Source organism: Pseudorca crassidens, chromosome 4, assembly GCF_039906515.1.
Source record: "Pseudorca crassidens isolate mPseCra1 chromosome 4, mPseCra1.hap1, whole genome shotgun sequence".
NCBI classification, from domain to species: domain Eukaryota; kingdom Metazoa; phylum Chordata; class Mammalia; order Artiodactyla; family Delphinidae; genus Pseudorca; species Pseudorca crassidens.
Genome location: NC_090299.1, coordinates 34652965 through 34941322, shown reverse-complemented (window position 1 = coordinate 34941322; position 288358 = coordinate 34652965). Strand labels below are relative to the sequence as shown.

At 37.9% G+C, this 288358-nt stretch overlaps 1 protein-coding gene and 3 long non-coding RNA genes across 5 annotated transcripts; 3 read left to right on the top strand and 1 right to left on the bottom strand.

The window, feature by feature from the left end:
• Window positions 1-59029: 59029 nt before the first annotated feature.
• CXXC4 (CXXC finger protein 4) lies at window positions 59030-84268 on the bottom strand. 2 transcript variants are annotated; one of them, XM_067735440.1, is made up of 4 exons: window positions 83979-84268; window positions 83782-83857; window positions 80002-81347; window positions 59030-62070 (listed from the first exon to the last, which is right to left on the bottom strand). In XM_067735440.1, exons 3-4 carry the CDS (start codon window positions 81088-81090, stop codon window positions 62026-62028), a joined length of 1134 nt encoding a protein of 377 aa, XP_067591541.1. In that variant the 5' UTR covers window positions 81091-81347; window positions 83782-83857; window positions 83979-84268; the 3' UTR covers window positions 59030-62025. The 2 variants fall into 2 exon arrangements, with proteins under 2 accessions (XP_067591541.1, XP_067591542.1); XM_067735441.1 differs by having other exon boundaries at window positions 83782-84268.
• Window positions 80184-260964, top strand: LOC137223530 (uncharacterized). Its single transcript, XR_010942909.1, has 3 exons — window positions 80184-80318; window positions 257248-257392; window positions 260892-260964. It is a non-coding gene; the product is annotated as an uncharacterized lncRNA (long non-coding RNA).
• LOC137223113 (uncharacterized) lies at window positions 126174-128055 on the top strand. Its single transcript, XR_010942723.1, has 2 exons — window positions 126174-126616; window positions 127445-128055. It is a non-coding gene; the product is annotated as an uncharacterized lncRNA (long non-coding RNA).
• Window positions 151333-154916, top strand: LOC137223112 (uncharacterized). The gene is made up of 3 exons (XR_010942722.1): window positions 151333-151660; window positions 151979-152127; window positions 154746-154916. It is a non-coding gene; the product is annotated as an uncharacterized lncRNA (long non-coding RNA).
• Window positions 260965-288358: the final 27394 nt, after the last annotated feature.

The window sequence follows — 288358 nt, the reverse complement described above, 5'->3', positions numbered from 1 at the left end:
GTTCAAGTTAATCTCAGTATGGGTCTTCAAGGAATCTTTACCAAAGAGATTTTTCTCAAATACACAATCACATGCAGAGTGGAATTAAATTGGTTAAATGTTTGTTACTCAGACCATTTCAGGTCTCAAGGAACTTGCTTATGATCTACTCACATATGACTGATTCAAGCCCAATGAGGGCTTCTCTAAGTAAGATGTAGTATGTAATTCAGGATATTAATCCAACTTGGTAAGAGGGAAATTCAATATAGACTTCAAAAACCCTCAGTGAGAATTTCTGAAAGCATATTTAGCACAATTTCCTGCTTCTGTTTTTAAGCAACAATTTATAGGCTACCACAAATAATTTATCTATTGGTGATATCCAAAATATCAAAGTTATTATAATATTACTAACACTTGATTCACAAGATCACTAAATAATACTTAGTGTAACATGCATTAAAGAAAAGGACTATGTCTAATCCCTATGTATAAACCAACATTTTTATTTCTTTAATGGCTTCTGGATGTCCCTAAAATATTAGTGGCTGACCCAGTTTCATACATAGATTGAATTCAATCACTTTTAATGTTGAACTAATTTTATCAGAAAGATTGCTTTTGTCCAGAACCTTCTCTTTTTTCATATGTGTGTGTTTATAATTCTTCAAAACATGAGAGCAAGGGTAACATCAAAACATTCTACTGTAAAAAAAATTATAGCAATTCTCTAAAAGCACTGAATTAATTATTTCAGCACTATTTAATGTAGACTATTCCTATAGAGAATATCTCAAATATAAGATAAATGACTTGCTAGCTGATAAGGTCTATAGAAATTCCTAATTCCCCTAATAGTAAAAAATAACTCCCAGGTTTCAGTCATTTCAGTAAATAAAAAATGTAAAAAGCAGGTATAAATGAAAGAAATATCTGCTATAATATATGAAAAGTAGAGAGAAAATTAGGTCACTAAATGGAGACATGTATAATGAATTATTTGATGTCATATGTAAAAGAGTGTTCAGTGTTTATTGAAAAATGATTTTTAAATGGAAAGTTCATATACAAAGCATTGGTTTTAACCTGAGAAAAATAAGTGAGTCTGTCACAATTAACACACTTACATAAGGAGATTGTAATTCATCCCGTCTGCTCATGGCAATATTAACCTATATCCTATACATTGAATTACAGTCTCTATATCACAATGAAAAAAGTGATGGAGAGGTTACAATTATGAAATTAATGGTAATATCTGAGAATCAAGCACATTTCCAAACACTGACAGTTGGGCATAAGAAACTCATATACTTGGTGGAAAAAGGGATTTCTATAGATAATCTAGAAATGTGTTTTTGTTACTGCTTCCAGATAAGTTGGAGACCACAAAGAACTGGTTGTGAGTTCAACTGGGTAATTGATTTGTTTGAATTTAATATGTTGAGAAGTAAATCACTGTACATTTCAGAATACCTAAGAAAAACTCTCTTTTCCCTCTTAAATTGTAAACTAACATAAATCCCTCATCAATACCAGCAACACCTTTTACAGGAGAATGTATTTAACTTTTTATGTAATTAATTAATTTCACTCTATAAAGATAATTTCACTTCATCAGTTTGGATGCCAATTCACTGAAATCAGGAAATTGGTGGAATTTTAATATATGTCACATAAGTTAAAAAAATGTTTTTAATGTTTAACTTGGAATTATATGATTTCATCCTTTACCCAAGTGATGTTTAACTGAAGTATATGGAAGGAACTTTGCCTGTGAGAAACAGTAAAATCTCAACTGTATTTTGCTGTATTGTTTTTCCTTCCTCTGGGTTGTAAAAGGGCAGGACTAGAAAAATCCCTTGTTTCCTGTTCATTTAACAAACATTTTCACCTACAAAATGACTCCTTCCCCTTCTCCCCCATTTGTGTCTCCCAAGCCTGCAGAGTTCACGCACACATGCATCAACACCTGAGAGTGACAGGGGCTGATGTGTGTCTTCTTGCGGATGCAGTGCTCATGGTCATGAGGGAATGGATGTGTAATGCTGTGCTGATACCAGCCAAGTAATATAATGTGGTGCCGTTAGGAACATTATTCATAGTTGATGAACACATACCTTTTCTAGTGAAACACATACATTTCAGAAAGAAATGCATAGATCATTTACTGAAGCACATTTATTACAGCAGAATGTGTACCTCAACTAATGAAACACATAGATCATAGAGTAAAATGATTATCCTTATATCAAGCAGATTTAACCATTTATGGATGTTTTAGGGACAAACCAGTTTTGGTTAGCAGGCCGAAATTGAATTTACAAATAACAAACTCAACATTTTTCTGGATTAACTCTTCATGATTATCATTATTATTTTGTATGTGACTTGCTGTTCAAAACAAAGGAGTTCTATGTGTCTTTGGCGCTACAGTTTCTTCTACAATTACTTATGCACAATTAACAGGACGTTTATCTTTTAACATCCTTACTGGTGTGTTAACTAGCACTCAACATGAGTAACAGTGAGCAATTGAAAGATGATGTTTAGGGAAGGCAGGGGGTGTTTGGGGTGCCAATTTATTGCTTCCCTTCAAATAAAATTTAGCACTTGCATTTTGACAGAATTGTATTCCAGGACCAGCAGAACATCTTGACACAATCTACCTTTATCTGCAGTAACAAATGCCAAGAAAGCCAGAAATAGGATGTGAGTCAGTGCCCTTGCCCCTCCAGGGTCAGCAATAAACTATCAATTCCCACTGTATAAATTCAGTTGGCTCTGGCTCTATTGCCCTGAGGAACAGAGTGGGTCAAATACTTTGTTTATGACTAAGGAATCCCTCAGTACACCAAGCTTTGACCATAACCCTAACTCACCAGAGCTGGGAATGGATGTGAATTCCAGCCCTTTGCTTTAGTGAGAACATAATTCACATGGATGAACATTGCGCTAAGAAACTTTGCGAGATTGATTTGATTTGTATCATTGTCCTGTATTGTGTGTGAAAGTCTGTCTTAGCCTGAGCTTCTCTTAAAGCCTTGCAGAATGGTCTCTTCCAGCTTTTGACTTTCTTTTAAAAAGCAAAACTAGGTTAAAGAATTCTCTTTTCCATTTTGCTTCTCTTTCATCCTATTAATACATGTGTGAACAAAGGTACAGAGAAGTAAAGGGGAAAAAACAAAGTCAAATGTGAAAAATGATTCCCAAAGGAAGGCAAGCAGAGTCTTTCTATACGCATAATATAAAATAAGTGTTTTTGTTCTTCATTATTTAATTCAGTGAATCCATCCAAATTTCAATTGCTTATCTACATTCAGAGCAAGCCAATCTTAATTTCATCTCTTCTCTCTTTTTAGGATCTTCTTCTTGAGATTCAAGACATTCTTTATTTTAGAATGAGACATTGACCTTCTGATATTTGTAGCTGACTTTGGAACTGCCATTCTTTCCAACTTTGACTTAAAACTTGGTTACAGATGTTCATTATATTTGAAAGTTTATATTTTTGAATGTACTTATAGCATATCATCATTCAATCTTGCATTTGTTGTTTATTTATTCCCCTTTCCTCATACTGTACAATGTTGATTCCTTGGGTACAAAAGGTATAGGAGATAAAATTGGATTAAATGGAATATTCAACATAATGCACAATGGGTTTTTCACTGTTACTCCACTTTTCCTTACGTTATAGGAGCTCATTTCATTATTCAGTGAACCCTCTAGTGACCCTGGGATTTCACTATATAATTTATGTTTCCTGATACAACTCAACAGTGTAATCTTATGATTTATATGCTTCATTTATAATTTGATCATCTCAGTATAATGCATGTTTTTCTACATGATTTATGCACTTTATCCCATAATATATGTGTTTCCCTGTATGATATATGTATTCATCAGCCATGTATTATGGCCTTGGTGGCACATTTCTAGAAAAGGAGGTAGAATACCCCAGCCTGAGGGTAAGTCCTGAGGTTAATTGCAATCAATTCACCTTCTACACAATTACACTTTCATCCGCAGGAGCTTGTGAAGTGAGCATGCTTAACGTGACAGCAGCAGGGAGGCAAATGTGCCACTCTCTTTTATTTCTCCTAGATCCAAGAAAAAACAAATTCCTGCAGCAGATTGGGGAATTAGAGCCCCACATTTCAGGTTTTGCTGAAAAAGTATTTCGGGTATCATTAATCATATTTCCATCTTTCTGATATAACCTGATTCAAGCTGTAACAAACACAGAAAGACTGGCAATAAATAAACTTTCATTTCAAATAATCAGTTTTTTAAAAAAATAATTATTTTTTAAGAATTATATTGAAACAACTCATAGAAGATTCTCCACAAAACATTCTTTCTAAAGAATTTTCATTAAACTCATTGGCTCAACAAACATCATTAAGTCTATGCCAAGCATTTTCATTTTCTAAAGGTTTCTTCTCTTTTACATTGACTCATCCATCGATTTATTCAACAAATATGTATTAAGCATTTATTTTGCTCCAGGCAAATATAAAACAGATCAAAAGGTTTGTCTTCATAAAGTTTGCATTCTATGGTGGGAGACGGACACTAGCAAAATGAGTAAAGCAAAGTAAATATATTAGTTAAGAATATGGGAGGTGCCATGCAACAAAATAAAGCGTGAAAGGAAGAAGAATAAGAATTCTTAGTTGGGATGTGAATATTTTTTAAATTAAGTGAGGATTTGGACCAAGGCTGGAAGGAGGTAAGGAGATGGCTGTTTGTATATCTAAGGGAAGGATATCTACAAAGAGGAGACCACGAGGTTTAAATATACTTGGCATGATATGGAAAGCATGAAGAAGCCAGAGTGACTGTAAGAGGGTGAGCAAGGGGAAAGTGAGGGAAGATGAGTTCAGGCAGGTATTAGTTAATGAATAGATCATACAGGACCTTGTAGACAGACCATTGTAAGCATTTTGGATTTTACTCCAAGCAAGGAGGGGTTACTGGGAAGGGAAACAAGAATAACAGGAGCTGACTTCTGTTTTGAAAGGATTACTCTGGGTGCCAAGCAGACATGTCAGTAGGCAAGGAAGGAAAGGTGGGATATAGGGAAAGCATTCAGGGGCTACTGCATGAGTCCAGGCTACAGATGATAGTGAGTTGGTTTAGGATGATAGCAGTGGAGATGGTGAAAGTGGTCAGATTCTAGATATTCTTTCAAGTTAAGCTGATAGAATTTTCTGAGTGCTCAATATAGAATGTGAAAGAGAGAAGGCAACTTATTTACAAGTAAATAAAGAAGATTAAAGCAAATGCTTGTGTATTTATGGCTATATTTGCTTCATTTTTAAAGTAAGTAAATGGGGAATGTATTACATGGTTATTCACATGGAAAGTGATATTGATAAGTAGAGAATTACTCATCAAGTCATTTGGGTTCATCTTTTCTTGACACATATTCACACTAATCTAAGTCATTTTTATGTCTTTGTTCAATGAGTATCAAATGCTTTACCTTCCAATCTGATTTACTCTCCAAATAGGTTAATTCTTTAAAATTTTGTGGTTATTTTTCATTCAAGAATATAATTAAAGAAAAATAAGATGGGTTAAAAATAAAAGTGTCTGTAGTTACTGTGATAATTTGTCTGGTAAACTGAAATTATTTGAAATAATTCTGTTCATATTTTGTGATTTTATTTTATCAACACATACCTCAAAAAGCAATAATTTATGGTATGAGTAAGATTATATTCTATCCCATAATGACAGAGCAATAAGTAAAAAGCATATAAAGGTAACTTTGTCAATTCTTTTTACTTAAAGTAAAATAATGTTTACTTTAAAAATTAAAAATATTTTCAATATATTTGTATACACAAACTTTTAAAACAAGTTACATTTATTTTTGGCCAAGAAATAAACCAAAACTAATGATAAATAATTTGATATTTTCATCAAGTCAAATTTATTTTCAAGCCAATTATAAATTGCACTAATGTCACTATTGCTTCCTAAACCCTAAAGATAATGTAAAAATCAAGCACTTCCTAAGTCTGAAACAGTTAATTCTATAAATGTTTCAAATTTGGACTTCAAATATGAAGTTTCTATTGCCAGAAAAGGCCATAATCATCATTTTAGTATCTATGAATATGTCTGAGGAAAAGAAAGGATGAGAAAAATCTTGGCCAGTGATTCACTAAGTTATAAAATTAAACGGAACATGCCTTGACGAAGGCAATCACTTTATTTGGAAACAACCTTTAAAAAACAAAGTTACTAAAAGATAAAATAAAAATAAAACACAAAGTTACTGGGCTTCCCTAGTGGCACAGTGGTTGAGAGTCCACCTGCCAATGCAGGGGACATGGGTTCGTGCCCCGGTCCGGGAAGATCCCACATGCTGCGGAGCGGCTGGGCCCGTGAGCCATGGCTGCTGAGCCTCCACATCCGGAGCCTATGCTCCGTAACGGGAGAGGTGGCAGCAGTGAGAGGCCCGCGTACCGCAAAAAAAATTAAAAAAAAAAAAATTACTGTGACTGTGAACTTTGAAAGTAACAAATATTATTAATAAGATTCCAAAAGTATTTCCCAATGATTAAATAAAATATTATTCAAACCCAGTTATAAGCTACCTAAAGGATGATTACCATTTGAAAATAATTATTAAAGATAAAAGTGAAATAACGGAGGCTAAACAATACTACTAAATAACCTCAAGATCACTGAAGAAATCAAGAGGAAATCAAAAAATACTTAGAAACAAATGGCAATGAAAACACAACAACCCAAAACCTGTGGGATGCAGCAAAAGCAGTTCTAAGAGGAAAGTTTACAGCAATACAATTCTACCTCAAGAAGCAAACAAAATCTCAAATAAACAACCTAACCTTACACCTAAAGCAATTAGAGAAAGAAGAACAAAAAACCCCCAAAGTTAGCATGAGGAAAGAAATCATAAAGATCAGAGCAGAAACAAATGAAAAAGAAATGAAGGAAACAATAGCAAAGATCAATAAAACTAAAACGCTGTTTCTTTCAGAAGCTAAACAAAATTGATAAACCATTAGCCAGATTCACAAAGAAAAAAAGGGATAAGACTCAGATCAACAGAATTAGAAATGAAGGAGAAGTAACAACTGACACTACAGAAATACAAAGCATCATGAAAGATTACTGCAAGCAACTATAAACCAATAAAATGGACAACCTGGAAGAAATGGACAAATTCTTAGAAAAGCACAACCTTCTGAGACTGAACCAGGAAGAAATATATAAACAGACCAGTCACAAGCACTGAAATTGAAACTGTGATTAAAAATCTTCCAACAAACAAAAGCCCAGGACCAGATGGCTTCACAGGCGACTTTATCAAACATTTAGAGAAGGGCTAACACACATCCTTCTCAAACTCTTCCAAAATATCGCAGAGGGAGGAACACTCCCAAACTCATTCTACAAGGCCACCATCACCCTGATACCAAAACCAGACAAAGATGTCACAAAAAAAGGAAACTACAGGCCAATATCTCTGATGAACATAGATGCAAAATCCTCAACAGAATACTAACAAACAGAATCCAACAGCACATTAAAAGGATTATACACCATGATCAAGTGAGGTTTATCCCAGGAATGCAAAGATTCTTCATTATATGCAAATCATTCAATGTGATAAACTGTATTAACAAATTGAAGGAGAAATACCATATGATAATCTCAAAAGATGCAGAAAAAGCTTTTGATAAAATTCAACACCCATTTATGATAAAAACTCTCCAGAAAGTAGGCATAGAAGGAACCTACCTCAACATAATATAGCCCATATATGACAAATCCACAGCCAACATCGTCCTCAATGGTGAAAAACTGAAACCATTTTCTCTCAGACCAGGAACAAGACAAAGTTGGCCACTCTCACCACTATCATTCAACATAGTTTTGGAATGTTTAGCCACAGCAATCAGAGAAGAAAAAGAAATAAAAGCAATCCAAATCAGAAAAGAGGAAGTAAAGCTGTCACTGTTTGCAGATAACATGATACTATATATAGAGAATCCTAAAGATGCTACCAGAAAACTACTAGAGCTAATCAATGAATTTAGTAAAGTAGCAGGATACAAAATTAATGTACAGAAATCTCTTGCATTCCTATACACTAACAATGAAAAATCTGAAAGAGAAATTAAGGAAACACTCCTATTTACCATTGCAACAAAAAGAATAAAATACCTAGGAATAAACCTACCTAAGGAGACAAAAGACCTGTATGCAGAAAACTATAAGAGACTGATGAAAGAAATTAAAGATGATACAAACAGATGGAGAGATACACTATCTTCTTGGATTGGAAGACACAACATTGTGAAAATGACTATACTGCCCAAAGCAATCTACAGATTCAATGCAATCCCTATCAAACTACCAATGGCATTTTTCACAGAACTAGAACAAAAAATTGCACAATTTGTATGGAAACACAAAAGAGCCCAAAGAGCCAAAACAGTCTTGAGAAAGAAAAACAGAGATGGAGGAATGAGACTCCCTGACTTCAGACTATACTACAAAGCTACAGTAATCAAGACAGTATGGTACTGGCACAGAAACAGAAATATACATCAATGGAACAGGGTAGAAAGCCCAGAGATAAACCCATGCACATATGGTCAACTTACCTTTGATAAAGGAGGCAAGAATATACAATGGAGAGAAGACAGCATATTCAATAAGTGGTGCTGGGAAAACTGGGCAGCTACATGTAAAAGAATGAAATTAGAACACTGCCTAACATCATACACAAAAATAAACTCAAAATGGATTAAACACCTACATGTAAGGCCAGACACTATAAAACTCTTAGAGGAAAACATAGGCAGAACACTCTATGACATAAATCACAGCAAGATCCTTTATGACCCACCTCCTCGAGAAATGGAAATAAAAACAAAATAAACAAATGGGACCTAATGAAACTTAAAAGCTTTTGCACAGCAAAAGAAACCATAAAAAAGACAACCCTCAGAAAGGGAGAGAATATTTGCAAATGAAGCAACTGACAAAGGATTAATCTGCAAAATATACAAGCAGCTCATGCAGCTCATTATCAAAAAAAAACCAAAAAACAACCCAATCCAAAAATGGGCAGAAGACCTAAAAAGACACTTCTCCAAAGAAGATATAAAAACTTCCAACAAACACATGAAAAGATGCTCAACATCACTAATCATTAGAGAAATGCAAATCAAAACTACACTGAGGTATCACCTCCCGCCGGTCAGAATGGCCATCATCAAAAAATCTACAAAGAATAAATGCTGGAGAGGGTGTGGAGAAAAGGGAACCCTCTTGCACTGTTGGTGGGGATGTAAATTGATAAAGCTACGATGGAGAACAGTATGGAAGTTCCTTAAAAAACTGAAAATGGAACTACCATATGACCCAGCAATCCCACTACTGGCCATATACCCGGAGAAAACCATAATTCCAAAAGAGTCATGTACCACAATGTTCACTGCATCTCTATTTACAATAGCCAGGACATGGAAGCAACCTAAGTGTCCATCGACAGATGAATGGATAAAGAAGATGTGGCACATATATACAATTGAATATTACTCAGCCATAAAATGAAACGAAATTGAGTTATTTGTAGTGAGGTGGATGGACCTAGAGTCTGTCATACGGAGTGAAGCAAGTCAGAAAGAGAAAAACAAATACCGTATGCTAACACATATATATGGAACCCAAAAAAAAAGGTTCTGATGAACCTACAGGCAGGACAGGAAAGTAAAGACAGAGATGTAGAGAATGGGCTTGAGGACTCGGGGAGGGTGAAGGGTAAGCTGGGGTGAAGTGAGAGAGTAGCACGGACATATATACACTACCAAATGTAAAATACATAGCTAGTGGGAAGCAGCTGCATGGCACAGGGAGATCAGCTCCGTGCTTTGCGATCACCTAGAGGGGTAGGATAAGGAAGGTGGGAGGGAGATGCAAAAGGGAGTGGATATGGGGGTATACATATGCATATAGCTGATTCACTTTGTTATACACCAGAAAGTAACACAGCACTGTAAAGCAATTATACTCCAATAAAGATGTTAAAAAAGAAAAAGTGAACAACAACAGGAAAAATATATTAAAATACTTCTTTTTTCCTTTTATTGTCCAATATAAAAGTGTGCTTTAATTTGAAAATATAGTTTTATAACTTTTGTATTTATGTGTAAAACGATTATAACTAAGGTTCTGAGGATCTCAATTTTGCTGCCTTTGTGTGCATAATTTATGGGATCCAGGCCCTATTCTGCCTGTTCTACATGACCTGAGGTACATCACTAACCCCTCAGCTTTATCACCTGTAAAATAACAAAAAACATAAAATATAGTCTATATGGACCAGGAGTGGTTTAACGGAAAATCCCTGTGCTCCTTCACTGAGGAAGATAATTAGTAAATCTAAAAATAAAGGGTCAAGGCATCCAAGTTTCCATGCAACAAATGTAATTTGAACACTTACTGTTTACTAATTACTGTGTTAAATTTTTCAAGAGGTTCAAAAGTAAGTGAGATTCCCACACTCATGCATAAGATTCACTTAATCGGGGGTTTAGTTATTCTAAGATAGTGTGTTAGGAGCTATGACAAATGAATGTATCGCGTGCTGGAAAGTATAAAATAAAGGTAACTCACCAGCTTGATCATGTGGGAATGGAAAGACTTCCATGGTAGTTCCTGGAAATTGTGGCACTTAAACAGAGACATAAAGATGATAAGGGCCAACTTAGAAGAAAGGGAGGTGGTAGGTATTCTACTAGAGGAAATTTAAAAGAGCAAAGTGCCAGAGGTAATTAAAATGCTAGGATTTTAAATGCCTAAATTGTGAACAGTTAGAAATTAACGTGGAAGGGTAGACATGTTAAATTCCAGAGGATTTTAATTTTATCCTATAGGTCAGAACTCTCCCCATCTTGTGCTGAGATTCATGGATGAGAATGGGTTATACCTGTTATCCTCAGGTGATGAGAGGGACACAAGTTAGCCAGATCCCCAGCATGTGTCGCCTCACACCTTGAACTGCTGTGCCCATTTTTCTCACAATACTCTATAAAAATGATAATTTCTGTAAAGTCATGACTTGAAAAAGTTAGGGAATCTCTCCCAGGTAACAGTAGGCCTTAAACAGTTCCTGCCAAGAGGCAATTTGTTTTAACCAGATCTGCCTGCTCAGAGAGGTACTCTCTCCATAACCAGGACTAAACCCCTCTCTGTTTTGGGAGAGAAGATAGGGGCAGCAGAACGCAGAGGCTGGCTGAGGATTCAGTCTGTGCCCAGGACCACAGGACTGGGAGCCACACAGCCATCTCTGGGGTAATGAGGGAAGCTGGCAGCCAGAATCCTACAGAGAACATGGGAAGGAAGGAAAGCTTCCATGGTAATGCCTCCAATAAAAACTGGGCATTTAATGGGAACTTTAAACAAATGCATCTGCTAAGGGATAGGAATGGGGGGCCTGAAATAACAAAGAACATCCCAGAACAGCTCAGCACGATGTACTCAGAAGGGGCTCCATACATGATTCAGAGAGCTCAAGAAAAGGAGAAATCCAGAGCAGCCGGAATAGACAGGCACGTCTCAGATCTCTCAAAGTGTTTCTCCAGTTCTCTGGTGGTGAGGAGCCACGTACGCATTTTATTGTATTTAATTAATATTAGTTAACAAATATTTTTATAGTATTTATGAGGTTCCAAGAGCTGTTCTGTTTTTTACAAATTTATTTATGCCTCATAACAACCCAGTGAGGTGGGGTCAATGGAGTCTCTAATTATCCTGATTTTACAAATGAAGAAACTGAGGTTTAGAGAGGTCAATATAAGTTCCAAGATCACACTGCTATAAAACGTTAGAGTCAAGATTCTACCCCAGTTTGTTCGGCTTCAGGATCTGTGACCTTAATGACTGTTATACTGTCTCATAGAACTCCATCAAACACAATTTGTGATTATAACATGTCACAACATGACACCATAGCATAACATTATAAATATTATGTAATTTGACACACATATGTTAAAGAGAACAAAGTCTGGAAAGTTTTCATTTCCTGGTGCTGATTCCATCGTTTTGCTTCTCAAAGTCCATTGCCACACAGCCATAGAGAAAGCTCCCTCAAGTCATAATAATAATATAGATCACGCATTAGCTTGCATGAAATTTTTCAGAGGTTTCCCATGGCTTTTTTTTTTTTAATATTTATTTATTTCACTGTGTTGGTTTTAGTTACAGCACTCGGGATCTTTGTTGCAGCATGGGTGTCTTTCATTGTGGAATGCGGGCTTCAGAGCACGCGGGCTCAATAGTTGCAGCACATAGGCTCTCTAGTTGTGACAAGCGGGCTCTAGAGCGCACAGGCTTAGTTGCCCCGCAGCGTGTGGGATCCCACTTCCTTGACCAGGGATCAAACCCCTGTCCCCTGCATTGGAAGGTGCATTCTTAACTACTGGACCACCAGGGAAGTCCCTCTCTTTGTTCTTAAAATAAAATCCACAGTTACTACCACGGTTTACGAAACAATATAGCCATGCCAACCTCGACCTCCCAGGGTCACAGCACTGTGCCTTTGTCACTCAGAGGACTCCGATTCACTTGTTTTCTTTCTGCTCCAGACTCTGGTGATTGGTTCCTCATCGTTCAGATTGCACCTCTAATGTCTTCGCTCAAAGAACTCTTTGCTGACGACCAGCCTAAGATAAATCCTTCCCAGTCTTCTTGTTTTATTGCCTTCAAACTATTTATCATTCTCCGACACAAACTCTCCTAAAACTTCATTTACTTTTATAATTATTTCTCTCCCATGGCCATAGTAGAACATTAATACAATGAAAGCAGACACTGTTCATGGTGTTCACTTAGGTTTGAGGCATGCCAATACCTAAAGCAGTGTGATATTACCCAGACAATTGGTGCTCCATACTTTTTGAACAAATAAATGAATGGATTATCCAAGAGGAAAGATTAGCTAAAAGCTTCCATTCAATCAATGATAAAATTCTGTTTACCTTCTGAGGAAAAGTCACTCTAATGGCTAGCATAAAATGGATGATTCATGATGTTTCCTAATCTTTAGAGAATCAGTATAACATAGTGCACAAAACTTTGAAGTCAAACAGACCTGCTTTCAATCCTGACATCTTTAATTACAACATTTACAAACTTGGGTAAATTATCTAATCTAGTTATGCCATGGTTTCCTCAAATTTAAAATTAGAATAGTTATAGTACTACCACATAGCACCATGTGTAGACTACATGAAGTCACGTATGTAAAACTCTAACCATAGAACCTGGTACTCAATCAACGTTAACTATTATTATTACCATCATAAAGAAATCAAAGTCAAAAATCTCTCTTTTTACATTGAATCAACAGATAATAAATTCATCGCCAACACTGAAAATTTCAAAATAAAGATAAATATATAACTTAATCATTTATTTATTTGCCTTAATCTTTTTAATTTAATATTTTGTTTAAGATAACAGGATAAAAAAACTGTTTTGCCACACTACCACTTGTTTTGGGTTTGATTTCAGTTAAGATAACTGGGTAAAAAAGTGTTTTGAAAAAAAAAAAAAAGTGTTTTGCCATGCTCTCACTTGATACCTTCTCTGAAAATATGGGAATAAAAAATAATTGCTCAATTTCAAATCATGAGAATTAGAATCTAACCAAATTATAATTTGGGGGACAATGTTAGAATTAGGAGAAAAAATGAATTTAATTTTTTATATTCAACTTAATTATATATATATATATGAGTAAGTATGTAAAAATTAGCCGTTTTATTTTAGCAAAAACTATAAAATCCATCCTATTAAAATATCCAACATATTTCTGTTTAACTTATTCAACACATAGCAATATGCAATTATAAAAATTCAAAAGGCATACACAATACATAATAGTAATGTTACACAACCCATGACTGTCAGTCTAATGGCAGCTGTATGTGTGGCATGGTTTTGGTGAAACTGCAGTTACGTAAATGGGATAGAAACTTAGTTTCCCCACCTAACTAAAGTACAGTATTTAGCTATTTTAAAAATAAGATATACAAAATGGTCATCCTTCAGAAAGCTTAGAAATTATGTTTCTATGGTTAACAGCCAGTAGCCTTGGAGATCATTTCTAATTTGTGTTACCAAATGCTTGTATTTGTCCTCAATCCCATAAACACCTCATTGAACAGGTGTCCAATTATAATAAAGACAGAATTTTGTCTGACAATTTTCACTACTCTCTCTTTCAGTTAGGACTTAATTGCCATGCCTCTTGCCTCCACCCCCAGTCCAGAAAAAAATTAAAACAGTTCTTAATTTTCCCCAAACTAAAATTTCAGAGGATTGCAAGAAGAAAATCTCAGAGAATTGAACTTCAAATATATACTGACTGACTGACAGTTCTGCCAGATCTTTTAAAAATAAGTAAATGCTGGAAACTATTTACTTTTTCAGTAGAGGCAATAACAATAAATGTAATTCTTATGAGATTGTACTTAGGAAACTCATCAAAACAAAATATCCCGGTCGGATAACAAAGACCCCAATTTCACTAGAATCTCAAAGAGTGGTCTAGCTAGTCTGGTGGCTTTCTCTGTAAGAATACATATTATCTGTGTTTCTGTAATTATTTCCAAGCAGAAATTTTTTAGAGGAAGTTGAGATTTCAAAACTGCCATGGCTAGAGTGAACTTCACACTTCCCTCTGGTTATTAATCTACTTTAGGAAACCCATGACATAAGAGTGAGTCGGCTAGCCTTGTTTCTGCAGCATGAAATTCCAATGGTCCCTCTGGGAGGCACCATAATGAACAAAAGGGGTCACCAGTTATTTTCAACATTTGATACCTGAGGGACCTTATTTTCACCCCCGGCTCCTTGGCTTTGGGAGGCATCATCCTGCTCATTACAAGATGAACTGCTACTCAGGGGGCAGTCTTCCCACACGGTCATTTTTCTTTCCAAGTTAAAATCTCCAAGTCACATAAAAAATGTTCTTGAAAAAAAAAAAAAAAGAAAGAAAGAAAAAAGCCTATTTTTGATTTTTCCTAGAAAAGAAGCAAACTGGGAAGAAAAAAAAAGTGAAGTAAATTAGTCTGGAAGATTACAGTTATCAAACCAGCTATGAAGAATCCCAATTATAAAGCCTGCTTTGCGGCTCCTTCTGGACCTTCCATGCTGGCGGCTCTGCGGAGCTTAATAACTCTAAAAGCATCTAGATTTTCTTACATTGATCAGATGGCCCTCTTTTCCTTTCCAGTTTTCATCTGATTAGAAGTGAATGTGAAAAAGGTTTGCGGAGGCAGCCCAGGAAGGAAAAAATATTTAAAAGGCCCAAGCAAACAAACTGTTAAACTGTAAGCAACGATATACAACACTGCTCTCTTTACACGAGGCTTGGGAGGAATTTTACTGAACCGTCTGTGAAAGAGCTATGTAAAGCTAGGGGACTCAGGGAGTTGAAGTGAGAAGGCACAAAATTGTAATGCTTCCCAGAGTGGTCGAGCTGAACTCCGTCCCCCAAGGCGCCTCCCCTCCCTCTCCTCCTCCCCCATCCTCCTCTAATGAGAACGCATTAAGCCTTTCTCAATGCCCTGATGTGCTCTTACACTGCAGAATCCTTGCATTGCAATGCACAATGCAGTCCAAGGATTTCTAACATTATAAAGAGAGAGAAAATGCTTTCTAGACAGCTCATCCAACCCCTCCCCAGCGCTCAGCAGGGATTTAAGTGTGTCTACTTCAACTGAAAGTAAATGCATATTTTTGCCCTCAACTAAAAGGGACTTTTTCCCTGTTTCCTGCTCACAAATGCATCTGTATATTCTCTCTGCATCTTATTCTTACACTGTGGACATTGTCAGAATTTGGAATTGTAGACCACACACGCATAGTTTATGTTCTTGGTTTATAACACCTTCACATTTTATTTCCTCACACACATTGCCCATTATTTTTAAGCTCTTCATGGAAATAAAGGAAATATTTAACCCAGCTAGGAAGGCTGGAAGCCCAAATTAATTTTAGGAGTAATTCCACCACTTAATTTCTATTTTATTTTTATACTCTCTTAACTATGTAGGAATCAAGCATTACATTTTCAAAAAATCATCCAAAAAGATTCTACCACCCAGCTTCTTTTGACTAAGGCGAAGATTTCACATAAATAATTAAAATTAAGATGCCTGTTTCTTCAGGATTTCCAAGCTTATACAGTATATTCCGTGAATAAAAACTCTGAATTTTCTTCGCATGGGAAAATGCCTTGCAAACACCTGCATTCTGCTGTCGTTAAGCCCAAGGACAGCTTCTGAGTTACCAAACAGGAGCTACAAATGATGGCCGACAGGATGAAGCCTCTGGTCTGACCAGGGGTTAAATGCTGATAGGAAATCAAACCAGTTTCACAACCCCTGCTAGTGTCATTGTCCCCTCCCTTGCTGGCAGGGTTTCATCAACATGTATAATAAAAATAAACGCAACATAATAGTGGCTTTACAGTAGGAGGACATTTTACATATCTGGTGGAGGGAGGATAGATAAAGGTTTGTAGCTTTACTTATTTTAGGTGATTCTTTTGTTGTTGTTACTAGAAATTTAACATCCCCCATAAGCAATTCATCTACTAAAACAAGCTCAGAGCTGCAAGTGGAAGAAATGTAATGTTCAATTTTTAAACTTTCATCAGGACAGATAGCTAGCAGGGTTGGTGTCAGCTGGGATTATATGACAGAGCTCTGTAGTATGGGCTCAGGGTGAAAAATGGAATGTAAACTGTGAACTGACGCCTGGGCAGTGGAACTCCAGTCAAATTCAGGAGATCAGCCATCAATACTTGTACTTTCCTTGCTCCTGTACTAACAGGAGCTTGTTTCTGAGAGGGAAAATATGCCCCACCCCCTTCAGGCAAAAATGAACAGCTTCATCCATCTCAGACTGTCTACCTAACACAGATCCAGGGTCAGTTCAGAAAGAAGCAGTCAAGCAGAATGTCGGACACCTTGAAGACAGAACTGCTGGAAGAATGACTTGCTGTTTTTTGTTTGGTTGTGTTTTTGCTTTTTGCCAATTATTTTTTGGTCTCTGTCCCCTAGGTGTAACTTCTATCTAATATAATTTATTCAAGTCAGCAAATCTTTACTGACTAACATCTAGGTACAAGGAAGTTAAGAAATGTGCTGACAACTGGGAAAGATGGGTGATATTATATTCAAGGTCTCCTTGTCAAATGTGGTATAGGATTTTGCCCAGTGCCGTGATAAAGGAGTTTGCTTCCACAGGGTTCTCTAGCTTTCTTGTTAGATTTGCACCCAGTCCTGAGTGTGTCATTGCTTACTTCAGGCTTATTCCAGGCTCCTTGGTTCAAGATTGCCCACTCCTCCTTTTCTAATCAGAAGGCATCTCCCTCAGCCAAAGAGCATGCCCAGACCTTGACAGTCATTTATTATAGATGTTGGTACAGCATGCAGAAATATCCCAAATAAGGGAGTGGCCACTTCCACCAGGGAAGAGAGAGACTTGACCAAAGACATGATCCAATCTTCGGTCAAAGTCTACCTCGGACTTTTCTCGAATGGGTCACCATGTGCCCTGTCGTCAGCACCTGCAAATATGACTGATTATACCGAACGTTCTGTTTTGTTATATCACAATTTAAAATTAAACCAAGTTCATGGGAATGAACACACACATGTACACACACACTCTCCTTTTCTAATGGAAGGAACTTCTAACTTCTACAGAGTTCCATTCCTCTGATTTTGTCAACTAGTGTAGCTGATCCAGTTCCCTCTGACTTTCTGCACCTGCTTCCTATAATCTGAGTGTTCCGGTACAATCTCTTCAGACCAGAGTGATCTGAGTGAGAGGCTCTCAGATTATTCAGCATCCAGGTACTCCTTAATCCTGTCATTTCTCTAGTTGCTAAGAACTCTGGGTTTGTTCTAACTTTCAGCACACTTGTAATCCCACAAAGAAGCCAAATAGAAAGTTAAATGTTTTTGGCTAGCTCAGCGTGTGCTTTAAGTCTGGTTTTTAGGCAGCACTACGGCCAAGCATTTCTGACAGGGGCATTTGCCCAAAGCAGTTCTTCTTTTTTTTTTTTTTTTTTTTTTTTTGCGGTATGCGGGCCTCTCACTGTTGTGGCCTCTCCCGTTGCGGAGCACAGGCTCCGGACGCGCAGGCTCAGCGGCCATGGCTCACGGGCCCAGCCGCTCCGCGGCATGTGGGATCTTCCCGGACCAGGGCACGAACCCGTGTCCCCTGCATCGGCAGGCGGACTCTCAACGACTGCGCCACCAGGGAAGCCCAGATCTTAATTTTAAAAATTCTGTTTGAGATTTTATTTCTCTTATTTTCTCCTTTTCCAAACTTAATGGCTCTCTTTTACTGGTCTGTGCTCAGCTTGAACATATTAGAAAATAAAATAAAAGTTCACATAATATCATTGGAGACAGTCCTGAAAAACTATTCTGAATGTTTGACATATTTTAGTTAGATAATCTGACAGGCAAAATTCCAGGTCTTAATTGGATACTTTAATATTCCTTATTGGTAAAACAAATCTTTATTAATAAAACAAAACTCAAATTCACGTTTTCCTTCTAATTACTGTTATATTTTCAAGGATAAGTCTTGATTGCTTGCCCTACACTGTTTTCTTTTTTTTTTTTTTTCCAGCCTTTTATACTTGTTGGGTATGCCAGAGAAAATAAGTGGGATTCAAAAGAGGTAGTTATTGTTTCTGATTATTGGTAATCATGGGAACTTTTCATAGAACACCTAAAATTTAAATGCAGTCTAGAAGAAGACAATAAGCCTTTGTCTGTCTGTTGAGTGAAACCTCCTATTTCCCTTTGTTGTCTGAATGTATTTCACCCTTCTGTCAAAGTGTGTCCACTCTAACCTTTCCTGCACACTGCTGGCATCTCTCCAGTCTCCAAAATGCCTGTTTGACTCTCCTCTGACACCTTTATCTGATACAGTCACAACACTTCTTTGCATAATGAGCAGGCATTCCCTACCCATCAGAAAGGTAATTAAAAAAATGTTTAGATTTTTGTTTTCATAGACATAACAGTATAAATGCAACTTTTGCTCAATGAGCCCTAGCATCAAAGGCGGGGGAGGGGAGGAATGGTTCTTTTAATAAGAGCAGGTTTTAGACTTAGACCTTAAAACTGGAGATACAGATTTGTGATTTTCCCTCCCCCACAGAAAGAAATCTTTAAATAAAGATGTCTTCATCTGAATTGACCACCGTTTATAAAAGCAAATCTGGTCAGGGCTCTGCTGCTTATGCTAGAAGAACATTCCTCCCCATTACAACGGCGTTTGCACATTTATAGGAGGAATAAAGAAAAAGATGCATGATACATGTGAAGGAGCCTTCTCTCTGCCATCCAGAGAAAGAAGAACTAAAAGGATTATAAAAGTTCAGATTAAAATGATATAAAATCTAGCATTTGGCTCCAACACTAGTGCCTTGGTCCTCTGAAGCTAATCTGTATGCACTCTGTGACCTCCTCGCAGCGAACCCTGCTAAATATATTATTCCCACGGGGGCTTTCACTGCTGCTTGGTGTCAGAAATCAATATGTATGAGGCGCGTGGATGGGAATTTCTAATAGATCTGCCTGGCCCTGTGCTGCTTTTCAATATCTGCCTTGGACTATTAGTGCCGGCTCGGTGCCTGTGAAATAACCGAGATAATCTTTTAAGGTGCACTGTTAAGGTGGAACCTAAATGTTGCTGTTTCAATTAAAACAAAAATTATATTCATAAATCAGTCAGGTCCGTGTAACCTTGTATAGTCACTCCAGATGGCTGATTAGAAACAAGATGGAATTTAAAGCTTTAAAGAGTAAAATGCTACTTTTAACTTCTGTTTAGAGTCACAGGAACTTATTGTATTTTAAGGCTCATGATGTGTTATTTGGGGGAAGGGGATCCAATTAGAAATTAGCAACCTCAGAGTTCTATAACCAAATCGTGTTTATTTTATTTGATTTTTATACGTAAAAGAGGGAAAAAACTCATAGTAAACGGAAAGCAAAGTCATTTTTCCCATGGTAGATGAGAACACCTTTGCGTATGGTCTTTTTTCATATTCACACTAAAATTATTGAATGAGTGATTTTCTTTTCTTTGTTTGATAACATAAATTAATTTTATCACCATCATGTCATTATGTCATGATTTGTTCTTATATCTGTATAGATATTTGGAGATATACATGGGCAAGAAAGTGGTTCATTAAAGTTCCGCCTTACCCGCCCTTGTTGATGAGTATGCCCCTTCTTGGGCAGCCTGGGGACGGAGCTCAGTGCAAAGAGGCTTAGGTTCAAGCTGTGTGCAGGGAGCAAGGAGCCAGTCTCCTGACTCTGTGTTGTTTCCTCTTTGTTTTCAGGTTAGTGCTCAGAGACAGCTGTTCCAGCTCAGTGCACAGAGGTGCAGGGCCCAGAAACAACTGGCTAAGGTGCTCCATCAGTATTAGTGGTGGGATTATCATGATTAGCATGAATGGGGAAGAGGGAAATGGGCTGAAACCCACACATACATTCATCTGGCTTTTCATACAGCCAGGCTGGGTTCAAATCCCTGGGAGGTGTGACACCAAGAGACGCCTTACCTGAGGCAATCATTTGGGGCCACCTTCAGTTCTTGGGAGGTTGTCAACCTACCAAAGGTTGAGGAACTGGCTTATGACTCAGGTTTTTTGTTTGTCTGGTTCTTTTTTCATTTCTTCTTTTCCTGCATACTTCACTTAGCACAGCACAATCCACCTGGCAACTCTCTGAAACTGCTCTGACTGCTTATCGGGCCTTCTCTGGATGGTGTGTGAGGCCATAGCATACAATCAGGGAGATGGGGCTGGATGCTGGAAACATCAAAAAGGAAGCATACAGCTGGTAGCCTTCAGGTCATTAGGGAACTGCCTTTAAAACTACCCCACAGTCTTCTCAGGATTTATTTAGAGTGATATCGACTCAATTGTTAGAAAAAAAAAAAGAGAGAGAGAGAGAGAGATACCCTTTTTAAGAAAACTCTTTTTTTCCTGCTTACTTACTGAATTTTAAAATAATTTTAATAGGAATTGAACTAATTAAACTTATTATACTCCTCAGCACAAGTTTCCCAGACAACATAGAAGAAAACTCCCTTTTGAGTCACTTTCTCTTGCATGCTTATTTTGTTTTAGAGATGTTAACCCATAGGTATATTTTTAAGTGATCTGTAACTGCACTTCAGAGTTATTAGAAGAGAAAAAGCTAAAAGCACAAGAAACCAAACTGTTTTTCGACTTCTTTGTTGAGGAAATGGAATTCCATGTACTAACTTTATTTAAAGTATCATCAAGAACTCATAAATAAAATGTAAATGTTTATAAAATGTTGTACCACTAGAGCCATTTCTTTTTTCTCAGTCCTCCAGTGTGGAGAAAACAAGCCAGCTAGCTCAACTTTCAACTGGGTATATAACACAAACAGTTATGATCTAACATGAGAAATCCCCAGCAGTCTAATCTGTCTACAAGTTCCTCCCCCGCCAAATCCCTCCCTCTCTCAACCCTTCAATTAGTGATTTGTAAAAACAAACAATCTGTGTTTTCTGCATCTCCCAGGGAGGTGTAATGTTGTGAAGCAGTGGCTATAAGCTTTTAGCAATAGTAAGGGGAATTATGATGGAGTTTTATTTAATGATGACTTGTAACAATTTTTTTTTCCAGAAAGGGGGAGAGGAGGAAAGAAACATCTAGGCAGTAGTGTTAAACCGTGTGCTTCTAAACTGGCTGAATAAAAGTAATTATTGTTAAGAAAATTTAGTAAAAGCCAGGGTAAAAATGATAATTTTTGAAGGTGACTTCTTATCAATATATTGGCTTCTAAGTCTAAACCAAGCAAAACACAAATAAACAACAGCAGTAACAAAGTGTGTGGTAAAAATGAGCATAGGCATACGAATGTCGATGACAGGAAGAAAAAAGGATAATATTTTGTTTAATATTCTTATTCCCATAGTTGGAAAAAATACCCTGTTGTTAAATTTCATCATCTTTTTGGTATATCTTTTTTGATAGTGTCACTACAATTATATCTAACATGGAATAACTGAAGAATTATACTCTATAACATCCTTATATTCATTAAATATCAACTGCTTCTACAATAGCTAGAACTGTATGAGAAGTAACTATTAAAATTTCTCATGGATATGTCCATCTAGCCAAGAAAACTGAGACTTTTTCCTTTGTTAATAGATTCTCCAACATAGTAGTTAAAATAATCAAATCTTTGTTTTTCAATCAATGACAGTGATGTAAATTTCACCACCCAGCAGAATAAGTTTAATACGCATTCAACAATTTCTGCTCCTACCTGGGATTAGAGATAATTCAAAACCTAGCATCAAACCATTATGTAGGAAAAGTCTGAGCTTGCATCATAAAAGGGCAGCTTCATATCTTGACATTTTGTGCAAAACTAAAAGAAAAAGGCTTTGTTCCACAAGTTCTGTGCCCTTTCTTCCAATGAGATAGGAATATCCTATACAGAGATTTAAAATGCAATGTCATTTATTCCTGTTTGAAGTAGTTCTCTTCTTTGCTGTTCATTTATTTTCCTTTTATCTCAATATTTTGGTCCATAAGAATACAGTGTTTGACTAAATAGATCACAAATACAAGGAAGAAGGAAAGAGTAGAAGAAAGGGAAGTATAAGTGAGTTTCTTCTTCCTGTAAAATTATAAACTTGACATTGAACCCATGGCCTTCCTTTATATTTCCATGGATCCAACTGGAGAGCAGCTTTTATTGGGTATCTTTTAGTCTCAGCCAACGTGACAGGCTCTACAAATAAAAGGACTAGGATTCAGTGCCCACATAGCGTGTATATTCTAATAGAGGAGAATGACCTGCAAACAATATTTAAAGTATTATATAGGAAGTTCAATGTATTTGCTAGTTCTATGAAGTCTGGTTTTCTGTCTGTTTGACTCACCAGTAGCCCCAAAGCACAGTCTTGCCCTGACACATCAAATCAGTCAATGTCCAATCAGAAAAACAAAAGAAGCCACTCAAGGTATTTCCAGGAAGGGGGAATTTAACGCCAGGAAATCCTTACAAGGGAGTTAGAAGATCTGTAGGAACTAAAAGAAGAAAGTTGGCGCTGGTGATACACTACAGAGAACAGCACTACCCAGTGACCAGGGACTTGCTCCTGCCCCCAGGCTGAAGCCAGGAGCCTGTACTCACTACTGCTCTGACACTATTGGAACTGCACCACGTCTGAAGAAGGAGACTCAGGAGCATATGCTTGTGCTGATCTCTCTGGAGGTACTGCTGCTTCTGCTGTTAGAAAGGCATTACCTAAGCAGAACTTGTCCTCCCTGCTGCTGGCCACTGTGAGGCATCCCCTGCAGCTGGGACTGGCTAGGGGTAGGCTTCTTTCCTCCTTTTGTCTTCCAAACTCCTACTAATTCCTCCCATTGGCAGAACCTAACGAAAAGCCAGCTGATGAGGGAGTCCAGAAAAGTAGTTTGCAGGCTTTCAGCCTGCTGGGATACAAAGGAGAACAATGAAGGGTGGAAACGGAGCTGAGAGACAATAGGCAAACAAGCATCACAGTGGCTTTTCAAATAGCATTTGTTGAATGAACAATGGGGGTATATAAAATGTACAAACGTAATAGAGAAAGGACTGGTAACTCAGCCTAGAATCATGTTCAACTCCAGCGATCTCCTAATGTTTTTGGCAGCAAAACCAATATTTTTTCAAATGAAATTTTAAGAAGAAGCAATAATACACAGTAAATGACCAAAGCAGGCATGTAAATTATACGTTCACATGTATTATAATACAAATTACAAGTTACTAAAAAGTCGTTGAGAATAAATAAAGCTGCTTTGGTAAATGAAAGCTTTTCGTTCTAGGGATTCTAGGTGATACTTGCAAGTCAGGATCCATAAAATTCCAAATGAATTTTAGGAGATTTCCTGAAGTACTTATGCAGAAGCCTAGAGTTTCAAGGAACATTTAAAAATTTCTGTTCTAATCAAAATACATTTGATAGATATTCCCAAATTATAACAGTCATTATAAAGTCCATAACAAGAGTCCCTTTGCCCAGAAGTGAGATTTCCTTCAGTACATTCTTATATTTAAATAAGACTCAGAACAAACAAGCAGTCTCTTAATTTACCAGTTATTGTTTACTTGAAAATATTATGTCAGAAAAGTGAAAAAAACTCTAAAATATACATTAAAGAGAAGTTAAGAGACTAAGCTAGCTTCCTTAGTAAAAGCAAAACTTGGAAGCATTTCACTTCTCTGAGATTATTGCAAGATCTGGAGCCACTGTTGTCCAACTGAGTCAAGATGCTTTTTTCACATTTTTTAAAGGGCTAGTATGTTCTAGAATAGGCAAGTAAATTTAGTCTTTAAAGTCACACGAAGGGTTAACTGGTCCTTGAGGGTTATTAGTAGTATTTAAAGTTTGATTCTAGTCATTTGGACTGCAAAGTGGTGATGGGATTAAAGGAATACATAATTAGAATGCTTTGGGATTGAACTTTTTTTTAAATAGACAAGTAGAAGATTTTGTAATTAGCTGTGCTTTAGATATCAGGTAACAAATATTAATTTTTCCATGAAGATATCACCTATTAGAACTATTCACAGACATAGTCCAATAATTATTGACTTATTAGGTCTGACAGAGTAGCTGATAATAAGTCACCAGCCTCTCAAGAGTTTCTCTACCTTGATTATTGACAAATCCGTTGTTTTACAGCTGACTGAAGTATGTATGTGTGGAGAGGGGGTGGGGAACTCATTCACAGTGTAATCTAAAGGAGTTAAGAGCATCTGTAGGGATAAATATCCAATGATGATACTATACAGGAAAACACAAGCCATTTTTATTCTCCTTCATCCCCTTTAACTTGAGGTTCTAAAGATGAAGTATTTGTTTGCACTATGACCTCCTGGAGTGACGTGCAGCTTGGTTCCTCTCTCACTTTTTGTTTCTGTTTAATGTGCAAATGAGAGTGTGGATCTTCGGTGTGTTTGCATAAGCTAATTTAAAATGAATTTAAGTACAGTTTTCTGAAATATTTCTATTGGAATAAATTACTTAAAATTTAAAAATAACAGTATTTAACTATAGCAAATCTTAATTTTATATTTATATAAAAATATATATTATGTTTTATATTTTATATATATATACACACACACATACCCAGGCAGTATTTAGTTGATCAAAACTTAATGACTCGGCTTCCCTGGTGGCGCAGTGGTTAAGAGTCCGCCTGCCGATGCAGAGGACACGGGTTCGTGCCCCAGTCCGGGAAAATCCCACATGCCGCGGAGCGGCTGGGCCCGTGAGCCATGGCCACTGAGCCTGCGCGTCCGGAGCCTGTGCTCCGCAACGGGAGAGGCCACAACAGTGAGAGGCCCGCGTACCAAAAAAAATAAAAAATAAAATAGGAGCCCTGTTCCTCTTACCACACACGCAGCATTGGGCATGTCATTTGATTCCATCTGTGTACAGAAAACCTGTCCAGATCTCCTTGTCTAACTGTGAACTTGGCCTCTCCACCCAACTTGGAGAGTTTTCTGTACAAGGCATTTCAAACTGTATGTACTGTCACTAGGAGAAATGAAATGTGGAGAAGACAACTCAGCTTATCATCTTGCAGTGACAGAGCTCGGTGCCTGGCTTCTTTGTCACACTGGGTAATGCCACTCTATCAGCCATGCAGGAAATCTTGGAATAATTGTCAACTCATCACTGTCCTTTGTTCTATAGATCCATTTTCTTCAACTCTTGCTGTAATTATACTGATACTTCCCAATATGGCCCTTTTTCACTATGTTTTCACTTTATCCGCTTCTTAAATGTTTCCTATTAAAATGCTCTCATCATCAGACTCTGCGTGTCCAGTTACAGTGTAACATAGAAAAATGAATGTGTTCTGGGGCCAGAAAAACCTGCATTGAAATTTCACTTTGTGGGGACCTATAGGGCAGATGATTCAACCTTGTCAGAATCACTATTTTCTCACATGCAAAATGGGAAGAGTAACGCTTATTGTGCACAATTGTTATGAAATTTGAACGACTACATATAAAATACATATGTCAAAAACTCTGAATAATCAGATGAAAACAAACAAATGGACAAATATTTGCCCCCAAATTTAAAGGATTAATATTATATTTAAAAACGTTCTTTAAACTGTTAAGAAATAAACTGAAAGTTCAGTAGAAAAATAGACAAAAGATGTCAATTGATACCTAACAAACTAAATATGAGACTAAAATGAGGGAAAGATTTTAATCATGCTAGTAACCAGACAAATGCCAATTAAAATATCTATGAGATATTATTTTATCATAAATTTAGTGAATGATACAATAATAAAACCCAGTACTGAGCTGAAGATGTATTGAACAGAGCCACTGACTGTTAGCAGTGTAATTGGTACACACTCTCTTGAAATCATTTTCCCAAATTTATCAGAGCCTTTGTTTTCCTAAAATTTTGACTTAGTAAATACCTTTCCAGAAAGCTCATACCATTGGCATTTTCAGAATTCTCCTTTCTTAGGAGAAAAAATAAAATATAGGACAATCTTGTCAAGAAATTATGATATATGAGATCATATGGCTAAAATAATTTCTTAGCTAGAGCTTTTTGAAAAGAGAACTTTTTTTTTTTTTCGGTACACGGGCCTCTGACTGTTGTGGCCTATCCCGCTGCGGAGCACAGGCTCCGGACGCGCAGGCTCGGCGGCCATGGCTCACAGGCCCAGCCGCTCCGTGGCATGTGGGTTCTTCCCAGACCAGGGCACGAACCCGTGTCTCCTGCATCGGCAGGAAGACTCTCAACCACTGCGCCACCAGGGAAGTCCAAAAAGAGAACATATTAAACAGACACTTATTATATCTTGATCTCACTTTATGTGATAGGTTTACTATGTACAAATTAATTAGTATCTAACTGTGAGATGTTCATACATTTATATGCAAGAAACAAACTCACTTTGTTTAGCAGATAATCAAGAGAATACTGTTCAAATATGTACTTTAAGCTAGGTAACCAGATGTCTAGCAAAAGGAAAAAATGTCCCTGATGTCTGTCCTCATAATTTTTTGCTGCAATATTCTCAAACTTTTAAGATCTAGAGTACTTACTATTCTTTTACATTTTTAAAAAAACAATCTCTCATTCAGTAATTTAAAAAATTTAAGATAATTATTTTTGAATCCATCTCATTCCCTAGGGTAGCCCCATTCTGACATTCACCAGTTCAATCGATTGAATGTCCTCATTTTTACTACCCACAATCCCCTCATATTCTCTTTCCCCTTAACTATCTTAGATTCCGTGTTATGTCATTATAATCACCACATTACCTAAACGTAGCTCCCTTGTCCCTTCTATCTCTTCAGAGTTCTTTGTTGCTAAATCTAACTCTCTATTTACATTAGATTACACTCCTCTGGTGACCATAGATGGAGGAAAACTCACAGCCATGTTGACAGGTTTTACTTTTAGTCAATGACCACAAACTCCAAGTGAGCCTTCACCCCAGCCTGATAAGCCTACTACTTTTCCCCAGTCAACTGATACTCCTGTTCTCCCAAACTTATCTGCATTTCCTCTCCTTTTTCTTCTTATCACCCACACCTTCTCACTCACTGACTCTCAGATTGACTTTGTTTCCTGTTTCACTGAGGAAACAGAAGCAATTAGCAATTTGTAAAAGTGGTTCCTTATCCTCCTCCTACCAAATAAATCTGCACCTAATTTGATGATGGAGGCATTCCGTCAGATTTATTTATTCTCAGCTGAAGAATGAAGCAGGCCCATATGACGAGTCTCCTTTGATTCAATCTGTTTCTTTAAAGCTAACTTGTAAGACTCCAGCAAAATACCCAGAAATTGGCATTAGGATATGTATAAAGACTTTTCCGATGAACTTTTTTCCTTTAGTAAATCATGAGTCCATCCCGTGCAAGTCAGCTATAAATGATTGCACCACGGAATAAGAATATTCCGGTTTATGGGTCATGTTGCATAATGCAGAGCATTAACATTAATCTAAGGGCTCTTATCTTTGCATTTTCTTCACAAGGCATTTCCAATTCATAGCCTTAGATTATGATTCAGGAAACTAATATGGAAGTAAATGTGAAGCACGAACCTGGTATTAATGGCTTTTTCTGTTTCCAAATTAGTTTCAAGATCTATACCCCCTGTAATACTGAACTATAAGTGAAAATTGTGGCAGTTCTGAAAGAAGGCTATGCCAGTCTTTAGAGCCCTGGATTTTTTAACAAGGTTACAATGTGCCACACATGTGAACTAGCAAGCAAATGCTATAGGGGCAGTCAGGGTGAGCAGAGAAAGGGTAAAGTGGGTTTAGGTTAAGAAAACTGGAGCATAAAAAAAGTTAAACAAATGAAATTCAAAGTACACTTTCCAAAATGTAAAATAAAAAAGGTTGCGTTCCTCAAAATGATATGTTTTAAACAATGGCACTTTATAGTTTAAAGGCAGACGTTTCTATCACTAGAGCTATTTTTGGTGGATCCCAAGAGTCCTTTGTCTATATTTTTTCCTATTCTTTATTCCTTGCCTTGTGTTCATAAATACAGCTAAAACAAAGCAGTAAGAAGACAACATGGTGTGCTGGAAAAGAGGTAAAAAGTTTGAATTCTAGCCTCATTTCTAGCCTCGATGTGTTGTGGCTTTAGCTGAACTCTAAGCCAGAGTTTCTTCATTTGTGAAATTAGGAAAATAAGATGTCTACAACCTAGCTATACGGTACATCCTGAATAAGATACAGAAGAAAGTGACTATTGAAATGCTTAGCATACTCTGAATACTCTGTTTCTTTTTTTAATCATTACGTAGATTTGGCTGGTACTATCCTCGTCCCTCTCTTACTAAGAGAAACACCCTTCCCAGGCAATCTCAACCATTTCCACAGCGGCAGCTACATCTATTTTTTGGTGATGCTCAAATCGATATCATTGGTCCAGAGCTCTCTTCTACACTCCAGTTTCTACATGTGAGTGTCCCACAGAAAAACTCAACTCCAAAGTGAACTGTCTTTTCTTATTATTTTATCCCCAAACATATCCTTCCTGTGAACTACAAGTCTCCTGAATTGGTACTACCAACCACCAAGCCAGAAACCTGGGATCATCTTAGAGCTTTCTTTTTCCTTCACCTCCATTTCCAATAGATGGACAAGTTTTATTGATTCTACCTTTTTAATATCACTTTATATTATGATTGCTTTATTCAGTCTCTTGCCCCTTCCACTGCTTCTTTGTTCTTCTCCATGTCTCCAGTCTTGTTCTCCTTCAAATGAGCTTCACTGTCACCAAAGTACTCTGTCTAGAGACAAAACTTATTTTTCTACTTTATAGGGTACAACTTATTTTTCTATTTTATAGGGCACTTTATAGGGTACAAATTTCTGGGGCTCCCCTATGACATACAGAATTAAATCCAAATTCCTCAGGCTGATATATTAAACCCTCTCAGATCTCCAGACTTGTCTGGACTTACATGCCCCTTCTCCCACTATAATTTCTGGCTATCATGAGTTTGAAGTTGTCTACACACAGAATGACGTCCCAGGCTTTCTTGTTTGACCAGGTCTGTTCCCTCATCTGAGAATGGCCTTCCTGCCCCAGTCCCAGCCCAATCCTTTCATCAAACCTTGATAACCAGTTTATTATTCCAGGCATCACTCAAGCATTACTCCAAGAAGCCCTCTCTGATACCCTCTTCCTAGCTGGAACAAATCACCTTCTCTTGTATGACTTCTCTGTACATTATATCTGCTTCTATCATATGTTTTATAATTCATAATTCACTTATGTGTTTACATGATTGACTCTTTTTCTACAGTTCAACTTCCTTAAAGGTAACAGCTATACATAACTTCTCGTGGTGTACCCCCAAGTCTGTGTCAGTCAGTTCAGAAGACAGATGCCACACTCAGAGTTTGTAATTTGGGGGGTGTTTAATAATGAGACTCATTTCAAGGGGTGTGGTGGGAATTTGGGGGACCAATAATGGATAACTCAGGACTTGGAAGCTAACATAGAGGAAAGCCATACTGAAGGATAAGGGGAGGGAGTAATTACAGAACCCGGAGAGGGTCGTTATATGGAAAAGGCCTCCTGTGACCCAAAGCTGTGGCCTTTTCTCCAGAGATGGCATCAGCCTGAAGACCCCAAAGGGAGAGAACCAAGGTAATCAATATTCCTGCTTCAGCGTCCTCCGTCTCTGCTAGTGTCTCCCATATTCTGAACCCAACCCACAAGCCAGAGGGAAGTGAATGTAACCCACATGGTTAGCTTTTCGGGGTGGCAGTTGAGGGAAGAGCACCCTGGAACAACAAAGGAAAATGATATACTGTGCAGGGTCTAAAGGGGCTGACAGATCCTAATTGCTTAAAAGGTGTACGTTGAGTGAAAATTCACTGAAGGATTATTCATGTGCCTTGCAACTTGTACAAAATGGACAATAAAGCGTTAAACACAAATGCCCTGAAATAGCATTTCTGCCAGCTTTATACAGGATTATGTTGTGCAGCCACTTAGCTGCTTCAGCAGAGAAATGCTTTAAAGGGAAAGAACGGGAAGCATTGGAGAGAAAGGTTTTTGTCATATCTCCTGGGGGAGAGATGTATTCCTGGTGGTGTTACCCAGAAGGTGGTCCCTTCTAACACAATGGTTATGTTTATGGAGGATAGATGCAAAAAAAAAAAATTAGGAAGGCCTGCATACCACCACAAATAAGCAAGTAGATATAACAAGACTGATGTCTAAATGAGAATGCCAACAGCACAGGGATAAAGAGAAGTGAGTGGAGAGAAGTAGCAGCAGCATGGCTAGAAAGGAAGGAGAAAATGGAGAAATAAAGTGAGATAACAAGGATTTACTGCAAGGAAATCAAGCAGTAGTATCAGCAGGAAAAATGAGATGTCTGCGGAAGGAATTTGTAAATCTCCCATGAAACTTATAACAACTGTGAGAGCCTTGGAATAGCATGTCTGCCAGCTTGGAAAGATTGTCCAAGAAATGACAGACTGCTCAGCCAGCAGGATCTGCAAGGACAATGTAGGCTCTTACGAAACACAAGGAAATAAGACCAAAAGAGGAGAAGATCTGGACCCAGGCCACCCGGATAGAAACAAATGCATTCCCAACAATTAGTTAGAGATTTCTTTCCTTAACTGTACATGCACAAATTAATTCTTTGCTAAGCTGATTATCATTTTTACACTCTGTTATAAGGAACTAGTTTCAAATGAATCATATAGTTGATTAAGGTTCTAATCATTGGTGTCAAAATATCCTAACCAGGTACTGTTTTTGAAAGAAATGGGTGACCTCATCAATGACAACAAGGAAAAGTTATAGGAGGCAGTGTGACGTCATGCTTAAGAATGTGAACTCCGCATCAGACATATCTTTATGTCAATTCTTGCTCTACTAGCAAGCAGTTATGTTAACTTGGTTTCCATCTTAGGTTCTTCTTCTGTAAAATGAGGTTAATGCCAGTTCCTCCTTCAGAGGTTTCTTATGAGGATTAGAAGAGTTAAGACATTTTAAATTATACCTAGTCAATGCATGTTAACACAATGTCTGACACGTGTTCAAATCCTAAACTACTGTTACTTCTAATGGAGGCTACTTTTTTACTTGATGTGCATGAGATTGAAAGGAACATTTAAAAACTTGTATTTTGAAGGTTGTGAAATATTGCACATTGCAAATTTATGATATCATCATTATTACATATAATTATTTATGATGTATCTGGTAAGGAATTGATCTAAAAAGTAGTTTGAAAGTAGCAATTTGTAGCACGTCAAAATGCCACACCTATATTGGATTGTTGGATCATCACATTGCATTATAGCGTCCCTCGGTATCCACAGAGGACTGGATCCAGGACTTGCTGCAGATACCAAAATCCAAGGATGCTCAAGTTCATAGTTGGTCCTCAGTATCCACAGTTCAGCACCCACAGATTTAACCAACCACAGATTGTGTAATACTGTAGTATTTGTTGGGAAAAAAACCCCACATGTTAGGTGGACCCGTGAAGTTCAAACTCATGTTGTTCAAGGGTTAACTGTAATTATAGTGATGGATGAATGCAGAATATTATTTTATGAATTAACTATATGTTAGTCACTAAACTACAATGTCTTAAAGTGTCCCAGTTTTTTAAATTACATTTTTATTGAGTTACATGGTTTTAACAAATAAAATAGAGCTGAGCATACTGTATTTGTAACATCTGAATCTTAGTTTCAAGCGTTATTTCACTTTACAAATAAAGCAACTACTTGTGCTTAACACATAGTGAGTTTTTCTGACCAAATAGGTAAGACTTGTTTTGATTAAAATTGTGGTATAAGTCGGGAATAAAACACATGGAAATAAAAGCTTAATGATTAAGCACTTTTAGCTAAATGAAAGTCTTTGTGAACATAATTGACGCATCTAACTGAAAACTGAACAGGCATTAAATACTGAATTAATACATTTGAGCCAAGAAAAACATTGAAACATGTTCCACATTCCCACACCACACTTCCCAACTACTTCCTCCAACAAATGAAAATTACAGGTAAGCCAAAATCCATTCTTGTATAAAGTAATATTTATCGTGTGGAATTTCTCTGCCATAACTTAAAATTTATGATTTTTGAGTCAAAACACTGATATTTTTTCTGTTCATTTCTAATTTATCTTGACTCATTGGAGAAGAATGTTCCAAACATATCTTTCCATCAGAAGAAAGCAAATAAATGGGTTGGTTATGGCATACTTACTAGAAGTCATTGAGGCTGCAGTATACCCAGAACAACTGTGCCTCCTTGGTATTTTCCTAGTTCTGGCAACAACGCAAACTGGTAAGAGAAGAGACTTGAGGTTAGATAATTCAGCTATTTTAATCTAGAACTGACTGTCTCTACTATGTATCTAGAATGCCTATAAAATAAAATTCAAAGTCGTTCTTTGGCCCCAACATCCCTGAATAAAACGTCATAGTGCACTCCCCCCCTCCACTAACTGTGATTCACTAAAGCAGTGACAGTACTTCCAAAATTGGGGTGTAGAAGGGAAGCCAAATGGATCTGTGACTTTATATGACCCCTAAATGATTCTACTGAGTTTTCTAAGAGAGTGGACCATTCTTCCTACTGTGTCCCTACTGAGAATCTATGCGCAGAAAACAAGAATCTGAATAATGTTAAATGGGAACTACTTCTTACGAAAAGTTGAAAAAAAGAAAATGATATTTAATCTTCATAAGCTAAAATTTATCTAGTACTTTTTAGACACTTTTTAAAATATCTTTATTGGACTATAACTGCTTTACAATGCTGTGTTCGTTTCTACTGTATAGCAAAGTGAATCAGCTATACGTATACATATATCCCCATATCTCCTCCCTCTTGCGTCTCCCTCCCAACCTCCCTATCCCACCCCTCTAGGTGGTCACAAAGCACCGAGCTGATCTCTGTGTGCTATGCCCTGCTTCTCACTAGCTATCTATTTTACATTTGGTAGTGTATATACGTCCATGCCACTCTCTCACTTTGTCCCAGCTTACCCTTCTCCCTCCCCATGTCCTCAAGTCTATTCTCTACATCTGCGACTTTATTCCTGTCCTGCCCCTAGGTTCTTCAGAACCTTTTTTTTTTTTTTAGATTCCATATATATGTGTTAGCATACGGTATTTGTTTTTCTCTTTCTGACTTACTTCACTCTGTATGACAGACTCTAGGTCCACCCACTTCACTACAAATAACTCAATTTCGTTTCATTTTATGGCTGAGTAATATTCCATTGTATATATGTGCCACATCTTCTTTATCCACTCATCTGTTGATAGACACTTAGGTTGCTTCCATGTCCTGGCTATTGTAAATAGAGCTGCAATGAAAATTGTGGTACATGACTCTTTTTGAATTATGGTCTTCTCAGGGTATATGCCCAGTAGTGGGATTGCTGGGTCATATGGCAGTTCTATTTTCAGTTTTTTAAGGAACTTCCATACTGTTCTCCATCGTGGCTGTATCAATTTACATTCCCACCAACAGTGGGAAACACCATTTATTGTTTGTAGATTTTTTGATGATGGCCATTCTGACCAGTGTGAGGTGATATCTCATTGTAGTTTTTTTTTTTAATAAATTTATTTATTTTTGGCTGTGTTGGGTCTTCGTTGCTGCACGCAGGCTTTCTCTAGTTGCAGAGAGTGGGGGCTATTCTTCGTTGCAGTGCGCGGGCTTCACATTGCGGTGGCTTCTCTTGCTGTGGAGCACGGGCTCTAGGTGCGTGGGCTTCAGTAGCTGTAGCACGTGGGCTCAGTAGTTGTGGCTCGCGAGCTCTAGAGCACAGGCTCAGTAGCTGTGGTGCATGGACTTAGCTGCTCCGCGGCACGTGGGATCTTCCCGGACCAGGGATCGAACTCGTGTTCCCTGCATTGGCAGGTGGATTCTTAACCACTGCACCACCAGGGGAGTCCCATCTCATTGTAGTTTTGATCTGCATTTCTCTAATGATTAGTGATGTTGTGACGTCAGAGGCTGGTGTGATGTTGTAACAGCCTGAGGCGTGCTGTGTGTTCTCCTGGGGAATTTGTCCCTGGATCTCAGGACCTTGGCAGTGGCGGGCTGCACAGGCTGAGGGGTGTGGATAGTGACCTGTGCTTGCACACAGGATTCTTGGTGGCAGCAGCAGCACTTCATGCCCGTCTCTGGGGTTCCAGGTGATAGCTACGACTCGTGCCCATCTCTGGAGCTCGCTTAGGCAGTATTCTGCCTTCTGTGTTCATGCAGGGAAAGAATCCCCTCTCCTCGTACACCTCGTAACTATCGTCTCTTGCCTCTCCGGCAGGTCCAGACTTGTTCCCGGACTCCCTCCCGGCTAGTCGTGGCGCACTAGTCGCTTCAGGCTGTGTTCATGCAGCCAACCCCAGTCCTCTCCCTGGGATCTGACCTCCGAAGCCCGAGCCTCAGCTCCCAGCACACCCCCGACCCCCGCCCCGGCGGGTGAGCAGACAAGCCTCTCGGGCTGGTGAGTGCCGGTCGGCACCAATCCTCTGTGCGGGAATCTCTCCGCTTTGCCCTCCTCACCCCTGTTGCTGTGCTCTCCTCCGTGGCTCCAAAGCTTCCCCCCTCCGCCACCCGCAGTCTCCCCCCGCGAAGGGGCTTCTAGTGTGTGGAAACCTTTCCTCCTTCACAGCTCCCTCCCACTGGTGCAGGTCCCGTCCCTATTCTTTTGTCTCTGTTTTTTCTTTTTTCTTTTGCCCTACCCAGGTACCTGGGGAGTTTCTTGTCTTTTGGGAAGTCTGAGGTCTTCTGCCAGTGTTCAGTAGGTGTTCTGTAGTTGTTGTTACACATGTAGGTGTATTTCTGATGTACTTATGGGGAGGAAGGTGATCTCCACATCTTACTCCTCTGACATCTTGAAGGTCCCCCCTCTTTTGACACTTTTGAAGGTTTTAAATATACTGTTTCATTTGAAGTTCATAACAACATTAAGAGGTCCGATTTCCAGTTTCACAGGTGGAGTGCCTAGGCACGGAGTGGATAAAATACTTAACTAAGAGTATAGAGCAAATTATAAGTGATAGAACCAAGATTTACACCTAGGCTCTCTAGCTCCAGAGTCCACACTGTAAACCATAATCTCACATTGCACAGAAAATGTATTTTTGCTAAAATATAAACCAATCTGATTTTTTTTTTTACATAAAAATACATAATGTTGTTGCTTTTCTCCACCATGTTCTTGCTTATGCTGCCAAGTCTGTCCCTCTACTTTTTCTTTCCTTGCCTGATTGTTGTTCATCCTCTGAGACTCAGCTTGGTCACAGCCTCCTTCAAGACTTCCTTGGGAGTCTCCTCCGCAACTCTGGACCCCATCCTCCCGCACCAGCCAAGTCCGGGGAGGCCACCAGCACGTCGCCCACATTCCTGGTGTCCTCGCGTCCGTCGGGCACCCCGAGTCATTCTCCCCATCACTGAAACGTGACCGCGCTGGGGCTCTCAGTCCCAGACCACCCTCGCGGGGACAGGTGCGTTTCTCCTGGGTGCCGGGGTCCGGGCCCAGCCCTACGTGGACTCCCACCGCCCGAGGCCGAGCCGCGAGGCTGGTCGGGTGCCGTCCTCAGGGCTGCCCACGGCGTCCGGCCACCCAGCTCGCGCTCGGGCCGGCCCCGCAGCTGTCCACCCGGGCACGGCCTCCTCCTCCCAGGCCCGCGGATGGCTGGGCGGTCTCCGCACCCCGAGGCCAGGCGCCGGCGCGGGCCTCACCTTCATCCTCTCCATGCCGGCCTCCAGCTTGAGCTGCTCCACCAGGCGCTGCAGGGCGCTTACACTGGCCCCGGAAGACATGGCGGCGGCCTGGGCTCCGAGCGAGTGAGCTGGTGGGCGGGCGGAGACGCGAGGCCCCGAGGCCCTGCGCCGCCCCGGGGTGGGGAAGCTGCTGCGCCTGCCCCACCGCCCACCGACCGCTGCCGGCCTCGCCCGGCAGCCACTCCCCTCAGTGGCAGACGCAACAGATACGCCAGAAATACATCTACACGTGGAGCAACTCCTACAGAACACCTACTGAATGCTGGCAGAAGATCTCAGACCTCCCAAAAGCAGCCTCAGAAGCAGCGGATTAAAGCTCCACAATCAACTTGATGTACCCTGCATCTGTGGAATACATGAATAGACAACGAATCATCCCAAATTGAGGAGACAACGAATAATCCCAAACTGAGGAGGTGGACTTTGAGAGCAAGATTTATGATTTTTTCTCCTTTTCCTCTTTTTGTGAGGGTGTATGTGTATGCTTCTGTGTGAGATTTTGTCTGTATAGCTTTGCTTCCACCATTTGTCCTAAGGTTCTATCCATCCCTTTTTTTTTCTAAATAATTATTTTTAATTTAATAACTTTATTATATCTTACTTTATTTTATTTTACTGTATCTTCTTTCTTTCTTTCTTTTTTCCTTCCTTCCCTCCTTCCTTCCTCCCTCTCTCCCTCCCTCCCTCCTTTCTTTCTTTCTTTCCTTCTTTTCTTCTTTCTTTCTTTCTTCCTTTCATCCTTCCTTCCTTCCCTCCTTTCTTCCCTCCTTTCTTTCTTTCTTTCTTTCTTTCTTTCTTTCTTTCTTTCTTTCTTTCTTTCTTTCTTTCTTTCTTCCTACTTCTACTAATTCTTTCTCTCTACTTTTTCTCCCTTTTATTCTGAGCCGTGTGGATAAAAGGCTCTTGGTGCTCCAACCAGGAGTCAGTCTGTGCCTCTGAGGTGGGAGAGCCAACTTCAGGACACTGGTCAACAAGAGACCTCCCAGCTCCACATAATATCAAATGGCGAAAATCTCCCAGAGATCTCCATCTCAACGCCAGCACCCAGCTTCACTCAACGACTAGCAAGCTACAGTGCTGGACACCATATGCCAAACAACTAGCAAAACAGGAACACAACCCCACCCATTACCAGAGAGGCTGCCTAAAATCGTAATAAGTCCACAGACACCCCAAAACACACCAACAGACGTGGACCTGCCCACCAGAAAGACAAGATCCAGCCTCATCCACCAGAACACAGGCACTAGTCCCCTCCACCAGGAAGCCTACACAACCCACTGAACCAACCTGAGCCACTGGGGACAGACACCAAAAACAATGGGAACTACGAACCTGCAGCCTGCAAAAAGGAGACCCCAAACACAATAAGATAAGCAAAATGAGAAGACAGAAAAACACACAGCAGATGAAGGAGCAAGATAAAAATCCCACCATACTTAACAAATGAAGAGGAAATAGGCAGTCTACCTGAAAAAGAATTCAGAATAATGATAGTAAAGATGATCCAAAATCTTGGAAATAGAATAGACAAAATGCAAGAAACATTTAACAAGGACCTAGAAGAACTAAAGATGAAACAAACAATGATGAACAACACAATAAATGAAATGAAAAATACTCTAGATGGGATCAATAGTAGAATAACTGAGGCAGAAGAACGGAGAAGTGACCTGGAAGATAAAATAGTGGAAATAACTACTGCAGAGCAGAATAAAGAAAGAAGAATGAAAAGAACTGAGGACAGTCTCAGAGACCTCTGGGACAACATTAAATGCACCAACATTCGAATTATAGGGGTTCCAGAAGAAGAAGAGAAAAAGAAAGAGACTGAGAAAATATTTGAAGAGATTATAGTTGAAAACTTCCCTAATATGGGAAATGAAATAGTTATTCAAGTCCAGGAAGCACAGAGAGTCCCATACAGGATAAATCCAAGGAGAAATATGCCAAGACACATATTAATCAAACTGTCAAAAATTAAATACAAAGAAAGCATACTAAAAGCAGCAAGGGAAAAACAACAAGTAACACACAAGGGAAGCCCCATAAGGTTAACAGCTGATCTCTCAACAGAGACTCTGCAAGCCAGAAGGGAGTGACAGGACATACTGAAAGTGATGAAGGAGAAAAACCTGCAACCAAGATTACTCTACCCAGCAAGGATCTCATTCAGATTTGATGGAGAAATTAAAACCTTTACAGACAAGCAAAAGCTGAGAGAGTTCAGCACCACCAAACCAGCTTTACAACAAATGCTAAAGGAACTTCTCTAGGCAAGAAACACAAGAGAAGGAAAAGACCTATAATAATGAACCCAAAACAATTTAGAAAATGGGAATAGGAACATACATATCGATAATTACCTTAAATGTAAATGGACTAAATGCTCCCACCAAAAGACACAGATTGGCTGAATGGATACAAAAACAAGACCCATATATACGCTGTCTACAAGAGAACCACTTCAGACCTAGAGACACATACAGACTGAAAGTAAGGGGATGGAAAAAGATATTCCATGCAAATGGAAACCAAAAGAAAGCTGGAGTAGCAATTCTCATATCAGACAAAATAGACTTTAAAATAAAGACTATTAGAAGAGACAAAGAAGGTCACTACATAATGATCAAGGGATTGATCCAAGAAGAACATATAACAATTGTAAATATTTATGCACCCAATATAGGAGCACCTCAATACATAAGGCAAATACTAACAGCCATGAAAGGGGAAATCAACAGTAACACATTCATAGTAGGGGACTTTAACACCCCACTTTCACCACTGGACAGATTATCCAAAATGAAAATAAATAAGGAAACACAAGCTTTAAATGACACATTAAACAAGATGGACTTAATTGATATTTATAGGATACTCCATCCAAAAACAACAGAATACACATTTTTCTCAAGTGCTCATGGAACATTCTCCAGGATAGATCATATCTTGGGTCACAAATCAAGCCTTGATAAATTTATGAAAATTGAAATTGTATCAAGTATCTTCTGACCACAATGCCATGAGACTAGATATCAATTACAGGAAAAGATCTGTAAAAAATACAAACACATGGAGGCTAAACAATACAATACTTAATAACGAAGTGATCACTGAAGAAATCAAAGAGGAAATAAAAAAAATACCTAGAAACAAATGAAAATGGAGACACGATGACCCAAAACCTATGGGATGCAGCAAAAGCAGTTCTAAGAGGGAAGGTTATAGCAATACAAGCCCACCTTAAGAAACAGGAAACATCTCAAATAAACAACCTAACCTTGCACCTAAAGCAATTAGATAAAGAAGAACAAAAAAACCCCAAAGTTAGCAGAAGGAAAGAAATCATAAAAATCAGATCAGAAATAAATGAAAAATAAATGAAGGAAACAATAGCAAAGATCAATAAAACTAAAAGCTGGTTCTTTGAGAAGATAAACAAAATTGATAAACCATTGGCCAGACTCAAGAAAAAAAGGGAGAAGATTCAAATCAATAGAATTAGAAATGAAAAAGGAGAAGTAACAACTGACACTGCAGAAATACAAAAGATCATGAGAGATTACTACAAGCAACTCTATGCCAATAAAATGGACAACCTGGAAGAAATGGACAAATTCTTAGAAATGCACAACCTGCCAAGACTGAATCAGGTAGAAATAGAAAATATGAACAGACCAATCACAAGCACTGAAATTGAAACTGTGATTAAAAATCTTCCAACAAACAAAAGCCCAGGACCAGATGGCTTCACAGGCGAATTCTATCAAATATTTAGAGAAGAGCTAACACCTATCCTTCTCAAACTCTTCCAAAATATAGCAGAGGGAGGAACACTCCCAAATTCCTTCTACGAGGCCACCACCACCTTGATACCAAAACCAGACAAGGATGTCACAAAGAAAGAAAACTACAGGCCAATATCACTGATGAACATAGATGCAAAAATCCTCAACAAAATACTAGCAAACAGAATCCAACAGCACATTAAAAGGATCATACACCATGATCAAGTGGGGTTTATTCCAGGAATGCAAGGATTCTTCAATATACGCAAATCTATCAATGTGATAAACCATATTAACAAATTGAAGGAGAAAAACCATATGATTATCTCAATAGATGCAGAGAAAGCTTTTGACAAAATTCAACACCCATTTATGATAAAAACCCTGCAGAAAGTAGGCATAGAGGGAACTTTCCTCAACATAATAAAGGCCATATATGACAAACCCACAGCCAACATCATCCTCAATGATGAAAAACTGAAAGCATTTCCACTAAGATCAGGAAAAAGACAAGGTTGCCCACTCTCACCACTCTTATACAGTATAGTTTTGGAAGTTGTAGCCACAGCAATCAGAGAAGAAAAGGAAATAAAAGGAATCCAAATCAGAAAAGAAGAAGTAAAGCTGTCACTGTTTGTAGATGACATGATACTATACATACAGAATCCTAAAGATGCTACCAGAAAACTACTAGAGCTAATCAATGAATTTGGTAAAGTTGCAGGATACAAAATTAATGCACAGAAATCTCTTGCATTCCTATACACTAATGATGAAAAATCTGAAAGTGAAATCCAGAAAACACTCCCATTTACCATTGCAACAAAAAGAATAAAATATCTAGGAATAAACCTACCTAAGGAGACAAAAGACCTGTATGCAGAAAATTATAAAACACTGATGAAAGAAATTAAAGATGATACAAATAGATGGAGAGATATACCATGTTCTTGGATTGGAAGAATCGACATTGTGCAAATGACTCTACTACCCAAAGCAATCTACAGATTCAATGCAATCCCTATCAAACTACCACTGGCATTTTTCACAGAACTAGAACAAAAAATTTCACAATTTGTATGGAAACACAAAAGACCCTGAATAGCCAAAGCAATCTTGAGAAAGAAAAATGGAGCTGGAGGAATCAGGCTCCCTGACTTCAGACTATACTACAAAGCTACAGTCATCAAGACAGTATGGTACTGGCACAAAAACAGAATGATAGATCAATGGAACAGGATAGAAAGCCCAGAGATAAACCCACACACATATGGTCACCTTATCTTTGATAAAGGAGGCAGGAATGTACAGTGGACAAAGGACAGCATATTCAATAAGTGGTGCTGGGAAAACTGGACAGGTACATGTAAAAGTATGAGATTAGATCACTCCCTAACATCATACACAAAAATAAGCTCAAAATGGATTAAAGACCTAAATGTAAGGCCAGAAACTATCAAACTCTTAGAGGAAAACATAGGCAGAACACTCTATGACATAAATCACAGCAAGATCCTTTATGACCCACCTCCTAGAGAAATGGAAATAAAAACAAAAATAAACAAATGGGACCTAATGAAACTTCAAAGCTTTTGTACAGCAAAGGAAACCATAAACAAGACAAAAAGACAACCCTCAGAATGGGAGAAAATATTTTCAAATGAAGTAACTGACAAAGGATTAATTTCCAAAATTTACAAGCAGCTCATACAGCTCAATAACAAAAACAAACAAACAACCCAATCCAAAAATGGGCAGAAGACCTAAATAGACATTTCTCCAAAGAAGATATACAGACTGCCAACAAGCACATGAAAGAATGCTCAACATCATTAATCATTAGAGAAATGCAAATCAAACTACAATGAGATATCATCTCACACCAGTCAGAATGGCCATCATCAAAAAATCTAGAAACAATAAATGCTGGAGAGGGTGTGGAGAAAAGGGAACACTCTTGCACTGCTGGTGGGCATGTGAATTGGTTCAGCCACTATGGAGAACAGTATGGAGGTTCCTTAAAAAACTACAAATAGAACTCCCATATGACCCAGCAATCCCACGACTGGGCATATACCCTGAGAAAACCATAATTCAAAAAGAGACATGTACCAAAATATTCACTGAAGCTCTATTTACAGTAGCCCGGAGATGGAAACAACCTAAGTGCCCATCATTGGATGAATGGATAAAGAAGATGTGGCACATATATACAATGGAATATTACTCAGCCATAAAGAGAAACGAAATTGAGCTATTTGTAATAGGGTGGATGGACCTAGAGTCTGTCATACAGAGTGAAGTAAGTCAGAAAGAGAAAGACAAATACCGTATGCTAACACATATATATGGAATTTAAGAAAAAAAAATAAATGTCATGAAGAACCTAGGGGTAAGACAGGAATAAAGACACAAACCTACTGGAGAACGGACTTGAGGATATGGGGAGGGGGAAGGGTGAGCTGTGACAAAGCGAGAGAGAGTCATGGACATATATACACTACCAAACGTAAGGTAGATAGCTAGTGGGAAGCAGCCGCATAGCACAGGGAGATCAGCTCGGTGCTTTGTGACTGCCTGGAGGGGTGGGGTAGGGAGGGTGGGAGGGAGGGAGATGGAAGAGGGAAGAGATATGGGAACATACGTATATGTGTAACTGATTCACCTTGTTATAAAGCAGAAACTAACACACCATTGTAAAGCAATTATACCCCAATAAAGATGTTAAAAAAAAAAAAAAGACTTCCTTGGGATGAACAAAAGTTATCTGCTGTGTGCTCCCAAATAAACCCATGCATAACTCCATCAGTTTTGTATTCATTCCCTCTCCAATAACGTTCTCAGAGCTACCATGTGTCAGGTTCTGTGCTAGGTATACGTGTCATTTAAATGTCTTGTTTTGAGAACCTCTATCTTTGATGGCAAGCCTTATTTAATTTTTCATCTCCTGAGTCTGGTAAAATGGCTGGCACATAGTGCACTTAATATTTTTTTTAACTGAAATACAGATGAATACGTTATATCTAGTTTTGTTAGGGAAATTTTGACAAAAACCGCCTGCCTTGGCCAATCACGATAACAACCACTTGCCTGAGTTGTCTAAGAACAGGAGATCCTGAACACGGTGCTGCTGAGAAAAACTAACAGGGAGAATTCCGGAGGGGCCAAAAGGAGGGAGGAGACGCCAGCCCATAATATGGCTTGTAAGCTAACCGGAAGACTTTGGGAGGAGCCAAAAGGAGGGAGGTGACGCCAGCCCATAATATGTCTTCAAAGCTAATGGAGAAGAATTTGGGAGGGGCCAATAAGAGGAGGGAGGAGACACCGGCCCACCTGTCCTGCCGACCTCCCAGAAACGCTCACACTGGAATCGATCTTGGCTGAGAGATGGGCCTGCCGCCAGGAAGGATCCTGAGGTCAAACCAAATATGGGCCAAGCAAGATGATTGGCCAGAGACAACCCAGAAAGCTAACTCCATTACCATAAACCCTGCAACTGCGAGTCAAGTGGCAGAGCAGTTTTCCTGGGTTCCTTCTCCTGGGTTCGCTCTCTGGGTGCCCCTTTCCAATGAAGTCTTTTGCTTTGTCAGCACGTGTCTCCTCGGACAATTCGTTTCCCTGTGTTAGACGAGACTCCACTCTGGGGCCCTGAAAGGGGTCCCCCTTCCTGCAACAGTTATATAGGTATCAGTGATCCATAGCACGTAGGCCTATTCAAAAGACCGAGAAAACATAGGTAGAGATTCAGTCAGGAATGTAAGCCCTTGCTATAAAAGCTTCTTATAATTTGTTTAATTGTATTAACATTTTTAAGTAGTTCTATGTGTCAAGCCCTATGTTAGGTACTAAAGAGAGAATAGGTATAAAAAATGAATAGGGTTTATTCCCAGATCACAAGTAGCACATAGTATAGTGGGGAAAATAGCATATGCACCAGCCCATTTCAAATGTATGTGACAACGACTGCATTAATAAAATTATAAAAAGAAAGCACTTTAGACTGGAGTGATTAAAGAGTGCTTCCAAGAAGAGAAGGCATCCAAATTGCAACTTGAATATATAGGATTCTAATTGGTAACAAAAAGGAATTTCAAGAACAGAGAGGAGCCTAAATAGAAACATTGTAGAGGAATAATATTTTGAGATATTAACTGAGATTTGCCTCTTGTAATGTATTTCCTTTTACTCTTTGCCCTGTATTCCTCCTCTCACATTAGGGGAAAGACAGAATATCACTATATACAAAGAAAAACCTTTTGATTTTCAAAAACTAAAGCTTTTAAATCTCAAAAGGCAAGGCTTTTGCAGTGAAAGAAACTAAGCCCTGAACCATTCAAGGTATAAAGTTTATGCCATAAACAAGGAATAAAGAACCGTACCTCCCCATTCAGATTACATAAATATTCCACAGACTGAAAAAAATGGAAGATAACCCAGGAGGAAGCTAGGGATTAGATATTGTTAGATTCCTGAAAAGGACCCTGCCCTCTGCCCTACCTTAACTTTGGAAGGTATAATTAAACCTTTAGGCTTGAGATACTAAAAAACAGGATGGGACTAATTCAAACCCAAAAATAAGAACAATAAGGGTCAGTCTTGATTAAGCAGTTAATAGGGCCAGGCACTATTCTCACCAAATTTTGAGTCATAACTAGATTTTGAGGGACTGACCATTATAGTATTCCCATGTTATAGATGATACTAGTAGGTTACAGAGAGGTTAAGTAATTTATCCAAAGTCATTCCATTAGAAATGGCAGAGTTGGTATTTGAATCTGTAGTCTGATTCTAAATAGGGCTCATAATCATTTTGTGCTATCTAAAGAAGACACACTGTGCTACCTAAGACTTAGATTCTAACCCCAGCTAGGTTTAGGGATCAACATGAAAACAAGTGCAGTTGTAGAAAAAGAAAATTACATTTTTTTGCATGACTGAATTGTGGACATAATCTCCCTAATAATGAGAGCTTTATATGTGAATGATCTCCTTCAAATCTTCCAATGGCTCTATGAGCACAACTATAATTATAAATTTAAATATGAAAACCTGGAAGATCATATATATTAACTTGGCCAAGCTACCAAAGTGAGTAGGTGGCCCAGTTGTCTTTGAACTCAGGCAATCTGACTCCCAAATCCATGTTCCCAGTCACTATGCCATCCTTTTACAGGAAATGGCAACTGTGGTATCCATGCTAATGCACTGCTTACATCTCCTGTGGGCAACATGATTGACTGATGCCCCAACATGACTACTGTCCTGTTAGGTCCACCTCTGCGTTCATTTTAATGCTACACTTCTTACTAGTTGCTCCCATGAAATGACTGAGCATGGCAAGGCTACATATGGAGCTCCTCCAGAGGGGATTTTGGCTCAAGGATTCCCATTGGCCTAACCAAATCTTCATGCGAACTGTGTTACAGTCTGAGACTCTACTTAATTCCCCTTCCTTGCCTCTACCACAGCTGTCAAACCTATATCATGATCTGAACCTTGCCCTCACCTTCTGTTGCTTCTTCCCCCAATAAACCTCTTCCATGTCTAACCCTCTTTTGGCATTTGCTTTTCTGTGAGCCCCAACTAAGGCACGTGGTACAAAGTGCGGTCTGAGAAAACAAGTGGTAATATGGGAATTTGGTTATGTCTCACTAACCACCCATTCTGAGTGGAAGGAGGGTTGCAGAAAGTCCCAGGCACAAGGCCCAAGTGCTAAAGATTTCACTGTGGATGATGATTTGCCTTTCAACTCTAATGGTTCAGACATTTAAAATAGGGTGGAGTTGGCTGATTACTGCAAAATTGTACTGATATTGACACCCTACAGAGAGTGAGACACTAAGAGCCATTATAAGTAGTTAATAAGTATAAGAACTAGAGGGACTCTTAGTAACCTACAAAAAGCCGTTGTCTCCTAGAATGGAAGAGCAGATCAGCTAAGTAGCAGACCAAAGATCTGTTAAGTCACAGAGTTCCACAGACTTTAGTATGCTCAGAAGAGGAAGAGCTGTTACACTAAACTCAGGACTCTCTTTGGGAAACCTGGGATCTTGAAATATGGGATGCGGACGTGCAGACAGTTGCCGCTGAGGATGTTTGCTCTGCACTGACCCCTCAGAACTTGCAAAGGTGGCCTACAGCTTCACTCCCCCCACCCCATGTTAGAAGATGCTGCAGAGACCACAATTCTGCATGGTAATGGGTATCCCCTAAAGGACCTACCCCTACCTCCTCTCCTGGCTTCCAGGACCTTAACTAAAGTTCAATCCCAGAATTATCCAGCTGGGTGTTTCTGGGCTTGATAAGGGAGCACAGAGATTATATTTCAATGTATTTGTAAGAATTAGCTAGCCTGTACCAGCAAGAGCCTGGAAAGTAGCCTTGGAGTTGCATCTAGAAAGTGCTTAATCAAGAGGGCCAGAATGTAAGACTGGATAAGGAAGAATTCATTGACTTGGAGGGAAGGGGCACTTTCTCCAGATTCAACCTTCTCCAGGTTTAGCATCCTGACACAGGCCCTCAGGGGATGGGCAAATTCACTGCTTGCATGCATCAGCTTAAGCAGATCTTTCTTGAAACTGCACTACATGCCAATACTCATGCTACCCAGTTTTTAATCCTGCACTTTCCTTATACAAGTCACACATCCCTTGTGTTCTAAAGGTTCTCCCCACCTTCTCCTGATCCTTCCCGGAATAAATTTCTTGTGCTTTCATCCTGTATTATTGTGTGCTTCTAGGTGAACCTATACTAACACAAAAAGTAAACACAGTCAGCCAAAGGTTTTATAGGAGCAAAAATAGGAAATGAGGCTGGAAACTAAGGTCCAGATCTGGTCATTCACCTTAAAAGCATGTCTTCACCCCTCAGTGATGTGTTTTAGTGAGAACTGGTGATTTATAGCAAGTATTTAACATAAACAAAGGTTGCTGGGAATATAATAATTGAGGAGTCAGGGTGAGAAAAGAAAAAGGGATTAGGAATCAGACATTTGAAAATCATATAAACTTTTTCAAAACTTGAGGTAGTAATGCATATACCTTGGCATAGATAAGTAATATAGTTATGTTTAAATGATTGACTAACCAATGGGAAATAATAGGAGGTCAGTAATCCCCTTTTTCAATTTGCCTTGGAGCAGTCGCCAAACCCCAAGGCCCAGTTAGGAGGCCCTTTCATTCACCCTTAGCAGAGCTCTGGTGAAGTAAGAGATGGGGCAGCATCCATTTGAGAAAGTGTACCTAATTGTATATGAAAGGTTAATACATTTAAGAATGAATTATTTCATTTAAAAATTAATCACCACACATGTGTTGATGTCTGATAGAAAAAAAAATCATTAAGTAGTAGTTAAGACGGGACTATTTGTCATTGGATGAAAGAGGGTTTTCAGGGCTGAAGGTGGGGTAAGAGGGATACCTCAACAGAGGCAGCTTCTTTTAAAGTTGCTAAAGTTTGTTTAGTGATTTTTTTCAGTACTTTCCATTTCTTGAAATATGTTCTTGCTTACAAAATAGAAAATGATATAGAAGGATATCAATCATTCCTTTAAAAAAGCAAAATAAACTAAAATTAATGTCATACTGATATGGACATCAAATGTAGATGAGGCTTATTAAAATGTATGTCCGTTTGGTATCTAGTTTTAACTGTATACTTGTTTTAGTGGAAGCTTTTGAGAAATATAATATTCATGTAATTATATAAGTTCGTGAGCTATTTGTGACATTAACTCTAAGAAGCTACCTTTTTAGGACTGAAAAGAGCACTGGATCCACTTAGTTGACTTCCTCATCCTGAAGAAGAGACATGCAAATAAGTAATTGAACAATAACTTGTGTGAAACGTTACAGAAAAATAAAAGTAGCAGTAATTATATACGAATTGTCTAATATCAAATTATATAAGAATTCTTTATGTCAGCTATCATTTAGGCTTTTATATATGTGAATTTATCAATGTTGTCAATGTTGTAAGCATAAATGTCTTGTTTTTAGAATGACTACCATCTGCTTTTTAAAAATCACTGTTAATACGTATGTGTATACATTCTACTAATGACTCAGGAATGACAAATAAATTGAAAATTCATAAATATGGATAGAGAGTCATTATGAAGTCTAACCATTTATTTTAAATAAGGTATTCCAATTCGATTGAAAGCATTCATTGTCATAAATAAAAGCCAGCATTTTCTTATGAGCATAATTAAATTTCCTATAAGCATACTTAAATGTCATACTTCTTAGATTTCACAGCAGTGTCCCTGGATCAGACTTCTCATGTTGATATCTGTAATAAAGGTCTATTTCAATCAAAAAGTTGTCTCTTACTATTCAAATATAAAGAGAATCTTAACTCAGGATTTTACAAATTATTCTTTCTTAGCATCACCTATTTTAGGTGTTTTACTTTTATACATATGTATTTTAATCTGGTTTGGTTTGTACTCATCCCTGAATCACTGGTCCACACATTTATTGATCTAAATGGGCTCGTGGGCTCCCTCCTCCCCCTTAATGTTAAGGGTGTGAAATCAGTCTACCTGAACCACAGGGACAGAGAGGAGAGAAGGGTCTCTCTCATGTTGGCCCCAAATTGAGTACAGATTCAAACACTTGGGAATACCACCATGTCTCTCCAACAATGTCCCAGACCCCACTTACTTCTTTCTTCTCTAGCTAAGAGATTTAAATGCTGGCAATGATGAGGGTGTCCATTTCCCTATGCAGTGGACAGTTGCTGCGTTTGCCTGCACTGCATCTACTTCCCCTTACTGTGGTTTTTGACTCCTCTTTTCCTCCTACACTGATCCTCCACTCCCCTCAGTACAGTTGAGAGTGATACATTTTCTAGCTCTCTATATTTCTAAGTGGAAGTCCGGTGTACAGGAATTAGACTTTCCTTTTCAACAAACATACTAAGCATCACTACCACCCATGGTTCAGCTTCTTCAATTGTGCCATCTTTGTCTTCAGAGTAATGTTGTTATAATCATTTAAGTATTTTATTACATGTAGTTTTATTATTTGATAAGATAATACCATAAAGTGGGAAATATGACTTTGCTGTTCCTAAGAATAACAAATAAGAATTTTCTCATGAGCATAAAGCAATTGAGTCCAAGATGAAAACATTAAGTGTGCTGAAACTAGTAAACCTTTGGCTTCAATCCTTCTCATTGGGTCCAATCCAGTGAAATGAAGGTTCAACAATGAGGCAGCAAATACAACTTGAAGAATCTGTGCAAAATGCACATTAGAGTTGGTGGCAAAAATATGGATCGTATTTTGAAATTTTGTGATCTTTTCTTAGTTCCCTGAAACAAATCCTCTCATGTATAATCCTATAGCTAATCTTCTGCACAATCAACATTTGTACCCATTTCTATAAAGTAATGGGGTAATTATAAGGAATGGAACTTTGCTGGTAAGTCTATCAAACTCATTGTAAAGTGTCTTCTTTACCCCAGCAGTGTTGTGCTCACGTAGATCCAATCAGAGACATAATGGTATTGTGTGCACTTTTGTGTTGTGTGTGTGTTTACGCATCTACATGACTAATTAATAAAAATGGACCTTTCAAGTTAACCAAATAGAGTTATCATACAATTACACAGAAATTAATTATCCTATTGGAATTCCAGTGAAGATGTTTCTGTCTCCTCCCTCCTGCTGCTTCCTAGCTCATTAACCCTTCAATAAAACATAGTGTAGTAGGTATTTATCATCAGATCCCCTTCCTTCTTTCTTCCCTTTTCCCTCCTTCTCTTTCTCTCTCTCCCTCCCTTCTTCTCTCTCTTCCTTCCTTCCTTCTCTTAACCCTCCTTTCTCTCTCTTACTTTCTCTCCTTCTTCTCTTTTCCCTTCTTCAATATTTTCTTGCTTCTTTTCCTTCCTGTCATTCTTTTTTTTTTCCTGCCCAGTATCAATTTCCTTTTTTGATTCTATCATACCCTGATTTTCCCTGGATTACTATTCTTTCATTCTCAGTAAATGTGGTAGGGAGAGGCTTATCTCCACCCCGATCTTAAGGGTAGGTTAAGATTAAACAAAATTTTGCATTTTGCATTTGTGTAAGATAAACCAAGGCTTCCCTCTTTATAGTGACTAGTTAATGTGTTGGGCACATAATCCAATATAGGCCAAGGATTTGTTCTGTGATTTTTGCTGAACTTGTCAGGAAAGAAAAATTTTCCCTATAAAAGCATTCCTAGCAACGGAAAATAAATATTTAGAGGCGCTAGTGGACACAACATAAACAAATAAGGCCTCAGAATAAAGCCAACTGAGAGTACTATAGAGACAGAGAGAAGAACATAAAATAGTGTGATCCTTGCTTTAGTCTTTCCTCAGGACTTTTCAGTTATCTGAAATAATAAATTCCTTTCATTGTTTACACCATTGTGAGTGGTTACACTTTTTACCTTCTTTAAGGTGTGAATGACTTACTGACATAAAAAGTTCTGACTAGAGCCATTTTTATAGAAACCAGCACTTCATTTACTCTTCTAGAAAACAGGAATACTAATGATATTGAATCTAACCATCTGATCTGTGGTTCCAACTTAGCAACTCAGAAAAAGCCTGAGAAAGTTGGGACTACGGTTATGAGGATATGGATACACTAGATTTTTTATATTATCTGATATTTATTTTTTCATCCTTTCTCTATACAACTCTGCTGTAAGTCCTAAGTTGACTATAAGCATAAAGTAAGGAGTGACACACTTTACTTCCTTTTAAATGCTTTAGGACTTCTAGTGAAATGCCTCTTTCAAACTATAACCCATCATTTAAAAACCTGTTTACCCACTAGTCTCTGAATAAACCAGTAAGTAGTCTGTTAAATGAGGCTCACCTAGAAGTCGTTGTTTACTTAATTCTCTTTTCAAAAGTAAGTAGATGAGAGAGTCACCTACAATATAAGGATCAAAATGATCAAAAGAGCTATTCAGAGATACTCCAGAGGCAGTGAATAGCCTCACTGTTTCAAAGTTCACAAAGTAAGACATATTAACTTTATGTCATGAATGAAATGCAAATTTATCTTCCAATTACAACTGATATTTTAGAGTTTACTATTGGTGGCAGCTGTAGGGACAATTAAAGAATTCTAATTAAAGCTACTTAAAGTGGATAAAGCCTATGCCAGATTCCTCCATCTAATGCAGTTTCTGTCTTTTAAAGACAGAAAAGGATCCACAGAGATTTTTAATCTAAATCTAGAACAGGTTTATTTACCTATTACATGTTACTTCCACTAATAACATAAGGAATGCATACATACATTATGTAATAGAGGATATAAACGTTCAACATTGGCAGCGTGTGTGATGATTACCGACAAGAATTAATCAGCATTCCTCAGGCCATACACAATGCAGTTAGAATAGAAACAGCAAATCTGTTCAAGTAATGCAAACATGCTGCATAAAAGGCTAAACAAGTAAAAGTATATCATCAGCCGTGACTCAAATTACATCTTTAAATTGTGTGCCAGCTTCCTTTAAATTAGCCATTTAAGAAAGTCTCTGCCAGAATTATAAAACTGGAAAGTACTACATCTTCTCAGGTTCACAATTCTGTCATGGTGTGAGAATGCATTTAATAATTCAGTGTGTAAATTAACCCCTCCTTGATGCAGCAGATAGAGGACGGTGGATACTTATGTGATGTTTTTCTTAATGATTAATCTGTTGATAAACTTCAGAAGTTCTATAGCCATCCATGGGGACAATGTGCCCAAGTTCCCAAAGAACGTGTAGATTGTAGTTTTATTGCTAAATTCTTTTCAACTCAATTTTTTTATTCTTGACATTTCATAAGAGTCTCAACATTTTCTATCAAACTGTGAAATCAAGCATTTCAGTTTTTGTTGTAGTCATTGCTTGTTTTCTTGTTCTGGGTATATTGCGGGTCCTTGGGATGTTAATGGACTGAAATAATTATCATTCGTTTCTTTCAGATTTGGAACTGCTCAGTGTTTAGTCCTCAAAACTCTGGTGGTAAGGATTCAATAGGGGAACTTGTGGTATGTAGAGATTTCTGTCAAACGGTAGGTTTGAAACGGAAACTCGGGTCTCAGGAAATTCTGGTACAAAATGCTTTCTCTTGTATACAATAATGAAGAAACACTTCTAATCATGCTCTCTGGAATGCATTTAGGCTATTAATGAAAATGGGCATGGCTATCTCTGTAAAGAATCAAGTGTAAAGAAGAAAAACAATAAATATTAAGAAATTTGTACTCTCATATTTTTATAGTCATGAGTCAACTTGTTCCTCATGAAGGAAAGTTTAGACAAGTCTGAAAACCTTATTATTCCTTTTGTGACTGGGAGTCAACTAAACAATCTCAATTCTCGATTTGTAATTTTAACATCTATCCATTTTCTGCTCAAACATTTTGGTTCCCAGAGATGTTAAATAAGAGAGAATGATTTTATCTCCTTTGATGAAATTGCTCACAAAGAATATAAAAATGGACAGATACATTGTGTTATAGCAGGTACAGAATTATGCTTAATATTTTTAGTGCACTAATTCTGGTCAGCATCAAACTTTGAACTTAATGTATTTATATTTGTGTTAGGAGAAAAGATTGCCATATGTAATTGCTGCATTAGAATGTTTATGATAAACATAAATAATAAGTGTAAGTTTTTGCATGCAGTGAAGATGGGATAAATTGAGGGGGATGAATAGTCAGTCACCTGTGGATGAAAGGTAGGGGCTGGGGTAACTAAAGGCCAAAAAAAATATGGGTCACTGGGAAGAGGGGAAAATGGAAGAATTCACCTATAAAAGTTTTGCTTGGGTTTCCATTTCTTCTTTACCCTGGTCAGTGTGGGAGATGGGTACTAATCAAATAATGCTTAGAATGAAGGTGAAAATACAACTGCTGTAGGTGAGTCCCAGATCTCAGTCCTTGCCCTTCCTCTCCTTTATCTATCCACACTCACTCTTTTGGTAATCTCATCTAGGCTCATTTTAAAAAAATACAATGTATATCCCCAGCCTATAAATCTCCCTTGAACTCCAAGTCCATATACCCAATTGTGTGCTTGACATCTTTACTTGAATGTCTGAGAAGCAGCTTAAACTTAGTACATCTAAACCCAAAATTCAGTCTTCCCTTTCTCAGTTAAGGAAAGGACAACTTCACTTCTCCAGTTATTCACATCAAAGGCCCTGGGGTTATTATTAATTTCTCTTTCTTACATACCTAAAGCCCTACCTATCCATGCAAATTCTGTTTCCTTTATTTCCAACTATGTGCTGAATTCAACCTCTTTTTTTTTTTAACATCTTTATTGGAGTATAATTGCTTTGCAATGGTGTGTTAGTTTCTGCTTTACAACAAAATGAATGAGTTATACATATACATATGTTCCCATATCTCTTCCCTCTCGCGTCTCCCTCCCTCCCACCCTCCCTATCCCACCCCTCCAGGCGGTCACAAAGCACCGAGCTGACCTCCCTGTGCTATGCGCCGCTTCCCACTAGCCATCTACCTTACGTTTGGTAGCGTATATATGTCCATGCCTCTCTCTCGCAATCTCCACTGCTACCATTCTGTTTCCACCATCTTCTTTCATTTGGATACGGCAATGGGCTCCCCAGACTGGTCTCCCTTCCTCCATTGTTGACTTTCTGTAGTCTTTTCTCTTTTATAATATAAGTTGGATCATGTCCCCCTCCAGTCAAACACTCCAAATATTTCCCTTCTCACTCTGAGTAAAGGTCAAAGTCCTTAACATAACACGGCACAGTCGTATCTCTCTTCCTTCTCTAACTATATTGCCTACTCTTCTCTCTCTTACCCATTGCTCTCCAGACACAGTGGGCTTCCTGCTGGTCCTTGAAAACTGCAGGCCCACTCTTGTCACAAGGTCTTTGTACTTGCTCCCTTTGCCAGGTAGGCTGGTTCCAACATAGCCACATCGCTTACTTACTTGCCTCCTTCAGGCCATACCTCAAATGTTACCTTCTCCATCAGGCTTTCCCTAAATACCCATTTAAAATTCCAACTCTTTTCCTCATCCTCTCACCCCACTTGGCATTTGTAATCTCATTTTCCCTCCTTAATTTTACCCATATTATATATTACCATGTGACATTTGTATTTATTTACTTCTTTGTTCATGACTTTTTTCTTTCCACTAGAATGTGAACTGTATGAGGGCAGGGGTTTTTGTCTTAGTTGCTTGTGAATATATTCTGGTTGCCTAGATGAATGAAGAGCACATGATAAATGTGTAATATCTTTTTATTGAATAAATTAATTCATTAATAAATGCTATGAAGAGGTACAAGTTACTCTGAGAGCCCATAATAGGTGAATTTGACAAAGTTGTAGAAGTCCTTTAAAGTATGAAGCATTAGCTAAGTTCTGAAGAATAAAGAGGAATTTTCCAAGAAAAGAGAGAAGGCAAGAAGATTCCAAGTATTAATAGCAAAATGAACAAAATGTCCTAAGGTGAGAGGCAAAACCCATCTTGCAAGTGTAAGGACTGGAAGAAAGTCTAAAAGTGGCTGGAGCAGAGAGAAAGGGATGACATGATATGGGATGGGACTGCAGAGCCAGACCACAAGATCCTTGCAACCACATTTAGGGTTTTATTCTAAGAGTGATAGGAAATCACTGACAATAAGCATGGAATCACATGAGCTTTGTGTGTGTGTGTGTGTGTGTGTGTGTGTTTTAAAAGAACTGCTCAGGCTGCAGCATAGAAAATGTTTGAAGATAGATAGGAATGGATGGAAAGAGAATACTGTGGTAGCTAAAGTGACTCCCATGACAAATGACAGCAACTTGGACTAGGGTGGTGGCATGTCTCAGGTCTTTTGAACCTTCCTGTTTTTCTCTTCTGCCATTCCAGTCTCTTTGGTTCACTACTTTACCCTCAGATTTTACAACCCAGGGGTGCAAGAGTCTTGCCCTCTTCTCTCAGCTGGGAAGACTTTGACATTAAAGAGCTTCACTCCACCATCTCTTGCCACTCCTTCACATGATGCCTGCTCCATTCACAACAAACATTTTCCACTGTTTTTATTTATTTGTGTATTTATTTCAACTACTTGGTTGAGTTCCATGGTGATGGTAAATGTGTCAGGAACAATGTTTTATTCATTTTGATATCCCCAGCAGTTGGCACATTGAAAATAACAATAATACTTATTGAATAAATGAGAAATTAAAGCAATTGCTGGTTTGCCAACACAAGTTATTCATGATGTTCTTCCTGCTGCTGCTCTGTAGACATCACACATTTTGGAGAGATAAAGGCCTTTTCCATATGGTCAAACTATATAAGCTATAGATCAAGTCATCTATTAGTGCTTGGACGTACACTTGAAGCTCAAATATACATACATATAAATAGACATCTCAATAATATGTAAATATAGCTAAAATGTTCAAATTATATGAAGAAAATTAATACATTTGGGGAGCAAATCGTATACATAATTTTCAAAACAGTCCTTTAAATGACTGCAAGTAAGACAGAGTGAAGTGTTATTAACTTATTAAAAGAGCCCCTAAAGTGCTCAAAAGATTCCATGTAGCTTCCCCAAATTCCCTGATTCCCAGAGAAGAGGTTAAGTATTAGAAGATGCTGAGTCACTAAATTCAACTGCAACTGTACAATGGCGGCAGAATCTTTTACACGAAAGATGTTTAATAACCTACAGTGATCCTTAGCTACTGGGGGCATGAATTAAACTCTATCAACTAAAAGCAACACACACATATGCACACACAGTTTAATCTATCTGTCTCCACCCCCCCACATGTTAATTTAATATTAATAGAATTATAAATATAAATAAAAATTATAAATAAAATTATATAGTAATTCATGGAAAGGTGAGAAAAGTTCTTGAAGGCTACAATGAATAAGAATTTTCAGCTACATATGTTTTATGATGGCATCAAAGGTTAAACAGTGCCATTTAAATGTTGTTCTTTTCCAACCTCCCTTCCAACTGTGCAGTTTTCCTGAAGCCATATAATTTTAAATAGAAGATCGTTTTTCAGAAAAGTCATAAGCAGAAGATCATAATTCAAACCAGGCAACCAGATTCTCCTAACTTCTAACTATCAAAGAAGTCAGTAACTCAGTCCTGTATTAAAAATGCTTTACATGTAGTCTTTACATAATTAGAATAGCTTTTAAAAGTGTTGTTCTTGGAAAGAGACATGGACACTGCTTCCAATTTGTGAAATTACAACACCTGTTAACCAGAATGATTTTTGTCATAAGGAACATACTATAAACAAAGCACAGACTTAGACTAAAAAGATAGTTGACATTTCATTTTATATAAATACATGGAAAATAAGAAATATTGACTTAAAAACTGGCAAAAAAAAAAACTGAATTGCATAGGACACGAAGATAGATCTTAAGCCAAGATATTAGAATAAAAGATTAGAAACAAAATTTCCAAATAAGCAAAAATGTCCTACATAGCTATGATACTTATGGAGTGTACGCAAACAAAACCTTCAATTTGTGTTCACTGTGTTTACTGCAAATAACATTCTTTCTCCATTAAAAAAAGAGTGGAAACAAAATGGGGAATAACCTCTGCATAAAACATGTCAACTAAAACAACTGCTACCAGTAAACATACTTGAAAAAAATGCATGATTTTCCAGAAACCATATGAAATTATTATCTGGTTCAATGTCTAAATAAGTTATAGAACTCCCCTCTCCTCCCTTTTTGGTTAATTCAAACTATTTTGAAGAATTATTCTCTTATCATTACATATAAACCTCCAAGTATTTGTGTCCTTGAAGATGTCAAGTAAGGAAAGTATTATCTTTGAAAATCCAGTTTTATATTTTTGCCATATTGTTGCTTACACCAAAATATAACAAAGAAGCATAGCAACTCACCTGCAAAATTGCTGAGTATCCAGAAACTCTCAAGTTTCAAGTTTCCTAATTCATTTTTCTCACACTATGTAATCCAATTCTGTTGCCATGGCCAAGATATTTTATATTAGTGATATTATTCTAACAGAGCACATCCTGAAATTTATAAAATTTACAAAAATCTTCTAATGTGGTCTTTTTTCTGTGAACACGAACTCTTTCAATTGTTTAATGTTCCATGTTTGCAACCATATTAATGATTTCCAAGATATAATACTGTGTTCTACGTCTCCTGTAGTTTATGAAGCATCAAAAAAGTGTTAATAAGCAGCATGGGTGGACCGCAATATTCCACAATAAAAAAAGTAACTCAGAGTATTTCTGGGAGTGGCTGAAGGTAGAATTCCAGTGTTGCACATTTCTTCATGCATCTTAATGCTTTCAAGTATTATCACCAGGACTTTTCATTCACAGCACAAGGAATTCATGGGATGCTTTCTCCTGGCACGCTTACGAAGAAGGAAGGAAAAAAGTTTAGATACGTTCATTTCTTCTTCTATTAAGGGGACTTTTTAAAGCTTTCAACAAAAATATATCATTTAGAAATATGAAAAGCACCATGTTCTTTTTTTCCTTTTTAAAAAATATATAAGAAAGACAAAATATATGAAGAAAAAAGATGAACAAAACTGGAATATTTTATGAAAAATTTATATACAGTATTCATTCTGCTGACATAAGGGCAAGTGTGGAATTAAAAATGGTTTTATCATAAAAAAATTAGACTTTCAGGATCTCAGGATTATATGCCGATTACTTAAAATCTCACAAATAACAATTTGTTCATGGAAAAAGAGATCTTTTGAATACTAAAGTCCTTTATTCAACAACACAGAAATTTCACAAAAACAACTTTACTGGGCAAATTGAATGTGTTTTTTTTTTTTAAGTTTTTTTTTTTTTTTTTTTTACAGTTTTGTACATGCCCCGTAAGTAATTTTCTTTAATAAATACACTGTTTTCCAAAACTGCTTTTTTAATAATTGCACAAGCATACATACACCTTACACAAATATCTATTAGAAAATTTAATAGATAACTGCACAGTTCAGAATAGGAGAACACTGTGAAAGGAGTACATTTTGTGGCCCATGTTCCTGAAATATCTCTGACTTCCTCACAGTTGTGAAAATGGAATCCCTCCTAACAAAGTAGCTGTCTTTTATTCACTAGGAATACAGATCTCAGTGTGAAACTGCCAAATTTAATAAAAACAAAATCTGAAACATTTAGCTGTACATGAGAACCAACTGTTTGATATCACTGTGAATCTAGCCATGATCAAAGACCCACTACAGCTTTTTGCTGAACATATTTGACCCTGAATAGTGTGCTCATTTAACTGCTTTCCTTTTTTCATTATTTGATTACAGATACTACCAGCTTAAAGACTTTATTTGCTTTAGTATTAATTATACAACTTACATGCCAGGGGTTCTGAATGAAAGGAAGGGAATATTCCTTTCTTGTAGTGATTGCTTCATATTAATTCATAGGAAGCCTACCATCTCTTGCTCCCTATAAATGTATTTAGAAGAAGAAAGTTGGGTGTTGGGAATTAAGCAACCAGGAGGCATTTTTATACACTCTTACCCTGGGGAAAGACTATTACTGTTTTTTCTCCCAAGGATGGACACATTTCTACTTGTAAATATGCCTCTACTTATGCACAGACAGGCAGAATCCATCAGAAGGCCACTTTGGGTTGAAGGCCTGGAAGGAGAAAGATTTGCACTCTGATGTTCTTGTGATGTTAGGGTGCTGAGTGACAGCTGACAAAGGAATGGGTCCACTGTACTACATGCCAACACCCCAAATACTTTCCATGGTCTCCCCAAATCCTGACAGAATACGGCATCTCCTCATCTACACCTAGAGAAGGCAAGACTCCTGTGTACACAGATAGACCTCTCGTACATAGTTTTTTTATTTGGCTTATCTGATATGTAATTTGTAAGATGTAATTTTTAATCAGATCTACATCTGATTGCTATCTTCTGAATTTTCTTGATACTGAATATGAAACATACAGTGAGGAACTTTTAAAAGTTACATTTCATTGGTATTTTAGAATCACGAAAAATGTAAATCTTTCAATCCCTCAGGGCTGTAATGATATGCTTTACAAGTTCTCGATACATTGACTTACAGGGGAGATAACTGAGGGGAGGCTGGAAGAGTAATATCTTTCAACATCACCAAAGAGAACCATATATGCACCCTACATTATATAAATACAGTTTAACCAAAAGCATAAAAAAATGGGCGGTTTAAAAAAGAACAATGTCAAGAATAAAAACACATAAGAGAATTCAGGAAAAGCTGCATTTCTCCATATCAATACTCAACAGATTTTCTTTCATTAAAAAATTGAATTGACATGTAAAAACATCACATTTTACAATATACAGATTCATTAATTCTTTAAGAAAACAAACAAAAACACATCAGACATGCAATACTAGCATGTATTTTAGACTCACAGTACATTGCTATGAGATCTTAATATGTTACCGTATGCCTAATGCAGCCTGAATAAAAGTTTGTTTCAATTCTGTAATAACCATCATCATTTTCCAAAAAGCCAGGCAACCTTACCATTCAAATGTGAAAGTAAGTTTCCACTTACTTGTAATTCATTAGCAAATTGGTTAAAAAAAAAGTCAAATAAAATAAAAAATGGAACAAGAAATAACTCATACAGCTCTCATTGGTCCCACAGCAGATATAGAAATTCCAACTAGAACCTTCAAAGGAATATACATCAAGTAGAAAGCTATCTCAAAATTAATATACATCACGTTTGAATTTGTGATAATTCTCTTCTCTAAACATGGATAAGTGTAATACATAATGAATTTTCTTCAGCAAGGCTACTTGACAGTAACTGTAGACCTTGCATTCAGACCCTAGGCAAGTTAAGTCACCTTGTTTTTCACACTGGTGTTTGTAAGTGCCTTCTCCACACCCAACGATGAAGTGCTCTTTCTGAGTTTAAAAAAATCTCCTCTGTCCGTATTATTTCCCATTCAAAACTACAACTAGCCTTTTAAAATTATTCATCTGTTAGTTTTTCTAAAACTTTACAGTCCTTTTCATCACCCTTTCTCTTCTCAAGTTATTTTTCTTCACATTATCCACGTTGCTAACTTTTCAGCAGGCTTATGGATGTCACGGGCTACAATAGGTGGCTAGTGACTAGAGGACAAAAGTTACAGTAACATGGCAACTTGGATACTCCATGTGTTTTTGCTAAACTCTGTTTTATTCCTGAAGCTGAAAATAGTCTTTCTAATCTGGCAGAAGAAAAAACAAAAAAAAAAAAAAGAAAGAAAGAAAGGAAGAAAACTCTTAGGGATCATGTCATCTCAAACATTTGTCCTAATGGGACAGCCTTAAGAACCCTGACTGCCAGAAGAAAACCAAACACTACCTGAAAAGGTAGCACGGGTCCTATGAAGCATTAGCTCCTTTTGTTTAGGGGCTGTTTGCATTTATGGAATTCCACAGACTGTGGTCCTGCCTTCTCAGGAATGAAAGCATCCAGTGACAAAAATGGGAATGGAAGCAATGGAACATTCCACTGAGGGCCTAGGGGAAGGCCACCACTGCAACCAGGAGGCTGTGAGAAAGGGAGATAAAAAGCGATTTAAAAGCCTCACTTTCATGAATGTATTTCATTCTTTTGAATTTAAAAATGTACCTAGCCATGCCTCATGCAGGAGGCCTTTACGTATTCAAATTTTAAAACAAAACTACCCTTTTAATATCATACATGGAATTTAAACATTTGGGTACATTTTATTAAGTGTTTATTTTTTTTCTACCAAAAAAGAAAAAGAGCAAAAAACAGACAAACAAAAAAATACATACCACCCATGTTGGGCTGGGGAAAAATAAAGTCAGTCATAAATTTCTCCCCTAAGATATGATACTTTATCCTGTATCCTAGAAAACAGTTTAAAGAAAAAAATAATTATACAACTGATTCTGCATGTTCCAACTACTCTGAGTACTCCGCCTTACAGTGCCACCCGAGACAAGTCAACTACACTAAGGATTTGGGAGGTATACCCTTCTGTACAGCTCGTTTGTAAGCAATGCAAGTGCATAACCACTACTCTAATATAGTGCTCAAAAGATTAATTGAAACTTTCCTAACATCTTCCCCTCTTAGAACAATACAACTGAAGGTAATTGCTGGATGCATCATCATCTTTTAGTCTCATAAAACTTGGCATCAAGTCTCTACGGAAAGATGCATGGCAAAACATGCCACTGCTGTTGCTGCTCCTAGAAACAACTGGCAAAAAATATTTAAAGCTAAAATTTATTGCTCCAGATTTAACTCGCAGAACCAGACTGTTGTGTACAAACTGTTAATCTCCATAGATGCTCAGAGATGATTGTCTCCTTGTGTCTAAACACACAAAATACAAGCTGCTATCTGTACAGTTTACAGTACTGAAACACATATATTTGAAAATGAAGTATAGATATGTACTTTGCAAAGATACATGATTTTACAGCAGGGGCTTACCCAAACTTATTTTTTACAGCCACTTTCAAAATAGACAACAACTTCACTAGGATAGCTAAATTACATCAAAGAAAGAATCAGGGTATTGAAAGTAAATAGACTGGCCAATTCCCCAAGCTCCCAGATTATTTTTATATGTCTTTTTTCTTTTCTTTTCCTTTTTTTTTTTTTTTTGAAGAAACCCCTATACATAAAATGAAAATAATATCTGGATATTTTCTTCAGTGGTGGACTAAGCAGTTTCTTAAAACAAGACATTTAGTTTGCCTTTCACTTCCAAATGCCTTGAAAATAAGATATACTACTGCTTTAAAAGAACCATCGGAATGCTTCAGCGCTGGGAACAGGTGTTCTCTATAAAAAAAGAGCAAGAAAACAAGTTAAGCTTTCTTTCTATGTCAATATAAAATTAGATTTTTCTCCTTTACACTTCAGTAATATTTTCAGTCAGCTATACACAACATAATGACTTGTATATTTCAACATTTAATAAAAAACAAATGTTTAATCTTAGAATATTACAAAAATTAGAATATTGAATTTAATGATAATTTACTAAATATAATGATTAAAACATATTGGTCTAAAAAATATAGGACACACAGCCTAGAACATGGATGGCAATCAGAAGAAAGGGGGAGGTTCAAACTATTAGCCAATAGTAGGAAGACCAGATACAGTATATACTTACATCAGCCTTACATAGGCTGCATTTTAAGTACGCTTGCTAGAGCCAGCAAGCATACTTAAAATCTGTATCTGCTACATACATATGCAGCCTATGTAAGGCTGATGTTCAGAATTCAGTGAAGTAATTTATTTATTCTGGAGAATTTCTTTTACGACAGGACAACAAATATAACATCAATATTACGTCTATATTTAATAACTACTAATGCTAAACATTCCTACATATAATGGAATGAGAACTATACGGACAAAATATACCACTATTTTAAAATGTCTGCATTTGCAACAAATTAATGTCATACATATGAGACAAACTTGTAACTAACCAATGATACTCAGTGGAGCATAATGATCCTTTTGCACCAGAAAAATACTATAGTTTTCCAAAGGAGTAATAAGCCAGCACTAAATGTATGAGCAATCCTTTTAACGAGAAGCTTACAGTTACTGTGGGGTTTTTCGTTGGATAAACAGTAGTTAAGCTATCAAATTTTCCTTTATATATTAACGTTACAGTCATTCATCATGCCATACTCTTCTTTATAAAACAGAATCACATGAGTACATATTGATGATACATGAGGAAAAACAAGCTAAGAGTAAATTTTCCTGGAGGGCAAAAAGAAGTTGATTTTCTTCCTTAGACCTGTCCAACAGGCCTGTGTAGCCTATAAAACAGCTGCTATAGATTAGTAAGTATGTAAATTGGGATGTTGAATATTACCAAAATACTGAGTAGGTATAAAAGAACACACACACACACACACACACACACACACACACACACATCCCTTGTAAACACATCTTAAGACAGTGTTAACAGCACTTGAATTTTCAGAAAATACATGAAAAATTCTACTACAAACACTCTTTAATAATTGAGGTTAGCTTTTATTTACTTTCTCATATATGACTTATTTGGTTGACACCGTCCTACTGTAGCAATGTCATCTAAAAATAAAACTGTGTTAATTGAGAGGTCAAATGAAATTTAAATGAATAAAATAACCATTTTGGCTTATCTCTTTAAATAGAAGTTTAAAAAAACTGTGCTCATAGTCAACATGATATATTTCACAATGAACGTGTTAAGAACAAACTAACGCTGTCTAATTCAAATTTACATATAGGTATACAAAAAATATTAAAACTTGTGAATATTTTCTAAAATCACAAACAAAAAGTTCCATTATTCCCATAAAAATAGTACTTACTAATATTGTACTCCCTACTCCTCATGGGTTAATCTGTCTTCTTCTCGCCAGTTCACTACGCATACCTGGATCCCCATCATTTGACTTGGTTGGTGAGAAAAACCCCTTTACTACTTCTAAAAAAGTAACTTTTAAATGATATATATAATTATATATGCTCATTACACTTATTTAATCATTATTAAAAGTACTGTATGAAATAATAAGAAAATATATTCATTCATCTTAATATTCGTGCTTTACACACACACATATATATATAAGCAGTAAATGAAAACTTAGTTTACACCAGATGTTAACTTGCTGCTTGATGCCAACTAAGAATAAATTTTATATAAGTATGCATACTTATATAAATGTAGTCATTTTTAACAAGATAAGTTAGATCTAAGCATATCCATGCATTGCAGAATCACACATGAAAAATAAACATGTGCATATATATCCATATATATTCACATTTATGTGTACAGTATGTGACAAAGAGATGCCAACTTACTCTCAGATGCCAACTGGAAATAAGACTGTAAGTATATACTTATATATCTTGTATCCTGATAAACATATATGTTTATGAAGATAAACAGAAGAAATATATGGAGCACATTTTTTAAATGAGATGAACTCCTTATGTCTTAGTTTCATTTTTAAATCTCTCTTCCAATTCTTGGCTCTTCCTGTGCCCCTTTCCACCACTCAATTTCATCTGCAATATTTAGGAAAAGCAAGCTTTATAAAATGCCACCCGAGATCAAAGGTCATTGTTGTGAGGAAAAAGATAATCGCTTCTCAATGCTTGTTAGCACTAAATAGTAATTAGATAATGCCGATATGAGAAAAGCAGAGAGCTAGTTTTCTTTACTGTCATGACCTGTCACAAAATTGCACTGTGATGTGTACATATTAGTATGTATACAATTTTGAGACCAGTATGTATCTCCAAAAATAAGGATACAGACAATTTATTGCTACAGGGAAAGGGAGAAGGTAAGCAGGGATGCACCTATTAAAAATTATTTCTCCCTTATATTAAGATCTTTGAGGTTGAACCCTAAAAATGATTAGTTGGGAAATCACCTAAAATATGTGAGAAGATTTAGGAAAATCACTGGTGCATTAATTGGAACAAATCTTCAAGGCATTCACCAGAAACTTGAAGTGAGGATTCTCTAAGTTTTATTCCAGGGTTAAAAAAAGAAACAAAACGCTTCAGCATCCCACAGGCCACACAAAACAGATGTATATCCAATCTCCTGCCCAATTTTCACTGGGCTCACTGGAAATTTCCTTAAGGCCTGGATTGATTCTTTTAAGCCAGAATGGGGGTAGCAACACTGTTTTCATATGTAAACCATTGGGTTAAATTATGGGTTCTAATTAAGTCTGTCCTAATTTGGGGACATATCTTCTCTAATGAGGTCGTCTTTGTAAGAGGCCTTCTATTTTAAATGGTTGGGGGGCTTCACCACACCAATGTGGTGGATTAAGCACCCTAACCAGCTACTTTCAGGTTATATAAATTCAAGAGTCCCAGCTGGGGAATCACATTCTTGATGAGATTACAGTGACTTTCTGGATCTCAGTGATGCTTGCAGGAAATCGTTATCCTGAGTGACAGGGAAGCCAGATTCCCCAGGAAGAGAAGGGGGTGGGGAGGTAAAGAATAGAATTGAGTTGATCAGCATTGTTTAAGGCAGTCTTCACCGCTCACACCGGTGCAAACACTGGCAAACAGCAGCCTTGCTCCCAGGAGGCCTGGGGAGAAACCTGCAGCCCCCAGTTCTCCTGGTACTGCTGTAAAGCATGGTGTTTCAGGGAATTCACCCCTACAAGAGCCAGACCCAGAATGACCTTCAAGTTTAAAGGAATGCCTTCTGTTTTCCTCCTAAATAACTTTAAAAGGCAAATTATTGAATAAAATAATTATATAATCCAAATCTAAGTACGTTTTACATTTACTTCTTTAAAAAAATGAATACAAAAATTATCAATATGTCTCTGGCAGAAATGTATTTCAGCTTGATTTTCATTAAATCAGCAATGAAAAAAAAATTAAATGACCTAAAATCAGTAAACATCCCCAAATCCGCTACCTTAAGAATTTGAGCATAACTTTCTCTTTTGGTGCTTGGTAGGCAGTCATGTGAACTGTGTTATCTTTAGGTCGGGCATGCACCTACATACTCTTGTTTAAAATATGTCAAGCCTAATAAAAACTCATCTCCTAAAAACTGAAATTGGGTATCTATACTTTCCTACATATGAATTTATATGGGATTGGCTATTCACGTCTAGCTAGATACAATATGTAAAATGTTGCAGTATTCAGGACACCAAACAAAACTAATCATTTTTAATAAAGCTAGACATGAGTTTTTAAAGAGCAAATAAAAGACAACTCGATGCTGAAATTCACTTCAGAATGCATAAAAGTTATAAATTGAGATAATAATTAAGACATTAGCAAATTCTGTAACTAAAGTTAACTATATCTTTCCAATATTTATTCATGTAGTTTCTAATCCAAAAGTCTCAGTGATTCACATAGGCCTTCAGAATTCTACTGTGAAACAGGATGGCTCTAATACAATACTTCCCAAGCTGAAGTCAGTATTTTGGGGTACCATTATTCTTAGATTAATCAAAAAATAATTTCCTGTTTCCCCATTTATTATTAATTAAAGAAACATAAACACCGATCATTTTCCGATCCCCATATAATTATGGGAAGTATGCTTTTTCCAACCAAAAGCAAAGCAATTTCGAATTGTAGTTAGCCAATACAGCTTCTTATAAACTCTTTTGTAATACATATATTTCAAATAAAAACTTTTGTTTTCACTGTGAGAAGCTCCACTATAAGTTTCTTAGACTTCTGAGCATCTAAGTCCTTGAAATTGGAACCCCTCACCACATTTGATTTACCTCTTTGCACTAGAACTTGAAAACCTTAATGAATCACTGAAATTCTGCAACAGGTAGTACATGAATAAATATGACAAAAAAAGAATAGCAGGAATCATTGTTTGCCTTTAGACATTTGATTATATTTGTTTTGGCTTCATATGAAACTTTCAAACTTTGGGGTATTGTGGCTGAACAAAAGGAAAAGGATTCCTCATGGTTAAAAAAAAAACTACTTTTTTTCTGATTTGATTCACAAAAAATGCTAAAATATCAAGTTATATAGGTTCTTAATTTTTGTACCAACAAAATTTCAAAACCTAATTGGAGAAATGGAAAATTGTATTACATATACTGTACAATATTGTGAATGTGAAGACACACACACATGCACATTATTACAAATTTGGATGATCAGTAGTTATGGTCTAAAATTATACCTAGTAAATGTTAGAGACTCCCCAAGATGTTTTAGGCAAAAATATTTTTCTATATCCTATTTACAAATAGTATATTTTAAAAACCATAATCCAATAACTATAGTAGAATTATTAGCAAGCACAGGTATAGCATAGTTCAGTAAGTTTGAGAGAACAATTAATTTATGATAAATGATAAACTCACAGCCCAATAATTTACTGTTATTATAATAAAAAATAACTTCATATTTTAACAATTCCAATATTTTAAAATATATGGATTAATATAAGTATACACTGTTTCCCCTTTTCAAAGTACACCTAACTTACTTTCTCATTCTGTCCTGTTGTAATTTACATGTATCATATATGTGCTGTCTACCAGATTAATTTTTCTCATAATTCAGATTCATTCATCATATAACTGTACAAGTCTTTGGTATACTCACACCTTATTTTGGCCATGATCCAGATGTAAACTAAAAACACCTATCAAATACCACTAATGGGAATATTAGACCCCTCTTTAAAAGGGAGAAAGCACCAAATAAGTAACTGCATAACTTTTACGACCCACATTTTTGGAGGTCTTAAATATGATTATAAGGAGCATTCCACTTTTCTGGTTTCCAAACTGACATTTGGGGCCAGGATTTCTCTGATTAATGGTGGAACTAGAGATGGCTTTTTCATTAGGATTGATTCCCTGTGGGCTATTGCTCCTGCTACTTCTTCTGCCTTGCAAATATGAGGGCTCTTCCTCTTCCCCCCTCCTATGAGAATACCACCACCCTCCCCATCACCACTGTGATGGCATGACTTTAAACTTAGCTAACTTTTGTAAATGGAAAGATGAGATTATATACTATGTTGGAAAGGTGCTAAATCAAGTCAATATGGTGGTAGAGCCAGTACGGAAAACAACTGTCCAAAGGTGGGTGTGTGTGTATATGGGGAAGGAGTGGGTTGGTAGGAAGAGAAGTAACAGGTTGACACCAAAATTCCCACTGGTCCAGAAGTGGCCAAAAAAGGCACCCACTTTTGGCCTCAGTATCTAATGTAACTACTTGATTTAGGCAAGTGTCTTGATTAATGCTATATAGGATTATATTTCAATTGCTTTTGGTAAAAACACTTCAAACCACATCCTTCCAACAATAAGCAAATTTATTGTGTTACACATGGGTAGTTTAGTGATTAAAATAGTCCTGGATTTATAAAAATAAACTATAATAGGGATGGTACCAGGATAAGCAGAAAGAGAAAAAATTTTCAACAATCCATAAATTTAAAAGATGCTTTTGAAAAAATATTTTATATATTATTTTTAACCTATGTATAAGAGGAAGTGTGAAAGGAAATTAAAAGTAAAATTGATATTAAAAAAGCAAAAATCAGGTTAATAAAATCAATACTGTCAAGAATGATTAAAATATCTAGAGTTAATTTTATTTATATATGCCGATATGTTTAAATCTTTATGAAAAAATATATGGTTATATGATAATGAATCTGAATAGACATACATATATATGAATGTATGAATGCATATATATATATATATATATATATATATATATATATATATATATATGGCAGACACAAGTTAAATAATTCTATCTCCCCTCAAAGTCACTCTACTGATTCCTGTTGACTACAACAATACCTTTAGGTGAGATCATTGCTAATTAGCTATTGAAAACACCACCAGCATTCTTTTCATGACCAAGTTGTTGGACAATTTTTTTAAATTTTGGTTATTTTTTTAAAGCAGACAGTGAACTGTCACCTTTTATTGAAGAGAAGAAATATTCACATAAAATGTGAAGAAATGGGAGGTCAGTTAAAAAACTTGAGGTTTTTTTTTTTTTTTGAGGTGATTTTTAAAACCATCAAAGCCATGATTTGGACAGCCTCTAACTTCTATTCAAATAAAATACAATAGTTACACCTAATCTCTATAAGAAATTCAAATTATGGTGCTTCTTTTTGATTATTAGAGATGTGGGAGTTTGAGAAATATTCATTTTTTTCTATATTACATAAAAAGTGAAAATAAGTTTAATAGAAAATTCCTCTTGGGCTAAGTTCTATAATATTTTGAATGTAGTCACTGAACTTCATTTGGTTCAGTATCTTCTATGACAAAAAGCCAACCACTGAGATAGACCCAGCCTAGAAACCAAAGCATGTTTTATGTCCATTAATTGCTTGGAGGAACTTAGAGAAAATTCCAAACATTTCACAGTCATTAGATATTATCAGCAAAATAATGTACTTGATTAAAACTATACTTCTGAGAATCACATGTTGCTTGGAGTATTTCTTTAAAAAAAAAAACTTTTTAATAACCGCAATTGCCATTACACTGAATGTTTAAATTCACAGTCATGCTGACTTCTTGGTTTCGTCCCTTAATTTTCTGTTTAAATAATAAAATTAAAAGGTATATAGTCAACAATTTTAATTTAATCAAGTTATTACATGTTACTTGGCTCTTTAGAAATGTATTTTGGTTAATCTCCCTCATTAAGAGGGCATACACTGTGAAGCAGTCTGCATTAACATGGTATCACCATATCTTGTTCTAGAGCAAGTCCTTAATTTAAGAGTCAAATTTCTCCTCAGGGAATTTCCATGTACTACTTCTTTTTCTATGTGTATCATGTACTCCATCTTCATGCAAACAGAGTCACAATCGCATAGTTAACTAACTAGTAGAGTAAATTAATAAGCCTAACCTTTTTCAGGCACAGGATTTATAAGCTCTAGTGATTAATATTCTTTTCATCATTTTTCTGGACTCTTTTCTATATGTGCAATTCTGTATTTTCCAGGAAATTCTCTGTATAACCCCTTAAAAATTACACTGATATTTTTGAACAGTTAGTTGTTTATAGATGCTGATGGCCTCTATCTCCCTAAACACCATCATCAATTTTTAGCATCAGTTTTCCCATCTTGGCATTTCTATGTTTCTAATTACAGACTTGAGCAAATTACTCTTAAAGAGAAATTAGGAGGAAAAAAAATCTAGTTAGTTTACATGAAACTATTTTATCCACTATGGTAAATGAAAAGAAAAAATGCTGAGTGGTTCTAGTGAATCTAAACCCAGACTCATGGCATCTTTCAAATAAAATTTGAGGCATTAACCATTTCTACTAATTTCTTATTTAAACCAGACTCAAAAAGATGACCTTGAACATGACAATCCTTTCTGCCAACATGCTCCTTTCTCATTTCTCTTTAATCTATAACACTACAGTCTGCCTGTCTTCCCTCTCTCCCTCCCTCCCTTTCTTCTTTTCTTCCTTCCTTTATTTCTTTCTTTCAATATAGCTCTTTCTCTTATTCAGGTCATACAAGGGTTTCCAGTACTCTGTAAAATATGCTTGATATAACAAGTCATACTGTAGATTCTCAGTATGTTCAAGGCAAGAATTCCTTTTTCTTTTCTTATTCCTTGAAAAATTCTGGAGTACTAATAGAAAACTTAATACTACACAACATAACCACATGAGGTAGCCAAGTAGAAATCACAGATAGCAGTATGTGTTTCTTATCTAGATCTGGGAACAACTAGGCCAAGGATGAATTAAGGAATCCCAAGGCTTTTAAATAGGTGTGAGATTGCTTTCAGAGTTTTCTAAAGATACAATTATATCACTTGAAATGCGTCCATTTTGGGGGGCTGAGAATTAAGAATGTAAGTAGGGAGCTAATTGGATGAAAGATTAAGATGTAGAATTAGGGAATGACATAGGTATTTTAAAAAGGCAGTTAGGAATAAGGAAAAGTTTGAGTTCCTTAAGCGAAGATGTGTGTATGCATCCACAGCACTTACTACAAATCTCAGAAAATAACAGTTCCTACCTAAAGATATGTTGAATTGAATTGAATTGATCAAGGGTTTACCATGTGTTTAGCATATACCATGAATTCATAAATATACCTTCTAGGTACAGACCTGCCTAGGAGAAGTAAAGACACACTGCTTATAGAAACACATTTACATTTTACTCTTTATCTTGGTAACATTGTTCCATTTACAAATGTAATTTCTTTCCTCACTACAGATTTGTTCAATAGTGTTGTGGCTGTCACTAAACTAGTGTTTTTCAAGCTTTTTTGACTGCAATCAACAGTTGGAAATACATTCTACATAGCAGCCTAGTACATGCATACACATACATTTATGTGTACATACATAACTGAAACAAAAGTTTAACAATATGTACTCTTACTACATGTGATACACGTATATTTTCTGCTGCATTCCATTCTATTCTATGTTCTAAAAATCCTGGCGATAAGCCAACACATTGGTTTTCATGGACCACTAATGTGTTGTCACCTGCAGTTTGCAAAACACAGCTTCACACCATACAAATAACATGTACATGTGAAAAGCATCACATGAGGAAAATCCAAAACCACTCCACTTCATAACGCATTTAACTCTATGGAGAGCAGCCTTACATAGAAGAACCAATATGTATATCCTTTGGCATTTTAAAGGCTAGTGTTCTCTATTTTGTTTTTCATGACTGACAATTAGAGCACACTGAGTGTTTCTGAGAAGATGCCACATCTCACTTTGCATTCATCTACATACAACTGAGAATTTTATCTCTTTTCCTTATTCTCGACTCCATTAAAACCATCCCTGATCTCATTTAACCTACAAACATTTCCCATAGAGAAGTCTTTGCCCAGCACAGTTATTTTTCTGCCACTGATTCACCATCACTCATAATCATCATTTCCAATTAAATCTATATAGCCTATTATTCTTTTAAAAATTTATTTCATCTCTTTTCACTCTGTAAAGTTTTAAAGAAAATACATCTTCTCCAGAATTTGCCAGATTTGCTGAAATACACAGAAATGCCCATGACTCTTCCTGCTCTATAAACATTTATCCCTTTCTTCTCTCATCCTACTTGATCTCTATCCTTTTGATACTATCAATCATCCAGAGGTTTTTTTTAAGTCCTTGAGCAAGAAGCAGCACTTTCACCACAGTTTCCCCCATAGTTTGACACTTTTCTTCACTTGCTCCAGAACGTCCTCTGAAATATGAGTTTAGATGAATATGACACCTAAATGGAATCCCATCTTCCACCCATCTTGGAAGTATTCAGTTCCACTCGGGAGTTATTCTACCAAATGTTTCAAAGGCATAAGTAAACATAATAACACCAGCTAAAACACAATCTGTTTTTCCTTGTCTCTAATTCAGCGGCCACTCCACTGAACTTTAGACTCGGCTCTGACTCCCTAACCAAATGTATTGAGTCAAGCATGAAAACATTATCTCCCCCCTTTATTGTTTCCATTCTCTGCAAAACTTCTATAACTGCTTCAGCAGTTATAGTCAGCAAAGCAGACTTCCATACCCTATCCTGACAGAACTTCTTCTAGATACTGCATTGCACCCTGGCTTGAATATCTCTTTCTCCTTCATTTTTAAAGCTTTCTTGGTTAGTATTCCAAATCTTTTAGGGCTTATCACTATTTTCTCCCAGAAAACCAACAACATTTTCTATTATTGCTCACTAACGTTCTTCATTTCATAAATACTCTCTTCTTATTAAAAAGAAAAAGCTCTGCATAGTCACTTCACTTTTTAATCTCAAAATGTGTATCTACCTGTTTAACTTCCTACACACTCACTCACACACACACTCACACCCCATCTTCGAAAACAAGAGTAACTCTACAATTTTCCAGTGTTTGTAAATATGTTCTCCAACCAGAATCTGTGACGAGCATTTAACCATTTCTTACAATGATTTTCTTAAACTCACAAAGGCACATTTAGAGCAACTCCTGTGTCTGTCCAAATAAAGGAAATAGTAGCCAAAAAAAGGTATTGAGTTGAAATGCACACACACACACACACAAAATCTATTAAAAGATACAGAAATTTATGGTAGTGGTGTGCCTTTGGTGAGGAAGGAGGATTTGTTTATCAGGTTTATCTCTTTCCAAGAGAAATCATGCCAGATCTTTGGTGAACTGGATGATTAAGACAAATATTCAGAAAACTCAAAGCCACAAAATAGTCTACGTGGGCTTTAATTTCTGATAACTGTAAGTAACTTGTTGGTATACTGAATTATCTGTAAATGTAATTGTCTTCTCCTCTACTTTTTATTGATGACTTTAAATTAGGAACGAGAAATCGTATAGCATCTATCAGTATACAAAGAACATGAACCTACACACAATATTAAAAGTTGTAGTGAAGGTTGGTATTACTATGTCCATTTCACAGTTGAGGAAATAAAGTTCAGAGAAGTAATGCTGATGGAGCTAATATTGTTCAACTGGTAAGTTACTTGAAACTAGTGGCTCTTCCCACAATCTATCACCTAAATGTAGCCACAAGGGCCCAAATATTATTTTTAATTATAAAATAAGTGAAAAGCCAAGAAACTAGTAGTTTGTTTTTTCTAAATATAATTTACATTTGGTTTTATATCAGCCAAAGAAATGCATCTTTAGCTATTAGTTCTTTGGAAAAGCAGTTGTTTGCTTTGCCACTGTCTTCTGAGTAAGAAATGTAACGTGATATCGATAGGTTAAAGATCAAAAAAATAGAAAAACAAAAAAATTTCACAGGTTCGCTCTCATACCTGGCTATGGATTCTTATGTTCTTGAAATAAATTAAGAGAAAGCCTTGGAGTTTCACAGAGAAAAAAATATTTCTCATAACGTTTTAGAGTAGAAGTTAACAAGCCTGCTGGGATCCTTTTAGCCCCTGCAGAGCTAAGTCTTCAACATTATTAAATGTCTGTCGCATCTGAAGTATGCTGCAACATAACTCAATAAACAACAGAAAACATGTGATGCTGAATAGAGGGAGACTTTTCGATTACCCTGCAGAATAATTCAATTTCAGGACAGGTGTTTGCATGTGATGGAACAAGATATGACTGAAGGATAAAACCACCTGTGTGTCCCTCCCTCAATATTTTGAAACTACTAAGGATAATAGCATAAATGCTAGATGAAAAAGTATGTTAAGAATGAGCAGAAGCATTGCAGCACAAATGAAGGAATACAATTATGCATGCACAAAATCCTCAAAATTTACACTGATCCCACCAAAGAAAGTACTGTCTTGAAAACAGGTTTTTGTTAAAAAAAAAAAAAAAAAATGATATTATCTAGAGTGCTCTACTTCCCCAGCCAAGATCATCTGACGTTCTAATTGGTGACTGAAAAATCACACTTATAAAGATGAAAGATTTTACCATTATTTTGGGCTCATTTTTGCTTTTAAAAAACTAATCCAAAAATAAGAGGAAGGGCTTCCCTGGTGGCACAGTGGTTGAGAGTCCGCCTGCCGATGCAGGGAACACGGGTTCATGCCCTGGTCCGGGAAGATCCCACATGCCGCGGAGCGGCTGGGCCCGTGAGCCATGGCCGCTGAGCCTGTGCGTCCGGAGCCTGTGCTCCGCAACGGGAGAGGCCACAACAGTGAGAGGCCCACGTACCGCAAAAAAATAAAAATATAGAAAAATAAAAAATAAAATAAAATAAAGAGGAAAACTGAAAGAGAAGTAGTCCTTTCTCCAACTTGCATATTTACATGGGCCTTTCAATAAATCTTGAATTTAACCTACTAATTTAAGTAGATATTTTTATATGATGAATGAGCTCATTTTTAATATTTGTAAAATATGAATAAAAATAAATGTAAGAGACTGAAGCATATCCAGGCTTGTGAAACTTATTGGATAGTAGGACATTTTGTTACAATTTTCCAAAGCAAAATTAAAAAGTGAATTGTTTTCTGGTAAAAGTAAACTACATATTCAATCTGACCAATTGAGATTGAACAGTAAGTTCTAAGAGCACCAACTACTTCAGATGAGTTTTTTTTTAAGATACACTTCAACCTGTTCCTGGGGAACACTCCAGTAGTTTTTTGGTTTACGTTTATATCCAGAGGGAATATTCTACCAGTGTCTCCAGGATCACCCTGCCATAGTTCTTCAGTCTCCAACCTTGTACTCTAGAACAAATATGGATGAAATGCCCATGTCGTTTTAAACACCTTAAGTTTTTAGTCTTACAGACTATTTTACTAAATTGTCCTGTATTTGTCAATCTGTAAGTCTGCACTGCGCAAAATTCTTAATTATTCACCCAGGAGAATAGTTGACTAAAACTAACCAAAATATGCAGCAATGCTTCAGTAATCAATTCATTAAAAAGTTTAAAAACCAAGTAACTTTTCTTTCCTTCATCACTAGATATACTTTCCATTCTCACTTAAAATATCCAAATACTTTTATATGATTAAAGTCTAAAGTTTGTTGTTACTGGCTTTTTGATTGTTTATTTTTATTTTGTTTAATGATGGCTGAACTTCAAACAAACATTCTTATAGGATAATTTACAAATGCTTTTAATTGCTTTTATTCTACTATTCCTAATTGCCATCCAAAAGATTGGTTAGAATTTGCATGATGTTTGGATGAGAAGGGGTATGATTTTCATTTAGGAATTATTTTAAAATGTGTGGTTCTTTTAAAAACAACTTTGACTAACTTAAATTAAATCTAGTGATGGAAAGAATCTCACTGGACTTGCATTACACTTTGATGTCTTGGCAACAAATCTATTTTCTGCCTTTAGTCAAAGCTGAACTTTTCTGAGCTTTTTTCCTTAGCATTTATGAAATTCAGACTCTTTTCCCTATGTTATTTCTATATTACATTCTAGTGTTAATCTACTATCATTTGGTTTGAATTTCTTGAAAAGTTTCCTCTTTCCTTTTGATTAAAACAAAAATGTGTATTTTTATACTGGGATGTTTTTGATTCTTGAAACTGAAAACTCATTTTTGAACTATGATATAAAATGACAAACTGTTGTATGTTGCAGTTTAAGATACGAAACATTTGTATTTTACCTGTAGGTTTTTTTTGTCACAAACTTCCAAATCTTATATGACATGTTCAATTGTTGACCGGTTTTGTTATTTAACCATACAGAGTCTGAGTTTGAGTGACACACCTATTTCATGTGTGGTCTACAAATGAAAAGGTGGGGAAGCAGGTGCCACCTTCCTGCAAAAATCGCAGACAATGCTCTGTCCAGAATTTTACAATTGCCATTTGTGTGGCTGAAGCTCTTAGAACTTAACGTCGTATATAGGAAATGTGTCCCTCCTCCCTTAGAACACTCTTCGAAATCCAGTTACCAAGAGTGGGGCAATATCTGGATGCTTTCCACGAGACCTCTTAGGACCTCAACCTAACTTGCGGAAAATTATTTGGGGCCCGTTCATTCAGCAGATAAATTTTTAAAAGAGAGAAAAGAAAGAAGATGAGATTATCCTTTTTCCTGACTTTCCAGTTTCTCAGTCTCTTCACTCTAATGTTCTTCCAACCCCTGCCTCTAGCTCAGAGAAAGCCTGGGTGGCAGCGGTGTGTACGCTCAGCAGAGAGCCAAGAGCGGGGGCAGGGAAGTCTCCCGAGGCACTGCTTACTAATGTAATTCCATAAATCAGTTAATGGGAGAGAAACCAGATCTGTGTGGTCTCTAATGCTGTCCCACAGAGATCAATCATGTCACCTGAACAATGTTCAGGGACTACGAGGCTGGGGTTACCCACGGGACAATTTTCTCCCTTGAGTCATATCAGGTTGGGAGATTTAAAAAAAGTTAGATCTCAGTATCAGAAATGTAACTGCTGTGAATATAAAAACTACAGGATTCCCTTTGTATGAGATTACCTTTGTGTGAGACAAAGGCCTGTCATATAATGTATTATCATACTATGTAATCACATTTCTTAAAATATATGGGAACTTAATATTGATCATTGAGGATACAAGTTTTTAAGATAAGTTTTGTTGCACAGGGGCATACAGAATTTGTAATGACTGCTTTGAATAACCAGTGATCATTTTTTTAGTAGAGTAATTGACTAAATGAATAGTCTTATATGCAACTATACAGTGCACAGTATCATAGGAAAACTAAGTTTGTTTTATGTGCATTGTTATCATATGGAATACTATAAAGGGGTGATTTTATTAATATATTTTTAAGGAATTAAGATGCTCTTAACATGAGGCTAAGCAGGAAAACGTGGAAATAAGTAAAGCAGTTTTAAAAGGAATGCCAGAGGGGAAGCTTTAAAAAATGTGGGCAAGAATCCCAACACATCTATGTGAATCTGTCTTAATTTCAGTTTCCTTATCCTGAGAATCTGATTACGCCTCCAGTATTTGGCATGAGAATAAGTCAAAGGGAAAGAAGAGCACATGGGGCTTGAAGTGATAAATAAGAATAGTAGTGATGACTATGATCCAGATATTAATTGGTGTCCATAATTTAAAGTCAACAAATATTCGCTACTGAACTTACACCTGAAATCCACAGGTGATATCCATAATGAATCCCCAAATCACTATCCTTAGCCAGGGAGTCTACCTGACATCTAAAACATCTCCACAGATGATGATAAGTTACAGAAACCAAATTAGAGAGGGAAGCAGGTCAGCAGGGGTACTTTTCACCATCCCACAACCACTGCTCCAGCTTTGGTTCAGTCATGTAAACCCTGTCACTCTGACATGCATCCAGCTGGTTTCCTACAACGATAACTGTGTGGTTACACATGTGCTTAAGGCAATCATGCTGCCTTTGCCGCTTTAAAATGACCTAGTTAGAATGTTAGCCAATTAAAATTTTTAAAAAAACAAAACTTTTTCTTTCTTTCTGCCAAATTGCATTCCATTAAGAATCTTAGCTTTGAACCAAGAACAATTCTCTGGTAGGAAGGGGTGTATAGCTAGGAGAACATCTTCAGAGAGCTCTACAAAGAGAGAAATGTGTTTCCCCTCCCATCCACACCCCAGTTTCTGAAGATCAACAGAATTTTAAAAGAGAAGAAAAAGTAGTACTATGGAATTTTGTGATCAAAAAGCCTAAGAAACTTAAGGATCATGATAAGTTTGTGGGAAAACTATCAAAAGGAAGAAAAAAGGAAACTTATGAAATTTGTTTAGACTAATAAATCAGCATAGAAACTTGTGCAGAAAACCTCTTGGTACTCACATTAAACTCGTTCAGAGAGGTTACTTACTAAATAAATGAGAATTATTCAGTGGTCCTATCTACTACATACCCTAAACTGGGATGAAGGCAGTGCATGAGTCTAGCAAAAGTTGAAGGCCACTTAGCAACACCAAATCTATAATTCTAGATTTTATAATCCTAGATACTATAGTTTGAGAGGAAAAAAAAAAAAAAGCTATGTAGTGCTATCAACTGGGCAATAACAGGAGGCTTTAGTATGAACTGAATTTTAACTGCCCATGGGCCTTAGAGACCTAGAGAAGTTGTATTAATCCAGAGAAGATCATTCAAAGCTAAAAACTAATTTTTGCCACCTAAGAAAACACATGGACCTACGCCTTTATAATTGCTGTTATCTTTGCGTAAGCAGAGTTGCCAAAGGAAATGTAATAAACCACCCTGGAGTAAAGTCAAACTTTCAACAGAGATGGGTTCTTTTATAAAGAGGAATCAATGCAATATTTTGATGGAATTGATCATAATCAATAATGATATCAATATAAATTGATTTTGAGGGAATTCCAAAGTGCTATTTGCTTTGACTTATATTAATACAACTTAAAAAAACCAAACTGTATCTTACTTGTGTTCAAACATGCAAAGATCTTTAACTCTTTTCCCTTCTCCTTTTAAAGACCAGTCCTTCTTGGAGAAAACTCCTTTAAGCCACGTTCACAATTTTTTAAAAGAATGTGCAGATTTCCCTCTGATACTAACTTGTGAGAACCGCTCTCAGCCTACAATCCAGCCCATTGAATATTCCCTAATGCTACATCCACCACCTATATATGAACACTTAGCCATCTACTCTGTAAATTATATCAAGAGGCTAAATATGATTACCTGTTCATATTTCTTTACTAAATATACCACCAAACCCATTTACCTCTGATTTTCCATTTTTTCCCCTTTTGTTTTGATCAGGTCACCATACGAAATTTCCACCAAACACATCAATCTTTGTATTTAACATAATTAAAAGCCTAATTTAACAAGTAATTTAGTGATAATCTGTACGTTGTCTGTTTTAAGGGCATATAGGAAAAAGAAACTATTATTGACCAAATAGGGTGTCCAACAAAACAGTGCTTGGTGTATAGAACAATTTTGTGACTACAAAATGGTTAATCTGCTAAATGCAGAACCCCAAATTTATATTTTTTATAACTGAGTTTTAGGAATCATTTGTTTCTAAGCTATGTAAGACAGTCTTAAATAAAATTACCATCACCTGCTACAAATTGTATCTATTCTAAGTCATCTCTCCTTAAAAACTGCAAATGGTGTTCAGCTTTCTATACTATATCCACTTTCCGGAAAAATACCAAGTATGCAGAAAATAAAATGAGGAAACAAACATTTTGTCATGGTAAGGAGAAAAATTATCCTAGAAGAGGGTAGAAAATCCCCTTTTGAATTAATGTATTTCCGTTTCAATGATTACTCTGTGTGTGTGTGTGTGTGTGTGTTAATGGGAATGTAGGCTTGTGTGCCACAAACTGTGTCCTCACTTTTACAACTGGGCCACTAATAAGTCTCGCCCAATAAAAGTATATAGAATGTGATGTGTCCCACCCTTTGGGCAGTGATGCTTTTAAAAATAATAAGGGGGGAGGGGTCATTTTGAACCAACAAGGGAAATTTCTGACCATATTGAATGTGAAACTTCTGATTTTTCAAACCAATTACATTAGTTTTCCTCCCGGAGCTAAAAAGGAGGGGCGCCCTCCCCATATGGAGGGCGGTTCCAGGCGAAGTGCAGCTGGGGAGGGTGGCGGAGAGGCCATGACCTCCGCAAACCACCTACAACTGTATCTTACAACCTGAATGAAGCTTCAGGAAAGGGGTACTGCATCTTGAAGCCAGACACGAAGCCCTGAAGGGGAGAGGACAGGGGAGGGAGGAGGGAGGGGGGGAGACTGGGAAACAAGAAATCATCTCCTCTGACCTCTAGCGAAGTGCCAGGTTTTTTCTTTAGCTCTTCACATTTTCTAAATTTGCAGATCTGGTGTCCCGTTTTGCGGTTCCTGCAACTGCTGCAGACGCCACAGTTGATGAGCCTCTTGCAGGGCACGCAGACCCCACACCTTTTCCTCTTCTTCTTGGCCGGGTTGGCTCCGCCAGCTCCCCCCGAGGAGGACGAAGAGGAGGAGGAATGATTCTGCGGGCAGTCTGCCAGATTGGCAATTTGAAACGCACTGTCTGTGACGGCTGCTGAGGCTGCTGCGGGGGAGTGAAGGGCTGTCATGACGATGACCCCTGGAGGTAATGAGATGCCCCCTAAAGCCGGGATAGCGGAAAAAGTCCCCACGCGCTCGGGGAGATTCATTATCTCTGCTTCAGCAGCGCCGCATTTGAGCTTGTTCATGCATTCCCCCGCCAAAGGTCTGCAGTGTTCGGGGGATAAGGTGGAGAGGAAATTAGTATTTGCCATTTGCAACGACGGCTCTGGCGGGCAGCCAGCTTTCCCCAGCCTCTGGGAGTCGTTTCGGTGGTGCATGCTGGTCCTGCTGCCGCCGCCGCCGCCACCGCCGCCGCCGCCGCCGCCGCCGCCGCCGCCGCCGCCGCCACCACCGCCGCCGCCGCCACCGCCGGTGGGGAGGATCGCCGAGGAGGCGGCGGAGGAGGAGGCGGCGGCGGAGGAGGATTTCCTGCTGCCCCCGCCGCCCCCGCCGCCGCCCCCGCCGCCGCCGCCTCCGCCTCCGCCGCCCCCGCCACTGCCCCAGAGCATGGCGGTGGCGGCGGCGGCGGTGGCCGCGTTGTCGCAGTTCCAGGGGGACATGCCGATGCGCGCGGCGGCCGCGGCGGCGGCGGCGCTGCTGGGGAAGATGGGGGTGGTGATGCGCGCGATCTTGGCCGCCTGCGGGAAGGCGCCCCCGTTGGTCTTGTAGAAGGAGGTGGCAAAGGAGCGGTAGCGCTCCATCTCCGAGTTGTAATCCACAAGGCTGTTCAGGGCCCCCTCGGGCAGGTGGCTTTCCTTGGGCAAGCCCGGGGCCTCCGGGCTCGGCCCGGGCTCCACGCAGACATTGGTGTTCATGGTACAGGGGGGGAAGAAGGGGTGCAGGGTGGAAGTGGGGACCGTCTGGTCCGACACCTGGGTGGGAAAGGGGGGAAGGTGGGGGGGAGGGAAGGGGGTGATGGTGGTGCCGGGGTGGGGGCCGAGGCGGGAGGGGAAAGTGGGTCCGGGTGGGGAGAGCAAGGTGAGGACTGCTTTATTCCTCTCTGGGGCGCATTTCCACAGACGGTGAATTCCCAGGCAGCGTCTTCCTTTGCATTATCCTCCAACTGTTACAACTAAAATAAAGAAAGTCATTCCAACAAGCAGCACGAGGAAAAAGATGGACAAATAAATAAACAGCCTCCCTCACCACCCCACCGCAGACGCTGAAAGCTCCCACATTCTTCGTCAGGTCGTTTGCATAACAATCATCAAGACGTGACCCCCCCCCATTCCCATCCTTCCCCCACGCTCCCAGGCCCGCTCTCTCCCTCCCCACAGCACACCACGGCTCCTCCCCCCTATTCTTATAACCCTCCTGAGAAAATGTATTAATAGCCAGGATACCCAGGGAAAGAGGAAAGACAGGGGTGACAAATGCCGAGGGAAAAGGGCAATTGGAGTGCTTAAAGACATGCAAATCAGGGGTGGGAGGGCGATACTACCTATAAGCAGAGGGCATTTAAACATTTTGAAATGTATGAACAAGTGCTGCCTGGGCATGCAAATGCTCTGAAGTAGAAAACTGCTATGGCCCTATGAGGAAAATGAACAGGAAATTAGCAAATGAAGTACTGAGAAAGTCTGCAATACATCCGAGTATAAACTGTAAGCAAACACAATACAACTGAGAGCTAAGAGACTGCCCACATACAATCTGAACTAAAGAGGCAGGGAGAAAAGAACTACCAGCTGCCACAGTGTCCTTGTGTGTCTGCGGTCATTAGTTTGAATCCCAGCACAGCTGGCTCTGTTAGGGTCTTAATTCAATGGACCAAGGACGGGTCTCAATTGTACAAGCCATTTGGTGGTGGGGCTTGGAGGGGGTAAGAGGGTGGTGTTCTACTTGTTTAAAAGAAAGAAAAGAAAGATGGACTAGATTAAAAAATTTTTTTAATAATACAGAAAAATGTCAAAGGTTTTAAACCAAGTGCCTGCAGTCTCTGTAAGAATATTCCCAATAATTCCTAATGGAGACTCCAGTCTATTCCCAAGACAAGAAGAAAGCATGGACTTTTTGAGGATCTCTCACAGTCACTGATTTTTTTACATTGAGTAAAAGTAGGGGGGAATCATTTAAGGTGTTCCATGAAGAAATAATCATTAAAATGATTTTTTTTTCTTTTGCTCTGTTTTACAGGAAAGTTTAATGTTAACTGGGTATTTGCATTCATCTCTTTGCTTACAGGCCATTATTATGCTTAGGAAGAGGTATTTTAGTTGTTTATCACAGAGGGAGAGGTACATCACAGCCTTTTGAGAAGTAAAGCAAAAACATAAAGTGTATATTAACCTAAAAAACCAGTTTCTTTGTTTCCAGATTTTGGGGGGGGGGCAGAATATCTTTTTGTGACATCTTCTGAAGCCCACATATTGGTCTAGAATGTGGAGTTCAGGGAATTTTAAATGGGGGCCCAGTAGTCTGTCTCAAATATTCAGTTCAAAATGGATATCAATTATAGCAATTATGCTTATAATTAGATTAATGAACCATTTATGCCCAAACTCCAAGTGCAAAAACTTCAAGACCTGATGATGAGGTACCCTAAAAAGAGGGGTTTATGTAAACAAATCCCTATTAAGCAAAGTAAATCAAGATAAGGAACCTCACCCCAGGCTGGATTAGAAGCTAGCAGGCATCTTTCAATCACAGCAAGTCCCTAATCATTCAGGAACCACCTCTGTGGTTTCGCATTAGGGAAAACTGCTCCCTTCAGAGGTCTGAAGGCAATACAAAGGGTGCCCCCAAAATGCTCCTGGCTAAATATTCTTGATGCTGGGAAGGGGGTGGGGGAAGACACAGCAAGAATATGCATATAGCTTCAGTTTCTGCGAATCACATTGTAACTGCAAGACCATAATAACTACTACTCAGTAAAAACTAGTTATGCCAACCATGCATTAGATACCAGCACACTGAGTGGAGGGAAAAATGTCAACATTTTAGTCTTTTGACCTTGTTCCAAATAAAGAAATAATTTAATGTCCCTTTTTCCAAGTATCAGAGTGGTGTCTCCAAAAAGAAGCTTTCCTTATTACCATCACCTCCCCCTTCCCTCCTCAAGGTTTAATGCCACCAGAAACTGTAGAAAATGATTGTGCCCAGCATCCAGGTCATTATTGTTTAATCAATGCATCTTGGAGCATGAAAAAGGTACTAAACCACAGCTATTGTTTGGATTTTCTTTAAAAAATGAAATAAAACACACACAAATAACTATAGTCCTATTCCAAAGCTAAATTAGACATCCATACTTCATGATCCTGTTTTGCCTTTAAACAATGTGACTGTACATGCCTAATATTGTATGTCTGGTCTACCAGAGACATAGAGATCAAAGGTCATATTTAACATTCAGGAGGAGGGGCGGGTGCAGATTAATTAATAAATTAATACAGCGACGCCTTTTATCGCTGGAGTCCAGCATTAATAATCTACTTTTACAATCCCAACGGACAGCAAACATTTAAGAGCAAAAAGCCAGAGAAAGAGAAAGAACAATCACTTACCAGTCTCTTTTTATTTGGGGAGCCTTAGAATTTGCAGACGCTGCCAGTCTGCCTTTAATTAGTTGCACATCACCCCCTAACACAAAGAAACACAAATCCAGATGTGTCTTGGCAGCTCCCAATTACAACTTTAATACTTGTAAACAAACTGTTGGGGACGGGGGAATAAATAAATATGCGGATCAAAAAAAAAATACCTGTAAATGGCTTTTTTTTTTCTTGTTGCAGAGAGAAGGAGGAGGAGATGGTGTTAGTGGTGGGGGTGGAAGGAGGAGGAGGTGGGGGGAGAGGAAAGAGCCGAGTGTGAGTGTATGTGTGAGAGCGCGGGGCTGTTCTCGGTGGTCTCTCCTCTCCCAGCGCGTTGCTCTCCGTCCGTCTCCAGTCGCTGTGTGCGAGGGTGGGAGGGAGTCGGGGAGTCTCTCCTCTCTCTCTCTCTCCCCCTCTCCTCTCCTCTCTCTCTCTCGGTCTCTTCTCTCTCCCTCTGCCCCCCTTCTCTCTCTCTCTCTCTCTCTGTTTGTGTGTGTGCGTGTGTGCGGCTGCGGGGGGAGGGGAGGGAGAGACAGAAAGGCGAGGGAGGAGGTGGGAGGCTGGGGGCGGGGGCGGGGGCGGGGGCGGGGGGGTGATCGGCGCCGAGGTGAGGAGGACGCAGCGACGCGGACACCTACTGATGATTGGCTGCAAATTACACGGGGAACAAGAGGCGCACGCGGGCCGGCGCTCCCCTTCACAAATCCTCTCCTCGCCGGAGGAGCCACGTTTCCCGGCTCGCCTGCCGATCGCCCTCCCTCCTGGCGCCCCGCTCTCCGGCTCAGCCGCCCAGCCCAGCACAGAGGGCTGTTGATTATTTTCTTTTGCTCTCGGAGATAATTGTTTGGAAGGGATGGAAAGAGGGCGTTTCCGCCTCTCTCTCCCTCTCTCTCTCTCTCTCTCTCTCTCTCTGCTCTCTCTACGTGTGGGGGGTGTGTGTGTGTGTGTGTGCGGGTGCGGGTGTGTGTGTAAATAAACTTGTCTGGGTTTTTTGGCTGGGTTGAGAAGAGCAGTACAAGAAACAGAAAAGGTCGTGTTTGTTTGAAGAATACTCTTATTTCACACCCTACCGCATGGCTTTTAAATAATACTCCTGATGTACCCAGGAAGACTTTTAAAAAATATGATCATTTAGATCTTTAAAGTAAGGGAAAACGGATTGGTGTTCTGTTTCTCCGGATCTTTTAAATATTATTATGCCAGAATGCAAAAAAAAAATTGGTGATGTGTGTAGTCTGACCGATCTCAAAATCAATCTCAATCTCTCTCCTCTCTCTCCTCCACCCGCTTCCCCAACCCCATTCTTTTACTATTCCATCTGGTAGTTCCAGTGATTAAATATAATTTTTAACTTACTACCCTATTTTTAATTACAAACTTACTTAAACAAAAACTACTTTTATAGCTACATTAATCTATTTTATACTAGTATGACTTCTTGACACTTGGGAAAAATAGTTTCATAATTGAAAGATAAATCTTTTTACCACAGGTCAAAAATAAATAAAACTCACTCTTAAATGCAGCTATGAATTAACTTCTTCACTGCTGCCTTAAAGAAAATGAGATATTCCTGGCTACATGCTATCCTACTATTGAAATGAAGTGTGCTCATAGTTATCTGAAATATTTAAAAATATGAATCTTTTGGATAATTTTAAAGAAAAAAACAGTGATTCATAAGCTACAGAAGTAGGAAGGAAAAAAATTCAGATTGTTTAAATTGGTCTTATAAAGCAAAGTAAAAGTTCTGTATTAAAATTAAAACTGTACTCTAGAATAATACAATAATATAGTCTCAGAGAGGGAAGAAAAGTATAATAATGAGTTGTTTCTTTTATAATAACAACATGCTGAAAAGACATTTTGAATCATTTTGTTTTTGAATTTCAAAAGACCGACCTTGACCATATCAAGATTCTGCCAACTCTGGAGGACTGATTATTGATAAGATGTTAGGAACCGTGGTGTGCATAAATGCAGGTGCTCTACCAAGAGTGGGCAACTATTGAAATAGGGGGCAAATTGTTTTGTGACTCATTGATTAAGATGCATGTTTTGTAATTAAAAAAAATAGAATAAGTTGGTTATAAAATCAATCAAATCAGTTATTTGGCATTTATAGCCAAAAAACTGGGTGGTTAATAATTGCTTAAGTTCATTGGTAAGATATGTTTATACTTTTGTCAATGCTTTGTGAAAGCAAAGAAAGGAATTTTCTATTGGATTTTTTTTTTTTTTGAGCTGAACGTCATAAGAAATTTATCAGCAAAATGTAGGCACCTTTTAATGAGCGCCTACACTCATTATACTGGAAAGATGGTAGATTCTTAAACATCTTTTCAAAATATTTGAAGTAGTCCAATGTTAGAGGTTTTGAATTTGTAAATAAACAATTTTTAAAATCAAATAAAAATATCATGATTTCTTATGCCAAACTTGCTTTTCTTTTCAGAATGCTTCAAGCTCACTTTCAAGATGAAACGTTAAACAAATGAGAGAAAATAAGCTCTAAATTCCAAAGAATTTTATTTTCCAGTTGATAAAGGGAAAACTCAGAACACTCAGTCTTAATGATTAATAAGAGCAACTATTAATGACCCATCTGTGTCAGATACTGTAGTAAGTAATTTGCAGGTAGTTTATTTTGTCCTTGAAATAACCCTATGAAGTAGTTAGTATTATTTCCACTGGAAATAATAGGTCCATAGATATCAGATAACTTAGATGGGTCAAAAAGTTAGTATGTAATAGGGCTGAAGTTTGTACCCAATCCAGCATCTCCAAAACTTTATGCTTATAACCTCTACTCTAGTCTTACTATCAACAATTAATTAATCAATAACCCTCTCTGCATACTAGAACCTTAGCTTTAATTATGATCATAAGCCCCTCATTTATATGACATACAGAATATATTTTAGACAATATACTGCATACCTCGGATATAACGTCCATTGTCTTTCTGCTAGGGAGTTGATTACATCCTTAGCCAAATGTGATAAAGGGAAACATCTCTCTTCTGGTCTGGGATACCTCATATCCTTTATTTTTTTATATATACTAGTTTTACCACTTGCATATCTACCATGTCTCACATTACTCCACGTTCTCCATTGTGTCCTCCAGAATGATGTGTCAGGTTTTTTAGGTAAATCGTTGAGGACACTTAGTCCTGTATTAACTCTACTTCGGAATTCATAGTTCTACAAAGTACTAAAACTTAAGGTTCATTCTCTTTGCAAAATGCCTGCTACAGCTTCCAATTCCCTGGAAATGGTTTGTGCTTTACTCTGTATATTTTGTGACCTGAAGTAGGAGCACAGGGGCTTCATTGGTACCTTCATGGAAAAGATCAACTTGAGTATCACTTGAAGAAGTGTCCCCACTCTGCAGAAATTTTGTGTTGTGCTGTGAAATATCTCTAAAGCATGGCTGCTTTCATCATGATCATGATCAATATTGTCATCATTATCCAGAATCTCTAAAAAGGTAGTTTATCTGTTGTAACAGATAGACTTCAAAATGTGTCAGTGCAAAAAATAGAAGTATATTTGCTGTTCATGTCACAGTCCGGGGTGGGAATTTCGGATCAGAGGATGGCTCTCCTCTATGAGTCATTCATGGATCCACGGATTCATTTTGGGACCTTGCCATCCCTGAGGGACTGCTCATCAACTACATCAAATGACCAGAAGGGCATGAATGGGGCATGATCCCTTCTTAAAGACTTGGTCTCGAGGTGACCCACAGCACCACGGCTCACTGACAATTGTCAAGAACCAGTCACATGCCATGACTAGCTGCAAAGATGGCGGGGCAGTTACTTCCTAGATGCAAACTCTACTACTGTGGAGTAGTAGAGAGTTTTGGTGGACAGCTGGCATTTTCCCCCAAGAGTAACACTGGAAGGAGAATAACCTGCTGGAGAGGTTAAGTTGGCCCACACAGCCATGAATCGACTGTAAGCGTCCTCTTCCCTTGAGAACACTTTTGCTGATTACCACCCTTAGAGATTACCACTAAAAGCAGTCTTAATGACTTTGGGGACAGTTTGGCAACTCTGAACAAACTATGTTTCCTTAAATACCTGTAGGACAGCCAAGCTATGGATAAAATAGTCAAACAAGAATTTACTAAAGAATAAAGAAAACAGAAGTAACACAAGCAGAGGAAATACCGTAAATCTAAAATAAACTGACTTAGAGATAAATCTTAGGCATTAGCAGCTTGTCTGCTGGTGTTTTCAAAACCCAGAGGTAAGCTTTAATCCCTCCACCAATAATGTGTACCCTGTTAGTCATAAAAACTACTCACTGTCCAGGTTAGGAAAGGTGTGTGAAGCTCTCTCACCTAACATCCTAGAATCCAGCTTCCCAATTCCTGTTCACAGTATCTGAGGACTGCCTCTTTCCATAGTAATTCATGCTGTAGATAATAATACAATAACTACCCTCTTTGCAGGAGGAATATGCCAATAAGACAAATGCAGAATAATGTCTTCAATTCTTCGCTAACTATAGCTATCTGGGATTTTTTATTTGTCTTCTTTACCAGAACTGGAGATCCTTGATATCAGCGATTGTGTCTTATTCAGCTTCGTGTCCCACCTCATACATTGCCTGACACATGGAAGGTTCTAACATTCTGTGCCATGTTCATTGAAGAAAGTAGCATACACAAAATGTAGAAGTAAGTTCCCCATTGTCCCTAGGATAAAAATGGAAAATTCGTAAAATGTCATTCAAAGCTCTTCTCCAATTGGCCCCATGTTTTGAATCTCGTCTCCTATTACACCTGGCAAGAACTCTCTACTCCAGCAGATCCACTTTACTGAGAAAATGTCCATCACCTTACCATCACCAGATTAAAAAAAAGTAATTAATAAAGAACCATAAGCTAAGATGAAGGTATTATTATTTACATAAAAGAGACTTTTTGCTTATAATGAATTATTCTTTTATAATGTAATAATATTTTTAAATCCCTTAAGTGAACATTTTAGGGAAATTTTCAGAGATTTTCTTAGTGACTCAACAAAGTGAAATTTGATTAAATTAGTCCTTAAAATCAATATTCTTCACACCCGTTATTTTCTTTCACTTTTAATTAAATATCGATACATCATTATCACAGTGTTGACCTTCATACTCGAAGCTGGTACTCTTAACCTGCCAACAGCAGGTCATGTGCTTTGAGCTGTTTTCTAGCAACAACAAATTTGTCTTAAGCTAGTACACTCTCTTGCCTTGACTTTCTAATGACTAGCAGGATGCGTTTATGGGATGGCTGACCACTCTTAGGGATAAAATCTGTAACTGTTGAGGATAATGAAAATAATAGGTTCACAGGGTTAAACCCATTACCTTGGCCTCATTAGCACCATATTCAAATCAACTACGCTAACCAAGTACATACGTTCATCTGTTTTTACATACAATTTGGACACTAGACCGCTATTTACCAAATGCTAACCTGAGCATTAATTTTTAGAATTGTTCTTTGGAAGATCTAATTTGGTCTAGGCCATTTCTTATTTCTTCACGGCACTCCTTCTTATTATACAAATTCTCGTTTCTATAAAATTACATCTTTAATACTCCATGGCAGTATAATAGGAGTTGTCCCCAAATGCGGAAATCCATACAAATGAAATAACAATAGGCTAGAAATGAAAAGCCTCCAGAAGAACACTTCTTCTATAGGCTCCCTAATTTGGCTTGATTTTGATAAGATATGGGCTTCTTTGTATTTTACCATAAATATTCGGTATATTTTGTTCATTGGATTATTAGGAAACCCAAGCAATAACATTCCAGATTTTTTCAAAGTATTTACTCATGAAGGAAATAATGCGCCAATTTTGATCAAAACAAAACAAAACCACCAAGTCACGGTGAGTAGCTTCCAGACACTCACAGATATAAACACAAATTTGCAGTTTGAGCCCCAAGTTCCTTTCGGTCTCTCTTTCCTCTGCCTGACAGTATCAAGGCACCCTTCATTGACCTTTCTCACAGGAAAATTTGCCTTAGGCATATAATCACCTGTATGCTTTCTTTAAAGTATATCTCTTAAGATAGATCAATAATGATAAAGTAATACAAAGCTTGGGAATCTTATGAAATTGACAATTAAGAGCTGACCAGAAAACACTTCCTATAGCTCTGTCAACATGCTTTCAGTGTCACAGCATCCCTGTTTCCAAGAGAGCAGTCCAGAATGTGGCAGCATCATTCCTTGTGCTTTCAGCCATTCTCCCTGCACACAAGTTGTATCTGACAGGATTTACAGAACACTGGAAAGCGAGTGACAAGAGTCTCCCCTCTCAATCCCTCTCCTTATTTTCAGTCAAAACTTCAAACCCAGTAACTCAAGTAACTAATGTTCTCCTTAGCTCAAAGGTGGAAACTGAATCTATATGCAGAAGCTGGACATTTTATAAATAGGCTACTGAATCTTCAAATTACCGGATAGGACTTGCCCAATTATTCAAAACAAACAAACAAAAAAACTCAAAGAATTTTAATAATAAAGTTATTTCTAAAATTTACTTTTTAGAGACATAAAATTTGGCTTATAAAAGTCATACTTTTTAAGCTCTGTCAAACAACTCTGAAATTAAATTTATCATAAACTATTTTCTATTAAATAATGTTAATTGAAATTTTTTGATTTGCCATTTTAAATACAAGAAAGATTTTTCATAAAATGTTTGTGATTTTTATTATTTTCTCCTGTGCTTAGATTTTGATTTCCAAAGTAACCAGGATGCCCCTATTTGCAAGAGCACAGTTTTCTAATATTACTCCCAAGATTTCAAATCAAAGCCAATTTTTTATGCTTGATTTTTAAAAATGTAGGTTACCATTGTTTGGTTTATCTTCAATTAACCGTTCTCAGTACAAAGGATTATTATCTTTCTCTATTGGGAGGAAAAATTCAGGATAATATCCCTCAGTAGTTAACGTTCAATCCAGGAAGGTTTTTTTTTTTTTTTTTTTTTAATTTTCCCCAGTGCTGACCTTTGTTATGCTGTAGTTATAGCAACAAGAAGAGTTCCTTCTGTCTGTCTGTTGTGTTCTCTTTTCAAACTAATGACAGTCTTTTCTAAACTGTTGTATAGTATAAAGAAAGCTTTACATGCACTGATTTCTTGATTTCTTGATGCATTTAGCTAAACCAGCAATTTAAATGGAAATATTTTAAATAAATGTAATTAATTGGAATTTGCATATTATAAATGTTTAGAACTATGGATTGTTCGTTTAGCTATATTTCCATATTGTCTTTCAGCTTCCCTAATCAACTTGCAGTTTAACTTCTCAGTGATCAAGTTTATTTATCCTATCATTATATCTTCTTAATCTAAACATGGAGAGAGAGAGAGATTGAAAGAGAGAGCTAGAAAGCTCTCTCCAGAGGAGTAATACATTGTAAGAACATGTAGTTTGTCTGCCAAACTAGGCCACACAATCTTGGCTATGACCTTGGGCACTCTAAATCTCATTGTACGGATCCAGAATATCAGTTTAATTATAGTCATTACCTATCTCAAGGGTTTGTGAGGTTTAATTAATGTTAGCAAAGTGTTGGAGCTATTTAGTAGCATAGTACTATAAAAGGCAAACTACCTGAAAATCACAACTTCCCCCTCCCTACATAGTACTTAATTTTATACACTCCTTTTCTTTCTTCTTCAGTTAATATCACATTTATTACCTTTTCCCCTGCCCTCCATATCTATATCTATGGTCTCTCCTACTTGAGACTTACCTTGGATGACAAATGGCTTCTGCCCCACATCCCTCACTTGCACCATCACCTCCAGGAGCTCAAACATTCCTGAGCCCGACAGGATCAGGATAAACATGGTATCTGAGTAAGCAGCTATGGCTATGCACTTCCTTTAAGCCCGAGTCACAAGCATCCAGTCCACAATTTAAATTTGGGCCTCACACTCCTTTCGCTTGTGTCCATGGTGTTAAATAAAGTGCATTAGACTTCCAGCCTCTTTCAAAAATTGGGAGATGTGAAAACACTGTGTCTACATTCCCTCCTGAAAACAGTAGCTGGAGCCATGATTAGATGGGGTCTCTAGCTTGCCCGTTCTCAGCGCTCCCTATTATCTAACACTTGTCCACCTAAACACTGGAATTTGCAACCCAGGGCCTCTGAGTACATTTGTGCTGGCTGTTCACCACACAACAATGCCTGGCCAAATGGACAAGAAGGGGCTGGAATCCAGCCTATTGCTCTGCTTGCCAAGCCATGTTCTGGTGGGTCTCATTTGCATAAAGGCATTCTAGGGACCAGAAATGGCCTGGTCGGTATCCCAGCTATAAGTCAATTAAATAGAGCAGTGAATGTCACAGCTACCTTAATTAGTATTGAAAAATTGGCATCCAATTTTTGAAATTGTATCCTACAACACTATATCTAGACTGAGCTTAAAAGTCATATTCAAGTTTATCCTTACCCACTTTTTGTCGTGGACCCTTTTTCACCTAAAACACATTCCAGTATGAACTATTTTACAAATAGGATGAACATAATATGAAAATTTTAATTGTTTTAACTCATTGCAGCTGAAACAGAGCTGTATTTAATTGAAAATTAAAATGACTAGAACAGTAATGTATATTGGATAGTCATAATAATGTTATATTTCTTTGTCTGGGAAAAACCACTCTTTAAAAGAGGAGGCCACTGTTCACACCCTAGTCTCTTGCTAACTGCTAACATTTTATAGTGGTAGCACTGCTTAAAAGAGCAGTTGTTTTTACCTATTTGTAACTTGGCTCTTTTAGAATGCATGATGATTTGATAGCATTTCCTTTTGAGTGTTTCTGTTTTGAAAACGATTCTATTCCTTTAATTTCGGCTACCTTATATTAGTGAAAAAGAAACAATTCTGTTACCCAATGGCAGCACTAATTGATTTACACTTCTTTCCTTACCAAATTTCAAGCATCCAAAATTTGAACATTGTCCATTGAAAGCTAATCCCTAGCTATGTTACTGCCACTAATGTACTTCCAAAAGAAATCCAGGTATCTGTATCTTTTCGTTATACAAAACATAATATAAATTTATTCTTTAACCATAACGAGAAGGAAAGTTGTCTGATTTCTACTAACTACAAGTAAGATAAAATGACTCAAACTGGCTTAAATGAGGAGGTCCCAGGTAGGGCAGGCTCCAGGCAGGAACAATCTGAATCTTCAATGTGTCATGGGTGGTGCAGGTTCTTCCCACTCTTTTGCTCTGTCATCCCCATCATCTTGGCTCTTCCCTCAGGCAGGTTTCCCTCACAGGTACTGTTGCAGCAGTTCCAGCCAACATATGCAGGCACAAAAAGCATTCAAGGAAAGAAAGTGACTATCGTTTTTTTGTCTATATCTCTAGAGATAAAATTTCCTAGAAGCACTAAGGTTGGCTTCAACGAAGATCTCATTAGCCAAAATTAGGTCACATGCCCACACCTAAACCAACCACTCTCAAAGAGAATGAGATTGACTTAGTTTTATAAGTATGTACTATCCCTGGAGCTAGAGATGAGATCATCTTAAAGCACATGCCAGTGTGGAGGATAGGAAATACCTGAACATAATGGTGGTTCAGTTAAGAGAGAGGAAGAAGCAGATAGGGGGATTAGATGGATGTTTGTGAGACAAGTATCAGTGTCTATTGTTGCCTTATTCAACTCCATCTTCTCATTTCTGCTCTCTGAGAAAAGCTAACCAGCTCTAAATCTCATGACTCATGCCAAATTACACATGACAAGAGGAAGTCAGTTTATGGACACCAGCTCTTTATCATGAACGAATTAGTGAATTATAATTTCAACCATGAATGTCTGCAAGTAGAGCTTGTTTTTAGCAACATGACTTTCTGGGCAAAGTTTTGATATATCAACATACCCTTATAGAATCCTTCAGGTTCTTCTCAAAATTGTATATTATGCTACACAAATCAGGTAACATCTGACCTTAAGATATAAGAGATGGGACTAAAAACTCTGGATGAGAGGAGGAAACAAAAAGAAGGAGGAAGTTAAAATAAATTAAATTAAGAGGAATGGTAAAAAATTTTGTAGTATGACACATCTATTTCCATAATTAAGTCCATCATGAATAATTTCCTCTTATAACTTCTGCTGGCCCTTAAAACTGTTACTTTAATATATTTGCAAGGTATCAGAAGCAAAGTACATAGCCAGTCTTTAAAATTTCAAGTTGATCCCCAAACTGACTCAAATTTGCAGAAATCTGGCATAATTTAAAAGTAAATAAATAGAAGCAACACTTAGCAGAAGGTTCCTAACATAAACAAAGCTGTGCACGTTTTGTTTATTTATGGATCCATGCAAAAGTGCCATATTCATTTAAAAATATCCAGCACAAGAGTGATTGATTTAAAAAATTGAATAGAATTAAGGAGCATTCCTTAAACCTAAAAGTTTGGTAAAAAGAACAATTCTTTTATTGTAATATTATGCTTGGGAAAACATTTTTCTCCTTTATGTATATTCAGATTTTTTTTTTTTGAGGTTGACTGTGAGAAAAGTAGACATCATTTCTGAAAAGTGCACTTGAATCGGGATGTAGCAAACCTCACCCTTCATATAATTCCTGTATGTTGTTCAAGGTTAAGTGTTGAGATATAAGTGTGAAATCTCCTGTATTAGTCTTTTTCATTCAATGAATTTTTACAGCACTCCCAAAAGACAAAGCAGTTTAAAATCCCTATCTTTGTGGAACTCACATTCTACTGACATCTCCTTATTTAGCTGATGGCCATTCACTCTTCCTTGCCAGCCTCGATTATTCCCTGTCATATTTTAATTGAATAAACATTTCTTTAACACCAGTTATATGCACAGCACAGTATAAAGTACTGAGGGAATGAGAAACTGCCCTGGAGAAACTAATAATCTAATAGGAGTACTCAGACTGGGAGAAAACACACACACACACACACACACACACACAAACACACACACACACACACGCAGATTTAATGACAATTATCTCACTTCTTTTTAACAAGAAGAATTTAAATGAATAGGTAAAGTGTAACAAAAAGCAGACTCTGAAAACATCTATATTGCACGTGTAAGTAGAGTGTCATGATAGCAAACAGGAAGTATTGGGCAATTTGGAAAGTTGAGATGCTCCTCCGAAAGACCTCACAAAAGAAGTCTTCTCTGAACTGGATTGACTGACAAATGGAGAAGAGGGGAAAGAATATTGGGGGTAAAGGAAATAGTGTAAGAAAAACTGAAGGAACACAAGTGTATAGCAGAACCCACAATTTGTGTGTTGATAAATGTGACAGTTAAGGGACCCCTAAGAAGAGAAAAAGTGATGGAAAATGAGACCCAGGAAGAACAGAGTCAAATTTGCATATAACCTTCAACATTAAGCTAAGGAAAAAAGACTTGCTTAGTAGTAAATAGAGGCCATTAAATGTTTTGAGTACTGGATGTTTACTATCAGTTTTTGGTTTTCTAAAAAGTCGCTCTGATTTACATTGGAGAGGATGATTTGGCGGAAGGAGAGACATTTTGTCCCTTGAGGGCATTTAAGATTCAGATCCCTGCCACAGAATAAAATAGGAAGGAGAACAAGTAGAAAATTTTAGGAATGCCGACAGTTTATTTAAGGGACAGATGAGGTTCAGAAGACAAGGAAGGTGACTCAAGAAAGAGTCATCACGGGCTTCCCTGGTGGCGCAGTGGTTGAGAGTCCGCCTGCCGATGCAGGGAACGCGGGTTCGTGCCCCGGTCCGGGAAGATCCCACATGCTGCGGAGCGGCTGGGCCCGTGAGCCATGGCCGCTGAGCCTGCGCGTCCGGAGCCTGTGCTCCGCAACGGGAGAGGCCACAACAGTGAGAGGCCCGCGTACCGCAAAAAAAAAAAAAAAGGAGATAGCGATAGAAATTCCCACAAAAGGAAAGGTATTCTTAAATTGCCGAGTGGTCCAAAGAAATACTGATGCTGAGAGATCCAGAAAGGCCTGAAAGAAGCTGCCAGGGGCAATCCTAGGGTTGTATTCAGAGCAGTTTTATTTTCACCACTAATTGGTTTGGGAAGAGATGGCCGACTTCCACTACTATTACTGCTCTGAGTACAACACCACAATTGGCTTCTGCTCATTCATGTGCCAAAACTATGGTTATTTTATAATTTATTTTATGGGAATTTATTATTTATTTTAGGTGGGGAAATGGAAACTTAGAGGTGCCTGCTATGTATTTGAGCTTGCCCCCTAGAGAAGCCAACATATTTGTCAGTAAGGACTTTTGGCCATAAAGAAAAAAGTCAAAGACTTTATGGTTATATGGATAACTATGCAGTTAGATCATCCCTTGATTGAAGTCCCCACACCTCCATTAAGATGATGAAGAGAGGTCCATAGATTCTAAACTTTGGGTATTTCCAAACACTCACCTCCTCATCAGGACTCATCTATTTATTCACTTTATCACTACTTTTGTCAGTCACAACCTAGATTCCCAGAACATAGTTCATTTTCCGCATTCTCATCTCTATACAGCTCTCTACCTTTCAGTAGCCAGCTCCCTGAATTCTGAAACTGATTGTCATTAGCAACCCCCCCACTGTCCTCAACAACTTCTCTGCAAGTTCCCTTTATCTTCTTGTTCTTGCTGAAATGTGGTTCCTTCAGAGGCCCTGCATGCCCTGTATCTCAAATGGTGAAGGTAAGGAAGGTTCATCCTTGCTCTTCATTGCCACTTACATACTATTCTATGCTCCCCAACACCTGCCTTTCCTGCTCTAACATAAATGTCATCACGCTACACCATCTACTTCTGTTTTTTGTTTCATTCATCTCAAGGACTTTGGGGTTCTCCTCAATCTTTGAAATTTAGCTTTAGCTCCCAGCTCACTCCACCACAACTCTTTCCTTGAGTCTGAGTCATTTCAGTATTTAGGTATGAAATTCTTCCAGTAGTCTTGACTCCTTGACCATCTCCCTCCAATGATAGTTTCTTCCACCTTGACTCAGTCACTAAACTCTATGTTCACACTCTAGACCCACTGTATACTCATCACATCCTGTCTTTCCAGATCACTTTCTCAAATCCTCGGCTCTCAAATATCATTCAACGCACCCCCTCCCACCAGATCTATAATCCACCGATCCTACCACCCCTCACCCGTCATGCTTTTGCTTCCCTATATGCTCGCCTTAGTCAAGTATTACAAACATTCTCTTTCAAACATTTTCAGTTTTACATGATCAATTATTTTGAACACCATCTTTCATAGATCTCAATTCACTTGGCTTTCTCTTGGCTAAACTTGCTAAGCAAAACCCTCACTCTGGTTAAAAACAGCTCTATATCTCCTTCATTCCTGTACCCAAATTGCTAAATGTGGCTGGAAAAAAAAGTTTACAAATCTCTTTCTCACTTTAACTTTGTGGCATTTACTCAAGTGAGCATTTAATGATACAGAATAATTGTATTACTTTTACTTTTCCTCTTTCCTCTCTATTTCATATTCTTCTCAAACCTCCAAAACCTCTTCCCTGTTCGTTATTTCAGTTCTCTACTTTCACTGAATTCATGAAAACCATGAGAATAAGAATTCTATAAACTCCCATCATCATATCTACTCGTCTCCTAGAGTCTGTACAGACATTTTTTTCCTTTCCTCCTATTAGAATAGACTCTAAATGTTCCTTTTTAAAGTCAAACTCCACATTTTCACTAGACCTCATTTGCTGTGTCCCCACTCAGGAACCTCACTCCTGCAATTCTCCTGTGTTCTTCATCATCAAATTATCAACATTTCTCTCAAATGTACCATTACCATCATACCATCAGTATACAAAGATATATATATATATATATATATATATATATAGTTAACTCCATTCCCCACCCCCAACCTAGAGTTATTCTCTCCTTTGACAGAAAAATTTCTTGAAAGAATGGTGTGTATGCAATGTCACAATGTCCTTTTTATCTATTGAACTGACTCCAGTTGGGTTCTTGTGAAGATTTCCAATGACTTGTACCTTGCTAAATACAAAGTTTTGAAGTCTCCCTTTTATTTGACCCATCAGCAGCATTTGACATTTTCTTCACATGGCTTTTAGGAAACCATGTTCCTTGTTTACCTCCTGCCTTGCTAACCTCTTAACACTGAAGTGATCCAAGGTTTAGACATTGAACCTTTTTCTTATCTGTCTACACTCACTCCCATGCAGTTCTCATCAAATCTCATGGCTTTAAATTACACCTATATACTAAAGACTCCAATATGTAGATCTCTTATCTGGACTGTTATATGTAACAACTTGAAAATTCCATTTAAATTATTTAAAATTGAACATTTCTCTTCCTAATGCCACCAAAACTGACCCTAAATTAATGGCGACTACATCACTCCACTTACTCATATCAGAAGTGTTGGTGTCATTCTTGACTCTTTATCTTTCACAGTCCACATCTAATCATTAGCAAATCCTATTTGCCCCATTACCAAAATATATCAAGAATCAGATATTGCCACCTCAACTACTAACACTGTGGTTCATACCGCCAGCATCTCTCACCTAGAGACCATCATGACTGGTCTTTTTCTTCCCTCCTTCTCTCCTACAGTCTATTATCAACACTATGATTGACCCTGTGGTCAGCAAAGAACGAAAGCTGGCAGCTCAGTATTTAACTAAAGAGGAGTAGAGCTCTTTAGAAAGTAGAATGCTCTACTCCAGGAGGTCTGTTATGGCAAAGTCAGGTCCCAGACTGGGAAGGAGTAGAGCCCTGAAAACTGGGATGTGGATGTCTGGGTTGCAGAACTTTCACATGTTAAATATCCAGATACTCCTGAACCCTCTGAGACTGTCAAAGTGATACACTCCTCCTTGTTAATTAATAGACTAGACTACCATTGCTTGAGGTGTCTTCTCTGCAAGACCAAATATGCTCTTCTCAGTATATGCCTCCACTTCTCCCTCTCCCTCTCTTCTAGGCCCTAAGCCAACAACTATGGTTAAGTCACAAACTAAGTCATCTAGGGTAGTGCTGAATCTTCCAAAGTAGCAAAAGGATTGTAAGCTGAAGGAAGAACTGATCAATATATACTGGCTAGATCCAGGAGACTATACGTGGGATTCCATTCTGAGGATGTAGAATAAAAGAGGGTTTTTTGATGTGAGAGCACTTTCTCAGGTTACAAGATTTAAAACCCATGCAAAGTCCTGGGAGGGGGGCAAACGGGGTGCTGGGATGGCTCCCAGAAGCTTAGAGAAAGTGATGGACTATACTCTGTGAGGCAGAAGTGCTAGAACTGCTGTACCTTACAGTTGTAGAGGGATCAAAGAGCTCACAGAGGTAGGCATGCCTGAATGAATACACTAAATAGGTCAGAAAACCTACCAGACCACTAAGTTCCAGGAGAGAAAATTCCACTTACCAAAGGAATACGCAACGTGTTGGTGAGAGGAATGTGAGCATTACTGAGATGTTCTCTAGAGGGTAGAGATAACAGTAGGAGATAACTGTTAATAACTGGGCTCACTGACAGCAATGGGACTCATAGGCTCTCTAGTTAATAGAGGCAAGGTGACAGTGCCAAACTGTCAGAAACCAGTTAGGGCAATTACTATAATGAACAGAAACATCGGAGTGGAGGTCAGGAGAGGACCTCCAGAGAGCTACAGAGATGGTTCTAAGGGCAAGATACGTGGGCAGCCAACAAAGGTTCTGCTCAAGCTGTACAACGAAAATAAAGGATGGATGATCAGGGGACTAAAGGCAGTTACCCTAATAAAAAAATGTTTCCATCTCTTACCCAGATTCCAGACATGAGCCAGTTTTCAGACCTAGAAATTTTTAATGGAAGGAGAGACTTGTACTTTAGAAAGAAGAAACCTGCAATACCATGGAATGGGTACCCAGTACTCACACAGTAATGATTAGCCCAGTCCCTTCCAAGTGGACCTTGCCATTTACTTGGCTTATTTTACACTAGAGTCAGAGAGAAGGTCCAAACCTTTCAAGATCTCTTGCACAGGGTTCAAGTTGACATAGCTACCTGGAGGACCAAAGCATCATTATGATCCTTTTATTTGGCACAGGAGTCAGGGTACTTAATCAATGGAGTCAAGTCCCAGGTGCGGCTCACAGAGTGTTCACTGGGACCACTGAGTTTTCAGACTTACTTGGTCTCTGAATGCACAGTTGAAATGGACATATTTAGCTTTTGAAAATACCCCATATCGGCTGCTTGGCTTTTAGGTTAAGAACCATCAAAGTGGGAAAGTCTCTGAAACTTGTCCTTCAGATATATTATATTGAAACCAGGGAGTGAGCAAATATTATGGCCTCTGTTAAAGACGTAATGGATTCAGGATTAGTGATCCATTTTACATTTCCATTTAATTCACTAGTCATGTCTGTACAAAACTCAGATGGATCCTGGGTTTACAGTGGACTGCTGACTGAAAACTCAACCTAGAAATCCCAAGTGCAGTGGCTTTGCTAGATGTGGTATCTTTGCTCGAGTTAGTTAACAATTCCTCAGGTTACATGGTATAGAGTAAGTGATCTGGCCAGAGTGCTTTTTCTCCACCTCTTCAGGACAGAGAGCATGAATATATTTGTATTCACTTCAAATGGACTATAGTATAGTTTCACAGTCTTGATCCAGCACTGTGATAACTCTCCTGCCCTGAATCCAGATATATAGTCTGAAGGTACCTTAACTATAGCTTCTGCTAGGCTAGTGGACTTGTTCCCAGATGAACACTTCTAACAGGAGTCACAGTGAGTGTGCCTTCATCTTGAAACTATGGCTACCAATTGGTCATTTGGGGCTACTTGTGCCTATTTCCTTCCCCCATCTTAGCTGTTCTTCCCAAGAGCATTCTCCAAAACACTCCTGAATGCAAATTACAGAATCTGATAGTCTGTTTCCCTGGCAGCTGGCCTTCAACAACTTTAAACTTATCATAGAATTTACTCGTTTATTGTTGTTTTTACTTATCTTCTCTTTCTTTCCTATAGAATGTGAGATCCATAAGAGTGGGAATTTTTGTTTGCTTTCTTTTCAGATATAACCCAACATCCTAGAACAGATCCCGGTTCATTGAAAACACTTAAGAAATATTTGAATAAAGCTTTTAGACCATCTTACTATGTGACCTAAATGTCTTGAAATCTATTGAAGACTGTATTTTAAGTATATCTAGTGATTACATAATTTGCTATTAATTTTTAAATAGCTTTATAATTTTTCAAATTATCTAAATAATTTTTACTCAAATAGCATAGAGAAGTACAATGCTCAGGTAATGTTACAACCCAGAGAAATACTATCAGATGACCATTCTTTAATATTTCTTTCTCAGCATTACATAAATACATTTTTAATTTTACTTAAATAAGATTTATCTTTTTTGTTATCAATATTTTTATCTTCTATTTTGTTTTGATTACTTGTACTACCCTCAGCCCAATTGTTTTCCCCATCACCAAGGTTTATATTCTACTTCTCCCTGTGCATATGTGGTCACTTACAAATATGTTTGCACCTTTTGAGTTTGGGCATAATTTGCTTCAGGTATTGTGATGGGTGGAGGCACCACCCAGATCTCCCCTCAGTGAAGGACTAGAAGCTGGGGGTGCTGTCAGCAGATGCCTTCAGCTCTCATTTCCTTCAGGGATTGCCTTGGCTGCAGAGAGCTGCTTCACCCAAGATCACACAATTTTCTGAGCAGCCCACATCAAGTAAGTGCCTCATACAGATCAGAGTATGACTTCCTGGCCATTTTGTCCCAGTGCAGGGACATTATTCTGATGGCCCACTTTAGTCCTAGACCGTCCCCCTGGGTCAGCCAAGATTCTCATCAGTCCTGTTTCACAGTTCAGTTTCACCCTCTGCCCTGTCTTGCTTTTTACCCCTCCCTTTCATAGGTGTTGATTCTTAAATATTCCTAATAATTATCCTACAGTCTAAATTCCATCTCAGTTTCTGCTTCCTGGAGAATCCAACCTGAGTTACAGATCACATTATGTATTCCTCTCTGCATCTTGCTTTTCTCCCTCACTATAATCATGGACTCTGTCCCAGACAATTGACATAGATCTAATGCTTTCTTTTGAATGACTGTGTAATTTTCCAGGGTTTTCATGTATCACAATTTGTTCAACTTTCCATACAAGAGAAGATTCTAGTTTCCAATTTTTATTTTTAACCACATGAAAAGTTCTGAAATAAATGTCCCTACCAATTTAAACTCAAAATTACATGATTATTTGCAAAGTTCCTATTACTTTCTTTCACTAATCAACTGTCCTTTATTTGTTTAATGATGTCCACAGTAGTCCACTTATGTCTTCATCTACCTTCTGAGCATTCCAATATTATCAATAATTTAAGGAACTCTTGGTTGATATCTATAGAATCAAAGTCCTCCACAATTTCTCAGTCATTCTTAATTTTGTGAAATATCTAAAAACAGTACTATCAACATTCTTCTTTAACTGGGATAAATCACTCCCATAAAATTAATAATGCCACCTTTACTCCTGTTGTAATCTAATCCACATGCACTGAAAAATATATTAAAATCTATAAATTTTGAAATCACACACTAGGTTGGAGTCCTGGCTGTATAAAATATTGCATGTCCAATATCCAGGTTATTCAAACTCTCTCCACTTCAGTTTCCTCATTTGTAAAATATACTTGCCTTACTTTTAGTGATCTGTAACCTTTACAGAAGTAAAGATTCTATAGGTTCATTGCCTAGCAAAGTGCTTGGCATAGAGAAGATGGTCTATGAATCATTATACTTATTTTCTTCATATTCTTGGGTTTCCATGCAGGGGTGTGTGTGTGTGTGTGTGTGTGTGTGTGTATGCATGTGTGTGTATTGAAAGTCTATACTCACATTTTTTAAAGTTATTTCTTTCTAAAGAAAGCCACCTTTGCTCTGTTTAATAAAACTAAAGAATACTATCTCATGTGGCCTTTGTGATATCTAATTAGATGCATTTATATTCTTCTAAAATTTCAGGTTCCCTATATTTCTCAAGTCACCCAAGTACAGTTCATTGCCCACATGAAAAAGTAGAGGTAGATAGAACAAGTTTATGGACTTGATACATTGAGTTAGTTTCAAAACAGAAACAAAAACAAAAACCACTCCTGGTTCAAGGAGTCAGTTCAGATCTAAAATAGAACCATTGCAGAAGCCTCAGCATAGAATAAATCCGTGTCATTTCCCCTCTCTGTCCTCTGCTTCAGGAGCTGGTTTCCTTAGATGGGGGTGCCAGGAACATTTTATTAAATGTGTCTATAATATCTTTATGAAATCTTTCATTTAATGGTTCTCAAGCTGGGGTGTCACCTATCACTCTTTGAAGCATCTGAAAATGTGTGAGGGCATTTCGGATCATCAGAATGACTGAGGTGTGTTACTTGCATTATGTTGGCAGTGACCAAGGACGTAAATATCCTTTGTGTATTCCTGGAAATCCAGTCTAGTAAAGAATTGGTTTACATGAAATGTCATTGATACTCCAACTGAGAAATACAACAATATAGATGCAGACATGCTGCTAAGCTATTCATAAACTCACTGTTTTACATGTTACCTGGTAGGACTCAATCCACAACGTAGCAGTTACTCCTACACCCATCACCTCTAACTGGCTACGTAAGTACTTTCCGTAGCATTCAAGCTGGCCTACCCAATATCAGGGGTAGAAAGTCAAAATACTCCCTTGCTATGGAAAATCAGAAAAAATACAAAGCCTAGCAGGTGGGGACTTGCTCCTTTCTAAGATATTGTATATTTCTCATCAGCTGAGGGCTCTTGTTTTCAAGAAAATGTACACAACTGAGAAAACAAGCTGCTCAGAGACTCAGAGAACAAAGCTCACCTAGGCCAAAGGTTTTTAAGTAAAACACACAGATATACACATGCATACAAACACACAGATACCCACACATAACTTGTTATGCAAATTAGCAAAGACTAAGGCTACTTTTACTAAAAGACAAATTCTCCAAGAAGGGAATTAATAAAAATGTAAATAATAATCTACGGGAATGTTACTGGGCATGCTCAAGATACAGATACTGATGGCTAAGAGATGTGTCATCATTATCACAATGTACATAGCAGGACTAGTAAAAATTTCATGCCTGGTAAGAACTTCTGCCAACTGAAAATGTTTTTAGCTATTTGTAAAAGTGTTGTTGTGCTCTTGTTAGTGGGACAGAGACTTAAATATTCACATAATCATGTGGAGAAAGTTATGCCTGCCTGGATTAACAGCTGTAACAAAATTTTTCTGACTAGCATTGAGTGGATTTGTGGAAAATAACAACTGAGAATATTTAGAATGATCCCCTCCTCTTTTCGATGTGCCAATTTGAATACAAAAGTTTTTCTTTACAACATCGGATTCAACAGTTCTCTTAAAGATCGCATTGCAAAGTGACTAGTTAATTAGAAATTTTCTTAACATCTGAATAATTTTCATCTAGGAAAGATTTTGAGGGGAAATTCTTATTTTGAAATCCATACAACTAAATAAAAGTGCCTCCTTGCTCCTAGGACTATGTTCCAACCTCTCTGTGCTAGTTTTTACATGCTGAAATTCTCAAAAATGATTTTCCTTTTTCTTCCTCTTTGCACTAGCAACTGATGGAAAATACTATTATATAGGGGAGATTCCCTCCAAAAGCACAAACTGCATAGAATTTCATTAATACAGCCAAAGATATTAAAATTGTGTTTACAGCAGATAACCCCACTCTATTGTTATGCTTTAAACTTTTAATAATATTTGAATTCCATCCCATGTTCAAACAAAAGCCGAGTATCTTTGATCCAGTTTGAGGTTCAACTTAAAAAGAATCCGTGAGACACTTTCGTAGAGACACAAAAAGTAACAAGGCACAGGTGTCATAAACGAGAATTGCAGTCTGGCAGCACTAGGAAAGAGGCACAGCCCAAAAAGCCTAATTCTCTAGACCAGCGGTCTCCAAACTTTTTTGTGGGGGATGGTTCAGGTGGTAATATGAACGATGGGGAGCGATGGGGAGCGGCAGATGAAGCTTGGCTTGCTCGCCCACCGCTCACTTCCCGCTCTGCGGCCAGGGTCCTAACTACCGGTCCCCGGACTGCGGCCGGGGACCGGTAGCAGTCCATGGCCCAGGGGTTGGGGACCCCTGCTCTAGACCATCCAGAGAACAAAGTAGCTTTCTGTTATCATCTCTATGCCATATGAGCATAAGTGAAATTTGAGGCTTCCTAGCTTTGGAATATTAGATATTATCAAAAGAGATGGGATTGGGACCATCGGTTAGTATCATAAACTGCCCAGGAGTTAGGCAGAACTGCTTTCTGCCCTAGGCTGTACTGCTTAGAGGTCTTCTAACCTCTCTAAACCACATCTTTCTCAATGAAATTCTCATGTGAAAATGATGACGTCTAGCTCTAAAATTCTGTAGTGCTAAAAAAAAAAAAAAAATCTTTATTTTCCTGAACTTTTTATAGAAGTTTCGTTAGAAGCATGGAAAATAAAACAAAGGAAGTGACTGATAGATTTTACCACTCAAATAAAATAAAACATTCTCTAGGCCATATAAATAAAATAAAATATTCTCTATGCCCCAAATTATGAGCAAAAATATAAGGCGACCTCCCAAATGGAAAAAGACACATAAAAAACATGCCAAAGCGTAATACCTTGGTACATGAAGAAACTCACACAAATTCAAAAGAAAATTATGACTCAGATTTTGAAAAATAAGTAGAAAACATAAAAAATGAGTCACAAAAGTCAAAATTCATATAGCTAGTAAACTTAGGAATAAAAGAATTAGACTGCCTGAAGAACCAACAGTTTTCCTTTTCCCATACTCCATTTCCACATGCTTTAAGACTTTTATTTTATAATTTCAATTTCTTCTCACCCTTCCTTCTGCACCCAGTCCACTTCTCAAGTAACTGAGTCTTCTCATTCTACATGGAGGAAATAGAAGTAATCAGGCAAAAACTCCAATGCCACAGCATTAAATCTATAAATCCATCTGATTTATTCCTATATTCCCTATCTTTCCATCACAAGGGTTGAAATGCAGCTAGTGTCTCTGTTGGCTATAGTTACAAAGATACTGCATAACAAATCACTCAATTTCAGCAGCTTAAAAAATACTCCTTTATTATCTCATTCACAAAACTGTGGGTTGGTTGGAGCTGCTCTGCTTCACTCTGCACATCTGAAGGATCGCTGGGATGGTTCTGTTCCATCAGAATCACTCTGGGCTTCAGGCTGAAGGGGCACCAGTTTCCCAGAGAAAGCTCTTCTCATGACAGAGTCTGAAAACTCCCAGAAGGGAGGGTGGGAACACATGACACTTCTTTTTAACTTTATTTTATTGAAGTATAGTTGATTTACAATGTTGAGTTTGTTTCTGGTGTACAGCAAAGTGATTCTGTTATATATATATTCTTTTTCATATTCTTTTCCGCTATGGTTTATTACAGTATATTGAATATAGTTCCCTGTGCTATACAGTAGGACCTTGTTGTTTATACCTCCTATATATAATAGTTCACATCTACTAATCCCAAATTCCCAATCTTTCTCTCCCACTTGGCAACCACAAGTCTGTTCTCTGTGAGTCTGTTTCAGTTTCATAGATAAATTCACTTGTGTCATATTGCAGATTTCACATATGTGATATCATATGGTATTTGTCTTTCTCTTTCTGACCTACTTCTCTTTGTATGATAATCTCTAGGTCCACCCATGTTGCTGCAAATGGCATTATTTCATTCTTTTTAATGGCTGAGTAATATTCCGTTGTACATATGTACATTTTCTTTATCCATTCATCTGTCGAGGGACATTTAGGTTGTTTCCATGTCTTGGCTATTGTAAATAGTGCTGCTATGAACATAGGGGTGCATGTATCTCTTCAAATTATAGTTTTTTTCTGGATATATGCCCAGGAATGGGATTGCAGGATCATATTGTAGCTCTGTTTTTAGTTTTTTGAGAAACCTCCATACTGTTCTCCATAGTGGCTGAAGCAATTTACATTTCTATCAGCAGTGTAAGAGCGTTCCCTTTTCTACACCATCGCCAGCATTTATTGTTTGTGGACTTTTTAATGATGGACATGACATTTCTTATGAGTAGGTTTGGAACTGACATAGTGTCACTTTGCCCATACTGCATTGACCAAAGCAAGTCATTTGGCCAAGTCTTATATCAGTTTGTTGGGGGAAAGTATGCTGTCTCTAAAGGAGGGAATGTAAAGGCACATAGATGTGAATACAGCAAGGGACAAAGAACTGAGAAGAGAAGTACAGTCTACCACAGTCAGATAGTTGTTCAAAGGAGTGAACAAGGAAAATATGGTTTTGGCTGTTATAAAACTTAGTCTAGTAGGGAGATGGAAGTTATAAGTAGAGAGGTGTGGATGACAGATATATTTTAGATTTGAGAATAATAAGTACTTAGTGGATACCTGATGTCACTTTTGAGGATGAGAGAATCCAGAATGAAGAAAGAAAAGATCCAAGGACAGAATCACATATTTAAGAGATAGCAAAGGATTAAGATCTCTTGAAAGAGGTGGAAAAGGAAGGTACAGAGAGATCAAAATAAAACCATGAGAGTGAAAAAAATAATCAAAGTCAAGAAGGAAGTGACCTTCCAAAAGGCGAATAATATATCAAAATCTTGCCAAGAGTTCAAGAAAACTGTGGACTGACAAGTGTCCATTTGATGTGACCATTAAGAATTTGTTGGTGACATTGATGATGATAATGTCAGTGGAGTGATAGGGCTAGATTCTAGACTGAAGTAGGTTGAGGAAGAAGAAGCAGTGAATATGGTCTACGAAGTTCATAAGCTTAGTTATGAAGGTAATGAAAATGACAAGAAAACTGAAGAGGCTTGATTGAAGAGATCAAAGAGAAGAAAGCACAGAAGGTAAAATAGAACATAAGGCCCTCTATGAACAAGCCACTACTTTATCTCAATTCTCATCTTCTGTTTTTTTTCCTTTTCAAGCCTCTTTGTCACTTAGAGTTCCTCAAATAGGCCACACTGTTCCCCATGGACAGGCCATTTTGTGTGCTTTTTCCTGCTTGAAATAACTTTTCACAGTGAGGCATTCTCTTGTATCCCTACATGTCTTTACAGGGATGAGAGCTAACACTTATGGTTACATACTATGTACTAGGCACTGTGTCCAGGGCATTAAATCAATTGCCTTAATGAACTGTCACAGAAACTCTCATACAGGCATAATTATCCTCAATTCACAGGTTAAAAACCGGACTTAGAAAGGTATAATGACCTGCCCAAATACACATCTCCTATATGGTATATCAGAAAATTGAATTTATGACTATTTGACTCCAAAACCTGTGTTCTAGGTTCAGCTTAATTTACTGAAAAGTAAATTAAGTATCTTAATTTTACAAAAATATCCAGTTTTTTTGTAAATCATCCCCTATTCCAAGGGTGTGATCCCTCCTTTGAGTAGTGGAGAAGATAAAGGAAGTTTTGCATCATAACAGATTAGTGTTGATCTTACCCACTTTTGCAACACTGATATATCTTGCATGTGTCAACTCTAGCCCTTATTACAGCATATTGTAACATTAAAAAATATAAACAGCACTCTCACAGGCAATAAGGAGCCATACAAGTATTTGAGTCTTTAAGCAGGGAATGACATATCACTTAGGTAGTTGAGAAAGAAAACACTTATGCTAATAGGGAAGGTGAATTGGAAAGAAAGAGACTGAAGCAGAGAGATAAACTAACATAATTTCTAAATCTAAGTGAGAGAAATGAGGGCCTAACTAAAGCTATCATAGAGAGGCTAAAAATGAAAGGAAAGAGTTGAGGGAGGTTTAAGAAGCAGAATCCACACCACTATGTATAAAATAGATAACCAACAAGGATCTGCTGTATAGCACAGGGAACTCTACTCAATATTCTGTAATGGCCTGTAAGAGGAAAGAATCTGAAAAAGGATAGATATATATGTGCATAACTGAATCACTTTGCTATACACCTGAAACTAACACAACATTGTAAATCAACTATACTTCAATAAAAATAAATAAATAAAAATAATTTTAAAAATAATAAATTTAAAAAAGAAGCAAAATCACTAGGACTTGGCCAGTTGGATGGGGAGAGATGGATGACAGAATTTCCTAGCTGAATGGATTGAATGGATTGATGTACTTCAATGAAAGTGGAAAAATAGGTGAGAGAACAGATTTGAGCAGGAAGTATGGAGCCAACCATGAAATATGTGTGAGACCCAGAGGAGAGGAAAAGAGACCACAACAAAGAGATCCCACATCAGCATGCTTACAGACAAGTCTGAGAAATTCTATACCCAATACTCATTTGATCTAAAGGAAGTTTTAGTCCTCAATTATTATCTGTGGATTTTGACTCACAAGGATCTGGCAACCAAACATATTTTTATCCAAGACTTCTCAACAGAACACCATTTCTTTAGTTTTCTGATGACATACTACAAGTATATTTTTCAAAAATATTTCATCCTGCTCTTTCTGCAAGTAGACTAAGGTGATATCTGAAAACTGTTTGCTATGCACTTGACTGAGAAAATCCCACAAAATCATGCATTTCAAGAGTTTTAAATCTTTGTGTGCACTTTAAGAACACCTGTGAAACTACGCAGGCCATCAAGCGTATGTGTATCTGAATAGCCACCAAGTATCTGAAAGATGACACTTTACAAAAGCAAGCGTGCACCATTCCATTACTACAGTGGTGGAGTTGGTAGGTTTGCTCAGACAAAACAGTGGGTCTGGACACAGGATCCGTGGCCCCAAAAGAGTGCTGACTTTTTGCTGCACTTGCTTAAAAACGCAGAATAATACTGAATTTAATGGTTTAGATGTAGATTCTCTAATCGTTAAGAACATCCAGGTGAACAAAGCCCCTTAGGGTGTGCTGCCTATTCACAGAGCTCATGGGTGGATTAACCCATACATTAGCTCACCCTGCAATAGGGAGATGATCTTACTGAAAAAGAATTCATTGATTTATATTTAAAATGGATAACCAACAAGGACCACCTGTATAGCACAGGGAACCCTGCTCAATATTATGTAACTACCTGACTGGGAAAAGAATTTGAAAAAGAATAGTACATGTATATTTGTAACTGAATCACTTTGTTGTACACCTGAAACTAATGCAACATTGTTAATCAACTATACTCCAATATAAAATTAAAAGTTAAAAAAGAAAACCCAATTTTTCTTTTTTAATGTAATTTAATTAATTTACTTTTTATACAGCAGGTTCTTATTAGTTATCTATTTTATACATATAAGTATATATATGTCATTCCCAGTCTCCCAATTCATCCCATCACCACCAACAACCCTCCCCCCACTTTCCCTCCTTTGTGTCCATATTTTGTTTTCTATATCTTTGTCTCTATTTCTGCCTTGCAAACCGGTTCATCTGTACCATTTTTCTATATTCCACATATATGTGTTAATATATGATATTTGTTTTTCTCTTTCTTACTTCACTCTGTATGAGAGTCTCTAGGTCCATCCATGTCTCTACAAATGAGACAATTTCGTTCTTTTTTATGACTGAGTAATATTCCATTGTATATATGTACTGCTGCGGAGCACAGGCTCCGGACGCGCAGGCTCAGCGGCCATGGCTCATGGGCCCAGCCGCCCCGTGGCATGTGGGATCTTCCCGGACTGGGGCATGAACCTGTGTCCCCTGCATCAGCAGGCAGACTCTCAACCACAGTGCCACCAGGGAAGCCCATGTACCTCATCTTCTTTATACATTAGTCTGTTGGGGGGCATATTGGTTGCTTCCATGACCTGGCTATTATAAATAGTGCTGCAATGAACATTGGGGTGCATGTATCTGTTTGAATTATGGTTTTCTCTGGGTATATGCCCAAGAGTGGGATTGCTGAGTCATATGGTAATTCGATTTTTAGTTATTTGAGGAACCTTCATACTGTTCTCCATAGTGGCTATATCAATTTACATTCCCCCTAACAGTGCAAGAGAGTCCCTTTTTCTCCATACCCTCTCCAGCATTTACTGTTTGTAGATTTTCTGATAATGCCCATTCTGACCCATGTAAGGTGATACCTCAATGTAGTTTTGATTTGCATTTCTTTAGTAATTAGTGATGTTGAGCAGCTTTTCATGTGCCACTTGGCCATCTGTATGTCTTCTTTGGAGAAATGTCTATTTAGGTCTTCTGCCCATTTTGGGATTGGGTTTTTGTTTTTTTAATATTGAGCTGCATGAGCTATTTATATGTTTTGGAGATTAATCCTTTGTCCATTGATTCATTTGAAAATATTTTCTCCCATTCTGAGGCTTGTCTTTTTGTCTTGTTTATAGTTTCCTTTGCTGTGCAAAAACTTTTAAGTTTCATTAGGTCCCATTTTTTTGTTTTGTTTTTATTTCCTTTACTCTAGGAGGTGGGTCAAAAGGGGTCTTGCTGTGATTTATGTCAAAGAGTGTTCTGGAGAGGATTAGAGGGATCATCAAGATGGCGGAGGAGTATGATGTGGAGATCACCTTCCTTCCAACGACTGAACAACTCCTACAGAACACCTACTGAATGCTGGCAGAAGACCTCAGACTTCCCAAAAGGCAAGAAACTCCCCATGTACCTGGTTAGGGCAAAAGAAAAAAGAAAAAAACAGAGACAAAACAATAGAGATGGGACCTGCACCTTTGGGAGGGAGCTGTGAAGGAAGAAAAGTTTCCATACACTAGGAAGCCCCTTCACTGGTGGAGATGGGGGTTGGGTGGGTGGGGGGAAGTTTGGTAGCCACAGAGGAGAGCACAGCAACAGGGTTGCAGAGGGCAAAGCGGAGAGATTCCCTCACAGAGGATCAGTGCTGACCAGCACTCACCAGCCTGAGAGGCTTGTCTGCTCACCAGCCCGGGTGGGTGGGGGCTGGGATCTGAGGCTCGGGCTTCAGAGGGTGGATCCCAGGGAGAGGACTGGGGTTGGCTGTGTGAACACAGCCTGAAGGAGGCTAGTGTGCCACAGCTAGCCGTGAGGGAGTTGGGGAAAGTGTCTGGACCTGCTGAAGAGGCAAGTGACCATTGTTTCTGGGGGTGCAAAGAAATGGAATTCCTTCCCAGTGTGCCCACAGAAGGCAGAGCAGTGCCTAAGCGAGCTCCAGAGACAGGTGTGAGCCATGGCTATCAGCTCAGACCCCAGAGATGGGCATGAAGCGCTAACGCTGCTGCCGCTGCCACCAAGAATCCTGTGTGCAAGTATGTGTCACTACCCACACTCCACTGGGAGCCTGTGCAGCCCGCCACTGCCAGGGTCCCGAGATCCAGGGACAACTTTCCCAGGAGAACACACGGCGCTCCTCAGGCTGTGGCAATGTCACATCAATCTCTGCCATCACAGGTGGTGATCACATGCGGTGCTAGCCCCACATGCTGTACACCACCCTCCCCCTGACCTGAGTGAGCCAGAGCCTCCTCATCAGCTGCTGCTTTAATCCTATCCTGTCTGGGCAGGAACAGATGCCCTTAGGCAACCTACATGCAGAGGTGGGGCCAAATCCAAAGCTGAACCCCAGGAACTGTGCCAATAAAGAAGAGAAAGGGAAATTTCTCCCAGCAGCCTCAGGAGCAGTGGATTAAATCTCCACAATCAACTTGATGTACCCTGCGTCTGTGGAATACCTGAACAGACAACGAATCATCTCAAAATTGAGAGGGTGGACTTTGGAAGCAACCGTAGATTTGCTCTCTTCCTTTTTTTTTTAATATATAGATATATATTTTCTTTTTCTTTTTTCTCTTTTTGTGAGTGTGTATGCTTCTTTGTGTGATTTTTTTCTGTATAGCTTTGCTCTTACCATTTGTCCAAGGGTTTTCTCTGTCTGTTTTTTCTGGGTTTTTTTTTTTGTATAGTTTTTAGTGCTTCTTATCACTGTTGGATTTGTTTTTAGGTTTGGCTGCTCTCTCTTTCTCTCTTTCTTTTTTATAAATTACATTTTAATTTTTTTAATAATTTATTTTTTATTTAAATAACTTTTCCTTATTTCCTTCTTTCTCTCTTTCTTTTTTCTTTCTTTCTTTCTCCTTCCTTCTTTCTTCTTTCTTTCTTTCTTTCTTTCTTTTTTCCTTCCTTCCTTCCTTCCTTCCTTCCTTCCTTCCTTCCTTTCTTTCTTTCTTTCTTTCTTTCTTTCTTTCTTTCTTTCTTTCTTTCTTATTTCTTCTCCCTTTGCTTCTGAGCTGTGTGGCTGACAGGGTCTTGGAGCTCCAGCCGGGTGTCAGGCCTGAGCCTCTGAGGTAGGAGAGCCGAGTTCAGGACACTGGTCCACCAGAGACCTCCTGGCTCCACATAATATCAGATGGCAAAAGCTCTCCCAGAGATCTCCATCTCAAGGCTAAGACCCAGCTTCACTCAACGGCCAGCAAGCTACAGTGCTAGACACACTATGGCAAATAACTAGCAAGACAGGAACACAACACAACCCATTAGCAGAGAGGGTGCCTAAAATCATAATAAGATCACAGACACCCCAAAACACACCACTGAATGCGGTCCTGCCCACAAGAAAGAAAAGATCCAGCCACATCCACAAGAACACAGGCACCAGTTGCCTCCAACAGGAAGCCTACAGAACCCACTGAACCAACCTTACCCACTGGGGGCACAAAAAAAAAAAAAAACAACAACGGGAACTATGAACCTGCAGCCTGTGAAAATGAGACCCCAAACCAGTAAGTTAAGCAAAATGAGAGGGCAGAGAAATATGCAGCAGATGAAGGAGCAAGGTAATAACCCACCAGACCAAACAAACGAAGAGGAAATAGGCAGTCTACCTGAAAAAGAATTCACAGTAATGATAGTAAAGATGATCCAAACTCTTGGAAATAAAATGGAGAAAATATAAGAAACATTTAACAAGGACCTAGAAAACTAAAGAGCAAACAAAAATGATGAATGACACAATAAATGAAATTAAAGGTTCTCTAGAAGGTATCAAGAACAGAATAATTGAGGGAGAAGAAGGGAAAAGTGACCTAGAAAATAAAGTAGTGAAAGTAACTACTGCAGAGCAGAAAAAAGAAAAAAGAATGAAAAGAAATGAGGACAGTCTCAGAGACCTCTGGGATAATATTAAACATACCAACATTCAAATTATAGGGGTCCGAGAAGAAGAAGAGAAAAAGAATGGCACTGAGAAAATATTTGAAGAGATTATAGTTGAAAACTTCCTTAATATGGGAAAGGAAATAGTCAATCAAGTCCAGGAAGTGCAGAGAGTCCCATACAGGATAAATCCAAGGAGAAACACACCAAGACACATACTAAACTATCACAAAGTAACTACATATTAATCAAACTATCACAAAGTAACAACAAAGTAAAAGTATTAAAAGCATCAAGGGGAAAACAACAAATAACATACAAGGAAATCCCCATAAGGTTAACAGTTGATCTTTCAGGAGAAACTCTGGAAGCCAGAATGGAGTGGCATGACATATTTAAAGTGATGAAAGGGAAAAAACTACAACCAAGATTATGCTACCCAGCAAGAATCTCATTCATATTAGACGGAGAAATTAAAAACTTTACAAACAAGCAAAAGCTAAGAGAATTCAGCACCACAAAATCAGCTTTACAACAAATGCTAAAGAAACTTCTCTAGGCAGGAAACACAAGAGAAGGAAAAGACCTACAATAACACACCCAGAAAAATTAAGAAAATGGTAATAGGAACATACATAGAGATAACTAACTTAAATATAAATGGTTTAAGGCTCCAATCAAAACACATTGACTGGCTGAATGGATACAAAAACAAGACCTATACAAATGCTGTCTACAAGACACCCACTTCTGACCTAGGGACACATAGAGACTGAAAGTGAGAGGATGGAAAAGGATATTCCATGCAAATGGAAATCAAAACGAAGATGGAGTAGCAATTCTCATATCAGACAAAATAGACTTTAAAACAAAGACTAATACAAAAGACAAAGAAGGACACTACATAATGCTCAAGAGATCAATCCAAGAATACATAATAATTATAAATATTTACACACCCAACAAAGGAGCACCACAATACCTAAGGCAAATGCTAACAGCCATAAAAGGGGAAATCAACAGTAATGCAATCATAGTCGGGGATTTTAACACCTCACTTTCACCAATAGACAGATCATCCAAAATGAAAATAAATAAGGAAACACAAGCTTTAAGTGACACATAACAAGATGGACTTAATTGATATTTATAGGACATTTGATCCAAAAACAACAGAATACACTTTCTTCTCAAGTGCTCATGGAACATTCTCCAGGATACATCATATCTTGGGTCACAAATCAAGCCTTGGTAAATTTAAGAAAATTGAAATCCTATCAAGTATCTTTCCTGAAAACAATGCTATGAGACTCAATATCAATTACAGGAAAAAATCTGTAAAAAATACAAACACATGGATGCTAAACAATATGATACAAAATAACCAAGAGATCACTGAAGAAATCAAAGAGAAATCAAAAAGTATCTGGAAGCTAATGACAATTAAAACACGATGACCCAAAATCTATGGAATGTAGCAAACGCAGTTCTAAGAGGGAAGTTTATAGCAATACAATCCTAACTCAAGAAACCACTCAAATAACAACCTAACCTTACACAAAAACCAATTACAGAAAGAAGAACAAAAAACCCCAAAGTTAACAAAAGGATAGAAGTCATTAAGATCAGATTGGAAATAAATGAAAAAAAAAGGAAATGATAGCAAAGATCAATAAAAATAAAATCTGGTTATTTAAGAAGATAAATAAAAGTGTTAAACCATTAGCTAGACTCATGAAGAAAAAAAAGGAGAAGGCTCAAATCAATAGAAGTAGAAATTAAAAAGAAGAAGTAACAACCGACACTGCAGAAATACAAAGGATCACATGAGATTACTACAAGTAACTATATACCAATAAAATGGACAACATGGGGGGCTTCCCTGGTGGCGCAGTGGTTGAGAGTCCGCCTGCCAATGCAGGGGACACGGGTTCGTGTCCCAGTACAGGAAGATCCCACATGCCGTGGAGTGGCTGTGCCCGTGAGCCATAGCTGCTGAGCCTGCGCGTCCGGAGCCTGTTGCTCCGCAACGGGAGAGGCCACAACAATGAGAGGCCCAAGTACCGCAAAAAAAAAAAAAAAAAAGGACAACCTGGAAGAAATGGACACATTCTTAGAAAAGCACAACCATCAGAGACTGAACCAGGAAGAAATAAAAAATATAAACAGACAAATTATAAGCACTGAAATTGAAACTGTGATTAAAAATCTTCCAACAAACAAAAGCCCAGGACCAAATGGCTTCACAGGCAAATTCTATCAAACATTAAGAGAAGAGCTAACATCTATGCTTCTCAAACTCTTTCAAAATATACCAGAGAGAGGAACACTCCCAAACTCATTCTGTGAGGCCACCATCACCCTGATACCAAAACCAGGCAAAGATGTCACAAAAAAAGAAAACTACAGACCAATATCACTGATGAACATAGATGCAAAAATCCTCAACAAAATACTAGCAAAGAGAATCCAACAGCACATTAAAAGGATTATACACCATGATCAAGTGGGGTTTATCCCAAGAATGCAAGTATTCTATAGTATACACAAATCAATCAATGTGATACACCATATTAACAAATTAAAGAATAAAAACCATATGATCATCTCAATAGATGCAGAAAAACCTTTTGACAAAATTCAACATCGATTTATGATAAAAATCCTCCAGAAAGTAGGCATAGAGGGAACTTAACTCAACATAATAAAGGCCATAAATGACAAACCCACAGTCAACATCATTCTCAACGGTGAAAAACTGAAACCATTTCCACTAAGATCAGGGAAAAGACAAGGTTGCCCACTTTCACCATAGTTTCGGAAGTTTCAGCCACAGGAATCAGAGAAGAAAAAGAAATAAAAGCAATCTAAACTGGAAAAGAAGAATTAAAAAATTAAAACTGTCACTGTTTGCAGATGACGTGATACCATACATAGAGAATCCTAAATATGCTACCAGAATACTACAAGAGCTAATCAATGAATCTGGTAAAGTAGCAGGGTACAGAATTAATGCGCAGAAATCTCTTGCATTCCTATACACTAATGATGAAAAATCTGAAAGCGGCATTAAGGAAACACTCCCATTTACCATTGCAATGAAGAGAATAAAATACCTAGTAATAAACCTACCTAAGAAGACAAAAGACCTATATGCAGAAAACTATAAGAGACTGATAAAAGAAATTAAAGATGATACAAACAGTTGGAGAGATATACCATGTTTTTGGATTGGAAGAATCAACATTGTGAAAATGACTATACTACCCAAAGCAATCTACAGATTCAACGCAATTCCTATCAAATTACCAATGGCATTTTTCACAGAACTAGAACAAAAATTTCACAATTTTGTATGGAAACACAAAAGACCCCGAATAGCCAAAGCAATCTTGAGAAAGAATAATGGAGCTGGAGGAATCATGCTCCCTGACTTCACACTAAAGTACAAAGCTACAGTAATCAAGACAGTATGGTACTGGCATAAAAACAGAAATATTGATCAATGTAACAGGATAGAAAGCCCAGAGATAAACTCATGCACATATGGTCACCTTATCTTTGATAAACGAAGCAAGAATATACAATGCAGAAAAGTCAGCCTCTTCAATAAATGGTGCTGGGAAAACTGAACAGCTACATGTAAAAGAATGAAATTAGAACACTCCCTAACACCATACACAAAAATAAATTCAAAATGAATTAAAAACCTAAATGTAAGGCCAGACACTATAAAACTCTTAGAGGAAAACATAGGCAGAACACTCTATGACATAAATCACAGCAAGATCCTTTTTGACACACCTTCTAGAGAAAGGGAAATAAAAACAAAAATATACAAATGGGAAATAAAATAAATGGGAAATAAAAACAAAAATAAACAAACTAATGAAACTTAAAAGCTTTTGCACAGTAAAGGAAACCATAAACAAGATGAAAATACAACCCTCAGAATGGGACAAAATATTTGCAAACGAAACAACTGACAAAGGATTGATCTCCAAAATATACAAGCAGCTCATGCAGCTGAAATATCAAAAAAAAAAAAAAAAAAAATCCAATCCGAAAATGGGTAGAAGACCTAAATAGACCTTTCTCCAAAGAAGATATACAGATTGCCAACAAACACAGGAAAGAATCCTCAACATTACTAATCATTAGAAAAATGGAAATCAAAACTACAAGGAGGTCTCACCTCACACAGGTCAGAATGGCCATCATTAAAAAATGTACAAACAATAAATGCTGGAGAGGGTGTGGTGAAAAGGGAACACTCTTGCACTGTTGGTGGGGACGTAAGTTGATACAGCCACTATGGAGTACAGTATGGAGGTTCCTTAAAAAACTAAAAAGTGAACTACCATACAACCCAGCAATCTCATGACTGGGCATATAACCTGAGAAAACCATAACTCAAAAAGAGTCATATATCACAATGTTCACTGCAGCACTATTTACAATAGACAGGACATGGGAGTAACCTAAGTGTCCAACGACAGATGAATGAATTAAGAAGATGTGGCACTTATATACAATGGAATATTACTAAGGTATAAAAATAAATGAAATTGAGTTATTTTTATTGAAGTGGATTAACCTAGAGACTGTCTTACTGAGAGAAGTAAGTCTGAAAGAGAAAAACAAATACTGTATGCTAACACATATATATGGAATCTAAAAAAAGATTCTGATGAACCGAGGAGCAGGACAGGAATAAATATGCAGACATGTAGAGTGGACTTGAGGACAGGGGGCTGGGGAAGGGTAAGTTGGGATGAAGTGAGAGACTGACATGGACATATATACACTACCAAATGTAAAATAGATAGCAGCCACATAGCACAGGAGGATCCGTTTGGTGCTTTGTGTCCATCTAGAGGGGTGGGATAGGGAGGGTGGGAGGGAGGGAGATGCAAGAGGGAAGAGATATGGGAACATATGTATATGTATAACTGATTCACTTTGTTATAAAGCAGAAACTAACATGCCATTTTAAAGCAATTATACTCCAATAAAGATGTTTAAAAAAAAAGAGCATTCTACCTACGTTTTCCTCTAAGAGTTTTATAGTTTCTCGTCTTACATTTAGGTCTTTAATTCATTTTGAATTTATTTTTGTGTATACTGTTAGGGAGTGTTCTAGTTTCATTCTTTTACATGAAGCTGTCCAGTTTTCCCAGCACCACTTATTGAGGAGACTGTCTTTTCTCCATTGTATATCCTTGCCTCCTTTGTCATAGATTAGTTGACCATAGCTGAGTGGGTTTATCTCTGGGTTTTCTATCCTGTTCCATTGATGTATATTTCTGTTTTTGTGCCAGTACCATATTGTCTTTATTACTGTAGCTTTGTAGTATAGTCGGAAGTCAGGGAGTCTGATACTTCCAGCTCAGTATTTTTCCCTTAAGATTGCTTTGGCTATTTGGGGTCTTTTGAGCCTCCACACAAATTTTAAAATCTTTTGTTCTACTTCTGTGAAAAATGCTATCGGTAATTTGATAGGGATTGCATTGAATATGTAGATTGCTTTGGGTAGTGTAGTCATTTTCACAATATTGATTCTTCCAATCTAAAAACATGGTATATCTCTCCATCTGTTTGTTTCATCTTTGATTTCTTTCATCTGTGTCTTATAGTTTTCTGCATACAGGTGTTTTGTCTCTTTAGGTAAGTTTATTCCTAAGTATTTTATTCTTTCCATTGCAATGGTGAATGGGATTGTTTCCTTATTTTCTCTTTCTGATCTTTCATAGTTAGTGTATAGGAATGCAAGAGATTTCTGTGCATTAATTTTGTATCCTGCTACTTTACCAAATTCATTGATTCATTGATTCATTGATTCACCAGTAGTTTTCTGGTGGCATCTTTAGGATTCTCTATGTATAGTATCATATCATCCACAAACTGAGACAGTTTTAGCTCTTCTTTTCCAGTTTGTAGTTCTTTTATTTCTTTTTCTTCTGCGATTGCTGTGGCTAGGACTTCCAAAAATATGTTGAATAATACTGGCGAGAGTGGACATCCTTGTCTTGTTCCTGATCTTAGAGGAAATGCTTTCAGTTTTTCACCATTGAGAATGATGTTTGTTGTTGGTTTGTTGCATATGGTCTTTATTATGTTGAGATACGTTCCCACTATGCCCACATTCTGGAGAGTTTTTATCATAAATGGGTGTTGAATTTTGTCAAAACTTTTTATGCATCTATTGAGATGGTCATATGGTTTTTCTTCTTCAATTTGTTAATGGATGTATCACATTGATTGATTTGCATATATTGAAGAATCCCTGCATCCCTGGGATAAATCCCACTTGATCATGGTGTAGTATCCTTTTAATATGTTCTTGGATTCTGTTTGCTAGTGTTATGTAGAGGATTTTTACATCTTTATTCATCACTGATATTGGTCTGTAATTTTCTTTTTTCATAGTATCTTTGTCTGGCTTTGTTTTCAGGGTGATGGTGGCCTTGTAGAATGTGTTTGGGAGTGGCCCTCCCTCTGCAGTTTTTTGGAAGAGTTTGAGAAGGATAGGTGTTAGCTCTTCTCTAAATGTTTGATAGAACTCACCTGTGAAGCCATCTGATCCTGGACTTTTGTTTGTTGAAAGATTTTTAATTATAGTTTCAATTTCATTACTTGTGATTGGTCTGCTCATATTTTCTCTTTCTTCCTGCTTCAGTCTTGGAAGGTTATACCTTTATAAGAATTTGTCCATTTCTTCCAGGTTGTCCATTGTATTGGCCTAGAGTTTCTTGTAGTAGTCTCTTATAATGCTTTGTATTTCTGCATTGTCTGTTGTAACTTCTCTTCTTTCATTTCTAATTCTACTGATTTGAGTCCTCTCTCTCTTTTTCTTGATGGGTCTTGCTAAATGTTTATCAATTTTGTTTATCTTGTCAAAGAACAAGGTTTTAGTTTTATTGATCTTTATTATTGTTTTCTTTGTTTCTATTTCATTTTTTTTCTGCTCTGATCTTTATGATTTATTTCCTCCTACTAACTTTGGGTTTTCTTTGTTCTTCTTTCTCTAGTTTCTTTAGTTGTAAGGTTAGATTGTTTATTTGAGATTTTTCTTGTTTCTTGAGTTACAATTGTATTGCTATAAACTTCCCTCTTAGAACTGCTTTTGCTGCATCCTGTAGCTTTTGGATTGTCGTGTTTTTGTTGTCATTTGTCTCTAGATATTTTCTGATTTCCTCTTTGATTTCTTCAGTGATCTCTTGGTTATTTAGTAATGTATTGTTTAGCCTCCATCTGTTTGTGTTTTTTACATTTTTTCCTGTAATTTATTTCTAATCTCATAGTGTTGTGGTCAGAAAAGATACTTGATATGATTTCAATTTTCTTAAATTTACCAAGGCTTGTGTTGTGACCCAGGATGTGATCTATCCTGGAGAATGTGCCATGTACACTTGAGAAGAAAGTGTAGCTGTTTTCTATAAATATCAATTAAATATATCTGGTCTATTATGTCCTTTAAAACTTGGGTTTCCTAATTAATTTTCTGTCTGGATGATCTTTCCATTGGTGTAAGTGAGGTGTTAAAGTTCCCCACTATTACTGTGTTACTGGTGATTTCCTCTTTTATATCTCTTAGCATTTGCCTTAGGTATTGTGGTGCTCCTATATTGGGTGCATAAATATTTACAATTGTCATATCTTCTTCTTGGATTGTTCCCTTGATCATTATGTCGTGTCCTTCCTTGTCTCTTGTAACTTTCTTTATTTTAAAGTCTATTTTATTTGATACAAGTATTGCTACTCCAGCTTTCTTTTGATTTCCATTTGCATGGAATATCTTTTTCCATCCCCTCACTTTCAGTCTGTATGTATCCCTACGTCTGAAGTGGGTCTCTTGTAGCTAGCATATGTTTGGGTCTTGTTTTTGTATCCATTCAGCCAGTCTATGTCTTTTGGTTGGAGCATTTAATCCATTTACATTTAAGGTAATTATCGATATGTGTATTCACATTACAATTTTCTTAATTGTTTTGTTTTTGTTTTGTAGGTCCTTTTCCTCTCTTGTGTTTCCCAGTTAGGGAAGTTCCTTTAACATTTGTTGTAGAGCTGGTTTGATGGTGATGAATTCTCTTAGCTTTTGCTTGTCTTTAAAGCTTTTGCTTTCTCCATCCAATCTGAATGACATCCTCGCCAGGTAGAGTAATCTTGGTTGCAGGTTCTTCCTTTTCATCACTTTAAATATATCATGCCACTCCCTTCTGGCTTGTAGTGTTTCTGCTGAGAAATCAGCTGTTAACATTATGGGGATTCCCTAGTATGTTATTTTTCATTTTTTCCTTGTTGCTTTTAGTTATTTTTCTTTGTTTTTAATTTTTGTCAGTTTGAATACTATGTGTCTTGGCATGTTTATCCTTGGATATGCTGCCTGGGACTCTCTGCACTTCCTAGACCTGGGTGGTTATTTCCTTTCCCATGTTAGGGAAGTTTTTGACTCTAATCTCTCCAAATATTTTCTTGGATTCTTTCTCTCTCTCTTTTCCTTCTGGAACCCCTATAATGTGAATGTTGGTGCATTTAATGTTGTCCCAGAGGTCTCTTAGGCTATCTTCATTTCTTTCATTCTTTTTTCTTTATTCTGCTCTACAGCAGTGAATTGCACCATTCTATCTTCCAGGTCACTTATCTGCTCTTCTGCCTCAGTTATTCTGGTACTGATTCCTTCCAGAGTATTTTTCCTTTCAGTCATTGTATTGTTCATCTCTGTTTTTTAGTTCTTCTAGGTGTTTGTTCTTAAATTCTTCTAGGTCGTTGTTAAACATTTTTTGCATCTTCTTGGTTTTTGTCTCCATTCTTTTTCCAAGGTCCTGGATCATCCACTTTCATTATTCTGAATTCTTTTTCTGGAAGGTTGCCTATTTCTACTTCATTAGTTGTTTTTCTGTAGTTTTGTCTTGTTCCTTCTTCTGGTACATTGTCCTCTGCCTTTTCATTTTGTTTATCTTTCTGTGAATGTGGTTTTCATTCCACAGGCTGTAGGATTATAGTTCTTCTTGCTTCTGCTGTCTGCTCTCTGGTCTAACCAATTGTTCTTAAATCAAGATGAGGTTGCTCAGAAGACAATATCCCTGAAGAAATAGAAGAAGCAAAAGCTTATGTTCTGGGAATAAATTCAGCATAAAATGAATGAAAATCAAAGTTTAAAAAATTATTTTAGTTGGAAACTTTTAAATTGTTATTTTATTTTAGTTGTGTGTTACTGAAATATAATATATTTAATACCTTTCGGCATCACTTCTACCCAATGGTTTTGTAGTTTTTTGATAATGGCATAATAACCTGGGTATTGATTTCTGGATTTCTTTGGTATCTAAAAACTGGGTGATTCCTGTAAGATTGCCGGTGAACCTAAGGGAACACACAATTGATATTTGGTAGAGGAGAGAGCGTTAAGTAACTCTGGCTGATATCACATCAGCATTTTGACCAGTGAAATGACACCACATCCCACACAGTTGTATTGATCATTTTTCCTCTCCTGGTGTGGACATTGTTTTCAACTTTGAAGTCTTATGGTGCTATGTTGGAGTTTAAAAATTTAAAAAGTTAATATTAATAATTTCATAATCTACTTCTATATTTTTGGTCAGATACTATCATGAGACAAAAGACTGATGCATCTTCTCTATTAAAGATGCTATATTCATCCCCATACGTATTAGTAGAACTCCTGCTTCTTCAGTGAAATGGTTAAGGTATATTGAGGAGATGGATACAAAGTTAAATTGTCTATGTCAAAGTTTCAGTGATGGGAGTTTAGTCATTAGTGCTCTCTAGTGAAGCAGGAATCTTGTGCTTACATCTTCAGACGTCTCTTAGAAAGCTGTGCTTCCAGCAAGTCTTTTACATTACTCAGCATGGCCTGATGCTTACCATCTTTATAGGATGTATATGATGCTGAATGTGGTGATCATAAGGTGTTGGCTGTGAGTTTTTAATCATCCTGGACTGGTGTGAAATTAGATCATTTTTATCTAACTTGTTTTGGATGTGATGTTTTATTCTGTTACTTTGTTGAGGGTCATGCATATACACATTCACTTTTCATGCTCTAGGAAACATTAAAACAATATAACTTTAGCACCAGACCCTATTGTTTTAGCATCCTGGATACTCTCCTTTTATTACTCTTAAATTAGATATATTCTAAATTTATTAAATTAATTATTCTAAATTTATTAAATCATAGACATTTATTACTTAAATGATAAATAAGTAAAAATTATAGGAGACAAGAAAGAATAATGTCTGAGTCCAAATCAATTAAATTACTTTGCCAACATTATGTTTCTTAGATTAATCTGAGTCTGAATTGAGAAAAAAAATCAAAATCCTTTCTGGAAAAATTTATCTGGAATAATACCTTTCGTACTAACTTAACCAAAGTGCTCAGATTATTCCAAATTGACTTCAATGGGAATACTTCAAATTTCAGCACTTTGGTGAAAAATTCAAATAAATGGTATGAAGACAAATATATAGGTTTGCCTTTTGAAATGTAAAAACATTTTTATGTGGAAGAATCCTGGTAGAACAAGTTAAATTTTGGAAAATTTTGATCATTTACACATTATAAAGCCAATTGATGAATTTTCATTTATTGAACAAATTATGATGCCTAAATTTTCAACCCAGTATGGTAGACAATAGTGCCTCTCTAGCTCTATATCTATATCATTTATATCTATATCTATCAGTATGAAAAATGAAATTAATGAATAAGAGTGCAAGAAACTCTGAACTGGTTCAAAATATATATAGATAGAAACATGGATAGATAGATAGATAGACAGGTAAATACATAGATAGATGGATAATACATAGATAGATACATACATACATATATACATACATATAAATTTTGAACCAGTTCAGAGTTTCTTACACTCTCATTCATTACCTTTATTTTCTGTATTGCTATTGTTAATAGAGCTTCTAATAACAGCTCTTACCTCTTAGTGCAACAGTGCAACCCTGCAGCTCCATCATTTTACTCACCAGCGCCTTTTTCCTATCACAAGGGTGCTACTGCAGTCCTTCCTTTTGGGCAAAGAAATGCATTCTATAGAACGTAGCTTATGAAATAGAAAGCAATTGTGTGCAGTGAATTTGAAAGACAGGCAGAGGTTTAAGAGGAATAAAAAGTTGATGGGTGGACAACTAAGATAAAGAGGAAGAGGTGGAGGTGATGCTTGGGTTGGACCTTTCAAAAGACAAAAGCCAGCACTGGGGAGGAGAGGGCAGGGGAATGGAATGTAGCCTGATTACAGTGGAACAGGAAAGGGCTGTTTAAAGGAATACTGTACCACCAGCAGGATATAACCTAAAAAAATTGGTTTCCCTCCCACATCAGCTGACAAAACCAAGTATCCTGGACCTTGGACATCTAGTGCTCTCTACTTTTTAACAACCTTCACACCAAAGTACTTCTGCTGTTTGAATAATAATCTCCATCTAAAGGTCAGCTTCACTGTATAAATAGCATGCATGCAAGAGCAGTTCCTGCAGTACTACATTCATAATGATAGTATGGATAGGGTACTTTGCCAACTATCATGTTTTATTTTATTAACACAGTCTAAACCTCAACTCAAAATATCCCATTCTGTTGTTTCTATAGTTTTTAGGCCATGTAATTCACCTTACCCACATCTGCAATTTTACTATAAATAATTATCTATAGGAACATGGTTCAGACAAGCTGTCAGATCACACTAAAAACTAGTATGAACTCTTGGAGAGCTCTTCTTAGCAAGATATTTTCTTGATCTCTAGCTTATTCAGCCGTATTAGAAACCCTGATGATAGAAAACTCCATGGCTTTCACCTACAACTCTTGCCGCTGGAAAGATGTTTTCCCAGTGCTCTAAGTAGGACAGGCAGGATCCTGAGCTCCATGTGGAGCCCTTTGCCTAACATTTATGAGCATCAAATTTTATCCTAGAAAGAGTATCCTAAACGGGAAAAGTTTACATCTTGTTACAAAAAGAATTTGACAAGGTTTTATACACCTTAGGTATTATGAATCATCGCAGCCAATGCTGGGGCAGATTCCTCTAGAACGTAGTGAACTATATTTATCCAACAAGTGCAGCTGGGACCTGGCTGCAGTTCTGAGCGCTATCCCTGACTCAATGTTTACTTCCACAACTGCCTCCTGATGACCAGGAGAGAAGTCATACTCTCAGAAGCAGACTGGTATCTTTAAAAATCCACAGGACAATAAAAATGCTGTGGAACATCAAAAATGTGCTAGGATGAAAAGAATGATACCGAGAACCCTATCTGCTGATAATTATTTTCTTCTACAGCACTGATCTTGGTTTCCTCTTGTATTAAATGGTCCAGGAAAATTGCTTTAAAAAGACTCCTGGCAGCCTCTTCTTTCTGCCTACTCTGAAGTCTCCTTCTTGTGTCATGAAATGAGCTCCTTTGTCTGTGGCTCATCTTCTTATGTGGCACCACCCAGATTTCTGCTTCTGCCCTCTTCCCATATCATGGAGGATGTAAGAGTCCATTTTGGAAAGAGACTGTGGCAATTCAGGATATGTTGTTTGGAAAGATAAAAGATAGCAAGCACAACTGAAGTATGTAAAATGTAAGTTTGCTATTAAAATACATAATTAGATGATAGAAACTATAGTTGCTTATATTATACAAAAAAGCATTGGTGAACTTTTGATGATTTTACTACGGTTGTACGGTTGCTTCCTAAGTGAGAGTTGGTATAAAAATATGTATAAGTGTGGTATAAATACAAATTTAAAAATGCTTGAAATAGTAGCTATAAGATATATTGGCAGGATTTTGATAACAACCAGTAGTATATTGTTGTTAATATATTAGATATTCTGCTGTTGGCTAAACTCAGTAAAGTGGTAGAGCTACTGATATTGCTGTTTTCATTATGCAGAAATATCATAAGGATGTGGATACAGAGTATAAATAAGTATTTGGGACTGGAAGAGGAATAAAACAAATGTAAAGTTTGAGGGAAGTATAGCAAAATCACTTATGCTTCTGATGATTAAGTTCTACATGTACAAGAAACTGGGGTTTCGTTAGCCATGACATAATTCAGAAATTAGTATCTCTGTTCATACAAACAGAGCACTAATCTCAGCAATAGACCATATTCATGCAATTTGTTAAATGTATGAAGATGAGTGCTTGCCTGAGACTCAAATATAACAACAACAGTAATAGTAACAAAGATCCTACCATCACTTTTTTCCAATAATCTTTAAATACCTGATTAAAACATAATTTCACATTAACATACAACTGCAACGTTAATGTATTGGATTGGCCAAAATGTTCCATTGGTTTTTAAGTAAAACCAAAAGAAATATTTTTCATTTTCACCAAGAACTTTGTTGAAAAACATATTCACCATTTTGTTCTACTACCTTCTGCCATTTTTCAGGCAACTTCGTAATTCCATCTTCTAGAGGACTCCCAACCAATCCCACCATTACACAGCATCACCTTCTTTGGATGAAGACCTGCCTTTGGTGTAGTTGGTGGTGGCTCATTTCGCTTGTTCCACGATCTCTTCTGTTCCACATTATTATACAGTAACCAATTTTCATCGCCCATCATAATTTGTTTTAAAAACGGAACAGTTTTGTTACATTTCAATAGAGAATTGCATGTGGAAATACAGTCAAAAAAGGTTTTTTTCACTTAACTTATGTGGAACCCAAACATCAAAGCCATTAACATGACCAAGCTGGTGCAAATAATTTTCAACACTTGATTTGGATATTTTGAGTATGTCAGTTGTCTCCTGCGTGGTATAACGTTGATTGTTCTCAATTAATGTCTCGATTTGGTCACTATCAACTTCAACTGGTCTACCCGACCATGGAGCATCGTCCAGCGAGCAATCTCCAGCACAAAACTTCACAAACCACTTTTTTTGACACGTTTGATCTGTCACAGCACCTTCTCCATACACTGCATAAATTTTTTTTCTTTTTTGTGTTTCAGTTGTGTTTTTACCTTGCTTGAAATAATAAAGCATAATATGCTGAACATGTTGCTTTTGTCCTTCCCTCTTCAATATTAAAATGGCTACACAAAAATTCACCAATTTTGACAAGTTTTTTTTTTAATGCACACTGATATTACAGCTGTCACAATACAATCTAACAAAATTGTTTCAAATTAAGTTAAGAACAATTAAGAGCTACTAGAGCCATCTTATGGAAAAAAAACCAAACGAACTTTTTGTCCAACCCAATAGAAATGCTCCCAAACTCACTCTTTCCTGCCACAAGGTCGCAAAAGTCATTCTCTGATTTGAGGAAAAGCAGAATTAAACTGTAAGCAATTTCTAATGTTTCTGTGAACTGTGTAAACGTTATTGTGAAGGAAAAATTCCCAGAGATGAGGGTGTACCTAAGAAAAGAGATGCCCGATGAGGTTGGAGGCTCCAGATCCTGCAGGTAGGTTGGAAATAACAACACATGACAGAAGGATTCCCTAAAGAGAAAAGAGAGGCTGAAAGGAGGAAGAAGAGAAAAAGAAAGAATCCAGGAGATGTTGAATGCACTGGGGCATGCTGCCTAAGGGGACTGAGGGAGACAGTAGTATAAGTGAAGGGATCAAGGGGACAAGGGGCAAATTAAGTTAGTGGGAATAATCAATTGGCAGGGTTGAAGAATTACTGGAACAAGGGTACCAAAGTGTTGTTGGAAAGGATATTGAGGTTATCAAAGAGCTGAAATTACTGGTAATGACAGCAAATTGGCATGACCCTAAGACTGAGTGTCCCTTTAAATTTTGTGTTTGCCTCACCCTAGTCTCATCCTTGCTGAAATACTGAGATGGTCTAAACTAAGAAGACATTATTATTGGATAGAATAAATAATAAATTGAGATAAATTATTGAAATTTGAGAAAGAACATCCTGAGGAATAGCAGACAGTAAAAATGAGGGGTAGAAGGTGTGCTGTGATGATGTGGGACACTTCAAGAAGAAGAAAGGGAGACTTGTCTGAAAGTAGCCATAAGCACAAACTCCACCTTTGGACCCAGTGGGACGATTCCAGAAAAAGGAAGTATAGACCACAGAAAACAGAAACGTAGTAATGGTCCTCAGTGTTCACAAGACTGGAAACTGGCCCTTGAGCTCCCCTACCTCCATCTGTCTCAGCCTGATCTCTTTTTGTCTCAGCAATCTGCTTCCTGCTCTAGATTTCCCCGTTTGGCAAACCAATCACTCAGTTTCTCTGGCTCTCTACTGTTTCTCTTTATTCCCCAGCTGATGCCTTAATTTCCATTCTGGCCTACCACTTGTTTTGGAAAGTGCTTCTGGTCACTGACCTCTTTATATTGGCTCAGAAATCTGCTTTGTGGACATGCCTCAGTAGTCAGCCCTATGGGGTGTGTATTCACCCCACATTCATGGAATATACATCTCTCCTCATTTTCCTAAGCACTTATAACAAGTAAAACTAGCCAGTTTTAACAAAATGATCTTGATTTCAATCATAGCAGAAATTTATATAACTTGATCTACTGTCCAGTTTGTTTCATGGAATTTTACAATTGAGAAATGAAAATAGCAAAAAACTAAATTTCAACATCAGTTTCTCAAAAATAAAAATCACCAAAACCCTGATTCTCAATCTACCTCTTTAAAGATTCCTCCTAAAATTATATCCCTTTAACCTCCAGCCAAAGAAAGCACTCAAAATTTTATTTCTTGTAAAATAAATATTTATTGCAAATGGTGTTCCAATATCTGGTGTATGTGCTTTCAGTTTTGTTGTTGTTATTACCATTTTACACTTAGGAAAGTCTCACATTGCATATCATTAAGATGTATGATTTACAGTTAATTATAATGTTATTCTTTTACTACTGGACTTTTGATAAGAAACATATCTTCTCTATTATACACTTTTCAATGTACAGATTTATTTTCAGGATTAGGACCTTGCTCTATTGTTTGCTCACTTTGGTTTCTGTACAGTAGACTCTCTTAACCCACCTCAAGTTACCCAAACTGCTGGTAACAAGCACTCCATTCCTCTGTAAAAAGCACCCAGTGCTCTAGGCTGCCGGCCACACTCCTGTACCCTCGTGCACTCCTGTGTCCTCCAACTTAGTTGTAGTTTACCGAGTCAGTTGAGTTTGCCCAAAGTTATTTTATTCAGTTTCACTTGTTGTCATTTTAAAATTAAATAATTATGTAAGTCATTTAGGTGTGTGTGAAAAAAAAATAAACAGTAACAACAAACACCCCAATTTGTTTCTAGGAAAATTAAACTTAATGCTTTGAAAAGTCTTGAAGAAGTTAAATTATAAATTGTAGTTAAATTAGACGTGGACAGAAACAATCTGTAACGGTTTGACAAAGCTTATGTTTCCTAAAGACTTTACATTTAATTTCCACTTTAAAGACCTCACAACTGGAAATTATAAATGATATGTTATGAGCATCATTTATTCCAAAAAGCCATTTGAAGAACTAAATAAAGGCTTCGATCTATATGTAGAATTTGATGAAAAATGTGCCCTTATATACATTAAGTTAAAATAAACTTTAAAAATATGTGTTATACTTCATTACTCCCCATTTAAATTCATATTTTAAATTAACAAATTAACTAAAGTTTCCAGTAACAATCCATGGCATCTACTGTATGTTCCCCTGTATATTACAATCTTCCTGAAACCCAAATTCAAGTCTGGTTCACCTGATTCCAAACCCTTTGCTTTTAACTACTATGGTAACATTATTCAATTCTTGCCTAACTTTTCATACCTTAAAATACAAACAAAGGACAACGATAATAAAAAAGGCTTTAGTTTTAATACTCTCTAGCCAAAACCCAATTTTTCTCCTTTCCAAAGACAAGTTCCTCAAAAGAATGAACGATGATTTCTTCCTCCATTCACTCTTCAAGCTACAGCAGCCAAGAGTCTGGCAAAGGCCTGGGACTACTGTTGAGAAGTCCACCCATGACTCTTTCAATTACACTTTCCCAGTAGATTTTTTTCATCCCCATCTTATTTGATTGCAGTGCAGTATTTGGACTGTTAGCTGTTTGCTTTATCTGCAGATCATCTCCTTCCTTGGCAATTTCTCCTCCATCTTTTGTTTTTTCTCATTCTCTTTTGCAGGCCCACTCTTCTTATGCTTATTTTTGCAGGATTTGTCAATAGTTCTCTTATGTTCCTTTCCTTAATTTCTGATTATAAAAGTAAAATAAGGCCATTATAGAATATTAGATATTAAACATTACCTTGAAAGTAACATAAAATTTACAATTATGCATAATCATGCCACCTAGCAATTACTACTGTCATCATACAGATATTTTCCTGCCTTCTTTATGCCTAATATATTTAACAGAAATGAAATGATATCCATCTTTAGTTTTGTTTTCTACTTTTATCATTAAATATTATTCTATAAACTTTCCAACCAGTATTATTAAATATTTTTCAATGTGATTTTTTTATAGTTGGATGACATTAAATTATATGGATTTGTACTGGCTTATTTAAGCACTCTACCTCTGCTGTTACTTATTTAACTTTCTTCTATATAGAAATATATTTTAACTCAAGATACAAATTTTAGTTTTTAAATGTAGAGTTTAATTTATTCACTTTTAGTCATAACTAATAATTTTTTTTCAAGCACTTACATATTAGAGAATGTGTAATTTCTGTATTTCTCACAAATTGTTAACTATCTGGTTTTCTACAGAATTCTTAGATTATATTTTTGCCCTATGAAAACTTCATATTTCGGATTATGTTCTGAAATTTTGTATTGTGAAGCAGATATATCCAGCCACTATGTTTTTTATGTTTTCAGGTGTCTTTTTTTGTTCCTGTCTGGATGTCTATAAGGATTTTTCTTCATCCCCAAACTTAGCAATTTTTACTAGGCTATGTCTAGGGTTATTGTTCAAAAGTAACTTTATTAGAGTAAATTCATATTTATTAGAGAAACTTCATCAAGGGCCAGCAGTGAAGAGTAATCAGACATTGGCATCTTTTGCTTAAATCATAAAATAAGAATTTTCAACATGTCCACAGTGCAGAACTGGCTATCAAATAATAATATTAAATGTGTGATGCTGATAAACCTTCAGACTTATTAAGTGATATAAACTTATAGAGACCTTGGCAAGTATTAAAATACATAGATTATTCAATTCTGCCCCAAGAGTTATTTGCTCATTCATGTATTTCCTAGTTATATTTGTGTGTAACTTAATTATTTATAAGAACATTCAGGCATGTCATTTAGTTTGATCCTCAAAACAACAATGACAGGGAATTTTGGTTATTGTTTCCCTATTTTATAAATCAGGGAAAAGATGCTCAGAGCAATTCAGTAACTTTCCCCAGTTTATCCAACTACTAAGTCTTGGAGTAAAACTTGTAGCCAGGTCTTCTGATTCCAAATAGGTATGTTTGTTAAACCTACCATGTTGATTTTTTTTTTTTTTACATAATTTATGTACTTATGAGCCCAAGAGACAGAGAAACAGCCTCTGTGGACTGGAGTAAGGACTATAATGACTGGTGTCAGTCATGATATATACTGGAAAGTTTCATTCTCACTACCTGGAATTCTACCATCCTGGTTTGATTAAAGAGTCCCCTAAAGATTTTTTTAAAAAATTTCTTCAGAAAGTCCATTTAAAATATAAAGTTTCCAGAAAAAATCAAGCCATATTTTTCTTTAAGGGAAAAACTTGAGTATGTATTAGTATGTTTGGAAGAGAAGAATAACAACTAATGTGAGAAATGTGTGATGATCAGGGATAAAAGGGAAAAGGTGCTCATCAAAAGAGAACAGGCTAACATAGTTTATTTCTTTCTATAACCAGTATCACATCTGCTTGAAAGTACTGTAATATTCTAAACACCCTATAACTCACATCTTTTCAATCAACAACTAATGTGGAGTAGATCCCTCATCACTTAGATAAAACATATTTCAAATTTGATAGGCATTATAATATAAACCCCTAAAATACACATTTCAGCAGATTTTTGCATTAAATCTTCTGTAGCATTGCTAAGAATTATATATATATATATATATATATATATATATAGAACTAAGCTACTAAAAAAATAGGACACATATTGTAACAAGTATGTAAGTTTTGTACCATATGAAAATTGATATACCTGCTATTTGATTACTGTAAGGTACACATTATGATTACGTAGTCTTGCAGTAAGGGTTTCTTTACTTTCAGGGTACTTTACTTGCACCTTTTTCCTACTAACGATCATTGTGAAGGACTTTAAAGGATCTCCACTTTCTAGGTAACCAGCTAGCTCACCATAGTGATGTGAATGCTGTCCCAGACTCATGAGATTCCTGAGTCAAAAATAAAGGATTTTGTTATTTACAGCGATAGCAATAGCCAGAGTATCAGCATTTTCTCGTGCTGGTTCCTCCAGCTTCCTTTTCCACAGAGCAATGCGTCCGAGAGTTTGCATTACAGAAGAACTCTGAACTTGGAGATTCTGAAACCTTTATATATAAATGGGCAGGTATCATGTCTGCCCTCTACTCTGGAGGAAGATACTATCTCTATCTCCTGAGGATGTTTGCTATACAAAAATCTTTTAAAGGTTTTTAAGAACAAAGGGCAGTTAGTACCTCACTCCCAAGATACACAGAAATGCAAGACACCCTTGGAGAATTTTTTACCAACAGTCATTTGCAATATAGTTAGTACCCTGTGATAATTTCTGACCCTATAAAATAAATACTGAACTACATATTCACATTAACCTTACTGGGATATATGACCTTTCCTTTCTTTTACAGCTTCAATGTTTTATGTCTAGTGACAATACCTGTGTATGTTTCAAGAATGTGAACCTGTTCTTCAGCTTCTCAAATATACAAGGTATTGATATATAGGTATGTAAAGTCTTTATCAGTTTTTGGCATTTTTGGAGCTAACTTGTTTTTATCTTGCCACTGACCCATTAAAATAGTTCAATGTTTTTAAAGAATACATTTCCAAATAAATTTTTCAATCTTATATATAGCTCAACCAAAATGCAAAAAAAATTTAAAAAGTCAGGATAATAAAACAACACTTGGCAGAATTAGTAAGTAGTATATTCACCAAATGTATGTAATTGAAAATTTTTTTGAAATTCACATATTCCCATAATTATACAAAACATACACAAAATTATCTTGTTACTTACGAAAATGGTGGAGAATATTACTTGTTAAGCGAAATTAAAATTTATATGCAATAAAATGTTTGCTACTGATACATACACACATACACACACAATAGATATTATTTAGAATGTTTACATCTCCAGAAAAGAAAAATCCCACCAGTATACCACTATAAAACAAATGCGACCCATCAATACATTACATATATATGTGTATATAATACATTACATATAATATACATAGTATTTCATAGTATATATAATATATAGGTTATATAGAATATTTCAATAGGGACAACTTATTTTTAGTATCTTAGATTCTCATATACTGATAATACATATGATTATATAGCATATGTTTAATTAAAAATTCCTGCCTTTCAAGGTTTTAAAAGTCCTTAAATATATTCATGTTCTTTTAAAATGAAAACAATTGAGAGCAGGTTAGAGAAAGCTGAAGACAAAAGAGGCTAGACAATACTTCTCCAAAAGTAAATAGATCTATCCACTATTCAAGAATGATTCAAACATTCATTATCAGTCAAATAACTGCCAAGCAGTTAAAATCCCTCTCATTGCAAGGACCCTAAATGTAGCTTAATGCCTTCCTCTCCCATCTCCTGACTTCTCTGGGTCATTTCATTCACACCTCTCTTTCAAGCCATCTGGGATCCCTGGTACAGCCGGGTTTTAATGCTGCACACCTGGCCTGACAGTATTTGCTGCTCTTTCACCTGCCAGCCCTTTGTTCCTCCCCAAGATTGCATGAGCGCTGCAAGTCCTGTCAGGCATGCATGCACAGCAGCTTTCCTGCGTTCAGTCTCTTCCTCTAGTCCTTAAGTCTGGTAAATCCTTTCATTATTTTGCCTTACCCGTATAGCTGTTCCATCTACTTTGTGATCTCTAGAAGCTAAAAATCTACATGAGGATTAAATCTAGATACATGTGATATCTGTAGAACACCAGAGTGGAAGAGAAGTGTAAGTGAAGAAAATCACATAAAAACTCCCTGCTCTTATATAGAATTGTTATAAATCACCTGGGTTTGCACTGAAATTTAAAAATTCAGAAGCTATGGGATTTGAAAATAAGTGTAATCAGTACTTAGAGAAATATCAAATAGCTCCTCCTCAAGGCAGATAAGCCCTACTTACTACCCAAGACTTGATTTTTCATTCTTTGTCTAGTACCTCCCAGGATTTGCATCCCACCTCTTGAGCTCCACCTACACACAAAGCTCCTTTTACACTTCCAAAAATAATTTCTGATCTGACATTCCCAGTGATATTGAGTCTATACCTCAACTTCCATCTGTTTCCCACACTCTATTTCTATAGACTATACAACTAAGAATATGGTACTTGGCTTAGCCGTCATTCTCCTTAATTATTCAGAAGTCTTTCCAAACTTTAGCCTTTTCCAAGTTTCTCCTTTCAGTCAATACAGACAACTTACCCAGTTTAACTCAGACACAATTATACTTCTCAGAGGCTTCTGTGAAAATGATATCATTCACTTCAGTGCTCAATAAAATAAATCTGATTTAAAATTTCAAAACTTGAACAAGTGAGAGCAAGAAGGGACAGGGGACTCATCTAGTACAGGACAAACTCCAAGATATATAAAAATTCATGTCATTCTTCAAATGTGTAATGAGTAAAGACACAAACAAAATCCAGAAAAATATTTGCCATTCTAAGCATAGAAGAAAAAAAAAAAGAAAAATAATAACAACAAAAAACTCTATGACCTTTACTGATTAAAACACAAAGAAACAAATAAGCCAGGATGTCACATAATCTTACGGCAATCCTTTAGTCGAATTAGAATGTTTCCATGGAAAACTGTGGAGAAGCCAACTTTGGGAATGAGGTAAGCAGAGTAATTTTAAATTGTGTTGTTGCAATCATGAAGTTAAGGCTCCTGTTACAGAGGGGCTCAAAACTGATTAGGCAAGGCTTAGTTTTTGATGACTTATACTTGATAAACCAGTTTCAGAGAGATTTTTTTTCCACAGAGTTTGTACAGAGGTCAGGAGAGCACCGACTCAGGTGACTGTGGAGAAATGTTAAACATTGGCTCTTTACTACAAACTTGTTCTCAGGTTCCTGCCTTTTGTCTCTCCTGTTCCATGTTTCACTGCCTGCCAGAAATATAACTAATTTTTATAATAGGGCAAAAAATCAGAATTAATCTACTAGTGGTAGAGCTCTGAGAATTCAGATAATGTTTTTAAAAATCAAGAGAGAGACAGACAGTAAAGGGATAGTCTAATCTAAGAAATCAGGAAGAGAGAGGAACATTTCCAAATATATGTAATCTCTGTATGTACAGTGGCCTTTGTTGGCTAAAACAAGATGATTATTAGAGGTAAACGTGACTTATAATTCACTGGAAAATATACTAGGGATAGGGTGAAAAGGAAAATTTGCAGCCTCATGTTTGTCCATTATATAAAGTCAACTTAGTTAACTTGAGATTTTAAACTAAGGAAATAAATGAGCCCTCTGAAGAGAACTGAACTTCTGTTAAGACAAGACCATATGTGGAAAGTGGAAGTAGAATGATTCTTGGTTTAAAGGATAAAGATTGGGGGTGGGGAGCAAAGTAACACAGAATACCAAGGAGCTCTATAACTGTGGAGAAGTCCAGAGTATGGAATGGGGTAATTTAAATGAAGGACAAAGGAAACATAAATATAAGTGTACTATAGGTCACCCAGATGACACAGAAAACTTCACAGAGCAAAAATAGTGTTGAAACAAGATATATAAAGATGTTTCAGTTATGGGGAACCTCTGGGCAGAGACTTCAATGGCGTGTTTCAGGAGTCCTTTTGTTCCTGTTCTGATAGGCATTTCTGTCAGTTCTTTGGATGAGGCCATGAATGATAAATTGATATATTTTCAGTAAGAACAAAGTGAACAAGGGTCCCAATAACTTGGTTTATCAACTCTCCACTTCTTCAACAGTCCCTCATTTTTTCTCTTACTATTGATTTTTATCTCCCTATATTTACTCTTCCTTTTCCTTTCCAAACATTCCTAACATTATTTTACACCCATGACTATTTTTCCTCAACAATATTCATGTCTCAGACCTCTGAAAATTGACTACCACCCCTGCCATCCCACCAGAACTATCCCTGCTAATGTCCTTGTGATGCTGTCCTAGTTGTCAAAAACCTATGGACTTGTCTCAGACCTCATCTTATCAGTCTCTCTGGTACTTACCTCCTTTGATAAATTCATCCTTGTCACATTCTCACTTCCTTTTTGGTCTTCCTCCTCCAATCCATTTAAAACACTGGAATTCCTTGTAGTTCCATTGGCTTCTCACATTCTGCTGCCTCTTAGGGCAACCTCACCTATTTCATGATTTAAACAAATATCTGCAGCAGTCATCTAACTCTGAGTCCCAGACCAAGTATCTTCTCCTGAATGTTCGAAAGGAAAGCAGAACTTAACAAAACTAATTCAACAAAACTAACAATTTCCTTCTACTCCTAACCTAATCTTCTCCTCCAGAAGGCATGGGCTTAGAAAACAGAACCAGAAAACACAGTCACCCACACTAGGTTATAGATTCCTTCCAAACCTCACGCCCTTGCCCAGTGATGGGTTGGGATTTAGCTGACTATAGGCTTCACCAGCTGTAGTGTGTTCAGCAACAAGGAAGGTAATTTGAACACAGGTTACTTGTATTCTTATAAAGGTACCACTAAAATATCACTCCAAAGAAACATAAAAGCACACATTTCAAATTCTTAGTGTTCATTTTCTTATTAAATTACTTCCCTTATACTGCATTATTCTCACTTTCATTATGTCATAAAATTCACAAATTTAACTTTCCTCATTACATCATTCTTATCCCAAGGATGGAAAGTTGTGCTTTCTAAAGGACATTAGGAAATTGATTATTTCTATATAAAAAAGTACATGTTTAGTCTTTCAAGGAAAGCAATATATCTTAATTAAAAATAGATGCTCTTAAAAATCATACATTTAATTCGACTTTTTTATATTTGGATGATACATTCATGTATTATTATTGGGGGGGCACCATAGTGTTCATCTGCAACTAAACAAAACTTCTTTTTCCCTCTTCTACTCAACCTTTATAAAGTAGGGCAGAGAAGAAGCTGGCTTGCCAGATTCTAAACACATGAAAACCATTGCACCTAAATTTAGAATTTTTTAAAATCTTTTTTCATATTCCAATTTGGCTTTGAGAAAATTTGAATTCTTTAGCTGCACTTTAAAAGTTATTCTTTCTTTTTTTTCTCTTTCTAGGCTTGGGAGCATGGTAACACTGTTTGTTTATATAGCACTTTATGTCATTATATGTGTTAAGTCTGATCCTACAGAGGAAGTGGGCTGGTATAAAGTCAGCCAAGGTATGTTCATTGGATTTGATGCAAGGAGTAGCATGGCAGAATGAGAAGAAGAATTATTTTATCCCATTAATGTATAATGTAGAGGAAATAGTCCCTCCTGCATGTTCTCTTGGCCTCTGGGCTTGGAAGCATAGGTATGAGAAGACTGGGAATAATTTGTTGACCACAGATAAACAGTAATCTTTATTTCCAACATTCTAACCATACTTTTTCCCATTCAAAAATATGCATGAGCTCAGTTACCTGGAAGGTCTTTCTCCTCTTGTACCATTTAGCTATTGCTGCGTAACAATTTTTCCTACCCTGCCCACATCCCCCCACCATGCCCAACCAAAGAAAAACCAAAACAAAACCTCTCAGCAGCTTAAAACAATAAGCCTATATTTCTCATGAGTCTACAACTCAGCTGGGTGGTTTTTCTGGTCTTAGCTAGGTCACTCATGCACCTGTGGTTAACTATAGGTCAAGTAAGTAGCTCTGGTGATCTAGGCTGGGCAAATTGATTACATGATCAATTGATCACGTGATCAATTTGCTGTAAGCTAGTCTTGGTCACTGATCTTCCAGCAGGCCAGCCCAAGCTTAATGCATAGGCAGGATTCCATGAGCAGAAGGCAGGCGGAGGCTTAGAACAGGCACACCTTCACTTCTGTTTCATTCTTGGCCCAGGTTTAAGAGATGGAAAATAGACTCCACTTATTGATGGAGGAACTGCAAAGCCACACTGCAAAGAGATTTATTTCAGGTAATATCATGGCATAACAGCATATCCCAAAGCATAGTGGCTTAAAACAACCAATTTATGTTTCTCACAGATTCTGTGGTCAGGAATTTAGACAGAATCAGGGACTCACCTCTACTTCACTATGTCTGGGAAGACTTAAACCTGGGAGTGACTCGGCAGCTGGGCACCAGAATCATCAGAAGGCTCATTCACTCCACATCAAGCACCTGGGCTGAGGTGACTCAAAGACTAGGAGTGCTGAGTAGGGAATCCATGTGTAGCCTCCCCGTGTGGCTTGGTTCCTGCACAGTATGGCAGCCAGAAGTTAGTCAGACTCATTACATGGAAGTTCAGGGCTCCAGGCCAGGGCTCCACAGCAGAAGCTGCATTGCCTTTTATGACACAGCCCTAGAAGTCATACAGCAAACATTTCACCATAATTTATTAGTTCAGGTGATCATAAGCCTGCCCAGACCAAAGGGGAGAAGAATTAGCCTCCATCTCTTGATAGGAGAGTGCCAAGACCTCACTGTAGATGATTATGTGGGACAGGACATATTGTCGCAGTCATCTTAGGAAAATACAATCTGCTCTCATCTGCATTCTAGCCACATCAATTCACATTCCCCCTACATGCAAAATATGCTCATCTCTTTCCTCAAAACCTTCATTATGGCATCAGCTTATAGTACAGTAGCTCATTATCTAAATTGTGTCCTGTTGTGGATGAAGCCACTTGGATATAATTCCTTGAACTCCCAGAGTACAAACCCTCTAGTTCTTTTTTTTTTCTTTAACATCTTTATTGGAGTATAATTGCTTTACAATGGTGTGTTAGTTTCTGCTTTATAACAAAGTGAATCAGTTATACATATACATATGTTTCTATATCTCTTCTCTCTTGCATCTCCCTCTCTCCCACCCTCCCTATCCCACCCCTCTAGGCAGTCACAAAGCACTGAGCTGATCTCTCTGTGTTATGTGGCTGCTTCCCACTAGCTATCTATTTCACATTTGGTAGTGTATATATGTCCATGCCACTCTCTCACTTTGTCACAGCTTACCCTTCCATTCTCTAGTAGGTCTGTGTCTTTATTCCTGTCTTAACCCTAGGTTCTTCATGACATTTTTTTTTCTTAAATTCCACATATATGTGTTAGCATACGGTATTTGTCTTTCTCTTTCTGACTTACTTCACTCTGTATGACAGACTCTAGGTCCATCCACTTCATTACAAATAGCTCAATTTCGTTTCTTTTTATGGCTGAGTAATATTCCATTGTATATATGTGCCACATCTTCTTTATCCATTCATCCGATGATGGACACTTAGGTTGTTTCCATTTCCTTGCTATTGTAAATAGAGTTGCAATGAACATTTTGGTACATGACTCTTTTTGAATTATGGTTTTCTCAGGGTATATGTCCAGTAGTGGGATTGCTGGGTCATATGGTAGTTCTTTTTGTAGTTTTTTAAGGAACGTCCATATTGTTCTCCATAGTGGCTGAACCAATTCACATTCCCACCAGCAGTGCAAGAGTGTTCCCTTTTCTCCACACCCTCTCCAGCATTTTTTGTTTCTATATTTTTTGATGATGGCCATTCTGACTGGTGTGAGATGATATCTCATTGTAGTTTTGATTTGCATTTCTCTAATGATTAATGATGTTGAGCATTCTTTTTTTTTTTTTTTTAACATCTTTATTGGGGTATAATTGCTTTACAATGATGTGTTAGTTTCTGCTTTATAACAAAGTGAATCAGTCATACATAAACATATGTTCCCATATGTCTTCCCTGTTGCGTCTCCCTCCCTCCCACCCTCCCCATCCCACCCCTCCAGGCTGTCACAAAGCACCGAGCCAATATCCCTGTGCCACGCGGCTGCTTCCCACTAGCTATCTACCTTACTGCGTTTGTTAGTGTGTATATGCCCATGACTCTCTCTCGCCCTGTCACAGCTCACCCTTCCCCCTCCCCATAACCTCAAGTCCGTTCTCTAAGAGGTCTGCGTCTTTATTCCTGCCTTACCCCTACGTTCTTCATGACATTTTTTTTTCTTAAATTGCATATATATGTGTTAGCATACGGTATTTGTCTTTCTCTTTCTGACTTACTTCACTCTGTATGACAGACTCTAGGTCTATCCACCTCATTACAAATAGCTCAATTTCGTTTCTTTTTATGGCTGAGTAATATTCCATTGTATATATGTGCCACATCTTCTTTATCCATTCATCCGATGACGGGCACTTAGGTTGTTTCCATCTCCGGGCTATTGTAAATAGAGCTGCAACGAACATTTTGGTACATGACTCTTTTTGAATTTTGGTTTTCTCAGGGTATATGCCCAGTAGTGGGATTGCTGGGTCATATGGTAGTTCTATTTGTAGTTTTTTAAGGAACCTCCATACTGTTCTCCATAGTGGCTGAACCAATTCACATTCCCACCAGCAGTGCAAGAGTGTTCCCTTTTCTCCACACCCTCTCCAGCATTTATTGTTTCTAGATTTTTTGATGATGGCCATTCTGACTGGTGTGAGATGATATCTCATTGTAGTTTTGATTTGCATTTCTCTAATGATTAATGATGTTGAGCATTCTTTCATGTGTTTGTTGGCAGTCTGTATATCTTCTTTGGAGAAATGTCTATTTAGGTCTTCTGCCCATTTTTGGATTGGGTTGTTTGTTTTTTTGTTATTGAGCTGCATGAGCTGCTTGTAAATTTTGGAGATTAATCCTTTGTCGGTTGCTTCATTTGCAAATATTTTCTCCCATTATGAGGGTTGTCTTTTTGTCTTGTTTATGGTTTCCTTTGCTGTGCAAAAGCTTTGAAGTTTCATTAGGTCCCATTTGTTTATTTTTGTTTTTATTTCCATTTCTCTAGGAGGTGGGTCAAAAATGATCTTGCTGTGATTTATGTCATAGAGTCAAACCCTCCAGTTCTAATTCCAAGGATCTGTGATCTCAAGAGTCTCCTCGGCAGGCTACTCTGGAACAATGGCCTTAGGATTCTTAGGAGCCCTAATTTTTAACAGAAAGTCATGCCCTGAAGTCCTTAGAAAGATTTTCATTTGTTTGAAAGGGTCTATGAAGTATGTCTGTTAATCTTTCTGAGTTTTTAACAAAAGGTTATATCATCAGACCCTTGGCTTTATCCAGACCCTAACATCTGAAACAGCTATGAGCCTACCTCTACCTCTTGATGGAAGAGTGGCAAGATTGTATTATAGAAGAACATACGATAGAGAAGATATTGTTGGAAAACACAACCTGCCACAATAGTGATACCAGGAGCCCATGAACTGGATGAGATATCAGTGAAATTAACTTACCACACCCCCTCCTATAAAGTTATTCATCCATTTTTGGGTAAATATTTGTAGAGTGTCTTCTATGTTTCAAGTATAGTTATGGGCACTAGAAATAAAACAATAAATAAAACAGACAAATATTCTACCTCATAGTCCTTTACATTCTCACCAGGGGGTCAGATGATAAATAATAAGCATAATACATAGTATATTAGATAGTGATACATACAAAGAAGAAAATAACCAAGCACAGGAAGGGAGATGGAAAGTACACGTGGTGGATTGCCAGTTTAGATAATATTACTGGGGAAGAGCTCACTGAGACAATAATATTTGAGTAAAGACCCAAAGGAAGTGAGAGAGTGAGCCAGACAGATACTGAGGGAAGAGGACTCCAAGTAGAAGGTGTAGTAGGTGTGAAGTTCCTAAAGCAGTAGTGGGCCTGACATGTGTTGAAGGAAAAGCAAGAGGAAGTGGTAGAAAGTGAGGTCGCAGTGGGAACTCGGGCCATATGATATAGGGGCCTATTGGCCACTCAGTATTGGGCATTGACTATGAGAGAGAGATAGGAAGCAATTAACGGATTTTTAGCTCATGAATGAAGCGAACTAACAACCCCTTTAGCAGCATCACTCTGGCTGCTCTGTTGAGAGCAGACTGAAAGAGGCATGGACAGAGTAGGGAAACCGGTTCAGAAGCTATTGAATTAATACAGATAAATGGCCTAAGGTAGTAGCAGTGGTGAGAACTCTGATCCTGCATATATTTTGAGGGTAGGAACAATAGGACCTGATGAGGTTGTGCATGAGGATGCTAAGAAAAAGTCAAAGATGAAGCCAAAATCTTTGGCTTGAAACACTGGGTGGATTTACTGGGAAGATGAAGCTGGGAGTGTATGAAGAGAGAAGGAAAGCTAGGTGCCTGAATATTCTGCTGAGGTTTAAGGAGGAACATCTGATTCATAAATTGATTCTTCTTTGCAAGACCAAGAGCACCTATGGGTTGGTTGTTTGTTTAGCGAACAAAGGCATAGATAAGTTGGATCCTGTGAGAAAAAGAGAAAGCTTTCATCACCCAGAACTAACTACCTCAAACAAGACTGCTCAGGAGTCATTCCAGCAGCTCCCATCTTTCCCACACTGCAAGGTCCCTTTGTGAATGGCCACCACATTGTTAAAATTTCCCCCTAGGTTCCCATCTTTTTTACGTTGAATATTTTCAGCTTCCAAATAGCTACAGCTCTTAAGATGTCAAAAAGCTTTCTGGGTGAGCATAGCGTTGTCGTAAATGGGACACTTTGGGGTATAAATGCTGAAAGGGATAACTCCTCTTTAATTGCATTGATTACTATCAGATGCCAGTCAGGCAGTATGTACCCTACCTGCTGACTAATACCAAAGCACACTCGTCCCAGACAAAAGCAAAGGTGAAATGCAAAAGGCTGACCGTTTCAGCTGTTAATAATAGTCATTAATTAAGCATTTTGCAGAAGAGCTTCTAACTGTTCATTGAACCTTCACTGTTATTATCAATACATTTATTGGGCACCTACCAAGTGCTAAGGGTCCAATAATGGTATAAAATACAGCCACTGCTGTTGCATGGTTTATGATCTATTAAAACACACATTTTTCCGTTTTCTACATTTGCTCAAGGTTCTGGTCTGTAGTGCTTTACTGCATTAAGGAGAGAGATAGGACACCAAAGGCAAGAGAAGACAAAAGGAAGAAAAAGAGAGTTCACTATGTACATGAAGTATATGTTTACCTAAAGGTTTCTAAGTGATGTTTTGGTGGAAGTGATTTATCTGTGAGATTCAATTCTATTAATGAGAATTTTCTTCCCTCAAAATTTGCTGCTGCTTACATCTTTATAAAGGGTTACTCTTGACATACAGAAAAGACATTAATTCATTCTACCATTTTCTAATGGCAGAAACAGAAGCTTAGAATGATATATCAATAGTAAGCAGTAGAAGGAAGAAGAATGAAAGCACCATGAAGCTTATGGACAATGACTGTAAATTCCCAGTTCTCAGGAAGGAGACTGGCACATAGCAGGTGCTCTAGTAAACATTTCCTAAAGAATGGATGGATGGATGGATGGATGGATGGATGGATAGTGGATGGATGAATGGAGACGTGAATAAATTGAATATGGACATTCAAAATTGCAATTATGAAATACAGGCCAAAAATCTTCATTTGGAATGTGGAAGTGACAGAACTATGAAACTTGCTCTCCAGTTCACAATTTCCTCATCCTGTAAGGAAGATGATTGGATATTTAAGGTGATTTCTGCGTCTAAAATAAGTTACTTTAATAATAATGATGATTTTTAATTTTTTGAGCTTTGTATTCATCTATGGTTCATCTCTGAACCAGTAATATGGGAATCTATTTTTAATAATAATATTAATGCTAACTTATACATGTATTAATTAGATTTCAAATTTAATAATCCTACAAGGTGAGATTCATTATGTGTCTCATTATACAGACGAGGAAACTGAGGTTTAAATAGGTCAGTATTTTGCCCAAGGTCATAGAGGAGGGCATGGTAGAGCTGGGATTCTAAGTCAGATCTGTCCAATTCAGATTCCCATGACCTTAACTGTTGTCTATTATTCTATACAGCTTGTTTTGTTTTGTGTGTGTGTGTGTGTCTGAAGCAGCGGTCCCCAACCTTTTTGGCACCAGGGACAGGTTTAGTGGAAGACAATTTTTCCATTGATGGGTGGGTAGGGGGAATGGTTCAGGCGGTAATGGGAGCGATGGTGAGAGCTCACCTGCCACTCACCTCCTGTGCGGCTAAGTTCCTAACAGGGTTCCTAATAGGTCCCTGTGGGTTGGGGACCTATGGTCTAAAGGGTCCATTACTTGAGAATAGGTGAGAATTTGCTTCCTTACAGCGAGGCTGTTCATCAGTGTTGCTGGATAAGGACTGGGAAATTCCATCCAGCATGAAACAAGACAAGGATAAATATCCTGTGTCAATGTGTTCAGGAGTCAGCCACAAAGCAAGAGGACAGACAATGGGGCATAAGGAACCAAGAACACGGGACCTTTGGGAGGGACTGAGGAGGAGGACAGTTTGAAATCCTGGACAAGTGGGCAGGAATTAGGGACTATATCAGAATAGAAAGGGTCAGAACAACAGCAAGCGGGAGAGCAGAGCACAAAATCGTGTCGGCAGCTGTAGCACTTAATCACCGAAGCACATCCATCTCTCGCGGAATTTTTTTACCATTGTATACAGTGGGCGCAAATGCTGGATTGCAGGACTAGACACAGCATGAAGAAGTAGAATTGGCAGCTCCGGGCTAAGGAGACAGGGGATCAGTAGCAGCTGCCGGTGAGCAGCTCCTGACACCTTAGCATGCCGTCTTAGCTCTTGAGAGCTTTCGCTATCTGTTCAGTACGTTTTGCAAAGGGAAATTGGCTCGGCAGCCTGTATCGTAGCCTCCCAGCTGGAGGAGTGCAATTATGGATTGTTGGAGTCCACCACGGCTGACAGGTTCTTTCTTTTATTCCTCCTGTCAGGAAAAAGTGACTCACAGCAACCATGCATTGGTGTTATATATATGACTCTCTCCCCGCTGCTCCTCTGACCCCTCCCCCTGCCACACTTACTCACCACTGACGTAAATCTCCTTTTGTATTTCTACCTTGCAAGTTGCTGGTATTTGCAAGACACTGTGGTAGGTGGAGGATATGAAAAGATGAATGAGATATTATTCCTGCCTTTGAGGAGTTCACAACCTATATAAAAGAGAAGTGTATAAACCAATAATCATAGCTAACAGGTATGCAGTACTGTAATAAGGTATGATTCCTTATAACAGGCAGATGCTATTATATTTATTATATGTATTAACTCATTTAATCCTCCAAACCACCCTGTGAGGTAGGAGCTGTCTTATCCTCACTTTATAGATGATGTACCTGGGGCATGAAGGTGATAAATCAATCACTCAAGGTTACTCAACTAAGAAGAGTCAGAACCAGGATTTAAAAACAAACAGTATGGCTACAAAGCCTGCTATTTAAAGATTATGACGTACTGCGTCCTCACAAAGAAAAAGTGACTGAATACAATTATAAGGGTAAGCACTGAGGCATGTAGAAGAGGCAAGACGATCACATGAAAAGTATAGATTTGGGAGTGAGTGGGGTTCTGTCAAGTGTCCTGTGACTTCGGACACAGTCCTCAACTTCTCTAGGTCTCAAGTTATTCATGGAGAGAATTACACCTACCTTCAGGTGTTGTTGAAGAGACAAGAAGACATCAAAGATACTACCACAGTGCCTGGCACATGTTAAGTCCCTAATAAATGAAGCGTGCAATTGTGGTGCCTGTGGTTGCTATTTTATCAGTGTGATGACATAGGTAAGTGTTATGTGGACAAAAAAAGAAATGACCGATTCTGACTCAGTAAACAGGAAGGTGTAGAAAGGAAGGTACTGTAAGACTCCCCAAGGCCGGTGGCATTTGAACTGCATCTAGAAGGATCCGCAGAAATTTTCCAGGCAGATAAAGGGAAGAAAACCATTCTAATTAGAGGGAACAACATGCACATACATGTCTAGGGAATGTCAAGTTTTTTGATGTAGATAAGTTGTAGAAGGTGTGTGTGTGTTGGGAGAGAGTGGCAGAAGATGATACTATAACAATTTGGAGGAGACAAATCATGAAGGGCCCTGCAAATCATTGAATTTAGCCCTGAAGTCATAACATACTAAAGGTTTGGGAATTCCCTGGTGGTCTAGTGGTTAGAATTCGCGCTTTCACTGTCATGGCCAGGGATCAAAAAAAACCCAAAAACTAAAGGTTTTATGGTAACTCAGCAATTTTCTGGATCCTTCTAAGCTAGTGTTTTAATAGAGTACTGTCCTTTCTTCCTTCTAAATAGTTTAAAACACATGAACACGGCTCCAGAACCCAGACATACAGTGCTCTACAACTGGCCCATCTTAGTTGCATTTTACCCTAGAGTTAACATCCTTTCCCCTTGTCTGTCTACAGCTCATGAGCACATCAACTAGGGTAAAGGGTGGTGGTGGGGGTGATGAAGAATAAATGTGGCAGAAATATTCCCTTTAACTACTTGTTGGAACTGTTGCTTTTACTGACCACCTACTTTTGACCCAAACATAAACTGTCAAAACCTCGTTGCTCACAAATTGGATAAGAACCTAGTTTTTGGTTGTTGTTAAAATTAACTCTTTCTAAGAAAGGTGAGTAACCTATATATAGAGGACTAGACTCCTGTTTGTACAACCACTTGACATCATTTGATATCTATAGTTCCAGGATTAAAACAAAACAAAACAAAGGCATACCAAAAAATAAATACTTCCCCAATAAGATATTAGTTTTTGAAACAGTTACTGAGTAAAATAAGCATATGAGTTTTTATGAAGAATGAAAGGGAAAAACAAAATGTTATTGTTTCCTTTGGGCTTTAGCCAGAGGGATCATTTCAGTTGCAGTGACCTTGCAGCGACCTTGCAGCCATGCCTAAAAATCAAGGAGGAAAACTCCATCTGCTCTCCTTAAGAAGGTAGTATTGTCAAGGCTGCTAATGGACAACTATTTGACTTTCAGCAGTTACTTCTCCTGTAACTGATTCTTATTTTATCACCTTTCTTTACTCACATGGTCCTGGAATACACGGAACGATTACATAATAAATAGTTGCACAACTTACTACAACTGCTAATTTACCATTCTGTCAGAGATCTCATTGTAGTTGTTTTAATGAAATACCAGATAATCTTAATCTGGATTACACAAAGGAATGCTTAGCCCTTTGAGTGAATGGGGTTTTACTGTACTATTCCTCAGTGAAGAAAGTTATTACATACTGTCTGTCACTTGTGTTTCCTTTTCTTGGGCTTGCAAACGACAAGATTAATCTTTTCTTAGACGTTCATCAGACTAACTTCTTAATCATTTTTATTGCCCATGTCATTTCAGATGTGTTTAATCCCATTTTCCTGCACTGATAAACACCAAATTGTTTTCATATTTAAACATTATTCTCATCAGAACTTTATAGAGAAACAGTGTTTTCCTCTCATTATAAAGTGAAAATTTAACGTAGCTAGTCCTCAAATACTGTATTAGTTTTTAACTCCATTACATTATAACCAAATTCAAATATTCTGTAAGCAAATGTTAAATTCTTTCTGAACAGCATGGATGTCTTGCTTCCATAGAATGACTCTTTTTAAAAATGCTTATACCAGTTGTATTCACCTGATGTTTTAAGTAAAAGGTCATTTTGCTCACAGACACTCTTTCGAAATCATTTATTCATTTTGTCATTACGCATGCTAATAGTACCTTCAATTTAGTATCATCTGCAAATTTCGTTAACATATTGTTTACTCCCATTTCCAGGTGATTAATGTAGATATTAAACATGACTATACCTAACATCAATCCCTTCATGACTTGGTTAAATTTTTTTTGGTATAAAATAGCATTATTCATCATTACTCCTCATTTGTAGTTCTTCTACCCATTTTCTTTTCTGGTGGCATGAGAATGTTCAATGCAACTTAATTTTAACTTTTAAGAGAATATCTAAGATTATGAAAATCAAATATGTTCTTCTTGCTGCATTTCTCACATTCATTAATGATAATCCTGTAAAAATTATAGACAACTTCATTGACCTGTAAAATTAATCTATAAATCCAAGTTATCTTTGAAACATGATGCATTCATCCTGGAGGGGTTTAAAAGTCTATGAAGTTTTTCTAGGACTTTATAATATTGCTGGTCTTCTTAAAGTCAGTCTAAGATGCACCATTTGTATTTCATTTTCAAACACTAATTCCTAGGCAACTTAAGGCATACTTGTGTTTTTGGTGATATGAATATGAACATACCTCAGTAGAATTCAGTTGGCTTTCCACTCCATTCTAATTTTATTTGCCTTCTAATTTAAATGATTGTGAGAAATATCTCTTCTAGTTGAGGCAGATGGAAAGAGGGATGTGTATATTAGTTACTTTCAGTACATTTTTCCATAATAGAACAGATATTCATACAGTAAATACTAGTACAGCCTTTTTTTAAAGTTGGCCTCCATTTTTATTGGTTACACATTGAATGGTAATTGATTAGTGTTTTTATTTTCTATCTCTCCTGCAGTTCAGAGATTAAGATCAGCTAATCTTAGCCACATAAATATGATAATTTAAATGGAAATGTCTCCTACATGGCTTCCAAAAAAGTTCCTAACACATAACTTGAATCACCTGATTATGAAGTAATTCCCGTAACAACAATATATATTTTATCTAACCAAATACTCTCATTTCCTCAGAAGTTTATATCATTACACATGAAGAAGTTTGGCACTGCAGTAGTTATTTTCCTGTGTCCCACTCCCCCTCCCCAAGCAGATTAGGCAAATTAACCATGCTAATTTCACTCTTTTTCGGGATGGGAAAGACTAAGGCCTTGTGGACCAATGAGAGAGTAGGAGGGACTAGCTAGGGGTTCTGAGAGAGGATTCCCTTCTCAGGAATTCAGTATCTTCTCTCTTCACTCCCTGACTTCTCCTCAACACCCTGTGAACATCCCCCATCCCAAGGCATGTGAATAGGCACAAAACTCAGATTACCGCAGGCAGCAAACTTGCCACAATGGGAGAAGCTCTGAACGGAATTTGAATGTGGACAGCCAAGCAGACAGAGAGAAGCTGGTCCACATAGCCCCACTGAACCACTGGAAAAACCTGGGATCTACTCCAAAGAACAGCAAAGCTAGCTCTGGGTTTGCTCACTTACAAACACACAAATGCCCTTTCCCTATAGGTCTATCCCAAGAGGATTTCTGTTATACAGAGCCAAAAACTCCCAATTAGACATTAAGAATACTCTTTGTAAGCTTAAATTAAGGAAGTATGAACATTTTGTATAGAATCTGGTAAGTATCTAGATTCTTATTCAGCTTAGACATGAAAATTAGACTTTTCAATATTTTTTTTTGCCATCTCCATTTTTATTGTACTGTGTGACTTTCTGAAGACATGTTTTGGGTTCAGGATTTTTAGCAATTTTTCTAGATACTCAGTTAAATATATTTATATTACATGACCACCCTGGCCAAAGAGCTACCTACCTAAGGTGGTCTCCCTTACAATGCTGGAGAAATATGTTTGAAAGAGACATATGGATTACTGAAAATCCCTAATAGTGCCTTCACCAGTAGACACATTTATGTGGTTGGGAAATAAAAAATCTTGAGGCAAAGATTGTTGATGTCCATTATTAAATTGTCACTTGTATTTTTTACTACTATTTATATTCATCCACTTTGCTTTTGTGTTGTTGTTGATCACTGAGCGTGTTTTATTAATTATTATTTTACATGATCTCTGCTGGGTTTTCTTCTCCCTGTAAACAGGCTATAGTCTTCACTAGGTGTGTAAAAGCAACATTATCAAGCCTACTTATGACTGTCCTTTGACACACCTGGCCTTCATCTCTTCATGCTTTCAATAGACTCTACTGCCTTGAGCTTGCGTCAGAATCATCTGGAGGGCTTGTTGGAACACTGGCTGCAGGGCGCCACCCGGCACAGTTTCTGATTGATAGGTTTGGAACAAGCAGGGCTGAGAATTCACATTTCCTAACAGGTTCCCAGGTGATGCTGATACTGCTGATCTGGGACCTCACTCTGAGACTCAGGGCTCTACCAGCATGCCTCATGCCTCATGCTATTTGCCAGTTTTCACAGCTAGAACCACTTAACTCACAAGTGTTTTTTTCTGCCTCACGCCAGTAGGAAGGAATACAGGCCTTTCATTGGTTCAGTGAGAAGTAACTTTACGGCAGGGTTTACGTGGGTAGCAGAGCTGAGCCTTTGCTGAGTTTTCCAGCTCCCGTACTTTATCCCTTACTGGATTCCTTGCTGGACGTGTTAATTCTTCTGAGACAAGGACACTTCGGCTTCCCTTGCTCAGTTCCTTCTGGAAGCTGAAGATGAGCCGGTAAGTTCACTTCTCATTTCTGGGAATCGACCTGGTTGTTTTCTGGACGTTTGTGGCCCTATGCTCACCTTCAAGGCGTTGGTTTGCCTACCGTGATTTCTTTCGTTGCTTGTTGTTAAGACTTTAAAGTTTGCCTTTTCTGTGCCAGTGAGTCTAGTGTCCTGGGTCTGGCATTACCCGGCCTGACTTCAAATATCCCAAGCTACCTTCTTCTCTGCTTTTCAAACATAGATTATTTATTCAGTTGAATAACATTGTTGCTATTTCTATGACTGCTGTCCATTCTTTCCCTCTCCTGATTTCTATATGTGTTTCCAGACCCATCAATCCCTGGCTGTATCTCCCTCACGCTCTGAGACTCAGTGCTGGCTTGCTCTTTTTCCTCTGTGAATGATTACTTTTCTGGTAAAATCATGTGCCTTGGCTGGAAGGTTCTAATGCCACCTACGTGCATGACTTATATCCAAGTAAGTCAACTATATTTTGTCCTTTTTAAATTTGTATCAAGGAGGTCTATGGGCTTGCTATACAAAGTGTAGTCTGGGAATGAGTGGCTTTCAGCATGTTAGGGGAGCTTTTAGAAACACAGAGCCTCAAGCCCCATCTCAGATGTACTGAGTTAGAATCCCTGTTGTAACAAGAGCCCCAGGTGATTTTCATGAACATTGTAAAGAACTAATGTATGGTGTAGCACTTATAGGATGAACTGCTCCCACCTGAGACTAATTGTGCCTCTCAACCCTACCAATCACTACTTTTTCCAGCTTCCTTATGGCCACCAATGTAATTTTACAAACCTGTGTTGGGTGAGTTTCCTGGTGATGATGTGAACGATGACTAACAACCCATGATTCTGCAGGAACCCAGAGTCTCTCTGTGTACATTTACATTTGTTGTTTCTTGGTATAACTTTGCACAAGGCCTTTTCAACTATGTCAGCCTACCAGAGGAATATTTCTTCATGCTTTTGGCCATGATCTGATGTGGGCTTGGATGACAGGCAGTCTGAGGGTCCAGGGTGGATGAGTACCACTCAAGTTCAACAATAAATTTTAGGTGCTTAATATAATGCTGGCCCCCAGTAGGTGACCATCCAAACATCTCTCATCAGCATTTATTATGGAGAAGATGTTGAAAGTAGATGAGGCTGGGTGAACTAACTCCACCCCAGAGCTTCTGTGGTGGGTGGGGTCAGAAGTACTGGCCTGGACAGTGACCAGCAAATGGCCTTGTTTCCAGAAACCCATTGCTGAAGAAGAGGACTCCAGCCAGTGACTGAGTCCACAAGTCAGGTTCAACCGTTGCAGGGAGGGGACTAATTAGACATATACAGAGTGTCAGAGCCTCAGTCAAGACTGCCTACATTCAGGAAAGGGCTATAGCCCCCAAAGTAGGAAACCAGCACATTAACCTGGAGACCCAGGTGGACAGACCCTTATTCATAAGCATTGACATAGAAAGAACATGGGTCACACACGGGTTTGTGTAACTTTGAGTTACTTTATCCTCAGATGGTCTCCCTAAGCAAATGAAAATGTATGTCCAAGGTCTAATAGAGGACTCAAATAGTAGATGTTTAATTAAATGGTAGTTACTATTATGCTTATTATAGAGGGCATCATATTCTTATGTGAGCCTGTGGACGTCGGGGCTGCTCCAGGTTCTCTGAATTCTGACCCAATTGGTCGGAGGGTTGGGTAGCCAGTGTAGTACCTTGCTCAGGATCTGAGCAGAAAGAAGCATGCATGTTCAAAGTACAAGTGCCTAGCTAGTATTGGAGGACTATTTTTTTTCTTTCCTCTTTTGTTCTCTTGTGATTTGATGACTGTATTTAGTGTTGTGTTTGGATTCCGTTTCCTTTTTTGTGTGTATATCTATTATAGATTTTTGGTTTGTGATTACCATGAGGTTTTGGTATAGCGCACTCTCTCTCTCTATATATATATGTATACACACACACACATGATTGTTTTGAGTTGCTGATCTCTTAATTTCAAATACATTTAAAATATCCTGCATTTGTACTCTCCTCCTCTCACGATTACTGGTTTTGATATCATATTGGTGTGTGGATGATTTCCTACCTTTACTGAACATTTGCTTTTACCTGTAAGCTTTCCCATTTTGTAATTTGTCTTGTTGTGGTTTCTTCATTGTGTCTTTGGATGTAGAATATCTTTTTGGTAGGTTCCAGTCTTTTTTACTGATGGTTGTTCAGTTAGTTGTGATTTTGGTGTGCTTGTGAGAGGAGGTGAGCTCAGGTTCCTTCTACTTTGCCGTCTTGTACCTCCCCTCAAACTTTTCAATCAATGTATATCCGGTACCACAAATGCCTAGTAAGGGGAGGTTTCGTAAGCAGCCCAAGGTCAGAGAGCTAGTAAGTGCAGAGTCAAGATTCGTGTCCATGGTGGTCTGGCTCCAGAGCCTGTGCTTGGAATCACTACACTGCACTGCCTCCCAGCAGAATGAGAGAGGACGCTTCAGGAATTTGGACAAATATGCTCAAGACGGAAGAGGGCCAAAAGCAGGTCGTGTCTGAAAAAATGAGAGTAAAGAGTTTCAGAAGAAATGGAGTCATCGTCAATGTGAAACACAGCAGAAAAACCAAATGTAAAAAGAAACAAAACTTAACCTTTAATATGAATTGAATTTTACTTATATGCTTTGAAAAGCCAGGTACTCTAGTATTTGCTGAAGTAGCCGTCTTAGGTAGCGACTTAAATTATAAATGAGGAGAGGGGGGAAGCAAAAGTATCACATACCTAATTTCTGAGGTAACTAAAACTGTTATTATTATTTTCCCTACATCACAACCCCAGTGTGGAATCTTCTTCACCCCTAAGTCTTCTCTATGTGTTCTCAAAAATAATATGTTCTCTTGGAAGCTTCGTATATTTCTCAGTATCTTTATATATGTCTGTGCTGTAACAATATACATGTTGGAAGGAATCTATCATTTTATCCTGAAATGGAATCCAAATTTCCCTCAACTAAATGTTCCAGCCAAACTGTTCTTTATACACATGTGTTTGGCCTTATTAGGGAAGGTTCTTTGCTAACCATGTATTTGTTATTTTATATATAGTCGAAGAGTTGTGCTACGCAATCACATCACTCTGACATCTGAGCAGTAAGCAGGTGGTGATGAGGCGTTCAGGACAACCATATACCCAGAATTCTACAGAAAGAAAACCAAGAAGATTACTCTGAGATAGAGAATAAATAACGGAAATAACCAGTGTCTAAAGTAGTTTTGCTGACCTCAGTTGGAATTCAGTTCTGCCTCTTGTGACCTTGGAAATTGCCTTAACCTACCTGGGATTCAGGTTTCTCTTCAATAAAATGAGGGACATAATACTTACTTTGCAATATTGTTGTTATATTCAGCCACACAATACAGAGCCTGACACATAGTGTGTGTTTAGTAAATGGTAGTCATTATTATTGTACATGTTATTGCTCTTACCCTACCATAACTCTTAAGGTTTGGGAAAGTTTTCTCATGGCATGTCAAAACACAGTTTAAAGTAAGAAACCAAATAAAGTGGTTTCATCAATACTACTGCATTAAAATAAGAAAGAAAAAGAAGTGGGAAAGTGGCTACTTCTCTGAAGAGAAACTGAAAGGTATACCTCCTCACCCTATAAAGACATGACACACTGAAATATTGACAGGGATCAGGTAGACAATATAAATGATTAAAGCATTTAATCATGTGTATGTGATGTGTATCCAGGTTCTAGGCTGGTTTGCCTTCAGCTACCTATGCCTTCCTTTCCTTGCTCTGCTCTGTATCCTAGAAGGGTTCACCCCTGAAGTATGTGTCCCCCAGGCTCCCAGTCAGCTGGCTTCCTGCAGGGTGAAGTTACAGTAGGAGACCAGAGGGCATGGTAAAGAGGGAAGCCAAGTTATTCCTGTCCTCCTCTTTCTCTACCTCTAAGAGCCTCTCCAGCAAAGGCTGCATCTCCTGTGGATTCCAGTACCTGGAGTAGCCATGGCCCCTGGGCTCCTACAGCACCATCTCCTTTTTCTCTTCAGCAAAGTGGTAGAAGCGGCGTCTTGCTGTGTCAGTCTCTGGTTTATTTCACAGTCCCTGTGATTCTCTCTTCTCCTCCATCACCTGTGTCACTAGTTCCCTGTGTTATAGTTTTGGTTTCTGTATTCCTGGCTAGACTCTGACTGATGGATTCTGTAAGCTTAAATGCAAGAATAGCCAAGAGTCCAGGAATGGAATGGGGGGAACCTTCTGGTCACCTGCTCTTCATCTGTGGTCAATTGGCACAAAGTAGGAACTCAGACACAGCGTGGTCAAATTCTCCAAACTTTCAAAAGAAGCTGAACATTCAGATTTTTATATACAATCTGCTGTTTAGAAAACATTAGCAGTTAATTCCGTGTTTGTAAGGACTGCAGGCCAAATGAAACATCTCTGTAGACCCCATATAATGTGAAGGTTAGAAATGTATAACCTCCACTTACTACTTATGTAATAGTTTATTACTTTTTTCTTAGTACAGCATCTTCTGCCAGTCTTATGTGCAGAGGACCCCATAACCATTCTAAGAAAAATGATTTCTCTACCGTATTTCTTAAGGTAATGCTAGGTACTCTAACAAATAAATCCCCAAATTTTAGTGCCTTAACACTATAGAAATTTCTTTCTCATTCACATAATACTTTGGCGTAATTGTTCCCTTTTGGCCAGAGGCTTTTCCCTACACAGTGACCCAGGATTATGGCTCTACCATCTCCTGGGGCCTGGAATCCTCTGCATCCAACTGGCAGATGGGAAAGAGAGAGTGGAGAAGGCATGCCCACTGTTTATCCATCTTGGCATACACCCCTTTGGAGAGAACTAGTCACACAGCCACACCTAAATGAATATCGCCTTGGCTGGGCAGCTGTCTCCCAGTCCCGGGACCACACTATAGGAAATGTGTGACTCCCAATGTGCAGTTAGCGGTCTCTGCCACATTCACACTGCCTATCAACAAGGCAGCGTATGAAACTGTCTGAATGGGAGCCTCACATAAGAGGAAATCCACGCTGATAAATATTTTGACTATCTAAACAGAAGGAATTAGGATAATCAAGGCGTCTTCAACAGAGAGCTCTAGTGAATAAAAATAAAGAGCTAGGAAAAGGACTAGACAGACATATAAATCTCATTACAGCACAGTTTAGTGAGTATTATCATTCCTATTAGACCCATGTGAAATCTGAGGCCTGTAAATATTTTAAATAACTTGTCCAAAGAATCACAACCAATAATTACGCTCATTCCGGAACATGCTATTTTGGAATTCCCTCAGACATTGCTTTTAGATGGGGTTTATTCTATTGCAGTAAAGTAACTTTTATTGCCTTCCATTGAGACAAGCAAAACAGAACAGAAAAATATCTTGGGGAGAGGCAAGAGTGTATTTAGAATTTCTCATTACGTATTGTTGAGTCCTTGGGTTGAACTAACCCACAGAGAAATTAGGTTATTTACTTAATGGACTGGTCATAATTTTCTAGGGAAAATGTGGGGAGAGCCATGACTTAGTCACTTAGTGCTATTGAACACGCTGATTTGTGGTCTGGAATTAATCAACACTGAAAATGAAGTACAACCAAGCTGCTGAATTTATACATTGATTTTTTTCAAGAAACATTTTCAAGTGCCTAGGCTGTATTACTCACGGTGGTAGACGCCAAGAATACAAAAAAGAATACTAACTACTATTAACTGAATACCTACTTTATGCCAAGTGCTTTTATATACATTATCAAACACCATCTTTACTATGATACTTCACGGTAAGTGATACTATCAACAAGTTTTGTTTTATTTCCACTCTTTAAATTTTACCACTTTTACATAGCTGGTTTGAAGAAGATCTAACTTAAAGTTATAGCAGTCTGACTCTACAGATTGTACTCTTTCTGTCGTGATATCTACTGTCTTCCTGGCTTATGGAAAAAGTGAAATGCTTATGATCAAATAGGTGACATTTTACCAGGGAGGAGAAACAAGTAAACAGTTATAAAAACAATAAAGGAAATGATATTGCTCTAGATGTATTTTAATGCTTCACTCATTTTGTTTATTCTGTTTATACAATAGCTGATTCAATAGTTCCTAGTTTTGCACACAGGTTTTCTTTCTTGGGCATGCCCCAAGGCCACTTTTTACAATGTGCAAAAAGCATGTGTTCAGGAAATGTGTTCACCAAAGTAGTGTACCATGGATAAAGGGAGGATGATGAGATCATCTCTGATACTTGCAGGTAACATAAATCTGAAGGAGATTTAAACACTTATAACTATCTTTAAATATGTGGCAATAGTTAGCATATTAATTGTGACCATATATGTGAATTTATATCTGTGAACAAAGAACATAGACCAACCTGAAATCTGAACTTTACTTTGTAAGACTTAAAAATAATTATATTTTGGTAATGTATTTTATACTATCTTAACATCTAGCTTTTATTCACTTTTAAAAATGTTTGGTCTTTCTACTGAGAGGAATTGCAAAATGAATTCAATAACTAGCAGCTTTATAGTTTTTACTATGTGTAAAGAACTTTAAAAGGTGCTTTTCAAGTGCTTTGCATATATTGCCTCATTTAATACAACATGCTTTTGAGGAAACTCATGATTATCCCTAATCTACAGAGGAAGAAACTGAGGAAGAAAGAGACTAAATAACTTGCCTGAGGTCACATAGATTCTAAGTTGCAGAGCTGTGATTCCAATTTAGGTCCTCTAGTGCCATGCTTCTGCTCTTAACCCTGTCACCCCACTGCCTCTCCATTGGGCCAGAAGTGCATACTGTATGGAGAGCACTGTGAGGGCTATGCCACCTCTCCTGAGTGACCTGGTATCTAATTGAAGAGCCATAATATGCCACCATCTAAATTTATATCAGTGTTAAATTAATTTTAAGGAAGCATCGTATAACATACTGAATTATCATTGTTAATTGGATAAGTAACAAAGATCAGAGAAAGGCAAGGTAGACCAGTTGATTTTTATTGCTGGTATAAACCAAACATGGAATCTATTTTGATTCATATAAATTGCATGGCAGCCCAATAAAAATGCTATTAGCATCCCTGTTTTACAGATAGAAAGTAAATAACATGTTCAGAATCCTGTAGCTAGGAGGTGAGTGAAGTAAGGCAGTTGTCCTCAAAGTGTGTTCCATGGACAAGCAGCATCAGCATCACCTGGGAGTTTGTTAAAAATGCAGATTTCCGGGCCTAATCCAGACCTGTTGAGTCAGATCTCTGGGACTGAGGTTCAGAAATTTGTGTTTCAATCAGCTTTCTAGGCGATTCTTATGCACACTTAAGTCTGGGAAGCACTTGGCTAAGGTATGAATTCTGTGATGATTGTGAGACCTACTTGATGTGAAACTTCATATCTTTGCCACTGCAGTATGCTGTGACCTGGAATAGTTGAGAGAGTTTCATGAAAGAAAGATAAGAGCTGTTCTTTGAAGGATTTGTGAAATATGAGTCAGTGGAAAGGATAGAGGGGGCATTACAGGAGGGGTCAGTTACTGGACAGGTCACTCAGGATGGCTACCATGTTCATCTTCTCCTAGATTTAACTGTTTCACCCAAAACTCTTTCAGATCACTTATTGGACTATGGGTAGGTTTTTAATACAGAGGTGGAATCTGCAATCTTGTCAGTAATCCATGGAGAGGCTTTGCATGAAATGCTCAGCCAGTAATTAATTAATGCTAGTAATTAAGCCAGTCATTTGGATTTGGACTATGGACTATGGAGGAGGAACCATCAGTAGGTAGCAAGAATAGCTGAACAGACATATAGGGAAAGGCAGATACAACATAAGAAAAACAAAAAACAACCTTTCCATAGATATTTTATACATTTTTTTCCAGTTCTTCTTTCTTTTTTAAAAAAATCTTTATTGGCGTATACTTGATTTACAATGTCGTGTTAGTTTCAGGTGTACAGCAAAGTGATTCAGTTATACATATATATATATATATCCACTCTTTTTTAGATTCTTTTCCCATACAGGTCAATACAGAGTATAGAGTTCCCTGTGCTATACTGTGGGTCCTTATCCATTACCTATTTTATATATAGTAGTGTGCATATGTCAATCCCAATCTCCAACTTTATCCCTCCCCACCCTTTTACCCCCTGGTAACCATAAGTTTGTTTTCTACATCTGTGACTCTTTTACTCTTTTGTAAATAAGTTCATTTGTCCCATTTTTTTAGATTCCACATGTAAGCAATATCATATCTTTGTCTTTCTCTGACTTCATTCAGTGTGACAATCTCTAGGTCCATCAATGTTGCTGCAAATGGCATTATCTTGTTCTTTTTTATGGCTGAGTAATATTCCTTTGTATATATGTATCACATCTTTATCCACTCCTCTGTCAATGGACATTTAGGTTGCTTCCATGTCTTGGATATTGTAAATAGTGCTGCAATGAGTATTGGGGTGCATGTAACTTTTCAAATTATGCTTTTCTCCAGATATATGCCTAGGAGTGGGACTGCTGAATCATATAGTAGTTCTATATTTAGTTTTTTAAGAAACCTCCATACTGTTCTCCATAATGGTTTTACCAATTATATTCCCACCAAAAGTGCAAGAGGATTCCCTTTTCTCCACACCCTCTTGAGCATTTACTGTTTGTAGATTTTTTGATGATGGTCATTCTATTTGGTATGAGGTGATACCTCATTGTAGTTTTGATTTGCATCTCTCTAATAATTAGTGATGTTGAGCATTTTTTCATGTGCTTTTTGGCCATCTGTATGTCTTCTTTGGAGAAATGTCTATTTAGATCTTCTGCCAATTTTTGGTTGCTTTGTTGTTGTTGTTGTTATTGAGCTGCATGAGCTGTTTGTATATTTTGGAGATTAATCCCTCTTTTGTTGCTTTATTTGTAAATATTTTCTCATATTCTAAAGGTTGTCTTTTTGTTTCTGGTTTTTGTTGCTGTGTAAAAGCTTTTAAGTTTAATTAGGTCCCATTTGTTTATTTTGTTTTTTATTTTTTTTACTATGGGAGGTGGATAAAAAAAGATCTTGCTTTGATTTACGTTAGAGTGTCCTGCTTATGTTTTCCTCCAGGAGTTTTATAGTATCCAGCCTTACATTTAATTTTTTTTTTTTTTTTTTTTTTTTGCGGTACGCAGGCTTCTCACTGTTGTGTCCTCTCCTGTTGTGGAGCACAGGCTCTGGATGCGCAGGCTCAGCAGCTATGGCTCACGGGCCCAGCCGCTCCGCGGCATGTGGGATCTTCCCGGACCGGGGCATGAACCCGTGTCCCCTGCATCGGCAGGTGGACTCTCAACCACTGCACCACCAACAAAGCCCACATTTAATTTTTTAACACATTTTGAGTTTCTTTTTTGTGTGGTGTTAGAGAGTGTTCTAATTTCATTCGTTTACATGTAGCTGTCCAGTTTTCCCAGCACCGCTTATTGAAGAACTGTCTTTTCTCCATTGTATAGTCTTTCCTCTTTTGTCATAGATTAGTTGACCTTAGGTGTATGGATTTATCTCTGGACTTTCTGTGCTGTTCCATTGATTTTATATTGGGTTGGCCAAAAAGGTTGTTCAGGTTTTTCTGTAAGATGGTATGGAAAAACCCAAATGAACTTTTTGGCCAATCCAATATTTCTGTGTTTGTGCCGGTACCATACTCTTTTGATGACTGTAGCTTTGTAGTGTAGTCTGAAGTCAGGGGGCCTGATTGCTCCAGCTTCGTTTTTCTCTCTCAAGATTGCTTTGGCCATTTGGGGTCTTTTGTGTCTTCATACAAATTTTAAGATTTTTTGTTCTTGTTCTGTGGAAAATGCCATTGGTAATTTGATAGGGATTGCATTGAATCTATAGATTGCTTAGGGTAGTATAGTCATTTTGACAATATTGATTTTTCCAATCCAAGAACATGGTGTATCTCTCCATCTGTTTGTGTCATTTTTTATTTCTTTCATCAGTATCTTATAGTTTTCTGAATACAGCTCTTCTGTCTCCTTGGGAAGGTTTATTCCTAGGTATTTTATTCTTTTTGATGTAATGACAAATGGGATTGTTTCCTTGACTTCTCTTTCTGATCTTTCATTGTTAGTGTACAGGACTGCAGGAGAATTCTGTGTATTAATTTTGTATCCTGCAACTTTACCAAATTCATTGATGAGCTCTAGTAGTTTTCTGGTAGCATCTTTAGGATTTTCTATGTATAGTGTCATGTCATCTGAAAACTGAAAATTTTACTTCTTGTTTTCCAATTTGTATTCCTTTTATTTCTTTTTCTTCTGATTGCTGTAGCTAGAACTTCCAAACTATGTCGAATAAAAGTGGTGAGAGAGGACATCCTTGTCTTGTTCCTGATCTTAGAGGAAACATATTCAGTTTTTCACCATTGAGAATGATGTTAGCTTGGGTTTGTCATATATGGCCTTTATTATGTTGAGGTCGATTCCCTTTACACCCACTTTCTGGGGAGTTTTTATCATAAATGAATGTTGAATATTGTCAAAAAGTTTTTCTGCATCTGTTGAGATGATCACATAGTTTTTATTCTTCAGTTTTTTAATGTGGTGTATCACATTGATTCATTTGCATATACTGAAAAATCCTTGCACCCTTGGGATAAATCCCACTTGATCATGGTGTATAATGCTTTTAATGCATTGTTGGATTTGGTTTGCTAATATTTTGTTGAGGATTTTTGCATCTGTGTTCATCAGTGATATTGGCCTGTAATTTTTATTGTGGTATCTTTGTCTGGTTTTAGTATCAGAATGATGGTGGCCTTGTAGATTGAGCTTGGGAGCATTCCTCTGCAATTTTTTGGAAGAGTTTCAGAAGGAAATGTTAGAATTAGAAGTCTATCAAACATTAGAATTCTCTAAATGTTTGATACAATTCGCCTGTGAAGCCATCTGGTCCTGGACTTTTGTTTCTTGGAAGTTTTTAAATCACAGTTTCAATTTCAGTACTTGTAATTGGGCTATTCATATTTTCTATTTCTTTCTTGTTCAGTCTTGGAAGTTTGTACCTTTCTAAGAATTTGTCCATTTCTTCTAGGTTGTCCATTTTATTGGCATATAGTTGCTTGTAGTAGTCTCTTAGGATCCTTTGTATTTCTGTGGTGTCTGTTGTAACTTCTCCTTTTTCATCCCGAATTTTATTGATTTGAGCCCTCTCCCTTTTTTTTTTCCTGATGAGTCTAGCTAAAGGTTTATCAATTTTGTTTACCTGTTCATAGAACCAGCTTTTAGTTTCATTGATCTTTTCTATTGTTTTCTTTGTCTCTATGTCATTTATTTCTGCTCTGATGTTTATGATTTCTTCTAACTTTGGGTTTTGCTTGGTCTTCTTTCTCTAGTTGCTTTAGTTGTAAGGTTAGATTGTTTATTTGAGGTTTTTCTTATTTCTTGAGGTAAGATTCTATTGCTATAAACTTCCCTCTTAGAACTGCTTTTCCTGTGTCCCATAGGTTTTGGATCATCATGATTCTGTTGTCATTGTCTATAGGTATTTTTTAATATCCTCTTTGATTTCTTCAGTGATCCATTCATTGTTTAGTAACATACTGTTTAGCCTCCATGTGTTTGTGTTTTTTACCATTTTTTTCCTGTAATTGATTTCTAATCTCATAGCATTGTGGTTGGAAAAGATGCTTGATATGATTTTGATTTTCTTAAATTTACCAAGGCTTGATTTGTGGCCCAAGATATGATCTATCCTGGAGAATGTTCCATGTGCACTTGAGAAGAATATTCTGCTGCTTTCAGATGGAATGCCCTATAAATAACAATTAAGTCCACCTGGTCTCATGTGTCATTTAAGGCTTGTGTTTCCTTATTGATTTTCTGTCTGGATGATCTGTTCCTTGGTTCAAGTGGGGTTCAGTCTTTCGCTATACTGTGTTACTGTCTGTTTCTTATTTTATGGCTGTTAATATTTGCCTTATGGATTGAGGTGCTCCTATATTTAGTACATAAATATTTATAATTGTCATATCTTCTTGGATTGATCCCTTGATCATTATGTAGTGTCCTTCCTTGTTTCTTATACCAGTCTTTTTTTTTTTTCTTTTTTGCGATATGCGGGCCTCTCACTGTTGTGGCCTCTCCCGTTGCAGAGCACAGGCTCTGGACGTGTAGGCTCAGTGGCCATGGCTCATGGGCCCAGCCGCTCTGTGGCATGTGGGATCTTCCCGTACTGGGGCACTAACCTGTGTCCCCTGCATCAGCAGGCGGACTCTCAACCACTGCACCCTCTTATACCAGTCTTTTAAGAGGAAACCCTCTTATACCAGTCTTTTTTAAAGTCTATTTTGTCTGATATGAGTATTGCTACTCCAGCTTTCTTTTGATTTCCATTTGCATGGAATATCTTTTTCCATCCTCTCACTTTCAGTCTGTGTGTGTCCCTACGTCTGAAGTGAGTCTCTTGCAGACAGAATATATATTGTTTTTGTATCCATTCAGCCAGTCTATGTCTTTTGGTTGGAGGATTTAATCCATTTACATTTAGGGTAATTATATGTATGTTCCCACTGCCATTTTCTTAGTTGTTTTCGACTTAGTTGTTTTCGACTAATTTGTTTTTGTTGGTCTTCTTTCTTCCCTTCTTCATTTGTTCTCTTCTCTTGTGATTTGATGACTATATTTAGTGTTGTGTTTGGGTTGTTTTTTCTTTTTGGTGTGCATATCTATTGTAGTTTTTTGGTTTGCAGTTCCCATGAGGTTTTGATATAGCAGTCTATATATGTATAATGTTGTTTTAAATTGCTGGTCTCTTAATTTCAAATGCAGTTCCCATTTCCTGCATTTATAATCTCCTCTTCTCATAGTTGCAGGTTTTGATATCATATTTATGTGTGGATGATTTCCTACTTTTACCATATTTACCTTTACCAGTGAGCTTCCCCATTTGTGATTTTCTTTTTTCTAGTTGTGGCCTCTTTTTTTTTTCTTTCCTAGAGAAGTTTCTTTATCATTTGTTGTAAGGCTGGTTTAGTGGTTCTGAATTTTCTGAGGGTTATGTTTTTTGTCTGTAAATCTTTTGATTTCTCCATCGAATCTGAATGAGAGCCTTACTGGCTAGACTACTCTTTGTTGTAGGTTTTTCCCTTACATCACTTTAAATATATCATGCCACTCCCTTCTGGCCTGCAGAATTTTTGCTGAAAAATCAGCTGATAACCTTATGGGGATTCCCTTGTATGTTATTCGTTGCTTTCCCTTGTTGCTTTTATTTTTTTTCCTCTGTATTTAATTTTTTCTTTTTTATTTTTTTTCGGTACGCGGGCCTCTCACTGTTGTGGCCTCTCCCGTTGCAGAGCACAGGCTCTGGACGCACAGGCTCAGTGGCCATGGCTCATGGGCCCAGCCGCTCCACGGCATGTGGGATCTTCCCAGACCGGGGCATGAACCCGTGTCCCCTGCATTGGCAGGCGGACTCTCAACAACTGCGCCACCAGGGAAGCACTGTATTTAATTTTTGTTACTTTGATTACTGTGTGTCTTGGCATGTTCCTTCTTGTGCTTATCCTGTATGGGACTCTGCACTTCTTGAACATGGGTGACTGTTTCCCTTCCCATATTAGGGAGGTTTTCAGCTATATTGCTTCAAATATTTTCTCAAACCCTTTCCCTCTCTCTTCTTCTGGGAGCCCTATGATGCAAATGTTGGTGTGTTTAATGTTGTCCCAGAAGTCTCTGAGGCTGTCCTCATTTCTTTTCATTCTGTTTTCTTTATTCTGTTCTATGGCAGTGATTTTCACCACTCTGTGTTCCAGCTCACTTACTCGTTCTTCTGCCTCACTTGTTTTGCTATTGATTCCATCTAGTGTATTTTTCAATTCAGTTATTGGGTTGTTCATCTCTGTTTGTTCTTTAAATCTTCTATCTTTTTGTTAAACATTTCTTGTATTTTCTCGGTCTGTGCCTCCATTTCTTTTCCGAGATTTTGGATCATCTTTACTATCATTACTCTGAATTCTTTCTCAGGTAGATTGTCTATCTCCTCTTCATTTGGTTATTCTTGTGGGTGTTTATTTTGTTTCTTCATCTGCACCATATTTTTCTGTTGTCTCATTTCATCTAAGTTTCTGTGTTTGTGGTCTCCTTTCTGCAGGCTGCAGGATCATAGTACCTCTTGCATCTGGTGTCTGCCCCCTGGTGGGTGAGGTTGGTCCAGGTTCTTGTGCAGGCTTCCAGGCGGGAGGGACTGGTGCCTGCACTCTAGTGGGTTGAGTTGGATTTTGTCCCTCTGGTGGACAGGGCTGTGTCAAGTGGTGTATTTTGAGGTGACTGTGAGCTCACTTTAGGCAACCTCTCTGCTGATGGGTAGGGCTGTGTTCCTATCTTGTTGGTTGTTTGGCCCAAGGCCTTCCAGCACTGGATCCTGCAGGCTGTTGGGTGTGCCGGGTCTTAGTGCCAAAATGGGGAACTCCGGGAGAGCTTATGCCAATCAGTATTCCCTGGGGCCTCTGCTACCAGTGTCCTTGCCCCCACAGTGAGCTACAGCTAACCCTCATCTCCCCAGGAGACACTCCAAGACCCCTAGGTAAGTCTAGCCCAGGTTCCTATGGAGGTACTGTTTTGTGTTGGGTTCCAGTGCATGTGAGACCTTGTATGCTCCCTCCAAAAGTGGAATCTCTGTTTCTCCCAGCCCTGTGGAGCTCCTGCACTCAAGCTCCACTGACCTTCAAGGCTAAATGCTCTGGAGGTTCTTCCTCCCCATGCCACACCCTCAGACTGTCTTGGAGGGCTATTTTTATGTGCGAACATCCCTGTGTAGCCTGAGTGGGTTTAATATTTTTTGGTGCAAGGGCTGTTTTTAGTATAGATGTCTGCACACCTCTTTCATCTGTGTATGCTGGCCATTATCCCCTTGATAGGAGTTGTAACTGATGTTGTGGTGAGCAGAGCCTGCACTGGATATTGAGCAGAGCCTCCCCTTTGCTCTATGGTTGTCACTACCTGTCAGGTGGGGTCTGCTCCCTAGCTGTTAGAGTGGCGGTCCCCTGATCTGTTTCCTAGCTGTGTTTCTGATCTGTGGTTCAGAGCAGGTGGGATTGGAGCACTCCTACTGGGAGAGAAGCCACTGAATAATCCTCCTCTGGAGCTGTTCACTGGTGAGTGTGCTTTGTTGTGTCACATTTCACCTGTTGTATGAGCTCTCAGACTACACTGTTGGCACTGCTCTCAGTCCAACCTTAATCATGGGTATGTCAACAATTGGTCCTGGTATCTCTCAGGCATTGGTTTCACCAGGTCACCAGTGTAGATCCACTGAAGTCAGGTCCCAGGATTGCAGTAATCATGGATCTGGACCAGCTTTGGGCACTAGGGAGACAGCTCAGACTCTACCCTGGCCCAACCACCACATGTATGTGCCCATATGTATGTCCTCTCAGGCTGTCTCCTCACAGCTAACAGCAGTCTTCTCCTCAGGTCTGCTCTCCAAAACCCATGTTCCAGCACCCAGCCCCTATCTGCACTGGTGGACACATGTCTCAGGCTGAGGCACGCAGGGCTCATGGCACAGACCATCTGTGTAGGTCTCACTCTGTCCTGCCTGCCACAGACTGGTTGTTGCACATTTCTCCTGGCCCTCAAAGCTCCCCTTCTGCCCCGGCTGATCTCCCCACAAGTGAGGAGACTTCCCTGGGTGTGGAACCTCTCCTCTCCTTCAGCTTCCCTGATCCCAGGGATGCAGGTCCTATCCCGCTTCCTCTCCTCTTCCTTTTCCCTTCTTCTTTCTTTTTTCCTATCCTGTTACACAGGGATCTTGCTTTTCCTTTTAGGTGTCTGAGGTACTCTGCTAGTGTTCAGCAGGTGTTCTGTGAGAATTGTTCTATTTGTAGATGAATTCTTGATGCATTTGTGGGGAGAGGGGAACTCCACATCCTCCTACTCTTCCACAATTTTGACTCCCCCTTGCCAGTTCTTATTTCTATTTATGAGTATTGTTAAACTCCTTTTTTAGGAACTCTGTGTAAATATAATCTAAGACTAACCATAGTCCTTTACCTAACATAAGAAAAAGGCAAGGAAACTTGAAGGAGCAAAGCATTTGGATGGTCAGCTGTGGGGCCCAATTTGAATGGGCAGAAGTCTTTTTGGCAGGAATAACAGGACACAGAGCTGGTGAGAAGGAAGTTCATATGAGTGAAAAAATGTTCTTAGGCTGCTAAGTCACTTTCGTACATCCTCTCCCTAAATTCTACTTCTTATAATTCTCATCTCCTACCATGCACCAGCAGCACCAAGTGATGAACATTAAAACCTTATGGTACCAACTTCTTTCTAGCAAATGACTTATCCCTAGTAGCAAAGGCACTTCCTCCTCTGCAGGGGTCAACTTTTCCTAAGACATTCAAACACTTGCTTCTCTTGCTCTTCAGATGCCAGGAAGTTGGCTCCTTTGACCACACAGAGTAGCCCTGCCCTACACCTCAGGTCACTTTGTAAAACCTGTCTCAGCTTTTTTCTTTGCCACATTCCTACTGTACCTGCTCCCCTCACGCCAGCACAATGCACAGAGATATAGACCATTCATGCTGAGGTACCTAAACATGGTAATAATGACACTCATGGTAAATATCACCTTTCTAAAAGGTTGTTTAGAGGATATAATGAGTTTATGTACTTGAATACAATTTGTAAATTGTTAAGTAGGCCTAGGTTTTAATATTATTATTATTACTATTCATAATATTACTTATTGATATTTTTATTCATGGCTCCATTAGCTTTTAAAATGTTGTACTGGATTTGCATAGCTAATAACAGAGTTTGGACTTTACTTTCTAGTATCCTTAGAGATTTAAAGTAAGGTAGTAAAAGTAAGCTTTTAACTCAGTTAAAAGCTGAGTTTTAGCAATAGTTTATCTAATCGTGATGTAGGGACTGAAGAGAGGAAATACCAGGATTGGGGGGTTAATGTAAGAGCCTATTATCCTGTACCCAGGTATTTGGCCCAAGGGTTGAGTAGTGGTCATGGAAATGGAAAGGAAGGGATAGTTTGCTGAGGCATATAGGCTGCAGAAATCATTAGTTCTTGATGACTAACTGACTGGCAATGAAGAAAGAGTCAGAGGTGACTATGTGGTTTGGAGTCTGCATCTTTGGGAAAAACGAATTACTCTAAATTTTACCCTCATGTCTAAGCTAAATTGTAGGTTTGCTTTGTCAAATGGTATCCTTCTATACAATCTTTATAACATTCTTTTATTATTTTCTATGTATCCTTTTGGATCTTGGGTCACTTTTATTACTGCATAGATCTTGTTTTCAACAATCTGGATCCAAATTGTTTTTTAAGGATGAGACTTGATATGGTGCTGAGATATGGGGACTTATTTTGTCCTTGAGGTTTGGTTGAAAGTGATCCCTTTAGTCAGACTCTCCATGAAGGAACTGGGAAAGGGAATAAAACCAGCTCATCTCATTCTCCATCTGTTGTCAGAGCTGCTCGGGTGTTTGCTCCAAACCCTCCAACCCCCACTGTTAGCTGGAGTTAACATAACTCTTTAAGTTAAAGGGTCCAGAGAAAAGAAAGGAAGCTACAAACAAAAACAAAATCAGATGGAACCAGCTGGGACCAACAGGCGATACATCTGACCTGGCGAGACACTGAGTCTCATTATACGCTGATTTTACTACATTAGCATATTAAATGATACACCTACTGGTGGCCATGACTGAACATTAAGAATAAAAAAGGATAAAAATGGGGTGGCACTGCACTCCCCTGAAAAAGCCTTGCTTCCTCCCCAGTAGACTGATGAATATACCTCCCCATCATTAGCCTTGCTCCTCCTTCTTTTGTCTTTACTCTTTAAAATTAAATCACTCTTGCCAGGTGGGTGAGAAGTTGATCTGTGAACTTAGTTCTCACTTCATTCTTTGGCCACTGAATAAAGCTTGTGCTGTGTCATTCTCAGCTTCCATTTCATTATTCACCTACTCAAACCCAAAAGGAGAAAACCCTCCCCACACTGAGGGAGAGAGCCTCTGCTGGGCTAGGGCCTGAGCAGGGTCCATATGACTTAATTAGGTAACACATCCTCTGCTTTTCAGTTTTTCAGTTCTACTATTCCCTTCTGTCTCAGCCTGTTAAAATTAGTGTTTCGGGGCAGCTACAGAGCTAGAACTGTAGTCCAGGCCTCTGAAGTAAACTTAACCAAAGATTTCAGTGGGAAGAACAGAATTATTCGTGTCTTGCAGCCACTGTGTGTGTGTGTGTGTGTGTGTGTGTGTGTGTGTGTGTGTGTGAGTTAAAAAGAGAGGGAGGGGGAGGGAGGGAAGGAAGAGAGGGACCACAGTTTATTCAAAATAAGTATTTGAGCTTTTTTTTCTCAAATGGAAGCATACAGAATTTCTATATTAAAATACGCTATATTTTCTATAAATGTTTTCTCTCAAGTTATGGGTTTAGTTTCATCCTGCTTTATTCTTTTCTTTAGGAAAGGATGGTGTTAAAATGCCATCAAGTAAAATAAGGGTTTTTATGCTGAAGTCTCCACATCAGCAAATTTACATTTTGTAAGAACACCCTAAGGGGATATCAGCTTCTTCCCTTAAAAAGTTAGATGGATCCATTTCAGTTGTGCACATCCAGCTTCATGCTCTAACGTGGCCATATTGCTTTAGCTTTCATTTAAGGCACAGGTTTCTGGTGATAATATACATCGACGCTTTTCCAGTATTGGCTGAGAATGGCGCTCTAAAGAATTCGACTTGAGTCATTAGTAATGAAAACTTAAACCTGTGACCCCCAAATGGATGAATCCTATTAATGTTTTAATGTATTCAACACTTTCTAAACTTATACACATTTTCAGATATGACTAACTTTATTTTTTTAATGACTATATAAGAAATACTTTAGTTGTATGATAAAAGGAAAAGTTGCCCCTGTAAGTCAAAATTCAAAGCATGCTATCACAAATAGCAATTATTTAGTTCTCTAAAATATATAACCTGACTGCTTTCATATAATTTAAAATGTGTCTTAAATGTGCCTGATTTTTATAAATCTGTTATCAATATTAGAGTTTTATATATCATAAATTGAAACTTGAGACATCAACTATGTCTAATTAATTGTCATGTCATGACAGTGTATGGGTAAATTCTGAGTAGTCATAATTTTTAAGAAATGTGTTTTCTTTATACACTATTGATTTCTGATTATTTCAGGTGAGATCAACTAGCTATGGTTTACATTATGTGGATCTGATTACTTGTGTTTCCATCAATGTTCCAGCACACTAAATTGGGATGACCACATAAAGGACAGGATATAGGAAAATCACAAGTCAGAATGTCATCCCCTGAGACTGAGAATGATGTTACCTCCCTAGGGACCTGAGGAGAGGTAGCTCTCCCTGGAACTCAGCAGGAAAGGGTCATGTAGGGAGCACTGCCAAGAGACCACAGATTCCACTTAGGGGAAATTGCCAACCCATGGTAAACCTGAAGGGAAGGATCCAGGAGAATAACTACCCTGGTCTCAATCCCCTACCCATCTCTGATCTCCTGCCAGGGTTCGTTATTGGCAGACCACCACCAGAAGCCAAAGGGTTGGGGATCCCACTAGGTAATCTACATAGGTCACCTCCCAGTGAAGAGAGCAACGTGGATAATGGTGGATACTATATCTGGTTGGGCAAACAGAAGATTTACTGCACAGTGTGGTGAAAGAAATAAGATAAATTCTACCTATTTAATGCCTCATTTAATTTTTTCAGCTTTATTGAGATATAATTTGCATATAACATTGTGTAAGTTTAAGGTACAATGTGATGATTTGATATATATACTGCAAAATGATTACCACAGTAGGGGTTGTTAACACCTCTATCCCCTCACATAATTTCCATTTCTTTTTGTGGTGAGACCATTTAATATCTACTCTTTTAGCAACTTTCATGTGTATAATACAGTATTGTTAACTATAGTCACCATGTTATACATGAGCTCTCCAGAACTTAATTTATAATTGGAAGTTTGTCCAACATCTCTCCATTTCCCCCACTGCCTGCTCTTGGTAACCACCATTCTAGCTTCTGTTTCTGAATTAAGCTTTTTTAGATTCCACCTACAAGTGAGATCATATGGTATTTTCCTTCTCTGTCTGACTTATTTCATTTAGCATAATGCCCTCAAGGTCCATCCAAGTTGTACCAAATGGCAGGATTTCCTTTATTCTCATGGCTGAACATTAAATTGTATCTATCTATATATATATATCTACACACACACACACACACACACACACACACACACACATATATATATATATACCAAATCTTTTTTAACTGTTCATCTGTGGGAAGACACTTAGGTTGTTTCCATATGTTGGCTATTGTAAATAATGCTGCAATGAACATAGGAATACAGATATCTCTTTAAGATACTGACTTCATTTCATATACCAAAGTATATATCCAAGTAGTAGGATTGCTGGATCGTATGGTAGTTCTATTTTTAATTTTTTGAGGAACCTCCATAGTGTTTTCCATTATGGCTTTACCAATTTACCTTCCCACCAACAATGCACAAGGGCTCCGTTTTCTCTACATCCATGCCAACACTTTTTATCTCCTGTCTTTTTGATAATAGCAATTCTAATAGGTGTGAGGTGATATCTTGTGGATTTGATTTGCATTTCCCTGATGATTAATAACGTTAAGCATTTTTTCAAGTATCTATTGACCATTTATATGTCATCTTTGGAAAAATGTCTATTCAGTTCCTCTGTTCACTTTTTAAGCAGATTTTTTTTTTCTGTTGAGTTGTATGAGTTCCTAATAGTTTAGATGTTAACTGCTTATCATATATCTGGTTTACAATATTTATGTCCCATTCCATAGGTTGCCTTTTCATTATGATGATTGCTGCTTTTGCTGTGCAGGAGCTTTTTAGTTTGATGTAGTCGCGCAGATTCATTTTTGCTTTTGTTGCTTGTACTTTTCATATTATATCCAACGTCTTACTGCCAGAATCAATGTCAAGGAGATTTTCCCTTAAGTTTTCTTCTAGGAGCTTTATGATTTCAGGTCTTATGATTAAGTCTTTAATCTATTTTGAGTTAATTTTTTGAGTAGTATAAGATAGAGATAGAATTTCATTCTTCTGCATGCCATTATCCATTTTTCCCAAAACAATTTATTGAAGAGACTATCTTTCCCATTGAGTATTCTTGGCTCCCTTGTCAAATATTAGTTGACTATATACATGAGTGTTTATTTCTGGGCTCTCAATTCTGTTCCATTGGTCTATGTGTCTATTTTTATGCTAGAACCATATTGTTTCGATTACTACAGATTTGTAGTAGTTTGAAATTAAGAAATGTGATGCCTCCAGCATTTTTCTTGTTCTTCATGATTGCTTTGACTATACAGGGCCTTTTGTGGTTCCATACAAATTTTGGGATTATTTTTACCTGTGAAAAATGGATTGGAACTTTGATGGATGGCTTTCAAACTATAGATGGCTTTGAATTGAAGGGATATTTTAACCATATTAATTCTTCCAATCCATGAACGAGATATATATTTCCATGCATGTGTGTTTTATTTAATTTCTCTAATCAAAATTTATAATTTTCAGTGTACATGTCTTTCACCTTGGTTAAATTTATTCCTAAGTACTTTATTGTTTTTGATGTTATTGTGAATGGGATTGTTTTCTTTATTTCCTTTTCAGATAGTTCATAGAACAAGAATTAGTTTATAGAAATGCAGCTGATTTCTTATGTTGATTTTTGTATCCTCCAACTTTACTGAATTTGCTGATTAGTTATAACAGGTTTTTTAATGGAGTCTTTAAAATTTTCTTTATATAAGATCATATCTGCAAACAATTTTACTTCTTTATTTCTGATTTGGATGCCATTCATTTCTTTTTCTTGCCCGATTGGCTAGGATTTCTATTACTGTGTTGAATAGCAGTGGTGAGAATAGGTACCCTTGTCTTATTCCCGATTTTATTTTTTTTTTAGTTTTTATTTTTTCTTTTACATCTTTATTGGAGTATAATTGCTTTACAGTGGTGTGTTAGTTTCTGCTTTATAACAAAGTGAATTAGTTATACATATACATATGTTCCCATATCTCTTCCCTCTTGCTTCTCTCACCCTCCCTATCCCACCCCTCCAGGCAGTCACAAAGCACCAAGCTGATCTCCCTGTGCTATGCGGCTGCTTCCCACTAGCTATCTACCTTACGTTTGGTAGTGTATATATGTCCATGCCTCTCTCTCGCTTTGTCAAAGCTTACCCTTCCCCCTTCCCATATCCTCAAGTCCATTCTCTAGTAGGTCTGTGTCTTTATTCCTGTCTTAACCCTAGGTTCTTCATGACATTTTTTTTTCTTAAATTCCATATATATGTGTTAGCCTATGGTATTTGTCTTTCTCTTTCTGACTTACTTCACTCTGTATGACAGACTCTAGGTCTATCCACCTCATTACAAATAGCTCAATTTCATTTCTTTTTATGGCTGAGTAATATTCCATTGTATATATGTGCCATATCTTCTTTATCCATTCATCTGATGATGGACACTTAGGTTGTTTCCATCTCCTGGCTATTGTAAATAGAGCTGCAACGAACATTTTGGTACATGACTCTTTTTGAATTATGGTTTTCTCAGGGTATATGCCCGGTCGTGGGATTGCTGGGTCATATGGTAGTTCTATTTGTAGTTTTTTAAGGAACCTCCATACTGTTCTCCATAGTGGCTGAACCAATTCACATTCCCACCAGCAGTGCAAGAGTGTTCCCTTTTCTCCACACCCTCTCCAGCATTTATTGTTTCTAGATTTTTTGATGATGGCCATTCTGACTGGTATGAGATGATATCTCATTGCAGTTTTGATTTGCATTTCTCTAATGATTAATGATGTTGAGCATTCTTTCATGTGTTTGTTGGCAGTCTGTATACCCTCTTTGGAGAGATGTCTATTTAGGTCTTCTGCCCATATTTGGATTGGATTGTTTGTTTTTTTGTTATTGAGCTGTATGAGCTGCTTGTAAATTTTGGAGAGTAATCCTTTGTCAGTTGCTTCATTTGCAAATATTTTCTCCCATTCTGAGGGTTGTCTTTTGGTCTTGTTTATGGTTTCCTTTGTTGTGCAAAAGCTTTGAAGTTTCTTTAGGTCCCATTTGTCTATTTTTGTTTTTATTTCCATTTCTCTAGGAGGTGGGTCAAAAAGGATCTTGCTGTGATTTATGTCATGGAGTGTTCGGCCTATGTTTTCCTCTAAGAGTTTGATAGTTTCTGGCCTTACATTTAGACAAAAAGCTTTCAACTTTTCATTGTTGATGGTAGCTGTGGGTTTTTCATATATGGCCTTTATTATGTTGAGGTATGTTTCTTTTATATCCAATTTGTTGAGTTTTTATCATAACAGGATTTGTATTTTTCAAATGCTTTTCGGCATCTCTTGAGATGATCATAGATTTTTTATCTTTCATTCTATTAATGTGGTGTCTCATATTTATTGATTTGCATATGTTGAACCATCCTTGCATGCCAGGGATAAATCCTACTTGACCATGGTGTATGATCATTTTAATGTTTTTAGTGTACTGTTGAATTATGTTTGCTAATATTTTATTGAGAATTTTTGTATCTATATTCATCAGGGATATTGACCTATGATTTTCTTTTCTTGTAATGTCTTTATCTAGCACTGCTATCAGGATAATTCTGGCCTTGTAAAGTGAGTCTGGAAATGTTCCCTCCTTTTCAATTTATTTGAAGAGTTTGAGAAGAACTAGCATTAATTCTTCTTCAAATGTTTGGTAGAATTTATCAGTGAAGCCATTTAGTTCCAGGCTCTTCTTTATTAGGAGTTTTTGTTTGTTGTTGTTGTTACAGTATGCAGGCCTCTCACTGTTGTGGGCCCCTCCCTTTGTGGAGCACAGGCTCCGGATGCACAGGCCCAGCAGCCATGGCTCACAGGCCCAGCTGCTCCACGGCATGTGGGATCCTCCCGGACCGGGGGACGAACAAGTGTCCCCTACATCGGCAGACAGACTCTCAACCACTGCGTCACCAGGGAAGCCCTATTGGGAGTTTTTTGATTACTGATTCAATCTCCATACTTGAAATTTGTCTGTTCAGATTTTCTGTTTCTTCATAATTCAGTCTTGGTCGGTTGCATGTTTCTAGGAACTTCTCCATTTTTTCTATGTTATCCAATTTGTTGGCATATGATTCTTCACTATAGTCTCCTATGATCATTTGTATTTCTGTGGTATCAGTTGTAATGTCTCCTCTTCTATTCCTGATTTTATTTACTTGAGTCTTCTTTCCTTTTTTCTCAGTTAATCTAGCTAAACGTTTGTCAATTTTGTTTATCTTTAGAAAAAAAAAGAGCTCTTAGTTTTATTGATTTTATTTCTATTTTTTTGGTCTCTATTTCATTTATTTCTTCTCTGATCTTTGTTATTTTCTTCCTTCTGCTAACTTTGGGCTTTGTTCTTTTTCTAGTTCTTGAGTTCTAAAGTTAGATTGTTTTAGATCTTTCGTTTTTCTTTACATAGCCATTGATTGCTATAAATTTTCCTTTTAGAACTCCTTTTCTGCATCCCATAAGTTTTGGTATGTTTTGTTTTCATTTGTTTCAAAATATTTTGATTTCTTCCTTGCCATTGGTAGTTCATGAGTGTATTGTTTAAATTCCACATATTTATGAATTTTCCAGTTTTCCTTTTTTTACTAGTGTCTAATTTCATACTATTTGGGCCAGAAAAGATACTTGATACAATTTCAATCTTCTTAAATTTGCTAAAACTTGCTTTGTGACCTATTATATAATCTATTCTGGAGAATGTTATGCATGCACTTGAGAAGAATATTTATTTTGCTGCTGTTGGATGTAATGTTCTATATATATCTGTTAGGTCTGTTTGCTCTAAAGTATAGTTCAAGTTAATGTTTCCTTATTGACTTTCTACCTAGATGATCCGTGTTGTTGAAAATGAGTTACTGAAGTTCCCTACTATTATAGTATTGTTTATTTTTCCTTTCAGATCTGTTAGCATTTGTTTAATATATTTAGGTGCTCTGATGTTGGGTACATATATATTTATGATTGTTACATCCTGTTGATGAATTGACCTCTTTATCATTATAAAATGATCTTTTTTGTCTCTTGTTACAGTTTTTAACTTAAAGTCTATTTGGTCTAATGTAAGTATAACTACTTCTGCTTTTTTGTTTTGTTTCCACTTACATGGAATTTCTTTTCCCATCCCTTTGAGCCTGTGTGTGCTTAAAGCTGAAGTGAATCTCTTGTAGATGACATATAGTTGTATCTTTTTTTTTTAATCCACCCAGCCACTGTACACCTTTTAATTGGAGAATTTAATCCATTTACATTTGTAGACATAATTAATGGGTAAGGACTTACTAATGACATCTTATTGTGTCTGGCTGTTTTATAGTTCCCTTGTTTTTTTTCTCCCTCTCTTGCTGCCCTTCCTCTGTAAATTGATGACTTTCCATATTGGCATGCTTTGATTTCCTTCTCCTTATCTCTTGTGTATCTACTCCAGGTTTAGGCTTCATTGTTACCATGCGGCTTACATTAAAAAATGTTATAAGGTCTATTTTATGCTGATAACAACCTAACTTTAATCATATACAAAAACTGTACCTGTTTACTGCCCCATTTTACGTTTTTGATGTTGTAATTAACTCTTTTATATTGTGTATTCGGTAAAAAATTATGGTAACTATATTATAGTATTATAGTATTCTGATTTTGACTATATATTTACCTTTACCATGTGAAGTATATTTTCATATATTTTCGTGTAACTCATTAGTATCCTTCCATTTTAGCTTGAATAAATTCTTTCATTATTTCTTGTAAGGAATTTCTAGTAGTGATGAACTACCTCTGCTTTTGTCTGGGAAAGTCTTTATCTCTCCTTAATTTCTGAAGGACAACTTTACTGGACAGAGTACTCTTGGTTGGTAGTTTTTTAACTCTTTCAGCACTTTGAATATTTCATGCCACTCTCTCCTGGCCAATAAGGTTTCTGCTGAGAAAACAGCTTATATAGTGTTATAGATGTTTCTTTTGTAAATTACAAGTTTCTTTTCTCTTGTCCTCCTGCCACTTTTAAGATTCTCTTTGTCTTTGATAGTTTTATTATAATGTGTCCTGGAGAAGATCTCTTTAAGTTGAGGTGGTTTGGTGACCTGTGAGCTTCATTATCTTGGATATCCATATGTCTCCCTAAATTTGGGAAGTTCTCAGCCATTCTTTCTTTAGATAAATTTTCTGCCATCTTCTCCCTCTCCTGGGACTCTCAGTAATTCACATTTCTTTTGAAATACCATCATTTCTTTTGATGGTATCCTATAGGTCATGAAGGCTTTCTTCACCCTTTCTCATTCTTTTTCCTTTTTTCTCCTCTGACTGGATAATTTCAAAAGTCCTGTCTTCTAATTCACAGATTTTTCTTCTTCTGATCCATTCTTTTTGTTGATGTTCTCTATTGCACTTTTCATTTTATTCATTGTATTCTTTAGCTTTCTGTTCTTTTTTTTTTAATGATTTTTATCTTTGTTAAACTTCTCATTTTATTCATGTACTGTTTTCCTGATTTTGTTCCATTGTCTTTTTCTTGTACCTCATTGAACTTACTTAAAACAACTATTTTGAATTCTTTGAGATAAATTGAAGATCTCCATGCCTTTGGGAGTTGGTTTCTGGATGAGTATTATGATTCTTTGATTTTTCACGTTCCTTAAAGTTTTGTGTTGCTGTCTTCACATTTGAAGTAGCTGTCACCTCCTCCAGTTTTTTATTAACTGACTTTGGGAGAAAAACCTTCCATAAGCCCTTTTAGGGATTCTGAGGCTTTCCTCACCTTCTATGGATACACCTGCTTCACACATCTTGCTCCCTCTTATGACAGAATTCTTAACCTTGTATGTCTTCTCTGGATCCTGCAAGGCACCAGCCCTCATACTGACAGCCTTCCTGTTGCTTTCTTAAGGGCAGAGATAAAGCTCAATTTTGTGCTCTCTCTGTAGCCCACAGATTTCACTGGTTTTCTGCTTGTGTTCACTAGTCATCTGCCTAAGCCCGCTCTCCTCATTGTCAGAGTGTACTCAGAGAGCTGGCCGTAGGGTGTGTGTGTGTGTGTGAGTGAGGTATGCAGAGTGCTGGAACTGCCCATTGGTCAGCTGAGGTGATCCATGGGTAAGACATCCTACTAGCTCATGGGTGATTTTCTTGATGGAGTCCATGATGCAGTCAGTAGAATCTATTTTCCTTTAATGCTCTTCAAGAGTCCCAGCTGCTACACTCTCAGCCTCTTCCCACCCATGACTCAGTATTCTAGATGGGATGAGAGAAAGCCTCTAAGGCAGCATCCCACACAGCTTCACTTTCCCCAGTGAGAGAAATCATGGGCTGAGAAGATTTATCTTGGCATTCAGCTATGTGCTAAGGGATAATGTGAATAAAGTCAAACAGTTCCTCTTACCCTCTCCAATACACCCAAACTTGTATTTTTTTGCTACAGTACTGTGCTAGAAATTTTCCCCTGGAAACCTGGATTTCCATAAAGCCTCTCTCATCTGTGGGTGGCTCTCTAAGACAGCATTCTCTAGGGACTTTCAGACCATGGCCAAGGGATACTGGAGCCAGTTCATGGGCCACTTTATTGTCCAGAGCCAAGACCAAGGTCTGTATGCTTATTACTCAAGGCATGGGTGGATGAGACTTCTCTCAGGTCCCTTATTGTATGGTGCTGGATCCCACAGCTTCCACAAAGGCACTTTTGCCCACAGATGGATACAAAATTGTTGTTGTTGAGAGGGGAATACAATGAGGGACATCTTATTCAGCCATGCAGCTGACATTACTCCTTTAATGCTTCATTTTTAAGTAATTTCAAATAATAGAATGTCTTTGGTGCTTGGGCTGTTGTAACAAAATACTATAGAAAGGGTAGCTTAAACAACAAATGTTTATTTCTCAAAGTTCTAAAGGATGAGGGGCCCAAGATCAAGGTGCTGGCAGGTTCAATAACTAATGAGAGCCCTCTTTGTGGTTGGCAGAAGGCTGCGTTTTTGCTGTATTTTTACATGTTGGAGACTGAAAGGGCTCTGGTCTCTTCCTCTTCTAATAAGGGCACTAATCCCATCATCAGAGTTAAACCCTCATGACCTTATCTAAACCCAATTACTTACCAAAGGTCCCAGCTCCAAATACCACTTTGTGGATTAGGGCTTCAACATATGAATAATGTGGGAACACATTCAGTTCACTGCACAGGAAAAAAAAAAATACTGGCCATCACCATTCATTCAGAATGCTTTCTAGAAGATAAACTGTGTTTTCTTACCCAGGAGACTTTGTTGGTCTACTTCATTTTAGACCTCTAAAGCTCATGAGACTGCTAACTAAGGTCACCTGAATATAAGAAAAGGTTTTAGCAGGGTTAGGATGAACAGGGCGGGAGTCAGAAACTAAAAAGGGCAGTCTCATTGGCAAGTGGGTGGCTGCACTAGCAGATGTACTCTTTCCTACTGGTGTTACTCTTTGCTCCTCCTTTTTGTGAGTACTATACATTGTGTATCAGTTACATATTGTTAAATGCTATTTAACAAACCATTCTAAAACTCAAATGTGGCATAAAACAACAATAATCTGTTCTTCCTCATAGTACTACAGGTAAGCTGGGGATCAGCTAATCTAGATTGGACCCAACTCTGTGGCTCTGCTTCAAGCTGTAGGTCTGGTTGTCCTGGTTCACTCAGTTAATTCTGGCTGATAGGGCAGCAGGGATGCCCTTTTCATGGAGATGGCAGATATACAAAGAGGGCTGTATAAAAATAATAATGCCACTTCAAGTCCAGGCTCAGAATAAGCACACTGTCCACTATTCTCCACAAGCAAGTGGACAATATAAGATACATGGCTAAAGTCAAAAATCAAGGCATAGGAAAGAGCATTATGCTCCAGATAAGGTCATGACAAGAATATGGGTGTGGAAAGGAATGAAGAATTGGATACAAAATTTCAATCTACCATAATCTATATTCTGGCCACAATTATTCATTTGTGACCCCTCCCCCCAGGCAAAAAAACAAACAACAGAAGCAAACAAAAATCTCACCCTCTTCCAGAGTCATTAAAAGTCTCATACCACATGACATTAGGCTCCAAGTTCAGGATCTTATAATCAACATCAGTCCAGATGAGGCCCTTTTTGATCTGGAAACCTATGAACTAAAATGGCAAGTCATTTCCCCCAAACACAACACACACCACTGGAAGAGTGAAAGAATAGTTGCAATAAGCACTCCCATTTGAAAGGAGGAAGAGAGAAGAATGAGACACAGGTACATAGTAGGCATTGGGCTATAAATTTGAAAACCCATTGGGAAAATGTTGCCAGGCAACATTTTTAGAGATAGGGAGTGGTCTTAGATAAGATCCTAATTGTGCTTGCAGGAAGTGGTTCCCCAGTCAATCACTCTCCTGGTTTGTTGTTCTACCCTCTTGAACGTCCTTTTCTCCCAATTATCTTCTTTGGCCATTTCTGAAAAGAACTTTGATGCAGATAACCTTTGTGGAAGCTCAGCAACTTTCTCAGACTGTTCCCTGCTGTAGACAGCTGGGGGCTCAGAGGTCTTACAGTTCCAGCAGGCCCAATTCTCTCAGTCCTGGATTTCAGCATTTTGCCAACCAAATATCTCAAGAATATTGTGTATCTTCTCTCTATTTTTCAATGTATTTCATGGGCTCCCAAACAGCCACAATTTTCTTGAATGTGCACTTTTTTTCCTACTCTTAATCTTGGAGGCAGTAGGCTTCTGTGGACTATGCCAGTAGTCTCACATTTCTCAATGTAACTATCTTCATATGTAGAAAATGCTTTACTTTGTGATGAAAAATAATTGCTCCTGAGTATCAAAACCCAAAGTATCTACCAATAATAAAATAATCTTCTGAAAATATATAACCTGATTCTTTTATATAATTCAAAATGAATATGTTAAAAATTAAGCTTGCCTGATTTGTATAAAATTATTATCAATGTTTTTATATGCTATTAAAAAACAGTTAAAAAAAACAGTAGGCTCTTTTATCCAGAAAGCCTTTCTACAGATGCCTTTTTTTAGGGCTGGAAGAGATCTACTAGGCACCATCTTAATTTTTTCAGAAACCTTAACAAATGATGTGAGGGCCAAACTCTGATTTGTTCTATGTCCCCAGGCTGTATGCTAATATTGATTTAATCTTTGCTCCCATCTTGTATCTTAATCTTCTACTGGCTGGAAAGCTGAGGAGGAGGAACAGTTTAATTTTCAAATCCAATAGTTTCTGGGTTTATAACATTCTGCTTACAAACTGATAAATTATTTTCTGATCTCATTTCTTTCTTGTAGAAATACACTTTATGCAGGTGAAAGATCAGCTCACACTTTTTATATTTTGCTTATAAACTATCTTGCCCAAGTCTACAATTTAGTGTGGCACATTTTTATCTTCCAAGTTATATCAGGTGAAAGTTTAAAAGTTTTTGCCTCTTCCCAATATGTCGTTATTTTTCCATATATATATATATATTATTTTATTGAAGTATAGTTGATTTACAATGTTATTAATTTCTGCTGTACAGCAAATGACTCAGTAATACATATATATATATGTTCTTTTTCATATTCTTTTCCATTATGTTTTATCATAGGACATCGAATATATTTCCCTGTGCTATACAGTAGGACCTTGCTGTTTATCCATCCTATATACAATAGTTTGCATCTACTCATCTCAAACTCCCAATCCTTTCTTCCCCCACTCCCCACCTTGGCAACCACAAGTCTGTTCTCTATATCTGTGAGTCCTGTTTCTGTTTTGTAGGTATGTTCATTTGTGTTGTATTTTAGATTCCACATGTAAGTGATATCATATGGTATTTATCTTTCACTTTCTGACTTATTTTGCTTAGTATGATAATCTCTAGTTGCATCCATGTTGCTGCAAATGACGTTATTTCATTCTTCTTTATGGCCGAGTAGTACTCCATTGTATATATATACCACATCTTCTTTATCCATTCATCTGTTGAATGGACATTTATGTTGTTTCCATGTTTTGGCTATTGTGAATAGTACTGCTCTGAACATAAGGGTGCATGTATCTTTTCAAATTATAGTTTTGTCTGGGTATATGCCCAGGAGTGGGATTGCTAGGTTATATGGCAACCTTATTTTTAGTTTTTTGAGGAACCAACATACTATTCTCCATAGTTGCTGCACCAATTTACATTCCCACCAACACTGTAAGAGGGTTCCCTTTTCTCCACACCCTCTCCACATTTGTTATTTGTAGACGTTTTTAATGATGGCCATTCTGACCACTGTGAGGTGATACCTCATTATAGTTTTGATTTGCATTTCTTTAACAATTAGTGATGACAAGCATATTTTCATGTGCCTGTTGGTCATCTGTATGTCTTCTTTGGAGAAATGTTTATTTAGGTCTTCTGTCCATTTTTCAATTGGATTGTTTGGTTTTTGTTATTGAATTGTATGAGTTGTTTGTATATTTTGGAAATTAAGCCCTTGTCGGTCACGTCCTTTGTAAATATTTTCTCCCGTTCTGTAGGTTGCTTTTCATTTTGTTTATGTTTTCCTTTGCTGTGTAAAAATTGTAAGTTTGACTAGGTCCCATTTGTTTATTTTTGCTTTTATTTCTATTGTCTTGGGAGACTGACCTAAGAAAAAAAATTGGTAGGATTTATGTCAGAGAATGTTTTTCCTATGCTCTCTTCTAGGGGGGTTTATGATGTCTTGTCTTACATTTAAGTTTTTAAGCCATTTCGAGTTTATTTTTGTGTATGGTATGAGGGTGTGTTCTAACTTCACTGATTTACATGCAGCTTCCCAACTTTCCCAACACCACTTGCTGAAGAGACTTTTTCCCATTGTATATTCTTACCTCCTTTGTCGAATATTAATTGTCCATAAGTGTGTGGGTTTATTTCTGTGCTCTCTATTCTGTTCCATTGATCTGTATGTCTGTTTTTGTGCCATTGCCATGCTGTTTTAATTACTGTAGCTTTGTAGTATTGTCTAAAGTCTGGGAGGGTTATACCTTTGACTGTTCTTTTTCCTTAGGATTGCTTTGGCAATTCTTGGTCTTTTATAGTTCCATACAAACTTTAGGATCATTTGTTCTAGTTCTGTGAAAAATGTCATTGGTAATTTGATAGGGATCTCATTAAATCTATAGAGTGCTTTGGGTAGTATGGTCATTTTAACAATATTAATTCTTCCAGTCCAAGAGCATGGTATATCTTTCTATTTCTTTGAATCACCTTCAGTTTCCTTTATTAATGTTTTATAGATCTCATCATATAAATCTTTCACCTCCTTGGTGAGGTTTATTCCTAAGTTTTCTTTTTTTAAAAAAATAAATTTATTAAAAAAAAGTTACTGTGCATTAATAAAGCATACACTTTTATAAAAAAATAAAAATAAATTTATTTATTTATTTTTATTTTTGGCTGTGTTGGGTCTTCATTGCTGCACACAGGCTTTCTCCAGTTGTGGTGAGTGGGGTCCACTCTTCACTGCAGTGCATGGGCCTCTCACTGCAGTGGCCTCTCCCACTGCAGAGCACAGGTTCCAGGTACATGGGCTTCAGCAGTTGTGGCTCATGGGCTGTAGAGTGCAGGCTCAGCAGTTGTGGCACACAGGCTTAGTTGCTCTGCAGCATGTGAGATCTTCCTGGACCAGGGCTCAAATCCATGTCCTCTGCATTAGCAGGTGGACTCTCAACCACTGAGCCGCCAGGGAAGCCCCCTAAGTTTTTTTTTTTTATGTGATTTTAAAATAGATTGTTTGTTTGCATACCCTTTCTAATATTTCATTTTTAGTGTAAAGAAATGCAACTGATTTCTGTATGTTAATCTTGTATCCTGCTACCTTGCTGAATTCATTTATTAGTTCTAGTAGTTTTGTGTGTGGAGTTTTTAGGGTTTTCTATATATATAGCACATCATCTGTGTATAATGACAATTGTACCTCTTCCCTACCAATTTGAATACTTTTTATTTCTTTTTCTTGTCTGATTGCTGTGGCTAGGACTTCCAATACTATATTGAAGAGAAATGGTGAGAGTGGGCATCATTGTCTTATTCCAGATTTTAACAGGAAGTCTTTTTCAGCTTTTCACTGAAAAGCTGAAATATAATTGAGTATTATAATGGCTGTGGGTTTGTCATAAATAGCTTTCATTATGGTTAGAGACATTCTCTCTATACCCACTTTCATAAGTTTATTTTTTAGCATGAATGGGTGTTGAATTTTATCAAGTGTTTTCTCTGTATGTACTTAGATGATCATGTGGCTTTTGTCTTGTCTTTTGTTGTGGTGTATTATATTGATTTTGCATATGTTGAACCATCCTTGTGACCCTGGAATGAATCCAATTTGGTCGTGGTGTATGATCGTTTTCATGTGTTGTTGGATTTGATTTGCTAATATTTTGTTGAGAATTTTTGCATCTATATTCATCAAAGGTATTGGCCTGTAATTTTCCTTTGTGGTAGTGTTTTTGGTTTTGGTATCAGGGTGATAGTGGCTTCATAGAACATCTTTGAGAGTGTTTCTTCCTCTTCAGTATTTTGGAGGAGTTTGAGAAGAATCACTATAAATTCTTCTTCCTGTGTTTTTAGGATTCCCCAGTGAAGCCATCTGGTCCTGGACTTTTGTTTGTAGGGAGTTTTTTTTATTACAGATACTATTTCACTTCTATTGATTGGTCTGTTCAAGTTATCTGTTTACTCTTGATTCAGTTTTGGTAGGCTGTATGTTTCTAGAAAATTGTCCCTTTCTTCTAGGTTGTCAAATTTGTTAACATATAATTGTTCATAGTATTCTCTCTCTCTTTTTTTGTATTTCTGCAGTATCAGTTGTGATTTCTCTTCTTTCATTTCTTAAATATTTTGTTTATTTGGGTCTTCTCTCTTTTCTTCTTGGTGAGCCTGATGAGAGGTTTGTCAATTTTGTTTCAAAGAACAAGCTCTTGGTTTTATTGACATTTTTTCTATTTTCTTTTATCTATTTCCACTCTGATCTTTATTATCTCCTTCCTTCTGCTGAATTGAGGTTTTGTTTGTTCTCCTTTTTCTAATTCTTTAAGGTGGTGGGTTAGGTTTTTTTGAGATTTCTCTTGTTTCTTAAAGAAGGTCTGTATCACTATGACCCTCCCTCTAAGAACAGCGTTTGCTATATCCCATAGATTTTGTGTGGTTGTGTTTTTATTGTCATTTGCCTCAAGGTATTTTTAAGTTTTTTCTTTGATTTCATCACTGACCCATTGGTCTTTTAGTAGCATGTTGTTTAGTCTCCACTGTAATTGTTTTTTTCTCATTTCTTTTCCTGTGGTTGATTTCTAGTTTCATGCCATTGTGGTCAGAAAAGATGCTTCAAATAGAACTCTTAAATTGGTTGAGGCTTGTTTTGTGCCCTAGTATGTGGTCAATCCTAGAGACTATTTCATGTGCACTATAAAAGAATGTGTATTCTCTTTTTATTTGGATCAAATGTCCAGAAAATATCAATTATGTCTAATTGCTCTATTGTATCATTTAGGATCTCTGCTGCCTTATTGATTTTCTGTCTCAAAAATCTGTCCATTGATGTGAGTGGGGTATTAAAGTCTCCTACTATTACTGTATTCCCATCAATTTCTACCTTTATTTTTGTTAGTTTTTTTTTTTTTAATGTATTTGGGTGCTCCTATATTGGGTGCATATATGTTGACAAGTGTAATATCCTCTCCTTCTATTGATCCTTTTATCATTGTATAGTGTCCTTATTTATCTTTCTTTATAGCTTTTGTTTTAAAGTCTATTTTGTCTGATATGAGTATTGTTACCCCCACTTTCTTGTCATTTCCATTTGCATGAAATACCTTTTTCCATCTCCTCACTTTCAATCTATGTGTGTCCTTTGCCCTAAAGTGAATCTCTTGTAGACAGCATAATGTAGGCTCTTGTTTTTTTTTATCCAGTCTGCCACTCTGTGTCTTTTGATTGGAGCACTTAGTCCATTGACATTTAAGGTAATAATTGATATATGTATTTATTGTCATTTTAGACCTTGTTTTCACATTGGTTTTATGTTTCTTCTCTGTCCCTTTTTTGTTTTTCTTTTGTGGTTTGATGATTTTCTTTTGTATCATCCTTATGTTCTCTTCTTTTTGTTTTTTGTGAATATATTGTAAGTTTTTGATTTTTGGTTGCCCTGTTTTTCAAGTAGGTTAACCCCTTCTTATATATACTTGCTTTAGACTGGTGGTCATATAAGCTCAAACACATTGTAAGAAAACAATCTACATTTTCTTACTCCTCTCTCCCACACTTTATGATTTTGATGTCCTCTTTTGCAACTTCATGTTCATCCTTTTGCTCATTGTGGTTATCATTGCTTTCACAGAAGTTTTTTGATTTATTTTTTTAATCTGTGTACTGCCTTATTTAAGTGATTTACTTTCTAATTGTGATTTTCTCTTCCCTATAGATTCTTCTTTTCCATTTAGAGAAGACCTTTCAAATTTCCTTTAGGATAGGTTTAATACTGCTGTATTCTTTTAGTTTTGCTTGTCTAAGAAATTCTTTATCTCTCCTCCCATTCTAAATGATAATTTTGCTAGATAGAGTATACTAAGTTGCAGATTTTTCCCTTTCAGGACTTTGAATATATCTTGCCACTCCCTTCTGGCCTGCAAAGTTTCTGTAGAGAAATCAGCTGATAGACTTATGGGGGTTCCCTTTTAATTAACTCTTTGTTTTTCTCTTGCTGCCTTTAGAATCATCTCTTTATCTTTAACTTTTGTCACTTTAATTACATATCTTGGTGTAGGTCTGTTTGGGTTTATCTTGTTTGGGACCCTCTGTACTTCCTGTACCTAGACATCTGTTTCCTTCCTTAGGTTTTGGAAGTTTTCAGCCATAATTTCTTCAAATACATTTTCAATCCCCTTTTCTCTTTCTTCTTCTTCTGGGATCCCTTTTATGCATAGATTGACATGCTTTGTATTATCCCATAGGTCTCTTGTATTGCTTTTTTTTTTTTTTTTAAATTTGGTTTCTATTTGCTGTTCTAATTGGGTGATTTCCATTATTCTATCTTCCAGATCACTTATTCATTCTTCTGCATTATTCATTCTGATATTCATTGCCTTTAGTTCAGCTTTCATCTCTGCAAATGAATTTTCTAATTTTTCTTAACTCCTCCTTATATTTTCTAGTTCCTTTTTACAGTAATCTGCATGTCTGTCAATAGCTTTTCTTAATTCCTTCAGTATTTTCATTATCTCCTTTTTGAACTCAATGTCTATTAGAATGAATAGGTCTGTTTCATTGTTTGGTCTTTGAGGGGAATTCTCTTGATGTTTTAATTGGAAGTGTTTCCTCTGCTTCTTTTTTTACTTATATTTCTCTTGCTCTATGAGTTTAGGAGAAACAATTATCTACTGTGGTCTTGGAGGGCTATTTTTATGTGGGAACATTGCTGCATAGCCTGCATGGGTTTAATGTTTCTGGTGCAAGGACTGCTTTTATTTTGGATGTCTGCTGCCTCTTTCCTCAGTGTATGCTGTCCATTATCCTCTTGATAAGAGGTGTGAATGGTGTTGTGGTGACCAGAGCCACATTGGATATTGAGCAGGGTCTCCTCTTTGCTCTGTGGTTGTCACTGCCCTGTCAGTGGCAGGGTCTGCTCCCTAGTTGTTCAGAGTAAGCCCACAGATGTTTCTGAGCAGTGGTGCAAAGTAGGCGAGATTGTAGTGCTCCCACTGGGAGAGGAGCCACTGAGTAGTCCTCCACCAGAGGTGTTCACTGGTGAGTGTGCTCTGTTGTGTAACATGACACCTTTGTGTGGGCTCACAAAGTACACTGTTGTTGGCACTGCCCTCAGCCCCACCTCAACTGTGGGAATGCCAGCAATCGGCTCTGGTGTCCCTCAGGCATTGTCTCCACAAGACCACCAGTGCAGATCCATTGAAATCAGGTCCCAGGACTAAAGTAGTCATGCACCTGGAACTGCTGTTGGAGCTATGGAGGCAGCTCATACCCTGGCTTGTCCCAGCCCCCTGAATGCACACGCCCACAGCTGCTAAGGGCAGACGCATCCCAGCTGAGGGAGCACCCATTGTCTGTTTGGATGTCCTCCAGGTGCTGAATTCACAAAGCCAATGGCAAAGGTGTAAGTCTGTGGCTCATGCAGCCATAGGGAAAGATTTCAGCCCTGTTTCACAAGTCACGCGGCCCCTGGGGCTCAGCTGTGGCCTCAGCCCTGCCTCTGCTCATGGGCAACCTGCTGGTGTCTGCTCCCAGAGCCCACCAAGGTGAGGTGGTGGTCAGTGTGTGGAGACAGAGGCTGCAATGGCAGTCCTGACCTCTGCATGCCACTAAACAGTGGCACCTCCCTTCTATGGTGGCCCAGGTTTCTTCTGTGAACACTCTCAGTTGTGGTTGTACCACACTCCAATCCCTTCAGGCTGTGTTCATGCAGCCAACACCAGTTCTCTCCCTGGATCTGTCCTCTAAACCCCAAGTTTCAGCACCCAGCCCCTGCCTGTACCAGCAGACACACATCTCAGGCTGGGGAGTGTGGGGCAGTGGCACAGACCATCTGTGTAAGTCTCTGTTCTGCCTGCCACTAACCAGTTGTTGCGTTCTCCTCTGAGCCTTTGAAGCTGCCTTTCTGTCCCAGCTGATCTCTCCACCAGTGAGGGGGCTTCCCAGGATGCCGAAGCTCCCTCCCAGGGATGCAGGTCCTGTCCTGCTTCCTTTTTATTCTCCTTTCATCCTACCTGATTACGGAGATCTTTCTTGACCTTTCATGTGTTTGAGGTCTTCTGTTAGTGTTCAGAAGAAATTGTTTCATTTGTAGATGTATTTTTGATGCATTTGTGGGAGGAGGTGAGTTCCATGTCCTTCTCCTCTACCATTTTGATTGGAGCTCCCCCAGATATTTTTCAATTTCCCTACCATTTTCCCAATCTTCACCCACGACTCAGTCCCAAATACAATGGCATGTATCTTATGTTTTACTTACATCTGCTCTCTACTTCAGTACCAAGTTTGTATAAGTTAATTGTTGCTGCAGTGTGGCTGCTGAGCATACAACCTCAACTCAGAAGCTTAAAACAAGATAATCATTTATTCTCAGAGATGTGAGGTAGGGCACGGCCTGGTGGCTCCTGCATTAAGCTGCAGGTCTAGCTAAACCTGACCCATCATTCAGGCCTACTCCAAGGCTCTGGCTGAAGGAATAATAGGTACCTAGGTAATCCTTTCTTAGGATGGTGGCAGAGGTACAAAGAATAGTGCAAACAATTGAGGCCCTTACTGCCTACTCTTGGAACTGGCAATTTGTTACATTTCCCCAACCTGCTATTGACTAAGGAAGTCCCTTAATTAAGCCTAAAGTCCTGTAACAAAAACATATAAACCACCCTTGATGAGACCATGGCAGAATATTCATGCAGGGAAGGATTGGAGTCAATTTTATATACTACACTTTCAGAGTCCTGAATAGCCCTGAGTGCCACCAAGAATTTATAAGTGGGGCCAGGACAAAGAGTATCTGCTTCTTTATTGCTAAATCCTTAATAATAGAATTATAATCAGTTAGTGCATCATTATTCTATAGCTTCTAGTTTGATCCTGGTGAACAAGTATATGTTGTCAATTCATGCTGAAAAATACCTTCCATTACTTACCCATTTTTATGCTGGAAACTTTCATTTGAATGAACAAAATACTGACTTTCATCATGAGTCTTATCACCTCCTTTCTTCTCATTGTCATACTACTAGAACTGCCACTAGATCCTCGAAATGCACATCTTATCTGCAATCACTTAGAAGCTTTTATTTAGTCCCATGTCATCCTTCATAAATGCCCACAGATTTTGAGATGATGAAGTACTCTGTATTCCCATTTCTCTTGAAATTTCCACCAGCCTTGATCTGAGAACCCCATTTTTAGGCCAATCATTGTGTTGGCAATCTTGACAATCTTAGCTGAATGCCTATGGAACCAATTTTCTCATTGCTTCCATTAGTATTTGATAATTTTTACTCTGCCATCTAACACCAAAATCCAGCGACTCACTAAGAAATAACTCAAGACATTCTAAATTTGGAGTACTATTTAATGATATATTCTAATGTACTTATTCAGGGTACAGTGATCTACATTTATCTATATTTTGGTTAGTATATTTATATTACCATAACATGGTGCAAAGGGGCTACCCAACTTGAAAATTTTGCCATTAATAAGTAGCTTTTATCTAGTCCAGTTCTGTCACCGTGTGTTTTGTTACATTATTCAAATTACCTAATTCTGGGACTTCCCTGGTGGCGCAGTGGTTAAGAATCTGCCTGCCAATGCAGGGGACACGGGTTCGAGCCCTGGTCTGGGAAGATCCCACATGCTGCGGAATAACTAAGCCCATGTGCCACAACTACTGAACCTGAGATCTAGAGCACATGAGCCACAACTACTGAGTTCACATGCCAAACCTACTGAAGCCCATGTGCCTGGAGCCCGTGCTCCACAACAAGAGAAGACACCGCAGTGAGAAGACTGCACACCGCAACAAAGAGTAACCCCAGCTCGCCGCAACTTGAGAAAGCCCGTGCATAGCAATGAAGATCCAACACAGACATAAACAAGCAAACAAATTAATTAATTAAAATGAGCAAGATTGTGTCACAATAACTTAAAAAAAAACTTACCTAATTCCTTGGACTCGGAAGGGTAATTCATATAAGAATAAAATACTTGAATAAATTTAACAAAAGATGTGTAAATCCTCTATACTTAAAAATAAAAGTTGAGAGAAAGTAAAGGAGATGGAAACAGATGGAGAAATATAACAGATTTATAGACTGAAAGAATCAATAGTTCTAAGATGTCAAATTTTCCAAAATGGATCAATATATTCAGTGTAATCCCAATCACAATTCTAACAAGTTTTTGTGGAAAACAACAAACTGATTAACAGAGTATGATGCTAAAATGTGTGGTAGTATAGAATATTGGTTCAGGACTCAGATCCTAGACTCAAACTGTTGGCTGTACCATCTTCTATGTGTGACCTTTAACCAAATAACGTTTCACAACTCACTGTGGTATTTAATGTCTGAAATTTGGTATGTCCCCTCAATTTGTAAACAACATTTATGATTTTCTATAAACTGATGTGTTGGTAGTTTTCAAATGGGCCATGAACTATGTTCCAGTAACACAGAGACAATATGAAACTCAGCTATCTCTGAACTTTTATTCTCTCATTTCTATAGACAGCAGCAATAGTAACCCACCTCATGGAATTTCTGTGAAGATTAAATGAGATAATGCAAGCCACTTGGCAAAGTCCTGGCACACAATAGAGATTCAATAAATCTGGATTATCTAAAGGGAAAAAAGGATAATAGATGAATGAGAGTTGGACACAAACAGTGATTTTATAACTCACACTACATTTGCTATGGAATGATTAAATGAGACCAGTTCTTGAGCCTCAGATATAAAAAATGTCATCTTTTCAAATTAAAAAAAAAAAAAACTTTTTCCCAAAATAGTAAGCCAGTTACCTATGGCATATCAGTTCAAGCAAGAAGGACCACTATGAGAGATGAGGAATAAGGGATTTATGATAGAACTGACTGAATTGTGGGAGCTGGTAATGGCACCTATGGAAAGCCATTCTGTGTCTAAAGAGAGCTGAAGTCATGAATGTAAGCAGGGCACACATCTAAGATTAAAAGCTGGGCATGAAATGAGTGAAAGCAAAGGCAAATTGGAATCTAAAAGAATAAACAGGAACCCAGAAGACAAACTGGAAACTGTCCACAGCTAGCTCTCATTGCATTTAAATCTGACTACACAGTAACCTGTATATTTTAAAGCTGGCACACTTGACCTTATAGCTCTGTAGGTGTCTGGCCCAGGTCTCAGACAAGCTGAGAATATCCAGTGAGAGGCAAAGAAGCTGCAGATCCAGCTGCTGCAGGACATCAACAAAGTGTATCTGAAGATCAGCTACAACATGCATAAGCTGCAGTTGTGTTTGAAGTCCTGCACAAACCTTCCCATCATAATTACTGCTGCTTCACTTCCATCTTTCAAATCGTACATACATTTTCTTATAGGCAACCCTAACTTGGAACTATACAGGGAAGAGATTTCTGGAAAATGTATTTCTCAATAAGACCATTTCTCAACCCCTATGGTAAATTACCATGTCTTATTTTTATCAGTGAATATTAAATCCTGCCATAAATATATAAGAATAAATGCATGAGTATGATATTAAGAACAATCATATATTGATAAATGCATAAAAGAAATTAACTTTCTTTGAATACTTATTATGTATCAGGGATATTTCCCAACACATTTCACATTACCATAATAATCCTCACAACTGCATAGTAGTGTATTCTCTAATTTACCACGATTTCATTTAAAAAGTAGGCTCAGAGGTGAAATAAATACCAAAGAACACAGAATTTATGGCAAAACATGAATCTGAACATGGGTCTTTGAAGTCAAAGTAGAGATGCATTTTCTACAGAATTACAATAAAAATGAAACAAAACAAACAAACAAAAAAAACCCATCATGGTTAAAACTATTAAGAAAAAATAACAAAAATTTTCAATGAGCTTGAACACAAAAGTGGCAAGTAGATGAAAGCAATGATGATTAGCTGGCTTGAAATAACTCATTTAAAAAAGGTATTACATCCAGAGAAGAGGAAGTTGAAAGGCAGAATGGCCTTCACATAAATGAAAGATTCTTATAGGATTGCATGGTTGTCAAAAATCTGATGATTCTGTGATTGACAGGAAGACACCAACACATATAGGCAAAGGATATGAGTTCTCTTTTGTGTTTGTATGTATGTATATATATATATACATATATATATATTTTATAGTTCAGTTTTCCCCACTTTTTGTTTATTGGCGTATAATTGCTTTACAATGTTGTGTTAGTCTCTGCTGTACAATGAAGTGAATCAGCTATATATATTCCTCCCTCTTGCACTTCCCTCTCACCCACTCACCCCATTCCACCCATCTGGGTCATCACAGAGCACCAAGCTGAGCACCCTGTTCTTTATAGCTGGTTCCCACTAGCTATCTATTTTACACATGGTAGTGTATATATGTCAATCGTAATCTCCCAATTCATCCCATCCTCCCCTTCCCCACCCCCCACCCCCTTGTCCACATGGCTGTTCTCTACATCTGCATCTCGATTTGAGCCCTGGAAATAGGTTCATGTGTACCATTTTTCTAGATTCCACATATATGCATTGATATACGATGTTTGTTTTTCTCTTTCTGACTTACTTCCCTCTGTATGACAAACTCTAGGTCCATCCACATCTCTACAAAAGACCCAGTTTTATTCCTTTTTATGGCTGAGTAATATTCCATTGTATATATGTACCACATCTCTATCCATTCATCTGTTGTTGGACTTTTAGGTTGTTTCCATGTCTTGGCTATTGTAAACAGTGCTGCAAGGAATATTGGGGTACATGTGTCCTTTGAGTTATGATATTCTAAGGGTATATGCCCAGTAGAGGGATTGCTGGGTCATATGGTAGTTTCATATTTAGTTTTTTAAGGAGTCTCTATACTGTTCTCCACAGTGGGTGTATCAATTTACATTCCCACCAACAGTGCAAGAGGGTTCCCTTTTCTCCACACCCTCTCCAGCATTTATTGTTTGTAGATTTTTCAATGATGGTCATTCTGACCAGTGTGAGGTGATACCTCAATGTAGTTTTGATTTACATTTGTCTAATAATAAGTGATGTTGAGCATCTTTTCATGTGTCTCTTGGCCATCTGCATGTCTTCTTTGGAGAGATGTCTATTTAGATCTTTCACTCACTTTTTGATTGGGTTGTTTGTTTTTTTGATATTGAGCTGCATGAACTGCTTGTATATTTGGGGGATTAATCCTTTGTCCATTGCTTCATTTGCAAATATTTTCTCCCCTTCTGAGGGTTCTCTTTTTGTCTAGTTTATGGTTTCCTTTGCTGTGCAAAACTTTTAAGTTTCATTAGGTCCCATTTGTTTGTTTTTATTTTCACTACTCAAGGAGGTTGGGTCAAAGAAGATTTTGCTGTGGTTTATGTCAAAGAGTGTTTTTCCTATGTTTTCTTCTAAGAGTTTTATAATGTTCAGTTGTACATTTAGGTCTTTAATCCATTTTGAGTTTATTTTTGTGTATGGTGCTAGGTAGTGTTCTAATTTCATTCTTTTACAAGTAGCTGTCCAGTTTTCCCAGCACCACTTATTGAAGAAGCTGTCTTTTCTCCATTGTATGTCCTTGCCTCCTTTGTCATAGATTAGGTGACCATAGGTGTGTGGGTTTATCTCTGGTCTTTCTAACCTGTACCATTGATCTATATTTCTGTTTTGTGCCAGTACCATACTGTCTTGATTACTGTAGCTTTGTATTATATTTTGAAGTCAGAGAGACTGATTCCTCCAGCTCTCCTTTTCTTTCTCAAGATTGCTTTGGCTATTCAGGGTCTTTTGTGTATCCATACAAGCTGTAAAGTTTTTTGTTCTAATTCTGTAAAGAACGCCATTCGTAATTTGTTAGGGATTGCATTGAATCTGTAGTTTGCTTTGAGTAGTATAGTCATTTTCACAGTATCGATTCTTCCAATCCAAGAACATGGTATATCTTTCCATCTGTATGTTATCCTTGATTTCTTTCACCAGTGTCTTATAGTTTTCTGAGTACAGATCTTTTTCCTCCTTAGGTAGGTTTATTTGTGGTATTTTATCCTTTTTGATGTGATGTCAAATAGGATTGTTTCCTTGTTTTCTCTTTCTGATCTTTCATTGTTAGTGCACAGGAATGCAAGAGATTTCTCTGTATTAATTTTGTATCCTGGCAACTTTGCCAAGTTCATTGATGAGCTCTAGTAGTTTTCTGGTAGCATCTCTAGGATTTTCTATGTATAGTATCATGTCATCTGCAAACAGTGACAGTTTTACTTGTGCTTTTCCAATCTGTATTCCTTTTATTTCTTTTACTTCTCTGATTGTCGTGGCTAGGGCTTCCAAAACTACGTTCAATAAGAGTGGTGAGTGTGGACATCCTTGTCTTGTTCCTGATCTTCGAGGAAATGCTTTCAGTTTTTCACCATTGAGAATGATGTTTGCTGTGGGTTTGTCATACATGGCCTTTGTTATGTTGAGGTAGGTTCCCTCTATGCCCATTTTCTTGAAAGTTTTCATAAAAAATGCTGTTGAATTTTGTCAAAAGCCTTTTCTGCATCTATTGAGATGATCATATGGTTTTTATCCTTCAATTTGTTAATATGGTGTATCACATTGATTAGTGTATGTTGAAGAAAACTTTCATCCCTGGGATAAATCCCACTTGATCATTGTGTACAATCCTTTTAATATGTTGTTGGATTCTGTTTGCTAGTATTTTCTTGAGGATTTTTGCATCTATGTTCATCAGTGACATTGGTCTGTAATTTTCTTTTTTTGTGATATCGTTGTGTGGTTTTGGTATCAGTGTGGTGGTGGCCTCGTAGAATGAATTTGGTACTGTTCCTCCCTCTGCAACTTTTTGGAAGATTTTGAGAAGGATAGGTTTTAGCTCTTCTCTAAATGTTTGATAGAATTCGCCTGTGAAGCCATCTGGTCCTGGGCTTTTGTTTGTTGGAAGATTTTTATTTACAGTTTCAATTTCATTAGTTGTGATTTGTCTGTTTATATTTTCTAATTCTTCCTGGTTCAGTTTTGGAAAATTGTACCTCTCTAAGAATTTGTCCATTTCTTCCAGGTTGTCCATTTTATTGGCATATAGTTGCTTATAGTGGTCTCTCATGATCCTTTATATTTCTACAGTGTCAGTTGTAATTTCTCCTTTTTTCATTTCTAATTTTATTGATTTGCATCCTCTCCCTCTTTTTCTTGATGAGTCTGGCTAAAGGTTTATCAATTTTGTTTCTCTTCTCAAAGAACCAACTTTTAGTTTTATTGATCTTTGCTATTGTTTTCTTTATTTCTATTTAATTTATTTCTGCTCTTATCTTTATGATTTCTTTACTTCTACTGACTTTGGGTTTTCTTTTTTCTTCTTTCTTTAGTTTCTTTAGGTGTAAGATTAGATTGTTTATTTGAGATTTTTCTTGTTTCTTGAGGTGAGATTGAATTGTTATAAACTTCCCTCTTAGAACTGCTTTTGCTGTGTCCCATAGGTTTTGGATCATCGTGTTTTCATTGTCATTTGTTTCTGTGTATTTTTTGATTGCCTCTTTGATTTCTTCAGTGATATCTTGGTTATTTAGCAGCACACTGTTTAGCCTCCCTGTGTTTGTGTTTGTTACAGGTTTTTTTTCCTATAATTTATTTCTAATCTATAGTATTGTGGTCAGAAAAGATGCTTGATACGATTTCAATTTTCTTAAATTTTCTGAGCCTTGATTTGTGATCCAAGATGTGATCTATCCTGGAGAATGTTCCATGTGCACTTGAGAAGGAAGTGTATTCTGCCACTTCTGGGTGGAATAGCCTATAAATATCAAATCTATCTGGTCTACTGTGTCATTTAAAGTTTGTGTTTCCCTATTTATTTTCTGTCTGTATGATCTGACCATTGGTGTAACTGGAAGTTAAAGCCCCCCACTACTGTTGTGTTACTGTCAATTTCTCCTTTTATGGCCGTTAGCATTTGCCTTATGGATTGAGGTGCTCCTCTGTTGGGTGTGTAAATATGTATAATTGTTATATCTTCTTCTTGGATTGATCCCTTGATCATTATGTAGTGTTCTTCCTTATCTCTTGTAACAGTCTTTATTTAAAAGTCTATTTTGTCTGATATGAGTATTGCTACTCCAGCTTTCTTTTGATTTACATTTGCATGGAATATCTTTTTCCATCCCCCACTGTCAGTCTGTATGTGTCCCTAGGTCTGTAGTGGGTCTCTTGTAGACAGCATATATACGGGTCTTTTTTTGTATCCATTCAGCCATTATGTGTCTTTGGTTGGAGCATTTAATCCGTTTACATTTAAGGTAATTATCGTTATATATGTTCCTATCATTACCATTTTCTTAATTGTTTTGTGTTTGTTTTTGTGGGTCTTTTTCTTCTCTTGTGTTTCCTTCCTAGTGAAGTTCCTTTAGCATTTGTAAAGCTGGTTTGTTGGTGCTGAATTCTCTTAGTTTTTGCTTGTCTGTGAAGCATTTGATTTCTCTGTCAAATCTGAATGATATCCTGCTGGGTAGAGTAATCTTGGTTGTAGGTTGTTCCCTTTCATCACTTTAAATATATCCTGCCACTCCCTTCTGGCCTGCAGAGTTTCTGCCGGAAAATCACCATATGAGGATTCCCTTGTATGTTTTTTATTGCTTTTCCCTTGCTGCTTTTAATATTTTTCCTTTGAATTTAATTTTGTTTGATTAATATGTGTCTTGGTGTGTTTCTCCTAGGGTTTATCCAGTATGGGGCACTCTGTGCTTTCTGGACTTGGGTGGCTATTTCCTTTCCCATGTTAGGGCAGTTTTCGACTATAATCTCTTCAAATATTTTCTCAGACCATTTCTTTTTCACTTCTTTTTATGAGACCCCTGTAATTTGAATGTTGGTGTGTTTAGTGCTGTCCCAGAGGTCTCTGAGACTGTCTTCAATTCTTTTCATTCTTTTTTCTTTATTCTGCTCCTCAGCAGTTATAGTTATTTCCACTATTCTATCTTACAGTGCACTTATTCATTCTTCTGCCTCAATTATTCTGCTATTGATTCCTTCTAGTGTATTTTTCATTTCAGTTACTGTGTTGTTCGTCTCTGTTTGTTTGTTCTTTAGTTCTTCTAGGTCTTTGTTATACATTTCTTGTATTTTCTCGATCCATGCCTCCATTCTATTTTTGAGATTTTGGATCATCTTTACTATCATTACTCTGAATTCTCTTTCAGGTAGGTTGCCTATTTCCTTTTCATTTATTTAGTCTTCTAGGTTTTTACATTGCTCCTTTGTCTGTAACATATTTTTTTGTCATCTCATTTTTTTTCATGGGTGGGACTATATTCCTGTCTTACTGGTTATTTGGCCTGAGGCTTTCAGCAGTGGAGTTTGCAGGCAGCTGTGTATAGCTGGGTCTTGGTGCCTAGATGAGGACCTCTGGGAGACCTCACTCTGATTAATATTCACTGGGGTCTGAGGTTCTCTATTAGTCCAGCAGTTCAGACTTGGTACTCCCACCACATGAGCTCAGGCCTGACCCCCAGCCCATGAACCCAGATCCTGCAAACTGTGCAGCAAAAGAAAAAAAGAAAAAGAAAAAAAAAGAACAATGACAAAGAATAAAAGATAAAATTAGAAAACAGATATATTAGAAAAAATATAAATGAAACAACAATTGGAATGTAAAACAGAACCACAATAGCAAAAAAAAAAAACAAAGGGGGGTGCTGGAAAAGGCCTTGGCTGTGGGGGGGGGTGGAGCTTAGGCAGGTGTGGGGTTTAGGGGTGGAGGTGGGGTCTAGGCTCAGTGCAGCCAGAGAGGGTCTCAGTTTGCCTCCAGCCTTGGAGGGAGAACCAGGCCCGGGACACCAGCAGGCTCCCCGGGGCCCAAGTGGGCAGGGGAAACACTAGCCATGTTCCTTCCCCGATTCTCTGATCCCCGAGGATCCCTCTCCATTCACCTCTACTCTTCCTCTTCCCCTCCACACGCTGCCAGAGAGGGCCTCAGAGGGCAGAGGACTAGGCCTCGGATGCCAGCAGGCTCCTTGGGGCCTGAGTGGGCAGGGGAAATGCTAGCCACGGTCCTCTCCAATCCTCTGAACCCCCGAGGATTTTCTCCCTGTTGCTGTTAATCCCCTCATGGTGAGTGGGCCTCTCCAGGTGTGGGAAACCCTCCCCTCCCCCAGCTGCCCTTCAGGGATGCTGGTCCCATCCCACCTCCGCTTCTCCTACCCCCACACTCCCCCTCATGTCCTACCCAGTTGCTTGGGGGTTCCTCCTGTTCCCTTGGGTGTTGAGGTCTCCCACAAGCATCTGGTAGGTGCCCTAGTTGTGAGGAGACACAAACTCTGTCTCCTCCTACTCCACCATCTTGACTCCGCCCCCTGCCGAGGGGCAGAGTCAAGATACATATTTACCTCTTAATGCAGGTAAAATATATATAATTCACTACAAACAGACAGCTATACAAGCCAGGCAAAACACCAGCACATCCAGACAGAAAGGCAAGGCAAGCTCCCTTAACCTTCAAGTCTTCCTGAAGCAGTCTTTCTACTGGGATACTACTTAATCAGGGTGAGAATTCTGTCACATCTTTCAAACAGATTTGACTTATCATTCTCAAAGGTTTTGTAACTCCTAGCTATTTCTAGCTGTTGAAACTCTGGCTATGTGCTTGACTCCTCACCAGGTTCAAGAAATTTGTAAAATCCTCCCCACATGCCTGAGTTGAATTTTTCCAGGCATAGCATGCCACTAGCTTGCCCAGACTTTAGGCTTGCCTATGATCCATTCTGCTAGGAGAGTTTTCTTATCCAAAAATGAATGGGTGGAAAAGAGGAAATGATCTTACACTCTGAAACTAGAGGTCTAATTTAGGTACAAAATGATATTTTATGACAGTGGGACTTTAAAAGAGACTGGAATGAGGACTACAGAATCCCTATAATTTTTTTTTTTTTAATAGGTCCTTTTCTTTCTGGTTTGCTGTAATTGTGATTCTAGATGTCTCAAAATACCTCCCAAAATTTTATTCAATTTTATTCAATCAAATTTTATTTAATCATTCATTTAGAAAATATTTTTTGAGCACCCACCATATACCAGGTACTGCCTAGAATGTCAAAAAATGGAAGACTTGACTATCTAGGTTTTACAAAGAGATTACAAAAACCTTTCCTGATACACACCAAATAAAGTTATCAGACTTCTACACACTGTTCTATCAGAACAAATCTGTAATTTAATACTTCCTCTTCTTAAGTGACATATCTGTTTTCTATAAGTAATTTTTTAAAAAAATTATATAATTGTCAGGTGTGCAGCATTACAGTTCAACATCTGTATACACTGCAGATACACTACAGAGAGATCATCACCACAAGTCTAGTTACCAGCCATCACCATACAGTTGACCCCCTTCACCCATTTTCCCTATCCCCAATCCCCTTCCCCTCTGGTAACTACTGGTCTGTTCTCTATATCTATGAATTTATTTTTGTTTTGTTTGTTTTGGTTTTTGTTTTTTAAATTCTACATGAGTGAAATCATGCAGTAGGTGTCCTTCTTCATCCAACTTATTGTCTTTTTTTTTTCCTTTCTCTATGTACTGCTCTCTTGTCAAGAATTCCTACTTTCATGGACCCCAGATCTGCCTCCTACTTTGCTTATACCCTTCTTTTGAAACACAGATTCTAGTAGCTTCCTGAGAAAGAGCAAATGGGAGGCAAATTTTCTGAGACCTTGCATGTCTGATGTTGTCTTTATTACACTTATATTTGATTGAGAGTTCAGCTGGGTATGAGAATCCCATGTAGGGAGTTTTGAAGGCATTTCTTCTTCTTTTCTAGTTTCCAGAGTTAGTTTTGAGAAGTCTGATGCTATTATAATTCCCAATCCTTTTAAGAAACCTGTTTCTTGTTTTTCCTTATAAAGTTTTAGAATCATTTTTTGGGCCCAGTTGTGTTCTGGACTCTTCTTAATTGTCCTTTTCAGTCTGAAAACTACCTCTAAATTCTGGGAAATGTTTTAAAATAATTTATTCATTAATTTTCTTTCCTTAATTTTTTTTCCATTGTGCCTTTTTAAAATTTCTATTTTTTGAATGTTAATCTCCTACAGTGAACTCCTAATTTTGTTATCTTTCTCCCTCCTTTCTATACCTTTTCCCACTTTTGGGGAGATTTGCTCAACTTCATAATTTTATCCTTCAGATGAATGCTTTGTCCCTGCAGTTATTTCCAAGAGCACTATTATGTTCTTTCCTCTTTTGTACAGCCTCCTTTTCTTATTTCAAGGTTGCAGCAGCTTCACTATTTATTTGAAGACATTAATCATAATTTTTTTAACTTTTTCTTGCTCTCTGAGTTGTTTAAAAATCCTTCAATGTTCTTTTGTCTTTGCTTTATGTGTGTTCTATCTCCCATGTTATGGGACATTTTTTTTCCCATAAAATGATTGTCCATTCATATTTCAGTTGAAGTGCTAAGAAACTGCTAGGGTGCTCTCTGTCCATGAGTTGGGCTTATTTACTGGCTCTCTGCAATATAAGGTGATAAAGCTGAACCATTTTACCAGGAGTTCTGAAATTCTTAATACATCTAGGATATCTTCTACCAAAAGGAATGTTTTACTTTCCTACCTGGGATTTATAGTCTGGCTGCCACTGTTCTTAGATTCAGGTAGAGAAGGTATCTCACTATTCAGAATGTAGATTTTCATGTAATCCCACTGTTTTCAGTATAAAACTCTCCAACTTCAGCTGTTTTTCTTTTGTACAAACTCATCAGAGATTAAAACTCTTATTTTCAACCAGTCACGTGGATCATGTGACATGGCTTCTAGGATGTAAAATGTGCTACAACTCTTGTATCAGAAATACCCTGTCCAGGGGCTTCCCTGGTGGCGCAGTGGTTGAGAGTCCACCTGACGATGCAGAGGACACAGGTTTGTGCCCCGATCCGGGAAGATCCCACATACTGCGGAGTGGCTGGGACCGTGAGCCATGGCCACTGAGCCTGTGCGTCCGGAGCCTGTGCTCTGCAACGGGAGAGGCCACAACAGTGAGAGGCCCGCGTACCGCAAAAAAAAAAAAAAAGAAACACCCTGTCCACATAGGAGCAAGGTATTTTTGAGCAGAATTACAATTGACTCAATCTATCCACTGGGGAAATTATGTCCTTAAACAGCTCTACATGGCCAATTATAAGTCCTTACAGAATATGTTAGAAAGTTGCTAAATTAATATAAAATAATATCAGCAAATTCTGTAACTACATAATGCAATGGACATCAAGTCACAAAAATACCATTCTTTAAAAATTATCTTAAATCCCTCATTATGCCTCCTAACTCTGTTTCCATGATCTCTAATCCTACATCACCTGTGTTCTTGGTTCCTACAACTTCACTGGTTTTAGAGCTTCCCACTGGGTCTTTCCTGCTGGGTCCTTTGGTCTCCTTCTTAGATATTGCTTTCTCTTAATCTCCAGGCAATGTCAACTCTCTCTCTCATAACTTCCATCTTAATGAAATATTTATTCACCCTCTGTCAATATCATAGTATTTATTAATATATTTAAAATAGAAAAATCTAATAGTATTCCTAGAAACAGAGGACAAAAATCCCTCTCAGTTGCAAGATAGGACAACATTCAAACTAGATCCACTGCTTACAGCTTCCTTTCCTGGTGAGGTTAGTTGTATTTTATGATCATCTAAAATTCCCATTCTTTGGCAGCCTTCAAGCAGAGAGGTGGGCCAAACTTTAACCTATCTCTTCTTTTAAAATCTCTATTCTAGAGTTGGTTTCCTGATCCAGTTGAAGGTCCAGAGTTGTGAGGCAGGTAACTGCCAACATACGCCATGGCTTCTGGTATTCTTTCAGGACATTTGAAATGCCACCTTAAGAAAGACCCTGAGTTCAAATCCTGCAAACAGATACAACTCACAAATGTAGAGGACTGATTGGGAAAGAAAACAGGAAGATATCCTCTCTCACCCTCTCGCTCCCTGTCTGTCTGTCTGTCTGTCTGTCTGTCTGTCTGTCTCTCTCTCTCTCTCTACCTCCCTCCCTCCCTCTCTCTCTCTCTCTCTCTCTCATACACACATATACACACACCCTCTGCCTTTGGCAGTTAAAAATTATGACCAAATGCTTCTCAGTAGCTCTCAGTTGTTACGACTGTACAAAGGAAGACAGCTGATCTCTAAGATAACAAGGGTCCAAGTAAAATAAAGTCTTATAGATTAAAGCCAACACTTAAATAAAAATGAAATAATATCCTGGACTGGCTGTGAAGTGCAGGTGTTCCATACTCTCTGTGACCAACAGCCATAGCCAAACAGGTTGTAATTAGAGCATCACAGTTCAAAACTTCCAGCCAAACCCTCACTTTGGTCTCCTGATAAAGCTTTGCCTGAAATTGTAAATGTTTGAAATATAAGAGAAATTCAGACAGAAAATACAAGGGGTCCTTGAGAAAGAGACTTCCATTTGTACCTGGGCTAGTGGGTCAGGAGTCAGAGTCATGCCCTTTCCTGATGTGTCGCTAAATAGAACTAAGGCCCTGATGCTAAACTTTTCATAAACCATAGGGTTTGTGGTGGTTTCCTTTCGGCAACATATTTCTTGCTATGCAGGATACAATTATAAATAACTTATTATTCTGCACACTTATGTCCTTCTTTTTCTTTCTCTCCCTCCTCATTCATTCTTTCCATATCTTCAATCTACCTCCCACTCGAATGCCCCATCTCCCATGGCAGAAATTCAAGCACATAGTGAGAAAAACACACAGTTTAACGACCTCAGAAATGTCTACATTTAAGTTCAATTTTTAGAATCTAATTTTTAGTTTGGAGTCTCTTCTTCTAATCCACATGGAATTCAGAAAATATCAGGCCCAGAAATATTGAATACTAACCACATTTTGTTGGTGATAATAACTATGATAGCAAATATCATGAAAATGCATTTTAATTACCAATTCTTTCCTTTAATTCATCAAAAAGGATATTAATTATAACAGCCAACATTACTTGGGTGCTTACTATGTTCCAGGCAGTGTCCTAAGTGACTGATGTGTATTATCTCATTAAATCATTGTAACAGTCCTATGAGGGATCCTTCCCACTTTATGGATGAAGAAAGGAAAACCCAGAAGAGCATTGACCTGATTGACAAGCAACAGTGCCAGAGTTGGAACACAGACATCAATCCCCCAAAGTCTGGATTCATAAGGAGTAGACTATAAGACCTCTCCCCGTGACTGTGTACTGTATACTGAAAGAATCGTTAATCAGGGAAAGTTAGAATGAAAGGAGCTAAGAAACCCACTAGTCTACCCTCCCCCCACATGGAGAAATGGAGGCGGCCTACAACATCCCTGAGAGGTAGCACCCAGCTTCTGTCGAGCTGACATGTTTGAAATTCAGCTGCTATTCTATTTGGTCAGCCTGAGCCAGCTCTGGGTAGTATCAAAACAAGGTGGAAGAGGTTTCCTGGCAACTAGAACAGTAACCTTGGCCTAACAGCCCCAGTGCTCAATTTTTCTTTCCCTCAATTCACTCAGACATGTCTTCCCTTTCTTTTTCAAATATCTTCTTGCTTTCTACAAGATAAAAGAAGAATGAAAGCTTGTTTCATGAGGCCAGAAATGAGTTACCTTTAGAATTTGATATTCAATTATTGTTATTTTTTTTAATGTTATTTTTTGAATTTCTACCCCTCCACTTCTTAACAGATATAGGCTGCATGTTTTAAAAAAGTAAATTAAAAATTGTATTCCTTTCTGTTTATCCTTTTGGAAAACGCGGGCATTCCCTTTGAGAAAAACTATTTTTCTGAAGCGCAGGTCAAGGGTTCCCATTCTAAGGTCTACTTCAGCTGGAGGGCCGTGATCCCACTTCACTGGGTTACGCCGCAGCGCCCAAGGTGAGTTAAAATGGAGTCAAACATCAAGGACAAAAGAGGCACCTTAGTCCTGGTGCTGTTTTTCTTCCAGGTAAAATGAGAAATCAAATCCTCCCCTCTTCAGGCAGCACTGTCCTCTCTGAACATGACGTTAACTTCCACAAACGAGCCTGGTGGTAAAGGGGGTGATTAGCTAGATAGGCCTTAACAGCTGGGCTCCCGGAGCAGGCAGCGGGGTGGGGGAGGGGCATTACCAGGCACCAGGGCTTGTAGTTCTATCCGCAGCGGCTGCAGCAGCAGCAGATGAGAAGCTTCTAGAGGTGGGGGCAGGGGAAAGCCCAGACTGTAAACATCTCTTGCCTGTTGCCTAGAAGCAGTGGCAGCAAACAATCCAAAGACTGCTCCCAGATATTCAACGTTTCCTTTATACACAGGGCTCTGTTTCTTTTTAAGATATGCGGCCATTTTATAAGGTCATCAGCACACATGTGACATGTGTGTCTATTTTAATCACTTCCTAGCCACCCCGGGGAATTGCTTACCTAAAGTGGTCAATTATTGTTTAGCAAAACCTTGTTAATGTTAGTATATTAATTCTGGGGCTTTTATAAGCCTTTTAATGACTACTCTCTATTAGGCACTCATATTAGTAAGAATCAACAGAAACTTAAAAATATACTGCTTTGTTTAGAGGGAAAATTTGAGAGTTCCTTATTAATAGTTTACTGAAACAAGCTGTGATGAAGGGCAGGAGTTATGTATTATAAATTTGTTGAAAATGTGATAACAGTAGTGCTATAGACTGTCTTGCAGAAATGAACTATGAAATATCTCACACACACACATACACAGCAAGAAAAGGGCAGGGTAGTAATAGTGGAAGATTTTAATTACCTAGGCATAGGACAGGATTACATCAAGTGGAGGAAGTAGGGCTGAATCTGCTGCAAAGCTGCTTTCTAATTTAATGTGTACATCAACCTGGAAAGGGAGGAAAGAATGCCAGGTCTATGATTAAATAATATTTAGGACTCAAAGGAAAGAGAATGTGGAAAACAGTGATTAAACCTCATTAAGCATAGGATTTCATCCCAGATACAAGGTAGAGGTGTTTAGAGACAACATGGAATTTTAGGAAGACAGAAAATTAAATACAACATATAATCATTAACTCAGAAAGAGACATGCCACCGAATTAAGGTCAGGGTAAATAGCAGGGAAATGGTTTTTAAAAACACAGCATCACCCAGAATGCCAGTCCCACTAATAAGTGGTCAATTTGTTTAGCCTTTTACAAGATCACAGTGGAAAAGTAATGTTTCTAGAATGATGCAGCAAAGAAAAGGCTCCCTTACCCTTTTCCAAGATCCAGAAATTTTAAATAGAAAACCAAATCCTCTATACTTGGAAGGGAACTCTAAAAGGACCCAGGGGAGAAAAAAGAGGCAAAAAAATTACCAACTCAGAAGACAAACTTCTTTTATGACATTAAAAGCACACAACCCAGCAAGGCATCCATAGGGCCATTAAGGGGATGAGTGGGAAGTCAGTGACAGATGAGGCTGCCTTTGCTGAGAGCCTGAATGAATTCTCTGCCTGCGTATTTACCAAAGAAGCTGAAGGTCACATCCTGGAAATCGGGATACATTTTCTTGAGGGGAAAAGTGAAATGTTAAAAGGATTTTATGATCACACAAGAGCAGATAGTTGGACAATTAGAACTATTAAAAGTTGACAGGTCACAAGACCCAGATTAAGTATGTCATAGAAATTGGAGAAAAGCGCAAAGGAAACAGGAAATGCCTTCAGCAGTGTTTCTTGATAGCTTGCTCAAAGGAGACTGAAGAATTGAGCTGGGAGCTATTCTAGGACTAGGTGTTTAAAAGAAATCCTGGGAATCTTTAGAAATCTAGCCAACAATAATCTGAGTCATGGTTACAAAGCAGATAGACCCACCCTCGTTTTGCAGTTTTTAGAAATACATAATCTGGTGAAGAGTTAACATTAGCTTTATAAATCACAAACAATTGGTATTTTCACAGAAATGGGGCATTTATGCACTATTCCACACAGGTAAAAATGGAGTTCACTTAACTGCATCTAAATTTCCTAAATTATTTCTCATAATTTCATCTATAATTTATCTGCATTAAATGCAGTAGTATGAGAGTAAATCCAAACTATCCCTAGACTCAAGGGAATGTGTATATGTGAAATGGAAAGGAAAGCTTTTGTAAATTACTGTCCATTGTCACTTTCATCATCACCATCACTCTGCGATCATTAAACACATACTTGTGTACAATACTATAGCCAGGGAGTGGTTTGAAGGGGAATCATTCTCTGTCTCAGGGTTTGGATCTCACAGTGATTCATCTATGCTTTTGGTCATTGTCTTAACAACTATCATGGCATCATATTATTTTTAAAAACAAAAAGATAAGAACAGTCCACTTTCTGAGAAATGTGCTCAGAGTGGACGACTGCTCCGTGTGTCAGCCTCCAGCTGTGTTTCCATGATCCTCAAAAAATAATGTAAATAGTCACAGAACTGTGAAGTTAAAATCAGAAGGGCAGGTGTCATTACTTAGTGTTCATTAATCACTTAAAAACTGCATTTTCTTTTCCTTTTGCCCTTCCTCCTCTCCGTCTGCCTGCCTTTCTTTCTACCCTCCCTCCTTCCTTCCTGTCTGCAAATGTTTATTGAATCTCCTAGGCCAGACTGTAATATTTAACAATAACAACATGCAAACATATATTACTGCCCTCAAATAATTCCCAGAGTAGTGGCAATATTGACAGTGTGATAGAGGCTAAAAGAGTTAAAACCCAAAGTGTCCAGAATTATATAAGAGAGTACGTAACACAGCCACGGGCTAGTCAAGGGAAAGGTGGGCTATAGAAGGAAACAAGAGGAGTTAACTGAAGGAGAGGTGAGAAAAGATGCTGTAAACATAGAATATATTTACCAAGGTTTAGAGAGGAGACAACACAGTGAACTGCAAAATGATGTGACCAGATTATTCTCTCATTTTGTAATTTTATATTTTTTCTACCAAACTCTACCACACTAACTGCATTTATTTATTTATTTTTAAATCAGTTTACTGTTTTTATTTTTTTAATATTTATTTATTTATTGGCTGCATTGGGTCTTCATTGCTGCGTGCAGGCTTTCTCTAGTTGTGGCGAGCGGGGCCTACTCTTTGTTGCTGTGAGCTGGCTTCTCATTGCGGTGGCTTCTCTTGTTGCGGAGCACGGGCTCTAGGCGCACGGGCTTCAGTAGTTGTGGCACACCAGCTCGGTAGTTGTGGCTTGCGGGCTGTAGAGCACAGGCTCAGTAGTTGTGGCACATGGGCTTAGTTGCTCCGCGGCATGTGGGATCTTCCTGGGCCAGGGATTGAACCATGTCCCCTGCATTGGCAGGCGGATTCTTAACCACTGAGCCACCAGGGAAATCCCACAGCATTTATTATTGAATTTAATTTCTTATATTTTCTTAGGAAGAAAATAGCAAAAGCAGAAAATAGAACAAAGTGAGTAGAGAGCTGAGTGGTTTAGAAAAAGGATATCAAAAGTGTTCATAAATTTCAGAAATACATGTACTTTGTTTAACCTTTTCATTAATGACCAGGAGGGGTCTACTTCAAAAGTGAAATTTTGGTGGCTTACCAAGAAAATAAGGATGGTGAAGAGAGGTGGTGACATTGACATAATTGAATTGAGCCTGCACATCAGGCTCTGTGGACCTAAAAAGAGCAAGAATAATTTATGCAAGAAAGAGGAAAATCACATAGCAAGGGCTACCTATACACATACGGAATAAAGAGAGCACAGTGGAAAATATGGACCAGGGTAATACAGTGAAGTTATGATCAACATGAAAATAATACCTCCTAATTTTGCTTAACAAGCCATCCCATTAGAAACTGGTGAAATCATTCCTGCAGAAGTGCTGAAAAATCACTCTTGTAAATCACTCCCTTCTAGCTCTAAAGCTGTATTGCAGTTCAAGACCTGAACACACACCCACTGTTCCTCTTCCTGTGCCTACCGCAGAGCTCAAGCCAGGAAACTGGCTTTGCACTGATCACATTAACTTTCTCCTTTACCATCTTCATTGGAAACTACAGTCACTGTACTTACTCACATTCCTCAATCTTAGTGAACGTCAGCAAGCAGGGCTCTCAGAAAATGCGAAGTTTTTTAGTACCCCCAAGTCTCCCTTTCCATCTTTCACATTTTGCTTAATATTTCTCTAGTTTCCCTACTACAGTGTAGCAAACCCTGTGTTTTGAAGAAATACCTCTAATAATCATTTAACCATAGTGTATGGTATGCCAGCTTTACCTGAGTTATTCCCATTAAGTCATCACTAATTACAGAACACAAATCTTTATTCCAAATGAGAGGAATTTTAAAAGCAAGCTAAGCAAATGACGGATATTTGCCTGGAAGGAAGTAGGGATAGGAAAGGGGATGCCATGGAACTTATCAGAGGCCCTGTAAATATGACGTTAAAAATAAAAAGCTCCAGTACCTCACTGGCCGTAATGCTGGAGCAGTGTCCAGGACACATTGGCCAATGTTTATTTTTTAGTTGCTGGGTCACAGGGTAACCATGTTTGCAAATCAAACTTATTTCATCTATCTTACTCAGAAAATAGTCTCTCTACTGCAAAGAACATAGCCTGCATGCAAAAAAACAGTTGTTTTTTTTTTTTAATTTCCCTGATTTCAAAGCCAGAAGTGGGTTATACCAAATAGTATTGAAGTTTTAAAAAATGATATATGTCAGATGATTAATTGATTGATGATTTGCAAATAAAACATTGTCTACATGTCACTTTAATTCTTAAGGAGGTAGTGGAGGAGTAAAATATGTCAGCTGATCAATACATATAGATGATTAAGAACACTGAGCTGATTTCAGCAGATTGGAGCTCTGGGCCAAGAACTGCCTTTGACTTGCTTTCTGACCTCTGGCAAATCAATTAAAACTCATCTCTACGCACTTGCCTCACTTTTAAAAATAGAAATAAAAAGATTCTCTGCCTACTCACCCAAACATTTGCTGCTGCAAAATAAGAGATGAACCTTAAAAATAACCTTGCAGTAAGTACCATGTGACGGGTATCACTTTAAAGCAGTGACACATACGGCAGAGGAGAACCCTGTAAATATTTGTGAAACAAGTATAAATTTCTGGAAACAGTACTTGAATAAATTTAAAAAGAATCTCTTGGAAGGAATGGAAACCTAAAGTCAAACTACTAGAGTAAAAATACTGGAGACATTGACACATATTTAGGCATGTTTCTGAAGGAAAAGTTTCCATTATGAGGGAAAACTTTTCACTTATTTTCAACCTCTCTTTCATACCTCTCCCTTGTTTGCACTCCTGGAAATCACTGCTGCTGATGAGACAGGATGCAGGATGATGCTTGAGTATTTGTATGTTCATTTCTTCAAAATATGGTTTTCCAGCAAGTACCATAAGCTTTGGTCATTTAATATCTCTTCCAAATTTATACTTTCTTTACATAGACATTGGACACACTTTACTCTGATTTTATAAAGCAACAATAATTCATTTTCAGGTACTGAATGATATGTGTACATTACAAAAAAGAAATGATGTACTCAAAGCCTAAATGCAGTTAAAGTTGCTTTAGAAATATTTTAAAAACAATTTTATAAATTCTCTATAATTTTTAGCATCTGGATATATACAGACAGTCCATTTCAACTTATATTCCAAATGTCAATTGTGTTTATAAAAATTCCTATATAATTTACAGACATTTCTCAGAATTCAAAGAGTAATATTAGAAAAATAATTCATAACCATATTCTAAAAAACAGCTAGGAATAGTCTGGGAGAGATGGAAAAAATAAAAGGCCAGAGTGGACAGTAAGCCTATTAATGTGAACAAAAGTTGCTTGTATTTATTTATTTTTAATTTTTAATTTTATATTGGAGTATAGTTGATTAACAATGTTGTGTTTCAGGTGTAGAGCAGAGTGATTCAGTTATACATATACATGTGTCTATTATTTTTCAAGTTCTTTTTCCATTTAGGTTATTACAGAATATTGAGCAGAGTTCCCTGTGCTATACAGTAGGTCCTTGTTGGTTATCTATTTTAAATATGGCAGTGTGTATATGTCAATCCCAAACTCCCAATCTATCCCTCCCCCACACCCTTCCCCCCAGTAACCATAAGTTTGTTCTCTAAGTCTGTGGCTCTGTTTCTGTCTGGTAAATAAGTTAATTTGCCTCTTTTTTTTTTTTTTTTTTAAGATTCCACATATAAGTGATATCATATGATATTTGTCTTTCTCTGTCTGACTTACTTCACTTAGTATGAAAATCTCCAGGTCCATCCATGTTGCTGCAGATGGCATTATTTCATTCTTTCTAATGGCGGAGTAATATTTCATTGTATATATATACATCTTCTTTACCCATTCATCTGTTGTTGGACATTTAGGTTGCGTCCATGTCTTGGCTATTTTAAATAACACTGCAATGAACATTGGGGTGCATGTATCCTTTCGAGCCATGTTTTTCTCCAGATATATTCCAAGGAGTGGGATTCCTGGATCATATGGTAGCTCCAGTTTTAGCTTTTTAAGGAACCTCCATACTGTTCTCCATAACAGCTGTACCAATTTACACACCCACCAATAGTGCAGGAGGGTTCCCTTTTCTCTACACCCTCTCCAGTATTTATTGTTTGTAGACTTTTTGATGATGCCCATTCTGACGGGTGTGAGGTGATACCTCATTTTAACATTGATTTACATTTCTCTAATAATTAGTGATGTTGAACATTTTTTCATGTACTTTTCATGAGGTTTTGACATAGCAGTCTATATATAAACAAGGTCATTTCCAGTTGCTGGTCTTTTAATTTCAAATACATTTCCAATATCCTGCATTTGTGCTCTCCTCTTCTCACAGTTGCTGGTTTTAATATCATATTTGTGTGTGGATGATTTCCTACCTTTACTGTATGTTTGCCTCTACTGGTGAGTTTTTCCATTTGTAATTTTCTTGTTTCTAGTTGTACTCATTGGCAGCCTACAGGAGGGCTCATGCCAATGAGTATTCCCCAGAACTACTGCTGCCAGTGTCTTTGTCCCCGCAGGGAGCCACAGCTGCTCCCTGCCTCTGCAGGAGACCCTCAAATACTAGCAGGTAGGTCTGGCCCGAGGTCTTACGAGGTCACTGCTTTTTCTCCTGGGCTCTGGTATGCGTGAGATCTTGTGTGTGCCCTCCAAGAGTGGATCTTCTCTTTCCCTCCATCCTGCGGAATTCCTGTGATCAAACCCCACTGGCCTTCAAAGCCAGATTCTCTGGGGGGCTTCTCCTCCCATTGCCAGACCTCCAGGCTGGAGAGCCTGTTGTGGGGCTCAGGACTTTCACTCCTGTGGGAGAACTTCTGTAGTATAATTAATTTCCAGTTTGTGGGTTGCCCACCTGGTGGTTATGGGATTTGATTTTATTGCTATTGAGCCCCTCCTACCCTCTTGTTGTGGCTTCTTCTTTGTCTTTGGATACAGGGTATCTTTTTTTGGTAGGTTCCAGCGTTTTTTTGGTCAACGGTTGTTCAGCAGTTAGTTGTTATTGTGGTGTTTTCATAAGAAGAGGTGAGCTCACATCCTTCTACTCTGCCATCTTGTCTCCCCAACGGTTGATTTTAAAGTCCATTGACACCCACCTCCTTACATACACACACACGCACACACACACACAGATCATTTGGGTTGTGTGCTATGTTATTTTAAATTTCATTCTACTTTGTATGTGATACGGTTTTAAGAGCAGCTTTGAAATTAAGCAAAGTATATGTTGCTACTGTAGTATAGTTAAATAAATGCAGGACATACTGAGTCAACTGTGCTTAGATATAATACTTACAAGTATTTTGTAAGGCTCCATGGGATTGACTTTGTAAACCCGAAATTCAAAAAGTTACAACAAATTTTTCAAACTATGTCGTCACTCTCTCATATTGTTAGAGAATGTTTAAAGTCCTTAAAAAATATTCTACCACATAGGAAGTTAATTTTCACATTTATCTGGTCTTAGAAAGACCCCAGTGTAAGGAAAGGTCAAGGAAGAGGCTAAGGTAAGTTGTGGGAAAGGTGGCACATTTTCTTGCTCTAGACATAGGTCTCTATTTGAGTGAATGGAGGATCTTCCTTAATTGGCCAAACCTGGATGAAGGGCACAGAATTAGCAACTGATCTCAGAAACAAGGTAGGGAATGTCATTACATAATATCTATTAACATGGAAAGACATTTACAGTGTACTGTTAAAAAGAGAGAGGCAAATTATAAAACAATATTTACAGTGATTAATCATTCCTATGAGCAAGGAATAAAAAGGAAAATAAGTAGATATAAGAATGAATTCATAATGATTATCTCTAGGTCATGGAATTGTGGAAGTTTTTTTGCTTTATCTGAAATTTCTAATATTACTCAATGAACAAGTAGTATTCCGCCATAAAAGAAATGGTATTTTTAACTTTTAAACAAAAAAATCAATTCTTGTTTTCTGAGATATTATCTCAGATTTGATATTCTGATTTTGATTCATACATATTTGACATTTAGACATAAATTTTCCTTCATGTTACATGCATATTTGCATATAATCTATAGATTACATAGATAACTGCATCTAGTAATTAATAACAAATTTAAGTTTATATAAAATTAACAAGACCTTTTAACCTAATCATTCAATGGTAACAAATTTTGCTGAGACTTTTTTTTTTTTTTTTTCCTTGCGGTACGCGGGCCTCTCACTGTTGTGGCCTCTCCCATTGCAGAGCACAGGCTCCGAACGCGCAGGCTCAGCGGCCGTGGCTCACGGTCCCAGCCGCTCCGCGGCACGTGGGATCCTCCCGGACCGGGGCATGAACCCGCGTCCCCTGCACCGGCAGGCGGACTCTCAACCACTGCGCCACCAGGGAAGCCCTGATGAGACTTTTAAGTTAATTTATTACATGTTAACAATAGGAATATATTTTGACTTATAAAATTAATAGGGTCGTGTAGAATTAATAGTTACTGGTTTGTTTCTCCAGTTACATACAGAAAGTCTTAGAATCATATAATGGTTTAGGGCTGCAAGGCATCATTCAGCTTAACCCATTAATTTTATAGATAAGGATGCTGAGGTTCAAAGAGACTAAGATATTACCCAAGGTCACTCGTTTAGTTCATGGCAGTGAGTATTATGACCAAGTCTTCAGATGTTGAGTCCATCTAAGTTCATAGTGTATACAAAAGAATGTATACAGATAGAATTTACTTCTTTCTTCTGAAATTCTTTGCTTTACTGTATTTGAAATTCTGAAGTTACCTTTATTTAATTTTAAAGTACATAGTTTATCTCTTTAGAACTTGTTTTTTAATATTAATAAATTTAGATTTATTTGAAGCAATTTTAGACACTCATAGTTGTAAAAATATATATTGAATATAAAGGTATGGCTTAAAAAAGTTTTGACTTTAAATCCTGATTCCACTTTGCTGATTTGTTGAATTTTCAAGAGCAGTTTTAAATATTTCAATTTAGAGGTCAAGTAGTGTAAACTCACATGTGTCTGACAGTAATCCATATGAATGGTTCAAAAATACCTTAGTGTTACACATATACACACACGAAAACATACACATACACACATATTCATTTAGTTCATTTTGATAAAACAATATTGAATATGAAAATCTATATTAACTAATATTTCATATGAGGAATGATTTAAAACATTGATCACATTTAGGAAGCAACATGGCACAGAGGAAGAGTTTTGGCATCTTTGTTGTTGTTGTTGTTTTTATTTTGTTTTGGCTTTGGAGTCTTAAACACAAAAGTGGAGTTCTAATCCACCTACCAACGTTCAGACCTTGAGGCAAATTGCTCAACCTTTCTGAGACTGTTTTCTTATCTGAAGGTAGGATTTAAAACTTCGTAGAAGTATTTTTTGAATGATAAATGTTATGTAAAGCACCCAAATTACTGAAGGACACAGAAAACATTCAGTACATTGTACCTTATTTTTAAATTAGAATTTATATGAAGAATGCATGGGCAGTGTCCTCTTTAAACTCCAGTTAATCTATAATTTCCTTCCATTCATACTCATCCAGTTGCTCACTGTTAATGGTAATAGGTTATAGTCTCATCTTATTCCACAGCTCAGCAGACCATGAAAGAGTAGATTCCAGGGAAAACTTGCTCTCCTCTGAGGAGAATAGGAACTTTCAGGAAGAGGATACAGTATTTATTTTATTTTTCTGGGATCATCTTTTCTAAAAAAATTATTATTGGGGTATAGTTGATTTACACTGCAGCGTTAGTTTCAGGTACACAGCAAAGTGATTCAGTTACACATAGACAAATATCCATTATTTTTCAGATTCTTTACCCATATAGGCCTTTACAGTGTATTGTGTAGAGTTTCCTGTGCTATACAGTAGGTCCTTATTATTTATCTATTTTATATACAGTAGTATGTCTATGTCAACCCCATTGTTGTCTATGTCAACAATGTATATTTTATATTTAAGAAGTTCAATCATCTTATTCCATGCAAAGAAACAACCAGATTGTAAACAATTTCAAAAATCTCAGATTTATAAGATTTCTTAAAAATTTTTGTTACTCATCAGACCTTCACATGATTGCAAACAGTATATGTTACTGAGGATATAGGTGTTAACTGTCTGTATCTCTGGAAAAGAGCAAACAGCAGACCATGGAAGACACAGCATCTACCTTCAACTCTTTGAATGGCTGTTGTGCTGTATCAGCCAGGGTTGCTAGTTGCAAGCAACAGAAATGGACTTTGAATTGTTTAAGCAGAAAAGTAAATTGTGGAGTAGTTCACAAAATCACTGGTAAGGCTATAGAATCAGGCTTGGAAATGGGCACGAACAAAGGTTTAGTAGCAGCCAGGATCCCATCCCAAATCATCCCACAAAACCAGCCCAGTAAGCACATAGTGCTGCCACCCCACTGGACATGTGATCTCATGGCTTGCATTGCTGTCACCCTGGCTCTGAACCCTGGACACCACTGATGGTCTGCTGCACTACTGCCCCTAGAAACACAATCCTTCAAGCTCTCTTGCCAGTGCTTGCTGCTACAGTGCATTGTCTTTGGTCTGTTTTTTTCTTGGGTCACTAACACCAGATTTAAAGTTGAACTAAGGAAGACTGGGAATAAATATTTCTGCTTTTGCCTCTCCCCACCCCCACTACCAGATTCACAAATTAGTGAACTCTCTAAACAGAGGAAAGGTTCAAATGTTGGGCAGCTAAGGAAATATACAAATTATCCACTCTCTAAGTGGAAGAGCAGGCAGAGTTTTTCTGAGTTGCCACAACAGAAAGCAGGACTAAGAAAGAAGATGTCAGGGGAAGGGGAGGTTTGGTGTTTGCAGATTTAAACATGATAATAAACTTTCCACAAAATAAAATTGTTAAAGAATGAGATAACTGCTCTAAAATGTTGGGAGCTCCCTGCTACTACTGAAATTTAAGTAAATGGTATATGGCCATCAGAAAAGAGCTATAGAAAAAAATCCACAAAGTTTCTATGATTCTAACCTTCTGTTGAGATTGGGACTCTGCCTTAGATTGTTTTTTTGTATGTTTCCACCATATTCTGTGTTATGGTCCTGTTGCAAATATTTCCAGGGCCTGGGACAGACAGAACTCCCCACTAACCTCTGCATCTCAATCAACTTAGTGAACTCCCAACTGATCCCAGTGAGCTGAAAAAATAGTATTTTTAATATCTGTTGTGACATGGATATGGTTGGGAAGCTGACTCTGAGGAGATAAAGATAATTATTTTTACAAATTTAACAATATATATTTCTGTGGTCAATATCTCTCTATATATCATATATACATACATATGTTATATGATGTGATATCCATGATACTTGATATCCGATATATGCTATATATATATAAAATCTACTTAAAAGTGATAGTGGGAGTAGATCTGCAAGTAGACAGTATAGGTTATAAATAATAACAGTAAAGCTAATAGATTACCTACTGATATTTATACAAAAAGTACAATCAGACCCCTGACTTTTAGATGTGACTGGTATTTACAAGGTTTTGTAATTACTTTTGCTTCTGAATTTTATTAATAATAATAATGGTACTGTTGATAATAATATAATTATTGTGCTGTTAAGTGCTTAAGTATATCAGCTAATTTAAACCTCACAGCAACACAATAAGTTTGTTATCCTCATTATCAGATGAAGACACAGCCTCGAGGCTGTTACTTATGTTGTCAAACTTCGCAGTGCTGGCTAGTGATAGAATCTGGGATGGAACCAATGCCAGTCTGACTGTAGCAACCCTGCTCTTAGCTACTGCCTCTCCAGTCACTGATGCTTTTGCATCTTCAATGATAAGTGTATTCCTACTCTTTTTGCTTTTTGCTCTCAGCCACCATTAGCTGCTCTATTTCTTGATGTATAAATTCAGTATGTGCTCAGTGTATTTCTCATGTCCACCTGCTTGCGTTTATGTAACAAATAAATATTCAGTTTTGTAGTGATCATTTACCTATTTGTACAGATCTCTCCCAACAGAAAACAGTGCAATAAGTCTCCCATAATTTTGGGAGATCAGCTGAGCTCCAGATCCTCAGAGTTGGATGTCCCGATGTTTAACACAATCCAGAGACAGGGCAGATGCAACATCTCATGAGGCTGCTGGGGTGTCAAAGTTGAACCTTAGGAATCCATGAGGAGAGGTTTTAGAGGAAATCAGGATGTTTAGTAACAGAAGACAGAACCCTTAGCAGTAGTACACGATTTTGCAAAGATTAGATGCAATTATGGTGGTTTTAAAATGAATGTTGTCTTTAGAGAAGAGCTAACACCTATCCTTCTCAAAAAAAAGAAAACTACAGGCCAATATCACTGATGAACATAGATGCAAAAATCTTCAACAAAATACTAGCAAACAGAATCCAACAACATATTAAAAGGATCATACACCATGATCAAGTGTGGTTTATCCCAGGAATGCAAGGATTCTTCAATATACGCAAATCAATCAATGAGACACACCATATTAACAAACTGAAGGATAAAAAGCATGTGATCATCTCAATAGATTCAGAAAAAGCTTTTGACAAAATTCAACACCGATTTATGAAAAAAACCCTCCAGAAACTAGGCATAGAGGGAACTTACCTCAACATAATAAAGGCCATATATGACAAACCCACAGCCAACATCGTTCTCAATGGTGAAAAACTGAAACCATTTCCACTAAGATCAGGTACAAGACAAGGTTGCCAACTCTCACCACTCTTACTCAACATAGTTTTGGAAGTCTTAGCCACAGCAATCAGAGAAGAAAAAGAAATAAAAGCAATCCAAATTGGAAAAGAAGAAGTAAAGCTGTCACTGTTCACAGATGACATGATACTATACATAGAAAATCCTAAAGACGTTACCAGAAAACTACTAGAGCTAATCAATGAATTTGGTAAAGTTGCAGCATACAAAATTAATGCACAGAAATCTCTGGCATTCCTATACACTAACAATGAAAAATCTGAAAGAGAAATTAAGGAAACACTCCCATTTACCACAGCAACAAAAAGAATAAAATACCTAGGAATAAACCTACCTAAGGAGACAAAACACCTGTATGCAGAAAACTATAAGACATTGATGAAAGAAATTAAAGATGATACAAACAGATGGAGAGATATACCATGTTCTTGGATTGGATGAATCAATATTGTGAAAATGACTATATTACCCAAAGCAATCTACAGATTCAATGCAATCCCTATCAAACTACCACTGGCATTTTTCACAGAACTAGAACAAAAAATTTCACAATTTGTATGGAAATACAAAAGACCCCGAATACCCAAAGCAATCTTGAGAAAGAAAAATGGAGCTGGAATTAGGCTCCCTGACTTCAGACTATACTACAAAGCTACAGTAATCAAGACAGTATGGTACTAGCACAAAAACAGAAATATAGATCAATGGAACAGGATAGAAAGCCCAGAGATAAACCCATGCTCATATGGTCACCTTATTTTTGATAAAGGAGGCAAGAATATACAATGGAGAAAATACAGTCTTTTCAATAAGTGGTGCTGGGAAAACTGGACAGCTACATGTAAAAGTATGAGATTAGATCACTCCCTAACAGCATACACAAAAATAAGCTCAAAATGGATTAAAGACCAAAATGTAAGGCCAGACACTATAAAACTCTTAGAGGAAAACATAGGCAGAACACACTGTAACACAAATCACAGCAAGATCCATTTTGACCCACCTCCTAGAGAAATGGAAATAAAAACAAACAAACAAACAAATGGGATCTAATGGAACTTAAAAGCTTTTTCACAGCAAAGGAAAACATAAACAAGATGAAAAGACAACCCTCAGAATGGGAGAAAATATTTGCAAATGAAGCAATGGACAAAGGATTAATCTCCAAAATTTATAAGCAGCTCATGCAGCTCAATATCACAAAAACAAACAACACAATCCAAAAATGGGCAGAAGACCTAAATAGACATTTCTCCAAAGAGGACATGCAGATGGCCAAGAGGCACATGAAAAGCTTCTCAACATCACTAATTATTAGAGAAATGCAAATCAAAACTACAATGAGGTATTACCTCACACCAGTTAGAATGGGCATCATCAGAAAAATCTACAAACAACAAATGCTGGAGAGGGTGTGGAGAAAAGGGAACCCTCTTGCACTGTTGGGGAGAATGTAAATTGATATAGCCACTATGGAGAACAGTATGGAGGTTACTTATAAAACTAAAATTAGAACTACCATATGACTCAGCAATCCCACTACTGGGCATACACCCTGAGAATACCCTAATTCAAAAAGAGTCATGTACCACAATATTCATTGCAGCACTATTTACAATAACCAGGACATGGAAGCAACTTAAGTGTCCATTGACAAATGAATGGATAAAGAAACTGTGGCACATATATACAATGGAATATTACTGAACCATAAAAAGAAACGAAATTGAGTTATTTGTATTGTGGTGGATGAACCTAGAGTCTGTCATACAGTGTGAAGTAAGTCAGAAAGAGAAAAACAAATACTGTGTGCTAACACATATATATGGAATCTAAAAAAAAAAGGTTCTGAAGAACCTAGGGGCAGGACAGGAATAAAGACGCAGATGTAGAGAATGGACTTGAGGACATGGGGAGGGGGAAGGGTAAGCTGGTCCGAGGTGAGAGAGTGGCATGGACATATATACACTACCAAATGTAAAATAGATAGCTAGTGGGAAGCAGCCACATAGCACAGGTAGATCAGCTCAGTGCTTTGTGACCACCTAAAGCGTTTGGATAGGGAGAGTGGGCGGGAGACATGAGAGGGAGGAGATATGGGGATACATGTATATGTATAGCTGATTCACTTTGTTATAAAGCAGAAACTAACACACCACACCATTGTAAAGCAATTATACTCCAATAAAGATGTTAAATAAATAAATAATAAAAAATAAAATGAATGTTGTCAAGTGTCATAGACCCCACAAGTAGGGCATACCCTACCCTTAGGATTATCTCTTTCTATCCGAAGCAAAAACATTCTCTACAACACCCATGACAGATGGTTCTTCACCTCTGCCTGAACACTTTTGGAAATGGAGAACTCTAGCTTATTTTGTATTGAATAAATAGCTTCTTGTTGCTGCTGGCACTAAGTTTTTCAGGCCTAGAAATGTGAATTCATCAGCTCACCAGGGAGTTTCAGAAAACAGAACCATATGCCTGCTATTCTGGGCACGTTTCATTATCAAGGTATCTGGAAACTAAATGAATAATCAGAAGGATGCTTTCTAAACTTAGAATAATAGAAAATAAAATTACATATTATTATGAAATTTTCCCCTCAAGTCATGGAAAAAGCCTCATGAATTATTCCTGTCAAGCCACAGAGAGAGCATTTCTGATAAGTGGAATGTACAAGGTCTCTCTCTCTCTCTCTCTCTCTCTCTCTCTCTCTCTTTTTCCGAAAGAATGCTGAATAAATTCAATCCAATTTCTCAAATAACCAGTTTTTATCAGCCACAAATCCATCACCTCATGCCAGAATTTTACTAGGGTGATAAAGAACATGCTGGTGAGGATGGGTATTAGCACATTGAATACCTGGTAGTGGCCATCTTTTGCAGGCTGGTACTAGTAGTAGGAGATGCTGTTACAGAACTGGGCTCCCTAGTAGCAAGGGGGATGATGGAATCTAGAATAGCAGAGACTAGGGGCAGCACTTAACTTCAGAAGCAGAGTGGACAGAATTACTTTAAATGGAAGCAAAGTGGAAGGGTACTTTACTTTAAAAGGGCAGTACCTGGAATGGCAGTTGAGGATAGGGGTGGGGGGCTGCTGACCTTCAGAAATCTACTGAGGTGGCTTATAGGGCATGAAGTTTCTAAAGTCAAGAAAGATGAGAACTGCCTAATATATAATTAAAAGAGATCAAGAATGAATGCACAGAAGCCTGAGATCAGGTGTCCTCATGAAAAGTCACGATCCTTCACTCAGTTTCCAGATTTATACCAGTTCTAAGACCACAAACCTGTCAACCGAAGAAGAGGCAAGATCTTCATGAAGAAGGGCCCTGAAATACTATAGCATATATTTAGAAGTGCTTTCTCCTTTTTTTCTTGAATGGATCTATGGTCATTTACTCAAGAAACCGTACCCAGGGCAAAGAGCCTGAGCTCAGCTCATGAGTGGCATGGTGTGGGGTACAAGCAGAAAAGGGACTGCTGTTGCACTATCGGCCCTACTCAAGAATAACCTCAAGTGACAGCAGTGGAGACTTATCCTCCCAAAGAGCAGACCTTTGAGCTACACATCTGTTCATTTTCTTCTAGTGGAATGAAAAGCTGCCTGAGGTTACAGTCTCATGGGCAGTGGTGAATGACTTAACTTGCTGGTCAGGGCCGTTGAGAGGAACAAGATTCCAAGACCAGGAAAAGGCAGTTCAAGGAAATAAGTAAGTGGCTGGACCTATGGTTAAAAGCAAAGAGTATTAGGATCTCTGTGCTACACATTAATGTTCATAAAAGACATCCACTGAAAAAGAGGCAATGGAATAACCGAGCCACAGGATGATTTGGCCAGTAGGTGTCAGCCAGCCTCTCTCCTTGCCCATTTCAGTGCTTATACAATGGGTTTATGAATAGGTTAAGCATGGGGGAAAAGATGGAAGCTATTTATGAGCCCAAGAGAACAGGCTTCTTTTCACAAGGGCTGATTTACTTCTCATAAATGTCCAACCTGCCAGTAACAGAATTCAATATTGAATTCCCCATATGGTACCAAACAAAACACTGAAGAAAAGTTGATTACATTAGGCCCTTTATATCCTAGAAAGGGCAATGTTCCATCATGACCTTGACTGACATATGAATCTGTCTTCCTGCATAGAGTGCCACTACCAGAACCCTCCAAAGACTCACAGAGTATATGAGAAATTGGCATAGGGTCTATCATAGTATCATCTTAAATTGGGGAACTCATTTTATGGCAAAGGAAGTATGGCATTGGACACATGACCATGAGATCCACTGGTCCTAATCACATACCATAACCTTCAGAAGCTGCCTCCTGAAGGTTTTCCTGAGGCACAGCTAAGAGGTGACATCCTTCAAGGATAAGGAGGGATTCTTCAAGATACGGCATATACCTTAAACCAATGGTCATTATATGGTACCATATACCCAATAAATAGAATATATGGGTCCATGAAACAAAGAGTGGAAGCAGGAGTGGTGCTGCTTACCATTCATCCACTTAATTACTTTGGAAAATTTGTTTCCTGTCTCTTCAACTTTAGGCTCTGTAGGTCTAAGTTTCCTGATTCCAAGGGAAGGGATGCTTCCACTGAACTTTTATGCTGTAGCTACCATCTTAACACTTCAGGCTCCTTGTGCCAGTAAACTAGTATTGAAAGAAAAAAATATTATCTCTGGCAGGTATAATTGATCCTGATCAGCATCAGGAAGTAGGACTAATCTTACATAATCAGGATGAGAACGAATATATTTGACACTCAGGTCATCCACTGGAGAGCATTCATTGTTATGTCCATGCCCATTTGTAATCTGAGAAGGTAACCAGACCTTAGACCCATCAGGGTCAAATGTCTGGGTCAACCTACCAGGCAAGCCACCTAGACCAGCAGAAGAGGAAGATGATGGGTAGTAGTCTTACACTCAGGACCAACGGAGCAGTGAGAACTATAGTTTTTCTACTAACTCTTCTTACAAGCTTTCCCAGAAATTGTGACTAATCAGAAAATCTTGAGAAGCTGTGCCTCAATTGAGTAAACTGAATTAAGAAGCAAGTGGATCTGAGTGTTTCAAGGTGGGGACAATAGTAAATGCTGTTGGTGACTCACTCTTCTTCATTAGCCATAGCTCCCATTCCGCATATGATATCATCTGATAGCTGCTCTGAGCGTTGGCTAATGACAACTCACAGCTCTCCCTTCAGAGAATGATTCTTGGTCAGACAGAAGCTACCACATCCTGGACCTATGACTCACATGGGAGGACAAACTTTTGCCAGTGATTGACATTACTGATGTACTGAATTAGTTTTGTCAATTTGTACAAGTCAAGTAGAGGTCTTCCTTTGAAATGTCATTGGTTAGGACTATTGTCCCAGATACCTACAAGAGCTTCCTAACTTGTTGACATTTCCATAGTACCATTCCCCTCCAGCTCATCTTGCAAACTATGTCAGATGCATCTCCCTAAACCACAATTTCGTCATGTCAGCCTGCCCTTCAAGAATCTATAATGGTCGTTTAATTTTACCACATTAAGACTACTTATCACTACAGGTAAATTTAACAAATATTAGTTGAATATAGGCACTAAAGACACAAAAATGAATATGAAATGGTACTTACCTTCACATTTTCACAATCTGCTAGGAAAAATGTATTGCTTGTGTCTTAGAGGAGGACCAAGCTTTGCCAATATTGGTATCCTAGCTCATAGAAGACACTGCTGCCTGAGAAACTTGGGAATGGTCTCAAGAAGGAGATGACAATTGACCCTTATCTTAGAATGTAAGAGTAAGAGTTTTTCTTATGTAGACTGTGGTGTTGAGAAGTGTTTTCAATGAAGAGATTCCAGTGTGAGCCTGGGTACAGAGAAAAGGGAATGCAGTGAGTTCCTGAGTGACTAGAGCAGCAGCTCTCACTCTACTGCAGACACACTGAAAGGCTGGGTGGCAATCATTTGTGAGGTGTGATGTAACTTGTTACTAATAATATTTATTGATACATGCTGAGGTTTGTGACTGACTCACCTATTGAAATAAATTAGTGAGAATTCAAAGCTCTCCCTCAGTACTTTATTCCATTCTAACCTTTTGTGTAGTAAAGATTTGGGTTTGTCCCAAAGAGTAGTCTGGCCATCGTTCCTAGCTCCTGAGAAGTAATCTCTCTATTCTGTGTCACTCTATTCCTGAATGATAGGAGTGTCTTTGTTATTCATGGTGGGCTTCTCAGACAAAACCTGGCAGATTTATGCTAACAAGGGAATTCCTGGTAAACCCTTTGGGTCACGTGATATCTGCCCAACCTCTAGTGGAACTGAGGGTGGTTGAAGACAGAGTTTAACTATTTGGACCATCAATCAAACAATCATGCTTACATTATGAAGTCTCAATAAAAACTCTGGGTACCAAAACATGAGTGAGCTTTTTAGGTTGGCAGTACTCTCTGTGTATTATTGCTCATCGATGGCAGGAGGGTGACACATCCTAAGGACACTGAAAACTTTGCATTTGGGACCCTCCCCATGTGCCTCTTCCTTTGGCTGATTCTAATTTGTACCTTCCTTATAATAAGCCATAACTGTGAATACAATAGGATCCATTGAGTTCTGCAAGTCTTTCAAGTGAATTACCAAATGTGAGAGTAATTTTGGGAAACCCAATGTCAGAGGTGAGAGTTGTGTGGAATCTTCCCTCTAACTTTGTAGTTGGACCCTAACTACTTGCACTGTGTCAGAAGGCTTGGCCAGACTTGGAATCTGGAGGATTATACCTTTAATCCCATGGTTTGGCTCACTCTGGGTACTTTCTTAATTGGAACAGATGAGGATAAAGTCAGTGTGCCAACTGCTAATTATACATAACCCTGGGTCACTCATGAGCATGCCATCCATCCTGTGTGTCCTGCACAAAAAGTATGTGTGTGAGTAGGTGTGGCAGAAAATGAGGTTACCAAAGGAGGTATTGTCTAAACTAGTAATTCTTATTTTATATAATAGTATTTGAAATGGACAATCACATAATCTGGTAAAAATCTATAATCTAGAAAATCCTGATTGTTTACTGCAAATAAAATGGTATTTGAAATCAGAGACCTACATGCTCTTTCTAGCTATGTGGGTTTTAGCTTCTTATTTAGTAACTGACTTTGTTTCTTTATATATAAATGAGGGTAAAGTAAGGCATAATTTAGATAATTATGCAGTTTGCATAGAAAATTCACAGCATATGAAAGTGCTTTATAAAGCTTAAAATGTTGATGATGTTAGTAAATAAGAAAGGTTTTGCTCCTTTTCTTCCATCAACTAGTCATATGACAAAAATTTAACTTTCTTCATGCTTAGTTTCCTGATATGTTAAAATGATAAGATCACTTCCACTTCTCTGAGTTCATCTTAGAGGAAGATACTTTCATTATAATCTTCCTTTTAGATATCAAATTTCTGATGTATTTTCTTTTTTTAGAAAAGTAACTTCCTCTGAAGCCCAATATTCCTGATAGAGAGGAGCAATCGTAATGGAAAATTGATCATTAGGTTTATAACCCTCTATTTACCAAGACAAGCATCATAATCTGGGCCAAAAACATGCTCAGTAGTAAGAGATATATGTTGCCTAAGGGAGTGAAAAGTAATATAAAAATTTGCCAAGCAAGAACTTTCTAGTTAACTATTAGGGGAAATATTAATTAAATTATATTCATATAAGAATTGTATAATTTCACACATCATTTGTTGTATTTTAAAGAAATGTAAGTAATGAAATTGATACAATTTCAGTTCCTTGTTTCCTTAATTTCTTCATGGGAGCCAAATTGTTGCATTTTCAGGGAACAACAGGTTGTGGTGGAGAGAGTCTGCAATTGATGATTAGTGATTCTGAGAACAAGATAAATTCATTCTTCCACTTAGCAACTCTTACATTTATTGTAGCTGGATACTCTTTTGAGATAAAATGTCTTTCCCTCTATTTTCCCCTTTCCTTTCTCCTAATTCAAACATGTGAGGCACTGCTTATTGCAATGAGGAATGTTTGTGGCAGAGTGGAAAGCAGCAAAAGCAGCGTTTGTTTCCCAAACCTAAGGCCCAGGAGGGAAAGGGAGTTATAGGTAGAGGCACATGTCTTTAAGAAACTTAAAAGAGAAAGAATTCTTTCAAACTAAAAAGGGATTCTGTCTGTTGAGAGGATGAGGGAACAAGAGAGGTGTATTGGCCTGGTCTGGCTAGGGCCTGGGGTGGGAGGGCCACCCTGGCTTCCTGGTAGCCAGCAAGACTCAGGTGGGGAGAGCTGTGCATGATCAGGGGTCTCAAGTCTGTACCAAGATTCCTGTTCCCCAAGCTTGACACAGAAACAGCAGAAGTTGGAACTGAATGGCCCATTAGGCAGGGGAAATAGATGCCTGCGTGACAAACTGTAAGAACAGATACAAGATTAAAAGGCTTCCCTGCAAAAACCCCAGTATGTTATCACTGAATATGATCCTGGAAGTGTGATACAACTACGCTGAAGCCCCAAGGTTATTGCTAACTGGGGACTTAAGTATCACATCAGACCAGCAGGTATTGGATTTGAAATAGTTTTAAATACTTCAAGAGATGCATTATTTCAAGTGCACCTGGGTCTGGACTCAATATGATGAATAAATGTGCTCAATTTTAAACATTTCAGAAGTAATCAATAAATTTAAATCCCCAAATATTTGTCCAAATCAAGTCCTTAGAATAAAATGGATTAATTTCAAATTTTCCTGTTTTATTTTTCTCTTAGCATCACTTATATTCTGCTGTATAAGAAATAGTAAAATTATCAAAATCTGGGCAGCAGTAGGGAGAAGGTGAGGAAGCCAAAGACCTAGAGAATGAATAATCTAGATGTCCCTTGAGTAAATTAAAATTAATTGGTAGCTTAAATGTTGAAGCAAAGGCTACTTTTTGGTAGAAATTGGTTTTGTGCTATTTTTTCATTTGCATATAGGCATTGATACATTTTATGTATACAGATTTATATTTTATCATTCACTTAATGAAAATATCATCTTTCCATACCTTTTCTTCAGTTTTTACAGGCACATGCCTACAAACTTTCTTCCAGGAAACATCAAGGCACTCACAGCCACTCTGCCAGGCCTATGACCTAGAAAGATTCTATTTTTTTAGCTTGAAGTTTCAAATAAGAGAGAGAGAGAGAGAGACTAAAATAGAAAGTGAATTTCAAAACTGGTATGAATACTAATATGAGATAACCTCTCTTTTTTTCTTCCCTACACTATAATGCCTCATTTAAAAATATATTCTCTCTTTTTCAGTCCTTTATTGTTTACTGAATCCCAGCTAACTGCCAGACACTATACTATGCTCCAGGAATACAAATCTGGAAAAACCAGGATGCCTGCCCTCAAAGAATTCAAGTCTAGAGAGTGAGCAAAACTATGTACACAACTACTTGTATTGACATAGAGCAATCTGGAAATTAATATGATAGAAATATGTTCAAACTGCTGGGGGACCCCAGAAAAGGGCATGTTTGCTTCTTCCCAGAAAAATGAGTGGCAGGAGGGCATCAGAAGGAGATTCATTCATATAGTGGTCGTTGTCTGGGCTGGTCCTTGAAGAATGCAATGTGGGAGTCGGTTGTGGTTGTGGGGAAAAGTATTCCAGGTGTAAAAATGTGCATAGCATAAAGGCAAGGACACAGATGTGAAGAAGAACATATTTGGTGGATGCTAACGAAATGACATTTAAGTGACCCAGAGAAAGCAAGTAGGGCAAGACAGATGAATGAGGCAATACAAGGCTGGAAAGACAGAGTCTGGGTTTAAAATTATTTGTTTCATTTCCAACATTTATTTCTCACTGTATGTTTCCATATATTAAAGCAGTTGACAAATTTTAGGTAAAGAGGAATGCCTAGTTTAAAATTATTTAGGCCAATTTTTCTCACTTGGCATACTTCCTCTTTGGGCATTTTCAGAGGTCTGGCAAGGCAGGGACAAAATTTTCCTTAGACCTTCTTCAGTATTGATTTGGGAAAGCACCACACATTTGAAACCTGGTCACTGTTTTGTTTTGTGTTTTATTGAAGTATAGTTAATTTCCAATGTGTTCATTACTGCTATACAGCAAAGTGACTCAGTTATACATATATACACATTCTTTTTTCATATTCTTTTCCATTATGGTTTATCACAGGATATTGAATATAGCTCCCTGTCTATACAGTAGGACCTTGTTGTTTATCCATTCTATATATATGTTTGCATCAGCTAATCCTGAACTCCCAATCCATCCCTCTCCTACACCTTCCCCCTTGGCAACCACAAGTCTATTCTCTATGTCTGTGATTCTGTTTCTGTTTCATAGATAGGTTCATTTGTGTCATATTTTAGATTCCACATATAATTGGTATCATGTGGTATTTGTCTTTCTCTGTCTGACTTAACTTCACTTAGTACGATAATCTCTAGATCTGTCCATGTTGCTGCAAATGACATTATTTTTTTATGGCTGAGTAATATTCCATTGTACATATGTACATTTTCTTTATCCATTCATCTGTCGATGGACATTTAGGTTGTTCCCATGTCTTGGCTACTGTTAATAGTGCTGCTATGAACATTGGGTGCATGTATCTTTTTGAATTATAGTTTTGTCTGGATATATGCTCAGGAGTGGGATTGCTGGACCATATGGTAGTTCTACCTTTAGTTTTCTGAGGAACCTCCATACTGTTCTCCATAGTGGCTGCACCAATTTATATTCCCACCAACGGTGTAGGAGGGTTCCCTTTTCTCCACATCCTCTCTAGCATTTGTTATTTGAAGACTTTTTAATGACGGCCATTCTAACCTGTGTGAGGTGGTACCTCATTGTAGTTTTGAATTGCATTTCTCTATTAATTAGTGATGTTGAGCATCTTTTCATGTGCCTGTTGGCCATCTGTATTTCTTCTTTGGAAAAATGTTTATTTAGGTCTTCTGCCCATTTTTTGATTGGGTTGTGTGTTTTTTTGTTGTTCAGTCGTATGAGCTGTTTGTATATTTTGGAAATTAAGCCCTTGTCAGTCGCATTGTTTGCAAATATTTTCTCCTGTTGTCTTTTCATTTTGTTTATAGTTTCCTTTGCTGTGCAAAACCTCGTAAGTTTGATTAGGTCCCATTTGTTTATTTTTGTTTTTATTTCTGTTGCCTTGGAAGACTGAAGAAGCCTGGTCACTGTTAAAAATGACTGTCATTCATTAAATCTTATCAATTTTGTTTTGATATGGCATTTCTGTTTCTATTCTTATCAAACACACATATCCCCCTCTCCATAATCGAGGCCATCTGTAATTCAAATAGCATGGCTGAAATGACTTTGGAAAGAATTTCCTGATATAGGAATCTCTTGCCTTTCATTCTATGCTACTCTAGCTGTTAGAAAAGACTAACAGTTATGTGTCTTATGTCAGAAAATTGCTTATACACACACACACACACACACACACACGTCAGTACCACACCATTTTTTTTGTATTTTTCATTCCATTGAACTTGCAGTCATTCTGCCTTTACCACTGAATTGTAATCTCTGTAAAGATGAGTCTCACTTTACATTTGAGTCGGATCCAGGGTGCCTAGAACAGCACCAGACAGACAGGGTTTCCAAAATATGTATGCTGATTGATTACTTGATCCTTACCCGTTCTTCCTGTCTTTTCTTTCTTGTTTATTTTAACAAACGAATGCAAGGAAAGATAAGTAGATTTCATATGGGTACAGGTTTGTTCAGGCAGTTTAGCTTTTTACTTTTTATTGTTTTCGTTATTCCTCCCCCAACCCTGAAAGTAAACACTTAAAAATTGAGGCTGAGAGAGATGTACAGATAATGGTATGAAAATGGATATAGGAGAGATTCTGGGTTCCTATTCTTCTGTCTGGGAAAGAGTCAAATAGCCTTACTTTACTTATTTATGCACATACTAACTTAAAGTTCAAGTAAAGGAAAAAGTACTGGGCTTTTCACATTCTCATTGGGATTTGAAACCCCAAAGAAATTCCCCACAACACTCAGCAGGTTTGCTGTGCCTGGCCTGGTTTGGAATGATATTAAGTGCTTGACTCTTTCTGAGTGCTCTGCAATAATTTATAAACTACTTTTCGCAAAATCCTAAGGGAAAGGGAAGACCTACTGTGGCTATTTTTTAAATTGCCAAAGAAGAAGGAAAGTCAGAGGAAAGAGAAGGAAACTTACGTTTGGGGTGCCTCCTGCCTTCCCTCATTTTTTCTTCTGTGGCTTTCCATTTCCCTCTTGGTTCATGACTTTTGAGAACATACGTGCATATTAACGTCCAAACTACACGCGGGAAGGAAAAATCACCGACATGTCTCCTAATCACTCAGAGTGGCACAGGTTTTAAGGTGGCACACCCCATCCTAGCCTTCCTTGTCATCTCTGCTCTCTAAACTGCAGGCACTTAGTGGCCTGGATTCTGGAACTGTGGAGTCTCTGATCCAGCCTCTTTGCACTCGCCAAGTCAAGGCCTCCGACCTCCTTTTATTCTCTGAAAAAATAGTGCTCCTTCCGGACCCTCCTTTGACTTCTGGCTGAAGCTGTTCCTGCTGTGTCGCCTGTCTCCTCACATCAGCTGGGCGGAGTGCCTTGGGGGCTTTGCGTTCCCACCTGGCTCCCCGCTTCCACCATGATCGGACTCCTCTGGGAGCCGGCTTTGTGGAGTGCTCCCTCCTGGTGAAGTGCACTCTCAAATCTCTCTGTTCCTTCTCTTCCCTTTCTCTTGGAAGCCGACTTTCTGAAAAGCTCACATAGGACTTTAATTCTCACGTGTCTGTCACACCACTCCTTGCTTGGGAAGTTCTCATGGTCTTTCTATAAACATATAAAATATTAAAGCCCTACATGGCCATTTTACCTCATTCACACACTCCCCTTTCTCTGAGGTTATCCCTCCATCCAGACTCACAGTTTACTTACTGACCTGTCATATTCCCTCCCATTTTAGAACCAAAATAATCATTGGTTTGTTAAGATAGGTATATTGTTCTCTTTAATAAAGAGAAGAATCATCTCTTGCTAACTAATCCCAGTGAGAATTTGCCGTGGGAGCGGGGCTGTGGCATCTCAGAAAGTAAAGGGCAGAGCGGTAATAAAGGGAAATCACTTCCTATCCTCAGTGTCGGGGGTTTATACAGAAAACAGGAATTACCTCTGCTTTCCTTTTCTCCCTTATACTCTGTTGCTCTCAGGACATAAAATAGGCTGCTTTCGTACCTGAGCTTAGGTCTAGATTAAGGAATGAATCACTACAGACACTGCAGTTTTCCAGGACCTTGTGGTGCCACTAGGCATGACTGGGTCATGTCACTTGGCTTCGATTTTACTAATCAATGAACAGCCTCAAACAGCAGCACAATTTGCAGCTCAGATTAGCACTTTGCCCCGATCTTTTCCTACTTATTAAATTACATCCTTACTGAATCACCTGTAACTTTGAAATGTTTTCATGCATGTGCATTAATTCAACTACAAACATATTGTCACATACTGTGGTAGATTAAATTTGTGGTCTTAATTTTTCACACCATTATAGTATATAATGCATCCTTATCCTTTTCATGGCCTAATGGTGAGAGGAGTGTGTTTTTATTCCCCCTGACTTTTGACTTGGCCATGCTTCTTGCTTTAGACAATAGGATAGAGTGGTCATGATTTAATTAGTGCTTGTACTGCTGCCACTTCCACGAAAAGAATAACCACTGTTTCTCTATCCAGTGGACCTCAGAATGTGGTATATGGGGGAGGGTATGTGTGTGTGTATACACACATATGAAATATATATATATGTATGTGTGTGTGTATATATATATTATTCAGCCATGAGAAAGAAGGTCACCCTATTTGTGAGAACATGGATGGAGTGACTGTATCTTTTTCTTTCTTTTTTCTAAAAATTTTAATTTTATATTGGAGTATAGTTGATTAACAACATTGAGTTAGTTTCAGGTATATAGCAAAGTGATTCTGTTAGGCATATGCATGCATCTACTCTTTTTCAAGTTCTTTTCCCATTTAGGTTATTACAGTACATTAAGCAGAGTTCCCTGTGTTATACAGTAGGTCCTTGTTGGTTATCTGTTTTAAATATAGCAGTGTGTATATGTCAGTCCCAAACTCCCTATCTATCCCTCCCCTGACTCTTCCCCCCTATGTAACCATAAGTTCATTCTCTAAGTCTGTGAGTCTGTTTCTGTTTTGTAAATAAGTTCATTTGTATCATTTTTTTTAAAATTCCACATAAAAGTGATATATGATATTTGTCTTTCTCTGTCTAACTTACTTCACTTAGTATGAAAATCTCCAACTCCATCCATGTTGCTGCAGATGGCATTATTTCATTCTTTTTAATGGCTGAGTAATATTTCATTGTATATATGTACCACATCTTCTTTATCCATCTGTCGATGGACATTTAGATTGCTTCCGTGTCTTGGCTATTGTAAACAGTGCTGCAATAAAAATTAGGGTGCATGTATCATTTCGAACCATGGTTTTCTCTGGATATATGCCCAGAGGTGGGATTGTTGGATCATGTGGTAGCTCTATTTTCAGCTTTTTAAGGAACCTACATACTGTTCTCCACAGTGGCTGCACCAATTTTCATTCCCACCAAAATTGTAGGAGGGTCCCCTTTTCTCCACACCCTCTCCAGCACTTATTGTTTGTAGACTTTTTGATGATGGCCATTCTGACTAGTGTGAGGTGATATCTCATTGTAGTTTTGATTTGCATTTCTTTAATAATTAGTGATGTTGAGCATCTTTTCATGTGCCTCTTGGCAATCTGGATATTTTCTTTGGAGAAATATCTATTTAGGCCTTCTGCCCATTTCTTGATTGGGTTGGGTTGTTTTGTTTGTTTTTTGAGAGTTTTTTTTTTTTTTTTTCTGTATATTGAGCCACATGAGCTCTTTCTGAATTTTGGAGATTAATCCTTCATTGGTTGCATTGTTTGCAAATATTTTCTCCCATTCTGTGGGTTGTATTTTCATTTTGTTTAGGGTTTCGTTTGCTGTGCAAAAGCTTTTGAGTTAGGTTCCATTTGTTTATTTTCGCTTTTATTTTCATTACTCTAGAAGGCAGATTGAAAAAGATATTGCTGCGATTTATGTCAAAATCTGTTCTGCCTATATTTTCCTCTAAGAGTTTTTATAGTATCCGGTCTTACATTTAGGTCTTTAATCCACTTTAAGTTTATTTTTGTGTATGGTGTTAGAAAGTATTCTAATTTCATTCTTTTACATGTAGTTGTCCAGTTTTGCAGCACCACTTATTGAAGAGACTGTATTTTCTCCATTGTATATCCTTGCCTCCTTTGTTGTAGAATAATTGACCATAGATGCCCGGGTTTATTTCTGGGCTTTCTATCCTGTTCTAATGATCTATATTTCTGTTTCGGTGCCAGTACCATACTTTTTGATGACTGTAGCTTTGTAGTATAATCTGAAATCAGGGAACCTGATTCCTCCAGCTCCGTTTTTCTTTCTCAAGATTGCTTTGGCTATTCGGGGTCTTTTGTGTTTCCATACAAATTAAAAAAAAAAAAAATTGTTCCAGTTCTGTGAAAAATGCTATGGATAATTTGATAGGGATTGCATTAAATCTGTAGATTACCTTGGGTAGTATGGTCATTTTGATAATATTGATTCTTCCAATTCAAGAATATGGTATATCTTTCCATCTGTTTGTGTCATCTTTGATTTCTTTCATCAGCATCTTACAGTTTTCTGCATACAGGTCTTTGGCTTCCTTAGGTAGGTTTATTCCTAGGTATTTTATTCTTTTTGTTGCAGTGGTAAATGGGAGTGTTTCCTTGATTTCTCTTTCTGATTTTTTGTTGTTAGTGTATAGGAATGCAAGAGATTTCTGTGTATTAATTTTGTATCCTGCAACTTTACCAGATTCATTGATGAGCTCTAGTAGTTTTCTGGTAGTATCTTTAGGATTTTCTATGTATAGTATCATGTCATCTGTGAACAATTACAGTTTTACTTCTTCTTTTCCAATTTGGATTCATTTTATTTCTTTTTCTTCTATGACTGCTATGGCTAGGATTTCCAGAATTATGTTGAATAAAAGTGGTGAGAGTGGATATTCTTGTCTTGTTCCTGATCTTAGAGGAAATGCTTTCTCCTTTTCCCTCATTGACTATGATGCTAGATGTAGGTTTGTCATATATGACCTTTATTATGTTGAGGTATGTTCTCTCAATGCCCACTTTCTGGAGAGTTTTTATCATAAATGGGTATTGAATTTTGTCAAAAGCCTTTTCTGCATCTATTGAGATGACCATGTGGATTTTATTCTTCAATTTGTTGATGTGGTGTATCCCACTGATTGATTTGCAGATACTGAAAAACCCTTGCATCCCTGGCATAAATCCCACTTGATCATGGTGTATGATCCTTTTATTGTATTGTTGGATTTTGTTTCTTAGTATTTGTTGAGGATTTTTGTGTCTATGTTTATCAGTGATATTGGCCTGTAATTTTTTTGTGTGGTATCTTTGTCTGGTTTGGGTATCAGGATGATGTTGGCCTCATAGAATGAGTATGGGAGTGTTGCTTCCTCTGCAATTTTTTGGAATAGTATTTCAGAAGGATAGAACTCTTCTCTAAATGTTTGGTAGAATTCACCTGTGAAGCCATCTGATCCTGAACTTTTGTTTGTTGGAAGATTTTTAATTACAGTTTCCATTTCAATACTTGTGATTGTTCTGTTCATATTTTCTATTTCTTCCTTGTTCACTCCTGGGAGATTGTACCTTTCTAAGAATTTGTACATTTCTTCTAGGTTGTCCATTTTATAGTAGCATATAGAAGCATATAGTTGCTTGTAGTAGTCTCTCATGATCCTCTGTATTTCTGTGATGTCCATTGTAACTTATTTTTCATTTCTAATTTTATTGATTTGAGCCCTCTCCCATTTTTTCTTGATGAGTCTGACTAAAAGTTTATCAATCTTGTTTATCTTTCCAAAGAACCAACTTTTAGTTTCATTGACTTTTTCTATTGTTTTTTTCATCTCTATTTCATTTATTTCTGCTCTGACCTTTATGATTTCTTTCCTTCTACTAACTTTGAATTATGTTTGTTCTTCTTACTCTAATTTCTATAGGTGTAAGAATAAGTTGTTTAGTTGAGATTTTTCTTGTTTCCTGAGGTAAGATTTTATTGCTATAAACTACCCTTTTAGACTACTTTTTCTGTGTCCCATTGGTTATGGATGGTTGTGCTTTCATCTTCATTTGTCTTTAGGTATTTTTTTGATATCCTGTTTGATTTCTTCAGTGATCCATTGGGTGATTAGTAGCATATTGTTTAACCTCCATGTGTTTGTGGGTTTTTTACAGTTTTTTTCTTATAGTTGATGTCTAATCTCATAGTGCTGTGGTCAGAAAAGATGCTTGATATGATTTCAATTTTCTTATATTTACTGAGGCTCTCTTTGTGGTCCAGCATGTGATCAGTCCTGGAGAATGTTCCATGTGCACTTGAGTAGAATGTGTATTCTGCTGCTTTTGGATGGAATGCTCTATAAATATCAATTTAATCCGCCTGGTCTAATGTGTCATTTAAGGTGTATGTTTCCTTATTGATTCCCTGTCTGGATGATCTGTCCATTGATGAAAGTGGGATGTTAAAAAGTCCCCCAATATTATTGTGTTACTGTTGATTTCTCCTTTTATGGCTGTTAGCATTTGCCTTGTATACTGAGGTGCTCCTATGTTGGGTGCATAAATATTTACAATTGTTATATCTTCTTCTTGGATTGATCCCTTGATCAGTATGTAATGTCCTTCTTTGTCTCTGGTACCAGTCTTTATTTTAAAGTCTGTTTTGTCTGATATGAGTATTCCTACTTTAGCTTTGTTTTGATTACCATGTGCATGGAATACATTTTTCCATGCCCTCACTTGTAGTCTGTATGTGTCCCTAGGTCTGATGTGGGTCTCTTATAGACAGCATATATACAGGTTTTGTTTTTGTATCCATTCAGCCAGTCTGTGTCTTTTGGTTGGAGAATTTAATCGGTTTACATTTAAGGTAATCATTGATATTTATGTTCCATTTTGTTTTGGATTTGTTTTTGTAGGTATTTTTTCTTCACTTCCTCTTTTATTCTCTTCTCTTGTGATTTGATGACTAACTTTAGTGTTGTTTTTGGATTCCTTTTTTTCTTTTTTTTGTGTGTATCTATTGTAGATTTTTGGTTTGTGGTTACCATGGGGTTTTGATACAGCAGTCTATACATAAATAAGATCATTTTAAGTTGCTGGTCTTTTAATTTCAAATACATTTCCAGTATAATTCTTTTGCACCCTCCTCTTCTCATGATTGCTGGTTTTGATATCACATTTGTGTGTGGATGATTTCCTAGTTTACTTTATGTTTGCCTTTACTGGTGAACTTTTCTATTTGTAATTTTCTTGTTTCTAGTTGTGGCCTTTTCTTTTCTGCCTAGAGAACTTCCTTTAGCATTTGTTGCAAAGCTGGTCTGGTGGTGATGAATTCTGTTAGCTTTTGCTTTTCTGTAAAGTGTTCGATTTCTCCACTGAATCTGAATGAGAGCCTTGCTAGGTAGGGTATTCTTGGTTGAAGGTTCTTCCCCTTCGTCACTTTAAATATATTGTGCCACTCCTTCCTGGCCTGTGTAGTTCCTGCTGAGAGATCAGCTGATAACCTTATGGGAATCCCTTGTATGTTATTTGTTGCTTTTCCCTTGTTGCTTTTAATATTTTGTCTTTAATTTTTGTCAATTTGATTACTATGTGTCTTGGCATATTCCTCCTTGGGTTTACCCTTCCTGGGACTCTCTTCCTGGAATTAGTTGACTGTTTCCTTTCCCATGTTAGGGAAGTTTTTAGCTATTATCTCTTCAAATATTTTCTCAGGTCTTTTTTCTCCCTCTTCTCCTTCTGGGACCACTACAATGTGAATGTTGGCATGTCTAATGTTGTCTCTAAGGTTTTCCTCATTTCTTTTCATTCTTTTTTTTTTTTTAATTCTGTTCCATGGTAGTGATTCCACCATTCTGTCTTCCAGCTCACTTATTTGTTCTTCAGCCTTAGTTATTCTGCTATTGATTCTTTCTAGTGTATTTTTCATTTCAGTTATTGTATTGTTCATCTCTGTTTGTTTGTTCTTTAGTTCTTCTAGATATTTGTTAAACATTTCTTGTATCTTCTCAGTCTGTGCCTCCATTCTTTTTCTGAGATCTTGGATCATCTTTACTATCATTCCTCTGAATTCTTTTTTTTTGTGTGTGTAGATTGCCTATCTCCACCTCACTTAGTTGTTCTTCTGGGCTTTTATCTTGTTCCTTCATCTGGGACATATTCCTCTGCTGTCTCATTTTATCTAACTTTCTGTGATTGTGGTTTCTGTTCTGCAGGCTGTAGCATTATAGTTTTTCTTTCTTCTACTGTCTGCCCCCCGCTGGGTGAGGCTGAATGAGAGGTTTGTGCAGGCTTTCTGGTGGAAGGGACTGGTTCTTGCCCACTGGTGGGCAAGGCCAGGATAAGGGGTGTGTTTAGCAGGCAGCCATGTGCTCAGGAAGACTTTAAGCAGCCTGTCTGCTGATGGGTGCGTCTGTGTTCCCACCCTGTTGATTTTTTGGCCTGAGGCATCTCAGCACTGGAGCCTACTTGCTGTTGGGTGGGGCCAGGTCTTGGTGAGAAAATGGCAGCCTCCAGGAGGGATCATGCCAATGAGTACTCCCCAGAACTACCATTGCCTGTGTCTTTGTACCTGCAGTGAGCCATAGCCACCTGCTGCAGGAGACCATCCAATACTAGCAGGTAGGTCTGGCCAAGGCACTTCTGAGGTCACTGCTTTTTCCCCTTGTTCCTGGTGTGCCTGAGACCTTATGTGTACCCTCCAAGAGTGGAGTTTCAATTTCCCCCATTCCTATGGAATTCCTGGGATCAAACCCTGCTGGCCTTCAAAGCCAGATTCTCTGGGGGCTCCTCCTCCTGTTGCCAGAACCCCAGGCTTTAGATCCTGACATGGGGCTCAGGACTTTCATTCCTGTGGGAGAACTTCTGTGGTATAATTATTTTCTAGTTTGTGTGTTGCCCACCCACTAGATATTGATTTTATCACTATTTTATGCATCCTACCATCTCATTGTGGTTTCTTTGTCTGTGGGTGTAAGATATCTGTTTTGGTAGATTCCAGCATTTCTTTTGGTCAGTGGTGTTCAGCAGTTGTTATTTTGGTGTTTTCGCAAGAAGAGTTGAGCTCACATCCTTCTACTCCACCATCTTTTTAAATCCAGCCTGGAGTGAGGGCATTATGCTACATGAGATAAGTCAGATAGAGAAAGACATATACTGTACGATATCACTTATATGTGGAATCTAAAGAAGCTGAACTTATTAAAATAGAGACTAGAATGGTGATTACCTGGGGCTGGAGGGTGGGAGGAATGGAGAGATGTTGGTCAGAGGGTACAAATGTTCAGTTATAAGATGAGTAAATTCTAGGGGTATAATGTACAACATGGTGACTAGAGTTAACAATACAGTATTATATACTTGAAAGTTGCTAAGAGAGTAGATCTTAACTCATTATTGACCGGGGGATTTTTGCAGAAATGAATGCATGTGGCTGATGATTTGTCATGTAAATGAATATTAAAACATTTCCGGTCAATCACATTTGGGTAACAAAAGACATATTAATATGTCTCTGGTCAACAGGTCAATAATTTGTTAAATGATCTCACCACCAAAAAGAAATGGTAATTATGTGATATGATGCTACTGCTATGGTGGTAATCATTTCTCAATATATAAGTGTATCAAATCAGTACATTGTATGCCTTAAACCTACACAGTGTTATATGTCAATTATATCTCAATAAACCTGAAAAAAATTTTAAATTAAAAAAAAATTAAAGAATATGGTAATATGGTACAGAGATTCCCTAGCCAGCCCACAGACCTGCAGATTAAAACAGCATCCCCCCAGCTGGTCCACAGGTGCATAAATAAAAAATAAATATTTATTATTACAGTCACTGAGTTTTGAGATGTTTATTATGCTGTATAGCATCATTTTAGCAGTAGTTGACTAACAAAGACTAAAAGCTAGAGACATAAGACACAAAACCAAATATGTGGATTTTAACTTCCCCAGGTTCACAGTTTATTAACAAAGATATATATATATATATATATATATATATATATATATATATATATATATATATATATATATGTATAACTCATAGCAACAAAGTAATTTTTCAAAGAGGTATGAAAAAGCACATGGGAACACAGAGTTTAGAATACTTAATTATGTCAAGAAGTTGGAGGAAAGCTGTCCATAGGAGAAAACAACATTGGACCATTTGGATAAAGAAGGGAGAGGAAGAGTGAAGATATTCCAGGCAGGAGAATATAGGCAGGACAGGGAGCCACTGGTTAAATTAGGCACATGCAGATCATAGAGAATCCAAGGGACCTTATCAGAGCTATAGTAAGGGATACTTTTGAGTATTGCTCTAAAAAGTGTGCTGAAACAGGGCAAGAATTCGTAAAAAATAAAGGGTCAGTTAACAAGAGTGAGGGAGTCCTCATATAACTGGGAAAATATAAATTGATCTCATTGCTGCCAATATAGACAGGGACCTCAAGTGGGGAAAATAAATCCTTGCAGCATTGACCTTATAGACCTTGGCTGTACTGAATACATGTTGAACAATTTTTGAAGATTATCAGTTTGAAGGACTGCCAAATCATTTGGCAAGGAGAGATGCCAAGTCTTGGTCCGGCCTTGGTTCTTAGAGATTATCTAACTCAACCTTTTTATCTTATGGATGGGAAAAGTATGACTCTGAAGATTGAAATTTACTCAAAGTAAAAAACATGAAGTCAAAACCCCAGTCTGATTAATCACTCCTGACTTCTTTCCATCATACTATACTTCCTGCCATAAATTTGCTATAGCATGCAGGGAACTGGGAAGTCTGCACTAATGGAAGAATCAGAGTTGAAGCTCAAGAATATGTATCACTTAAGAAAGAAGTAGGAGATGTAAGAGAACAGAGAAGTTATACATGCATGGAGACATCCATAATATCATGGCATATTTATTACAGATAAAAAGGGATGGGGCAGAAATTGATAGATGCAGCTCCAAAGGAGCAAACCAGGAAGAAGCTACAGAACTAAGCTCTTACCTGGTTCTAACAGAGCAGTAGGCAGTAAGATGCCTTCTAGTAAGACACACACAAAGAAGAAAACTGGACAAAATAAATGGAAACAACCTGGAAATAGTATCCTTCTGGAAAAATACAGAAGATGTAAGGTACTACCCTATGCTTTTCTCCTCTTGAAAACATCCAGTATCTTCTGTAAGGTTAAGTATTTTAGTAAAGGAACCAGAGCCCTCTTCTATAGCATGATAGAATATTACCTAATCTTACAGATGGTTTTAGATCCCTTCAGAGAATCCTTGGGAACAGAGAACAGGTTTTTCCTAAGCCATAAAATCCTCAGTGGTATATATTATAGTGAGGTCCACTGAATGAGCAACAAATAAGCATTAACTGAGGAAGAGTGTCCCCAAGATGGGACATATGCCTTCCTGTTGCTGTGACCTGTTCACTTCACATTGTCATAAGGTAGATTCCCTGCCTTTACCACACACATCCAGTGGAGCTTGTGCAGGTTCTGAACCCTCATATCTAAATGAAAGCTGAAGTTTCAATAAGTTCAGTCTGAACAAAAGCCAAGGCTAGTTCATTCCAAGAGAAATGACCTTAGCTTTGAGTGAGTTAAATCAAAATAGAAAATTATGAAGAACTACTGTCAGTACACTAGAATGTTGACTTTTTAAAAAATGGTCTTTTTCCAGAAAATAAAGTTTGAGTGAAAGTGTTTATTGGTGAAAATAAAAGTGGAGGCAAGCAGCAGTACTTAAGTAATAGATATTGATCCAGAGCATACAGATCCAGGCATATCTTTAAGACTAAACTTCTGCTATGTGTTCCTTATGAGCCTGGTGAACCCCAGTAGGTAAGCTGTTATATTTTAAACTTACTTATCCCTGAAACAACTACAGAAAGGTTCACTCACATCCTCCTTTTGTCTCTAACTTTTGGCCTCGATGTTCTGTTCTAATTAAACTTTCTTCACCAGGTGCGGTTTTCTCAGCTTTATCTGAGAAAAATATTCTGTAAAAAAAGACTCACAGGTCTAACTCAACAGGGCCAAACTTTCTGATGCTGCTTTGAATCTCTCTGTGATCATTCCACCACCAAGTCAAATTCAACGTATTCTACAAATACCAAGATGGTGGACTTTCTTTCCTTTCTTCTTTCCCCTGGCAGCTCCCAGCATGATTTCCTTAGAAAGGTTCCATATCCTTCTGTCCTTTACCTGGCACTACCTCTTCATGGCTCTCCTTCTAGTTCATGTTTTCTTGACCTCCTCTTACCCTCTCAAGGTTATTATTCTCCATCTTTGTCCTTAAATTTATTTTTCTTCTCTTTACATTTTCTTCTTGACATTCCTTGACAGTCTAATGACTTGAATTCCATGTATTTGGTAATTAGATTAATATCTTCAGACTTTTCCTCTCTCCTAAGTTTCTGACCCACATTTCATGTCATCTGATAAATATTACTTGGCTATTCCACTTACATACAAAACCCGATAAGCCAAAATGGAACTTGTTTTTCTACACAAATTTTATCCTCACTGTTTCTGTCAATGTTTCATGCATTTGAAACTTCAGCACTTTCAGTGATTGTTTTCTTTCCCTTACTCCATGAACCCCACAATCCAATCCAGCCATTTTCTTAGCACTTTTGAATCTACATTTTTAATATTTCCCTCATCCACCTTCTTCTCTGCAATCTCATTGCCTATATCCTAGTTCAGGTCCTTATTATTTCTCTCAAGTTATTGCAAGAACTTCCTAACGGAAGCCTCCTTTTATACTAACTCATTTAAAATATGGCCAAAATATTTCTAAATAATGTACTTCTCTAATACTGTCATTCCTTCCTCTTCCCTCAAATCTGTCAGTGTGGCTCCTTTACTTTACTTAGCCTAACACTTAAAGCATTAAGTCTCTCCATGACCTCATTCCCAAGCTTATTTCCCACTAATTCTCCTCATATAACCACAAGATAAACTAAACTTAACGACTGGATTGTTATTTGTTAGGATATAAAGCTGAAAGTTAAATGTCATTTTTTTTAATAATATTTTTTTTTTCTTTCTTGAAAACCCTACATTATTTATTTATTTATTTCTGGCTGTGTTGGGTCTTCGTTTCTGTGCAAGGGCTTTCTCTAGTTGTGGCAAGCAGGGGCCACTCTTCATCGCAGTGCACAGGCCTCTCACTATCATGGACTCTCTTATTGCAGAGCACAGGCTCCAGACGAGCAGGCTCAGTAGTTGTGGCTCATGGGCCTAGTTGCTCCATGGCTTGTGGTATCCTCCCAGACCAGGGCTCGAACCCATGTCCCCTGCATTAGCAGGCAGATTCTCAACCACTGCATCACCAGGGAAGCCCAAATGTTATTTTTTATATTTTATTTTTAAACATCTTTATTGCAGTATAATTGCTTTACAGTGATGTGTTAGTTTCTGCTTTATAAGAAAGTGAATCAGTTATACATACACATATATAACCAAATCTCTTCCCTCTTGCATCTCCCTCCCTCCCACCCTCCGTATCACACCCCTCTAGGTGGTCACAAAGAACTGAGCTGATCTCCCTGTGCTATGCGGCTGCTTTCCACTAGCTATCTATTTTACGTTTGGTAGTGTATATATGTCCATGCCACTCTCTCACTTTGTCACAACTTACCCTTCCCCCTCCCCATATCCTCAAGTCCATTCTCTAGTAGGTCTGTGTCTTTATTCCCGTCTTACCCCTAAGTTCTTCATGACATTTTCTTTTCCCTCAGATTCCATATATATGTGTTAGCATATGGTATTTGTCTTTCAGACTTACTTCACTCTGTATGACAAAATTTAGCTCCATCCACTTCACTACAAATAACTCAATTTCATTTTTTATGGCTGAGTAATATTCCATTGTATATATGTGCCACATCTTCTTTATCCATTCATCTGATGATGGACACTTAGGTTGCTTCCATCTCCTGGCTATTGTAAATAGAGCTGCAATGAACATTTTGGTACATGTCCCTTTTTGAATTATGGTTTTCTCGTGTATATGCCCAGTTGTGGGATTGCTGGGTCATATGGTAGTTCTATTTGTAGTTTTTTAAGGAACCTCCATACTGTTCTCCATAGTGGCTGTACCAATTCACATTGCCACCAGCAGTGCAAGAGTGTTCCCTTTCTCCACACCCTCTCCAGCATTTATTGTTTCTAGATTTTTTGATGATGGCCTTTCTGACTGGTGTGAGATGATATCTCATTGTAATTTTGATTTGCATTTCTCTAATGATTAATGATGTTGAGCATTCTTTCATGTGTTTGTTGGCAGTCTGTATATCCTCTTTGGAGAGATGTCTATTTAGGTCTTCTGCCCATTTTTGGATTGGGTTGTTTGTTTTTTTGTTATTGAGCTGCATGAGCTGCTTGTAGATTTTGGAGATTAATCCTTTGTCAGTTGCTTCATTTGCAAATATTTTCTCCCATTCTGAGGGTTGTCTTTTGGTATTGTTTCTGGTTTCCTTTGTTGTGCAAAAGCTTTGAAGTTACATTAGGTCCCATTTGTTTATTTTTGTTTTTATTTCCGTTTCTCTAGGAGGTAGGTCAAAAAGGACCTTGCTGTGATGTATGTCATAGTGTGTTCTGCCTGTGTTTTCCTCTATGAGTTTGATAGTTTCTGGCCCTACATTTAGGTCTTTAATCCATTTTGAGCTTACTTTTCTGTATGGTGTTAGGGAGTGTTCTAATCTCATTCTTTTACATATACCTGTCCAGTTTTCCCAGCACCACTTATTGAAGAGGCTGTCCTTTCTCCACTGTATATTCCTGCCTCCTTTATCAAAGATAAGGTGACCATATGTACGTGGGTTTATCTCTGGGCTTTCTATCCTGTTCCATTGATCTATATTTCTGTTTTCTCCCAGTACCAAACTGTCTTGATTACTGTAGCTTTGTAGTATAGTCTGAAGTCAGGGATCCTGATTCCAGCTCCATTTTTCTTTCTCAAGATTGCTTTGGCTATTCAGGGTCTTTTGTATTTCCATACAAATTGTGAAATTTTTTGTTCTAGTTCTGTGAAAAATGCCAGTGGTAGTTTGATAGGGATTGCATTGAATCTGTAGATTGCTTTGGGTAGTAGAGTCATTTTCACAGTGTTGATTCTTCCGATCCAAGAACATGGTATATCTCTCCACCTATTTGTATCATCTTTAATTTCTTTCATCAGTGTCTTATAATTTTCTGCATACAGGTTTTTTGTCTCCTTAGGTAAGTTTATTCCTAGATATTTTATTCTTTTTTGCAATGGTAAATGGGAGAATTTTCTTAATGTCACTTTCAGATTTTTCATCATTAGTGTATAGGAATGCCAAAGATTTCTGTGCATTAATTTTGTATCCTGTTACTTTACCAAATTCATTGCTTAGCTCTAGTAGTTTTCTGGTAGCATCTTTAGGATTCTCTATGTATAGTATCATGTCATCTGTAAACAGTGACAGCTTTACTTCTTCTTTTCCAATTTGTATTCCTTTTATTTCCTTTTCTTCTCTGATTGCTGTGGCTAAAACTTCCAAAACTATGTTGAATAAGAGTGGTGATGGGGCTTCCTTGGTGGTGCAGTGGTTGAGAGTCGGCCTGCCGATGCAGGGGACATGGGTTCATGCCGCGGTCCAGGAGGATCCCACATGACGTGCCGCAGCTGGGCCTGTGAGCCGTGGCCGCTGAGCCTGCGCATCCAGAGCCTGTGCTCCACAATGGGAGAGACCACAACAGTGAGAGGCCGGCATACGGCAAAAAAAAAAAAAAAAGAGTGCTGAGAGTGGGCAACCTTGTCTTGTTCCTGATCTTATTGGTAATGGTTTCAGTTTTTCACCATTGAGGATGATGTTGGCTGTGGGTTTGTCATATACGGCCTTTATTATGTTGAGGAAAGTTCCCTCTATGTCTACTTTCTGCAGAGTTTTTATCATAAATGGGTGTTGAATTTAGTCGAAAGCTTTCTCTGCATCCATTGAGATGATCATATGGTTTTTCTCCTTCAATTTGTTAATATGGTTTATCACGTTGATTGATTTGCATATATTGAAAAGTCCTTGCATTCCTGGAATAAACCTCACTTGATCATGCTGTATGATCCTTTTAATTTGCTGTTCGATTTTGTTTGCTATTATTTTGTGAGGATTTTTATATCTATGCTCATCAGTGATATTGGCCTGTAGTTTTCTTTCTTTGTGACATCCTTGTCTGGTTTTGGTCTCAAGGTGATGGTGGCCTCGTAGAAGGAATTTGGGAGTGTTCCTCCCTCTGCTATATTTTGGAAGAGTTTGAGAAGGACAGGTGTTAACTCTTCTCTAAATGTTTGATAGAATTCACCTGTGAAGCCATCTGGTCCTGGGCTTTTGTTTGTTGGAAGATTTTTAATCACAGTTTCAATTTCAGTGCTTGTGATTGGTCTGTTCATATTTTCTATTTCTCCCTGATTCAGTCTTGGCAGGTTGTGCATTTCTAAGAATTTGTCCATTTCTTCTAGGTTGTCCATTTTATTGGCATAGAGTTGCCTGTAGTAATCTCTCATGATCTTTTGTATTTCTGCAGTGTCAGTTGTTACTTCCCCTTTTTCTTTTCTAATTCTATTGATTTGAGTCTTCTCCCTTATTTTCTTGATGAGTCTGGCTAATGGTTATCAATTTTGTTTATCTTCTCAAAGAACCAGCTTTTAGTTTTATTGATCTTTGCTATCATTTCCTTCATTTCTTTTTCATTTATTTCTGATCTGATCTTTATGATTTCTTTCCTTCTGCTAACTTTGGGTTTTTTTTTTGTTGTTGTTCTTCTTTCTCTGATTGCTTTAGGTGCAAGGTTAGGTTTTTTATTTGAGATGTTTCCTGTTTCTTAAGGTAGGATTGCATTGCTATAAACTTCCCTCTTAAAACTGCTTTGGCTGCATCCCATAGGTTTTGGGTCGTTGTGTCTCCATTGTCAATTTTTTCCAGGTATTTTTTGATTTCCTCTTTGATTTCTTCAGTGGTCACTTCGTTATTAAATAGTGTATTGTTTAGCCTCCATGTGTTTGTATTTTTTTACAGATCTTTTCCTGTAATTGATTTCTAGTCTCATAGCATTGTGGTCAGAAAAGATACTTCGTACAAATTCAATTCTCTTAAATTTTCCAAAGCTTGATTTGTGACCCAAGATATGATCTGTCCTGGAAAATGTTCCATGAGCACTTGAGAAAAATGTGTATTCTGTTGTTTTTGGATGGGATGACCTATAAATATCAATTAAGTGCATCTTGTTTAATGTATCATTTAAAGCTTGTGTTTTCTTATTTATTTTCATTTTGAATGATCTTTCCATTGGTGAAAGCAGGGTGTTAAAGTCCCCTACTGAATGAATGTGTTACTGTCGATTTCCCCTTTTATGGCTGTTAGTATTTGCCTTATGTATTGAAGTGCTCCTATGTTGGGTGCATAAATAGTTACAATTGTTATATCGTCTTCTTGGATCGATCCCTTGATCATTATATAGTGTCCTTCTTTGTCTCTTGCAATAATCTTTATTTTAAAGTCTACTTGTCTGATATGAGAATTCCGACTCCAGGTTTCTTTTGATTTCCATTTGCATGGAATATCTTTTTCCATCCCCTCACTTTCAGTCTGTATGTGTCCCTAGGTCTGAAATGGGTCTCTTGTAGGCAGCATGTATATGGGTCTTGTTTTTGTATCCATTCAGCCAGTCTATGTCTTTTGGTGGGAGCATTTAATCCATTTACATTTAAGGTAATTATCGATATGTATCTTCCTATTCCCATTTTCTTAATTGTTTTGGGTTTGTTATTGTAGGTCTTTTCTTTCCATTGTGTTTCATGCCTAGAGAAGTTTCCTTTAGCATTTGTTGTAAAGCTGGTTTGGTGGTGCTGAACTCTCTCAGCTTTTGCTTGTCTGTTAATGTTTTAATTTCTCCATCAAATCTGAGTGAGATCCTTGCTGGGTAGAGTAATCTTGGTTGTAGGTTTTTCTCCTTCATCACTTTAAATATGTCCTGCCACTGCCTTCTGGCTTGCAGAGTTTCTGCTGAAAGATCAGCTGTTAACCTTCTGGGGATTCCCTTGTGTGTTGTTTTTCCCTTGCTGCTTTTAATATGTTTTCTTTGTATTTAATTTTTGATAGTTTGATTAATATGTGTCTTGGCATGTTTCTCCTTGGATTTATCCTGTATGGGACTCTCTGTGCTTTCCAGACTTGATTAACTATTTTCTTTCCCGTATTAAGGAAGTTTTCAACTATAATCTCTTCAAATATTTTCTCAGTCCCTTTCTTTTTCTCTTCTTCTTCTGGAACCCCTATAATTCGAATGTTAGTGCATTTAATGTTGTCCCAGAGGTCTCTGAGACTGTCCTCAGTTCTTTTCATTCTTTTTTCTTTATTCTACTCTGCAGTAGTTATTTCCACTATTTTATCTTTCAGGTCACTTCTCCGTTCTTCTGCCTCAGTTATTCTGCTATTGATCCCATCTAGAGTATTTTTATTTTCATTTATTGTGTTGTTCATCATTGCTTGTTTCCTCTTTAGTTCTTCTAGGTCCTTGTTGAATGTTTCTTGCATTTTCTCTGTTCTATTTCCAAGATTGTGAATCATCTTTACTGTCATTATTCTGAATTCCTTTTTAGGCAGACTGCCTATTTCCTCTTCATTTGTTAGGTCTGGTGGGTTTTTATCTTGCTCCTTCATCTGCTGTGTGTTTTTCTGTCTTCTCATTTTGCTTATCTTACTGTGTTTGGGGTCTCCTTTTTGCAGGCTGCAGGTTCGTAGTTCCTGTTGTTTTGTTGTCTGTCCCCAGTGGCTAAGGTTGGTTCAGTGGGTTGTGTAGGCTTCCTGGTGGAGGGGACTAGTGCTTGTGTTCTGGTGGATGAGGCTGGATCTTGTCTTTCTGGTGGGCAGGTCCACGTCTCTTGGTGTGTTTTGGGGTGTCTGTGGCCTTATTATTATTTTAGGCAGCCTCTCTGCTAATGGATGAGGCTGTGTTCCTGGCTTGCTAGTTGTTTGGTATAGAGTGTCTAGCACTGTAACTTGCTGGTTGTTGAGTGAAGCTGTGTCTTGGTTTTGAGATGAAGATCTCTGGGATATTTTCGCCATTTGACATTACGTGGAGCTGGGAGGTCTCTTTTGGACCAGTGTCCTGAAGTTGGCTCTCCCACCTCAGAGGCACAGCACTGACTCCTGGCTGCAGCACCAAGAACCTTTCATCCACCCGGCTCAGAATAAAAGGGAGAAATAGTAGAAAGAAAGAAAGAAAGAGGATAAAATAAAATAAGATAAAATATAAAGTTATTAAAATAAAAAATAATTAAGAAAAAATAGTTTTTAAGTAAGAAACAAAAAACGGATGGACAGAACCCTAGGACAAATGATGAAAGCAAAGCTATACAGACAAAATCTCACAGAGAAGAATGCACATACACACTCACAAAAAGAGGAAAAGGGGGAAAAAATAATATATCTTGTTCTCAAAGTCCACCTCCTCAATTTGGGATGATTCGTTGTCTATTCAGGTACTGCACAGATGCAGGGTACATCAAGTTGATTGTGGAGATTTAATCCACTGCTCCTGAGACTGCTAGGAGAGATTTCCCTTTCTCTTCTTTGTTCTCACAGCTCCCGGGTCTCAGCTTTGGATTTGGCTCCGCTTCTGCATGTACGTCGCTGGAGGGTGTCTTTTCTTAGCTCAGACAGGACGGGGTTAAAAGAGCTGCTGATTCAAGGGCACCAGCTCACTCAGGCCAGGGGGAGGGAGGGGTACAGATGTGGGGTGAGCCTGCGGCAGCAGAGGCCAGTGACATTGCACCAGCCTGAGGCCCACCACGCGTTCTCCCAGGGAAGTTGTCCCTGGATCCCGGGACCCTGGCAGTGGTGGGCTGCACAGGCTCCCCGGAAGGGGGGTGTGGATAGTGACCTGTGCTCGCACACAGGCTTCTTGGTGGCGGCAGCAGCAGCCTTAGCGTCTCCCGCCCGTCTCTGGGGTCCGCGCTCTTAGCTGCGGCTCGCGCCCGTCTCTGGAGCTCCTTTAAGCAGCGCTCTTAATCCCCTCTCCTCATGCACCAGGAAACAAAGAGGGAAGAAAAAGTCTCTTGACTCTTCGGCAGCTCCAGACTTTTCCCGGACTCCCTCCCGGCTAGCCGTGGTGCACTAACCCCTGCAGGCTCTGTTCACACTGGCAGTCCTCTCCCTGTGAGCTCTGGACGGAAGCCTGAGCCTCAGCTCCCAGCCCCACCCGCCCCGGCGGTTGAGCAGACAAGCCTCTTGGGCTGGTGAGTGCCTGTCGGCACTGATCCTCTATGCGGGAATCTCCACGCTTTGCCCTCTGCACCCCTGTTGCTGTGCTCGGCTTCCGAAGCTCTCCCCCTCCACCACCCACAGTCTCTGCCCACGAAGGGGCTTCCTAGTGTGTGGAAACTTTTCCTCCTTCACAGCTCCATCCCACTGGTGCAGGTCCCTTCGCTATTCTTTTGTCTCTGTTTTCTTTTTTCTTTTGCCCTACCCAGGTACGTGGGGAATTTCTTGTCTTTTGGGAGGTCTGAGGTCTTCTGCCAATGTTCAGTAGGTGTTCTGTAGGAGCTGTTCCACGTGTAGATGTATTTCTGGTGTATCTGTGGGGAGGAAGGTGATCTCCACGTCTTACTCTTCCTCCATCTTCCTCCTCCCTCCAAAATGTTATTATTATATTGGTCATTCTGTTACACATGTTCTATCCCATCTTCTTTCTATATCCAGATACCAATAATTCAGCAGGGCCCAACCATTTGCTTCCTTCTTTGTAAATGCTTCCCACAACTGGAAATAACTCCCACCCGAAAATTCAACAGTGTTTTTCTGTCCCCGTTTTGTATATTTTGGCTTATCAAGTGTATCTCTCCTAGACCATAAGCTCCTAAGAGTAGAACTACTTCTAGTGAGCAATGCATTCCTCAGAGAAAATCCTCCAGTGCCAATAACTCAATGTTCCTGCCAATAGCAGGAATACAATAAATGTTTGCTTGCTTAATGTAGAAATGAATAATCATAGCTAACTCTTTTTGGAGGAGTGGACCCATGCTATTTCATGGAAGTGTGACTTTTATTTTTTCTTAAGAAATTGGACAACAAAGACCCTGAAGTTTCAAGTGGTTAAGTAACTTGTATAAGGTCACACATTAAATGTCAAGACTAGACTCTCAAAATCATACTTCTAGCATAGACCTCTCCTTGAGCTCCAGTTCCATATATTCAACTGCCTTCTCTACATTTCCACTTGAGTGGTATATTTGGTATGGACTATCATGGACTCATATCAAGACTACTGATTTTGTTTAATAACTGGTTCCTTTACCGTACACTTTTATTCAACTTGTCCTACATTTATCTTTCTAAATCACCACCTGTAATATTGTCACCATCCTGCTCCTATATTTTCAGTGGCTACTATGAAAATAAACCCCATCTTCTCTCTCTGGCAACCAACAAATTGGTCTCAGCTGTGTCACCAATAAATTTCTCCAAATACTCCCCAACTTGTAGCCTCCATACCAAACAAACTAGTCTCTTCATTGCCTTTGAATATACCATGTGTATTTTTGCCTTTTTTCAGGAATTATACACAAGGTTCTACTTCAGTGGAACACACTTCTTATTCTGATCCACTTCTTAGAACCTAAAGTGACTGTACAATTTATCTTCCAAACGGGAACCCTTTGGTGGGGTTGGGGTGAGGCAGGTAAGAAGAGAAGTGATTACTCAGGGACTGTCTCAGGTAAACAATCATGTATAATTAACCTATTAATATCTATGTATATTTTCATATCTATATCAAATGATATCTATATCTATATCAAATCTCACCTTTCCAGAAAAGTTTTTAGACTCCCTGGGCTTAAGTAATCATTTTCCCTTTTTAGAGCACTTTGCACATACACGTTGGAACCCAAAGATGAAGACCTGAATCCCAGCTCCTCTACTTATTAACTGTGTGGTCAGGAGCAGGCCACTTAAACTCTTTGGATTTCTGTCCTCATTTGTAGGACTATTGTCTTCATTTCTTTTCCTCCCTGCAGTAGGATGATACATCCACGTCCTTTGCCTTGTGACTTTGCATTGCTTGCCACTGTGGGTGGAACACACTTCCTCTTCCCACTGATGTTGGCCTTGGCCATGTGACTTGATTTGGCTGATGGAAGGTTAAGAGACATGATGTGAGCAGATACTTTAAGCATGCTTCCATGGTTCTATTTGCCTTCCTTTGTGCTCCTATGATCCACTCTGTGAATAACATGCCCCAAGAAGCTATAACTTTATCCTGGGCCTCAGAATGAAGACAAATGAATGAAGCTGAACCAAACCTAAATGGAAGGCTGCAGTCGAGAGTAACCCACTCAAAGCCAGGCAAGCCCACATGAGATCAGAGAAACAAAACCAACCCACAGATCAAATGTCAAGAGAAAAAATGCTTGAGGTTATAAGCCATTGACATTTGAGGATTGTCACATAGCGTAGTTTCAGCCAAAACTGAATAACATAACCATCTTACATACTTTTATAAAATAATATATTTATGTGAAGATGATTTTAGAAATTGAAAATTACAGTTCAAATGTTATTTATGATCATTACTCCTCAGTATTATGAATTATTTTATATATATACTTCTCATCTCCACATTCTAAACTGTAAAATATTAGAGATAAGACCATTTTATATAAAAATAAAATAATTATATAATTATTTCATATATTTGCCAAGGTACCCTGCACAGGGCCTTACATGTCGAGCGTACAGGGAAGTGTTATATGGCTACTGTTTCCGCTCCTCCTCCTAAGTATGTTTGTGTCTTTGTTTTTGCTCTTTTTTTTTTTTTTTTTTTTTTTGCAGTACGTGGGCCTCTCACTGTTGTGGCCTCTCCCGTTGTGGCGCACAGGCTCCGGACGTGCAGGCTCAGCGGCCATGGCTCACGGGCCCAGCCGCTCCGCAGCATGTGGGATCTTCCCGGACCGGGGCACGAACCCATGTCCCCTGCATCGGCAGGTGGACTCTCAACCACTGCACCACCAGGGAAGCCCTGTTTTTGCTCTTTTAGATCTTTATTTTTTTTTTATTTTCACAAGGCAGTATAAGATATGAAAAGGGTAGATTATCAAACCAAACAGGTGGATTTGAGACCTGCCTCAATGGCACCTTGGGCAAGTTGCTTAAACCCTCAAGGCTTTAACTTCTTTGTTTATAAACCAAATAATAATAGTAGTAGTAGTAGTAGTAGTAGTAGTAGTAGTAGTGGTAGTAGTAGTAGTAGTAGTAGTAGTAATACATTTCTAAATTAAAATTACAATAAATAATTTAACACAGTGATTGTCACATCTTAAAGCACCAAGTAAATAGTAGTTTTTATTATATGATCCGTATATACTCCTTTCTCCTCTCCAGAAATTTCAAAGCAGAATTCTCAGACAATCCTACATTCTCTAGACAAGTGTAATTCTCTTTATTCTAGACAGACAGACACGTAGACACACACTCCTAGAACTCACAAGATTTTCCATAATTAGGTGGGGGAAAGGTGACAGGAAAAAGACATCTTGAAAGTCCTGCGTTCTCTCTTTGCTCTGTGGACTTGTTTCTGATATTTCCAATGCCCTGAAATAATTCACATTTCTATTTACCTAACTAGTGCTTAATCAATCTTCTGAGTTCTAAATTGAAAATATCTTCTGAGTTCTGCTTAGGGGACTCTGCCGAGTCTAGGTTACGCACCTCTCTTATAAAAGAGCATCTCTTTTTGTTTTTTGCAGTACGCGGGCCTCTCACTGTTGTGGCCTCTCCCATTGCAGAACACAGGCTCCGGGGCCATGGCTCATGGGCCCAGCTGCTCCGCGGCATGTGGGATCTTCCCGGACCGGGGCATGAGCCCGTGTCCCCTGCATCGGCAGGCGGACTCCCAACCACTGCACCACCAGGGAAGCCCAGACCATCTCTCTTATAAAATCCTGGTAGAGGGCCCTTAAACAAGGAATTGATATTGCTTTTTTTTTTAAATTTAATTAATTTATCTATTTCTGGCTCTGTTGGATCTTTGTTGCTGAGTACGGGCTTTCTCTAGTTGCAGCAAGGGGCGGGGCTGCTCTTCGTTGCGGTGCGCGTGCTTCTTATTGCGGTGGCTTCTCTTGTTGCAGAGCACGGGCTCTAGGCATGCGGGCCTCAGTAGTTGCAGCATGCAGGTTCAGTAGTTGTGGCTCAAGGGCTCCAGAGAAAAGGCTCAGTAGTTGTGGCACATGGGCTTAGTTGCTCCGTGGCATGTGGGATCTTCCTGGACCAGGGAATTGAACCCATGCCCCTGCATTGGCAGGCAGATTCTGCCAATTGAGCCACCAGGGAAGTCCAAAATTGCTTTTTGACTTGTCAGTCTTCCCAACTGTACTATAAGGTCTTTGAGGGCACAGGCCATGTCATTCCTTTTCACCAGCATCTAGCACAGTCTTGACACATGCTAAGTGCTTAAAGACATGAGGTAAAAGAAAAAATGGAAGAAAGGAAGGGTGGAAAGGATGAAAAGAGAGAGACAGAGGCAAGAAAGAAAGGAGGAAAGAAATAAAAGGTTATTTTTATTTTCATTCTTCCCTGAAAGGAATGTTCAAAGAACAAGACAGTTACTACAGCATCATTAAAACTCATTTCCACCCAAATCTACATTTTGCATCAAATCCCATGTCAGTGTGTTCTCTTCCTCTCATCAGAGTAATAGGTTGTATTTAAAATGTCAACTCAGCATAAAACCTATTTGGGGCAAAATGGACTCCAGGGAGATTGACTGAAATTCCCATTCTTCTCCTCCTGGTTCTCCTTCTGCTTCCTGTTCATTTTAGCAAAAAGCTCTGATCTGTTAAAAAAAAAGAAAAAAGGTTGCAGCGGGGAACCTCTAGCAAAAGACACATATAGAACATGTGTCTCATCTGCTTTTTAATATTAAGTACAGGAAATTTTCAGCTTCATTCATTTAAAATACTTACTTGTGCTTCACATTTATGGCTAGGTATTAGAGATGAGAAGCCCAGATCTGGTTAGTAATGGGGGAAAAAGATTAGAAATAGAGCCATAGAAAAAGAAAGATGATCCAATGGAAAGTAGAAATAGAAGTCATCGTCTTAGAGTAATGTTTGTTCAGAGCTCTTCCGCTGTTTTAATCCTAAACTCTAAATGCTCCCTCTGAGCATGAACAGGAGAACAATCTAAATGATTTTCAGGTATGCGCTGGTACTGAGGAGTGGGACTGGAGTGATATCCCTCTGGAATTTGATGAAATCAAGTTGAAATTAAGATATGGTTATCAAACCAGCAATTCACATTTTTGGCTAAGGGGATGTTAATCAATAACATAAAGTAACAGGCTTCACTGTTCTTAATTTGACAAGTATTAGATAAGACTTCTCTGTGCTGCCTTTCTATTCTAATTTTTTAAATAAGCATCTTCAAAACTGATTCAAAGAATTCAAAGAAAAAGGAGTAGCAAAAACAGTTGGGGGAAAAAGGAAGAACTCAGCAACTTTAATTGTCCACATGGGTCATAAAAATGGAATTTTCTAAGGGACAGCTATCCAGTGCATTGGCCACAAAATACACAGATATCCCTAGTGATGCTATGTCAACGTACATTAACTTTTGCTGTATAGGTGGACTCAGTTCTCTTCACATACTTACTTCTCTGGTGTGTGCCTGGTAAACAGAAGTCTCTCAACAAATGTTAGTAAATGAATAAACACAAGATTGAATTAGTGATCTGCTTATTTATCATTAGGGCCAGGGCTGTTGCTGAATCCACAATTTGTAGTCATAGTTGATTCCTCTGATAGAGGTAAAACTTAATGAAGACAGCCTCACAGAGGAGGAGAGGCAGTTCCTGCCTGCTACCTGACAAGCTAAGCCACTTGCCTAAACCAATTCTGCAGCAACAAGTGCCCAGTGGACGGGGAAGACAGACGTACAGATGGCTGCCTGGATGCATCACGGGACGGAATTGCCACTACAGCCCATTGTTACATTTATTGCTGACAGTGTAATTAATTGGCTGACTCCTTGTTTTTCAATTGGTCACCCTCAATGGACAGCTGCACTGGGGGTTGTACTAATCGTGCCTGGGATGAGAGTATGCTCCGCGGGTGGGCCCAGCTCTGCAGCAGGGGCTTTGTGACGTCAACCCTGGACTGCTGTACAGAAGCGCGCGCTTCACTCTCCCAGGGCCCTGAACAGGCGTCCTCATGCCCAGGAAACACAGCATTTTTTTTTCTGAGTGTTCCTCTTTCTGAAGTATGATACAATGGAAACAAAACAAAACACTTCTTAGTTTCCTTTCCCAGTAAGAATTTCTTAAATATAGACTGAAATATCAGCTTTAATAATCACTGTAGAAAAAGATTACAGTAACTTCGTTAGATTTTATCCAAATTATCAAGTAAAAAGAGAAGCTAGAGTTCATGTGGAGGCATCAAAAAGCTCTTTTAACTCATCTCTGTGTCCAGCAATCATGTATATATTTTGATTTTTATACTGTGGAAAATGATCTTTATTTTGTGTACAGTATGATGAGGATTAAATAACACTCACAGGATATTTTCATCAAAGAATTCTAAGGGAATTTTTACAGTGAGAAAGCCTCATATATCAAGCACAGGTTCATCAGGTAATAACACAAGACTGGAGTCATGGCTCAGGCAACAATCTTTCCACTGGTCTCCTGCCCCTCTTTCTTCACCTGTAAAATGAGTCATTGCACTTCAGTGACCTTACTTCCACTTGACTAACTTCCAGAAAGTCATGTGGCAGCTCTGTTCCCTAGGGTTTAATCTGTAAAATCAGAGAACTGAACTCAGTGAATCTCTAACATTCTGTGACCTTACCTGGATATTGCGGCAAATAGAAATTTCAATATATTCCACAAATTAATAAAAATATGTGCATATACATTATAAGGGCATGCATTAACTAAAAATGCAAGTAATTCTTGACTTGTTTTTTAATCACAAATATCAGTGTCCATGATTTGACAGCTTGCTTATGAAAAAGTCCCTTACATGTTCCTTTTTCTGGTTTGCTAATTTTCCATTCTGTATTCCAAGGCAGGCCAATAATTGCAATGAAATCAGGTTAAACATTGATCTTCCACCCTGACATTGCATTAACTTTTCTAACAAACATCTTCACTGTGTCAACCAGCACTGTGTTTACATATTGAGCCCAGCAACCAATTGTCTTGCTTCTTTTAGATGCTTTTGAATTCTGGAAGGAATCTTCTCTGAAAGACTAGAATCGTGCATCTGCCGTGCCTTTCAATTTTGTATTTCGGATTAACTGCTCCTTTTCCTCCACGTTCTGAAGGCCTTCTAAGACATTTCCTTCCCAGTTCATCTGGTAAGTGCCTGCTCCGGCTGTTACTCTTTAGTGAATTCATGTCTTTTCTCCTATGTTTCTTGTGCCACTCTTGTTATCTGGAGTCAGGATTCTGAGCTCTGACCTCCCTCCTTGTCCTGCTGCCCAGGAGAATTGAAGGCAGACCCTCAGACCTCTAATATTCTAGATTTTTGAAGATCCAGTTTTGGCTGGGATGAGGCCAGGATTGGGGTGGAAATAAGCACTGAATTTTTTTTTTTTTATTTACAGCCTTCTGAAAGTTAACTATTTCTGTTCAGATTCACGGGCTGAGTAAAAGTATTAACCAGTAAATGTGCCTAAAGAGCCCTGATCAAACACTCTATTTTTAATGCTGTGAAGAATACATGCTTAGGGAATACTTTTCCTAGCAAACTGAGCCAATGCTGCTTGCTTCACTAGAACTACAGGCGAAAGATGATTACCAGAGAGGCTGGGGAGAAATTGCCCCATGATGTGAAGCAAAGTCTTCATTCATGAACGATTTCTTGTCTCTGAATGTGGAAAAAAATAGATCATAAAGTGTGGGTCTGGGATTCTAAAGGATATTTAATACCTCATTCCTGGAGATATGGTCTGAAATTTAAAGTCTGTAATCACTGGTCAGGTGAGAAAAGATGCTCCAAGATTCCCCTTATTTTAATATTTATTTATTAATTTATTTATTTGGCTGCACCATGTCCTGGTTGCAACATGCGGGATCTTTGTTGCCGTGTGCAGGATGTTTTAGTTGCAGCATGAGGGATTCCTTAGTTGCAGCATGCAGGATCTTTTAGTTGCAGCATGCGGGCTCTTAGTTGCAGCATGCAATGTCTAGTTCCCTGACCAGGGATCGAACCCGGACCCCCTGCATTGGAGTGCATAGTCTCAACCACTGGACCACCAGGGAAGTCCCTTTCCTTATTTTAACAAAAGTATCTAAGAGTATCTGCCAATATCATGGATCTCTGGGAAAACATCCTATCCAGACCCACAGAATCAGATCAACCAACCACAAATCAAAATAGCTATAATGAAAACTTCATTAGACTAACTCTCACCACTTGCCAAGAGGGTATTTACACCAGGCACTGTACTAAGTGCTTAACATATCTCATGTGTGATCCTCATAAAGCTATATCATGTACACATGGATATTCCTATTTTATGGACAGGAAAGAAAGTCTCCGATGGACTAAGTAACTTCTCCACAGTCACACATCTACCACACTTACCAGGATTAAGCCCAAATCTGCACAACTCCACAAGTTCCTAGCCATTCTATGCTCCTGCAGAATAGCCACGCCAGTGGAGAGCAGGGGAGAATAGGGGTGCAGACACAATGACAGCCTTATCATAGCATCCCATATAGGCAGAGTTCCTTATTCCAAGTGAGCTTTGCTCCTGCCCTCATAGCACCTTGCATAGACTTATGTCAATTCTTTCGACTCATGGTATTGCCGTTTATAGTTTGGGGGCTGGAGAGAGAGAAAAATGAAAGAATGGATTTCTAAATATTGGCTCTCTCATTTTATTAGGTTGCCTTGAACAAGTTACTGAATCTCATCCTAATATTGTAACTACAAATGGGAATAAAACTACTCCTCAGTGTGTGCTTATAAAAAGATAATAAAATCAAAGGACTATAGACTAATCCCTTTGCATGTGTAGGCACTTTTTTAATGACCCCCTTCTTACATTTCAATCTTGCCCAATATCCCATGACCTCTTCAGAGCAGGGACCATAGAGTATCCACATGCATGTCTCCAGATAAAATGCTTAGCACATAGTTGGTGCTCAGTGACTTAAAATGATTGGTATATATTGAGAATTAGTTTGTTTGCAACTCTAAGAGCTGTTGTAAAACTTTAGGTTTTAGTGTATATATTTGTTGATTTTTAAAAAATGCATTCTTCACATTCTCCCTTATGTATTATGGTCAGTCTCTTGGGCTCTCTAGAAGAGAGCATTTTCCAGCTTTCTTTGAGTCTTAAGTCAAGAGAATTAGAACACCCCATAAAAATAACACAGGCATCTCTGACAAAGGACCTGCTTCTGCCAATAGGTTGATTTTGCATTTCACAACTAATTTCACATATCAGTTTATACTAAATCATTTATTCATCCATTCATTCACTAAACACCCATCCATTGATGTCTATATTATCCTAGTGATAACAATGTAAATAGGACTAATCTCTGCCCTGAAAATGTTTATAGTTTAGTGATATGAAACATATATGAACAAATCATTTAAAATTGAGTATGGTAATTTCCACAACATATATGAAAAAAGGATTATGAGAGAAAAGGGCACATGGTGACACCTTCAAACTTCGTTTCACTTCTGTTACTGAAAGTTACTTTTTCATCCCAGAATTACATTTCTATTCTTCCCCCTGCCTCCATATTTTTCAGTAAACTTTTGATAATTTTCTCTCTTTAAAATAACTTATATGTAAGGATTTTTTCCCTTCTTTTTGTGCTTTTTCTCTTTAAATAACATAGAAAATTTGGCTTTTATCAAGTATCACTAAACTCTTCGATTTCTTTGCACATTAGGTATGCAACTGCACTGTGAAGAGATGCTTTCCAAAATTTTGTCTCCTTTACTTTCAAATACCTAAAATGAAAAAAAATCTGTATCCTGTATGAGGATATTTTATTTAACTAGGATACATATATTAGCCAGGTATTTATCTTAAATTCCTTTTGCCATCGTCAGCCTAATATGTTTACTTCTATACCAGACTTTGTTTACCAAGTTCACACCCTAGTCAACTATTTCCATCATATATATTTATATATCAACTGCTGCGTAGAAATCTACCCCAAAACTTAGGGACTTAACAGTCTCTCACCATTCTGTGAGTAGATTGGACTCAGTTGGATGGTTTATCCACATGACATCAACTAGGGCTATAGTCATATGGGGGCTTGAATGGGCTATAATATCCAAGGTTGCTCCCTCACATGGCTGGCAGCTGTTGCTAGCTGTTGGCTGAGAACCGCTGGCAAGTAGGTCTCTTAAGTTTTCCTCCATATGACCTCTCAATGTGTCTGGTTTCTGAAAGGGAGTACCCTAAGTGTGAACATTTCAAGGGTAGAGAAGCAGAAACTGATGGTCTCTCAATGCCTCCTTTTCTGCACTCTGTTGATCAAAAGCCATCCCAGATTCAAGGGGTGGAGAAATAAATGCTCCTCTTAACATGATATGCAGTTCATGGAGAGGAGGGATTGGTTGGTCATTTTAAGATTGACTATTATATCTATATACTAGTTAGCTTCTAGTATTTTCTGCAAAAATGATTCCCTTCTCCATTTTCCTTCTGTACATTTTCCTTCTATATGTGATAATTTAAAATCAGTGATCTCTTTCTCTGTACTAACCTAAACATATAGTTGATTGTGTTTGTTTTATGTCTTTGATGAATATATTATGTTTTATATTTAGAATTCTAAGCTCTAACTCCCTCTTTATCTTCTGCTCTGGAATTAAAGAGAAGCCTTCAGACCTGAAATATACCAAAGGCTGCAATGGGGCGGTGTGGGAAGTGGATGGTGAGATTTTCTTGTAAGTATTACTTTTCTTTTTCAGTTCATATATTTTGAATTCTTAAAAAAATAGATATAAAATGCTTTATTACATTTCTGTTATAGTCTCAATTGTAAAAATAAATACCCAAACTCTAACAAATTTGGCTAAGTAAAATATTACATAACATTAATGCACAGAAGGTGGGGAGAAGGAATACATTCTGGACTTCCCTTCTCTTTAAGTTTTTTGAAAGAGAACACTGACTGAAAGTCTGGGTGACCCAAGCATGGACTTCATTGGAGTAAACCAGTAAGCAAGATGTATAAAAAATGCTATCAAGATAATCAGATAAAATTATTAAAGAGGAAAGAAGATATTTTGTATCTCATTTGCATAGAGAAACATCTTAAATAAGCCCTCTGAAGCCTGAGAACCCCTAGGTGAGGAGAATATGCATTATTCCAGATCAGAACTAAAGATACAAGGAAGGAGGATGACCTCATGTGGCTTTCCTGTCTAGAGATATGTAAAAACAAATGTTACAACTATGAATTTGACATTAATCATGGGGAAATTTAACAAATGAAAATTACACATTACTGATGGATCTCTTTGTGAAACTTGTTGGATTTCCATGCCATTTTTTCATTCACTGATCATACAGTAAGGATACTGGGTCATTAATTATAGGCATACACAAAAAGCAGTGTTTCTACTGTGTAAGTTCTTTTTTTTTTTTTCTAATGGGTAAGTTATACCTGGATATTATTTAAATTGAAAATCTGTGTTAGTGTATTGAAGCAACATTATGTCTGTATAGTAGTTATAATTAGAATTTTGTTATAAGTGGACAAGAAGGAAATATACATTATCATTATATTTAGACATGCAACCTATACAATAAGAAAGACAGTGATGATGGTAACTACATACTGCTTAGCATTGATTTCTTATTTGCTGCAAGGAGGGAAATCCAGAGGGGACTTAGAGATGGAACCTGGGAGATAAGAAGCCCACACAGTAAAAGATGAGAGCTTGATATGAGGAGACTGGTCATTCAGCATTTGCTTTTACTAGACTATTTTAGAAAAGACATGATACTACTAGTGGGAACAAATATAGCATAGTAATTTTGGGCACTGGTTCTGGAGACTACCAAATCACTTACTAACTCTCAATGCCTTTTTGAATGTCTATAAGATGATGGAGATAAAAATTTGGACCTCAAATTTTACATGATATAAGGAGTATGAACAAAAATTGTCAAGATATTTGCTATTTTTAAATAAGAATTGTAGAATCACAAATGTTTCTGTGTAACATATCAACTTTAAAGAGAGAAAATCTTGAAAGAAGCCAGAGGAGAGGAAAAAAAAAAACCTTCCTTACAAAGGAACAAGAGTAATAATATATAGCAAATCACTGCAGAAACCATGCAGGCAAGAGAGTGGGGTAAATTTTTCTTTTAATTTAAAATGTTGAAAGAAAAAAATCACTAACCTAAAATTCTATATCCAGTAAACTTATTTTCCAAAAGTGAAGAAGTAACATCTTTCCCAAACAAACAAAAATTGAGGTAATTCCTCTCCAGCAGAAGAATAGTGCTTACCTCATATTGTATGGGAACCTGAGGGAGTTGACATGTATTGGAAGATGTTTTAGAAGACTATTTTAGGAGAAAAGAGTGATATAGGCAAGAATCTCAACTCTACATAAAGAAAGGATAAAAGAGAAGAAATAATGAAGGTAAAATATTTTTTTTTTCTCAATTGAGCTACAAAAACCTTTATTAAAGTAATAATAGTAATAATGCTTTGGGTAATTATAGTCTGTAAATAAATAAAAACAGCAATATCACAAGGAATGGGAGGGAGGAATTGTGAATACTCTGTAAGTTATTTGTACTATACTTGAAGTAGTACAGTGTTATTTGAAAGTGGAATTAGATTGGTTAAAAACCAATATACAGCTATGCTAATAGAGAAGAGAAAATGGAACCATATATAATGTTCAATTAAACAAGAAAAAGCCAGAAAAAGAGGAAAAAAAGAATGAATGTAACAAATAGAAAATAATTATAATCATGGCAAATATTTATCCAACTATATCAGTATTACTTTAAATGTGAATGGTCTAATAACACCAATTAAAAGACAGATTTTTAGAATACATAAAAAATAACCTATTTACCATCGCATCAAAACAAAGAATAAAATACATAGGAATAAGGCTACCTAAAAGACCTATACTCAGAAAACTATAAGGTACTGGTAAAAGAAATAAATAAAAGATGACACAAATGGAGAGATATACCATGTTCTTGGATTGGACTATACTTGGACTATACTACCCAAAGCAATCTACAGATTCAATGCAATCACTATCAAATTACCAATGGCATTTTTCACAGAATTAGAACAATTTGTTTTTAGAATTTATGGAAACGCAAAAGACCACGAATGGCCAAAGCAATCTTGAGAAAGAAAAACAGCTGGAGGATTCAGGCTCCCTGACTTCAGACTATACTACAAAGATACAGGCATCAAAACAGTATGGTACTAGCACAAAAAACAGAAACATATATCAGGGGAACAGGATAGAAAGCCCAGAGGTAAACCCATGAACTGTGGTCACCTAATCTATGATAAAGGAGGCAAGAATATACAACTGAGAAAAGACAGTCTCTTCAATAAGTGATGCTGGGAAAACTGGACAGCTACATGTAAATGAATGAAAGTAGAACATTCCCTGACACCATACACAAAAATAAACTCAAAATGGATTAAAGACCTAAATGTAAGACCAGATACTGTAAAACTCTTAGAGGAAAACATAGGCAGAATACCCTTTGACATAAATCACAGCAAGATCTATATCCAGTAAACTTATTTTCCAAATAAAAGTAAAAACAAAAGTGAACAAATGGAACCTAATTAAACTCAAAAGTTTTTGCACAGCAAAGGAGACCATAAACAAAACAAAAAGACAACCCTTGGAATGGGAGAAAATATTTGCAAATGAAGCAACTGACCAGGGATTAATCTCCAAAATATACAAACAGCTCATGCAGCTCAATATAAAAACAAACAAACAACCCAATCCAAAAATGGACAAGAGATCTAAATAGACATTTCTCCAAAGACATACAGATGGCCAAAAAGCACATAATTAGTGATGTTGAGCATCTTTTCATCAGAGAAATGCAAATTAAATCTACAATGAGGTATCACCTCACACAGGTCCAAATGGCTATTATCAAAAAACCTACAAACAATAAATGTGGGAGAGGGTGTGGAGAAAAGGGAACCCTCTTGCACTGTTGGTGGGAATGTAAATTGATACAGCCACTATGGAGAACAGTATGGAGAACTGTCTTTAAAAACTAAAAATAGAGCTAGCATTTGATCCAGCAATCCCACTCTTGGGCATATATCCAGAGAAAACCATAATTTGAAAAGATAGGCCCAGAACGGAGCCCGCATTTCCGCAGAGCTGGAACTCCCACAGCTTGGGGTCTCTTCCCTCCACCATCACGGAACTGCCCCGGAGGCTGAGGGGAGGGCGCCCTCACTGAGGCTGCCGTCTCTGGAGGGGCCCCGGCAGCCAAAGGCGCGACAGTCCTGCGAATGGCGGGCCGGAGTGGGCCCCAACAAGGGTCCCCCTGCCCAGTGTCATTGGAGTCAACAGATCAAAACTGAGTTTGGTTCAGAAGCAAAGGAAAATTTATATTTTGATCAGAGAATGGAGAGGAGTTGCCAGGCTACCACCTGCTAAACAAGAGGATGTGTCACCCATACCTGCTGCTGGAATTTCTCCCCAGGCAGAGGGAAGAGGGGAAGATGGCGGAAGAGTAAGACACGGAGATCACCTTCCTCCCCACAGATGCACCGGAAATACATCTACACGTGGAACAACTCTTACAGAACACCTACTGAACGCTGGCAGAAGACCTCAGACCTCCCAAAAGGCAAGAAACTCCCAACGTACCTGGGTAGGGCAAAAGAAAAAGAGAAAAAACAGAGACAAAAGAATAGGGACGGGACCTGCACCAGTGGGAAGGAGCTGTGAAAGACGAAAGATTTCCACCCCTTCGCGGGCAGAGACTACAGGTGGCGGAGAGGGGAGCTTCAGAGATGCGGAGGATAGTGCAGCAACAGGGGTGCGGAGGGCAAAGCAGGGAGATTCCCGCACAGAGGATCGGTGCCGACCGGCACTCAACAGCCAGAGAGGCTTGGCCGGGGCGGGCAGGGCTGTGAGCTGGGGCTCGGGCTTTGGTCAGAGCGCAGGGAGAGGACTGGGGTTGGCAGCATGAACACAGCCTGAAGGGGTTAGTGCACCACGGCTAGGCTAGCCGGGAGGGAGTCCGGTAAAAGGTCTGGAGCTGCCGAAGAAGCAAGAGACTTTTTCTTTCCTCTTTGTTTCCTGGTGCGCTAGGAGAGGGGATTAAGAGCGCTACTTAAAGGAGCTCCAGTGATGGGCGCGAGCCTCGGCTAAAAGCGTGGACCCCAGAGACTGGCAGGAGACTCTAAGGCTGCTGCTGCCGCCACCAAGAAGCCTGTGTGCGAGCACAGGTCACTATCCACACCTCCCTCCTGGGGAGCCTGTGCAACCTGCCACTGCCAGGGTCCCGGGATACAGGGACAACTTCCCCGGGAGAATGCACGGCGCGCCGGCCTCTGCCGCCGCAGGCTCACCCCGCACTCCGTGCCCCTCCCTCCCCGCGGCCTGAGTGAGCCAGAGCCCCCGAATCAGCTGCTTCTTTAACCCCGTCCTGTCTGAGCGAAAAACAGATGCCCTCCAGCGACATACACGCAGAGGCAGGGCCAAATCCAAAGCTGAGCCCCTGGGAGCTGTGAGAACAAAGAAGAGAAAGGGAAATCTCTCCCAGCAGCCTCAGAAGCAGCGGATTAAAGCTTCACAATCAACTTGATGTACCCTGCATCTGTGGAATACATGAATAGACAATGAATCATCCCAAATTGAGGAGATGGACTTTGAGAGCAAGATTTATGATTTTTTCCCCTTTTCCTCTTTTTGTGAGTGTGTATGTGTATGCTTCTGTGTGAGATTTTTCTCTGTATAGCTTTGCTTCTACCATTTGTCCTAAGGTTCTGTCTGTTTTTGTTTTTAAATGTTTTTCGTAATAATTATTTTTTAATTTAATAACTTTATTATATTTTACTTTATCTTCTTTCTTTCTTTTTTCCTTCTTTCCCTCCTTCCTTCCTTCCTGCCATTGCCCCTCCCTCCTTTCTTTCTTTCCTTCTTTTCTTGTCCTTCCTTCCTTCCTTTCTTTCTTTCTTCCTACTTCTAATTCTTTCTCTCTACTTATTCTCCCTTTTATTCTGAGCCGTGTGGATGAAAAGCCCTTGGTATTGCAGCCAGGAGTCAGTGCTGTGCCTCTGAGGTGGGAGAGCCAACTTCAGGACATTGGTCCACAGAGACTTCCCAGCTCCACATAATATCAAATGGCAAAAATCTCCCAGAGATCTCCATCTCAACACCAGCACCCAGCTCCACTCAGTGACCAGCAAGCTACAGTGCTGGACATCCTATGCCAAACAACGAGCAAGACAGGAACACAACCCCACCCATTAGCAGAGAGGCTGCCTAAAATCATAATAAGTAAGTCCACAGACACCCCAAAACACACCACCAGATGTGGACCTGCCCACCAGAAAGACAAGATCCAGCCTCATCCACCAGAACACAGGCACTAGTCCCCTCCACCAGGAAGCCTACACAACCCACTTAACCAACCTGAGCCACTGCGGACAGACACCAAAAACAACGGGAACTACGAACCTGCAGTATGCAAAAAAGAGACCACAAACACTGTAATATAAGCAAAATGAGAAGACAGAAAAACACACAGCAGATGAAGGAGCAAGATAAAAACCAACCAGACCTAACAAATGAAAAGGAAATAGGCAGTTTGCCTGAGAAAGAATTCAGAATAATGATAGTAAATATGCTCCAAAATCTTGGAAATAGAATGGACAAAATGCAAGAAACATTTAACAAGGACCTAGAAGAATGAAAGATGAAACAAACAACGATGAACAACACAAAAAATGAAATGAAAAGTACTCTAGATGGGATCAATAGCAGAATAACTGAGGCAGAAGAATGGAGAAGTAACCTGGAAGATAAAATATTGGAAATAACTCCTGCAGAGCAGAAAAAGAAAAAAGAATGAAAAGAACTGAGGACAGTCTCAGAGATCTCTGGGACAACATTAAACGTGCCAGAATTCAAAATATAGGGGTTCCAGAAGAAGAAGAGAAAAAGAAAGGGACTGAGAAAATATTTGAAGAGATTATAGTTGAAAACTTCCCTAATATGGGAAAGGAAATAGTTATTCAAGCCCAGGAAGCACAGAGAGTCCCATACAGGATAAATCCAAGGAGAAACATGCCAAGACACATATTAATCAAACTGTCAAAGAAAGCATATTAAAAGCAGCAAGGGAAAAACAACAAATAACACACAAGGGAATCCCCATAAGGTTAACAGCTGATCTTTCAGCAGAAACTCTGCAAGCCAGAAGGGAGTGGCAGGAGATATTTAAAGTGATGAAGGAGAAAAACCTGCAACCAAGATTACTCTACCCAGCACAGATCTCATTCAGATTTCATGGAGAAATTAAAACCTTTACAGACAATCAAAAGCTGAGAGAGTTCAGCACCACCAAACCAGCTTTACAACATATGATAAAGGAACTTCTCTAGGCAAGAAACACAAGAGAAGGAAAAGACATACAATAACGAACCCAAAATAATTTAGAAAATGGGAATAGGAACATACATATCAATAATTACCTTAAATATAAATGGACTAAATGCTCCCATCAAAAGACACAGATTGGCTGAATGGATACAAAAACAAGACCCATATATATGCTGTCTACAAGAGACACACTTCAGACCTAGAGACACATACAGACTGAAAGTAAGGGGATGGAAGAAGATATTCCATGCAAATGGAAACCAAAAGAAAGCTGGAGTAGCAATTCTCGTGTCAGACAAAATACACTTTAAAATAAAGACTATTAGAAGAGACAAAAAAGACACTACATAATGATCAAGGGATCGATCCAAGAAGAAGATATAACAATTGTAAATATTTATGCACCCAACATAGGAGCACCTCAATACATAAGGCAAATACTAACAGCCATAAAAGGGGAAATCGACAGTAACACATTCAGAGTGGGGGACTTTAACACCCCACTTTCACCAATGGACAGATCATCCAAAATGAAAATAAATAAGGAAACACAAGCTTTAAATGATATATTAAACAAGATGGACTTAATTGATATTTATAGGACACTCCATGCAAAAACAACAGGATACACATTTTTCTCAAGTGCTCATGGAACATTCTCCAGGATAGATCATATCTTGGGTCACAAATCAAGCCTTGGTAAATTTAAGAAAATTGAAATTGTATCAAGTATCTTTTCCGACCACAACGCTATGAGACTAGTTATCAATTACAGGAAAAGATCTGTAAAAAATAAAAACACATGGAGGCTGAACAATACACTACTTAATAACGAGGTGATCACTGAAGAAATCAAAGAGGAAATTAAAAAAATACCTAGAAACAAATGACAATGGAGACACGATGACCAAAAACCTATGGGATGCAGCAAAAGCAGTTCTAAGAGGGAAGTTTATAGCAATACAAGCCCACCTTAAGAAACAGGAAACATCTCGAATAAACAACCTAACCTTGCACCTCAAGCAATTAGAGAAAGAAGAACAAAAAAACCCCAAAGTTAGCAGAAGGAAAGAAATCATAAAAATCAGATCAGAAATAAATGAAAAAGAAATGAAGGAAGTGATAGCAAAGATCAATAAAACTAAAAGCTGGTTCCTTGAGAAGATAAAATAAATAGATAAACCATTAGCCAGACTCATCAAGAAAAAAAGGGAGAAGACTCAAATCAATAGAATTAGAAATGAAAAAGGAGAAGTAACAACTGACACTGCAGAAATACAAAAGATCATGAGAAATTACTACAAGCAACACTATGCCAATAAAATGGACAACCTGGAAGAAATGGACAAATTCTTAGAAATGCACAACCTGCCAAGACTGAATCAGGGAGAAACAGAAAATATGAACAGACCAATCACAAGCACTGAAATTGAAACTGTGATTAAAAATCTTCCAACAAACAAAAGCCCAGGACCAGAAGACTTCACAGGTGAATTCTTTCAAACATTTAGAGAAGAGCTAACACCTATCCTTCTCAAAATCTTCCAAAATATAGCAGAGGGAGGAACACTCCCAAATTCATTCTACGAGGCCACCATAACCTTGATACCAAAATCAGACAAGGATGTCTCAAAGAAGGAAAACTACAGGCCAATATCACTGATGGACACAGATGCAAAAATCTTTAACAAAATACTAGCAAACAGAATCCAACAGCACATTAAAAGGTTCATACACCATGATAATGTGGGGTTTATCCCAGGAATGCAAGGATTCTTCAATGTATGGAAACCAATCAACGTGATACACCATATTAACAAATTAAAGGAGAAAAAACATATGATCATCTCAATAGATGCAGAGAAAGCTTTTGACAAAATTCAACACCAATTTATGATAGAAACCCTGCAGAAAGTAGGCATAGAGGGAACTTTCCTCAACATAATAAAGGCCATATATGACAAACCCACAGCCAATGTCATCCTCAATGGTGAAAAACTGAAACCATTTCCACTAAGATCAGGAACAAAACAAGGTTGCCCACTCTCACCACTCTTATTCAACATAGTTTTGGAAGTTTTAGCCACAGCAATCAGAGAAGAAAAAGAAATAAAAGGAAATGAAATCAGAAAAGAAGAAGTAAAGCTGTCACTGTTTGCAGATGACATGATACTATACATAGAGAATCCTAAGGATGCTACCAGAAAACTATGAGAGCTAAGCAATGAATTTGGTAAAGTAGCAGGATACAAAATTAATGCACAGAAATCTCTGACATTCCTATACACTAATGATGAAAAATCTGAAAGTGAAATCCAGAAAACACTCCCATTTACCATTGTAACAAAAAGAATAAAATATCTAGGAATAAACCTACCTAAGGAGACAAAAGACCTGTATGCAGAAAATTATAAGACACTGATGAAAGAAATTAAAGATGATACAAATAGTTGGAGAGATATACCATGTTCTTGGATTGGAAGAATCAACATTGTGAAAATGACTCTACTACCCAAAGCAATCTACAGATTCAATGCAATCCGTATCAAACTACCACTGGCATTTTTCACAGAACTAGAACAAAAAATTTCACAATTTGTATGAAAACACAAAAGACCCCAAATAGCCAAAGCAATCTTGAGAATGAAAAACGGAGCTAGAGGAATCAGGCTCCCGGACTTTAGACTATACTACAGAGCTACAGTAATCAAGACAGTATGGTACTGGCACAAAAACAGAAAGATAGATCAATGGAACAGGATAGAAAGCCCAGAGATAAACCCTCACACATATGGTCTCCTTATCTTTGATAAAGGAGGCAGGAATGTACAGTGGAGAAAGGACAGCCTCTTCGATAAGTGGTGCTGGGAAAACTGGACAGGTACATGTAAAAGAATGAGATTAGAACACTCCCCAACACTATACACAAAAATAAGCTCAAAAGGGATTAAAGACCTAAATGTAAGGCCAAAAACTATCAAACTCTTAGAGGAAAACATAGGCAGAACACTCTATGACATAAATCACAGCAAGATCCTTTTTGACCCCCCTCCTAGAGAAACGGAAATAAAAACAAAAATGAACAAATGGGACCTAATGAAATTTCAAAGCTTTTGCACTGCAAAGGAAACGATAAACAAGACAAAAAGACAACCCTCAGAATGGGAGAAAATATTTGCAAATGAAGCAACTGACAAAGGAGTAATCTCCAAAATTTACAAGCAGCTCATGCAGCTCAATAACAAAAAAACAAACAACCCAATCCAAATATGGGCAGAAGACCTAAATAGACATTTCTCCAAAGAAGTCAGACTACCAACAAACAGTTAAAGGAATGCTGAACATCATTAATCATTAGAGAAATGCAAATCAAAACTACAATGAGATATCATCTCACACCAGTCAGAATGGTCATCATCAAAAAATCTAGAAACAATATATGCTGGAGAGGGTATGGAGAAAAGGGAACAGTCTTGCACTGCTGGTGGGAATGTGAATTGGTACAGCCACTATGGAGAACAGTATGGAGGTTCCTTAAAAAACTACAAATAGAACTCCCATATGACTCAGCAATCCCACGACTGGGCATATACCCTGAGAAAACCATAATTCAAAAAGAGTCATGTACCAAAATCTTCATTGCAGCTCTATTTACAATAGCCCAGAGATGGAAACAACCTAAGTGCCCAGCATCAGATAAATGGATAAAGAAGATATGGCACATATATACAATGGAATATTACTCAGCCATATAAAGAAAGGAAATGGAGCTATTTGTAATGAGGTGGGTAGACCTAGAGTCTGTCATACAGAGTGAAGTAAGTCAGAAAGAGAAAGACAAATACCATATGCTAACACATATATATGGAATTTAAGAAAAAGAAATGTCATGAAGAACCTAGGGGTAAGACAGGAATAAAGACGCAGACCTACTAGAGAATGGACTTGAGGATATGGGAAGGGGGAAGGGTGAGCTGTGACAAAGCGAGAGAGTCATGGACATATATACACTAACAAACGTAAGGTAGATAGCTAGTGGGAAGCAGCCACATAGCACAGGGAGATCAGCTTGGTGCTTTGTGACTGCCTGGAGGGGTGGGATAGGGAGGGTGGGAGGGAGGGAGACACAAGAGGGAAGAGATATGGGAACATATGTATATGTATAACTGATTAATTTTGTTATAAAGCAGAAACTAACAAACCATTGTAAGAAATTATACCCCAATAAAGATGTTTAAAAAAAAAAATAAGATACATGTACCCCAATGTTCATTGTCGCACTATTGACAATAGCCAGGACATGGAAGTAACCTAAATGTCCTCCAACAGAGGAATGGATAGAGAAGATGTGGTACATATATACAATGGAATATTACTCAGAAATAAAAAAAGAATGAAATAATGCCATTTGCAGCAACATGAATGGACATTTAGATTCTCATACTAAGTGAAGTAACTCAGACAGAGAAAGACAAATATGATATTGCTTATATGTGGAAGCTAAAAAAGAACAGCGTACAAATGAACTTATCTACAAAGCAGAAATAGAGTTTCAAATGTAGAAAACAAACTTATGTTTACCACGGGATAAGGGGAGGGAGGGTTAAATTGGGAGATTGGGATTGATATATACACACTACTATATATATAATAAGGATCAACTATATAGCACAGGGAAGTCTACTCAAATCTCTGTAATGACCTATATGGGAAAAGAATCCAAAGAGTTGATATATGTATATGTATAACTGATTCACTTTGCTGTACAGCAGAAACTAACACAACATTGTAAATCAACTCTACTCCAATTAAAAAAAAAAACACCTGTATGTCTTTATAAGAAGCACACTTTAAATATAAGCACTCATGTAAATTAAAAGTAAAGGAATGAAGAATGATACATCATCTTAACACTACTAAAGGAAAGCTGGAGTATCTATTTTAATTTCAGAGCAAGAAAATTTATCAAGGATAAAGAGGGACACTACATACCAAAAAAAGGATCTCCAAGAAGATATAACTATATTACTGTGTATGCACCTAACAACAGAACATCAAAATATGAGGGAAAACTAATCAAACTGAAAGTAGAAATACACAAATCCACTATTGTAATTGGAGACTTCATCACCTCTCAGTAATTGATAAGATACCACAGGCAGAGAAACCAATAAGAACACTGTTGATCTAAACAACACTATCAGTAAATTTGATCTAACTGACATTCATAGAAAACTCTACCCAGTAAGAGCAGAATACACATTTTTGTCAAGCTCACGTGGATCAGTAAGCTAGACCACATTCTAGGCTGTGAAATGCACCTTATTAAAGTTAAAGGCATAAGACTCATACAAAGTATGTTCTCAGATGACAATAGGATTATAAATCAATAACAAAATAATCCTCAAACATTGGAGATTAAATAAACATATTTCTAAATAACACATGGATCAGAAAGTCTCTAGAGGAATTAAAAAACATTTTGAAGTAAAAGAAAATAAAAAAATACAACTTATCAAAATTTATGGGATTCAGTGAAAGTAATGTTTAGAGGGAAATTTATAACATCAAATGCATATATCAGAAAAGAAGAATGATTTAAAATCAATAATATAAACTTTCACATTAGAAAACTAGAGAAAGAAGAGAAATTTAACCTATGGAAAGCATAAGAAAAGAAACCATAAAAATAAAAACAGAAGCTATTGAAATATTAAGAAAAACATTAGATAAAACCAATCAACCCCAAATCTGAAAAGGTTAATAGGATTGATAAAACTCTAGCCAGGCTAACAAAGGAAAAAGGAGAAAAGATGCAAATTATCACTATTAGAAATGAAAGAGAAATCATTAGTGATCTCATGGACAATAAAAGGATAACATGGGCCTTCCCTGGTGGCACAGTGGTTGAGAGTCTGCCTGCTGATGCAGGGGACATGGGTTCATGCCCCAGCCCAGGAAGATCCCACATGCCATGGAGCGGCTAGGCCCGTGAGCCATGGCCACTAAGCCTGCAAGTCCAGAGCCTGTGCTCCACTATGGGAGAGGCCACAATAGTGAGAAGCCCGCGTACCAAAAAAAAAAAAAGAATAACATGAATATTATGAACAATTCTATGCACATAAATTTAATAACTTAATGAAATGAACTAATTCCTTGACAACACAAACAACAACAACCAAAACCTATACAAGAAAAAGCAAATAATATAAATATTTCTATTAAATAAATTGAATAGTTAATAATATTTGAAAAAAGATAACACCAGTCCTAGATTGTTTCACTGGTGAGCTGTAATAAACATTTAAGGAAGAAATGATTCCAATTCTCCACAATCTTTTCAAGAAAATAGAAGGAGAGCAAGCATTTCCTAAATCATTCTATGAGGCTAACATTATCCTAATACCAAAACCAGATAAACACATTATAAGAAAGGAAAACCACAGAATGATATCTCTCATGAACATAGATGCAAAAATCCTCAACAAAATGCTAGAAAATTGAATCCAACAATGTATAAAAACTAAGTACTATGACCGAATGGGATTTATTTTGGGTATGCAAGCCTGGTTCAAAAATCAGTCAGTACAATCCACTATATCAACAGGCTTAAGAAAAATCATATGATTATCTTAATTGTTGCAGAAAAAGCATTTGACAAAATTTAACATGCATTCATGATTTAAAAAAAAAAAACCCTCAGCAAACTGGAAATAGAGAGGAACTTTCTCAGTTTGATAAAGAACATTTATAGAAAAACTAGTATCATGCTTAAAGGTGAAAAACTGGATGCCTTCCCACTAAGATCAGGAACAAGACAAAGCTGTCCTTTCTCACTACTCCTATTCAACATCACAGTGGAAGTTGCGGCTGGTGCAATAAGATAAGAAAGTGAAATAAAGATTTATAGATTGAAAAGTATGTAATAAAATTGTCTTTGTTAATAGATGGCATAATTGTCTATGTAGAAAGTCTCAAAGAATCTACAGAAAAATTCCTGGAATTAATGAGTATAGAAAGGTCACAGGATACACAGTCAAGATACAAAAGTTAATTGCTTTTTCGTATTCTAAAAATGAACATTTAAAATTTTATATATGAAAGAAAGTACTAATTACTAGTATAAGGAACAAATAGATGGATTTCTTTTACAGATTTTATTATAAAAGATAGAAACATGCAATAAACAACTTTGTTCTATATCTATTCAACAAATTGAAATTGAAACTAAAATCTTCCAATAATATCAAAGAAATGTAAGAACCAGACAAGTTTATAGTGATTTCTTTCAAATATTTTAAGAAAAATAACAACTATCCCTACAGACTAGTCCAAGAAATAATAATAAAAACAAAACAAAACAAAACAAAAAACAGTTCACAAGTCACTTTTTAAGGCTGATGAAATCTTGATACCAAATGATTAGTTCATTTTTAAGAATGAAAATTTACAAACCAATATCTTTCATGAACAATGCAAAACCTGAAAAAAAATGAGCAAATCAAATTCAAATGTATATTAACATTATATTACAACAGTTATATTTATTCCAAAAAGCAAGGTTTTAGCATTCTAAAGTTAAAATAATTAACTGCATTAACAGAATAAAGAAGAAAACTCATATGATGATCTCAATAGCAGCAAAAGAGGCATTTGAAATAATTAAGCACCAAAATTAAAATACCTCAGAAAACTATATTTAGAAGAAAACTTACTTACGTGATACAGAGTATTTATAAAATTATATCTACAGCAAACCTTGTATTAATGCTATACAGTATTAAAAGTTTTCCCCCGAGACTAGTATGAGATAACATGTACACTATCACTCCTTATATTCTCATGTTGTAGGTCCCTACTAGTATAATAAAGGCAAAAACAAAACAAGAGAAAAAAGGAAGGGAGGGAGGAAAGGAGGAAAGAGGGGAGGGAGGAGGAGAAGGAAAGAAAGGAAATGCTCAAGAATGGAAAATGAAGAAATAAAACTCATTCACAGTTTACATGATAGTACATTTAGAAAATCTAAAATGATATATAGCTAAATTATTAAATAAGAGACTTTAGCAATGCCTTTGCACAGAAGGACAATATAAAAAAAGCAAAGGCATTTATATGTACTGTACCACCAATTAGAAAATGAAACGAACAGTTGACATTTGAAATAGTATCAAAAACTCAAATAACAAAGAAATAGGACAAAATATGTAAAATTTCTCAACACATAAATCAATAAAATATTGTGAGAAGTATTAAAATGACCTAGAAAACTGAGAGGTTATGTCAAGTTTTTGGGTTGGAAGACAGTATTTATAGGTTTCAATTTTCTGCAAATTGATTTCCCTATTTTATGCAGATCCTGTACAAATTCCAACAGATACTTTGTTTTTTTAAAAATGGACAATCGGTTTTAATGTTAATGGAAATGTAAAGAGCCACAAATAGCCAAATTTTGAAGAACAAATTCGAAGGCTTACACTGCTACCTTAATTGAAAGAATGTGGTATTGACATTTAGACAATTAAACCAAGGGAGCAAAAAAAAAATCCAGAAACAGATTTTCACCTACACCAACACTTGACTAGGGCAAAGATGACACAGCGCTGTGGAGAAAGGATGGACTCTTCAATAAACAATTCTGAGTTACCTGCATGTTCAGAAGAAAAAATGATTCTTGCACAATTTACACCACCCACAAAAATCACTTCTAGTTGGATTATAGATATAAATTTATGAGAGAAAATATAGATTCTGGAAGATAAGAAAATAGCTTTATAATTTATCAGAAGCCAAAGATTTCTTTGACAGAACATAAAATGTAGTATTAGAAAATTATTGATAAATTGTATTACATTAGAATTTTATGGCTTACATAAAATTATTTTAAAAATTACATAAAAATTAAAAAGCTAAGTTCATTAAAGACCATTCAAAGGCAAGTAAATAAGGGGGAGAAAATATTTGCAATACATACAACTGATAAAGGATTATGTCAAGAATATTTTTTAAAACCTTACAAATTAATAAGAAAAAGACAACACAGTAAAAAAAAAAAATAGGCAAGACTTGAAGAATCCTCTCATTAAATAAGTTATTGAAATGTCTGTTAATCACATGAGAAGGTGTTTTTCCTCATTAGTCATCAGGAAAATACAATTTAAAGCCACAATGCATTGATGATGTTCTGTTTATTGATGTGGATGGTGATTACAAATGTGTGTTCATTTTTTAAAAATTCATCAAACTGTACACTTATGATTTGTGTACTTTTATATGTATATCATTTCAATAGAAATGTTTATTTCTACAAGGGATAAGTGGATGTGGTAATAAGGGGAATTTAGCTGGTACAAGGCAGAAGAAACAAAGCTGAATGGTACTTAACATCATATTTTCCACACTATCCCCTTTTGTCATCCTTAATCTTTTTTTTTTTTTTTTTTTTTTTTTTTGCGATACGCAGGCCTCTCACTGTTGTGGTCTCTCCCGTTGTGGAGCAACAGGCTCCGGATGCGCAGGCTCACCGGCCTAGCCGCTCCGCGGCATGGGGGATCTTCCCGGACCGGGGCACGAACCCGTGTCCCCTGCATCAGCAGGCGGACTCTCAACCACTGTGCCACCAGGGAAGCCCACTCTTTCCCTTTTAACACACAGTCTATATTGGCAATGCTTCAGTAGAAGTGTCAACTATGGCAATTAAGATCAGGATTAAAGAAGCAGAATGGAGTTTACTTCCCCCTCTCCACCCATTCCCTCGCATTTTAATTTTTTGTTCCCTTCTGCATAATTAATACTAGAGCAGAAGGAGCTGGAGGATTACAAGTGGGAGCTTAAAGTGGAAGGACCAAACTTTTATTCTATCCAAACCTCATCAATTATTCTTGCTGCTAGATGAACATTGGGAAAGATAAGAAGCGGGATTTTGGTTTCGGGAATCACAGGCCGTTACAGGATCCACTGATGTGAAGGGGAAAAGTTAGAAAATACCTGGTAGTGGCAGTAAGGAAATGAAATACCTGTGGACACATCTGTGTTGTGCATAATGGAAACATGATAGCCTAACAGTGAAGATCATGGGCACTGGAGACAAATAGACTGGTGTGTGAATTCTGCCTCACACATTTACTATGTGATTTTGGACAAGTTACTTATTCTCCCTAAGCCTCAGTTTTCTCATATATAGTTTGTATAAAATACCAATGACTATTTCATAAGATTGTCGTGATGGTCAAATAAAAATTATTCACAGAAAATGCTTAATGGTGCCTGTTGCAGAATAGGCATTCAGTACATGTTAACCAGGATGATGATGATATTGGTGTTTTAGAAACCTACATCAACAGTCTTCCATTTTATGACCTTTTTAAGTTAGCTTAGCTCTAAGGCCAGCAATGTCTTCTTGGTTAAAGATAACTCGGTCTCATCTAATAGAGGGCTCTTCAGCAGAACTATACATTCACGAGGTTCATAAAGTATGACCTGTTCTAGGTATCCAGTAATAAGACAATTCTACTGATGGTAACTAATATTTCACCATTTAACACATCAAAGGCTTTATCAGAAGCCTGCCCTGATTCCTTGCATCACTGATATGCTATAGTACTTCTTCTAAACTTTCATTTCTCAGGCAACTAGTATTGAGCACCTATTATCTACCAGGTACTCTATTAAGCCTTGATAATTCAGAGTTAAAAGATAAATTTGGTGTTCTCTGGTAAAACAGATAAACTAAGCCATGAATGCAATATTGGATGATAATGTCTTATGACAGACAAAAGTACACAGGAAGAATATCCAAAATCGACTGGCTGAATTAGGCAGAAGAATATTAAAGAAGGATGCCTGGAAAATGTGATGGCCAAGCTGAGTTTTAACAGATAAACAGGAATTAGCCAAACTAGAACAAGGGGAGAGATCTTTCTAGGGAGCTTGTGTGGAGGCAAAGTGGTATGAGAGAACAGGCTGCATCTGGGAAACGCAAGTATTTCAACAAAGCCACCTACTTGCATTTTGAATAATGGATGCTTACATTTTTTCAAATTTAATATTTTACATCCAAAGTATGATATGTTCATTTGTAGAGTTAAAACTGCATATGCTTTTATTGACCCATCATCAATAAAAGAGAGAATTGATAGCACATACATGATTTATCAGACCAACTAAATTCCATCGTGAACAGGAAGTAGAATGTTTTTAAACCTTACTTTTGCATTTTTGCCTGGTAACCACACTCCTAATCAGTTGAGATATCCTGGGAGGCTAGGTGAGGAATATTTAGATTGCACTTTAGGAAATGCAGCAATTAGCTCTTAGGCCCAGTCTGTCAAAGTGGTATCATATTACACTTTTAATTCTGTCCCCCACAAAAATGATACCATTGGGAGGGAGAGTTAAGGAGCAGACCTAGGGCCAAGTTATTTCTGTCATTATTTTGTTCTGTGACTCATGAATTTTCAGAAAAAAACAAAATAGAAATTTCATCCTGGGAAACTTTGATTGATTTTAGGTACAAAAACCATAGACTACAGCCTGTTTTATCCTATGCATTCAAGGATTATGTGAAACCCACCCAGAAAATAATAAACTTTATTCCATTCAAACACCATTCAGCTGGAGTAATTGTTACCTGTTTTTCAAATCTAAGCACCTGAATCCTAAGTGTAATTTTTAGTGTGAGTTTATGCAATTTAAAAATTCTCCTTATACATACCTACTTTTTAAACCCGTTTTTTAATCAGGATTCTTTTCTTAAATCCTCAAAATTACACGAGAATGAATAATTCCAGAACACAAAATACAAATTATAAAAACTACATACAGGACTTCCCTGGTGGCGCAGTGGTTGAAAGTCTGCCTGCCAATGCAGGGGACACGGGTTCGAGCCCTGGTCTGGGAAGATCCCACATGCCGCGGAGCAACTAGGCCCGTGAGCCACAACTACTGAGCCCGCGCGTCTGGAGCTTGTGCTCCGCAACAAGAGAGGCCACAATGGTGAGGCCCGCACACTGCGATGAAGAGTGGTCCCCACTTGCCGCAATTAGAGAAAGCCCTCGTACAGAAACGAAGACCCAACACAGCCAAAAATAAATAAATTAATTTTAAAAAAAAAAAACTACATACAACTTATTAGGAGTGATAGATTTTCAAAAAATTAATTGGCTGTATTTTCAAGAACTAGAAATAATATGCAGAGTGATTCTGCATTAATTTCCAGGCCATCCACATTAGGGAACTGTATTCTAAACCAGTTTTGTCTGAATGTTTACATTCTGAGCCTATATGTGTGTACCATGCCAATCTATACTGAACGTTGCCTAATTTCAGTCTCTCTGGCAGAAAGATCTCAAACTTCAGATTTCACCAACAGTATTTCTATAGTTCTATGCCTGGTCCATGTCATCCTGAAATGTAAGGTGTACTTTATTTCAATATGCTCTGCAAAATGCCAACCATAGCTGCTTATTTCCTGGGGAATGACATCTCTTGTGCATTTTCTAATCTGTTCTATGGCGTTGAGTATGTGTTCACATAAGCACGTGGATTTTTGGCAGAGAGACGGTACCAGATTGGCAATATAGCACCTGAAAATAGCTGTCAAAAATTTTGGGCTCCATGATGCTTCGTCTGTAACACTATCAAAGATACACTTTCACTACCATCTCTTCCTACTCTAAACTCTCCCATGTAATAGTTCAAAAGTTTAATGTCTAAACTTTCATGCCTGCTCAGCAGAATTCACTACACCTGTATAAACTCTGTATTTACTAATCAAAGATAAAACAGTTAAAATACCATATCTCAAAAGAAATTTACATAAACCAATAATAACTTGTAATTTGCAAAATTGCTCAAATTAGAAGAAATAAAATAGGTATGTTATAAATCAAAGATGCCATTTTGTATAGTTTACTTCAGCTAATTTGAGAAATATGAATGTGCGTGAATAAGGATGCTTATTTTTTTATTCCATTAGCAAAATCTGTGACTTATATTATCCTTGCCCTAATCTACATTTGGACTGTCAAAACATCCTGATCTGATCACACACCCTAGGACAAATGGAGACAATGATATTTTTGAGTTTGTAGACAGAGAAAGGAAGGTGTTTGTTTTATTTTGTTTTATAATGGAAAGGAGGCCTTTTAACACTGCAAATCCCTTCAGCCTAGTGAGGATAATTTGCATTGTTTACTTTTATTGGCCTCAGCAATAGACCCAACTGTACTTCTGTTTAGCCCCTTTATTTTTCTTACTCACTTTCACCTTCCTGATCCAGTCCTTACTGATTTCATTTCTGTGTTTAACAATTACCTTATCTCTGTGATTAAAAAACTAATAAGAATTTCTAAGCGACAACTGTATAGTGTTAAAATCAATTGTTAAAAAGATATACAATTAACATTTGTATCTCCAGTCAGACAATTTTAAGTATGCACGATGATAACTGTTATCTACATAACTAAATCATAAGATTCATCACTTTAAGGCCCTCTGCAAAATGCAAATGTTTTAATAGTTTACTTATATGTTCTCTATTTTTCTATGATTCTGTTTTTTGGGGATACATACTTCATACTGCTTAAATCCTGCATGTGTGGACATAAACCAGAATAAAAGGAGGAAATGCATATAAATTTAGATAGCGGATCCTTTAGTCTAGAGCAAAAGGCCACTTTCATGTCTTTTCAGGAAGGGAGCAAGAGCTAGTCCACGAAAACAGCTCCGTAGCCATCCTTCCACCCTGAGCATGAAATACTAAGGTAGGTTCAGGGAATGATAAGAACATGTCATTATTTTGCTCTCAAATCACAAATTTTGCCACTTTATAGCCACAGAGGCAATCAGTACAGCTGAGCATAACTTCAGGAAGGCTGGCATAAAGTATTTAAAAAATCACTTTCTAGTCTGTATTAAATTCTGTGAGAACACTTATGAAGAAACAGGAAGTAACTTTCCATCCTTTCTCAAGAACTGGCTCATGAGAAAAGGTAAAATATACAACTTGGGGTGTTCTAAAAATCTTTATACTCTGGCCAAACAAACAATAAATAAATCACCTTCCTGGTAATATAATTTTCACTTTAGGGTTTCTTTAACTCTTAAGAGCCTCTTATTTACAGCACACTTTCTTCAGTTTTCTTTTAATTTTCCATGACTAGTCTGTTTATTATCTTAATTTTCTATGACTGGTCTGCTTAGTCTGACTCCAAGTTTATAGAACAAACCAACAAATATCTTGGAATAAATCTCTGAAGCAAGGCCCTCTTTACACAAGGGACCAAGTCTGTCTAATTTTGGGATTACTGATGGCTGCACACCCACTTCTCTATCCAACCCCAGCTCTTGGTCTTTCCAGTCCTACACACAGGCATGTGCACACCCTGGCCTGCTTGATCAAGCTCCATTCACACCTATGGCAACAGTTATTCCAAGGCCAAGGGGTGTGGTGCACACTGGACCAGGTCTTGAAGGAAGGGGTCCCATGGGACCTGGAAGGTGGCTTGGGAAACTTGAGCATGAAAGTCCAGGGTCCTATGTAGTGAAATGTGATCAAGAAAGCAGTGCTCACAGCAAAGAAAACCATAAACAAAATGAAAAGACAACCTATGGAATGGGAGAAAATATTTGCAAACAAACAATGCAATGGACAAGGGCTTAATTTCCAAAATATACAAACAGCTCATGCAACTGAACAACAACAAACAAACAACCTGATCGAAAACTGGGCAGAGGGCTTAAGTAGACATTTCTCCAAAGAAGACATACAGATGGCCAACAGGCACATGAAAAGATGCTGAACATAGCTAATTATTAGAGAAATGCAAATCAAAACTACAATGAGATACCACCTCACACAGGTCAGAATGGCCATCATTAAAAAGTCTACAAATAACAAGTGCTGGAGAGGGTGTGGAGAAAAGGGAACCCTCCTACACTCTTCGTGGGAATGTGAGTTAGTGCAGCCACTGTGGAAAACATGGAAGTTCCTCAGAAAACTAAAAATAGAATTACCATATCATCCCACTCCTGGACATGTATCCAGACAAAACTATAATTCAAAAAGATACATGCACCCCTATGTTCATGGCAGCACTATTCACAATGGCCAACACATGGAAACAACCTAAATGTCCATCAATAGAGGAATAGATAAAGAAGATGTGGTACATATACAATGGAATATTACTCAGCCATAAAAATGAACAGAATAATGCCATTTGCAGCAACATGGATGGACCTAGAGATTATCATACTAAGTGAAGTTAGTCAGAAAGAGAAAGACAGATACCATATGATATCGCTTATATATGGAATCTAAACTATGACACAGACAGAAGAATTTATTTGAAGAAGAGGTTATTTGGACACACATAGAAATACCAAGGGCTCATGTTCACAAAGGGACATTTAGGTGAGGACACAGCAATAAGGTGGCCATTAGCAAGACAAAGAAAGAGGACTCAGAAGAAGAAAACCTGCTGGCATCTTGATCTTGGATTTCCAGCTTCCAGAACTGACCTCTCAATTCCCTCTCTTGAGACTGCATGGATTTCTTCCCAGGGGATGTTCCCTTGAAAGCAGACCTCACCTACAGATACACCAGAAATACATCTACACGTGGAACAACCCCTAGAGAACACCTACTGAACGCTGGCAGAAGACCTCAGACCTCCCAAAAGGCAAGAAACTCCCCCACGTACCTCGGTAGGGCAAAAGAAAAAAGAATAAACAGAGACAAAAGAATAGGGACGGGACCTGCACCAGTGGGAGGGAGCTGTGAAGGAGGAAAGGTTTCCACACACTAGGAAGCCCCTTCGCGGGCGGAGACTGCGGGTAGCGGAGTGGGGAAGCTTCAGAGCCACGGAGGAGAGCACAGCAACAGGGGTGCGGAGGGCAAAGCAGGGAGATTCCCACACAGAGGATCGGTGCCAACCAGCACTCACCAGCCCGGGAGGGTTGTCGGCTCTGCCACCGGGGCGGACGGGGCTGGGAGCTGAGGCTCGGGCTTCAGTCGGAGCGCCGGGAGAGGACTGGGGTTGGTGGCGTGAACACAGCCTGCAGGGGGTTAGTGCACCACGGCTAGCCGGGAGGGAGTCCGGGGAAAAGTCTGGACCTGCCTAAGAGGCAAGAGACTTTTTCTTCCCTCTTTGTTTCCTGGTGCACGAGGAGAGGGGATTAAGAGCGCTGCTTAAAGGAGCTCCAGAGACGGGCGTGAGCCACGGCTAACAGCGCGGATCCCAGAGACGGGCATGAGACGCTAAGACTGCTGCCGCTGCCACCAAGAAGCCTGTGTGCGAGCACAGGTCACTATCCACACCCCCCTTCCGGGGAGCCTGTGCAGCCCACCACTGCCAGGGTCCCGGGATCCAGGGACAACTTCCCCGGGAGAATGCACGGCGGGCCTCAGGCTGGTGCAATGTCCTGCCGGCCTCTGCCGCTGCAGCCTCGCTGCGCATCCACACCCCTCCCTCCCCCACAGCCTGAGAGAGCCAGAGCCCCTGAATCAGCTGCTCCTTTTTTTTTTTTTTTTTTTTTTTGTGGTACGCGGGCCTCTCACTGTTGCGGCCTCTCCCGTTGCAGAGCACAGGCTCCGGACGTGCAGGCTCTGCGGCCATGGCTCATGGGCCCAGCCACTCCGCGGCATGTGGGATCCTCCCAGACCGGCGCACGAACTCATGTCCCCTGCATCGGCAGGCGGACTCTCAACCACTGCGCCACCAGGGAAGCCCTCAGCTGCTCCTTTAACCCCGTCCTGTCTGAGCGAAGAACAGACGCCCTCCGGTGACCTACATGCAGAGGCGGGGCCAAATCCAAAGCTGAGCCCCGAGAGCTGTGCGAACAAAGAAGAGAAAGGGAAATCTCTCCCAGCAGCCTCAGAAGCAGTGGATTAAAGCTCCACAATCAACTTGATGTACCCTGCATCTGTGGAATACACGAATAGATAATGAATCATCCCAAACTGAGGAGGTGGGCTTAGAGAGCAAGATCTATGATTTTTTCCCCTTTTCCTCTTTTTGTGAATGTGTATGTGTATGCTTCTGTGTGAGATTTTGTCTGTATAGCTTTGCTTCCACCATTTGTCCTAGGGTACTATTTGTCCGTTTTTTTGTTTGTTTTTTAAATTTTTTAATAGTTATTTTTTATTTTAATAACTTTATTTTATTTTATCTTACTTTATGTTATTTTATTTTATCCCCTTTATTTCTTTTTCTTTCTTTCTAATTTTTCTCCCTTTTATTCTGAGCCGTATGGATAAAAGCTTCTTGGTGATGCAGCCAGGAGTCAGTGCTGTGCCTCTGAGGTGGGAGAGCCAACTTCAGGACATTGGTCCACAGAGACCTCCCAGCTCCACATAATATCAAATGGCGAAAATCTCCCAGAGGTCTCCATCTCAACACCAGCACCCAGCTTCACTCAACGACCAGCAAGCTACAGTGCTGGACACCCTATGCCAAACAACCAGCAAGACAGGAACACAACCCCAGCCATTAGCAGAGAGGCTACCTAAAATCATAATAAGTCCACAGACACCCCGAAACACACCACCAGACGTGGACCTGCCCACCAGAAAGACAAGATCCAGCCTCATCCACCAGAACACAGGCACTAGTTCCCTCCACCAGGAAGCCTACACAGTCCACTGAACCAACTTTAGCCACAGGGGGCAGACACCAAAAACAATGGGAACTACGAACCTGCAGCCTGCAGAAAGGAGACCCCAAACACAGTAAGATAAGCAAAATGAGAAGACAGAAAAACACACAGCAGATGAAGGAGCAAGATAAAAACCCACCAGACCTAACAAATGAAGAGGAAATAGGCAGTCTACCTGAAAAAGAATTCAGAATAATGATAGTAAAGATGATCCAAAACCTTAGAAATAGAATAGAGAAAATGCAAGAAACATTTAACAAGGACCTAGAAGAACTAAAGATGAAACAAGCAACGATGAACAACACAATAAATGAAACTAATAATACTCGAGATGGGATCAATAGCAGAATAACTGAGGCAGAAGAATGGATAAGTGACCTGGAAGATAAATTAGTGGAAATAACTACTGCAGAACAGAATAAAGAAAAAGAGTGAAAAGAACTGAGGACAGTCTCAGAGACATCTGGGACAACATTAAACACACCAACACTCGAATTATAGGGGTCCCAGAAGACGAAGAGTAAAAGAAAGGGACTGAGAAAATATTTGAAGAGATTATAGTTGAAAATTTCCCTAATATGGGAAAGGAAATAGTTAATCAAGTCCAGGAAGCACAGAGAGTCCCATACAGGATAAATCCAAGGAGAAACATGCCAAGACACATATTAATCAAACTGTCAAAAATTAAATACAAAGATAACATATTAAAAGCAGCAAGGGAAAAACAACAAATAACACACAAGGGAATCCCCAGAAGGTTAACAGCTGATCTTTCAGCAGAAACTCTGCAAGCCAGAAGGGAGTGGCAGGAGATATTTAAAGTGATGAAGGAGAAAAACCTACAAGCAAGATTACTCTACCCAGCAAGGATCTCACTCAGATTTGATGGAGAAATTAAAACCTTTACAGACAAGCAAAAGCTGAGAGAGTTCCACCAAACCAGCATTACAGCAAATGCTAAAGGGACTTATCTAGGCAGGAAACACAACAGAAGGAAAAGACCTACAATAACAAACCCAAAATAATTAAGAAAATGGGAAGAGGAACATACATATCGATAATTACTTTAAATGTAAATGGATTAAATGCTCCCACCAAAAGACACAGACAGGCTGAATGGATACAAAAACAAGACCCATATATACGCTGTCTACAGGAGACCCACTTCAGACTTAGGGACACATACAGACAAAGTGAGGGGATGGAAAAAGATATTCCATGCAAATGGAAATCAAAAGAAACCTGGAGTAGCAATTCTCATATCAGACAAATAGACTTTAAAATAAAGATTATTGCAAGAGACAAAGAAGGACACTACATAATGATCAAGGGATCGATCCAAGAAGAAGATATAACAATTGTAAATATTTATGCACCCAACATAGGAGCACCTCAATACATAAGGCAAATACTAACAGCCATAAAAGGGGAAATTGACAGTAACACATTCATAGTAGGGGACTTTAACACCCCACCGTCACCAATGGACAGATCATCCAAAATAAAAATAAATAAGGAAACACAAGCTTTAAAATGATACATTAAACAACATGGACTTAATTGATATTTATAGGACATTCCATCCAAAAACAACAGAATACACATTTTTCTCAAGTGCACATGGAACATTCTCCAGGATAGATCATACCTTGGGTCACAAATCGAGCTTTCGTAAATTTAAGAAAATTGAAATTGTATTGAGTATCTTTTCGGACCACAATGCTATGAGACTAGGTATCAATTACAGGAAAGATCTGTAAAAAAATACAAACACATGGAGGCTGAACAATACACTACTTAATAAGGAAGTGATCACTGAAGAAATCAAAAAATACCTACAAAAAATGACAATGGAGACATGATGAATCAAAACCTATGGGATGCAACAAAAGCAGTTCTAAGAGGGAAATTTATAGCAATACAATCCTACCTTAAGAAACAGGAAACATCTCGAATAAAAAACCTAACCTTGCACCTCAAGCAATTAGAGAAAGAAGAGCAAAAAAACCCCACAAAGTTAGCAAAAGGAAAGAAATCATAAAAATCAGATCAGAAATAAATGAAAAAGAAATGAAGGAAACGATAGCAAAGATCAATAAAACTAAAAGCTGGCTCTTTGAGAAGATAAACATAATTGATAAACCATTAGCCAGACTCATCAAGAAAAAAAGGGAGAATACTAAAATCAATAGAATTAGAAATGAAAATGAAGAAATAACAACTGACACTCCAGAAATACAAAAGATCATGAGAGATTACTACAAGCAACTCTACGCCAATAAAATGGACAACCTGGAAGAAATAGACAAATTCTTAGAAATGCACAACTTGCCAAGAGTGAATCAGGAAGAAATAATAAATACAAACAGACCAATCACAAGCACTGAAATTGAAACTGTGATTAAAAATCTTCCAACAAACAAAAGCCCAGGACCAGATGGCTTCACAGGCGAATTCTATCAAACATTTAGAGAAGAGCTAACACCTATCCTTCTCAAACTCTTCCAAAATATAGCAGAGGGAGGAACACTCCCAAACTCATTCTATGAGGCCACTATCACCCTGATACCAAAACCAGACAAGGATGCCACAAAGAAAGAAAACTACAGGCCAATATCACTGATGAACATAGATGCAAAAATCCCCAACAAAATACTAGCAAACAGAATCCAACAGCACATTAAGTGGCTCATACACCATGATCAAGTGGGGTTTATTTCAGGAATGCAAGGATTCTTCAATATACGCAACTCAATCAATGTGATACACCATATTAACAAATTGAAGGAGAAAAGCCATATGATCATCTCAAGAGATGCAGAGAAAGCTTTTGACAAAATTCAACACCCATTTATGACAAAAGCCCTGCAGAAAGTAGCCATACAGGGAACTTTCCTCAACATAATAAAGGCCATGTATGACAAGCCCATAGCCAACATCGTCCTCAATGGTGAAAACCATTTCCACTAAGATCAGGAACAAGACAAGGTTGCCCACTCTCACCACTCTTATTCAACATAGTTTTGGATATTTTAGCCACAGCAAT

What these genes read in the sequence shown, in the direction of transcription:
- CXXC4 (XM_067735441.1), bottom strand. Translation starts at nt 81,090, where the DNA reads ATGAACACCAATGTCTGCGTGGAGCCCGGGCCGAGCCCGGAGGCCCCG. An exon ending in AACCTGGCACTTCGCTAGAG is followed by an intron (nt 62,071 to 80,001) that starts GTCAGAGGAGAT and finishes CTTTTTTTATAG; the next exon opens with AGAACACCTGTTCCCAGCGC.